The 285,089-nt window shown below is 29.1% G+C and overlaps 12 protein-coding genes and 1 non-coding gene across 18 annotated transcripts; 7 read left to right on the plus strand and 6 right to left on the minus strand.

Moving 5' to 3' along the window:
- Positions 1-404: 404 nt before the first annotated feature.
- Positions 405-8,927, plus strand: LOC123292195 (putative neutral sphingomyelinase). The gene is made up of 7 exons (XM_044872758.1): positions 405-624; positions 699-872; positions 3,586-3,769; positions 4,171-4,328; positions 6,248-6,428; positions 7,377-7,488; positions 8,099-8,927. Exons 1-7 carry the CDS (start codon positions 587-589, stop codon positions 8,461-8,463), a joined length of 1,212 nt encoding a protein of 403 aa, XP_044728693.1. The 5' UTR covers positions 405-586; the 3' UTR covers positions 8,464-8,927.
- A 7,473-nt stretch (positions 8,928-16,400) lies between these two features.
- LOC123292774 (transmembrane protein 184C) lies at positions 16,401-22,873 on the minus strand. Its single transcript, XM_044873489.1, has 8 exons — positions 22,611-22,873; positions 21,717-21,753; positions 20,580-20,782; positions 19,591-19,665; positions 19,307-19,513; positions 18,249-18,351; positions 17,453-17,627; positions 16,401-17,115 (listed from the first exon to the last, which is right to left on the minus strand). The coding sequence occupies exons 1-8, from the start codon at positions 22,871-22,873 to the stop codon at positions 16,814-16,816; spliced, it is 1,365 nt and encodes a 454-aa protein (XP_044729424.1). The 3' UTR covers positions 16,401-16,813.
- Positions 22,874-23,926: 1,053 nt separating this feature from the next.
- LOC123292775 (mitochondrial ribonuclease P catalytic subunit-like) lies at positions 23,927-30,253 on the minus strand. The gene is made up of 10 exons (XM_044873490.1): positions 30,142-30,253; positions 29,607-30,078; positions 27,817-27,926; positions 27,117-27,294; positions 26,830-27,056; positions 25,550-25,757; positions 25,230-25,482; positions 25,038-25,174; positions 24,138-24,333; positions 23,927-24,078 (listed from the first exon to the last, which is right to left on the minus strand). The coding sequence occupies exons 1-10, from the start codon at positions 30,251-30,253 to the stop codon at positions 23,935-23,937; spliced, it is 2,037 nt and encodes a 678-aa protein (XP_044729425.1). The 3' UTR covers positions 23,927-23,934.
- A 1,353-nt stretch (positions 30,254-31,606) lies between these two features.
- On the plus strand, positions 31,607-32,528 carry LOC123292776. The gene is made up of 2 exons (XM_044873491.1): positions 31,607-31,927; positions 32,142-32,528. The coding sequence occupies exons 1-2, from the start codon at positions 31,607-31,609 to the stop codon at positions 32,526-32,528; spliced, it is 708 nt and encodes a 235-aa protein (XP_044729426.1).
- A 700-nt stretch (positions 32,529-33,228) lies between these two features.
- On the plus strand, positions 33,229-36,098 carry LOC123292778 (programmed cell death protein 2). The gene is made up of 3 exons (XM_044873492.1): positions 33,229-34,119; positions 34,389-34,611; positions 36,084-36,098. Exons 1-3 carry the CDS (start codon positions 33,335-33,337, stop codon positions 36,096-36,098), a joined length of 1,023 nt encoding a protein of 340 aa, XP_044729427.1. The 5' UTR covers positions 33,229-33,334.
- Positions 36,099-43,617: 7,519 nt separating this feature from the next.
- LOC123293556 lies at positions 43,618-47,429 on the plus strand. The gene has a single exon (XM_044874415.1). It carries the CDS (start codon positions 44,034-44,036, stop codon positions 44,916-44,918), a length of 885 nt encoding a protein of 294 aa, XP_044730350.1. The 5' UTR covers positions 43,618-44,033; the 3' UTR covers positions 44,919-47,429.
- Positions 47,430-48,908: 1,479 nt separating this feature from the next.
- Positions 48,909-57,534, plus strand: LOC123293258 (BTB/POZ domain-containing protein KCTD3). Of its 2 annotated transcripts, XM_044874018.1 has the most exons (12): positions 48,909-49,028; positions 50,487-50,800; positions 50,951-51,196; positions 51,267-51,497; positions 51,892-51,985; positions 52,048-52,256; positions 52,568-52,771; positions 52,840-52,956; positions 53,659-53,679; positions 55,551-55,690; positions 55,752-56,035; positions 56,095-57,534. In XM_044874018.1, exons 1-12 carry the CDS (start codon positions 48,967-48,969, stop codon positions 56,582-56,584), a joined length of 2,412 nt encoding a protein of 803 aa, XP_044729953.1. In that variant the 5' UTR covers positions 48,909-48,966; the 3' UTR covers positions 56,585-57,534. The 2 variants fall into 2 exon arrangements, with proteins under 2 accessions (XP_044729953.1, XP_044729954.1); XM_044874019.1 differs by lacking the exon at positions 53,659-53,679 and having other exon boundaries at positions 56,095-57,533.
- Positions 57,535-61,199: 3,665 nt separating this feature from the next.
- LOC123291647 (CAAX prenyl protease 2) lies at positions 61,200-73,545 on the minus strand. Of its 2 annotated transcripts, none has more exons than XM_044872006.1 (6): positions 73,491-73,545; positions 65,365-65,470; positions 64,307-64,445; positions 63,094-63,261; positions 62,957-63,025; positions 61,200-62,271 (listed from the first exon to the last, which is right to left on the minus strand). In XM_044872006.1, the coding sequence occupies exons 2-6, from the start codon at positions 65,422-65,424 to the stop codon at positions 61,997-61,999; spliced, it is 711 nt and encodes a 236-aa protein (XP_044727941.1). In that variant the 5' UTR covers positions 65,425-65,470; positions 73,491-73,545; the 3' UTR covers positions 61,200-61,996. The 2 variants fall into 2 exon arrangements, with proteins under 2 accessions (XP_044727941.1, XP_044727940.1); XM_044872005.1 differs by lacking the exon at positions 73,491-73,545 and adding an exon at positions 68,626-68,785.
- LOC123291646 (F-box only protein 11) lies at positions 68,447-85,372 on the plus strand. Its single transcript, XM_044872004.1, has 9 exons — positions 68,447-69,005; positions 79,372-79,743; positions 80,347-80,497; positions 80,581-80,791; positions 81,131-81,341; positions 81,423-81,647; positions 82,608-82,852; positions 83,064-84,319; positions 84,893-85,372. The coding sequence occupies exons 1-9, from the start codon at positions 68,909-68,911 to the stop codon at positions 85,020-85,022; spliced, it is 2,898 nt and encodes a 965-aa protein (XP_044727939.1). The 5' UTR covers positions 68,447-68,908; the 3' UTR covers positions 85,023-85,372.
- An 8,424-nt stretch (positions 85,373-93,796) lies between these two features.
- LOC123293200 (transcriptional adapter 2B) lies at positions 93,797-101,159 on the minus strand. 2 transcript variants are annotated; one of them, XM_044873936.1, is made up of 11 exons: positions 101,144-101,159; positions 100,980-101,074; positions 100,825-100,884; positions 100,621-100,765; positions 99,459-99,667; positions 98,855-99,087; positions 98,210-98,465; positions 97,529-97,581; positions 97,219-97,456; positions 97,042-97,104; positions 93,797-96,419 (listed from the first exon to the last, which is right to left on the minus strand). In XM_044873936.1, exons 1-11 carry the CDS (start codon positions 101,148-101,150, stop codon positions 96,288-96,290), a joined length of 1,491 nt encoding a protein of 496 aa, XP_044729871.1. In that variant the 5' UTR covers positions 101,151-101,159; the 3' UTR covers positions 93,797-96,287. The 2 variants fall into 2 exon arrangements, 1 of the variants encoding a protein (XP_044729871.1); XR_006535008.1 differs by having other exon boundaries at positions 96,341-96,419; positions 97,529-97,576.
- Positions 101,160-105,747: 4,588 nt separating this feature from the next.
- Positions 105,748-134,784, minus strand: LOC123293248 (zinc finger C2HC domain-containing protein 1C). 3 transcript variants are annotated; one of them, XM_044874004.1, is made up of 6 exons: positions 134,671-134,784; positions 111,878-112,205; positions 110,483-110,712; positions 109,397-109,534; positions 108,141-108,419; positions 105,748-106,070 (listed from the first exon to the last, which is right to left on the minus strand). In XM_044874004.1, the coding sequence occupies exons 1-6, from the start codon at positions 134,710-134,712 to the stop codon at positions 105,771-105,773; spliced, it is 1,317 nt and encodes a 438-aa protein (XP_044729939.1). In that variant the 5' UTR covers positions 134,713-134,784; the 3' UTR covers positions 105,748-105,770. The 3 variants fall into 3 exon arrangements, with proteins under 3 accessions (XP_044729939.1, XP_044729937.1, XP_044729936.1); XM_044874002.1 differs by having other exon boundaries at positions 110,483-110,796; XM_044874001.1 differs by having other exon boundaries at positions 110,483-111,114.
- Positions 134,785-140,187: 5,403 nt separating this feature from the next.
- On the plus strand, positions 140,188-140,261 carry Trnan-guu. Its single transcript has one exon. It is a non-coding gene; the product is annotated as a tRNA-Asn (tRNA).
- A 45,788-nt stretch (positions 140,262-186,049) lies between these two features.
- On the minus strand, positions 186,050-269,348 carry LOC123292779. The gene is made up of 7 exons (XM_044873493.1): positions 269,310-269,348; positions 248,750-248,794; positions 248,523-248,680; positions 248,330-248,448; positions 247,415-247,442; positions 208,274-208,370; positions 186,050-186,645 (listed from the first exon to the last, which is right to left on the minus strand). The coding sequence occupies exons 2-7, from the start codon at positions 248,790-248,792 to the stop codon at positions 186,050-186,052; spliced, it is 1,041 nt and encodes a 346-aa protein (XP_044729428.1). The 5' UTR covers positions 248,793-248,794; positions 269,310-269,348.
- Positions 269,349-285,089: the final 15,741 nt, after the last annotated feature.

Below are 285,089 nucleotides of genomic sequence, written 5' to 3' on the forward strand. Positions count from 1 at the left end.
ATTAAAGCACATACTGATAGAATAATAGGAACAAACCGTTTATTTTAAATTAAATTTATAATAAATTCAAAATTTATAAAAGTACCTAGTTAAAGATAAAACGGAAATTTAAAATCCGGGGTGCCCAAAATCCCCTTCGTTTACTTTTTGAAACTTATTATTCTTTCAACAATCCAAAAAAATATATAAATTTTATAAAATGAAATGTCAAAATCAAATGACATTTCAAATTAGAACATGGGTGGGCGATTTGTATTCCTTGAAAATTTGAAATTGTCAATTGTAAATGTTTTTAAACTCTCGAATTTCAATAAGTTAATAATTTTCATGACTAATTAATAATTTAAGTAATTAATTTCATTTTCGATCAATTTAATTAGTTTAAATGATACTGCGCGCGCTTATCTATTCATGTGATTTCTAATATATTCCAATGCCGTTGATATCAGCAATTCAGCAGTCAGAAATCAGTACTTGACGTGTCTAACAATATCCCACACGTTTTACGACAATGAAAACTGTATTCAAACAGCGATTGTAGAAAGTGTTTCGATTTGCCTAACAAAGACAACTTTCAATTACTAAAATGTCTGTTGACTTAAGTATACTTACATTGAATTGTTGGTAGGTTTTATAACAATGACTATTTTTATTTATCAATATAAATATTGTACCTAAAAATATTATCTTAATTTAAGGGGCATACCGATTGTTTCAAAAAATCGTAAAGCACGCATGAAAGCAATTGGAGAGATATTAACAAATGGAAAATTTGATGTTGTATGCTTACAAGAAGTTTGGAGTAATGCCGATTATGAAATTATATCGACTTTAGCAAAGAGTGCTTTACCTTATGGTCATTATTTTCACAGGTTTTATTTTTATTTTTTTTAATATTACGTATGTTAACCGTTTATGAAATAAACTTGCAGTTATTTTATTAGCTTACTTATAAGATTTAGGTCTGCCAATTTAGTTTATGATCTTAGAGTAAAACTTATTTAAGTATGTTAATTTCATTAAAATTTATTCGGTTTATAACATAATTGGATATCAAGATACTAACCTAGATTTTTAATATTTATTCTCGATTTCTTCACCTCGAGATTACTTGAACATGACTTAGTTTTATTCTAAATGCAAAGAATAGAATTAATAAGACAAATGAAAATATAAAACTGATTTATTTTTGAAGTTCGCACCATTTTGAATAGATGCCTCTCTAAGTACAGACCTTAAAAATTAACAGTTTTCCGTCAATTAATTAATCGATTTTGAGTAATTTATTTACCAATAGTCTTTTTTTACCTCAATGTTGGAAAAAATATTTGAAGATAGAGTAAGTCTTAACAAGTCTTAGAAACTCTAAAAAGTCTTAGAAACTCTGAATTTCTAAAAGTTTTTGGACTGTCCTAAGATTTTTTCAGAGTTTCTAAGACTTTTTTTTTTAGAGTTTTTAAGACTTATTCTTTCTTCAAATATTTTTCCACCTGGGTGTTTGTAAATATTTAATATACTTATGAGAGATATATTAAATCTAGGCTAATAATTGTTACGCTAACAAATGTTGAAGATAGGACCAAAATTTACCGAAACAGAGATAGCTTAATTTTTTAAATTGTATTATACCTAAGGGAAAGTGATTTCGAGTTCCGTATTAAAGAAGAGGTCATGAATCTGTATACAACATATATTATGGATCTATTTGTGAACGAAAAATAGATCATGAGTCGATGAGTTTCATAACGATCAATATTTTAAACTGTAAGATATAGAATTAATGTTTGAAGGCAAAAAAATTGTTTGAAACATTTCTTTAGTAAAGTCTACTCATTTTTAACTCAAGGTGTTTAAACTATTAAGTTAGTTTCACTTGTTTAGTTTCCACTTACTTTTGTTCCATGAAACAGATTACAGAATTTAAAGACAATGAAGAAAATATCCTGGTGGAAAAAATAATTGAAGAAAGAATAAGAAATTCTGAAAAAGTCTTAGGAACTTTGAATTTCTCAACGTTTTCGGACTAGTCTAATTCAGAGTTATTCAGAGTTCTTAATACTTTTTTAAAGTTTCTTTATTTATTCTTTTATTTGTCACTATATTATGGGTAAGGGTTTATAATGAACAAGTGAAACGATTCGTGAAACAGTCATCAAGTGACCTAGTACTTCCAGTATTCTATTGCCGTGCTGGTGTAGAAAAGACACCACCACATATATACTTTTTTAAACTCGTTGATTCATTTTTTTTAAAACGTTGCTATACAATTCATTCCACTCAATTTAAAAAAATTGATAGCTTTTAAAATATTAGTGAGGGAACGAAAATTTACTCATTTTCACATTCTAGAAACCCCTGTTGTTGAAATTTTTTTAAATTTTGACCTTTTTTTTTATCAATTTTTAAAATGTTTTAACTAATGTTTACAAAATTTTGTATAATCAAAATATCGAGCACTGGGTGGGGTTAAATAAAAATTTTAAAAAATGTGATAGATAATTAGATAATTAAATGCAATGATAAATACCTCCTTTTATTTCTAAGTGCTCTGTGATTGGATAAATTTATTAATTGATTTTGTTAATTATATAGGAAATTAAGCCTCAGATCGAAATTTGTTAAAGACGTTTGTTTTTATAAAACTTAAGTTTATTTAGGAAGTGAAGAGTTATGCAGTCAATTATAAAACACCTTGTATAATATTTATTAAGAACAATGCAAAATTTCCAATTACGCAAACAAAAAACCACTGAATAGATATTTTGGATATGACTATGTTTTTCATTATTTAGTCTTGTCTTGTACTTACTTTTTTGTACGCTCCATATTTGTATTAGATGACTAATTTTATAAATATTCAAGGATTTGCTTTTATTTCTTACAAAAATAAAATTTTAAAGAAATCATTAATACAAATTAAAATAATTCGCACAATAGGTACAATTGATTAATATTATGTTACATTGTTTCAATCAGGTCATTATTCATTATTCATTGATAAGAATTTTTTTTAATGATATAATATAAAATTTGTTAATAAATTTAAAATTATATATGTTTATAATAATACTTTATATATAGGGTGTCCCGCGTTATAGTCATTGAGATAAATACCACGATATTCGAAGTAAAAATTTTATTTAAATTTAATACAAAAAAACATACAACAGACTAATATTTCGCCAAATATCTATATTTCGATTGCAGCACAATCATCGTCAGTAGCTAATAAATTTTTTAAGACCCACAAACTTTTTGTAACAGTTCACAACAAATAACCGAACGCGCTAAATAATTTCTAGTGAACTATTTCAAAAAGTTTCTTAAAAGTCTTGAAAAATTAATTTTTTTGTTTTTGTGATAATTGTGTATTTTTACTGACGATGATTGCGTTGCAATCGAAATGTAAGTCTTTCAATTAATCGTCAAAATGGGTTAATTTCGTGATCTCATCACCCTAAAATCTAAACTAAATATCCAAATTAAGAATATATGATTAATTTTGGGATTGAACAATAAATTTCTGTCTAAAAATAAATGAAATCTAGTTTAAAAATTAGTTTTAATTTTAATATTTGTTAATAGTGGCGTCGTTGGATCTGGTATATGCATATTATCAAAATATGTTATAAAGGAAACATTTTTCCATCAATGGCCCGTTAATGGTTATATTCATAAATTACAACATGGCGATTGGTTTGGTGGCAAAGGTGTAGCATTATGTCGAATACAAGTATCAAGTTACATTGTGAATGTTTACTCGGCGCATGTTAGTATCTCGCAATTTTTCATGAAAATTAATTATCCAAGAGCCAGTCGTTGTTAGCTCTGGCTGAAAGCACTTTCAAGTTTAATTTTTTAGGATAACATAGTTTATTGCATGATTTAAATTATAAAACCTCTCAAATATGAGTCGAATTTGCGTGGAGAGGGTTCCGTAATCATCGAAATTAATATGGAGATTTAGGATTAAGATCTATGAGTTTCGTTTCGTTATTCGTATTTAACTATTTTACGTTTTTTTTTTTTCGTATCGGATTAATTTATTATTTTAAGATTTAGTTTAAAATTTCAGAAGCCTAGTCCTCTGTAAACTTTGGGCAATTAATAAAATTAAGCTGGAGTGTTCCTACCAAAAATTTTTTTGTAAATTATTTTAAAAAATTTTAGTTTCATGCTGAATATAATCGAATATTTGATGAATATCGTGCACATCGAGTTATGCAAGCATTTGATACAGCACAATTTATACGATTAACGTCTGGTAGTGCAAATGCTGTTATTTTAGCTGGTGATTTAAATACAGAACCGAATGATTTAGAATACAGGTAATATGTTAAAAAGATTCTATTCAAAAAAATTGAATGACTGTGGTGGATCGAATGAATGTCACAATTTGCACGTGCTTCACAGTTTGAACTTGTAATTTTGTGTTATGTCGGGTGATCTGCTTTATGTATCTGTATATAGGGATCTCTGAAAAATCTGTTCAACGCTCTACTTATCTCAGTATAAAGTTCCTTGACTCTCTACGGTCTTAGTGTTTCGATTACGTAATTTAAAAAATTAAATTTTAATCAGTACTTGCTAAATTATATATACGCCGGTATACGGGGTGTTCCAAACCACCCGTCCAGGCTGATTATTCTGAATAGTTTTCAAAAAAAATTGAAACGAAAAAACACGTATCAAATATTTTTTGAAACTCTATCTAACCATACCAAAAACACCTTCCACCCTCAACCCCTGTTAGGGGTAGGGGGTGTAACTTGAAAAAATCAAATGGAAACCCCTATTTTTTTCTGCAGATTTGGATTCTTCAGAAGAAAAGACAAACATTTTGTCTAAGAAATTTTTCCCGATTTTCGGTAGATCACGCTACAATCGACAAAAATCGTTCTTTTAGATTTGGCATTAGAATTGCAGTTCAAGTGAAGGCGAGAAAAGTTTTTTGAGTCGAGAATAGTTATTTTCAATTTTGTTTTTGTTTTTTTGAAGAAAAGACTATTCTGTTTTTGTTTTTCATATTTTATTATGATTTAGAAAAATTATTTTTGTAAAAATGTTTTTTTTTATTTTGGAAAGTCTGAAAAAAAATTAAATCTAAAATGATTCATATCTAATTCTTTCTAAGAGCTTTATTTAGCATCCTCCCAATTGTCTAGTGGTTTACCTCAATTACCGCAATTCGACATTTTCGCTTCTCTTTTATTTTCGTTGAATTTCTAACTTTTGTGTTGCTTTTGTTTTGTTTTTGTTTTGGTTCTGTGTGTTTGTGTTTTTATTTTTTTTTTTACTTTTTCGTTTTGATTTTTGTCATTGAACGGCGCAATTCTTATGCCAAATCTAAAAGAACGATTTTTGTCGATTGTAGCGCGATCTACCGAAAATCGGGAAAAATTTCTTAGACAAAATGTTTGTCTTTTCTTCTGAAGAATCCAAATCTGCAGAAAAAAATAGGGGTTTCCATTTGATTTTTTCAAGTTACACCCCCTACCCCTAACAGGGGTTGAGGGTGGAGGGTGTTTTTGGTATGGTTAGATAGAGTTTCAAAAAATATTTGATACGTGTTTTTTCGTTTCAATTTTTTTTGAAAACTATTCAGAATAATCAGCCTGGACGGGTGGTTTGGAACACCCAGTATATACACCGTTCTATTTACGAAGAAATGTTTAAATTAAAGGCCTTAGAAATTAAATTCTCCAAATTTCTAAGCCAATCGAAGCAAAATTTTTAGAATATAAAATTTAAATTGAATTAATTATTTGCTTCAAAAAAGTACTCTTGGTAAGATTCTATTGCTTACTTTCACACTTGACGTTAAATTTATAATTTTAATTATAAGAAGAAATTTCAACACAAAAATTGAACTATGATATTAAGTTGTTCCGGATATTCTTTACAAATAGAAATATTATGAAATCGATACTTAAAGGTCGTACCGTGTCCACACAACAGTTCAAATCGATTTCTCTAAGCAAATCAACAAAAATGGCGCATGTTTACATCATGAACTCTGAAACGGAGTAAATCAAAGAATGTCGCTTTTCAATGTATACAGTTGTATACGCTAAGTAACAGTTGTTACTTAGTAAGTTGACGTTGTCAGTTGCTTATATTTAGATCGCTACCATTGACTTGGCACTGTAGTCTTTCTATAAACGATTTTCTATTAGAGCGTTGTGCCGAACTTTAAATGATATCTTATAATTTTCGATGCTAAATTAAACATATTAAATTTTTTTAGATTGTTATTAGAAAGTAGTAATTTAAGAGATTCATTTACTGTAAAAAATGTATGTAATATTGAGGAAAATGGTACAAATGAATGTGCCAGAAATAGTTATACACCGGCAAAATTGTGCCGCAGCCGTCCTGAAGGCAAACGTATTGATTACATATTGTATAAACCAGGAAGGCATACTGTAGTAAGTATTGTGATTTCATTCATTTTAATCATTAATAAATATCCATACTGTATATAAAATTTATTTTCGACGTGTTTTAATTTCAAGAGTTCTTTTAATTGCCTTTTTTCACTTGTTACATTTGTAAAATGTTACAAATGTTTCGAACTATGAATCTATTTTCAAACTGTTTTCAGTTTTCCATATTACAAATGTAACAAGTGGAAAAAGAATGATTTGCTAATGGGAAGTTCAAAATAACATTATAGGTGAGTCATTTTCTCTAAAATGGCTAGTAGCTCAATTTGTAGTTAAACAATAAAAAAATTAATTACACAAAAGTTTCAGAGTTTGATGGGAGGCATCATGTTTTGACATCAGATTGGACATAGTTGTCAGGTTGCTTTAATAGCCAATTTAGATTCTAAACGGTAAGAGATATAATAATTTTTGTTTAAAATATTTTTTCGAAAAACTTTAACTTTCGGAGAAAATGCGACTTAAAAATATGTCATTATTGCATTTAATCGAGAGAAAATACGTTTAAAGTTTATCGACAAGTGTAGGTCGAAGTCATAGACACAGGCGAATGTTCTCTATTGCCCTTGACAACTTTTGTCTAAAGGTATTTTCCGTTGTTGGCGTGTTTTCTTTCGATTAAATTCAATAATGACATGTTTTTGGGTCGCATTTTCACCGAAAGCTGACGATTTTCGAAAAAATATCTCTTACCGTTTAGAATCTAAATTGTCTATTAAAGAAACCCGAAGAACAAGATCCAACCTGATGTCTTCCATCAAACTCTGCAACTTTTTTTGGATTTATTTTTTTATTGGTTAACTACAAAACGAGCTATTAGCCACTATAAATTAAAATGACCAACCCGGTATAAATTCGAAATTATTAAATTCTAAAGAAATGTTTATTTTAAACATATTTAAAATTTAATAACTTTTTTTTTTTTTTTAGTGTGATTTGATCAAATATTGTCTACCATTTCCTGACCGTGTGCCAACATGCTCATTCAGTTACTCCGATCATGAAGCCGTACAAATTTTACTGAAATTATCACCACCTTCAGGTAAAACATTTACAATTTATTGTGGATATTTACACACATTTCATTATTTTACGTTACTTCTACGAGTTTCCATGTAATACATTTTATAAAAATTTGATGTTCCATAAAAAGTTCTCTTTCGTCGTAACTTCGTTATTTATTAAGATATCGCAATTGTACAAAAATCGTTTTAAATCCCTGATTATAGACTTTAAGAGTGGTGAAGTATTGTTTCTCGAATAAATAAAAAATTTCTTCAAAAAAGGATACTAACAATGAATTCAAGATTAGTTCTAGACAGTTATACTGAACTAGTGTCTTACTTGAGTCTAAAAGCAACTAGTACATTTTATTCAGGTAGTTTCCCAGCTTTTCTTCACATATTGTTAAATCGTTGATAGCTAGCTAATTTTTAGAAATAATTATAATAATTTATTTCTAATAAAAAAAAGCAAAAAGTACCTGCATAGATAAATATTTGGCATTTTTTAAGGATTTTTGGGGAATTTAGTTCTCGGTTAACGTTTATTTTCATATTCTGCGCAACCTATTCTTAGAAACTCGAGGAACGAGTAAAAGAACAAAATGTTGTTATTAATTAATAAAAAGTATAAAAGTAATTGGTTTACAGGTGATACCGATGAAACAGATTCGAATTCGCCATTAATGATGACATTAAAAGAAGGTCTTGAAGTATGTAAACAATCATTACAAAATTTACATCGTAGAAAAATATTCTTTTACATATTTGCATTAATATGCGTAATATTATTATTAACAATAGCTAATATTAATGTACCATATCAATTTAAAGTATTGATAGTGTTTATTGAATTATTTTTATCATTTACATTATTCTTTAACATTTTGATGGCAACGTTATGGGATTCAATGGAACGAAACGCTACGTACGCGACCATACATTCAATGGAATTATTTTTAAAATATGTAGCAAAGGTAACCAATGACGATGAAGAAAGTCCTTTTCAATTGTAGAAAAAACAAAATTGATTAAAGAGCGGAAATTAATTTTATTTCTTCTTCGAATATGAGGGGCTTTAATTAAAATGTGATATAAAATTATTTTATGGTTAGAATGATAAAATTTTCATGGGCATTTTTTGTAATAATAAAGATAGATAAAATCGAATTGACAATGTACCTTCATACTTAAAATTTCAATTCTTTTCTTCGTAAATGACCAAAGCAGAAGGGTTGTAATCGGATATATGCCTTTATTTGCAGATATATTGATCTCCAATATTAGTTCGTTAATTTATTTATTATTACATTATACTAACATATCATGTTTCTTTTATCAAATTATCACGTTTCGAGTATTTTATATTTTTTATCAGAATATTTGGCGTTAGATGGACAGTATTGCTTGATCATTTTGTATCATTCACCTAGTAAACGCCGAATACATGAAAACGTATATAACGAATTAAATTTTTTAATTAAAGAGGATTGGAAAAAATACACTCGGACCAGGAGTCGAATCCGGACTTATTGGAGTCATGCCAAGCGCCTTATCCAATTCGGCCATTCGAGCTCTAGGCACTGAGTGTTAATTTTTTCAACTCATCGAATTTTATTTTTGTTTATTTAAACATTATCTTATTTATTATTTATGTTTTATTTACTTATTTACTCTTGCACACAATTTTTATTTACCTTCAAAATCTCGATTATAATTGACGTTTTTATTATGATACAAATAATTCATAGTTTTTTAGTTCAATGTCAGGATGCCCATGAAATATTAGCTTAGCGGTGGTGCCTTTACAATTAAGCATGTTTCAATTCTTATTTCTATTGTAAAAAAAAATCCATGCTATAAAGAATTAATTTACATTAATGAAAATACAATGAAATGTTTAGCAAATTCAGTTTTAAATTTTAATCAACGGTTGTGTTTGATACCGAATTTTCATACAAAATTTACGCTATAAAAGTTTATTTTCAATATTAACAAAAGTTAAAAGCTAAGAAAATCAAACGGAATTTTTCTCAATATAAAACTAAATTTAAGTACTTTTTTCAATAATAATAATCACTGATAATAATAATCTAACCAAGCTCAATATATTTAACCACAGTAAAACTATTCCTGTTGATAGACGTAATGTTAATCGCAAGATAATCTTAATAATTTTAAAATATTCCAAATATCAATAGGACGTGTTTTATGAACTTTTTTGTAAAACGTTTTAAAATTTTGGCTTAACTTTTACTGTCGAGTATTAACTGTTTCAAGTATTAACAAATTCTTGAATATTAAATACATTAAAATTCTTCTAAGGTTAATTTTAACGAATTTATTACAATATTAAGGTACTATTTTTACCTTTTAACCTAAGGTGCTTCCCTTTCCAAAATAAGAATGTTTTATTTTAAGTTTATGTGTAAACAAGTATGGAGGATATTGAATATAAATTATAAAAAATACAAATTTATGAATAAAAATAATTAACCAAAGGAGTACGCTATACCATTTGGAAGCAATCAAAATTTATGGCACAATCTTAATTTGGTTCTTTTTTACAATAAGTACAGGCTAAAACCGAAATAATTTCTCTAAATTAAAAAAAAAAAATTAAAATTAAAGCTTACTTTTCATACAACACTATCATCTCTGAGTCGATTCTGAAAACTAAATTTTGAGGAATATGATAACTTCAGGCGATTCTCGAAATGATAATAATTTATTATACACGAAAAATTATGAGTCAGAAAATATGGAATCAATTGAGCGATATACGCTTTATTAAATTACTAACACAAGTGATTTTTCGTTTCCAAATCTTTCACTCCAATTATCTTTCACATTAAAAAAATGTAATGGTGTTAAATTACACGATTACACCATTTTGTTGAAACAAATGTTCTTTCACATTAATCTTGATCGGCATCAATTATGAAGAAATGTTAATGATTCCACAAACCACTGAAGACAAAAAATGACTTTTTTGGATGAAGTGCCGTTTAATAGTGACTTATAGAGTTAAATTGTAAGTTGAATTTCGAGACTTTATTCGAATTATCGCGACTCTCATACTCGAAATCATACTTTAATAAAATTAAATTGTCTTTCCACTAAAGACAATAAGATGGCCTATTTTACGATTTTTATGTATTTTAGTTGACGATTTTTAAGTTACACCAAAGTTACAGAATCGAACCTCTTGAAAATTATGAATAGAAAATTTTCTAACAAGCCCGATTTGCTCACATGTTGTGGATCAATATTTCAGTCAGTACCTTCTAATCCAATTTTAATCAGCTCAATATTTTTATAAAAACTATAATTGAAAGCTTTAAATATTTAGCGTAAATAAAAAGACTGTAAAATATTGTTGTGCGATAATAAGATTTTTGCCTTAAAAATTTGTTTAAAAAAATACCAACAGAGATAACGCATTATTTTACGTATTATATTTTTGGTAATAAAATAAGTCATATATCCAATAAAAAAATAAATTTTACATATCGATTACTTCTCAGAAATCTATCGAACACGCTGTAAAGAAACTAGGAACCATAATTTAGGTCGAGTATTGAACAAAGAAGAAACATTCGACATATTGTGTCTGAAGCAGTAACATTTTTCTGAATGATTTGATCTCAATTTCAATTGTTCTATTATTAGGCCGTAAAATGGTGACAAATAAGGATATCTCATTTTCTCACTTTTGCCTCGGAGGATTCTGAAAAGTATTTCAATGTTGACTAAAATCAGAGAAAATTCGTTTTATATTCATTGAATAAATTCTATGAAAAGACCTAGCATCGTAAACAATTGGCACAAGTATAGCAAGTGTCTTTTCTCTTTTCGCTGATAAGAAGTTTCTGTCAATCAAAAGTATGAAAGTGGGGTGAATTTTTTGTAAGACCACAAAAAACTAATTTTTTTATATACTTTCTAGTCTCCTCTAAGACAAAATCAAGAAAATAAGGCACCGTAATCTGTCATATTTCACGGTCTAAATGTACATATTGCAACTTACCTATTTATTATAGAGAAATAAAATCGATATATTTAAATGTACAAATAATTTTAAGTTTCAGTAGGATACTGAATTAAAAAATTTTTAATCTCGTTTGATTTCTAAAACACTAACAGTATTTCAAATGTTGATTTTGGATTTCAGTATCTTGTTATGTTCTGTATAAATTTAAATAAAATTGTTTTGTTTTTGTTTCTAATTGGAAAAAAATATGAGTATTTGGAAAGTAAATGCTGCTCTTTGCAGAATTGCTTGATCACTAAGCGTGAGTATGAATTTAACCGTCAATCTTATATTTAAAGTTCCTTTTTTATGCGTTCTAAGTAACATTTGAACATTTATTTTAAAATCGCTACAAAATTGTTCCTCCAACTCTAAGAAAGGAATGCCGAACATGGCGCGTACTTTTCAACTATTATCGGGTTTACGGTATGAAAGAAACCCACTAACCTTGTATTTTAAAAGCTGGCGAATGAATCAAAATTTTAAAACGTGCATTTATAAAAATCAACTTCTTGTCTTTTGTGTTTCATTTAAGAATTTTTCTTTTCTTTTCAACATAATTTTTAGTTACTTTTTTATTTATACGATTTGAAAAACTCGGAGAGTTTGACTCTCTAACAAAAAGTAATTACACGTGAATGCTATTTTACTACACTTACAAGTATCTTTGTAAGTGTAAATAACAATAAAATTTCGTAATATGCGAATGGATTTCTAAATCGTTTAAGAGTTTACACTGCAGGAAAAGTAAAAAACTTTCCAAACTACATTTTAATTTTTTGATTTTAGAACAGAACATACAATTAATTTGTGATTTTTTAATATTTTATTTAATAGAAAAAGTTATTAAGTTTTACAATAATCAATTAAAACATTTAAGAGTGTAAAAAAAGTTTGTATTTTGTAAACATATATTAAATATTATTAATATTACTTACTATTATTATAATATTATTGTATGTGCAAACATATATCAGGATTTGTTTCTAAATACATGCGAAAAACTTAACAATTTAAAAAAAAAAAAACATCTTTTGTTGTAATCTTGTTATCAAAGTACAAGATAATCCGGTAAAAAATTAATATTTTTAATTTACAACTTTATAATTTAAAGACTTCGAAACCAATTATATATTGATCCTTGGTTCTCAAAGTCGGCTTTTTCAGTTTAAAAAAGGTATTTTTAACAGACAATAGAGCGCTGGGTCGGCACAAGTGGGTATCATGTAAATCTTTAGTAAAATGTACATCATTTTAATTTAATAAAATAATAAACTTTTCACTTTTAAAAAAAGCATTGCACTTAAACCGTCGAAGCAACAACCTGCTCAAATTATAAAATTTTGTTTTATATAGAAATTCTTTTCTAAATCTGATATATCAAAACCCTGTGGAAAAAAATTTAATACGGTCATTGCAAAATTTTTCCATATAAACTAACTTTACGAGCGCGGGAATCGAAGTAGCAAACTGCTCAAATTATAAACTTTTGTTTTATGTGAAAATGGCTTCTTCTGGTTAGTGCTCGAAAATGAATTCACCCCATGATAATTAAGAATCGCGTTTGTTCCCTCAAAATTTTCGTGAAAAAAGTACAATTCTTTATATAGTGTATTTAATGTAAAAAATAAAGCGTTTTTCAAAATTGTATAACAGTTTCGTCATCTATCGACTAATGATAAAGGTTTTTTTCGTACCAATTCCAAATATCGTCTCATTATAATTTTTTTGTCATAATATTTTCGGAATAAGAATATTATTCGACGGATAAATTAGTAAATTTTTTCGCATTTATTTCGAATAACATCCATATAAATAAAGACAGTGTTGCGCTAAAAATATTAATATATATTATAAAAAATATTTATAAACTATACTTAATATTTATTTTGTTAATTATTTTAATTATAATAATAAATTTTTCATAAATCACTTTATTGCTTTATACTTTTTAAATAGTACCTTTGGACACAAATCTAAATTAGTATTATTATTATTAATTAACATACAGTATGTCCTAGAAGTCTTTAACTTCCCTTTAATAAGGCTTTTCCTCTCGGTCAGATACAGAAAAATGATTAAAGCAAAATTTTTATTAAAAGGGAGCATTTCATAGGCACCTAGAATTGGATTTTGAACTTGAACGTTGGTTCTAGGTATTCTCTATTTTTTTGCAGGTAAGAGATACAAAAATTCAAATTCAAGGTCCAATCCAAGGTGCCTATGAGTTGCCCATCTTTGCTACGAATAAATTTTACTTGAAACGGTTTTCTGTATCTGATAAAACCTTAGAAAAGAAGACCTTTTTAAAAACTAGTCAAGGATTTGTGGGACATAATGCATATACATTCAAAATAACCTTGAATCTATTTCAACGTGGCAACTGTTTCATCAATTAATATACGATGCTAAATTTTCTAAAGAATTCGAATGATTTACCAATGGTAAGGAAATCATTGTATCAAATTAAAGCTATTTTGACTAATAAATTGATTTTCAGTTCAAAATAAGGTTCTGGTAAGACATTTTCGCTACTTGGGTATCTCACTGTAATACAAAAACAAAAATCAAATCATAAGGATCGTGTCCGAGGGCTTAATAAACGAGCATGGGTTATAATTTAAAATAGAACAACAGTGTAATACAATGAAATTACAAAATATTGATCTTTTTTAATACTGAAGCACGATGGCTTACATCTAAGCGTTTAACAAAAATTTTTTTCTAATTTAATTGATACATTTTAATCAACGCATTATAATAATGTGCGCGTTCGACAACATACATTGTCATTGATAAATATATCCCTAGAAATTGATGTATTTATCTCGTCTAACATCTTCTACGAAAATACACGGAAGTGTAGCCTTATTCTAACAGGAAATTGAATAAACAAATACAACAAATACAAAAATCAATTTATCCGTCACTTGATAAAATGAAATTTCTGTCGGTTGGCAATCTGAAAATAACGATTTTCTGCAATATTTAGAAAATCAAGTGTCGGGAATATTCATTTTTGTATTCGTTATTCAATTATCTTCCTGCTAAAATAACAAAAAAGCCAATATTCACCAGTTTTAGGCATATCCATGCAATTCAAAAATTTCGAAAATTGATATAGGAAAAAATTCGACTAAGCATAATTAAGCCACACAATTTCTATACGAGACTATAATTGAAAAACCTATCTAATAATTTAATTAATTAGTAATTTTTAGTATTTAAAATGAATACCCTGAAACAAAATTGCACATCATTTTTTCACTTTATATTGCCAATCCCCAAATTAAGTTTAAAAAATTTATTTCAATAAAAATTGATCTATAAAAAAGAAGGTATATAGTTTTTTTTAAATAACCTAGGTTAAAAAATACTAATAATTATTCAATAAAGATAATATGGCACTTATTTAGTCAAAAAATTTATCTTCTAAAGCTATTTCTTTAAAAAATGAAAAACTTAATAACAACAATCATCTCCCTTTTAATTAATATTAATTCGGAAAGTTTATAATTAATTAAAATATTGTAACACAAAAATTAAATTATTTATCAAATATTTGATAGAAATGGAATAGTAGAAAAGCGTAGCCAAGAAGTTTCATTGCGTCATATACTTCTGTGCACTTATTTAGAGTCTACTATTGCGCTTTTCCATAAAGCCTACTAAGTCGCAGATTATAAAGCTACACTTACGAATTTATAATTTCGAGTAAGGAATGGATAAAAGGTAGAAACGGGAAACGCGGCTTGGAGCTTTATTCCATATAAGGGAGAAACAATCTTGGCACAATTATTTTAGTATATTTATAGAATAGAATCGAGCTGCCTACACAAAAATTTGCAAGTAACATTGTGGCATAATATTAAATGGTTAGCAAACAGTTATGGCAAGTATTAAAAAAAGAGTTTAATGTCGCTTTTAAGCCATAACTGAATGATTCCAAGCTCCACTTTACAGTCGTTAAGAAGAAATCAATTTTTATTTATTATTTTCAATGTTAGTAATTTAATAGTCTAAAAGCCCATGGTAAGTTTACTTTCGTCAGAAAACATGCCAATTTATCTTAAACGAACTAAAAATAAAATAGAATATCGTTGAGATATATTATTTCATAATCTAACGGATGGAATACTGCAATTAAAATATACCGTCTTAACAAAATATTTGATTCGTTAATATTAAAAATAACTTGGACTAAAAACTTGTAATGATATTCAATAAATCTTAAAAAAAAAACTCTTAATGGAATTTTTCATGAACTCTAGAGCTATTCGAATGTATAATTTATTATAAACTTTATTGATATTTTTCAATAATATTAACAAATAAATATCAATATAAATTGGAGGCAATTTATTGAAAAAAAAATATTAATATAATACATATATACCTAATTTAGCACAGTTTTAAACCATACTTTCATTTTTAATGTTATTAATATCAAGAATAAATTGTTTTCTAAATAATCGTTTATAAGATATTAAATTAATACTTCTATCGCCTATTTTATTCCGACATAATATTTTCGAGACATAAAAATTAGCTAAAATGTCAATTTCGATTTTTATTTACGTAAATTTATTAAAATAATTATATATAAATTTAAATATTTATCTACATGATTTTATAATCTTTTATAACCGCTAAATTAAATCTTGAAGTTACTGAACACTGGCAAATAATTAATCATAGATCCTTCACTTAATCGCTTATCTTTACCTTACTCTGTATTCTATTTGCTCTGAACATAAAATAATTTTTTATTAATTATTTATATACATATATATTTTTTTCTTCTAAATCTCTTTGGAAGTGCCAAAACACAGAAGCGTTGAAATGCTTTGAAAAGTTATGTTTTAGTGAATTTTTTTGTTTAATGTCCAAATACAGTTGTTTTTTAATTTAATTGTCTAGTTAATGGCAAGTTTTATTATTTTAACCAAAAAGGTGTGATAACAAATACGCTATTAGATTCTTCTCAAGATGAATTGTCAAATAAATATTCAACAATCTTCTCCAAGGACCTACCTCCTCAAATTGCACAATTATCGAAGTTTATTTACTCCTCTTACCGTTATTACATATTTATTAGAAAGGCACTCTTTCTAGATAAAGATATTCATAGATCGCATCATAACTTTAAAACAAACAAAAATCTAAAACTTTGGTAACTTCTAAGCTTAATTTGTTCCATAGATTGAATGACATCTCGGCGTTTATAAGGACTAACGCCTTAGATTTTATCTTTCATATATGATGCCCCATCACCCAGAAAAATGTAATATCTTATAAACAATCCATAAATTTTAAATAAAAAATAAGTACCCTTAAACCATTTTATGATCATCTTCATATTTAAATGATCCAGATATTTGTACCGTAGGTGTTAAATCATTTTGATTGGTTGAACTTCTGAGTGAACCATAAGTACCAGATTCACTACTCATACCGCCACTGCCATCTTTGTAAGTATCTGTACCATCTGATGAATTATATCGTTGTGAACCCTCATACAGAACACCTATACGTTCAGGTGCTGAGCCAACTAATCGAGCATTCTCAGATATTTCACTACCTTTTGCTAATGAATACATACTGCGACCACGTATTCGACGACTTAATGAACTACCTAAAAAATTTATAACACACATTGAATCATTGAATTAATGCTAATTTTAATAAGCCGCACAAGAGCATAATTTATCAGGGTGTACAACCGAAAACGTTTAAAATATTAAGAATTTTTTTATTATCAACTTTTAAAAACTGTATTAAACTCAACGTTACTTGGTTGTTAAGTAGTAGAGATGCGGATAAAAACACAAAAAGGTGCGATGAAGAGGGGTATAAAAAACGAAAGATGTAGCATGCATTTTCTTTCAGAAATAAATGCTTCTGAGGGTAAAAATGTTAATTAAGTTAGCTTAATTTTATTCCTGTAAGAGCTAGTGAGTTTGTTAACATACCAACAACTTCTAAATACTCTTGAATATCACCACCGACATCGGAGACATCCCACATTGCTAAAAACGATCGAATACACGGTTGTTGTGGAGCTAATTCATTTATAAATGCTTTATATGAAAAACTATAATGATGTGCAATTGCAGCGAAAAACATTTCAATACACAGAAGAAAATCCTATAGGAAAAAATTTTTTTAATTAATTCGGTTCATTTTAACAACGATACTATATTCACAGTATAAATATACAGTATGAGTTGAAAATAATATGATAACTGCATTAATGAAAAATAATGTTTAAAAAATTAAGTTCTTGACCGATTTCCATTTATTTCAAAGGTATAGTACATGTTTATCAATTTATAACAAATGGAAATCGGATTAAAACATTTACTTTGTAATAATAGAAATTCTTGATTTCGAGTTGAGACGTATTTATTCAAATAATGAATAAGTAGCACGATACTCGTTATAGAATGGTTGTATGAATAATAATTTTAGCTAATGACGATATTTGTATTGCAATCGAAATGTCGACATTTAGCGAAATGTAAGTCACTTTTGGAAAACTTTCAAACTTTCAGTTTTGAAACAAAAAATAGTAAAAATGCTTGTTAAATCATATAATATATAAAGGACTTGAACTTGGACTAAAATCAATAAATAAGTATAATCTATTTATAAAACGCCATTTTGTTTATGGCGTTCTAGAATAATATCAATATTTAGTTAAAATACTGTCTCATATTTAATGAGGAAACCTCTGAATGTATCACGAGGTTGCAAATGTATTTTTACCTGTAGCCTAGTGGCAATTTCCCGAACTCCGCTTTCATTGTCAGTATTAAATGCGACGGAAATTATATCAAAATAGACTCCCATTTGAATAAGAACACCTTGGCTGCAAAAAACAGAATACAAGTAATTTTCTAGAAATATAATACGCCACAAAAAGTCTTAATAATCCTTAGTGCAACTCTATAATAAACATAGATCAGACATTAGACAAAAAAATTCCATACTTAAATTTTTAGTTTTAGATAACTTTCAGTTTTGCAATTTGAGCACGCGTGAACATCTGTGCAATCTGACTATGCGTTGCGTAGGAATGCATACAATTTTAGTTTGTATACCCAGAGCTTGTATGAATAAAGCCAATTCTGATTTTTCTCCATAGCTAACCTGTCTTTAAAATATCCACATAACCACCTACTTCCCGAGCACAAAGGTGTTATTTTAAAATTAATTGAGAAATTTAAATTTTTTTCTCTGATCTTACAATCTGATCTGACTCGTCTACAAGATTGTCAATAAACTTGTCGTAAACCTTCTTTCAACTATGATTTTGTTTCCAATAGATTGCGAGACTAAATAAAGTCTATAAATGACTCGTCTGTTAAAATAGTCCTTTCACTGGCTGGAAGTAAATTGTACATTTTTTTAAAATTAACATTGGCGCCGAAATGACCTCCTTAATTCAATAAAATAAGTATTTAACTTCTTAAAAATTAAAGTATAGCATGAAAATATTGTCTTAAATCTAAATAAATTCCTTGCTGCTTTAAGAAAATTTTTTCCTGCTAAACTTTTTCACTCCATCTAATCGATAACTGGTAGTATAATAGAAGAAAAGTTTGTAGGATCTTACTTTCTCGAAAGGCTGTCAACAAATGTTAACAATTTTTAAAAAAATTTATCACAAAAATTTACACGGCAAAGTATAATCGAAACTTCACTATACGATAGATAAAGACTTAAGCTATTTTTCCTTGTAATCTAATATTTTTTTAAATTAAAATTGGCGGCGGAAGGACCCCCTTAAAAATAATTTTAATAATATTACATAATTTACTTACAAAAACGAAAAAAATACAACAGCCTTTATACATAAAAATTTACCAATAGGTTTCATTGGACGTAGTTCAACTCTATTGGCACGATAGAAAAGTACTAGACAGTACATAGCTACAAATTGTGATAAATTATTAATGGCAACTATGTATGGAAATGCAACAGTACCACTAAAATTTCCCTCTCCATAAACACCACATAATTCACAAATTCTGCGGGGAAGAAATCAAAAATTATATATAATTTGTTCGCAATTGTATGTGATTAATGAATTTCAATTCTAACTTACACTGAAATAATAGTTGTCACTGGGCGGAATACGGTATATTGTAAAATTCCATGTTTACACATTTGTACAAATTCTCTGAAATTTAAAAAGGGGACACAACTCAATATACATATTTTATATTTTGAAGGTGTTTGAAAATAAGTGCTGTTTTAATGTAATATAAAATCGATTAAAAGCAAGTGCGGATTATTTGGGTAAGGCAATATAAACTTTTCATAAGGATTTTTTTAACATAATTTTATACTTTTCATGTTCCTACTTTTTAGTTTGTTTCGTTGCCTGTTTGACACTGAATATTGTGTTTACTTACTCCGGTTTATTCACCCAACAAAAACAAAAATCGGGTTCATTTAAAGTTAAGTCTGGTAGTTTATGAGATACCACTTAGAAATCATATAAAAAATACTTAATCGTCAAATGAGCTGGATTTATATATTTCTGGAACCTAATTACCTTAAATAAGCCAAGGATACCAAAACATTTGATTAAACGTAAGTTTCTGAGATAACAATTGAAAAATTTCTCCGAAGTATCATTTCTCAAATACAAGTTTTTAAATAATGTACTTTTTTATGACGCGCGCGCACAGAGCGACGCGAAAACTACATGCTAAAGTTAGTTACAACATCATGAAGCATCCGATAAACAAAATGTAATTCGCAATAGACAACGATGGATAGATGTCAGATTAACTGCACGTACTATTTGTTTACATTATTTATAAATTATTATATTTATTATTACCGAGGTAGAACTTCACAAACGCGTATATAATATGTACACACACCTGTTTTTAAATTACATTGTATCGCAGCACACTATTTGGTAATAAATATCGTGTTTCATTTAAATTAATTTAACGTATATCCTAACCGATATTTAGAAAGTGTTAAAAATACATTGTTAGCAAACCATTCAAGAAATTAGAAGACACAGGTTTTGTTAATTTAAATGAAACGTTCAATATATCATACAAAAAATAAGTTTACCTTCCCATTTCCCATGGTGCTAAAAAACAAAATGGAAAAAAGTGATTAACCTGAGGTTTAGTTTCTAAACTTGCTTCTAAATCATATTCATTATTTAAATAATTTAACAAATACTTCATAAAATTATAAATCACATATGCTTCATAACATTCACGTATACTATTCATGTAAATCGACTGTTTTGTATATATTAATCCTAGCCACTGAAATAAAAAAAATAAAAAAACAATTATTTAAGTATTCATTTATTAATCATATAGTCCGGGAGCCACTGACGGATTTCAGTTAGTCATTTCACTTTCACTATTATTACATAGTTATGAAACCTCTTGAACGTCAGCTGGTTCAGTAACGATGGGTTAGAGAAATGCTACTACACACTCAATAAAGATATTTAACAAAAATTTTGATTGGGTTGAATACCATGTTTCGGAATAACTGAATTTTCGATTCATTCAGAAAATATATTTTTTGTTGGGAGTGAAATACCATATTAGTATTATAATACTATAAGTGGAACCTCGATAACTCGAACGTCAAAGATAATGCATGTTTAGGTATTGAGCGGAAGGGAATGGCAGTTTTTTCCGATTTAGTGAGATTAAGAGAAGAACTGTTCATAAAACAAACTAATGAGTCAGAATTAAGTAAATTTTGTAAAAGAATTCAGGTATAACACTCGTCACATCCTATTTTAAATATACACTTCGAAAAAAAAGCCACTTTTTGATTCGTTAAAAAGGCACAATATTTGCAGGCTTGTAGCATTGTTATCCCTAGTCTTTTTGGGCTTTATCGGAGCTCATTTTAAAATGGTTATAGAAGGCACATTAAATTAGAGCGAAAAATTAAGTTTTCTAAAGTATATGACTTTTAACCAAAATTGCGTGACACACGCGGTGCGTCACGGTAAACATTGAACTTGTTTTCTTTTTACACACAGTCTTGAATAACAATTTCCGTGATAATACTTTGAGTCTTAGAGTATATTGGAGCTCATGTGTTAAATGGGTCCTGGTAGATAATGAAAGCAAAATTACAAGTCTACAAGTATTGTATTTTTTTAACAAGGATGAAAAAAGATGGCGTTATTTTTGCAAAATGTATTAACCCTGTATAAATTCAAAAATTACTTACTGCATTTAATGCATAAATTGGTACCATCCATAATATTCTGAAAAAAATTATGAAATTTTAATTTATATATTGTTCATAATCTTATGCATATATTTAAATGCGGCCTTCAAGGGATTAAATACATCAAATTTTATTTTATAACTAACTATTGACTTATCTTGACCTTTTGACATGGACTTTGGTATCTATTGGGTTTGTAAATTCACTGGCTATCCATTTAGACAAACTAATAACTTGACTTGGACTTTTTGAACAAAGAGCTTAAAAAGTGTTATCGTAGTTGTCTCAAGATTGAGTTAGATAAATTAAAATACGTTTCAGAATTGTAATCTAAATTATTTGGTCTCAATTTTTAGATAAAATTCTGAAGGGACTTGGATATGCAAAATTAGAGGAACTAGATCTCTGGATATGCTCGTATAACGGGGATACAAAAACATAAATCGTATGTTGCCATATTACATCAGTTTTATTTTACAGTTTATCCAAGTTAAATTATTAATTAAGATTTCATACTATTTTGATACTTTCTGTAAATCTTTCACATCTCAATAGAGCAAAGTATATTCAATATAATCTCCTACTGACACCATCTACGGACCTATGTAAATAAAGACCTGTAAAATTCGAAAAATTAACGCCCGTGGATCAGTAAATGAACGCAATCATAGGATTAACCAAGAAGCCAAAAAACAGATCCGTACCAACTCAACCCCATTGAAGGCATGGCCAACCCGTGGATCAGTTAATGAAAGTTCGTGGATATAAGTCCGGGTATCCGTGGCTAACAGTAAATGGTGCCAATAGACACTTCGAAGTATATTTTAACCTTGTTAAATGCAATTCTTTTTTTGTTTTGAAAATTTTAAATAATAAATTTATATAAATATTTACCTAATAATATGTTTTTGTAGATGGGGCTGTGTATAATGAACAACATGTTGCATTATTTGCCAACATGATATTGGTAATGCAAGTAACACAAAGCCACCACCAACTAATGGACCTAAATCCTTTTTTTTAATACCATCCTGTAGTTCATGTACAATTAATGCAGGTATAAATGTTAATATAATTAAGACATAAAGAATAACGACAAATGGACGTATCCATAATTTCCAATTTTTACAAAATAAAAACCAATTACTGCAACACATTTTGAATTAACATTCTATTTTTCTATATATTTTCAATACTAATTAAATCTACAAAGTGTTTTAAAAAAATAAATCACAACATTTATGATTGAACTTATTTGTATATACAAAAGTTTACAAATAATTTACAAAGGAATAATCAGTTAGGTTATATTTCGTATTTGAAATGTAAATAGTACAAAGTTTGACACTTTACACGTCAATTAATTGTCAATTTCAAGGTTATCAGAAGTACCAACCTTATAGTACTTTTGAAATTCTTTTATATAATGTGTAGTCATGTTAAAAAAAAGCGACACTCATATAATATGCTAATTCATATTAAAGTGTCTCATTTTTTTCGACATGGGTGTACTATAAACTAAGCATGATGCATTATCTATCGCAGAGATAAATATTTTGGGAACGCCATCGATCACGAAGTTCACTATGATATTTCTTATCGTGCATATAAACCAAATTTCTTTTATTGCAGAAAGACAAGAGCCTTAAAAACAAACTTATTCATTTTCAAAAATCAATAAAAAAACCGATTTCAATAGGAAAACTTTTCCAAAACAAATTAATATGCAGTAAAAAGTAAAAAAATAATTTATAATATAATGTAGTTAAAATTATTGTTATTTTTGGAGTCGGTGTCAGCCAAGCTAATGTAGCAAACTAGTCTGTCAGAGTTGTTACCTTCGCTGACACCGACTCCAAAAATAACAATAATTGTAACTACATTATATTATCGTTATTTTTTTACTTTTTAGTGCATATTAATTTGTTTTGGAGAAGTTTTTCTTTTGAAGTCGGCTGTCTTTTTGTTAAGTTTTTTTTTTATTTTGTGATTTTTAGTGAATCTGAATACACTAACTAATTTGTCACTAAAAAAAGAATCATCCAAATCGGTTGAAGTCGGTTAAAAAAATCAACTTGATTATTTCACAATAAAGTAGATATGTTTGCTTTAACTCAAAAGGTAAAATAGAATATCATTAAATTTAGTTAATAAACGATTTAATTATAAAAAACAATGTAATATTACAAAAATTAATTATTAGTATTTATATGTTACGTCAGGAAGGCATCTTAAAACATGCCCATTGAATTGAATTCACTTTGGAAGAGATATTCTTCGATTTATTTTCAATATTTATCTCAAACGGTATATGCCAGTATGTTTCTTGTTTTTGAGCTATGGGCACATACGGTAATGGATGCTAAAAAAATAATAAATCAATATTAAAATATTATCGTAAATTACAAAAAAAAATTTTACCTTAACGCGAGCATTCCCTTGATTATCCAAATAAATCAATTGATGTTGAACATTATTCTGCCATCGTCGGAATAACATTTTTAAATTTGGATCTTTTAATCGATATGAATGCCCACGCATTAAATCTCTACTAACGAAACCTGTTTTGGGCCCATTATGCATAGCTGCATACAATAAAAATGGATCGTCTTGAGATCTAGATGAAATATATTTAGTATAAAATTAACTTCACTCGCATCAGTTTTCAATCAATAAGAAAAGCGATACCATTCATTTTAGAGTTCTTTCTGTATTTAGCACCCCCATCTATTATTTATCTTTTTCTTACCACAGAAAATGTATAACGGGTGCTAAATTTTATGCGAGAGAGCTGTATTCTGCTGAACAACACCTATGGCATCGCTTTGCTTATTGATTGAAAACTGATGTGAGTTAAGTTCTACTGATTTTATACTAAATAAATTTTTTCAAATCATTATTCAACCAATAGATAAGCGAAACCATAGGTGATGTTCAACAGAAAACGCACCTACTGCCCAAGGAGCTTTTTAAGAGCTCTCTCTGTAAATTTAGCACCTCCATGTATTATATATTCCTTTTTTAACTTATTCCTCGATTGTTAACTATATTCTCGTCGCGAACAGTGTTAGCAACCTCAAAGAGAGGTATTATAGTTTCTACAAGTTAGTATAAAATGTAAAAAAAATTTTTTATCCACAAAATACTGTTATTTTTACTTTGCATTTCCGCATTATTATTATAATGAGTGATTTTTAGATGGGACACTCAACTTTTATTTTGCTCTGGGACGTTTTCAGCTCTATTTCGGTTCTGAACTCGCTCATACTTATTGGATAAAACCGAATTTTATCTGCTAAAAATAATCTAAATAATACGTACAGATTTTGTACTAAATATAACGTCGAAGTTTTTAATATTTGCGACATATGAATATTTTTCCATTTGCTCATGTGAGCTCTTCCAAGTACTAGTACACGATTTTGTTGATCAGTAAAATATTTTATTACACCCGCTATCTGAAAATGTAACCATAATGTATCTAGCGAAATGATATAATAAATTTTCACTCACCAAACGGCAATATGTTTCGGGTGTATGCTTAATACCCGCAGAGTATGCTACATTTAGACCATCGATAACAATATTAAACGGTTCTACTGTTGTAAAGAATTTTTGAAAATTCTCTAATTCTTTCGGTGTAGTTTTAGTATAAACATTTTTACCAACCATAACATTTGTGTAAAAACTTGTGCGGAGTAAATTAAATTCGTCTTGCGATAAAGTCATTGATGAAAGAGAATTGCCGCATGAATAACATTTCCCCCTTAAAAACAAATTTTTAAAACACATTATTAACAATATATTAATTAAATTTGAAGAGATAATTTTACATTTTTGTAATTTTTGTCAGTTTTCCGGACAGCTTAAATTGCTTTTTAAGACCTATAAGTTTATCGATATATTCTTTTGGAGGTTTAATATCACTGTTGCTGAGTATTTGAAATAAGTTGTCCAATATTTCAACAGATTTTGATACATTATTTTCACAAAATTTTAGTAATCCATAATACATTCTGGATGTTGGTTCCCGGTCATTGTCTAAAAATAATAATAACAAGTTAAAACAAACAATTGACTGAGTTAATTGTTGAAAGACCATGCATAGATAGTGTTAATTACTCTATCACATTACACATGCATACATGTCACATATACGTAGCTGATATTCCCATATAATACATACTATACAATTTACGCCTAATTTGCTCCCTCACGGGTAAACAGTGATGTTTACGAAAAAATGTTTCAAACAAAAGTTGGTTATCTTTTTATATGGAATATTTTTAACATTTAAACTTTTGTTCTATCTCTAACGGTTTACAAAATGGGTCCTACGGACCCAAGACTCAATTGACATATCTTGCTCATTTACGAACTCGGCCTCACTTTTTACGTCCTGAGTACGCTGTAAGAATTTCAGCGTGATATATTTTTTGTTTTTGAGGTATCGTGTTAACAGACAGACGGACAGACAACCGAAAATGGACAAATTAGGTGATTTTATAAACACCTATACCAAAATTTTGTTCATAGCATCAATATTTTTAAGCGTTACAAACTTGAGACTAAACTTAGTATACCTTGCATATTACATATATGCATGGTATAATAATAATAAATAAAAAATCACTGCATCTAAACCGTAAAAGATGAAAAACCATAATAGAAATGAAAGATAATTAAAAAAAATACACTAGCAGGGCACGAGTCCGGGTCTCTTGAATTCATACCAGGGACCTTATCAATTTTTGGCTACACGAGCTCCAGGCATAGAATGTAATTTTTTTAACTGATCGAATTTTTATTTTTGTTTGCTTGTCAACATTAACTCAATTTATTTATTAGTTATGTTTGTTCACCAGTCAGTTTGCATACAATTTTAAACGTGAAGTCTTTTGGTTATATAATTAATGTTTATTTATAATACTACGATGGGGTAAACTATAAAGAAAAAAAATTGCCGAGAAAGCTAATTCATTCGGTGTGTCTTTTTGAGACCCACATTTAAATACATGAGCCCTCGAATTTGTTTTTAAAGGGATAAAAATCGAAATAAACACCTTACATACATATTTATAGGAAAATAAAAATGTTTTAAGCTCTTGATTACCTATCATTTCCCTTAATAGCTCCCATGCTACATCTAAATCATTGTTAATAAATGCAGCCGCAATAATTGTACTGTAAACCAAGGCATTTGGTGCAATACCAGTTAACTTGATGTTATTCAAATGCTCCAAACACTGTTTCCAATTACTAGTTAACGATAAACCCAAAATGGCATTTTCTGATGAAAATGCATCGAGTAAATCGAATTTTTTTTCAAATAAGGAACATCTAAAAATAAATTTCAAATAATCAAAATGATTTTTTCGAAATATTAGAAAATTATCTTACAAATTAATAATTTCTATTTCAATTTCTTTTGAAATAGCTGCCTCGTTATAGCATACATAATATAATCGTAAAAGTTTGCTAATAAACGCATTATTTAACTGAATTTTTTCAGTTTTTAAATATTCAAAATATGTTTTTGCAATATCTAGTCGTTTATCTTGAATGCAAAATCCAATAACTGTTGCATCAAAATTAACATTAGTTATTGTGTGGCCAGAATTTAGAATATTTTCTTTTAATAACTTCCAATTTTTTGAATCTACGTATGATTTATTTTCAATAAATTCTTTTAATATTCTTTCTTGTTGCCGAACTACAAAAATTTGAAAACAATTCAAAAGTATGTTTTAAAGACGGGTTGAAGGAAATTTGAGCAAGAAAAAAATTCAAATTAACTTCATTTATTTTAGGTCTATAATTTGCGGGTATATGTTTTTTTTCTATATCATCTGAGAATACCACCTTGTTAAAAAATTCGAGTTTAATTCCGCTAAAATGATTCGGTATATATTAGAATTAGTTTGAAAAAAAAATTCCCAATTTAGTCTACGTCTAAATTCATTTAAAACTAAAATATCTCAATATTAAAAGTCAATCTTATTAAAATGAGTGAATTTTGTAATCAGCATAAAGTTTAAAATTTACTCAAAACAATATTTAAAGTCCACGAAAACCCAAACAGAAGTCGCAGTTCTTGTACCTGTTTCAGCTAACGTGAGCCAATCTGGATTCAAATCTCTTAATTCTTTTGAGATCGAATGAATCAAGTAGAAAGTGACTGTGAAAACATATTTACTTTGTAGTCGATCTCTAAATATTTTTATGCGAAATAACTAAGTTTGCAATTTAAAATATTGCTTTACTTTTTCCCTTTTTCGGAGCTCCACTTAAGCCCATTAGGGACTTAATACGTCCTTTAAGGAATGTTCATATGTTTGTATAATAGTAGCAAAAGGCAGAGATATCTGTTAAGAGTTTTTGGTGGAGGTAATCACTCTACATTTGATATTTAGTGAATTAAGGATTCATATTTTCACTAAATTCTACTAATACTTTTAAAATTGATATCAATAAATTATTGATCTTAAAAGCTAATTGAACCATTTTTTTAAATACCTTTTAATGGAACAGTTGAATAAGTAAACAAAGAAACGCTGTGTCTTAAATGTTTTCTTAATAAAATTTTATTAAACATATTTGAATTCCTAACCTAAAAAATGAAAAGTAATGCTATTAAATTGTAGCCATTATTAAATGGAAACCTAGTTATCAAAAAATCTTAATAAATTTACAAGTAAAAACGTATTTAACAATTAGCCAAGGGCTATTTAAAACAAATTCAATTTTCTTACCGTGTAAATGTTTTCTTTTTTAAATAGAAAACAAATCACAGACTTATGGGTAAAATATAGATTAAAAGACCTTTATGGCATTACATAATCATGTACGCTTGTCCTTCCCTGCAGTCCAGTGTCTTTGTCTCACACGTTGTAATACAGTAGAATCTCGATAACTTAAACCTCGGTAACATAAAAACCTCTGTTACTTCAAAAAATACTATGTTCCCTTCCCATCAGAGCCCAAAACCTCTATAACTTAAAAGACGCAACCTCTATAACTTAAATAAATAATCTCTGTATAGGCCCTCAGTAACTACATAGAAACATGTACATACCTCTATATTAACTAGGGTACATAGAAACATGTACATACCTCTATATTAACCTTTACCTAACATAGACACTTGATAACTTAAAACCTCTATAACTTAAAATATTTTGTTTCCCTTGGACTTTAACTTATCGAGATTCTACTGTATAAGCTTTTTAACCATAGACATATATTATGTTTATAATTGTTATTTTTTTGTAAGAAAAAGGCGCCGGACAAGAACATATGATTAAGGATGTAAAACACTTCACAATATTCTTACTTTGGTAGGACTAGGAATTCATATATTAAAAATTGTGGATTTACCCATTTTTAAATACTGATTCATTCAATTAGCAATATTTATTATTAATAAAATAAATATGAAATAATTTTTTTTTAAAAGTTAGTCAAATATTATCTGTTTGTGTTACCAAATAAAATCGGTCACACCGAGTTGACTTGGTAACTTAAGTGTGAACTTACTCGAGTCAAATTCGTTTTCACTGGAGTTCGAGTTTGACAAATATACTCGAATCACTCGAGTAAAAACAGGATTCGTGAGCTGCATCACTTTTTTTGTGTAAATTACATTATTACAAATTTTTTTTATTGGGAAAAATCAAAGAAAAACAAAAAAATCTTTAAAATTTTTTATTATTCTTAAAAATTATAATTTTAAGGTATAATTTGAATAGCAAAATGCACTTGTTCGTGGGAAATAAATATTTCTAATGAACTCGGAAAATATTATTTTATAAAATCGTATCTTAAACTAAGAGCACATCTTGTCGCGTTCAAAAAAACACACATCAAAATCATAAAAATTTCTGATGATACTGTGCATAACCTTCTGAAAACGTTGTTAAAGCATAATATAAATCCTCATAATTTGCGTTTTCCCATAAATCTTCATCATCAAAATATGTATCACGTTTCGGACGTCGTAAAGGACGTAGTCGAATTGGTTTTCTTCTTCGACGACGCCGTATAATTGTCTGTGTTTGTGTAGCCGCCATTTGAGCTGCGTTCATTTGTGTTTTTGATTTAACTGCCTGTACAATTAAACACAGCAAATAACCACCGAATGCCAGAAATGCTAAAGCTGTAACCGCTATTTGAAAAATATGCGACAAACCTTTATCCTTTTTCTTATCGTAAACATATTTATGGTCGTGATGATAGTAATTTTGTTCATGCCCACCGTAATCAGCTTCACGGTTACTTGCCTGTAAAGCTAAAGCTTCGGGATGTGAGCCATTTTCTGGTGTGGATACAGTACTAAAAGCAGTTTGTTCGATTAAGTTATCTTCTTCAAAATTATTAAATGAATTTTTAACTTTTAATAATTTTTCTAATGGTAATTCACTCAAACTTTTCACATAAACTAAGTCCATAATATCGTTATTAAATATATCACTTGTATTATCGATTAACGCTTGTACTATCGAAAAAAGACATAAAAGTATTAAAGATATTGCTATCATCGTAAAATATTTGATTTATATTTTCATTGGAACATTTTGAATTAAACTGAGCAGGTACTGTTATGTTAATGTGACGAGCGTTAACTTTGAATATCGCATTCAAAAAAATAATGTATTTAGATAAACTTGACTTAGGAAGTATTTTCTCATATGTAATTATTCAAATCTAATGCTTTTACACTTGGGCAATCAACCAGTGTCACCATCATATATGACAAAATATTTAAGATTTTATTAAAATAATTTCAGTTCAAATCAGTCCCGTGTTTATGAATTTTAGAAATAGATATTCGATACTTTTTTCTTCAACATCGTGCTTTCGGCTTGGTTTGCTTCTTCATTGATAATATGAAATCCGAAGGAATTACATTTTTATATCTTAGTCGTAAAAGTCGTACCTATGTATAAATGAAAATTCATGAGTTTTCAACAGATCTTTGGAAAAAAATCAAATTTTAAAGTCTTTTACTTCCAAAAGTAACATTTTTAGTCATTTAATTTAGCCTCCAATGACAATTCTTGAAGAGGTGGAAACGAGAAAAAAAAACAAAATATAAGGTCTGCGTTCGTTTATTAATGATATCATGATGCCATTACGAAGTGGCATAATCGACATAATGTTAAGCATGTGTTCTACAAGAGACAAGTGAAATTTAAAAAACAGCCGACAAAATTTTCGGGTACGGAACCCTAAACTAGTACTTGAAACATAGCTAAGAAAACTCTCCATCAAATTACCTTTCAAACGAAAAAAAAATCAAAATCGGTTCATCCGTCTAGGCGCTACGATGCCACAGGTAGGCAGTACCCCTTTTTTAGTTCAGAGGTTAAAAATTCAATTCAGCTAGTCGACCAACTTTAGTTACTATGGTAATATTAATCAATCAACTTCTTTAATTTAATCCAGCGGCTGGATTGAATTTCAGAGCACCACGCTACATAGCATGAATTAAAATCAAAAGAAAGGCATAAAAATGTATTTGATTGCCAGGAGTGGGAATTTCGAATCTTAATTGTTTCCACTCATTATACTAAGTATATATGAAATATATCAAGGTATACTAAGTTTAGTCCTAACTTTTCTCGCTAACTTTTTTTAATTTTTTGCTTATGAATTTAAATTTCTGTTTATATATTCGTGTGATAAATTAATAATATAATTAGATCAAAAATATTTTTAATTTTTATGCTACGTCTCTGTAAATAATATTACAGCTTACTATGAAGTACTTCAAGTACTTCTTTAAAATTGCATTGACCCGAACCAACATCCAAACAAAGATTTAACATCAAACATTTGTAAAACAATCTTACATAAAGTAAAGAAGGCAAATTAACGTAAAACGGAAAACAATGAAATTATTAAAAATTATCATATTATTAATCGCAATTAGTTCGATAATATGTTCTGAAAATACAGATCAACCAAGTGGTGTTATGGGTAAAATAAAATCTAGCCTACAATTAGCATCAAAAATGTTAGGTCTCGATCGAGCTACAGGCGTTGCACAATTAGTGTCAGAAACATTTGGAGGTGGAGCAAAATCAAAAAAAGGTGACAATGCGGATGAACAGAATCAAAATTTATTTTCTGGTTTTTTTAGACTATTGGGATTGGATTCAGGAAAATTGGGGGCTATTGTTATTAACGGATTTATACTTTTAGCCCAAATGGTATGTAAATTAATTTTTTTTTTAATAAACAATTTAATAAAAAATTTTAACGTTAATTGCAAATTTTTTTGGAAGAAGCAAAAACAAATCGAACTTTGAAACTACAAATTATGAATTCAGTTATTTTATGCAGTTTAAATATCACAGTGGGATAATATCTTCCAAAAAACTTACTTAATCAATTTTTACCTTTATAATATTAATTTTGTTTTAGATAAGTAAATCATTCAAGTTAAAACCGCAACAGAAAGTTACGTACGAAAGAAATTTTAATACCGATTTACCAATCGATTGGTTTACAAACAATAAAAAAATTAAAACGCTATTAGACACTGCTAAAGATAAAAATTTACCAGATAAATTAATTGAATATATTCAAGATAAAACCTCCGATGAAGAATTATTATGTGTACAATTATTAATATGTAAAAGTTCACCGTTTATTTGGGGTATGCAAAAAACTATATCAAATTCAATTGATCACAAATCCAAATTAAAAGGATCTGCTCCTATGTTTGCCACAATGCCTACAGTTGATGAAGTTGCGGATCACGGAGATGAGTGTGATAAAAAGTATCCACTTTGTCGTTATTTAGAATAAAAAATTGATGTATTTTTTTTTGTTGTAAATTTTGTAATAAAACTTGTACCAAGATTAAATTACACTAAATCAATACTGAATTAGTTCAGTAAATGGGGCATTATTTAATTTTTTCAGATTAACAACCTATCCAACTCAGTTTATTTCCTAGAGTTCGTTCCTTCTAGATCATATGGCAAAAGATTAATCCTCAGGTAATTCTCAGAGCCTCAGTCAATTGTTTGTTTTCACTTTTTTTTTTTATCAAAATTTACTGAAATTATCCAGTCAAATTAGTCCATAAAATATAAGTAAGGTTACAAAAATTCCCATAGAGCTAAAAATTGGTATGAATGTTCAGAATACTATTATAAATTTTAACTATATTTATTAACTATTTTTGCTGTTAAACTCACCGTTTTGCTGAAAAACGCGAAAAAACTATTTTTGCAAACTTCCCCCCTCAATAAAATTTTTTGCACAAGGGGAGTTGATGGGGACTTTTCACAATTTATTTATAATAGTATTCTGAACATTCATACCAATTTTTAGCTCTATGGGAATTTTTGTAACCTTCAAAGGGTAATTTGACTGGATAAAAAACGAAATCCGCGAGATTTTCCTGAAAAAATAAACAAATGGGAATCAGTTATCACAGAGTGGCGTTTCTCTGAATTTTTTATTTGACAACAATGAACTCATGTCTTTTTTTAATCATTAAACATGCCATTAGGTGGCGCCGTTTAATTGAACACATGCAAACTCATGTGTAAACTTAAAAAAAATTTCCTAACCTTAAAAACATATATTTATACAATTTTTTTGCTATGGCAAATTTAAAAATACAATCAAATGTAGAACTTGGTTTTCCTGAAGATTTCACAGACGAAAAGTGTTCACATAGTAGATTTTTTCCAAGTAAAGTAGGCGGAAAACCATCATGGTTAGCTTTATCGGATATTCCAACTCCAGACCAAATTGCGTGCTCTGATTGTAACAATCCAACGATATTTTTTGCACAAATTTATGCACCAATTGAAACTAACGATGATGCCTTCCATCGAACGATTTTTGTATTTATCTGTAAGAATAAATCATGTACTAATCAAGATGTAAAAATATTTCGAAGTCAGTTAGCACATTTAAATCAATTTTATCCATCTGATCCACCTGATATAAATGAAGATAATTTTAAAATCGATGATTTAATACAGTTATGTTCAGTTTGCGGTGGATCAGGTCCTTTAAAATGCGCTAAATGTAAAGCTATTTCTTACTGTTCGAAAGCACACCAAGCTATTGATTGGAAAAAGCAACATAAACAAGAATGTACTACTTTAAGTAAATACAATTCAACATTAGCTTCAGATGAGGTTTTATTTAAAGAACTTGAGATTGTAATGGAAACTGAAGAGATTCCAGATGAAAATGAAGAGAAAACTGAAGAAGAAAAATTAGCTGAATATGAACAATTAGTAAAAGATGGCAAAGCAGGTACACTAAGTGATGTTAAAGATGAAGAGCTGTTAGAATGTGCTAAAGGTATAGAAGAGGATAAAGTTTTTGAAAAATTTAAAAAGCGAATAGTGCATTACCCAGATCAAATTATAAGGTAGGTACGATTATTTTAATGCAGAGCGGTAAATAGATTTTACTTGTAAAAAAAAGAACAATGAGGGGAAAATTATTATGGATAATCATTTGCCTCAACAATCAAATCAAAATTATGAACATATCAAAATTTTTCGAGTCTGTTAATTTTGGGAAAAATGTAAGATATTTGGAAATATAAAATTAAACATTTTGATGTGTAAAATAAATGCCCGATGTAGAATATACTTAAGCATTTGTATTAATATATTTCTATATTTTTTCTTCTAGATATGAAAGAAATGGTGTTCCCCTAAGGATATCAGATGCCCAACTTCCAGAAATTCCACGATGCGAGTATTGTAATAGCGAAAGACAATTCGAATTTCAAATTGTTCCTCAAATTTTATATGAATTAAAAGAAGATTCTGTGGATTTTGGAACTTTAGATGTTTATACATGCTCGAAGAGTTGCAGTATCAAAGATAATCCCATAACTTATAAAAATGAATATGTTTTTAAACAAATCATTAAATAAAACTTTTTTGCAATTTTTTACGTTTCTTTTATTACATGATCTTATTTACACGTTAAATTTTTGCTAAATAAACTGACTGTGATATATAATATGGGGAGCAAAATGACCCAAAAATTCGTGATGAGCGCACAAAATTACCCCTTAGAAAATTACTTTCAGCAATCCGTATTTTTTTTCGAAAAGCTCTCGATTTTGACTTTGATTTTGACCGTGAGACTAGCCTATGCAGAATGAATTACCTATAATTTTAAGAATTTTGCTATTTTCAATATGCTTATGTATTTTCTATAATTTAACAATTATTAACCGTTATAAAAATAAAATAAAGTTCCAAAACTAAAACCTCGGCTGCTACAAAATCACCCTTTAAAAAGTACATGAAACAATTCTCACCTGAAATTGTTATTTTAAGTAAAATCGCCAGTACCATCAGGAGTCTTCTAAGATTAAAAAGTTTTCCAGATAACGGTGCCCCGGCTGTGATGACAATTTTACTTATAATAACAATTTCAGATGAAAATATTTTCTTGTTTCATACTTTTTAGAGCCTGATTTTGTAATAGTTAGGGTTTTAGTTTTGAACTTTTTTTATTTTACCTAATTTACTTAGGGGCTTTCTCTGCGTTACTTTGATTTACTTATATTATTGTGAATAATTACAAATTCTAAATTGTATATATTTTCTTTAAGTTTCATTTATTTATTTAAGGCGTAATTGCAATGATGGCTTATCCATCCCAATTACGTACAGTTATGATTTCAATTTTTTTTATTAACTTTTCTATTTAAAAACGGTGTAAAATGCTTATACATATTTTTCGATGTATTTTTAATTATAAAATGATGTATTCTAGATAAAGTTTAGGCTAGGAACTATTATTTTATTATTTAACTATAAAAATTTAACTATAGATTTATTATAATAGCTAATGTAATTTGATGGAGAAATATAGTAATTTTGAACTTAAAAGTTGAATAATTACAAAGAACGCAAATATAAATTTAACAGTATTTTATTTCTAATTTATTTACTGTCGTAATAAATTACGATCAAGAAGCTTTCAACGATACCTCATTTGTCAAATTATGATAAGTAGACAAGTAGTTTAGAAGTTATGAAAGAGCAGATGAACAATAACATACATTCATACATATCTGTTAAACACATAACCTTCGCCGTAGTCGGGGTAATTACCATTCATCGACTATTTGTGTACAAGACAAAGGTCATTAGGGTATATATGAGCGCACCGTTTAACTGACAATAATTAGCTAACTAAATATTAGTATATTTGGTTTTATAAATTGGATATTCTTCTCGTGACTTAAAATTTTTTTTTAGTTTGTCAATTATTTTTGCATGTGTATATATCACTAAAGGACCCTGCACAATTCTTATGGGGATTTGGTTTCATTGAAATTTGCTAACATATTGCGATTTTATGTAGATCTTAGCATCCTGAAATTTATCGTTATTTTCGTGTTGGTTTGTTTGGTTGGTGTAAAAATGTTTTTAATGCTCAAAAATGGCAAATAAAAACAAGTCACGGTCAGATTCGCCTGATTCATTATCTATTCCTATACACAACACCTAGTAAGATAAAGCCAAAGTAATTAAGGTTAAACAAAAATACAAGTGAAAACAAACAATTAACTTTATCTTACTAGGTGTTGTGTAGGAATAGATAATGAATCAGGCGAATCTGACCGTGACTTGTTTTTATTTGCCATTTTTGAGCATTAAAAACATTTTTACACCAACCAAACAAACCAACACGAAAATAAAGTAAGTAAGAAATAAAGCCGGAAAAAGGGGAAAAGGTAATTCTATGGAACGACAATATGAATTTTTATGAGACCCACCGCAAAATGTTTTTATGAGCGCTTAGAAGTTCGCCCAAGCTAAGTCTAATAAAAAATCATGAAATTTGAGAAAACAGGGACCTTATATTTTGGGATATTCGAAGGTTTTTTTGTCTCTTGTCATTTTTTCCTAAAATTTATTTTTGAGATACAAGCGATTAAAAAAAAAAAAAAAACCTAATTTTGATGGAAATTTAATACTGTCGAAACTAACGATTATTGCGTGTGTTTCGATCAGATATTTGTTTTGAAACTTTGCGTAAGTATCTCATTTTTTTTAAAACCCGTATCTCAAAAACGGTGAGGAGAAGTGAAAAGATCTTTTCACTTCTCGACTCGAGTCGCCAGACTCTCGGTCGGTTTCGGTTTAATTGAATCGTTGAGCGAAATGAGTAGTGATGTAGTAAGTTTTTTGGTCGTGGGTGCGAGGACTGTAATAATTCATGCCCTTTGCGGAATCATTAATTTTTAAAAGAAAATTAAATGAGTATATTACTATTAGAGGTAAAAAGGTCGACTCAGTTATGCAGTTGTGCTTACTATAGACATCTAGGAGTTGTAGTTTAGTACAAGAATTAATCCCCTCTTTAAATTAAAAGGTTAATTGTTATTTCTATTTCATTTCATTTCGCTATCATTGTCTGATCATCAATTATTAATTACGGTTATTGAACTTGGTCTAGGTCATAGCCTTGCAAATGTTAAAAGGTCATGATGAATGCTTACAAATTTAATTAAAGTAAAATTCATTTATGAAAATCAGGGTCATCAAACTACATAATAATTATATCTATATTGTACACATTTAAAATATGTCTTCGTTTTTGAAATGTAAAGTAGATTAATTAGAACATATGGCGCGCTTTTTATTTTTAATAAAAAATATTGTTTACTGATTTACATAAAACGGGTATTTTATTAATAAATGTCCTCGATTTTGAAAAAAAATAAGTCAACAAGATATTACGTAATATGTAATGTATATTAATATTATAATAAACCATGAATAAGTTAAATATTTATTATTGACTATTTATATGAAAGTAAATATCGACCAAGCTATCTGGTTTTAATTATGGGAAAAAACCTCTAATTTTTTAGAAAAAAAGTTATTTAGAGAGATTTTTTTTATCCCGGAAGACCTGAAGTGTGAAATTAACTATTGGAAAAAAGAGTTATAGCCCGGCAAGCTATAAATGCATATTTTCCGATGCAATTATGCCGAATACAAGCTCCTTCACTTTATTTCAATTTTGAAAGCAAGGTATGCCCATCGGTACCTATCTGTCCACTTGATCGATTATTTCATGTCGAAAAAACCCTCTCCCATATGTATATCAATTTACGGGGTTTATGTCTTTTCTCCACAATGATAAGCGGGCCGTAACGAGGGTACATAGCGCCGGTGACAAATATTTAGGTTACGCCTTATATATATCGGGATCGCCTCTAACGATATTGATGAAAAATTCGTATACTGATAGTATTTAACATAAGAGTAAAGACAAAATGGGGGAGAATCGCCATAATCGTGTTATTTTACCTTAAAGAGTCTGTAAATTTAATTGATAAACTTTTTAAATTTATTCAAATGAAAGAGTATCAAATTTAAGTATTGATTTCTCACTACGTTTCCGAGCAAAACAAGGAACTCATTACTCTCCTAAATGACTGGGGTATTTTGCATGGAACTGATTAACCTCCAAAATCGAAATTTTGTTGATAATAAATAAAGTAAATAATACAGAGTAATACAAACAAAATTGTATATATGTATTAATTATATATTAATAGCTGTTCATTAAAAGGTGTCAAAACGTACCATATTGGCAATTTTGATAAACCAAGTATGTAATCCTACTAAATTTGGGCCATTCTTTTCAAATTTGTGACCAAAATTAACCTAGCTCTAATAGGTTTCAAGAATGTGGAGTCCTGGTCCCGGAATTGAACATATAAGTGATAGCTGGCGAAAAACTGGCATCGCGGCTGAAAAGAAGGACCCAAAATTAGTGGGTTTCAAAAAAAACTACAATTCGATAGGATCAAATTTGTCTGTATTATCAAAAAAATCGAATTTATTAACTTTATGACGTCATCAGAAACCAGAAAAATTTAATTTTGCTCAATTATCTAAATTTTATCAAATTTTTATAACCAAAGTATGTAAACCTACTAAATTTGGGTCATACTTTTCAAATTCATTTGGGTCATACTAATAAATTGATCTATTAGAAATTATTAAAACATCCAATTTGCATAAATAATATTTATAATTGCATTTAAAATTGGCCGTAAATATACTAAATTCACAATTCGGTTAATAGTGATGAAAATGATTTCAAACTTGTAACTCGGGAGTTTTTGGAGTCGCTGAACATAAATATGGCGACAGAATTGATCACCGAAGTACTTGGCGCTTAAAGTATCTCCAATACCCTGGGTATCCCGGATACCTATCTACCCGAGATTCTGTCGCAGTATTCTTGGTTAGTGACCCCAAAAACCCCTGAGTAACGAGCTTGGACTGATAATACTGACGGAAATACCGTCACTCTGGGCACCAGGTACCTTGGTGATCAATTCTATCTCGATATTCGTGTTCAGCGACCCCCAAATCCCAAGAAAAATAAGTTTGGAATCATTTTCATCAACATTAACCGAAATGTGAATTTTGTATATTTACCACGGTAAATTTAAAATGCAATTATAAAATGCATATTATTTATGCAAATTGTATATTTTTAATTTCTTATAAACCAATTTAGGTCAAAAATTTACTGACGCTCTAACGACTCAAATGCAGAAAGCGCATTCAAATCCGGCTTGCTGTTCAAATTTTCAAACTTCAGTGCTTCGTTTCTGCGACTAATTATATACTGTTTCACACTATACTTCAAGGATTTTTGTTTTCATCAACAACCAAAAATAACTTATTAAATAAGTATTTTTGCATATTCCATTTTATATGAGCATAAACAGAGTTCAGAGTACTTACAGTTCCAAAGGTGCCGGATAGATTGTATGCGGTGATAGGCACTTCAAAAGATTCTCAATTATATTTATATTTAATTGATTTGTTGATAAATTTATTTTGAACGATTTTTCTGAATGACAATAAATTTTGGTATTAAAGTCACTAATAAGGATTATTAGTGGCTAAAATATATCCTGCAAGCGATTAGAATTAGTGTAGGCAGTAGCAGTACGTATAAAATATTTAATAATCCTATTAAGTCTGCTTAATGTAATTGAATATTTTTATTTTTTATTATATTGCTCTGGCTTCATCTGGGATATACAGAATGTTCGATTTACATCTAGGCATATAAATATCACGAGTATGACAAAATACATGCGTTAAGCAATACATCTAAGTGAGAGGTATTATACACATGTGTTGAAGTTTCGATATGCGTTGAGCTAGTTGTAAGACACTTGGAGAGTGGGAGTTTCTTAGTTATGAATAGATGAACTACAACAGATAAGCCACGATAAAAGTCACTTTTGCAATTTCATATAACACTTATAATACCTCATACTTAGATGCATTGCTTAACGCATGTACTCTGTCATACTCGTGATATTTATATGCCTAGATGCAAATCGAACATTCTGTATAATATTGTATGTTCCGATATACACTGAGACGACTGTAAGATATGACATTTATTCAGTGTACTGCGAAGCCGTTTATGAGAGTACCTTACCTATAAAACGCCAGTGCTTGCAGTACAAAAATGGCAGTGATCTTGACGTCACTGTTAGTACACTGGTAGTCTATATCAGAACGATTTTTTCTCCAATAAGAGCACTGAGCAGTGCTCGCAGTGTAGTATATCGGAACGTAGCCATTATATGATAATACTCAATTATGTTTTTGATTTATTGCTAACATTCCAGTATAGGGAGGTTCTTGTAATCGCTCCGAATAACCAAATAAAATTTTTTAACTTATCTTTACGTTTCATAGTCATGGCAATGTTTTAACACAGAGCAGTTTTAACACAAAGAGCAGTTGACTACTGAGCTCTCGAAATAGTACACCATAAGTTCATTAACGAAGACTAACAAAAAAAAGGGGAGGGGGGCAATAAAAATTTTTATGAAAGGGCAGCAAGTGCATTAACGAAGATTAAAAAAACGACTTCATTAATATATTTTTCCCACTGGGTCTTTTTCCTTAAATCCCCCACTTAAATCCGCCAATAGGAGTAAGCTCTCGTACTTTGGCTTTAAATAGCAAAGTCATTTTTTAAAAAGGTCAAAATAACAATCGAGTACCATAATTTTCTGAAACGAAGAAGGTTAGCATAATTTGAGAGATGTTTTTTAATGTTTAAGCGTAAGATCCGTTTAAAAATACATAAATAAAGTTGATTCCATAAAATTTTAGAAATGATGTATGAATTAACTTCACAATATTAATTGCTACAAATTCTACATTTTTATTATAATGGTGAATAAGAAAATTATAATTAATTTAATTTGATACCTTATCAAACAAATACTAAATACTTTAAGTTTAAAAAGCTTGATGTTGAAACATTCACAAGACCTCTATATACATTATACATGGCACATAAAACAATTTACTTCTAGACATTCAACTAAAGTAAAATGCATGTGCGTTTGATTTCTCGTAATGCTTGAGCGACAATGAATTTTGCGTTAGTTGAATTTCATGAAATTAAAGATTCAAAACAAAGTATTTTTCAAAATGTAGATAGCAAAAAGAGAATCGATAAATTTAAAAAATAGTTAAAGTAGAAAATGCATTTTTTGCTCATTCGCCTGCCGTGGCTATAGGTAAAAGCATGAGGCACTAAACGTTATTATTTGATAAGTCCAATTATTTTGGGTCAATTGATATTGAGTATGAACTATATAGAGCTTGTAAGCTCTATTAAATTTTTATTAAAATCGTGAAAATTTGTGAGGTTGTATGAAACGGATGTTTATTACGCCTTTACACAAAAACTATTGGACGAGTTCTGATAAAACTTCACAGTATTACAGTTTATACACCAGAGTAGGACACCTAAAGGCGTCTAATTGAGGTAGTCAAGAGGATTGAAGGATTTATGGTGCCTTTAAAGTTGCCATTGTCTATATTGCTAATGTTATGGTCCTATGGAGAGGAAATAAGTAAAGGCAAGAGAGGCGAAGGCTATAGTTTGGTAATATTTGTTGCCCAGCGAAGCTGGCGGGTAATTGCTGGTGTTTCATAATTTAGTTTTTATAAAAACTAAAGTTTTCAATCTTTATTAATTTTATTAATTTTTAAGTTAATATGTTCAGTGATCAAATACGGCACTGTCAGGAGGGGGAGGGGCTTTCTTTGCTCTTTTCTCTGCGTACGTTGTTCTTGTAGACTGTGTATAGAGGTCAAAAATGAATACCTAGTTTTCCGTCAACTACAATTATTTTGAAAAATTTTGATAAATATGTACATTATTATATCAAGGCCGTTTTAATAATTTCAAAAATTTTTAATTATTTTAATAATAATTCTTGTAACTATCACCCAACGGAACCCTAAAACATAATTCTGCAAAAATATATTATTTATTATCTAAAATCATAAAACTTATTATTTCAACAATAAGTAAGAATATTTACTTTTTGATATAATTATGTTTATCTTTAAATTTTATAATTAAGTTATTTTATTTTTTATGTATTTTTAAAAGTAATTAAGGGTTTTGATGTAATTACCTAAAAATAAAAATTATTTAAAATCCGGAGAAGAGCAAATCTCTTTTTATCTGTCCTAGAAACCATAAGATGGTTTGTAAACACCATACGTTGGTCAGTAACAGTGGCGGTTTTATAATTTTAACGTCCTTGCCTACATAAAAATATATTAAAAAATTAAATATATATCTGAAACTTTTCTTTTTAATTTTATCTTTTTTTTTAAAGAGGTACATCAATTAAGAAAATTAATTTCTCGACTAATTTTGACCCAAAAAATACAATAATCACCCAATCGTTAAATTAATTCAATTTTTGTATTTTTGATCAAAATTTAATTCACCAAATTCCGAAACCAAAATTTTTAAGGGGTACCCTTAAGAAAATTGCAAAACATCGGGTTCCAAAAAAATCTTTCAAACAAAAGTTGTTTATTTTTTTATAAGGAAAATTTTTTTCATTTAAACTTTTGTTCTATCTCCAACGGTTTACAAGATGGGTCCTACGGACCCATAGGTTAAGTTAAGACCCAATTGACCTATGTTGCTCATTTACGAACTCGACCTCACTTTTTACGTCCTGGGTACGCTATAAAAATTTCATCTAGACATCTCTTTTCGTTTTTGGGTTATCGTGTTGACAGACACACGGACAGAAAACCGGAAATGGACTAATTAGGTGATTCTATGAACACCTATACCAAAATTTTTTTCATAGCATCAATATTTTTAGGCGTTACAAACTTTGGACAAACTTAATATACTATGTATATTTCATATATACATGGTATAAAAAATGGCCACAAAAATGTTTTTCATTTTTTTATAATCTTAGTTTGAAAAATACCTACAATTTTCAAATACCCCCCTAATTGGACGTGTGTTTTCTGGACAGTGCCGTGTTTACTACTATTGCGGTCCTTTTTTGGTCGTGTGTCTTCTGGTCAGTTCCCAGAGTTGTGGAACTTAGAATTTTTGGAATGGGTCCACTGGGTCCACTGAAGCAGCCGGTGTTCCAGAAGCATCGGAAGTGCTTTGACCAAAAATTTGGAGACCCTTTTTTAGTGAAGACCCTTAGACTAAGTATGCTAAGGACAGTATCCTTAAGCAATTTTTTCAGTTGATTCGTCAGATACTTAGAGTCAAATCAATGTTGGGAATCAACCTCTCAGCAGATGTTGAGAACCGGTTTGTAAATTAATTTTTTCTTTAGACAACAAACAATGGTTACTAATACGTTCGAAAAAAAATTTAGATCAGCATACAAAAACTATTAAAAATCCGCCCCTGCCAAACGTTAATAGTATTTTTTAATCGACGGTTGTTATAAAATAACTCAGAACCATCATCAACTCTAAAAACCAACTTAACTTGAATTTTTATATACTGCAGTTGTATTGTAAGTTGTTGCGTTCGCAGCCACAGCCACAGTACTCAGCAAGTATTCAATTCGTTCGCTCACCTGCAGGCTGTTGCTCGCTTGTTTATTAATTACCTGCTTAGTTGTTATATATTTATAAAAAAGATAACGGGTTCTACACTGTCACAACTATCACATATGTGGTATGGTATGCGTCGTCGTAAGCAATAAGCAAGCATTAGGAGTGGTTTTTTTTAATTTGAAAAAAGTAACAATTTTTGATTAAATAACATAGTGGTAATGCGATTATCGATACAGATAATAGGATTATAAAGGCGGGCTCATGGAATTACTAACAAATATTATTGCTAACGTGGAAATTTTATATCATTTTCAAGTGAATATTGTTGAAGTGCAAACCAGTGAAACAATTGTGTATTGTAATACGTGAGAAAACATATACTTTTATTACATCCAAAATGCAAGCACAAATTGAAGATCCATTACTTCGAATTCAACGTGAAATAAATGAAGTGGTTGAACGTGAACAAGAATTACGTAACGGTTACATAAGTCCAGTTTTTAAAAATCACAATAATAATAATTATAAACGATCATTTTCACCTGGTGAATCGTCTGGAGATGAACTTCAAAATAGTTTAACACCACCGTTAAGTAATCAATCGAATGATTTAAGTGTGGGTGGTTCGCTATCGCCATCGCCACCTCCACCTAGAGTCGTACAACGTGCATTCTCAACATCCTCGCTAGCGTTTACGAATCAATTTTTACCACAAAAACGATTTATACCAAATCCAGATCAACGAGGCTTAATGCAACGATTTATCAAATCTCGTGGTCGATTACCTTTACAACCGATTGCACCGAAAAAGGATCATTACACAACAAATTATATTATTGATCCAATTAAAATACAAAATATCCCACCGGAGAAAATGACACGTAAAGGATATGTACCGGTGGAAGAGCGTATACAAAAAGAGTTGCGTGAAATGCAAAATCGTGAAAAAGAATTACGTGCACATCGACGTAAAACTTTGGCGGTATCACAACCAAATTTATTAGCTATTTTGGATGATAATGATAATCCATCGTCACCAATGGATTCCCCACCGTCGACACCGAAATTACGTGGAGCACGTTCCTATGCCAATTTGTGTGAGGATTCCTCATTACCTAGTGATACTGTTTCAGCGCCATCATCGTTACGACCAGCTGTTTCACTTGCCCAATTATGTGATGATTTGAATGAGTCTGATGTTCCTACTTCCAGTCAATTGATTGCTAAATTTGAGAGTATTATACAAAAGAATTTACAAAATGGCAGTGTTAATCATCTGTGATAATAAGACATTTTATTAATTCAATTTTTTTGATAAAATTTATTTATTTAAGTTTAAACACAGTGGCGGCTTTGATTAATTTTATAATCTTATACGGATAATGTAAAACTGTTGAACGGTTTTATCTGTGCATTCAGAGGGGGATTCAATGTAGAATGATCTAGACCCATGTTCATATGGCGCTCTCTCAATTTTTTGAAAACATTATTCTTTATACAATTACGTTTTTCAGATTGTGCCACCTTTGGTTTCGGATCTGAATCTGACGAGTATAAATTATTAGGCCCCATTATTTTATACGAGGGTCCAAGAAAAAATTTAATTATTTTAAATAATAAAAGCAATTTTATTTTAATATAACTCCAATAACTTTTTGTTTGGAAAATTTTGTTTTCATGAGAAGCCCATGTAAGACACGGATCCTCGGACCATTTGGATCCTATTTTTCTAGTTGCCACGCCCAATTAACTATGACCCCACTGTGCTTACAACTAATTCAAAGAACCCTAAAGAATTTTTATGAAAAATGAGTATCGGTTTTTGGTAAAATTTGCAGAAAACTATAAAAATCCTTCAAAGACCAAAAATCTCAAAAGTTTTTAGTTCTTGGAATATCTTGGAATAGTTTAAAGCTATTATATTTCAAAATCTCTAACAATAAGTACGATATCTTGAAAATTAAGAGCTTTGGAGCTTTGTATCCATAAAGATTTTATTCAACTCTTCAAGAACTACTATTACCTAAATTTTCAGAAAATTTAACCGAGAGCCATTTTTCATAAGTATTCTACAGGGTCCTTCATTTGCAAGTACTATTTTAATAGTTATGTAAGTTCATTTAAAAAAAGAAAAAGTATATATTTTTATAAGAAATTTTTCCTAAATTTAATGTTACTTCTAAACGCTTTAGGGGAAGTAAGATCAGATCTAAAATCATATGTATTTTCTAAATTTAAAAATTATACAAAACAACTCTTATATTTTGGAACAAGATTGCATGCTATTTATAAATTTAACACAAGGATTGTGGGAAAGTTAGATAATTTTGTTTCGTTAACTTATTTAGACTTTTTCAAGTAAAACTTTCTCGATTAAAACGTTAAAATTTAGAGTCTGTAAAAGTCTAAATAAATAAACGAAACATTGAAAAATAATCGATAATTTTTCAATTATACAACTTTTCAACAAAGTGTAAAAACAAAATTGTTCTTTGTTTAGCACTTTTTGCTGTATCACCCCACCGAGGAATTTTATTATTTTTTTGAAATATTTTTTAAGTTGACGATAATACAATTATCTTTAAAGGTTGATTCACATTAGATGTTCGATTTTGATGTGATATTATTTATATAAATGCTATGAATACGTTTGTGTAGAAATTGAAACGAATATTTAAATATTCCCACATTTATGTGTCATATTAAAGTCGATGCGTGTTATAATTACACCATCTTATTATATGTTACAAATTTCAGAAATAGCTGTGGGAAAATTTTATTTTTTCTATTTCTATGCATTTTGGTTTATATTCAAATCAAATTACAGCACCATATTAGAATCAGTCTGTATATTTAAAAAAAATTACCTAATTCGAACATTGCTAAAGTCTCGTCGACTCTTAGAAAACAAGATAAAAGTTAAGATTGCTTTGAAGTCAATTAAAGACAAAACAATATTTTCTAAACATTTACTTTGAAAATATAATCCAGTAATATTATCAAAAAGGCGATTGATAAATCTAAATATCTCCCGTTCCTTCGAACTTTAAAAAGGGCTGTTGCCATTGCCTACATAAAATATTGATCTTACGAGAAAAGTAAATACCTACTAGAAAAATTGTTGAGAATAATTTTTTCAACAACTTTTTTATGAAACTTTTTCAGTTTGAAGAGTTTTTTGAAAAAAACAGTTTCCATCCATTAATAACTTTTAAAACATATAAAATTTGAAAAAAAAAAGTTTCATACAAAAGTTGTTGGCAATATTATTCTCAAATGGTTTAATAAATGAATGATCATTTTAAGAACAATATTTACTGAAACAGTAAATATTTTAAGCCTTTCATAAACTGATGGAAAACTTTTCAATCCTTTAAAATTTTTGCTGATTCCAATTTATCTAAGAGTTGGAAGAGTTAGCGCAGCTATTTTTCAATATAAGATAATGTTAAAAATAATAAATCGTTTAACTTAAAAAATCCCACCGTTAAAAACAGTATTGGACACTTGATATTTAAATATTTTTGGTAAAATTTTAAGGATTGTTTAATTTTATTATTTCGATTAAATCTTTGTTGAAAATATTGATGATTTTAGGTTAAGTTGCTAAAATATTTTAAGTACATGTACCCTTCATCTTCATCCTTATATAAAGCGTGTGGAAGGACCTTTAGAAATGTGTATAAACTATTTCAAATATTATAATTATTAATAATAATCGTAAAATGCCTTGAAAATGATTGTAATTTAGAAAAAAAAATTATTTATTTTACTCCTACATATTAAAAAATAAAACCGGTTTTTCTTTAAAAAAAGTATTTCATTTTCCACATATTTATAATTTAATTTTATTGTACCCAGGTATCTAATGTTGGTAATAATAAAAAAAGGGAAATCATTTTAAATTCATTTATCCTCCTGTTAATTAGAAGGAAATCCGGTTATTATACCGGATGTATCAATAAATGATGTTTAAAATAACGTATATATGGGTTTGTTGGTCAGTTTGAATGATAGTTCACCTCCTATGATAATAATATGATGACATCTGCTGTTGAATAATGAGATGGGTATCTTGGATACTTTTACATTATTAACTCAACCGTTTCAAGTAGAAAGTAACGTATTTTTATTACAAACGTCTGTCTAGGGGAAACAAAAGTTTTGTTCTTTTTTTAATCCTCAGAAACAAGTTTGAGAAGGTGTGTTTAAATTAAATTTAAACAAGTGAAGATAACGAAGAAAATAACAAATTTTAATTTTAATATACCTGTTCTAAAATTAATTTTAATGCCTAAATACTAATGTTGCCCCCGCCCCCCTAATCATCTTAAAACTATCAAATGTGTTTGATAGGATCCTTTCTTGAAAATTCGAAAACTATGTAGAAAGTTTGAACCATTTTTAGTGAAAGGTATAGGAAGATAACAGACCGGGTACTTTGAACTGGAAAATTTTTGGAAATTCAGTGTACAAATTTGATTAACGTTCTGTAATAAACAAGAAAGTATGAATACATGCAGTCATGTACCCATATTACATTTTCGAAAAAATGTTCTGGATAAAAGTTGCTAATAAGTTATAAAAAGAACATTAATTATGATTTATCTATTTAGTTCGAAAGTTGGCCTGACTATCTGCAAAAACTTTACTTTCATGTTAAAATGCAGGTTGAACACACGCGTCATGTCTCATCAACCAATAAAAAGTCTTGATAATTGACTGCTTTTGACGCTTTTTAAGAATTCAAGGCTCTACGGTGAACGACTTATTGATTCAGATGCCTAGGTTATTCTATTTCTATATTTGGATATGGAGGTATATGGATCATACATAGAGATAAATTATAATTTCTTATCAGTAATTCAACATAAGGCGTTTTTCATTTATTATATTAATATGATTAAAATCTTGTACATGTTTATCAAATATTAATAAGGACATTTAAAGTAGATTACCAAGTAAAATGGTTCACTGGAGTCACGAAAAATAAATAATCTTATCTACACAAAATGCTTTTTAACATTCCACAATAAAATATTTTGTAGGTGATTTTTCTAATGCATTATTACACGCATGTAATATATCTCAAGGATTAACGAATATTATTTGAATTTTTTTTTTAGTTTAGAAAATATTCTAGGGATTTTATTGACTCAATGTTTATAATCAATAATGTGAAATGTGGCAAGCACTGTGACAGTTAAATGTCAAATGGCAAAATAATTAATTATAGTTAAACTGTATCTATTTTGTAGTTTTTGTTAAATATTTAGGATTCATTTTTATTTAATTACGTTAATAAATAGTATAATTATAAAAACTATGAAATGACGTCTTATCATCCATCATATTTAGGTGACATAGTTCACTTAAATGTTGGTGGTACTAGGTAAATGTTTTTTTTCAATACATTTTTTCGATGTAGTGTTTACGCTTTTGAATATAGGTCACTTGGAAACAGTTTTGTATTTGTTTTCACTTAAGTTAAAGTAAGCATTGTGAATATTCCCGAAAATGTTTTAAAATTATATTGCATTAATTTGTTCTTCCCTTAATTAGAAATTAGGTTCCATCTGGAACAAACCATAAAACTTGACATATCTCTGTGTCACAAAAACCTCACATTTTAGCATATATCATTTATATGCAAACCTGTGTGTTTTTTGTGACGCAGAGGATATGTAGCTATTGTGTTCTTAATAAAAAGTGATACGCCATAAAATAAATATTTTCTTCCTATTTAGTCCAAAATATAACTTTTTATGTATAAAGTATATGAATGACAGCGTATAGCTGAACTGAGCGCTCCGTAAGGCACAGTTAGGATCGGCACCCCATGTTAGCGTTAGCAACTCAAAATCAGGCTAGGTGGTAGATATGATTTAAAAAGTTGGTAGTTTTCAGAAAATTGTGTTTAAAAGTTGATAGATTTAATCAGATCTAGTTACTTTGAGTGTCTTTGAGCCAACTAAAGATACCCAAATTTGGTAGAATTGGCAACGCTGCCCAATGTATCGATAATCCATTTTTATGCCATAATATATATCAAGGTATACTAAGTTTAGTCCCTCTAGTTTGTAACGCTCAAAAATATTGATGCTACGAACAAAATTTTGGTATAGGTGTTTATAAAATAACCTAATTAGTCCATTTCCGGTTGTCTGTCCGCCTGTCTGTCAACACGATAACTCAAAAACGAAAAGAGATTTCAAGTTCAAATTTGTATAGCGTGCTCAGAACGTAAAAAATGAGCTCGAGTTCGTAAATGAGCAACATGGGTCAATTGGGTCTTGGGTCCAAAGGACCCATCTTGTAAACCTTGAGAGATAGAACAAAATGAGCAACTTTAACAAGTTTAAATGTACAAGTTCTGTTTGAAAATTTTTTTCGTAAACATTACAGTTTACCCCTGAGGACGCAAATTGTATAGTATGTATTACATGGGAATATAAGTTATGTATGTGTGACACGCATGTATGTGTAATGCAAGAGTGTAATCAACACTATCTATACATGGTATTTCAACAATTGACTCAGTCAATTGTTTGTTTTTACTTGTTTTCTTTAAGATTCTTGAGTAGACGGTATTAGCTGTGCGATATAAAGCTCACGGTACTGTGCAAAATAAAATAAAAACGCATCAAATTACAAACACGTACAAACAATTGATCTATAAAAACTCGAATTTGATAGTGAGTGTAGGAATTTTTTAAGTCAACCATAACTTTATATAAATAATTATTAACTATATATATTGAAATTGCTACCCAGACTTTCGAAATCGCGTTTTGATATTATTCCGAACCAAATTTTGTTTGTACATAATCCATTTTTAATTTGTTTTTAGATTTTCCACGTCACGTCAAACATTAATGGGAATACCAGATTCATTTTTCACAGCACTGTTAAGTGGTCGTATATCCAGTTTACGTGATGAAAAAGGTGCAATATTCATAGATCGTGATCCAAAATTTTTCTCAATTATTTTAAATTATTTACGCACACGTGATATTGATTTGAAAAATGTCGATCTCCGAATGTTACGCCATGAGGCCGAATATTATGGTATTGCTCCATTGGTACGACGTCTTATGTTATGCGAAGAGATGACACAATCTTCATGTGGAGACGTACTATTTTATGGTTATTTACCACCTCCATGTAAGAAATGATAATAACTAGCAAGCCAGACTCGACTGTATTTCATAAAAAAATCTTCCTTCAGGGCTAAGTTGCTTGAATCTCAATCGTGCCTGGCTGGCTAATTTGACTCATTTTTGTTGATTCTAATACGCCTATTTTAATTATTAGTAATTCCTGTTCATGATCAACCAAATCCGCCTCAAGCTCAATCAAGTACAACTGAAACAACGGGTGTTCATAATTCTATGCGACCTGGATCGATTGTGCGTCTACCTAGTGATAATAATGCTCCAACTGTAAATACTTCATCACCAGCCGCAATTCCTAGTACATCTAGTACAAATCCAAACGTATCCATTCCAATTCATAGTGTACCAACTGCTTATATTCAACCCCAAAGAAATGGAGTTAATGGTACGCAGAATTTTTTTTTTTAAATTTTCATATTGTTTCATTTTATATAACTAAAAAATTGTGTTGTTAGCTGGGCATTCACGAAATTCTTCATTCGAATCGCGGATAGGAATTTCGACAAATTGTAATGGTGGTGTGGCTTCAAGAAGTTCGTCTGATTTAAGAGGTTTAACAGCCCGACCACCAGCTATAGCTGGGCATTCACGAGCTGCATCACTTGATTTACGACATGCAAGAAATTCTTCGGCTGATCTCAATAAGTTCTTTCGCAATGATGTTGGCTTAGTTTTTGGATCTCATGGTATTTTATAGTCATTTATTTTTAATTATTAACTTTATGAGAATTGGGAAGTCTGCCACTCAAATATAAAATTATCTGACAATTAATTAAGCCAAGGTGACTTGCTAACTTAAATTTCAAATTCCTAAAATATTATTTTCAAAATTGTTATTAATATGTCTATTTACTTTTTAAACTAGCCTTTTAAGAATTGAGTATGTGAATTACTCAATTAGTTGATTAAAAAAGACATCTTTAAATAGGACATGTCATCAATGATACAACGCCATCAGCAGATTTCTCAATATGTTTTTTTAAACTCCAGAAAACGATTTCGTTCAGATAAAATTCTAAAACAAAAATCATTTTTATTGTATTCGTTTGTCAAAAATAAATTAAAAATTTTGTTCACTAGTTTCTTCCTGGGGAGATCCGTTAAGAGTGCAAATAATTAAAGCTCATCATAATTGGATTGTGGTTGCCTATGCTCATTTCGTAGTGTGCTACAGGTATATTTTACATTAAATCGTATTTACGGACTTATTTTGAACATGTTTAATTGATAATTTAGGTTAAAGGATTCTTCCGGATGGCAACAAGTTTTTACTAGTCCGCATATTGAACAATGTATTGAACGAGTTGCTGTAAATGCAAAATTAGGTGGGGGAGCTAATAGTACAACGGGTACTGGAGAACAAGCTAGCAAAATGGTTGCTGTGTCATGTGGTAGTCAAGTACGTTTATGGGGTGTGTCGGAAGAAGGAACCAGAACCAATATTGGTACGTAAAACCTTTATGAAGAAAAATATATACCAAATTTCAACGATTTTAATTCTAAGTTTGCTCAAAAACCAAGTAATTTGCATGGAGCTAGTAGTGCAAGTCTATAAATGAAATAATCTGAGAACTATGGTCGATTCGGGAAGAAATTACTTCTCAAATAGATAAAATTTATCAAAGTATAAAAGCACTCTAATGACTTCTAAATTCTATCTAATTAAGTAGATGTTTTCTCGCTGATATCTCCCAAAATAGACTGAATTTAAATTTTTTAAAAATTGCCAATTATTGCTCTTAATTCTTTTTGCTAGGTACGTTTAATCTACATGTACGTGTTGAATATTTATTTTTCATTGGAAGTCAATTGGTGGCATTATCACCTACGGGAAAAATTGGTGTTTGGCATGCAATGACACAACATTGGCAAATCCAAGATGTTGTACCCATCGCCTCATTCGACAGTGCGGGTTCATTTTTATTATTGGGTTGCAATAATGGAGCTATTTATTATATTGGTAAGAAAATTGAATCTTTGAAAAATAATTTTTAGAAAATTTTCACTTTTTTTATTTATTTCCATCAGATATGCAAAAATTTCCACTACGTATGAAAGATAACGATCTTTTAGTTACTGAATTGTATCGTGATCCGTCAAATGATCCAATCACAGCAATTTCAGTTTATTTAACACCTAAAACAAGTAAGTTACTTTTTTATAAAAATTGACACATTTTTCATGTAAAATTTTTTTATAGTTCTTAAAGAAACCAGTATACAAAAAATTACAAACGGTAATTTTATTCAGTAGCTCGGTTTGTGTTTGAATATGATACTGTGTGAACATAATATGGCCAATTAATAATCGTGTAAAGTGATTCAAAACTTATTAAAATTTTTTATGTCATTTTTTAATCGCTTAGTTAGATTAGTTTGAGCTTTTCAACATGTATTACACTTTAGAAATCACTTATCGCTTTGAACAAATTTCACAAAAACTTATATTGCTTTAATATTAAGACAAATTTTTAGACGGTTTACATTGTTCTACTTAAAGAAGATTTTTTACTATATTTTCCCATGTTTTTAACGCCGACTTTCAAAATGAGCGCACAATAATTGCGACTTCAATAGAAATCGCAGTTTTCTTGTCGATTTTTAGACACTTTTTTGCAAGTTATATATAACTGTTATTGAAAATAGGATAGCTGGATGGGTTATGTTGATCTAACCCTCGAAATTTAACAATTACATACTGTAAAGCATTTTTTTGAATATTTAAAAAAATCGGCACAGTATTAATTGATTTAAAAAAATTTCTTGATTAAATGTGATCAAATTATTTTTTATTATCATAATTTCACAAAATTTATATTATCCATTAATTTTCATTGTTTCATGCCAGCACCTGAAAGGGGACGGGAAGGTATGGAACTCAATATATATTTTTCTTTCAACATTTTTTATTATTTTTAATACAAGTCGTAAAAACTATCAGCCATTATCAATTGCATTTTAGTAGATAATTATTTAAAAAAATAAAATGCTTTTCACATAAATATTTTATGCAATTAAATTTAAGCGTTGAATTTGACCCACATATGCAAGTGCTGGCATGTTTTTGATTATCATTTAAAAAAAATTTAATCGCCAGTTAGTTGAAAAAAAAGCTTTTGCAAATACACTGTCGCAAAATTCAATTTCTCATTAAAAAAGCTTTTTAAAAAGAAGTCAGTTTTAAATTATAATGGACCGCGTTCATTAGCTAAAAATAAAGCCTTCTTTAAATAAAGTAAAGCATGAAACTTGATAATAAATAATAAAATCAGTGTAGCTTTCAAGCAAGAATTCCAATAAAGACGTGGGATCATATATTGTCATATAATAAAGTAGCTTATTTTAGGGAGTAAAAATCAGTTATCTCTGATTCCGAAGACAAGTTTCATAAACGTTTGAAAATGCGGAAGAAATTTTTTGATGAAGAGCCATATTTCTGGTACTTTACAATTAGAATGAAATTTAAACTCATTTCGGACTGAAAGTATTACGATCATTTAGGCCAGCATATAAAACGTATACATTATCAATATTTCGTAAAACCATTGTACAGACATTTGAAAGTTGGAAAGAAATTTTTTTTAGTATTAATCTAATATCACCTCGGATTGGAAGTATTAACATCGTGTAGTCAAGATTCTTCCCTTTCAAATTTTCAACTTTAGGAACAAGATCAAAGTAATACTTTTCAGCCAAGAATGCTATACTAATGGATCTAAGCTAGAGAAGTCAGTTGTAGGGTTTACTTCCTCACCGATAGTCAAGCGACCATAAAATCTCTAAGCTTGGTCTAGCTATCTTTTAAGGTATAAAATCATAATGTAAATCTGACCATATAGCACTGTAAATCCGAAAGTTTCATTACCTTAAAGGACAATTTAAAATGGAGAGTGGAATTGAAGCACCACAGATAATGTTGCCGTTCAGATACTTCCGACTGAAAGGTCTCTAGAGGCAAGTCTCTCTTTATCGAAAAGTATCTAGACGTAACATAGTGGTAACTCCCATGAAAAATTTTTTGGAAGGTAAATATGCTGAAGGTTTCAGATTGTCAGTACACCACGGCTATTGCAGATGCTGAGAAGAACGACATGATTCATTTTCTTTGTCATTGCTTTGCTGTCGCTATTATTTTTTTAAGTCAGCTATTCTTTGATGAGATCTGCGATTTAAAATTTATTAATATTAAAACACTTGTGCTATTCTTATTCTTAGCTTTAACAGCTTCAAATATAGAATTAAAGATTCCGAACAAATCAGCTTCCTTTGTACCCTATGATTTAACTTTGTACCACCTAGCCTTTTTCTTATGCCTACATTGAAGTATACAATATACGATAGCTACATGCGTACCAAGTTTCATGCTATTTTTATATTTGAGCTAAATAATTGAAATTATAAATCAATTATGGTAATGCTACGTGAATATGAACAAGTATTTACCGAAAAACACATAATATATATCAGAATTGTCACACGAATAGAAGTCCTTGAATAACAGGAGAAATAATGAAATTTCACCTTCTTTCTCATTTTATTAACAAAATTATACTTCTTAAAATCATAAAATCATGAAATTTCATTTTTAATGTGACAAATCTGTGAAAAAAATTTAGTCAAATTTAAGAACAATCACACTAAATTATTTTTAGATTGGCGATTAAATAAAACTCAATCATTTAAGAAAAATTCAATCAAAACTGTTTTTGATCTTTTAACAATTAAAAAATTTTGTGTAAGGTTTATGTGGAAATTGGATAGAAATTGCATATGGAACACGATCTGGTTCGGTACGCGTAATCGTTCAACATCCTGAAACTGTTGGCCATAGTCCACAATTATTTCAAACATTTACTGTGCATCAGAGTCCAGTTACTAAGGTATATTTTTTAATAATATTAAATAAATAAAATTGTAAATTTCAGTAATTTTTAAATTTAGGTAACATTATCTGAAAAATATTTGGTATCAGTTTGTTGTGAATATAATCATGTAAGAACATGGCGTGTAACACGATTTCGAGGCATGATATCAACTCAGCCGGGATCTACACCAGATGCCTCATTTAAAATTGTTGCATTAGACGCAGTTGAACCATGTGTAGCACACGCCGCTGGAAATGATTGTGGGCCATTTGGCGAACAAGATGATGAGCAAGTATTTGTACAAAAAGTTGTTCCCGATACAGATCAATTGTTTGTTCGATTAGCTTCGAATGGCAAAAGGTTAGTTTCAAATTACGATTATTTTGATTTTTTTTCAAAAATTATATTTTTTCCCCTAGAGTTTGCGTGATTAAATCTGTTGATAACACAACAATTAGTTCCTTTTGTGTACACGAATGTGAGGGATCATCGCGAATGGGTTCACGGCCCAGACGATTTATATTCACGGGTCATTCAAACGGGGCAATTCAAATGTGGGATTTAACTACAGCACTTGATATTGCTACCAAAAATGATCCAATCGATCAATCAAATGGTGGACCAACCCCTGAAGAATTATTACGTTTGTTGGATCAATGTGATTTAAGTAATAGTCATTGTTCAACACCTTGTATGTCGCCGTGCCCATCGTTAGCATTATCGAATGCAATGTCTGTCGCAACAGCACGTATAAAAGCTTGTAATGTTGCATTTTTAAATCAACAAACATCCGGATCATCTCAGGCACCTGTTTCGCAAAATATTCCTGTGCCTGAATTTCAAACACAGCCACAAAATCAACAATTACAGCAACAAGCATCGACATCATCATCACAGGATACAGCATGAAATTCAAGTTCACTTTAGGTTGAATCATTTATTTTACTGAACTGTTAGAAAAAGTTTTTAACTCAATGTTTAATCAATTATTATTTAGTTTTGATTTAAACTTATTTTTACCCCCAAAGACTTTGCCCTCAAATTAATTTTGATATTAAAATGGTCTTTTTTATTAGGAAAATTGTTTGTTCCTAAATAAATTATTTTAACTGAATACTCTGTTAGAATTTGACTTATATATAATAAATAAATCGCCCGTGATTACTAAACTCAAAAAAGCTTGGCATCTATGGCAATTTATTGATAGTAAGTTTAATCTACCCTATATATCCAGGGTCTGCAAGCTTCTAAATAATTAATTCACTCATTGGCAGCTTTATTCACTACACATTTATTGAGATCGAAAATGAGTAAAAACCCAAAATGAAAGTAATCGTAATCAAGTGCATACCTACCTACTTCATTCTATTTAATTCTATTAAACCAAGATGCTGTCATAATAAAAGGTACAGCCTGTGTGGTCTGCAGATGGTCTTCATTTGAGAAGTTTTTTTTTTATTGTCAGGGCGTTTTCACACACAATGGTGCTTGTAAATTTATTCCGTTTATACCATTGAGTAAAGCGATTGATTTTTTTTTTTTAAATAAAAAAGGTTTTCGAAATTTTTGTTCTTAGAAAGAAGAAAGGAAAAATGCCAACAATTATTAGTTAATTACTTCCGCTTGAAAAAATATTTTTCCACTTTTGATTTAATAACTCCAAATATAAATTTTGTGATATCTACTGAACGGAAACTAAATTGCATTGGATTTCATTTTTATATGTGAAGCTACCTTTATAATTGTTTAATCTTACAGGATCTCTTTCTGAAAAACTTTTAATGAATCTCAGTACATGTTTCCAATGAACAAGATCTCGCTAATAAAAATAAAAGCTTGATTACTTCAGCTTTTGCGTTTATAGGAGTAAATCATGGTTATTAAGCGCGTTTAAAAGTATTTGAATTGTAAGAATTTTTTTGACTGATATTGAAATAATTTTATAATTTCCTTTTTATTTATAAAAATTATATTTTTAGTGTTAAATTGTTCACTTCAATTTGTAAATATTGTTAATTATTCTAATTCTCAATTATATTATTAAATAATTGTAAATATATTAAATAAAATTTTATGAAATTTTTCATTTAAGTGTGGTATTGTAATAAATCGATCAATATACAATTTTAAAAGCGGAACAATGGAAGTCTTCAAATATAACAAGACGACCCTCAGACAGCGTAATTTCACTTTGGGATGAAACCGCTGATCTCTATATAACTAGATAGATGATCAATATGACATAAAAAAATAAAATTAAGTATCTTTCTGTGATTGTATTGAAGCATCCTCAAGACCTTAGAGTGAGTGGTCGAGAACTAAATTAAACCATTCAATCATGAGCGATTATAATATAGAAATCTCTAGGATGTTTTACTTTTTTTAGTTCTAGCCACCTATTTGGTGGTGCTAGTATATATATATATAATATATATATATATATATATATATATATATATATATATATATATATATATATATATATATATATATATCTTAAATTCAGACCAATTTCAATACATGGGATCCTCTATGTTATATATCTGTGGGTGAAATTGAAACAATCTAACCAACCAATTCCGAGAAAAAATCTTTTAAAAATTAAACATCCTCTTTATGTATTATGTACTTACTATACCTATTGAATATTTGAATATCAATAGTAGTCACCTAGTTTTGAACCTTGATCACTTGATTGGTTACCAACATTGCTGTCATTTACCTACTGAGATCTGATCTTTAAAGAGTATAAAGTTGTTCAGTAAAATTGGCAGTGTTTTTTTATTAGTTTAAGAGATTTATACCTTTAAAGTATACTTCGAATATAATAAGTCTTATCCCGAAATGAATTAACTTTTTGTGGTCCCCTCGTAAGTAGTAGAATCGAATATGTAAAAACAAAATTCGATGTTTGTGTGTTTACATTGATGGTAGAGAGTGACAAAACAGTTGTATTATTCAGCCAAATTGAAGAAAATCATGGAAAGGTTTTTCAATTTTCGATAGCCTAATTTTGTAAGCCTCAGTGACATTAACGTAATCAAAAATTTTACGGAATTAAGGGTAGGAAAAGATTTTATTGAATCAAGATGAATTATTAATAAAAAGCTTAAGATTTTTTAAAAGTTAATACTTTTAATAACGTTATAAAAATCAATAATTAACAGATTTAAAAATATTATTGATATAGTTTTAGTTACTACTACAACAATTTAATTACTTATAACGAGTTTATATTACAATGTATCTCATTTAATCAATCAGGGATAAAAATTTCACTCCATAACTAAAGCTAAACATTGAATGGGACAACAACTGGGAAATTGAATAGTTATATCGTCAAGGAAAATTGTTAACATTATTTGATACGTAGGTATTTAAAAATCCAGGGTAAAAATATAAATTAATTTCTATTTGAATATAATTAATAAATAGATAGGATATTGAAAAACTTAACTTGCGGAGGTGATAAAATTTACAAAATAATTTCGTATTGGGATTCATATAATATATTCATATATCATATTATGATCTCTATTTCGTATTTAGATGTTATTATCGATTCAAATAAACTTTCTTTCAAAAGCACCGGAGATTTGAAATAAAATTGGCGGTAATGATTTTTCAGAATTTTATATTCTTGGTCACTTTTAAGAGCTGTTTTGTTAACCATTTTTTTATATAGCATTACATTATGGTGAATCAGTTTTTTCCAAAAGTAGAAAAAACTTTCATCAAAATCGCTAAAAAATATAAATTCTAATGGTTTTGAACGAGTATTATCTGACCGTATTGAAGAGTATGCATCAGAAAATCCGTACACATTCCTCAGATTGTGGAACACCACATTAGAAAGGAATAACCGAATATGGGGCCAAAAATACAACAAATACCGCTGTAAGCCAGGTTTGATTTCGGCTGAATTTTTTATGTTTAAAAATTTGAACTGCCCTTCAAGTCAATTGAGTCGTTAAAAAATACATGAAACCAGCTGAAAGCTTCAATACATTTCAATATAAAGAAATTCTGGATCAATGTTTAAAAATTTGTTTAATTATTTTGTTATATCACCTCCTCAACTAAATTCCAATTTTACTTACCCCAGTTATATTTTGAAATCCAATCCAAATTTATAACCAAAGCAACGGTTTTAAGTAAAATACTGTCATATATTTCATGAGACACTTTGTAAACCAAAATAAATTAAACGTAAAAAAATTGAAACAATACGTTGATTATACTCGACTGTCATAAAATCTATTTATAACAATATTAATTAAATATTGTTAATTGGCACATTTTATTTATTGTTAGTTTTTAAGAGGTGTTGTTTTATGAAATTAGGAATCTTTGCATAAAATTTTTGCATGAACAGTTTATAATAGACCGAACTTTTTATTGAACACATGATGTTAATTAATAAAACTACCTTAATATTTCGTTAATTAAAAAAAAAAACTAAGTAAATAAAGATTATCTATTTTAAATTACTATTTTGATATAAAACTTATAGAGTTTAAAAAAATGGATTCTCTATCTTTCGCGTAAAATAAATAAGGATTAGTTGTGAACTCCGATATGATCAAATGATAAAGACTACTTTTCGCTCAACCAAGTACCAGTAGAGTATAGAAATATCAAAGAGGATTGACAATATTTCAGAGCTAAATTTTGAAAAAATAAAAAATACCGGTTTTTATTAATTTCTGATTTTTTCTTACAAAAATTCTCAAAAATTAGAGAAATATATGTAAATGCTGTTAAAAAAGTTACTAATCTACACTATTTAAGTAAGTTTTAGTTGTGAAATATTCACTTACGAGCACAAGGTTAGTTGTTTTAATACGTAATATTCTTTATAGAAAGTACTTAAATTAATCAGGAATTGTTGCTTTCGTCTTGTTAAATTAATAGATGTTAATTTTGAAAATTATGTATCTGTAATTAATAATGCGAGATAAATTGATTTGATTAGAACCTTAAATAGGTTCATATGAATCCAAAATATAACTGTATAGCTTTCATCAAGACGATTAGAAAACTTCACTAGTCCACTAAAAGATAAAAATTCCTGCCACACAACTAAATATTTTTGTCGATTATTATCACAAATGTTTGATAAATTTTCATACAAAGAAAAATTAATGAAACACTTCGTTCATGTGTGTTTCATTCACATATTAGTCTACAGTCTCTGGCCCTTTCATAGAAGAGATTACTAACAAGAGAACACTTCGTCTGTAAGTTTGTTATGGTATAATTCTGGAAAATGAGAGATTTTCTTTCATAGGACTTTAAAGATTTTTAAAGCCTCATGAGTCGCATTCATATTGATGAATATTAGTTTTTTTTTCTTATTCCAATAAGATAATTTAAAAAAATAAAAAGAAATATAAAGAGATTCGAAATTTTCCTAGTTTCGAACAACGGACATTATGTTTTATAAAATTTTGAATGGCTTCACTTTTCTATTGATTTTTTATCTTTGTAATAACATAACAAAAAAAAAATAGTTTATTAATAAATTTTAAACCTGTGAAGCAAATAAGGAAAGCAGAAGGAAATAAAAATTTTTCCCATTTGCGAAAAAAGGCCTGAGACTGTAGATACTCCCTTTAACTAGGTTCAGATAACGGGTAATATAGCGCAATACTTGAAACTCAGTATTTTAAACGCGACTGAATGTTAATACACTAAATGTAGTTATAGATAAAGTTTCTATTACTACGATATTTTTTTTAATCTTAAAATAAGTCTCTTTTTAAGTTTATTTTTCGATGGCAAATTTAAAAAATCACAGTTCGATAATCAGAATCGAACGTATGATATGGTATGATACTGGAAGTATTCGGAATCGCTCCTAGATTGCCTGACATGTCCGTTTAAATGTATATCTGATAACCTTATAGATAGTTAATAGAATTAATTCCTTTATTTGCTATTAAATAAAAAAATTGTTTCCTTGTCTTTCTAAAACAAAAAACGTGCAACAAATTTAAACATTATAAACGTGCATACAACTTTAAAAAACAAACCGAAATTAATTTTTAGAAAAGTATCTCAATACTGCAGGAAATCTACAAGCCTAGAAATAAAATTAAAGCGCTAGAAATAATTAATACTGTTATTAAATCATATTTACATCCGTTTCGATAGAAAGTTTTTTATTAGATTTGTACTGTCTTGGTCGTGTTTTTCGATTTGACTATCTGTACAATTGGAAATAAAGGGGTGTGTCACGCTATAATTCTCGTCATCTGAACCCAGTTTAAGCTATTGTTATTTTAATAAAACTAATTAATAGGTTCCATTTTGGTTCTGTCAACAATTTACTAATTTTGTATAAATATCGTTGCTGTATATAACTGGGTTGGTTAACGGGGTTAACAGATAACACCAACTTAATAAACCAACAATAAATAATGATATAACAATTGCCCTTTGTTTTGGTTTATAGGAATTCAGTTCAGTAAAATCAGGGAAACCCATATGATTACAAAAGGCGTGTGCAATAAATGGTGCAATAAAATGGCCCGTCTTTAAAAATAAGTAAGCTGCATACGCACCAAAAATTGTTGTATAAGAAAATTGAAAACCTGCGAAAGAAAAATATAATTATTTGTGAAATTTATGCATTCTGTGAAAAAAGTACCGGGAATCTTTAATTTGTAGTCTGGAATAATTTTAAAAATTGTAGCCCTGCCCTCAATTATTCTGTAAAAAATTAGGGCGATCTGTCCATTATTTTAACTATAGCAGCTAAAAGTAGTGCTTCAGAGTGTATAAAAAATCAAGAAAGAATTTTCGTTATAGTCAAGTTAATAAAAATATGCTCATACATACGTGTTACGTATACTGTTTATCACATCAGACATGTTATTGTACTTAATACTCGTATGTAAAGATATACAAATTATACACACACAGCTGCATATTTATTGATTGTTTTTTGTGTTTATCTTTTTAAAAAGTTTAACAGGAACGTTTTCTTGGTACCGAAAAATTGGCCATGAATTAAAAATGTGTCAGTATTAGTCAACTGGTACATTTAACCCATGAAAAAAATTCCAAATATTCTTTTTAATTAACAGGCAATTAACTTTGAATTTAGCAATTTTCAAGATGACGGTTATCCCTAACACCTACTCAAAATTTTATTTCATTTAAAAAGTGGGTTTACGGACATTCTGCTTAAAACCAACATTTTTTTTTTAAATAATGCTAGATACATTTTTCACAAAGCAGTAAATTGTTTTTTATAAATATATCGAAATTACTTACAGGAAACTAATAAGGCAGTTTTGAAGTCAATACCAGTCTTAATTCTCTCAATCATGTGATGGAAATGGGCTAAAAAAAGTTATTTAAATTTTTAATGATTATATAAATAAATTTTCGATTTGTCATATAATACTTACCGACACCAAAAAACAAGGGACCAATAAAAATTGCTGTCATCGGTCGAAAGCATGGTAAAAGTAACGGAAGCATGCAAGCACGAAATGTGAATTCTTCTGAAAGTGGTGCAACAACATGACTTCGTAACCAAATAACATTACGAATATTACTCCACCAATATACTGGCTCTAAATGAATTTAAAAAAAACTTTATGTTTAAATTTAAAAATGATTCAATTCCAAAAACAGTTTTTAGTATTTACGAAATTGAAATTCAACTCATCAATTCTTATCAAGAAGCTCGTGGGCTCTTAAGACTTAAGAAAAATAGCATTCCTAGTGGAACAAATTATTTGAAGAAAGAATAAGTTTTAATAAATCTTAGAAACTCTGAAAAAGTCTTAGGAACTCTGAATTTCTCAAGGTTTTTTGAAAGTCTAGTTCAGAGTTATCTAGGCTAATTACGTCTGAATGGCACATAATTCCCATTCATTACGTCTAATCAAAACATTTCTATTGAATGGATTTCAATAACAATGAATCGAAAAATAACGTTATTTCGTAATTTTTTTAAATTTGTTTTTTTCCTATATGTTTCGTATTACACTTGTTTGCATGTTTTTTGTCGTTTAAATGAAAAGTGTTTTTTTTTTTCTTAACAATTGAGGTGCAGAGGTAAGTTTCAAAAAAATTATGAAGAAAATCTAACACGTCACGTTTCCAAAATTAATTTTATTTAAAAAAAAAAAAAGCCTACAACAATTTAAAAAAATATTAAAAATGAATCGCTTTAGCTTTTTCTTGTATTTGTTTGTGTCTCTAAAATGGACTAGCAATAATCACCAAACATTGCCTGATCCCAGTACCTTTCAGAAAGGTTTAGGAATATGGAGTATAAATGCTTAAAAGCTATGATATGCTTCAAAAAGGTAAGGAAAAATGGAGCATAAATGCTTAAAAGCTATGCTTTTATTATCAAAGTTTAAAAATAAAAATTTATGTAACTAAAGTCTGAAAATAAAATGTGATGATAAATTGATTCTTTGACGTAATAAAAATGAAACAAATGTATGTTTATATTTAATTATTGCCACTTTATTTTATATTTTATTTTGTAAACTAGTGTTATCATTGTGGTTATTGGTAACTGATGAAGATCGACATTTTGTGACGCTTGATTTTCAACATCAGGTAAAATACAATTTACGAAAAACAAGAGAAAAAAAAAGTTACCTGCATATAACTTCCAAATTCCACTGTATGCTTGCATACTAAGTGGGCCCATAAATAAGACCATGGTTAATAACAGTGGAATAATTGTTGCACATACAATTCCTTTTAATCTTAATCCTAATAGTTCCCATAAACTTACCTAAAAAAAATAAAAGATTTAATTGAATAAAAATTAAACATTGTAAATATTAGCGTTCACTTCAGAATTTATATTACGCCAGTTATGATATTAAGTATGAATTACTATGAAAGAACTATTTTGCTGATTTATTTAGACATAAAAATTTAGTTATTAATTGAATGCACTTATGTTTAATTCACTTTGGTAAATATTTAAAAATCTGAAAAAAACTAACACAGTGCTTTACCATATCTACAGATTTAATTGGCACAAATGCAGATCTAACGAGGTGGCTTATTGGGCGATTAGATGAGTATTTTTGGAGACATCTCCGAAGTTTCTCCAAAATACAAGCTTTTCGTAGAAAAATATGGTCGATTTATGAGAAGCTACTCACCCAATCACTAAAATAAACCCCATTTTGTAACTTTTTTGTCAAAATTATAAAAATGAGTTAAAATTCGGTTCCCTGTGATGGTTGGTGGGATAAATACTGAGTTATCGGCTAGAATCGTATACGAAGAGAGATTTATCGGTGTTGCCTCAGAAATTTTTCGTTTAATTGTTAAATCGAATCGACTTTCGTATTTTTGAATTATTTAAGGTAAGTAGGACCCAAATAACATGAACATGCAAGCTTATTTATATATTAGTATTTTTCGAAATATTTCCAGAATTGCTCCGAAATAAAAACTTTTCGTACAGGTTTTTTGGGCGAAAATTGCAAAAAAAATGTCGTAAACAATCGTATACAGAGAACGATGATATCCCAAAGCAAAATGATTTTCTTTCTTAATCAAAGAAAATTTTTCTGGAACCGCACTTGATTAGCAGAATGGTCACTCGGATAACGATGAAGTCTGAATATGAAATCCGAATAAGATGGGTATGTTCTTATATTTCGTTTAATAACAAAAAAGGCACTAATTTTACTTACTTTATTTAGAATATGTTCAGCAGTACAAAGATATAAAAATAATGGTGAAATAAAAGACATAATTAAGACGCTAAAGAAGCGTCTTTTTATTGTCGATGGATGATTCCTAAAATTGAGAAATAAACATTTTATTAATTCATGAATTACAAACTCACATGCTTTTAAATTGATTTGATATGATACTTTAACAAATAATTATGACTGATGATCTATTTGAAACTTTACAAATGTTTGCAATTTTGATGACAGAATACGCGTGGTTGAAGTTTATTTAAATTCTTAACTTTAAATATGTTTTTTGAAGTCAAAGTATATTTTAATATTATCGTAGTAACAAAAAGTAATTTAATGTACCCAGAAGGCAGGAGGACATGTTAAATTTAAGGGTAAGTCTGAAAATGATTATACTAATGTCACGATTCGAGGACGGAATACCTGTTTAAGAAAAACCATTTCAAATCGTTTAATCAGTTTTAATAGTTTAAAGTGTAAAAAAATTTAAAATGATATAGAAAAATCGTTCTATAATGATATAGAACGTTTTTCACTGAACTATACGAAAAGATTAAAAATGATTTTTTTTCAAAATATCCCGAAAACAGTCGAACAGTTTAATGATTTAAAACTATTCAAAGTTATTATAATGGTTTTGAATTGTTTTAAATCGTTTTTTGAAGAAGAGTGTGTTTACTAGGCGATGTAATCAATAGTAGTAACGAAGTCTGACTGTAAATTTGGTGATTTTTTATTATATACCCATCGATTTAATCGTAAAATGAGAACAAAGTATCCGGTATATAGTTTGTAAAAATTTGAGGGCATACGTTATAAATTGAGGAGATTTGTTTAATTTTCAATAATAATTACATACGCTAAGACAAACCAAGCTATAAGTCAGTCTAAGTAATTTAAGAGTCAAGATTAAAAAATCGACTCATGCCATTAACTATACTACCCAACAAATCACCCTGTCTTGTAATTTAGAACTGAGGTAATATTTTTCCCTCATTAGATGCTTTTATTTGCATGGGATTTTTTTCTTTTCACGTTTTGGAACACGAAATACTTCCGTAAAAGGACGTGAAGTAGGACTGGGAGGTGAGACTCACAACTAAAACTTTCTTGGTATAAACTCAATTATTATACAAATTTTCAAAACTTTAACTCAATTTGATGAGGTGTTAACAACACTAAAAAGGCAAGGATGCTAGAAAGTTGGCACTCCCAAAATGTTCGCATATGATTGATACTAACTCAACTTGTATGTAATTTGGAGGGACTCGAAGTTTTAAAACTGCTAAAAACATGTTATTTCGACATAAAGAATGGAGAAAAGAGCATGAAAAATTGACATATTCAACATAAGAATTGTAATATTCTCAAGAATTATAAAAAAAGAATTTCGGTTCCAAAAAAATTTTTAAATTTGAACGCCCTTGTATAAAATTGTTGAATTACTATCAAGAAAAAATTGAGAATCGTAAATCCTGCTAATAGAATGGAGAATGGATGAATGTAAGATAAAAGTTGAAAAAAGTTTATTTTCCATGATATATCGTGTATAATCGCGGGTTTATGTTAAAGGTTTAAAAGGTGTGCAGAAAAAAAATTATATAAAATACAACAGCCCCAATTCGAAATAAGTCCAATATCTAAATCGAATTGAGTTGAAAAATTATCAAGTAAAGCAAATCGATTAGGAATAAATGTAACATTTAATAGAAAATTTGGAAAAATATTCAAATTGCCCGCATCTTCTAAATGTTTGAACAAAGGCAGCCCATGAAATTTCTGTTATTAAACAAATGCAGCAGCAAGCAAGTCTGATGAAAAATACTTTATTTTAATAACCCAGACTTAGTTTTATATATTTGTATCTTTTATCACATTCAAACATATATGGTTTTATCTATATCTAACTTTGTTAGCAACATCAATTTAGTGTATATAGACTGGAGTGGAAAGGTGTTTTTATTATACTCCGCTCTGCATACACGAATTGTATATAAATGTACGTAAAAGGTCTGTTTTTACTTTTGACTATTAAATTTTTTTAAGTCTGTTTGTTTTCGCTTTTGTAACCTTCGTCAATATGTTTATGATAGAAATATTAGAGTTCTACATTTATAATCCAAATTAGCTGGCATATTTTCTATCTCTATAAGCTTTTTGTTCCAATAGACTATAAGAAATAAAATAAAAAGAAAATGGAGTATATACAGAGGAAAATTGAAAAATTCCACAATGGTTATTCGCCGCCGGCAGATAAAAATGGATTATATTCATAACTATTGAGCGATAGAGTGAAATTCAATTTATAAAGATATCCTTTATACAATAACTAACAGCTTTTTTGTTTATTTAAAACATTTGTCCGTAAGCTCAATAAATTCGATGGAAAACAATTTTTCTAAGTTACAAAGTTCAAAACAAAAAGGGCATTTCCACTCTTAAAATAAAATTTCTCAAACCCCTTTGCGAAGAAACATTCGAGTTTAGCTAGGAAAATTCAATAAGAACCGTTTTTTTTCCCAATAAAAGACAGTGTCTAGCATTCAGAACTCAAAAATTAAAAAGTTAATATACACAAAATGATTATTGCACTAGATATTGAATTATTTTAAAATAAAAACAGATTATTAATTAATTTGAAGTTTACCACGAATGACGAAATAAAAAATAATCACCGTGAATTGTGAAAGAAGAAGATATATTTTTGAGAATTTTTCAAATGTCCTATTGCAGTACAAAAATGAGTCTCATACGAAGTTTCAAATTGTATTACAAATAATGTAAAAGTCCATGAACAATACAATTATTCAATTTGGAATAGATATTACATATACGAAGGTAACGCGAGTATTTTATACAAAATTAATGCAAAATTATTATGTAAATGAATATATTGACAGAAACTATGATAGTACGTTGATATGTGAACATGTAATATTGAATAGTAATAAGTTTCTCAGTACCATATTTCTATTTTACAATTGAGCTTATTAGGATAGTTTTTATTAATACAATTCGAAATTAATATCAAATCAGTTAAAACGGACCTTAAACAGAGTTTTGTGTGGATAAGGATGCAAAGATGAAGGAATATTATTATGGTATACCCACATAGGGGAGATGATGAAACGTGAAGGGAGTGTTAACTGATCGGAGACGATCAGTTCTCGGACTGAGTATCAAGCTCGTTTTGTTTTTCAAAAATTAAATAACGCTAAAAATCGTAACAAAAGTGCAACAAAAATTTACCTGTCGTGTTGTGAATTCCATACATATAAACTTGCTACATATATTAATGATAATAGAAAACATGAAATTATTGAAAAAATACAAGTAAATTGTCCATGTTCAACACTGTCCATACTGACTGACATTACATTGATCACGTGACTAGACAACTACGTATGTGATTGGTTCCGAGTAGAGTGTATCCGAGTATTCTATAGAAAAATGAAAATGGCTGCTTGTAGATGTTATTTCTTGTTCTTTGTGTAATTTATAGTTTTGTGTATATATTAACAATATTTACAAAATGCCGAGTGCTTCGTTTACGTCGTCTAGGTCATATTTACGACGATCCAGACGAAAAGGAGCAAATAGAATACCATTGCCATCCAGAACGAGTTCTGGTAAGTTTTTTGACTATGCAAAAGATAGCCCCTCTTTGATATTCATTATAACTAGGTATATTAAAATTTTTTTTTTAATGTCTGTGAAGTTTATTTTAATCCATATTGTGATGTTTTTATTCTCTGATCGATTTATTTCGGTGTAATTCGAAATGAATTGGGAAAATAATTGATTTTAAGTTTTGTCATGACAATCTAAAAGAAATGTCATTTGACGTTTTTTTTTTTTTTTAAATTTATTTTATTTACCACCGGTCAATAATACTTAAATTATCAAATAACTAAAGTTTTTTCTATGGATAGAATAAAATTATAAAAAGCAATGTACCAATTTTTCTTTTTTTAAATAAAAATTTTAATTTTTCCATACTTTTCAATTTGAAAACAAACATTGAATTTTGAATTAATCATACAATTATTGTATGCCTCATATGTTATCGATTTCTGGGTATTAACGTTAGTCTAAAAATATAATTATTTTTCTTCGAAAGTTCTAAAAATAATGTTGAAATATTATTTTAATTATGATGTTATTTCTTACCATAATAGAATTTTAATTAACTGTGAAATTGAAGTTTACTTATAGTTGAAAATAATTTATTTGAAAACTATCACCAATATGAATTGAATTTGAGTTAAACCGATAAATATAATTTCATTTTTGGTTCGGATGTATGTGGAACATTCATTAAGACCTTGAAAATTATTCATTTTGATATTGAACAATATTTTAAACTAGTGAAAAATTCTTTTTGGAGCTTTGATTATGGTTTCCTGGATATATTTTCAATCGATTATTATATCGACTAAAAAAAAAAATAAAAAGAATTTACAGCACTTCATATAATTTTCGAGATATCAAAGATTGAAAAAGAAAAGTTAGTGATCATTTACTGCAGAGATATATGCAAATTAGGGCAGGGCGATGACAGTTTAGCGAGCTGCGAATTAATATATTATTAAAAATTATGTCATTTAAAATTTTGTTTTTGTTTATCAATAAATGTATATATAGGGTGTCCCACAAAGATTAACATTCTTAAATAGTTACCTATTTGCTTGCCCCAGGGCAACCAATTAATTTTAATGGTAGAGATATCTCTGCTAATGTTATTAGATTATTTTCATATAATTCTTATTAAGAAAAATTTTTTATACCAAAAATTGAGTCACTCGAATTTTTGTTTAAAAACCAAAAAGATTAAAAACCAAGTTCATTTGCGTTATCATGAAAAAATTTGAAGTTATAACGTCTACTCTATCTCTTTTCATTTTTCACTTCTGGGCTAATTAGGTGCTTATATGAACACCTATACCAAAATATTCGTATTATCAATATTTCTAAGCGCTGAACGGATGAACCGATTTTAATTTTTTTGGTTTCATTTGAAAGGTAATTTAAAGAGTGTTCTAAGCTATGTTTGAAGTGCAAGCTTAGTTTTCTGTACCCAAAAACTAAAAAATGCGATGATCTTCATAATCGATTCAGTTTGGAAAAGGCATGACATATAATTTTAATATATAAATATGTAATTACTATGGAAATGAATGGTCAAATAAAGCTGACTCAATTCATTTCGAAAAGTGAAATGGTAAAATAATTAGGTAATTCAAAAGAACAAAGTCAACTAAAATATTTCAATTTCAATATTTCCAAAAATTTGTCCCAAAAAATGATCTCTAAGTATCCTTTTCATCTCATCTCATGTCCTGGACCATCACTTTGACATTGATTTTAGAAGGAGTATTATAAGTTTAAAGTACATATTTATCTAGTTTATATGCTATAGTTTAAAGTATGTGTCTGAGTGTTTCTCATTGGCATCGTGAACATTGATTGAAAACATTTTATAGCTAAGTTTCCGAAAATTGGTTTACAAGGAATAAATCGCATTTGTCTGCGGTTTTTAAATTTTGTAAATTTCACTTGTTGTTTTTCAATACATACATACAGTTCATTTTTGCTGAATTGTTTAATAATTATTAATGTTATCAATTAGTCTTAGTGTCCGACAAATTCACTACTGCGTTTTTTCAGACCGATAGCTTAAATATAACGTTATCATGTTCATTTGAAAAGGCAGCACTTTCGAAAAACTTCGTAGATTGAAAGTTTGGTAGACTAGCCAAACGGGTGTCACTTCCGAAATTTTAAGTACGCATTACTCATTTAACAAAAAGGGTGCTGTCCTGCAGAGTATAAGTTACAATAGGCTAAATATTGTATTCAGTTTATTTCTTTCAAAAGAAAAGTCAGAAAAAGAGTCTCTGTTAAATAATGAATAAGTATATAGAGTGCCTCATTTAAACTTATTGTTAGATTGTTGAATCATAATTTAAAAAAAAATAAAATAAAAACTCGATTAATTGTTTAAAAACTCTGTATATGAGACGATTTGTGTATCAGTACTTGAACTTGCCATAAATATATTGAGTTTAAGAAGAAATGGCATAAAATAATGATAATAACAAAGAGACCTGCAGATGTCTCTGGCGAGAGTTTTGTGACTGCGACTCTGTAGAGCCGTTAAAGTTCAAGTACCTATTGTGTATAAAGTAGTAACGGGAAAACTTTTACAATTTAAATATCCATCCAAAAATACCTTACGCAATGAAGTGTAACATTTTATAATTTATTAACGACGACTGCAAAGAATAATTTTTGGAAGGCTGCTTGCCGGGCTGCAGTTGATCACGGTGTCTTGGGCGCTTGCCCAGAGTACCCAGTGGAAAAGGGGAGCCTTAAAAATTCTGAATGATTTACTTTGAATACTCGTTATGAAGTATAATTAATATATTTTAAAAGCTTTTATTTAACTTGCAATGTATGTATGTATGTTACGGTGAATTCTTTGAACTCAATTTTGAAGAAGATATCTTCAACCGATTGAGATGAAATTTTGCATCCACATTTAGTTTTGATGACAATGCATGGTAAAGTTGTGCCGTCCTGATTTTCCCATCGCTTCCACCATATTTTATATAAATACATTTTTTTAGTCTTAAATTAAAAATTTTAATAAAAAATACTTTTTAAGGTACAAGCTTTTATTGTACTAAAAAGTAGAAAATAATTTTATCTATAAGTCACTCATACCCGACTATTTGTAAAATCTTGAGGCGCTTAATATCAAGGATGAATCGAAAAGAAATTAGGCATGTGGAGTAGATGAGGCGTTCCGATTCATTTTTGATGTTTTAAATTAACCGCCTCAAGTTTTTACAAACAGTCGGGTATGAGTGACTTATAGATAAAATTATTTTCTACTTTTTAGTATAATAAAAGCTTGTCCCTTAAAAAGTATTTTTTATTAAAATTTTTTTATAATAACTTGTACTCCGATATTTTGGTTTTTAATTTACCTGCATAATCCAAAATCCACACCAAAACTTAAGTCTATTTCAATGAATTATCACATTGAATATAACGGTAGTGGCCGTACAAGCTTTGTGAGCACTCTCTATATTATATTAACACTAAAGAAAAAGTTTCAAGGCTGCTTGTATTTAACATTTCACTGTACCTATATTGAATTTGGATTTTTTTTTCGAATATACTTTTTCATTCAAATTTTTAATTTGCATAGCTATGGATTTTTTATTTTTGTAAACCTCGATTTGAATGCAAACACAGTATGTGTTATTTATTGTCTAAAAATTTGTGTTTATTGCCAGAAGGAAATATTACATAATTTCTGTTATGTGTTGTGTATGTTAATCAAAAATTTTTATGAAAATAATTATTACTCCAAGCAAATTGGAGTAATAAATGCTTATTCGAAAAATCGAAGTTTTGAAATTATTTAAACAATTATTATGTGCAGATAAAAATTACACAACCCACACTCTCCAAAATTGATGGAACCCTTCCGAAAAAGAAAAAAATAGCCCCAAAAATGTCCTTACTTTCCATGAATGCTATTTTTCTAATTAGAGGCCCCCGAAAATGGATGACACTATCTTCTTTAAATGAAATGCCCCCTTTATTTCTATGAATGATAGAAAAACCCGTTTTTTTCCTCATCCATCCTACATATTAAGCGCAAAATCGAAATAATATAATTTTCAACTCCCCCCCCCTCAAATTGAAAAAATCACTCAAATTTGATTGTAGTAGTATACGTTACAGTAAGCAGTAAAAAACTTAGTTGTATAGCTATGTATATACGTATAGAATGGATTATCAGCCAATAATTTTATACAGAATTGTAGGGAAAGAACTACCTTAAACTGTATACTTATATTAAAAGTGATAAAAAAAAGCAACTGATGAAATGAAAAAACACATTTGAGCCATTTATTTTGAAAGTTGTCTTAGTCAATTAAAAAAAAAAATTTTAATTTGCTTCAAATCGATAGAAAATATAAAAAACTTAGTTTTTTTGTTTTGAAAAATGAACTTATGTTACTTTCAAAATAAATTGTCTTTTTAGACGATAGTGGCTGTATAACCTTAACAACTAAATAATGTACACGTACACTTACTGTTAAAGTGGGTTACAACTCCTAGTACTGCTACAGCCTTAGGAACATCAATGGCCATTTCACCATAATAGGGTGTAGAGATTTCTAAATTTATTTGGTTTTCATTTTAAGAATATTTTTTTACCCATGGCATGTTGCCCAAATTTTGTATATTGATCGAGTTTTCACTGATTTTTAACTCGCATACACCACATACATTCAGAAAGAGAAAGGTGCCTACAGACAGACAGGAAATTTGAAGTTGAGAAGTTCATTGTTTAATTTAAAAAATTCAAGGTCGTTATACGCACGATTAAAAAAATTGTTTTTAAGAGATTGCAGTTTTTTAACAAATATTTAATTTTTCAATGATAAACACATTTGTTTTACCTCCGTATACAAAATACAATCCACTTGAGTTTCGAAATTTACGTACAATATGCTGGGTAGATTGTTTTAATCTGGGTTGATGAAAAATCTTGTAAGTTTAAACTAAAATACCGAATTTTTTCAAAATGATTAGTTTGACTTTGTTCTTCAGGTTCATCGAAAAGTCACCTCAGTGATTTAGATTGCTATGAAAAACTAAGTCATTTTTAAAGTCTTTAAAAAACACGCCTCCTTTTCAGCCCATTATTTTATGTTTGCAAATTTTTTGTGTAGGATATCCTGCAAGATTTGTATCCTTATAAATCAAAATAACCCACCTTGTATAGACGAGATTTCCATTGGCATAAGTTGTTGATAAATACAACTCTAGAAATTCTTGGCTGACTTAATTTTACTTAACAACTTTTGTCGATACTCAGTAAAAGACGGAATATCTATAGTCCATCCTAATAACCCGATCATCTTGGTCAAATAGTGGTCAACCTCGAAATCTAACGGAATAAGCTGCATTTTTGTACAAATGTTTATTTTGATGTTGTCTCAAATGTCACATATGCTCACGTATGCGTGTAGCTAAAATCAGTTTTACGAGAATATCTCGTTCCTTTGCTTTCAATCGTATTAACATTTATTATAAAAGTTGTAGAGGATAAAATTATCCACAAATTTTGTCTGAAACGTTTTTTTAAACGTTGCAGTTGGATCGTTTTTGAAATAGAGGGTGCAGAAGATGAAGCGCTCAGCTATACGTATCTTAGTGCAGGATCAATATTTATAAATAATAAGATATTAAATAATTATTTAACTTGTATTTAATGAACAAATATTTAATATTTTATATTTATAGATATTAGCCCCGCGCAGAAGTACGTTACGATAAGTTCTCCATCTTCTGCGCTCTCTCTCTATTTCAAAAAATGTTCAACGTACAAAAATAAGTAACAGACAAAATTTGTAGAGAATTTTATCCTCTACAACTTTTAAAATAAATAAAAATACCATTAAAGGCAAAAAAAACGAGATATGATCAAAAACTGATTTTTGCGCCTTTGACCTTGGATATAAGGCCGCGCACACGTGATCATATGTGACTTTTGAGACAGCATTTGTGCTATCAATATAAGAGTTTGTACACAAATTCAGCTTATTTCGTTATACTCCGAGGTGAACCCTAAGATGATTGGAGTATGAGAATTGAACATATTGCAATTTTCTGAACTTGAAAAAAACCGTCATTTGTCGTCAATTTTAAGCTTAGGCGCAACCAAGAATTTTTTCGTGAGTCTCATGAAAGAAAACGCACGATAATTTTCGTACAGAAAAAATGATGTTAAACTAAACATAATGTAGGCATATAAAGAGCTCCAAGTGTAATTCTAGCCTAAAGACAGAGGTTGCATGAGATTTTTACATAGGAATATTTTTTTCCCAAATTTAATATTTTTCATAAAGATATTAATTTTTAATTTGAAATATTATGCCTAACTAAAATATTGTTGGCATTTAAATCATTAATTAGTATGTTAATTGTTTTTAAAAATGCAAATAAAATTTTAAAATTTAAAATATGTCTTATAAAATGCTTTCTATTATTCATATAACTTAGTATTTTTATAGTCTGTCCGTCTGCCTGTGTCTGTTACATTACAAGTGATGAATCTTATTAGAACAATACTTTCCTTTTCATTAATTTTTACAGAGGTTAAAGGTTCTATGATGTTTGGTAATCCTATGTTGAATAACTGTGAGGTAAATAGCCTTTATTGTAAGTCATTTAAACATATTGCATTAAATTTTTTTTAATTTTTTAAAAAATTCATCAACTTGAGTTTATGATTCCTTAGAATATGGGATAAAAATAGTCAAAAAATCAAACAAAATTTTTTTTGAATTTTTAACCAATTTTTGAGTTTACAAACAATGAAATCAGAAAAAATGCAATTCTAGAAAAAATCGTCAAAACTAAAAAATAGAATTTTTGGTTATTTATCGTATTGTCGGTTAGGCTTATGGTTTATATGTGTTATGTTTTTAACGGTTTGAAAGATAGATTTTTGCTTAAACTATTAAACTATGCTTACTCACGTAAAAATTTATAACATTCATGGTTTGCCAAAAAGTTGTCCATTCAGGCCACCCCCATAAAAACTTTTTTATTCCTCTCGTAAAAATCTATAACATTCATATGTTTTAAACACACTTAATAAACAAGTGAAAACAAACAATTGACTGAGTTAGTTGTTGAAATACCCTGTATAGAAAGTGTTTAATGTCAGTGCTTGCTTTTTCGAGAATGTTTCACGAGACCACTAGATGAAGCTACCTGCAAATTTTCAACTCCCTTTCTTTAACAATTTTGGAGAAAATGTATACTAAAATGTCCTAATTTGCATCCTAACGGGTAAACTCTGATGTTTTCGAAAAAATGTTGAAGGTCAAAAGTTACCAAGGGCAAGGACATTCGCCTGTGTCCATGACTTTGACTTACAATTATCGATAAACCTTAAGAGTATTTTCTTTCGATTAAATGCAATAATGACATATTTTTAAGTCGCATTTCTTTAAAGCTAACGTTTTTCGAAAAAATATTTTAAACAAAAATTGTTCGTTTTTTATGAGGATCAACTTTCTAATTGAAAATAGTGTTATTCTATCTCTTACCGTTTAGGATCTAAATTGCCTGCTAAAGCAATCCGAAAAACTAAGTCCAATCTGATGTCAGAACATGAGGACCCCTATCAAAATCAGCAACTTTTGTTTAAGTTAGTTTTTGATTGGTTAACTACAAAACGAGCAATTAGCTATTATAGATTAAAATGGTCCACCCTGTATACAAGGTATAAATTCAATGTGTTTTGCGGGTCGCGATCGTCTTCTTCTATTCCAAAAACTGTGAATTAAGTAGCCCAGTTTCTTTGTCAGTAAGTATATTTCTTTTACAAAATCATACATGCAAATATATATTTGCCCAACCTGAATAAATCATACACTTCATTAAATAAGTACATATTTATACAACAAAACATGATTTAAAAAGTTTTCAACAAAATTTTGGTACGTGGTTTTTTAATTATGTATGATAGCAAAAGATTATACCTGGTACCTATATTTTATCATATTTGACGTGGGTAACAGAATACATGTTTTTTTTTAGATGCATTGATGATGGAATTTTAAAAGTTGATTATACAGTTCAAATGGTTTTAAATAATTTATTTTTTATTCTTGAGTTAATTGTTAATCAAAATATTAGTTTTAGTGTCAAAACAAAAAGTAATTTTTTATATTCTATAGTTTGGTTAAGTGTTCCAAAATTTGTTGTAGTGTGTGCAAATAGTTTTTTGGCTAAAAATATGATCCATATGGAAGAAAGCATTTGCCATACAACATCTAGCTTCTTTCATTTGAGGCTGCTAATTGATCTTATTTTGTAATGTTTGATTATAAAATTATATGGCTGAAGATCGTGGCACCTATCGAATTTTTCGATTTTATTCAAATTTAGTTTTAACGAAATATGTTAACGAAGGATAGTCCATTTTGATAAGTTTTCTTTCCTACCTACCGAGCTATCGGGAATGTTTTGTCCATACACCTGTCCTATAAACCTTCAGCTAAGTCTTCGTTGTTGTATTCAGGCATTTCAAAAGAAAATTGTTATACAAAATATTTATTCACGTTGCCTCAAATAGTCATTCTAAGATGTTTAAGAGCTGTTAGACTAATATAATAGGTGTACAATTTAGATTGATTTTCCGCTATATTTCTTTAGTGAATTATCTTTGGGAAAATTATCTCAGTAAAAGTTGTTCTGCTTTGAACGACCTTGGCTTTTGGTTATTTAAAATAATTCATGTTCATAATTTTAAATTAGAAAACGATTTTTTATTAAAAAACAAGTGAAAACAAACAATTGATTGAGTTAACTGTTAAAATACCCTGTATAGAAAGTTGAATGTCAGTATGTTAGGCATTATTTTTAATTAATTATAAGAGTTAAAAAGCCAACATGTACAAAACCAATTATGGCAGCCTTTTAGCCGCCATTTGTTTTGGTTTTCGAAAATTCCGAAATTGGTCGAAAGTATTTTTTAGAACTTTTCTTCATTTTTTCAGATTCTTTCACAAGTTTTGGAGAATCTTATCTATCTTTTATAGTTTTGGATAAAATTGACACCAAAGTTTTGTCCTAATTTGCACCCTCACGGGTAAACCATGACTTATGGAAAAAAGTTTCAAACAAAAGTTGTTTATTTTTTTATGAGGAACATTTTTACATTTTTTACATTTAAACTTTTGTTCTATCTCCAATGGGCTACAAGATGGGTTCTTTGGACCTAAGACTCAATTGACCTATGTTGCAAGACGCTTTTTACGTCTTGAGCACGCTATAAATTTCAGCTTGATATCTCTTTTCGTTTATGAGTTATCTTGTTGAATTTTATGAACACCTATATCCAAATTTTGTTGGTATCATAAATATTTCTAAGCGTTACATACTTGGTACTAAAATTATTATACCTTAATATATATTTCATATATACAAGGTATAAAAAATAAGACCCTTTTTTCAAAATTCTAATAAATTAGACAGGAAAAAATTAAAAAATGAACCTATCTGTGCTCGAAATAATTTTATTAGGCTTGTTCAAAAACAGACTTGATTCTGAATAAATTAACCACAAAAATAAATATAATCGACTTTTGCATTCAATTTTTACTAATTAAATGACTCTAGAGGTCAAAGTGAAGTTCAAGGTCGAAATATTATCATAATAATATTCTTTGAACCCAAAAATTTCAAGGTAATTTTTTAACTACCGATTTAATTACCCATACCTGACATCTGCATAAAGTAATTTGAAGCCAATAATTCAAAAATCTCGTATATCTCTAACCATTGAATGTAGTTTCTGTGACAAAAAACCCCATACGAAAAGCAATTTCTCGAGTCCATTTAAAAGAAAAATTTGGTCTGATATAGGATATAAGTAAAATCCTAACAATCACAAACACGATAAATTACGTTGAAAAATTGGGAATTATTAGCGAAGTTTATTATTGTGGTCCATCTGTTTTAGTTGAGGAACTCGATTATTTTTAAATTATTTTACAATCGAGTTTAACAGATTTATTAATCTCATTTAATACAGATGGATTTTTTCACCGACCTTTGATTTGTTGATTGAATTTTTATTTAATCTACGTACTATATTTTACAAAAATACAGAATGTTCCAATGGAAAAGTTATAAGATTTTAAGGAAAACAGACACAGCAGAGTTTTTTTTATCGGTACAATAGATTGATAAAAGTCGTTGTAGCGTAGCGTGTATAATACCAAAAATATACCAAAGGTCCGGTAAGAGTTTGTACATACTGGACTTAACATAAAAATTTATTTTTGTTTTTATAACCTTTTCATTGGAAGACTTTGTATCACTTTGAATATATACAAAGATAATTTATTAATAATATAATGGATATATTGTAATTGGAAATTTTGTTTACAGCTGCCGCAGAACCTTGTGAGCCATTATGTCAAGTTCCAAACCAAAATATACCTCCAAGTCCTGGTGGGATAAGCGCTCCATCTGTAGGAGCCGCACCAGGAGCAAGTTCCGCACCAGGACCAGCAACTAGTGCATCGCCAAGTACTAGTGGTGTTGCAGCACCACAAGCCGCTGGAAGTGCACATCATCCACCATATGATTTGCGTAGAAAATCACCATCACATCATGATCTTGGAGCCAGTACTAGTGCTGGTGGCCCTCCAGGAACACTTCCATCATCAGCAGCTTCCACAGCAGGACCTAGTTTTAGTGCAGCTACGGTACCTGCACGTAAAAGGCTAAGACGGACATGTTCTATGAACAATTATGAAGGTATGAAAAAAATAATTCTCAATAGTTATTCTCGAGTAGACAACACTCCAAAAATATTCCAAACTGAGAAAAATTACAACAGAAGTTTTAAGTTTTAATAGCTACTTTCTAATAATTTTTCAAACGCATTTACATTTATAAAGATAGCTATTGCGTTCTCTCTCATGTCGTTAGAAATACCTTAAAATGTTATATGACTAACGTTTTCTGCTTACACTGTGGCATACGGTATTTACTTCCAATGGCAATAGCATAAAGAAGGGTTAAGGTAAAAATCGAAGAACCATCACCGCAGCAAAACAAATATATTGTGTAAATTTGAACAAAGTCGGTCAACTCGTTCTGATAACAGGGTTAAGATTTTTTGAATTTTTTGGAAATGTTTGTTACTTATCTTCTATTTGGAAAATTTTTCAATTTTTATCTTGTTTTGCACACATTGTTCCTTGATAAATAATGATTAAAAATCAGTCAAAGCATTTGTTGCACTTTAAATCACAAATAATTTTGAATACCTTTAACACATTCTTCTAATTAAAAGTCTACTCGAGTTTGATTAACTAATGAAAGCTAAAAAAATAAATACTTTTATAATTTTTCTAGTTTGCACAAATTCAGCAGCACATTATTTACAATATGAACTGCCCGACGAAGTTTTACTCACAATTTTCAATTATTGTTTAGAACAAGACTTGTGCCGTGTGGCACAAGTTTGTAAACGGTTTAATGGGATTGCAAATGACACAGAGTTATGGTAAAGAAAATTTTATTGAATTTTTTTGTATTAAATAATTGATATATATTGCCGATTGTAATTTTTTATTCTATTTGCCTCAGGAAACGATTATATCAAAGTGTATACGAATATGATTTACCGTTATTTAATCCAGAACCATGTAAATTTGAATTCATTAGTGCTGACGAATCGGATTTAGCCAATCCGTGGAAAGAATCATTTCGACAGTTGTATCGTGGCTTACATGTACGTCCTGGCTATCAAGATTTACGTTTTCGTGGACGAAGTTTAAATTTCTTTAATACTGTACAGGTAAATGTTTCATAGTTTGCTTATAAAATAATTTCGAAATCTGATAAAATAGTCTACTAAATGATATGCCATAATTGTGTATAAATATAAGAATTTAAATTGAAATTTTGGATAAATGATTCCAAAGTAATCCTTATATCCCATTTAAGAGAGTATTGGAATCGATAATTGTAAATTTCTATATTACCAGAAAAATTAAAATAATCTATGATCATAATAATCTTAGTAAATCTAGCAAAATTGTTAAAATCGATTAAGTACTTGAAGCATTGCGAGATTGTTTTCTTTTTTGGGAGTATAAAAGTCTTTTTTGCTAATAAATTAAATTGTCTGTTTCAGGGAGCTTTAGATTTTGCCGATGAACGTAATAGTAATTCAAATTCGAGTACTAGCGTCAGTACAAATAATAGTGGGAGTTCTAGCGGTGGACGTTGTAGTAGTCCCACAGATTCAGGATGTTCGAACAATAATCAGGGTGCACTGGTGTTTCTTCATGCAGGCACATATCGTGGTGAATTTTTAGTAATTGATTCAGATATTGCACTTATAGGTATGGGAAACTTTATCCAAATTGTATAGCACAAGAAATTTGTTTTTTTTTTTTTTTAATTATGAATTATTTTATCTTAAGGGGCTGCACCAGGAAATGTTGCTGAATCTGTGATTTTAGAACGTGAATCAGAGTCGACAGTAATGTTTGTGGAGGGTGCTAAACAAGCATATGCTGGACATTTAACATTAAAATTTTCACCGGATGTCACATCAACTGTACCTCATCACAAACATTATTGTTTGGAAGTTGGTGAGAATTGTTCACCGACTGTAGACCATTGTATTATTCGTAGCTCAAGTGTTGGTAAGTACAAAAAAATTACAGGGAGAAGTATAATTAGTTATACTGGAAAATCTGCAATTGTCAGGAAATTTTGATATATACTTTTTTTAGCCACATTGAAAAAGTAATTTCAAATTAAATAACATCTCAGATTCTTTAACTTTGTCCTAATATTGATATACGGGGGAAAAAATACTGTAACCATTTCTAACAGATAGAATAAAAATCGCACAACTATGATTTCTGAAAAAAAAAATAAACCCAACCATTCAAGAATTATACACACAAAATTTAGGCACGGTAGCTAGAGAAAAAAAGGCGTCAGTTAGCCAAATTTGGACCGCTTCAATTAAAATGGCGCTGCAGTCATTCTACACCTAGATTGTCCATAATTATTGGAAATGTTTGAAAATTATTCTTTCGATTTAAGTGGCTCGCGTATAATTTAGTGCCGAGTAATTTTTAATCAGAGCAATTTTTAACAAATTAGGTTCTACAATTGGTTTCTTCCGTAGGAGTAAAAATTTATGAGATGAAATTTTAGAATATCATAAAAGATCAGGCAACAAAGCGATAAAATGAATGCGATTCATGCCATTTAAATAGGTTATTTCTTGAGAGCGCTAATATACAATTTTCGAGTTTGTAAAGCTTTAACAGAATGCGACATCAAAATTTGTTGCCAAGAAAATCATAATCATGCCTCGCGATCCTTAAATATTTACTTCTACGAGAAAACACTTCAGAACATTATTCTAAGAATAATATCGCGGCGGAAATTTGCTGAACAAATATTTATTTTGGAAAAGTTCACCGTTTTTCAGATATTTTAGAAAACCTGTGTGTAGTATCTTTTTTTTTTAGGGAATATAGTTTTAAATAAATTATCTCTGTACGTAAATGTTTTAAAATTGGATGATTTTAGTTAAATGATTCATTTGTTGGTTGGAAAAATATTAAACTATATTAATTTGTTTCCAGTTGGAGCCGCAGTTTGTGTAAGTGGTGTAGGCGCAAATCCAGTTATAAAACATTGCGATATCAGCGATTGTGAAAATGTTGGCTTATATGTTACCGATTATGCTCAAGGAACGTATGAAGATAATGAAATTAGTCGTAATGCATTAGCTGGTATTTGGGTCAAAAATTATGCAAATCCAATAATGCGACGAAATCATATACATCATGGGCGTGATGTTGGTATTTTTACTTTTGACAATGGCTTGGTAAGAATTTTTTTTTGTTTCCTCTAGTTAAAACAATTTTCAGTTGGATAATTGTCCCCCGAGGCGCTTTGCTGAAGATGTATCCAGCCTGAGTATAATAATTTCTATTAATTAACTTTTAAAACCCGCCAAGGAAATAATCTGTGTATAATACAAATTATTTCTAGCTCTCTACGAATCCATGTTTATAATGTTATTCTTTTTTCTTAAGGGCTATTTCGAAGCAAATGACATTCATAATAATCGAATTGCCGGATTCGAGGTAAAAGCTGGAGCAAATCCTACTGTTGTACATTGTGAAATACATCATGGACAAACTGGTGGTATTTACGTTCACGAAAATGGTTTAGGACAATTTATTGACAACAAAATACATTCAAATAATTTCGCTGGTGTGTGGATTACATCGAATAGTAATCCTACCATACGGCGTAACGAAATTTATAACGGGCATCAAGGCGGTGTGTACATATTCGGTGAAGGACGTGGTTTAATCGAACATAATAACATTTACGGCAATGCTCTAGCTGGTATACAAATTCGTACTAACAGTGATCCTATCGTACGCCATAATAAAATCCATCATGGCCAACATGGTGGAATCTATGTTCATGAAAAAGGGCAAGGTTTAATTGAAGAAAATGAAGTGTACGCAAATACGTTAGCTGGGGTATGGATTACTACGGGTAGTACACCCGTGCTCCGACGTAATCGTATCCATTCGGGTAAACAAGTTGGTGTATATTTTTACGATAATGGACATGGGAAACTTGAAGATAACGATATATTTAATCATTTATATTCGGGTGTACAAATTCGTACGGGTAGTAATCCTATGATACGTGGTAATAAAATTTGGGGTGGACAAAATGGTGGTGTATTAGTGTATAACGGGGGCTTAGGACTATTAGAACAAAATGAAATATTTGATAATGCGATGGCTGGTGTTTGGATCAAAACTGATTCAAATCCAACGCTGAAACGAAATAAAATATTCGATGGACGTGATGGAGGGATTTGTATATTTAATGGCGGTAAAGGTGTACTCGAAGAGAATGATATATTTCGTAATGCACAAGCTGGGGTTTTAATTTCAACTCAAAGTCATCCTGTACTGCGTCGAAACCGGATATTTGATGGTTTAGCAGCTGGAGTGGAAATTACAAACAATGCCACGGCAACATTAGAATTTAATCAAATATTTAATAATCGGTTTGGTGGGTTATGTTTAGCGAGTGGAGTATTACCAACTGTGCGTGGTAATAAAATATTTAGTAATCAAGATGCGGTGGAGAAAGCGGTTGCAAATGGTCAATGTTTGTATAAGATATCGAGTTATACATCGTTTCCAATGCATGATTTTTATCGGTGTCAAACGTGTAACACAACTGATCGAAATGCGATTTGTGTTAATTGTATTAAAACATGCCATTCTGGGCATGATGTTGAATTTATTCGACATGATCGGTAAGTTATCATTTGATTTTTTAAATTAAAATATTTATTAGCTATCAATAGGAGTGAGTTTTCATGCTTTTTGAAAATTATTTTTAACAATAAGAAAATTTAATACTACTTTCTGTAATTTTTTTACCTCGATATTGAGTACCACGTAGGGTTATTCATTCGGTAGCTCCACTATCAATAATTTTCTTGAGTATGAAGTTGTCCAACAAAGTCATAAAAAACATATTTACAAAGTTTCAAACGTGATGTAATAGTCAGTGTATTAGGCGTGGGTCGTTATGTCTATGGTCTATAAACAATGTACAAATAACATCAAATTTTTGCATACTGTATTTTTAGTTTGATTAACACAGGCTACTACTTCAAAGGCTTCTCTTTACTAGAACTTTTAAAACAATTATTTTTAAGTTCGCTATACAGAAAAATATTTGTATTTTTCAATAAACTTTGATAGGGTTGGGAAACACGTTATAGAGAACATACATACAAATTTTTATAAACTTTTATTGGTCAAAATTCCTGCCAAAAAAAAGTTTTAATTTTACATTAATTTTTTCTACCTTAAAATTATAGATTTTTCTGCGATTGTGGCGCTGGAACATTGACCAATCAATGTCAATTACAAGGTGAGCCAACACAAGATACGGACACATTATACGATTCTGCTGCACCGATGGAATCGCATACGTTAATGGTAAATTGAAATATCATAAGTATTGGCGCAACAAGCCGTAATCAACATCAACAGCAAATATTAACGTCCATATTTTTTGTAAATGGTGCATATGCATACTCAACGTTCGTAATATTTCATTAAATCGAAATAAAATGCAATATTCGTAACGATGATGGAAAAAAGACTATTTAAAAATTACCCCCCCCCCCCCGATCGGACAGTGATTTAGATATGCGTGCGATATATATATGTATATATATATATTCATTGACAACCAATCCTAGAGAAGTGTGTCTGTGTATCCTTTTGATGTGTGTGTGTTATGTCTTCTTTGTTATATAAAAAAAATTGAAAATAATAAAAAGTTTTTTAATACGAATTTTTATTTATATTTGTTAGATTTTGTTCGGACATAAAAATTTATTTTTACCCATTAAAAAAGTAAGACGTTTTGTATAAGAAGGGAATTTTTATTATGGTGGTACATATGTGCGTGTGATTTTTTGCCTTTTTTTTAAATGTAGTAAGTGAAGTGGTGGTAAAAAACTTCTAAAAATTAAAGACATTGTTTTCTAAAAAAAAAAATTAAATTTCTAAATAATTTGTATATCTTCACAAAATGCTTTAGGTGTTTTGTGTGTGTCTGTGTGTGATTTTTTTCGAAGTATTTGTTGTGAGGTAAATTGTGGGTATAATTATTTATCCAAAGGTAAACAAAAGACTGTAAACTAAAGTACACATTATAGAGAAAACAGTGATAATTGAAAAAGAAAAATTTCAACAAATGCCTATGCTCAATATCGATTATTATTATCTTTCTGTTTTAAAATTTTACTGTGGGTTAATCCAATTCAGCGACCATCATATTTTTTGAATCTTTGAAAGATGTAATGAATTAATAGTTCGTCATACATAAGAAAATATGAATTGATGTACTTGTCGAGGACGCTTGAATAATTTTTCGAACGTACTAGCCCGTTTTTTGTCGTATCCGATATTCTTATAAATTCAAGGCAAAGTGACTAATCCATTTATTAAATTCTTTGTTTTGTATTCATCATCGACTTAAAAAAATATCAAATAAAAATTATCGGTTATGAAACAACTTTAAATTAATTCCAATTATGTGATATGTGTGGCGCATGAGTTGTAGTTAATGATCCCTTTTTAGGCTAGATACCAGATTAAAACTTTCTAAAAAATTTTTTGTCTTTGCGACATTTGTCGATAAAGTTGATGTTCTTAGCTTTGTTAGGTACTCATTTGTTTAAATCGAACGATTCACAGAGGCTTTAAAATTTATAGGATATGTACCTAGGTTGAAAGTAATGGGGTGCAAAAAAAATGTCGATGGCGAAGATTTATAAATAAAGTACCTTTCGGTAATTGAACTTTACTCGAATAAATTTATACCACATAAATCGAATAATTTTCTGTAATGATTTCTTAGTTTACAGTCTTTTAAAATTATTATTACATTGATTTCAAAACAATTTTAATTAGCACACGTACTGTTCAATTGCTACCTCAAAAAAAAAAAAAAGAAATATATTTAAGGATAATAAAGAAAATGAGTAAACAGTCGATTAAAAATTTTTTTATTTTCTTTTCTTTTTAGTGATTAAATATCAAATTAGTTTTTCTTCTAGGAATTTCAAATAGATTTAAACATATCAAAATATTTTTAAATTGGTTATTTTCAAAAAAATTATTTTTGGTAATTTTTTCTCAAAATGGGTCTTGTTTGAAAAATAATTCGTTTTTAAATCATTCCACATCCTTAATTTTGAATGGCTGTTTAAATGAGATGTCAGTTTTCATGGGAAAATTTTTTTTCAGTTTTAGAAGGTAAACAATATGTGTGCATTAAACCAGCGTGAATATATCAAAATGAATAAAAATACTCTTGTTTATTTTACTTTCAGAATCATTTAAAAGTGCACACTGCCGCATAACTAATAAAGGATAGAGGAAAATTTTTAATTTGATAGTCACAACTTTTTAAAAAACCCAATACATTTCGCAGAATTCGAATGCATAATCTTTTTATGTTATGTTTTGATCAGATTTCAGAAAGATCGAATATAAAAATAATAATAGAATTTCACATTCAATTCTCGAAAAAATGTTTTCAACGACAGTTGTTGATTTTTTTTGATAAGGAAAAGCATTATAAATTGAAGGTGTTCCTTTATTTTTTATCAATCATGGGCAATCATTGACTTTTAATCGACTTGGAAAGTCAATTTCATCACTGAATACAATTCTTTTAGTCATACAATTTTTGATTAAACTTTTTGTTTTTAAAACCATTACTTTCGAATTAATCTGAGTAATCCGATATTTGTATACAGCCTGTATATTTTTTGCCAACAGTTTTATTATCGTATTTAACATAAATAGAACTGCGTGTCCTTATTTGTTTTGAAATATTATACGCTGACTAAACTTAACATATTTCGCTACGTTGTGAAAAATATAGCATATAATCGCTTCAGCGAAATATTAACAGTTTTACACAAAAGCTTATTGTAATTTTTAAGTTAAACTTCATGAACAAAAAAAAAAAAATTCCTCGTTATTTAGATAATAGGTAATAAAAAAAAGCACTTTAATGAATATTTAAAAAAAAAAAAAAAACATTACGTTTAAAAAAATCATCCGCTGTAAGTTCGTATAGTGTATAAAATATTTTAAAAAATTTATAAGTACGTTTAAGATCTAATATTATTTGAAGTTAAGTGAAAACGTTTTTTAGACGAATGTTTGTTAATAGATTTTTTAATTATTTTTATGTTTTCTGTTTTTACATATCGTGGACTACCAAAATTTATCAAGTCTGGCTCGCTCTTCACAGTCTAAATAATATTATTTAAATGAAATTTATATTAATTAAGATTGTGTGTGTAATTCAGACTTAGTTAGTTTTGGTTGTACGTCGAAGATATATTCAATCAAAATGGACATTAGTCAAAATGATATGTGTATTATTGTTCACGAAGAACGTTTAATATGGAATTATATAGAATAATCTAACTTGAAATTTAAGATAAGTTAACAACTTCGATTTAAATAAGATTTATACGGATAAAATACAAACTTTATTTTTGAGTGCGTTGCGAATGGATGAGCTTAATTTTCTATGTTAAGGGTTCAGAATTCATATAACTGTTTGAAAGTCCTCCCACCCCTCTCGAAAAAAAAAGCAAAGTACAAAATTTTGAATTTTTTCTCTATAGCTAAAGATACAATTTAACAAATTTCTGAAAATTTAAGAACTAAAAACTAAACATTTTTTTTTTACCGTATCAAGGGAGGGTATTGGGTTTGCTATGTCTAAATGTGACATTTCAGTTTTTTCATTGTGGAGAACATACACTTAAACTGATTTGAACATATGAAATGCCGGAAAAATAGTAGTAGCAGACGTGCTTTAGATATTTTCTTTTCAGATCCAAGTTTGAAATTGTTAATTTCTTATTTATAAAATTTTGAAGGGAACAGACGTTAAGTTATTTTATTCATTAATGGGAACATAATAATGTAACATTTCATTTTGACCAAGGTTCGTTTTATATTAGAAAAAATTTGTTGAAAGCTATTTTCAAAAAGTTTATTTAACCAATAAACTTGCAATGCAATAATGTTTTTTGTTTGTTTCTTAATTCTGTAGAATTTTCTGAAAGTGATTTTAGGAAGTTTATGAAATTTAAATTACTGAAGGAGAATTTTATTTTATAAATTTTTCAATTGAAATTTTATAGCAATAATCAAATTATTATGTAGTTTTTATGTATTAATTGATTTGTGTAAAATTTCAATTAAAAAGTTTTGTTTTTATTTTATTTAAAACTTCTCAAATTACCGCGACTGAGTAGAAGTTGTTTTTATTTGAAATTTCATTTTTAATTTTTGTTATAAAAAGAGGGAATTATTTTTCATTTAATATTGGTCTAATTTAACGCCAAAAAACTAAAGATGGTATATGTAAAATATAAAAAAATAAATAAAATTCATGTGTATTTAAAAACTGAATAAAAAAATTATTTTGAGTTTTGTAAAACCATTTTTGATTGGATTTCTATTTTATTCAAACATTATTTTTTGTTCTCAATGCATTAGTGTTTTTGTAAGCGATAATATGCATTTGGAATCTTGTATAAAATAAATACAGAAAAAAGAAAATTGGTTAGGTTTAAAGGAGAATAACTTTAAAATACCTTGAATTTGATTCCCGCTCTTTGAGAAAGATATAGAAGACCATATATAATTTTTCTCATTATTGAGGTGATTAAGGACTTTTGGAACATACTGGAAGACTGATTTTAAACGAAAAGTTGAATTCTCTCTTTATTTAAAAAGAAAGTTGTTAACTTAATATTGGTCTACAAAATTGTGTACTAATTAATAAGTTTATAATTTAGATTTCAATTTGTAATTTTCTCTGTGGTTAAATCAATAATTGTTTTATAGTGGAATCGATATGAGATGGTACAAAATTGATTGAGTTGTATTTATTCGTTTTGGATTCGATTATTTGTTTTCAATGCTTATAAATTATTATTATCTTGTGAGTAATAAACAAAATCACGTTTTAAAATCGATTGGATTAAAATAACGAAATGAAGTATTTTTACGTAGTAACATGGAAGAAATATATTTTTCTCGAAGAAGATTCACGTTGTAGTGTTAAGTGAACTTGAATTTCTACGAGTGAAAGCCTTACATTTTTTATCGATAAACGTCCAAGATGAATACATTCACATTTAATGGCCTCTTAACAAATAAAAATTCAATCGAATTTGTTCTAACTCTATTGTATATACGATGTACTCATTATTTTCGATTCGATAAAAACAAATATTTAGTAAATACGTTTTTTATGGAACTGTAGATATATTATATTGGTTATATTATTTTTTTATTTTTATTATTTGGTTAATTGATCCTTTCATTCAAAGAAATGAAGGAATAAAATTTCTAGGCAGCTTTAAATTCTTAAAATATAACTATAAAGTTTTTCTAGCGATAATAAATAACTAGTTGATACCCTGAGCCGATTTTGAAAACCGGTAATAATTCTAAAAGAACAACTATTCACTCATAAAAAATAAGTTAAAAAAAATAATTGGTAACTTAAAAATTAAAAACAAAGTAATAAGTGTATTAAAAAATGTAAAATTAAATTAAAAATTCTGTAAATATTTCGACCGTACATTAATTTTGTGCCAATGTAAGTAAGGCAACTTAAAAAAAATATAATCATGGATTTTTTCTAATGGTGATTCGTTGTTTAGAAATTAATCGTAAATAGATAAACAAAATTTCGACTTCATTGATTTTCATGACACTTAATGATCTTTTAAAAGTTTTGCTCTGTTATAACTTTATCAAATATTCTTCGTAAGTAAAACATCATACACAGATCAGCTTTGTCCTGTGTTCTGAAACTGGGCGCGGAGTAATTTTTAATTATCTATACAACGAATCTAATTTTAATTTTGGCTTAAAATCCAATTCGTTAAAATAGTTCAGCTATGTCTTAAATAAGGTAACGGGTATAATTTAAAGATAAGGAGGATTTTTAAAGAATTGTTTTGTGAAAACTATCGCCTTCAATATTTTCTATTTACTAATTGCTTAGTATTGGAATGAGATATATGTTCACTATGTAGAGTGCCTCGTAACTATCGCATTAGACGACCAGAGTAATATTGAGTATAAAAAGATTCTCCCTATTTGACATAATATACACGGATTATGATTCTACTCTGCAGCTGCTTCAAAGAATTTTATTTTATGGATTTGATCAGCAACTCCAAACGGGTAATCATTTTTAGTTCTTTGAATAGAAAGTAATACGGTGCAGTCAATTCTGGTGAATATGATAGTTGATCCATGAAATTTATCGCATATCGAAATGAAATATCACTTAAATTTGTTTAAGGTAAAAATCGCGACAAATACATTGCTGTTCTATGCGATGGTAAATTCTATTTGAGTAAAATACATGAATTATTGTTTCACAATTCTAATTCTTCTTCAATACGGTTAAATTGTATTATTTACTGACTGTTTAAATTTCAAGTATGAATTAATTTACAAATACAGAAAATAATAATGCAAAAATGGGAATTATCTTCAAAGACCTCTTTATCGTTTTTAAATACCTTGCGAACATACGGAGAAATAACGACTTACAAGCGTATGATATATTTTAATGAATCATGTATTTTGGAACTTAGAATTTTTAGACGTCAACTGAAATACGTTTTTTAAGCTATAAATAACCCACACTTTAAATTTTCTCCATATTTTAATATTATATCCTGCACTTGAGACAGATGATCCAATAATTGTTTTATTTATGTTTCATCGTACAAACTAGTAATTGGGAAAAAATGTATATGCAAAAATTTTTACAAGTGTACAGAGCAGCAGGTCTAAAAATAAAAATAGATTTACAAATTATAAAAAATAAATATCATAGATATCAATCAAAAAAATTCAATAAGTAAAAGAATAAAATAAATAGTCTTTAGAAAACAAATTGTGGGTAGATGTTACTTCTTTGAAAACAAAAAAAAATCAAATCGCTTTAAATAATATTAATAATATTTATTGTACATAATTTATTTTGCCGCCATAATGTAAAATTTTAAACTTATATATATATATATATATATATATATAAATATATATATTAATTATTGTGACTTACAAAATATATATTAATAACAACAACAACAAAAATCAGAGTTCTCAATAATAATATTTTTTTAAATAATTGGACAAAAAAAGATTATTATTTTGAACTTTTTTAAGATATTATAAATATATATCAACTTAATATTATATTTTGTAAATTATATTATTTAAAAGACTGCAAAAGTTAAGTGTGCGTTTTTGAATATGGATAATTTTGTGAAATACGTAATAATTAATTATTAATAACTAAAAAAAAAAAAGTATAATAAAATAATGTTCATCAAACTTTTATAGTTCACCAAATCCTGTTAATTAGTATTATTGATATAATAAACAACACATTGGACCTAATTTGTGTAAAAAAAAAATAATAAAAATAAATGAATCTCAATATGTAAATTTATTTTACCTTTTAGGAATATAGTAGTTTTTTTCTTAGCCTTCGAATAAATGGTTACGGTAAGACACATCGGAGATAATTAAATGCCTAGAGAGTAGGTACTTACAATAAATTTCTCTACCCCTCTCTAACAATTTGTTTAGATGTTTATCTTACTTTTAAAACTTCTTTTGCTATAGCAGCGCTACCAATTTTCTGCTTTTCGTGGACAATTTTTATTATAGGAGAACCATCTCTGTATATAAAAAGTGTCCGTCGTAAAGCAATAAATAAGGATGGCGCTGCTGTAGCAAAGATTTATTGGATTTCAATGCTAAGAAAGACTATCTAGCGATAGAAAAAAGAACTATTGTCAGAAAGCCAAATATAGCACAGCACATTAAAATGTATAATAAAGCATATATATCTCCTGCCTCTTTAATAATTGAAATAATCAGCTGATTTACATTTTTTTAATCGTGGCGCTGACATTTTAGCGTTAAAATCCAATATTTTAATGATGTGCTCAAAGTAATGAGAGTAGGATAGATAATTGAACAAAGTTATTAGAGAAGAACAAAGAATTTCAAATCAAACACTCTTTTACTACACATGCGCCATTATAGCCACTTTATTTAATGCTATTTTGTGGACACTTTTAGTCAAACAGCCATACTAGATGATACTCCTTTTACTCTAGATTCCATACTTTTTATTTATGATGCATGTGTATGTGTTCTCGTATCTACACTCTCTCTTGTACAGTGCCACTTTGGTTTGAACGCACTCTACAAAGATGGTTCTCTTCACCTCTACCCTCATTAAAAGAGCGATGTACTCTTTCCTAAACAGAGGTATAAAAAATTATATTCTGGATGTACCATTACGGAAAAAATCCTTCATTAATTTTAATTCAAATCTATAATTGAACTAGCAAGTGTTGCTGTGGTTAAGCGTTCGCTTCCATGAAGCTGATTTTTAGTTTCTATTGGTGGCATTCACGAAATTTTCCATATTTTTTCATACATTTATGTCTTATCAGTTTTTTGTGTGGCTGATAATATAATATGCTGTATTGTCAATTGCCCCTACAGGTAGGCCTAGGCTTCTTTCACAAACTCTGGATATCTATCTATCTCGTTGTCTACTCAATTCAGTTCAAATCTTCCTCACTTCCAAATCTCTTGTGTGTGACAAAAAGCATTTAATCGCCGTGGTGTTGATCTAGTGGTTAGTTACGCCACATGACTGGACAACAGATTTATTACTTTATCAGTAGTATGGATTATATATACTATCCATAATCAATAGGTAAAATAATAATTGGGTTCGTTTTATTCCTAGATCATTCATCAAACATCTCGCCTTATCATTAGTTAACTACTGAGCCCTCCTTTAGAGTAGCTTTAACAAAGTTTCAACAAGAATGCTTGATGCTATGTAGAAATTTTGACAATGTAATAGTCCCTGAAAACTTCTCACGTACAAATTTTGTTCACTGTAATAAAGGTATTCGAAATAAAACCGCAAAACTGGCTTTAAATAAATGGTGTATATTTTTGAAAATATAATGAGAAAAAAAATAGGTAAGACAATAACATAATTTACAATCCAATTTAAAAATAAAAACAATTTTTTTTCTGTATACTCTAAAAAAATTAAACTTACGTATTATTTTCGGACATTGTTTAATGTATTTTTTATTCTTCTCACTAAACAATTATTGAGGAAAGAATTTATGTAAAAACGAATTGCTTTGGCTTATTTACATAAATCATTTGCTCAAATCGAAGTTAACAGACACACGATAACGTTCTATGTAAATGAGAACAATGGCATAGCAATAGTAAAATAATAAATATTCAGAATAAAAATGAACTTTAAATAAATAACTAAAAATAAATTGAAATCTTCGGGTTTCTATTATTTTCTTGATATTCCCACTTCATTATCATAGATTTTATTTGTGTCTATGGATCGTTCATCTATTTTTTAATTCTTTGTAAACTTAATTTTAATTTTCTTCAAATTGTAAACTTAATCTAGTTCTAGAAATTCAATAAATTCTTTACATGTAAAGGCGATTACGGATATAATATCATTATATAGTTATCTAGCTAAGTTCGCCAAATATCTTCTGAAAGTCAATGTCGAGTAGTATTTTCTCCTCCATATCTAGTTTCCAATTAATGGTTAACTCAGAATTACAAATTTTTGTTTTTTATGATCTAAGACAATTAAAATTCTTTTAACCAACCCTTTTTAATTTCATTCCAGTGGTATAATCAAAATTATTAACAGTTTTCTTGAGATGGTTGCACTTTTCGTTCGTAAGACAGGAAACGAATGGTGATATCAATACATTTCGACCATCAAAATGCTTAAAGGTTGATTTACGAGTAATTTATTTGATGATTACTTATAATCCTCTTATAATTATTTCCCAATTTGTGCTCACATATTTATTGGGGTGTTGTCAAATAGAGTTCAAACTATATAACCCAATAAAAAAGTTCTGGCTTTTTCCTAGTTTGACTTGATCTCATATATTAATTATACCTCCAAAAGTAATTCAGCGACCTAAGCTAGTAGGAACAGCCATTTTATGTAATTTTTGAATATGTGAATTATTTTCTATTCTAATTTTTCCAAAATAAAAGCATCTCATCATTCCCAGCCATAATCCTGATGTTTTTGTTTGTTTATTTTTTTTTTTATAAGCCTAAGACCACAAAATATTCTTAATTTTAAATTGCTTTGTAAAGTTAAATTATAAAGCTTAAAATTTCCATGAATGCAGGTTTGTCTTACCTAAAAATTGGTTCATAATAAATTTCTTCTGATCTCTTCATTTTCAGAAGAGAAATATAGAACGGTGATATTCTGGAGTCTTAGCTTATAGTTTTTTCCTACTTAAATCTATTTGATAATTCTATTACTTAAAACGAATCTAACAAAATGTTTAATTATTTTTGTACTGTACAACAGTGAATATGCGAAAGATTGCAAAAAACAAAATTACAGTTAAGTTCGCGGAGAGACCTCATCAGTTGTTTCTTTTCCAAAATTACTATTAATTAGCGCATATTTTTCAATAATTGTTGCTTTGTTTGATAATCAAAGGTTTTAGAAGTTGACACGTTTCACCTTCCGAGTGAAACAAAATTCATCCTTACCAAAGTTTATAATCGATTACAAAATAAAATATTCAATTCGCATGTCTCAATAATCGGAAAGTGTGTCTCATAGTATTTACTAACATTTTTCAAAAATAACTAATAACGATCATGGCCCACACTTAATTTCTATTTTAAAAGATTTTTTTTAAATTGTGGCCCTATTCTTTTCTGTGAATGATTGGATATAGGAAAAAAAAAATTCACATCTTAACAAGAACGCAAAGAATTGAGGTCTCTACTAAGGCAAAAAGATAATGGGGTCGAATTTATATTCTGGGTACATATGAGACATATATACACAGCTTCCACTATGAATTCATGTTTACAAAATTATGATATTATGAAACGAAATTCTTTAGTTCTTTTATTAATGTCAGTATTCTACCCAGTACGGTTTGACATTTTATGACTATACAATTAACATGATTACGATTAATTCATTTACTGGGTTGTAAATTGCCATTAATAAAGATACAATGTCTTAGTAGTTTGTCTAAAAATTGAAAAGCTGTTATTCAAGTAAATTTTGATTTACGTAAATTAATGTTAAGAGACAGATAACCACTTTTAGAATCGACCCTATATAATTAGTTAAATCAATGGTAGTTTTATGCAAAAATATTTATATTTATCACGTACTGTAATAATAGAGGTAATTTTCCAAAAAAAGTTTTATTTTAATAAATATATATTTTTTTCATTCAAATCAAATGTGCATTTTTGCACACTTCGGGAAAACATTCTATTAAATACAAACACAAAAATATATTGTTTCCTTAACTTTTTAACAATTTTTATTGACAACTTACCACACCATACACAACCCTGTGTTGTCCTAGTGATTCAGTGCTTTAAAATGTAAAATTTACACAGCCTTTGATATTGTACAACAAAAAATTAAGAAATTACGTTACGTTATCATTCATTGTTATAAATTAAGAATACAATATAAGTCCCAAAAAATTGTGGGCACATTTAGTTTGAATTTTTTAAATTACAATTTGTTTACTAATTTTTTTTAAATATTTAGAACAGCCAACCTTTAGATTCTAGGTAACTAGTAACTGCACTAACACATTGTGGATCCCAATTATTATTTGTGCGGTTGATTCCCCCACTATTATCATCACCATTTCCACTTTCGGGAGCAAAATGATTCTGAAAAAATGAAAGTTAGCTTCATTATAAATAATATTAGATTTTTGGACACGTAGAGATATTGAAAGTAATAGAAAACCTAGAAGAGCATTCAATCATAGATTTAGTCACACAACTAAATGATAATCCGAAGTCGCTAGAAAAATTTCCAAAAATAAAGTGGGCGTGAAATTTTTGAAAAAACTGAGAACGGAGATCATATCAAAATTAATTCTAGCTACTTACACTCAATGAAGTGAATGTCAATATGGTGTAAATTCATGTTTTTTGACATTAAAAAAAGGGTAGCAAGAAGCGCGAACATTAAGGTTTACAGGCTCGTTGATAGTGGATATTTGTAAAGTTAGTTTCGTTGGATATGCCAAAAAATAATCATTATTTAACTGTCTTCTATAAACGCTAACAGTGGTATTAAATGAAAAATAGCTGACGCCACTTGAACTACCAAGAAGAATTTAGTTTATAATGTGTACACTTTGCAAAAAAGTATAGGTAACAAGAACAACTAACCAACAGCAAGATTAAGTACAGGCGTAGGTGTCGATGCAAGAGTTAGTGGAAAAAAATATGCGTTTGAATTTGGTAAACTATTGTATGATAGACAATTAATTTTAAAACTTACCTTTAATAAAACCGTTTTTAAAGTAATGTATTGTAGAGGATGTAAATTTAATGTTGAACAAAGCTAAAAAATAAATCAAAATATAAAACTAATTAAATGTACTATTCATCAATAGAAGCTTTTAAAATTAGAATAATATAAAATATTAGAAAAGTGGAGAAATAAAAAATACTGAACCTGTAATTCATTTTTAGGTAGTAAATCATTAGTGGAAATAGAAGTTATTGAATGACTATCCCGATTGGTGTGAGTCATTTGATATGATGACTCCATCAATTGTGTTTGTTGGTGTTCCTGGTGTGGTCTCACCGTTGTTTGTGTTGTGTTTAGAATTTCTTGGTTTTCGTTTGTATAAATGTCTTCGGTGTGGTACATGTACTTTTGGTCGATGAAATTTGAGTCTTTTACGCTTTCTCTGTTTAAAAAAGTTGAATTTAATAAACTTATTTTCTTTTATATAAAAAAAAAAAAAAAACTTGATGCATACCTTCTTCCTACTTGAGGCACTTCCTGGAAGTATGGATCGAATCCACTGCTGCCCTAAGAAAATAACACTGATAAATACTGAAAATATATATGGTTTAATTTTTTGCGTAACAATACTTGAAAACTCATCTGATTGGAACAACGGACAAACGACTGTAATCGGCAGATTTTGGAAGCGGTAGTTTTTAGTTTTTAGGAGATGATCGCATGTGTATGGATGGCACACTTCTTTATTAAGGGATCCTCGTAGATAACGGATAAAAGACTAAACAGGCTTGAGGCTACAGCGGTAGACTTTGGGAACGGTAGATGTTTAGTTTTTATTTTTTAGGAGATTTCACAGGTGTATGATAAACTTATTTTTTTAAGGTTTCTGTATAGATGTACGGTAAAATATTTGAATTTAAAATTGTTGGAAAGAATAAATATTTGCTCTTAAAACGTTAAATTTTGAACAAATCGGAAAATTAAATCAAATTATTTCAAAATAATAAGTTAAACTTCACCTATTTTCATGTTAAATGTTAATTAACGTTCGTTGAAAAACGAAGAATGTTGAAAACTATAACTGTGATTTGTAATTTAGTGAAATTCGGTATTTGCATGGACTTGTTGCTTCAAAAAGCGCTGAAGTTAGGCGTAACTACATAAATCACAATTTTGAATATTACTATAAACTTACAGATTTGGCATGTTTCCAATGATGTGTAGCCGGCGTGATAGCAGTTGGTGCAACAGTTTGATTACGTCTATCAAATGCTAAATGTTGTTCATAATGAACGCATTCATCCATATGTGTCAAACCCGCCTGCCGATATCGAGCCAATTCATTTAAGCGTAATTTTAATTCTTGTTCACGTTCTAAGCCCGATATTAGGCATTCATGTTCCGTTGCAGTACTGAATTGACTAAATATACGCATACGGTCTCGAAACTCCCTAAATTGTTTATAAGTTAAAATTATTTGAAAACGTTTTAAAAACGCCCAAATTTCTAGATCAATCTTTGCATTATAAACAGAATGCCCAAAAAATTTCATTTAAAATATTTTTTTGACGATTCCTAGTTTTTCAGTAAAATTATACTTTTCCTTGAAAATTTTTGGGATAACTGGGAATTTCTATTTTTTATTTTATTTTTTGAATTTGATGATGGTTGAAATGTCTCAATAAATGGACATCAAGAAGCTCGTTTTTTCCACCAATAGAGCTGAATTTGTTATAAACTATCTTATGACTACACTGTGGTCGAAATACTTATTTACAATAGAAAGTTGAATTAAGAAATTGGAGCGGATTTTAAATTTTATGTTGTTAAAACCTTTTACCTTTGTTCTTTTGTATAACTTGGTTTGGATGCATGCTTTCGATGTGATGCAAAAAACTTTGCAACTAATTGGTAATCTTTAACAATCCGTTTTCTACGCGCACGTTCACGTAATCTTCGCATATACATATCAACTTGCGCTAGTTTTAATGCTGTATCCAATACTTCATTATCAATGGCAATACCATTTAATGATGATACTAATTGTTCTGCTTCAATATCCGTGCTAGTCTCCTGTAAAATTTATCACATTTTAGAACTTTCCGATTAAGTAAATTCTTTTCAACTTTCTGATTAAGTAAATTATTGCATTCATCGATAAATTACAACCAAATTTAATTTCTAGAATTTCTTATAGTAAATATTTTACTACATTAGTCAAGAATATTTCAAAATGTGTTTTCTTGTTTCTCTAAATATTTCCACCCTAAAGAAGAAAATCTAAAATGAACGAATTATCATCATATCATGTGCTTAAATTTATAGCTGATCGTATTTTTTCAGGCTCAAAACATAAAGGTTCCTACCATAGAATTTTTGATTGGGATTTTCAAGAATAAATACAATAACTTCTATCAGAAAGATAAATTTTCGACTTGTTTTACCCGATCAAAATCATCTCTTTTTGGCATATAACTAAGTAACTGAGCTTCTTCTAAAGTAATATCTAACGGTGGTAATCTAGGTACAATTGGTTTTTTTTCGCTTATAGGTAAATCAGTATTTTTGCTTAAATCAGGTCGTTGAATTCCTGCCCAAGTTGCACGTCCAATAACACCATCTAAGTATCTTGATAAATAGTGGTCTTTTATTTCTGTGAATTCAAAAAATAACTATTATTAAAAAAAATTAGTAAAAGATTTACAGAATAATATTTTAAAATATTGATTACAAATCAACTGTGAAAGACGTTTCACTTTAGGTTATGCGACTAATATTGAAATTTTTTGTTCAGAATGGCTATAACTGGCCTACACAACGAAATAAAATCACCTAGTTTACTTAAAAATATATACTTAATTTACTGAATTTAACTGCAGTAGTTTCAAACAATACTGTAGGAAATGAAGCATTTGACCCAAGAATTCTCTCCTCGTCAGTAGATTTTTATGGGAACCGGTGGAAAATGTTTGTCTGAGTGTAGCTGAAATCGAGGCCAAAATATGCTTTTTTTTCGAAGTCTTATATATCGAAAACGGTGAGGTTAAGTAAAAAATGTATAGTATCAAAAAATGTTTAAAATTGTCCAAAATATAAAATCCAATAGTTTTTTTTAATGTTTAATAAAGACAACATGGTGCCCGGGAGTAGGGAACTTCTGCCCCGCCCCATGGGCGTAAATCAAAAAAGCACAAGCACTCACCTATATGACATTTTTCAGTACACTCAGACAAACATTTTCCACCGGCTACCATAAAAATCTACTGACGAGGAGAGAATTCCTCAGCTAGACGGTTTTTTTGGTTTCATTTCCTCGATTACAAATATTATTTGTTTAAAAAAAAAAATGCCATCACAACAAATAAACAAGGAAAAAATAAATAAAAATGATTCGTAAAGTTTGTTGGGAAAGAGATCCCAAATAAATTCGAATTGAATTAAAATTTTCAGTATCGAAATCAGTTAACCTGATTAATTTGAACCATTTTTATGGATATTTTTCAAGGGATCTGTATTCCTATCACTAGATATACTTAATTTAGTCGGACGAATCACTAAAATATACTCAACGCTAATACTAGCTCATAAAAAATAAATGACTTATACCTTCAGGAGTGCGGTTTGTCATTATCGCACTAACCCCATCCCAATTTCCAAATCCTAATACTTCGATATTATTTAACAGTCTTGATTCTTCACTAACAGTCCAATCTCCTTCGCCTTTAACTATGATATTATTAGGCCAATCATCCTAATAAAAAAGTATTTGTTTAAAAATTAATTTTAAAAACAATTTCATTGAATATTTACCGCAAACTGGTACGCATGATTTCGTTTATGTGTCCCAAATTCTGCTCCAGCAGCAAAACACTAAAAAATTTCAAAATCAAATATAGCGCCATTTATGTATAAACATTTAAGCGCAGGAACATTTATTGATTATTAAATGACTTCACCCATCATACCTGTAAGCATAATACAATATCTTCGCAAACACAACATTGAATTCGAAGTCCATTAATGTCATCTTGGCAATATATACATTTATTAAAATAAACATCTATCAAAATAAATTTTAAAATTAATTACATTAATTATACACTATTAATATTTAGCAGCTTCTACTTACCGGCCATCTTGGATAAACAGTTGCCGAGTTTTAACTGTAGGTAGCGCTACTGTTGTTTTGAATGATGTGGGTCTCTCGAATATTCGGGGCGCATTTATTTTAAATTTAACGGTTTTTTTGGATTAAGGCCTTCATGCGTTGAATTTATTATAAGGAAATAAAAATAATTTTTTTTTTTTTTTAATTTTAAGTTCATATTTTATTATATTTCTTAATTTTTCATAGTTTATTTTATTTAATATAACAAATTCTTTTTATGAAAACTTTATAATTTATGTCCTCATGATGATACAAAACGGACCATACGGTTCTCATTAAAGAAAAAAGAAAATTTAATCTAAAAAATGAACGAGAATGCAAAATGTTTTTATATTGCACTAGAGAAGAGTTGGTGCGATGCATAATATCGCCATAATATTTTCTTTAATTTTGTTGTTTTTCATGAAATAGTTCATTTGTTTTCTGTTTTATTTAGCAAGTCCATTTTGACTTAAAATGTGTTCCATTATACCTCCATATTGAGGTAAAATGGACCAAAACGAGGCGGTTGTAAATCATTCAATAGCTTCCCCTGGTGGAAAAAATATTTGAAGAAAGAATAAGAAATTCTGAAAAAGTCTTAGGAACTTTGAATTCTCAACGTTTTCAGACTAGTCTAATTCAGAGCTATCCAGAGTTCTTAATACTTTTTTAAAGTTTCTAAGACTTTTTCAGAGTTTTCTAAGACTTATTAAGACTTATTCTTTTTTCAAATATTTTTTCCACCAGGGTCATAATCTATTTGATTCCACTTGAATCTTTGATTCCAATCCATTCCAAATCTTTGATTTGATTCCTTTTTAAAGACGTTGAACTTGTTTTTTTTTTCAATAAAATAGTATTTTTGTAAACTTGATTCCAAAAGAAATATATATACTTTTTTGTCTGTCCTAAAACTTATCAAATGTTGCTTGTGCGATATTGCTATATAAGCGAAGAATGTCATTTTTGGCATTGAAAATGGTATCGGACACTACTAAATAACTTTGATACATGTTGCTACAAGTGCCTTTCAACCCTTTTCCCAGCACTGGGAAAATAATTTAAAGCTTTACAATAAAACTAGTTGAAATTACGATAGTAAAAGTATTGTACGCACATACCAAGTAGTGAAATCATATAAAAGTTAAACAACAATTTTGCATCATTGTTTCAATGACAAGTAAGTTGCCTAACTTAAGAAATATTTCTTTTTTTCAAAAATACTGAACACATGCTTCTAAGCGCACATTATATTGTTAAAAAGTCTACGCAGTGATTAAACGGCAAAACTTCGAAATATTTGAATTTACTTTACAGGTGCATTTAAAATAAAATTTGCGGAGTGTTTTTAAAAATATTGTTCTCCATATGTTCTGCCTTTTTGGATACAGAATGACCTCAAAAAACCCATTGAACGAGTTAACTAAAATTTCTGATATCCACTTCAAACAATGGGTACATGCAAAATTGGATAAAAAATGTCTCCAATTTTAACAGTACCTACAATTTTTCTCGGCTAATTTCATCCCAGCAAAATAAATGTGGTCCGTGAAGCATCGATTTGACGTACTGTTCTAGAGGTATTAACTTCACAGATCTCAGAAAATCTAGAGAATTAAAAGTATCAACCCTTGAAATATGAAATGATTTCTTAATTTATGTAAAAATTACCTTAAAAAAAGATATCCATTGGTATATGTATTTTAAGAGTAAAAAATGATTATCATACTCATTTTGCATTTTCCTGAAGTGATGCTTAAAAAAATTCGATACAAATTCTTCTCTCCAATTTTAAGAATAGGATTGCTCTAGGTAAACTTTTTCGATTTCTTCGAAATCAATTCCGTTGGTTCACTATTCTCAAAATATAAGCTTCGTAAACCTAAATTTGAAAACTCAGAGCGATATATTACGCCTTTAATATCTATTTTGGTGAAATATTTGGGTCTTCAAAATAATATGATTTTTGTAATTTGTACCCTACGAGTAAAAACTTACTAAGGTAATCAGTGGCGGATTTACCGGGAAGCAATTGCTTGGGGCCTCGCTTGGACAGGGGCCCCAAAAAATGAAAAATTTTGAAAACACATTCGAAAATTTGAAAAAAAAAAAATAAATAACACATGAAAAAAAGAAAAAATCCATGTCAACAATATCGATCATTCATTGTCCCCAAACGATTTGGGGCTATTCCTTACAATACCGATAGCTAATAGTACAGGGGAGAGATCGTTCAGCGCATTAAAACGCGTCAAAAATTATTTACGCTCATCGATGTGTCAAGAAAAAGTTAGTGATTTAGGCTTACTGTTTATCGAAAAAGACAAGCTTGAAAAACTTGACTTTGATGATGTCATTCATCAATTTGCGACTGAGAAAATTAGAAAAAAGTTGTAATTTAGATAGTAAATTATAAGTTAACTGTAAAATATATTGATTATGCAAAATTAACTAGTTATTCATTATTTTGAAATATCGGGGGGGGGGGGGGGAGGGGGTATTTTACAATGAGGGCCCCAAAAACCTGAGGTTGCTTGGGGCCCCGTCAGAGGTAAATCCGGCACTGAAGGTAATGATTGCCACTTATTGATATTGGGAGTATAGCTGTATTGGGTTCTGGACGATATGGTGTACTGAGTCCAAACACAACAAAAAAAACAACGGACTAGAAAGACTTAAGGAGTACCCGCGGGGCTGAAATTTGCTTATGGAAAGGATTATGAACACATGAATAATAGGTAAATAAAAAAACAGTTTCACTTAATTAAATAAAATTTTTTGATCTGTACAAAATAAATTTTTAATTTATTAATATTAATTCTTATACAATATAATCGATATTTTTTTTATAAAAGCATCTTAATATATTAATACGTCACCATTCCAAAAAACTTAAAATATTTATTATCACATTAACAATAGTAATCAAAATTTTTAAAACTTTGTAAAAAAGTTTATGTTTTTATAAGTTAAAAATAATTAAAGAAAATGCGTTATGAAAAAATAAGGCAATTTTAAAAGTGATATTTATAAAACTGGTTTAGGCAAATGAGAATGCTTTGTTTTTATTTTGTTTCATCTTAGACTAGGGAGTGGTGAATTAACGGAATTTTGTATACAAAAACTTATAATGCGCAGTGTTTTGCTAAGAATTTAGTGTAAGAAATTCTTATAATTTGTTTTCTGCCTTAAACACTTACAGTCCCGAAAACATTTTAAATATAGAGTTTGAATTATCTTTATCGTCGATAACTGGAGAGAAGGTATTGAGGTTTGACATTGAGCTGGAAGCAAATATACTAAGCATCACATAGGAAGTTTCACGCCCTGTTATATATGTATCTTGTTGGCCGTGACAGAACGTATAGTCTCTATTTTTGGTGATAGAGAAGGTGTAAAATACATCTTACTCTCTCTTTAATATATTTCGAAATATTAAAATTTTGACCAAACATGGCGGTATCAAGGGCGCCGCCATCTTCTATTTCGAAATATAACTGAGAATTAACTAAATAGCAAATTCAAAGGAATTTAAAACAAGTGAAAACAAACAATTGACTGAGTTAATTGTTGAAATACCATGTATAGACATTGTTGATTCTTCTGTCACATTACACATATACCTAAACATGTCACACATACATAACTGATATCCTCATATAATAATATATACTATACAATTTACGCCTAATTTGCGCCCTCACGGGTAAACAATGATGCTTACGAAAAAATGTTTCAAACAAAAGATTTGTTTATTTTTTGATAAAGAAGATTTTTTACATTTAAACTTTTGTTCTATCTCTAACGGTTTACAAGATGGGTCCTACGGATCCATAGGTCAAGACCCAATTGACCTATGTTGCCCATTTACGAACTTGACCTCACTTTTTACGTTCTGAGTACGCTGTAAAAATTTCAGCTTAATATCTTTTTTCGTTTTTGAGTTATCGTGTTGGCAGACAGACGGACAGACGGACAGACAACCGTAAATGGACTAATTAGGTGATTCTAAGAATCTCTATACCAAAATTTTTTTCGTAGGTTCAATATTTTTAGGCGTTACAAACTTGGGACTAAACTTAGTATACCATGCATATTACATATATGCATGGTATAAAAAGAATTGCAGCACTCTGCCACATAATATGACATTAAAGAACCAGCAAACGTCTGCATGATATTGAACGTTTAGGTTAAAAACTTGATTTTCAATATTTCCTTCAAATTCACAAGAGTATATGGCTAAGGCGCCTACACGTGGCCAGCGTCATTAAAATTCCGGGTAATGGAAGGAAAGAAATATTTCTGCGTGAGTTTTCCTTAATTTGACATTTAATAGAAATAAAAATTTATGTTGGTTCTAAAGTTAGTCTAAAAGCAAAGACATTTTTTTTAAATAGATTTTACAGAAAAAGGCAAAATTTTGGTTTTTAATTTTATAATAGAAAAATAGATTTTTATAAAAATATTACACCTTACGATTAAAAATATTTTAATGGCTAGAGCCATTTGAATTAATTACAATGATAAATATGAGAAGAACGCACAATGGATGAAAAGAAGAAAACAAAATGTGGAAACAATTTTATTTGTATAAAATATCTATTTATCTTTTTTTAATAGCATTTTTATTAGCTGCTGGTTTCGGTTTATTGTATGAATAATTTGCACATTTGGGTATATGCCGTTCGGCTGCACTTTCATTAAATTTACGTCCACAATGTGGACATTGTACATAATCGGGATTGGATGATGGTGGTGGGGGTGGTAGATCTCGGATATTTCCACCCGCTGCTAAATGCGCTTGTACTTGTTTCGCGGCACGAATTGCTTGAATAAATTCTTCATGTTTACGTCGCCAATCTGGTGCATTTTTCTTTACTGGTGCGGCGGCTGCCGCTTGTTTCTACAGAAAACATTTCAATTATTAGAATCATTGTTTTAGAAAATTTTTCTTATAAATTAGAACCAAGTAAATTTTGAACCAGATAGACTTGGAGACTGACACAAAATTTAAAACCATTTATTGCAATATGGTGTCTCGTTAATTGGTCAAATTAGGATTATGTAACTATTTGGAAAAAAAATGATGGCCACAGCACTGGACTGACATTTTGGGTCAGTGCCTCCCAGTCTATGAAGGAATATAAATGAAAATCTCTGATAAAATGAAAAAAGGTCCTAAACAAGGAGTTTTTAAAGCCATTGAATTCATATTTTCTAAGGTTTAAGTTCTGATTTCTAGCATATTTAATTTTCATCCTTTTTGGTTCTAATCAAAGCGAAATAGTTAACTATTAAAATATATATTTTACCTTCTTAGTGCTTTTCTTTACATCCCAGAAAAATTGAAATAAAATGATTGACAATTATTATAAAAACTTATCTTAGTAAATTAAGTGAATGTTGATAAAAGTTTGATCGATTATGTGCGAAAAAATTGCGTTTGTTTGTTTCGCTAGATTAAATAATTTGGCGGATTTGATGGTGATGGCGCCCTAGGTCCTAGACATCCTAAATCGTGGTTTCGGTAAAGAAATATACATATATATATAGTGAAACTTGGTTAAGCGGGACTTAAATAAGTGAGAAATCTGCATAACTGGAACTCATGCTGAGATTCCAACACTTTGGCACTGAATTTCCTCTTTTAGTGGGACGAAGCAAACCTCTATATCTGGGATTCGATCTTTCGATTTTAAATTATTTCCATAACTGAGACAGCGAGTGAACTTTATATGCAATAACTTCAGTAACTGAGAACTGAGATAACATCGTTTTGTCTGTTTACTTACTTATTCTACCCGCAAACAGGGCCGGATTTAAATTTCTGCCGCCCTATGACTGAAATTTTATTTTAATAGTTTTGATATCTTATTTTTTAAGAATTAGAATAACTAATTATCTGGTTGCAGATAAAGATTTTAACGCAATTCTTTTTTCAGTATGAAACTGTAAGACTTCCCAGCGATGCGTTGATGCAGTAAAAAAGTTGTATAAAGTTTGTACTGTATGAAAGAATGAAGCAGCTTCTGGGGCGCATTCTACTGCGTGAACTCCAACTAAATTCATAGAATGAGCAGCACAAGGAGCATGTTCTGCAAGATATAATTTCATGAATTCTTGCCTGTAAGCCCGAATAAATCCCTGATACATTATTCGCGTTATCATATGACTGACTTTGACAATCTGAGAGATCAAGATTAAAAAACTCAAGAACAGATAATACAGCAACTAGCAAATCTTCAGCTTTATGTCCAGAGTTCTCAATAAACATGAGAAAAAAAAATTTTTTTAATTCTTCGAAAAAAAACTATATTTATCAATTCCAGAAAAAAAAATATCAAATTTTATTTTTCAAACCTTTATGGAAATAAATTAATTTTATTTTAATATAGTTTTCACTTAAATTTAATATATTATAATATACAAAATTTTAATTTGATACATAATGCAATTATATATTTCTTGAAAGATCAAATGTTTATTTAAAAGAATTAGTTATTTATATATTGTATAGAAAATGTTTTCTCACTTTCCAAATTTTGCCGCCCTAGAAAATTTGCCGCCCTGGGCGCTAGCCCCGACTGCCCCTAGTGTAAATCCAGCACTGCTCGCAAATACCGCACTTAACTAATTTTGAGACTCAATGATTTTCAGTTTTAGTTTTGCTTTACTATTATAAGGATGTTTATTTAGAAAATGCCGAATATATACATCGACGAGTTTTAATAACGATTTTTAAATTATTTTGCATTTATGAATGATAATTAGCTTGATTTAAGATAAAATATCCGGAACTTCTAAGCCTATAATTTGTATACGTTAAATTTCATAAATACAAAAAACAATTTCTGTATAATTGGTTGGGAAAACGATTTTTTTTTCAAAAAAATTGTATAAATCTAAAAATTTACTAGAATTAATATGCTCGTAATAAAATCTAATCTAAATATTAAAAAATAATAATACTTACAGCATTCTTTCCTGGTTTGGCGACAAATGCTTCAGCTTCAGTGCCAAGAACGCGATGTTTTAAAGCATCATATGGTTTACGTTTTTTATTTGCTGTTTTCATACAAATCTCTTCATGTTTCTGTAATCGATCAACAGCAAATCGACGACTGCAATTTCTACATGGTTTTAAATTATCATCCGAAACACTATTTGCTAGAGTACGTCGTGGTGAAGCAGAATTTATAGTATTAGTTGTCATAGTTTTGGATGGCGATTTTGAAGGTGACGCTGTTTTAATCTAAAAACATTAAAAATTATTTGAAACACTTGACTATTTTCATATGCCCAATACAAATACAAAGCAGGAATTTAAGATATCTATTTTTTTGTGGTGTGGAGTTATTTACTCATTTTTGATGATATTACAACAATATAAAAATGACGCAAAAAAACTTATTTTCATCGTGGAGATAGACATCCGGGAGTGGATTTTTTTTTATTGGAAATTTCCTCCTCTTTAATAATTAATAATTTTTAAATTTCTTAAATATTTATATTTTATGTGAAATATTGGAGAAAAACGAAATATATACATAGTTTATAACTTTTGCAATTTTTTATGCGCTGAAAAATGCTTCTGGCACATATTTCTAGACATCATTCAGACCTCTATTTGAAAAATGTGAATTATTTTGTATAATTTATTCATTTCAATTAACATATTTAATTTTTATTTCGCCAGTTTTCTTTGCGAAGTTCAATATTATTATTTATTACAAAGAATTGAAATAAAATAAAAAAAAATTGATTATTAATTTTTATTCAAAACCTCAATTTTGCATCTGGTTCAAGTTAAACTTTGTCGAAAACACATTAGCGGACAGAACGTTGAATTTTTGACTCGAAGCTCAGGATATTTGCAATGAGGGTGCGTTATTCTAAACGTCTAGTACCAAATGATTTGCGTTCTGGCAGTTTTATCTATGACAACGATGAAAGAACGCTCTTTTTCAACTTTGCAACGTGTCAAAATATATCTTAGATTGACAATGTCTGAAGATCGGCTAAATGGTTTAGCCTCGCGTAATACACATTGGAAGAGGTTTTTCTGTACCTCTCATAATTAACTCATTGAAAAGTAGTAAATATTGACATAATAAAATGTTTCTTACTCGAATAAAATTTAAAAAATTTTCTGTTTTTCTTTTTTATTAGAGAAACCTAACAATAGATTAATTATCTTAAATAAAGGGCAACGTTCAAATTGTTATGTACCTCTGCCTTGACTGGTGTTGTCGCTGAAGATTTTATTGGTGATTGTCTTGGTGTCACTGAAGGACTCGTGACCTTTTTGAATGTTGAAATTGGTGTTGGCATAACTTTTTTCGGCGGTGTGCTTACCTTATTCATTGCCTAAAAAATAATTTTAAAGTTTAGTTCAGTTTTTCCTTTTCTATTTTTTGTTTGACTAATGAACGTACAATTTTTGTTGTAATAACTGGAAAATTTTTTATATAGGTATATGTGAAAATTTAAATTAAATCATTTGTGATAGCCGGAAGCACTTGTAATTTTGAAATTTTTATTGATTTATTTTGATGGCTGTTTACAAATTTTGGTTGTCAAGGATTCTTAATTTACCCAATTTTTTTATAAAAAATGATCCAGTTGTTTTTTAGAAAAAAGTATTAACAATATCGATTCTTGATATTTTTCCACCCGGAAAATTTATGATTGTGCCAAAAAGCTTTAAAATAATGCATATGTTGTTATTCTATCAGGAAAGTCATAGAATAACAAATGGAAAAATCATTTTATACGATGTTCGATAAAACGAGTCTCCCGTTAACCGACAAATTCCGTTTTTTTCAAATTTGTTTTCATTTGTTAACGATTTTTTGTTTAAATTTTTAAGGGACTTTTAAAACAAAAATTTGTTTCAGCATGTAATAAAATAAACTCTGAAGAATAAATATATAGAGAATGAACTTGTCAAGTCAAAAAGTATTTGGATGTTTTTTTATTCGATGTACTATATTGACAAGATTATGGCTTCCCTAATTGTTGTTGTTATTCGTCAGGAATTCGTGAATAATTTTAGGAAAATTGAAATTTTTGTAATAAGCAAAGGTGCAGAAAAAAATTTTACCACGGAAACAAGTAAAGATTGTCTCAGATTTCATGTTGTCACCCTCGGCATTGCCTCGAACGGCAGTGTATTTGAAATCTGAGACTTTCTTTTCGTCGCGTACTTTGTACTGTTATCAGACTGTCTTTTGTTTTCAATCACTTAGACAGCCTGATGCGCAGTACAAAGAACGCAACGACCGATGACAAGATTCCGCCAAGATAAATACTTACCGCTACTTTTCGACCATTTGTAACCGAACTTCGTACCGATGACTTCGAGTCACTATTATTCTTAACTGAATCTCCATCGCCTACTTGTTGTTTCCGTTGCTGTTGAACCGTATTGGAACGTTGTAATGGTAATTTCTCGACATTTGATGAGATTCCATTCGATTTGGAATTTACTAATTTTTCATGGCGTGGTTTAATTGGCTCCGCACGTTTTTGTTGTGTTCGTGAAGCTAATGCATTTAAACGTTCATTGGATGTAGGTAATTGGCGACGTAATAAATTAGAAGTATTTGACATTTTACCAAATGTCACATCTAAATCATCGTCAATTAATTGAACATCAGGAAACATTTCATCATCAATTGATGTTTCGTATAAATTATGTTTGTTCATAATTTGTTCCTCAGTAGTATCGTTATGATTTTCGATATCGGATGAATCGAAATCATTCGATTCATTGAAATTATTGTTATGTTTGTTATTAATTTCATTGTTATTATGATAATTTAGAGTTGTATTCGAATTATAATGTTGATTGTCGATAACACGTTTTGTTGTTGAACTAAATTTTGAATGACCTTTTGTGAATGTTGAATTACGATCTAAACTCGTTGTACGTTCAGTTCGATGTGCTAAAATTCAATAATAATTTTGGATTTAGAATTAATATCGGAAAAAACAATGCCAAAAATGTCTAAAATAAAGAACTAAATCAGTAACATAGTCTAGTCTTCGAACACCGTGTATTTACGGAGTTGAAGTTAAAATATAAATAAAATAAATAATTAAAAAAAATAAAAAAACCGACTGCGTTAAATAAAATCTATAAAGAAAGAAACAAGTCCAGTAGTTTACATAGCGACTTTATGAGTTGGGCCCCAATATTGGGAAGTCGATTTAGATTTTAATGGGCCCCGACTGTTACGGTCGCTATACAAACTAGTGGACTTGATTCTTTTCTTTTCAGATCATATTTAACGCAGTCGGGTTTTTTATTTTTTTATTCATTTTATTTATAATTTAACCATCTTTATTAAATTAAAACATTATAACTTATATATTTTTGTAATACCCTTTTAATTTCCTTTATTTTGATACCTTACTCGACCAGACCTGATTTTATGACGGGGATTTCTTAAAATTTTTAATTAAATATTATTTTGAGAAAACCATGCACTGATATTTCAAGTTTATGAAATTAAAGTTACTTATCAGCTCTAAAATACATTTTTTTGCATTCTATTTCTTTGAGCTATTGTCCTCACAGATTATGTATTATCCATAACTACTGTGTTGGGATAATTGCTGAATAAAAAATTGTCTAATTTCTCGTCTAGGTAATTTCAAAACTTATAATATTTTTAGAAGAAGGTAAGAATATAAGTAAAAACTTACTGGATGATTTTGCTCCTTTAATGGGCTCTAATGGATAACTTTTATCGATACCAGCAGCTTTAGTATGGGTACGACGTTCCTCGAACATTTGCCGAACACGTCCTCCACCTAACTGTGAACTTAAAGTTGAACTTCCTGATGAAGATAAGGCTCCCGGTGATGTTTCACCACTACTGTATCCCATTGTGTTATTACGAGTTACTGTTGTTGTATTACGACTGTTAGTGCGTGATGTAACCACACGATCAAGGGCTCGTTGTTGCTGTGTTTCATATAAACGTGTTAATTTTTCTTCTTTTTCCTGCATTTGCTTTTGTTGAAAACGTGCCTATAATTTGAGAAAAAAAGAAAAAATAATAATTAAAAAAAAAATATTTTTACTTTAATATTTGCATATTTATATTTAAAAAAATATTTAACAAAAACTAAAGCCTCGACTTTAAAAAGCTTAAAAATGTAAAAAAATAATTTTAAAATAAATACTTCTCAATAAATTCTTCAAAAGAAATACGTTTTGAAGTCGGCGTCAACAAATCGATTTTTAGCAAAGAATAGTGAATAAGATTACGGTTAGCTTCTAATCGTATTTGCTAACAAGGGAATTATTGAAGGAATTATTTATTTTAAAATTAGTTTCACTTTTTTGTGAACTTTTTTAGTCGGTTCTATTTTTTGCAAATAAGTTTTTACCATGCAATTTGTGATGATTTTGTAAATTTTGAATTTAAAAAAAATTCTACCCCAAAAGCTTTTTTTTTCTCAAAAAGTCTCACTTCTTGGTACGTTTTAGTGGCTTAGCTAAATTTTTTTAAATTATATGTTCCTTTATCCCTTAATCGTGGATATTTCTTCAAATTTAAATAGGGCCTCTTTGGACGCGTAGGTAGGAATAAAACAAGAATCACTTAAACCGCTCCATAACCAGCGAAGATATATTTATTCACCTAGATTTTATATTTCCCTAAAAAAGCTTTTTTCAAAATTACAAAAGAAAGAATGTTGTAAATGATACAGCCAGCTTATTGAATTCGACTTCATAGCGTTCTTGCCCGATAATATTTAGCGTGTCCAAGAAGGGGGGGGGGTTATTTACAGTATCAAAAATGTTTTTTTAAAATAATTTATACGTTATCTTTTTCTTTCCGGTTAAGTAAACAAAATCTAAATTAAAAAATTGAAAATTTAAACCAAACTGTTCGTATTTTCGATTTAATCGAAACCTACTATTTAAAGTTATAAGTAAGTATTATACTTAACAAGTGACATTTACAAAATTAAAAAAAACCCCGACAAATTTTTCGGGTACGGAACCCTCAACTCGCATTTGAAATATATCTAAGAATACTAAATTGCCTTTCAAACAAAACCAAAAAAATTCAAATCGGATCCTCCGTTTAGGCGCTACGATGCCACAGACAGACACAAACACATAGCGGTCGAACTTATATAACACTCTTTTTTTTTAGTTCGGGGGTTAAAAACAGTTTTGAATATGGTAAACGATTTTCCAGTTAGCGCCAAAAATCGGCTGGTAGAGGTAAATATGAGAATTTATTTCAACTTTTTTCAAAAAAATAAATTAGACAAAATTTGATAACATTGAGTTTTCGAATTTGATTTTGTTGTCAAGCAGATTTATCAGTTTGCATAACGGACAGGGAAAATTACAAAAATTCAGAAAAACTAGCAAGATGAGAAGAAAACTCAAATAAACATTTAGAAATACAGCTGTGAAAAAACTTAAATATTATGGATAAAGTTATTGAAATAAATACCACGACTCTCGAAAAATTCATTCTTATATTGTGAATATAATTAAGCAAATTAATATAAAATTTACGTTTGTCAACAGTGGTAAATCAAATGATGAAAATCCATGCCATGATTTAGCAGCCCACGATGTTTCTAAATCCATTGAAACATTAGGAAAACTTTTTGTTAAACCGTAACGTTGATACATTTTCTTTAAATTATTTTAATTTCATTCTACTTTTTCACAAATTCTTTCTAACGTATTTTATACTCGAAATGAATAAATTATTTAAAAATTTTTCATAAAATACAACATTTATTACAAATCGAAACACGAATTTATCGCTATTTTACTAACATAAAAATGTTATAATTGTTTTGAATAAAATATATGATTTCCTTTATTAACATAAACGTATTGAATATAATTTAAAAAGAGATATCGAAAAAAAAAAGTATTTTTCACGTAAAGGGGGTGAAAATACCTACATAGGGTAAATGCGCATGTGAACATAAGTTGTGTTTTCTATTCCGTTTCAGGGTTAATATGATGTCATTTATTCGATTTTCTATCTTTATTAGAAATGTATTCGTGTATGTTTTATTTTACTCATTTTAATTTATAGGTAGTTTTTTGTACTCATTAATGGGTTTAATGGTATGTGTGTAGGATTCGAACATTGTACGGTTTTGTTTAATAAAATTGAGCCAACTCGAATTAAAAAAACATTAAAAAATAGCCATAAAATAAACCGTAGAAGCATTTAAGAATAGGTGAGAACCCAGGACTTTTCTATGCAAACCTATGCAAATCAAAAAATGTTTCTTCAATATCCGAATTCAAAGGTTATAAAACGTCAATGTTTTCTACAAATATTAATTTCGATATTTCCACATTGCCAATAATTTCGTATAAAAGGGAAAATTTTGTAACAGAAATTGCGTTGCTCAATGGGAATTGGTAGTAATATTGCCTTTGATAGCCTTTCGTATTTTTTTCCATAACAGAGAGAACGAAGATTATGGATCTTGTCTCGTGTGTTATGGATTTTAAAAATTTTTAAGTGATTAAATTTTTGATTTTGTTCTTAACTTAGTTTAATTATCTTTTAGAATATTTGAGTAAAAGAGTTTTATGGTGGAAACGCAGGGAAGTAAACTATTTTGAAATTATGCCATTATTCTTATTAAATAGCTGTTAATGGCATTTATTCTCCCAAGTGATTACACAATTTCTTCATAACCCTGTGCAATTATAAAAAGAGCAGGCAATCTTCAATCGCTGCGGATCAAATTTTTATTACTCAAAATACACAGACATATAGACATACGCGTTAAATTGACTCCTCTTTTTTGGACTATTAAGGCGTTTTGATATCAAAACGAAAGTATTACCAGAAAACTGATATTTTGTGTGTGAAATTAGTAAAAAATTTTAAGCTTTATAAACATACCAAAATTAAGAACTGTGCATAAAAATGAAAAATTTCTCATAAACCGTATAGAGAATCGATGTGAACTTTTCTTAAAAGACGTATAAAAGAATCAGTAATTGATCAATAATATTTCAAAATTTTTGTTTCATTTTCATTTTTACGGTATCGAAATATCTTAAAGAATTGAAATGAATATGATAACAAAAATTTCAAATTTTTAAATTAATTAATCAGGCTTGTATATAGGTCTTTTGTGAAAAATTCATATCGATTCTCTGTACGATTTATGAAAAATGAGACTTCTTTTTAGGTAAAAACACTGACTTGTGCAGTTAATTTTCCATAAACCATACAGAGAATCGATAAGAATTTTTCACAAAAGACGTATAAAAGGATGATTAATTGATAAATAAATCTTATTTTCGTTTTTAGTTTATCGAAATACTAGCAGTGAAAATGAAACATATTGCAGCTTAAAGTTAAATCTGAAATGAGTATGACGTCGACATAAAATTGAAAAATACATCATTGGTGCCAGATACACGGAGAGTTTAATGTGATAAGAATAAACTATCAAAATAAGCATCCAAATAATACTAATACTATTACATTACAGTGCTACTACATTTTGTACTATTTTGTCAAAACGGGCGTCGAATTGAATCCTCCTTGGTTGAGTTGTCACTACTACGAGGAGGCTGTGTTTTGTTTCTGTTGTAGGTACAGGGCATATATTCTGCATGTAAAATTTGGATAATGGAACATTTCTGAATTGTCCATTTGTATTGAATTCGAGAGTACCTACGCTACAGTTTAATGAATTTTCTAAGAATAATGTTAGTTAAGACCATGAAAAATTATGGTGTTGTTATTTTAATGTGAGTGTTAAGGTCAAGGAAAATTATACGTTTTGTTTTCATTATTATACCTACGTAAATTTATTTCGTTATAATACGTTATTGTTTATTCGTAGTGAAAATGAAACATGCATTTTTTCAAAATATTTTTTAAAATTTACTACTCAAATGATTAACAAGTTTTGCTTAGCAATTTGTGCAAATTTTGAACATAAACTGTTTAGAATCAAATATAGGGAAACTTTTACTAGGGGCTATTTATTATGCGGCAAATTAGTTCGTGAATACACGGGAAAGAGGCGAATTGAATTGAAAAATTCAATCCGTATTTTAATCAAAAGATAATTTATTTTTGAGTTTCAGTTTATTCTGAGTATGTTTTTTTATGATTTGCTTTGAATTATTATTACTTTTTTTAAATTATAGTTGAATTTTAACGAAAAATTCTCAAGGTAAGCAAAATATACGATTAGAATATTTCGAAAATTTGATTACTGTTTTTTGGGATAATCAAAATTTTCAAAATAAAAAAACTTTTTCGTTTTTAAGGTCAACGAACCGTGCAGCACAAGAATCGATTATTACTATCTATACGTGTTGTGGATTTTGGGGATTATGGAGAAAGTTATAGTAGTTTGTGGAAAGTTAGATGTAAATATTACAAAGTTTATGATTGTTTTCAAACCGTAGATTTTAACAGAAAACCTTCTACATACTTATTGGTTATTTTTGACGTTAGTAAATACGTTATTCGGTTTAATCGATTAATTTTCGTTGCTGGTAACAATAAATGATGTGCCAGATCGGCGAAAATGTATATTAGGTAATATATAGATCCAAGGATACAGATGTGGATCATTGGAGTCAAATTTCGCGGATAAGAGTTTTTGATTTACAGTTGCAAATTTCGTTTAATGCGTGCTTAAACTAGATCAGACAGAAATAAAATTAAAAAAATAAAATACTGTTTTTAATAACCAGAGTTGCATGCAGTGATAACTAATTTATTTAAGATAGATATGTATTCAAAATTTAGAATGGTCTGCTATGTGTAAATTTTGTTGTTAATTTAGTTTTTAAGGTATTTTCAGCATGGTATTTGCAGTTCTTATGCTAAAGCTATGGTAAAATTTTTTCTCGAGAATTTAACGAGATAAAAAGTTAATTACGTTTCCAATTTTGACCAATTTACTTCAAAATTAATATATCGAAAAAGAAAATTAGTAGATATTTAGAATTTTCTTATAATTTGATTCTAAAAACACTCCTTTCAACTCTTCTTTTCTATTCTGTCGAGATAATTTTTTAATATTGTAAAAAATAACTGTGAGTACAGTGAATTTTACATGCTTTGAATGTGGAACTCGCGAACTTTGTATTTGATTATCTTGTGATCTAGATTAAAAATTCCGCAACTTCGGAATCTCGCAATTAATATTATTCTGAGTCTGTAAAAAAAGGCCAAATATGAAAAGGGCCAAAAATATCTTAATAACCAAATTCTTTTAAAAAGAAACGAATACGGATATTTTATTTATGACGGATATCCGCGCACATGGAGACGAATATCTGGCACATTAATATAGTAAAAATTATTTTTAAATATTTCTCAATTTTTATTAATAAATACCATTTTATTTAGAAATTATTTTGAAATAAAATAATTGAAAAAATTATAATAAATATTCAATTATTATTTGCAATAAAGGTTATTTCGAGAGACAACTAATGATAATATAATTTTTTTAAATAAATAACATAAAAATACAATAAAAAAAACAAGATTCTTGTCGCCAACGAAGGTATACATCCATAAATTGGAAGTCTGCATGTATTCATCTAATTTTTTATTGAAGAAAAATATTGCATTTTCATACTCCTAAATATGGCAAGGTATTTTTAGCATTCAATTGACCATAAAATATAAATCATTTTTATAAGATATCTGACTATTATTTTTATAATAATTATGATGTCATGTCCACATTAAAATATAAATGCACTATTATGTTTGTAAAATTTTTGTTTTATTATGTACCAAGAGATAATTCAATATAATACAATGAGTGAATAAGCCGGAAAAAAGTGTCGATAGTGGAAAAGTTGGGAAACAGCACCGATTTTAATGCAACTTTTTGTGTTTATAGGATCCCATGAGATAGTTAACTTAACCCAGTTATAGGGGTATAAGAGCCCAGCGGGAGCATATATTTCCCAAAATTCTTTTGGAAATGCTAATTTACTTAGACCTGAAATTATTACATATTAGGTATTTTGGGTCGCTGAATACGAATCTTATGTCAGATTATTTGGATTTTCTGAAGTGTTTATCGTCGAAACTGTGCTCTAAGAGGTTTTTTGGTCACTAATTACGAATCCAATGCCAAATCTGGATCCTTATGCCCCTCTTTGACTAGCTTAAGTTGGCTGAGTGTTAACTATAAACACCTTACAATAGTTTCATTGAAATCGCTGCTATTTCCAAACTTTTCTCACGACTTATTCATTGTATTAATAATTTGATTTGTATTATGTATATAAGATTCCAACAACAAGAGGTCAGGGAGTTATGTTGCTAATTAAAAGGGTTCTATTTATCGCACTTACATTCTCCGTAAAAGCTCTTTACAAGCCATCAAACTTCAAATCTTTGCAAAAAACATTAAAATTGATTACAAATCAATATATCCTCAATATCTAAAATCCTTCAAAAAAATTCTCAATATAAGTAATCCAAACAAAAATATCCCTCAAAAAACCTTATACGAAAATATCTCTGCGTGAATGATTCATTTAATACATTTCTAAATGACAAATTCTGGGCGATTGCTTATAAATAAACTCTCAAATGACTCATATGGACCATAATTTTCTACAATTTTTTCTAGGATATTTAAAACGATATATTATCTCGATTTTTTTTTCTATTGTTGATTACGAGCCCATTCCAGGCAACGCCAACTCATGACACAGTGTTAACGTAAAGGACATAAAACGTGCAGACTCCCGCTAACTCAGCATCATTAAAGGTAGAGCCAAGCCATAACTCATAATATTGTGGAGTTATTCTTGAAGGGATAATTCGAAGGTCGAAAATAAAACCCTACCCACTAAGTGGTTAACGACTACTCTTATTGATTTTCCGTCTAGCTCCTGCGCTAATATTATTTTTATTTTAATATTGAAAAATTTATCATGCAAAACATGAAACTTCAGGCAAAAATATACTGCGATATCAAATTTTATCTTTGTACTACGGTTTAGAAAATATATTATACATTGGCGCCAATTCAATAAAATTATGGGAGTGATGTCAACGTAACTACAGCCTGTAAGTTGTTATATATACATATACATCTATTCGGAAATTTTGAATTTTAAATCTCGGCCGATTTTTCGCTTGGTGTAGGTATGCAACCCATGAAACATTAGGAAAAATATTATTTAAATGATCTACACAAACAAGATTTGTTAAAATAAACAAAAAAAATTGCCATCTAATAATTTAATTCATAGCAGTTTAATTGTTTATATTTCAAGATTCTAGTTTCAAGTGGGAGAATTGTAGATTAATACAGCAAAATCATCAAGAAATATAAAAGATTTATTTTCAGAATTTAATTTTATGAACAATATTAATGTTTTAATTGAAAATAGAAAACTCACAACTTATTTTAATAATTAATAAAAGTATACCAACCATTAACTCGTGGCTGCAAGTGCAAAAAATTAAACCTAAATAAATGTGGGACACCAGGTTACATGAGCGTGCCCAGGTTTTTCCTAAGTGGAGGTGGGCAAAACAGAGAACTTTGCCTAGGGGTGGGCAAATAAAAAATTTTTGACTAAACACATACCTAACCAGGGGGGGGCATCTACCCTGACCTACCTCGATACATCCATGTTAGGTGCATTTAGAGAATTGACTTTGACTACGGAAGAAGTTGGATTGGCCACAAATAATGGGAAAATTATTTTGCCATTCAACAAAAAATAAACTTATGATAAAATATTTAGCCTGGTTTTCAGAAGACGTTGAGTAAATAGATGGATATTGAGAAACCGTAGGCCATTGTTTAATAATCTAGTGCTTATGACTGTGTAATTTTCACATTTTGGGTTACCACTTGAAAGTTCCAGGAAGTTGGAAGACAAGCCGATAATGCAAAAATCTGTTGATTTATTGAAATTTGGACGCTTCCATTCAAATTTAGAGATGTGTCAACCATACAAAGTAGCGCTTTTCCCAATAAAAAGACTAAAAGAGTCTTTGAAATTTTATGGAATAAGCACCATGGTTTGTTGATATGTAAACACATAATCTTGATATTAAGTCAATATTGTTTTAGTAGAGCTATTATTACGATATTAATATACATACTTACATATTCAATATCATATTTAAATATCAAATTCTGAGAATTTTTTTAGTATTTTCAAATTTCAAAAAATATAATACTCTACCTATAATTTTAGAATGAATATTTATGAATATACTTGGTAACAACTCAGTGTTTCTTCTTTCCTAGCTTCCGGATTTAGAAATATGCAACTCTTGGGCAGTTTAAAAAACTGCTGACCCCTTTCCGGTGCACAATAGCATACATCGAATTCTATTTACTTTACTGTTTACTGTCTGTCAGACCCAAGCACTTTTATTACGTCATTTTAAAACTAGTTGAGAGTGGGTTTTCCTTATAACCACCCGTGTACCTTCCTATGAGTCCTTCCTAAAGCTAACGTATATGAAAGAGAAGATTTAATGTTATCAGTTGTTGTTAAACTTGGATACAAAGTTCAACTTGGGTCTAATAGGCCCATAATAATAATAATAAGCCCATAATAGTTTGTATAAGTTTAGAATTTTTCCTTGATTTTTACTTTCTAATATCATTCCTTATATTATAAAAAATTAAATATGATTTGTCCATAAAAGCTAAATATAGATGTTGGAAACTGTGTAAAGAGTTTTGTTCACCTTAAAATCAAAAACTATTAGTTTACAAGATGTTTAAATAATTGGGTCTGGTAGACCCAACGTTATCACTGGCAGGATTTTTGTCCACGTTACCACTGTAGCGTTAACAAATTATTAGAAAAGGTTGCTTAGAATATTTTTTTATACCCACATACGATTTTTCATGACAAAATTCGCATTTCACACTAGTTATAAAATTAAAAAATAAACTTTTATGGCAAATGTGCTATGGAATGTAAAAACTGAACAAATTGACAATTTAATAGTGTTATATATTCAAATATTTCAAAAAACTTGTAACAATTTTGAGTAAAGACCAAAATGAAAAAATTAAAAATGCGAATTTTATCATGAAAATATTCTAAGCAAATCTTTCTAATAATTTTTTTTTCGATATCTCTAACCATCTCTGAAGCTAGGCAAAATATTAAAAATCAGCTCTACTTGTCAATTTGTAATTGGCTGAGTGTAAAGTTCTGATTCGTTAAGTATCTTAAAAATGTGAACAATCATCCTGTATTACTGTACAAAATTTCAAATCGATATTCCTATAAATAACGAAAATATGAGGTTCATCTTCATCTTATGTGCGACACACTGTATATACGATATTCAAATCTAAGTAATTTATGTACAAAAGTTGTAAATGTTAAGAACAGTTATGTGAATGAACAAGTTTCTTTGCTGCCATCTTATATCAAAACCATAATAAAAGAATAAAATGTAATTGATTGAATTTTTAGATGATTATTAATTTATCTCTACAGGATTCTAAGTTAAAACAGCCAGACTTTATCAAATGTTAGATAACGTTAAAATAATGACGACAATTTCTCCCTACACTTACAACCAGGAAAGCGCTCTTTTCTAGATACAGAGTGTTGAAATTTAAGAAAGATATTATCGTGAATTTTGCCAAAATGTTTGGTTAGAAAAATTGGAAATTTGCCACAAAATGCCCCAAGTATGGGGTATTACATAACGTCATTATATTTGCAATAAAGTCAAAGACGCCAATAGCCCGGGGAGTCTATGATCCAATGATATAGTCCTAACTATATCATTGGATCCAATTGTTGAAGAACATCGGAAAAGTCGAAAAAACGGTTTCGCATTTATATAAAAAAAGTCATCGACAAAAAAAAGTTAAATGAAAAAGTTGTAGAGATTAAAAAAACATATCGAATGATGTAGAGTGGATACGATTTCCTCCAATTTCCCGAGAAAACGCGAAATTTCAACGCAAATCTTCATTTTTTGTTTTCGCTGTGAACGGTTAAATTTTTATAATAATCATTCGATAGGGTTTTTTATTCTCTGCAACTTTTTTATTTAACTTGTTTTTACTGCACCTTGCTTTTTGTATAATTTAAGCCCTGTATCGTTTCTCTAAGCCATCTTAATCTTGATCAATGGCCTATTTAAAAAATAACTTTTTTCAAAAAATTCACTATAAAAGGCGCAATTTTCGAGAAGAAAAATTTTTATTAATAGTACTCTTGTTAAGTATTTTATATCTTGTGAATGTGTTGTATTTGCAGCTCAAATAGCTATAGTGATCTTGTTCATTTAAGAAGAACATATCTTTTATGAAGTGCACAATTTCATTAAGTGAACACAAAAAACCGGTAACATTAATTCGTATTTACATATGATGGTAAGCCATTATTAAAAGATACAGTTAAGTTAAAACATAATATTAAACCCAGCAGCTAAAATTATAATTCTCGTTTGTGTACATTGCAAAAAATAATAAAAATTTCCCAATAGCTTTTTTCCCCGTCAGGAGGAAAAGACTTGTTTGGATGTATAATGTGATGTTCAGTTCATACGTCGTTGGGTATTTTTTCCGATTACAATAATTTTGCATTATCTTTTGTCGTTGAAAACTAATATATTAAACTCATACAATTCAAAATGGTAGTGTTAACTTTACAACGTTTTAAATTTTGTATAGGCATGCTTACCTTAAGGCTAGGTTATTCAATATACAGTAGAATCTCGATAAGTTAAAGTCCAAGGGAAACAAAAAATATTTTAAGTTATAGAGGTTTTTAGTTATCAAGGGTCTATGTATTTTGCTCCATATCAGCTATCATTTTTCTAACAACTTCTTTTCTGTATAATGTTTTAAAATTTTTAATTATTCCCTGATCCAAAGGTTGAAGTTGTGATGTTGTGTTTGGTGGAAGAAATTGGACTTTGTTTGATTTAGATAAAGCAAACAATAGGTAATGTTATTGTTTACGTTAACAAGTAAAAACGTGCAAGCAATAAATATCGAAACCATTTGTTTTGACACTCTTTCAAAATGACTCATTCACACAATTTTATGTTATAGAGGTTGTGGAAACATTTCTTTTAGTTACTGAGGGCCTAACAGAAATTATTTATTTAAGTTATAGAGGTTGCGTATTTTAAGCTATAGAGGTTTTGGGCTCTGATGGGAAGGGAACGTAGTATTTTTTGAAGTAACTAAGGTTTTTATGTTACCGAGGTTTAACTTATCGAGATTCTACTGTATTATAATAACCTTTTTGTCTGTTACAATAATGAACATTTTATGTAGGAGGTGTTTTACAGACACCTCATCAGCAATGTTTTATTACAAAACATAATAAAAGATGAGTCAGGTTTTATAAAAAAAATTTCATGACACAATACCATTTATAGCAGAAAACCAATTTTAAAATTGTTAGATATAAAATAAATCTACAATAATTTCAATTGAAAGTGAGTGAAAAAATTTTGAAAACCTTCCCTACCTGAATAATAAAAATAATACTGAGAATTGGTATGCGGGGGGTTTTTGGGGCTAAAAATCGATCTAGCTAAGTTGCATTTTTAGAAAACGTCGTTTTATCCGTGTTGAAAAATTGACTGCAAAAAATGACTCTTGGTATTTTTGTGGAGACATTTTATATGACTCTTATATTAGTGATAAAATTTGTTTCTTTTTAACTCAAACAAGTTTTGTTTTCACTGACTTAATTGTTGAAATACTATGCATAGAAAGTGTTGATTACTCTATCACATTACACATACATACATGTCACACATTCATAACTAATATAGCTGATATTCTCATATAATACATACTATACAATTTACGACTAATTTGCGCCCTTAAGAGTAAAAAGTGATTTTTACGATAAAATGTTTCAAACAAAAGTTGTTTATTTTTAGTTTTAGTTTTTAACATTTTTTACATTTAAACTTTTGTTCTATTTCTAACGGTTTACAAGATGGGTCCCACGGACCCAAGACCCAATTGACCTATGTTGCTCATTTACGAACTTGACTCACTTTTTACGTCCTGAGTACGCTGTAAATAAATTTCATCTTGATATCTCTTTTCGTTTTTGAGTTATCGCGTTGGCAGACAGACGGGCAGACAACCAGAAATGGACTAAGTAGGTGAGTCTATGAAAATCTATACCAAAATTTTTTTTATAGCATCAATATTTTTAAGCGTTACAAACTTGGGACTAAACTTAGTATACCTTGCATATTACATATATGCATGGTATAAAAATACCGAGTAAAGCTCGGTCATCCTAGTACTACTTTTTATGTGCTGAAGAATGCTTCTGGCACATTTTTCTAAACATCATTCCGAATCCAACGAGCAATCACACGTATTTTTATGATAATCATTTCTAGGTATATTTCACCAATTTGAACCTATTGATTAGAATAATGTAGAAACTGATGACTAGATTTATGCCTCTTGTTTCTGGAATTACCGCCCCATACCGGAACGTGCCAATACTGTGAATTATTTTGTATATATTTAATTCATTTCGAATATATGCGAATTATTTATGATAAAGACTTGAAATAAATTACAAAAATTACAAGTAATCAAACCTATCTGCTAGAGGATTGAAAAAAAAATCGAATAAGCTTAATCAATGGCTGAAAAATATCAATTTTGAAATAATTTGAAATAGTATAAAATGTTTAAAAATACGATTAAAAAGATTTAATTAAAATTTTTTATATGATTTTTGTATTAAGAAATATTAGAATTTATTATTTAGTTTTTACGAGTGGGGTATTGACAATTCTGTTAATTTTGTTTTGCAAATAATTATATCGTATTTTTTTATGACATGCGGGGGCATATTTTTGAAAAAACTTTACAGCATGTTTAAAAGTAAGTTGTCTAGGATCACAAAAATTGACAAAATTTATAATTTTTTGGAATCATCATAATATATGAACAACGGCAAGTATTAAAAAATGCTTGCAAAAAAAAAGTATAAGAACTTAAAAAGACTAAAAGGATTCCTTACGATCCCTATATGGTTTTCAGTCAACCTGAACAATTTGTTTGCTGGTTGGGCGGTAAATCCAAAAAATGTGCAACATGACACCAAAAACCGACATGTAGATCACCTAGGAAACTAAAATTTTTTTAATCGATTCAGCTTGTCATGAATTTTGAGAATATGCAAAAACATGTTACAGCCTGTTAATGTATTTATTGTCCAAAATTTATGTTTTTTCATTAAAAAAAATGATTTGTGAGTTATCAATAGTTAAACATAATAGAGATAATTTAAAGTAACTACAAGGAAATTTTATGTTATGTCATTGATTCAGTCAATATAGACGAAAAAAAGGCCGGACCTGGAAAAAATTACAATACTGACTCTGAGGTTATAGATCGTTAGGGGTACATGTAAATAACTTTAAAAAAAATTAAGAGAATTTTTCGTTCCGCTGTTTTTGAGAAAATCCAAAAAAATGGGAAAAAAAAATTTGGAATGCGTTTTTCTCGGAATCTATTGGTTTAAGGGAAAAGTTTTTCAAATAAAAAATGTAGAAGACATTGTCAGCTGCATTTTATATCATTGGAGCAACGTCATACGAGTTAAATTACAAAAAGCAGGTGGCGCTAAAGTATCAAAAAAGGGTTTTTCACGATTTTCATTAAGAAAAAATGATGTTTTTGTAAAAGTGTAAATGAGAAAGTTGTTTGACTCAAAATTAGCTTCAACTTTTATTTAAACAATTTTTATGAAAAACTTACCTTAAAAACTGTTTAAATAAAATTTGAAGCTAATTTTGAGTCAAACAACTTTTTCATTTACACTTTTACAAAAAAATCATTTTTTCTTAATGAAAACCGTGGAAAACCCTTTTTTTGATACTTTAACGCCACCTACTTTTTGTAATTTAACTCGTATGACGTTGCTCCAATGACATAAAATGTAGCTGACAGTGTCTTCTACATTTTTTATTTGAAAAACTTTTCCCTTAAATCAATAGATTCCGAGAAAAAGCATTCCAAATATTTATTTCCCATTTTTTTGGATTTTCTCAAAAACAGCGGAACGAAAAATTCTCTTAACTTTTTTTTAAGTTATTTACATGCCCCCCTAACGATCTATAACCTCAGAGTCACTATTGTAATTTTTTCCAGTCAAAATGCCAGATTTACTGTACCACATATTAAATATCCTGATCAAGTAGATAAAATATTTAATTCTTTAAACAATAAACAAGTATTTGACTTCTTAAATTAACACTTCATACTCAGAATTACCAATGTACAGATATGCAAACAGTATTGTGCAAGAAAAAAAAACAATTTAAACCTAAAATTACCAAGTATCGAGAGAGGAAAAAAAACAATCAAAAGAAACTAATTACACAAACCTGCAAGGTAGCGTACCACAAAACTAATATTCATAATTAATTACTAATACAGTTGTTTGCACGAAAGGAATATAGTTCTTCCGAGTGTCCCACGACACCTCTCGTTTTATATATATATGGGGGGGGGGGGGGAGGAACGTACAAACGTAAGCAATAATACATGGCTTCAGGAGTGTGAGGTCATATTTGTCGGAGGGGAAGAGTCTAGAGTCTAGAAAAAGTATTCCAGTGACAATTTGACAATTCTTCTAAGGTGAATAAAGAGAACTATCAACATCTAAAGTTTCAATAAGTTCAACCGAAAGCCATTTTCCATAAGGATTATGTAAGGTCCTTAGCTAGCCTTTTGTTTCATCTCTGTTTTCATTGTTCACAATTACTTCTTGCTAAAATTCTAAAGTTTGTTTGAATTGAAACAAGTAATAAATATACTGAATCACATTGTAAAAAGTTTTGCATATGTGAAACGGGTCGGTTGACCTTATTATAAATTTCATGTGGGATTTTGTAGTGACAGGAGGTATGTATGTATGTTTGTATGAATTTAATGTAGATATATATTGTAATTTAGTTGCCCTCATCTTAAAACACACCAAAGTAAAATCTATAGAACGAACGAACGGTAAGATTTCGCCCACCATGGCAGATAAAGTGGTATAATAAATAAGAGGTAGAATTTGTTCTTTATCTAAATCACATTGAACTAAATCATTTATGTAATCTGTTTTTACTTCCATAATAATGAAATATATTAGTTTTTAATGAGAAATTATATTATCTATTATTTGGAATTCAATTCTAAAAATGCTTATGTTAAAAAAAATTGTTTTTATACCCTGTTATATATAATATATATCAAGGTTATACTTTAGTCCCAAGTTTGTAACGCTTAAAAATATTGATGCTACGAATAAAATTTTGGTATAGGTTTTCATACAATCACCTAAATAGTCCATTTCCTAGTCTCCGTCTGTGGACACGATAATGTGCTCAGGATGTAAAAAGTGAGGTCGAGTTCGTAAATGAGCAACATCGGTCAATTGGGTCTTGTAAATCGTTAGAGATTGAACAAAAGTTTAAAGGTACAAAATGGTCCATTTAAAAAAATAATCAACTTTCTTTTGAAACATTTTTCGTATGCATTTAGCCGTGAGGACAGAACTTTGGTGCCCTTTTTCTCCAAAAATATGAGGAATTGAAAATTTGCAGGTAGCTTCAAATAGTGGTTTTGTGAAACATTCTCGTAAAACGAAAAAAACTTCATGAAAATTTTCGAATAAATGGCGGCTGAAAGGCCAATGTTGTTTTTCTAAACTCTCCTTATTTATAAGAAAATAACGCAAGCAATATTCATCACTTTCTATACAGGATATTTCAACAATTAACTCAGTCAATTGTTTGTTTTCACTTGTTTAAGAGGTAATTATAAAAAAAATCGGTAAAAAATTACGATAATCGAGTATTTTGGAAGTGTATGTCGATTTCAAGTAATAACATTATTAGTTCATTGAATTTTAAATTTAACACCCATATGAAGTTGATATCTTATATATATAGGAGACTTTCTATAGATATAGATAGATAGTCACTCATCACGATATCTCTGAAACTATAAGACCTAGAGAATTGAAATTTGGCAGGAATATTCCTTTTGCCAAGTAGAGGTCAGCTAAGAACGGATTTTACGAAATTCCACCCACAAGGGGGGTTGCGGGGGTGTTCATGAATAAAAAATTCATATTTTTCAATTATGGCTTTTAATAGTTCAAAACTTGCTCAGAATGTTTTAAATTACATTTAGAAATTTTTTTAACCTTCGGGGGTAGAAAGGTGTAGCGAGAAAGTGGGAAGGAAATATCGAATATTTACAAATATACCTAAGTGGGGTATCAAATAAAAGAGCATGGCGTGTACATTACAAAACTGTTATCCAACGCAAGGAAATGTGGAGGGAGGGGTGCAAGTGGGGATGTTGCCCAGCAAAGCGGGTAGTTCCCAGCTAGTTTGATATAATCGAGTATTTGGAAGTGTTTGTCAATTTCAAGTAATAACATTATTAGTTCATTGAATTTTAAATTTAACACCCATGTGAAGTTGATAGTTGATATTTCGGGAAAAATAATTCCGAAAAATAAGTGGAGCATTCGAAAGATGCAGCCTCAAACGAAGTTTTTGTGAACAATATCTTATTCTCATTATCCCGATTGAAGTAATTATAATATTTCTTGAAAATTGGAGGAAAATTTCTCTATCAAATTTTTAGGATTTTCTAAGCCCCTTGTAAAAATTAAAAATGAGACAAACGGATTTTAACCAGAAGCGCATTTTTAAAAGATTCAAATAAGTCCTAAACGAATTGTGAAAAATATCCTATGCTTATTTATCCCGGTCGAAAAAATTAAATAGGGTTCAATGGTTCAATGGGAATAAATTTGAAATTAAAAAAGTTTTAGTTAGCGGGTGTATTTTTAGGTTTTTAATTTAATGCCGCAATATTGCCAAAAATTATGGTTATATTTAAGTATATAGCATACGTTGTAGTATTTGAATCATGCTAAAATAAGTGCTTCTTTCGGAATTTAAGACGTGCAAAAATTATGTATCTCATAGCTTTAAATTCTATGCGCAATGCTGACTTTAACAGAAACAGTGCAGAGAGTAATTTTGATTTTCAAAAAATCACGTATAACTCACGTGTGGTCTTTTATATCTTTACACTGACTATTTACAATTGAAGTTTAACAAAATTTTGAGTTAAGATAATGGATAACCGAAAGAGTCTTACATATCACTTTCCCAATTTGTAATCATGCATAAGGGAACGTGGTATTTAATATCGGAGATATTGTTATACATTAACAATAATCCATGTTTCAGAATGAACTTTTCTAAACAGAAGAAGCATGTCGTGATATTCGTGTTTGTTTAAATGAATTAGGTCACTCGTAACAAATCACTAATCATATTATGTAATTTGTAGATTAGACCCTGATAATTAACATGTATAATTTCTTGACAATAATAATGCACTAATACTTAAGGGTAAAATACCTAAATAAATTATAATTATAAATGGATTTAAAAAAAATTTATTTCTGGTGTTGTACGGTTCCTTAGCTTAACTTCCCAAACAAAGTAAGTTTCCATTTCATTGCCAGAAAGCATAAATGTAAGAGGTTAAATATACGCTACATACAGTTCATTTCAACTATTTGGTTTTTGAAACCAAAGGGCAAAAAGTTTCCATGAAGACTTTAGAACGATTGATATTAATTTGGGACACATTGAAACCGGCAGTATTTTATACAGGGTAGACCATTTTAATCTATACACCTAAATATCTCGTTTTGTAGTTTACCCATCAAAAAATAACTTAAGCAAAAGTTGAAGAGATTGATGGGGGACATCATGTTCTGACATTGGCCTTAGTTCTTCGGGTTTGTCTAACAGCCAATATAAATCCTAAACGGTAAGAGATAGAATAACACTTAGAAAGTTGGAAAGTCAGAAAGTTTGTCCTCATAAAAAAACTAATAATTTTTGTTCAAAACATTTTTTCGAAAAACGCTTTCGGAGCAAATACGACATAAAAAATTGTCATTACTAACCTGATAATGGACCGTTTCGCTGAGGTTAAAAGTAAAAACCAACGCATTATAGCTTCCACCTCTCTTGCTCTCCATTATTCCTCTTTCATAACACTTGAAAAAGGGGGAGGGGTTGTTTTACACAGGTAAAATATATGTATACAGAATGCAATTTTTCTTATAATAAAAGACGCAATCCCCCGGAAAAATAGTTTTTCTGATGCTCCGGGAGTTTGCGTTGTGGAAAATTTTTTTTTTTTTAATTTGACTCAATTTCGAGTCGATTGGTGAAAATCCCATTTTTCTAGCATGTATAGAACAGAAAATCGTTATTTTTGGGTGGTTTTTCGCGCGCTCTCTTATCAATTAACAAATAAGCACTTAAAATGCAATTATGCCAAAGATTTTTGCAGGATGTTGTTGAAAAGGATTTACACCACACATAAAATTACTTTACACCATACTAAAAATCTGATTATTTCATACACTTTTTGAGAGATGAAAATCGTAAAAATCGCATTTTTAAAAAATTTACGAATTTTTTATTCGAAAACTGGGGGTTTTAGAGAAAAATGTGCAAGAACAGTTGTTGTTAATTTTGACCCCAACTGTATCATAAAAATTTTTCCGAATCGATTCGGTTAATATTTTTTACTAATTTAAAAAAAATTAGTTACAACAAAATCCTACCGGGTTACCCACTGGGAACTTTCACTTTTACGTACAGGAGCATTTTGTAAATGGGATCCTGCAAAGATATTCCTTCCGAAAATAATTCATGCTCAATGACGGATTTTGTCGGGCCATTTTAAGGCAGTTAATGAACCGTACTATAAAGGAGAACAAGCACCTAATAATTCGGTCATAGGTAGATTTAAGTAACACTATAATAGATATATTTATTAAATGTCATAATATTACTACAAACTAATACCAATAGATTTTATGACATTGATTAATTAATCTGTTTATAATACAGTTTGTGTTGTTACAATTCACTAATATTACAGCTACGTTACATACATGTTGGCACTTTCTGATTCAGCATAAATTACATAAATTATTGTAAGACATGGTATAAGACTACATAATATATAGGGTGCTCTATTTTCATTTACATTCAGGAATAGATTAGAAATGTTTTTTGGAGTGGGGATGGAACAGAGGTGTGTCATATTTTTTTTCTAAACTTGTTTTTCTACCCGATTCGGTGGGCAATTTCAACTTACTTTGTTATAGCCTTCATTTCGCTTGCCCTCACTTATGCCCCTTTGTTATCAATTTCATGTTTCAATTTTTTGATGCAGAACTCTAATTTAAACAAGTGAAAACAAACAATTGACTGAGTTAATTGTTGAAATACCATGCATAGTCAGTGTTCATTTCTTTATCACATTACACATACAAACATGTGACACATACATAACTGATAATCAAGTATAGTACATATTATAAAATTTCCGCCTAATTGGCGCCCTCACGGGTAAACAGTGATGTTTACGAAAAAATGTTTCAAACAAAAGTTGTTTAATTTTTGATAAGGAACATTTTTTACATTTAAACTTTTGTTCTATCTCTAACGGTTCACAAGATGGGTCCTACGGACCCAAGACCCAATTTACTATGGGTTACCTATGATGCTCATTTACGAACTCGACCTCACTTTTTACGTCCTGTGTACGCTGTAAAAATTTCAGCTCGATATCTTTTTTCGTTTTGAGTTATCGTGTCCACAGACGGACAACCGGAAATGGACTAATTAGGTGATTTTATGAACACCTATGACAAAATTTTTTTCCTAGCATCATTATTTTTAAGCGTTACAAACTTGGGACTAAACTTAATATACTATGTATATTTCATATATACATGGTATAAAAAATAAAATACAGTTCATGCTAGTTGCTGATAATGTAGCTTTATATTGGTGAAATAATTTTTAAAATCGGTTGAGTAGTTTTTAAGTTTATCCAATACAAACAAACAAAAAAATCAAATGTTTCCTCTTTATAATATTAGTTTAGATAACTTGATGAGATTAATATGAGCTGAATTTTAAACGATCCTGAAAGTCAAGTTTAAATTCAAGATCTTCGTACTAGATGTCTTCCTAGGAAAAGAAAAACTTTTACAGTAAAATTTTGCTTGTGTTATTTTTTTCATTTTAAATTTAACGATTTGTCGAAGAAAATGTGGGACACTCTCATTGACGATAGAGTTATATAGATAGTAAGAGTTTCAAACGATTATAAGCGTGCCAACATCTGAGGTAATTGCTTAGGTCCAACCATTGTCGATTCGTAAGAAAAAATGTAAAGTGATAAGTATTTTTTTTAAATCAAAAAGCGTAACAGTCAGTGAAATCACGATGTTTGATGCAAAACATTTTGTGATATATGAAAATTTGATATTCAATGCATGTGTTTTTGATAAATGTCCCTATATTCAATGTATATTTTTTGATAAATATTCTTTTGATAAATGTATTTTTTTTAATAAATATCACTAGCTGACCTAAGCAATTACCTCAGATGTTGGAACGTTTCTCACTGTACGGAAAGATAGACGATACTTTGTCTATATAAAATTATAAAGTCAATGGGCACTCTATATATAAAAATATTGAAATTGTTAAATGTGTTTTAAATACTTAAACCGTCCAAATAATAATTATTTTTACTAATAAGGAAAGTAGTTTCTATTTAAAAGAGAAAAAAATTATTAAAAAAGAAATTTTGTAACAATTAATCAACAAAATAAACATATTAATTGCAATTAATTTTTGAGACTTAATATTTATTTGGATAGCATACATGTAAGAAATAAATTACTCATGTCCAAATATGGATGAATATATTTGCATAACAAGTGAAATTATTAACAATTGGGTTTCTTTATCGTTTATTTCAATACACACATTTTAAAATTTCACACGCATAACAATAACTCAGTAAAACTAATTGGAAATTCGATTCATACAACAATACTTTAATAAAACTGATGGCGAGACCATTGGTCCCTGAACGGATTTGATAATTGATTATACGCTTGTAATTATTTTCTCGGAAGTCACCGATCCAGCCAATGCAATGACAGGCATTCATCAGATACCAAATTTGCAACATAAACCAATTTTCTACCAAATTTAGAGTTTTAGAAAAAGAGCAGTATATAGTAAAAGTGAAATTTACAAAATTAAAAAAAAACCCCCGACATTTTTTTCCGGTACGGAACTCTTAACTCGCACTTGAAACATAGCTAAGAACATTAAATTATCTTTCAAACGAAACAAAAAAATCAAAATCGACTCACTCGTTTAGGCGCTACGATGCCACAGACAGACAGACAGATACAAACACACTCATTGCGGCCAAACTTATAACATCCCTTTTTTTCGTTAAAAAAAAGATGTTAAAAAAGGAAATTTATCATAAACAAAGTTATAGAAAATAAATTTTACTAGAAGTCATCGTGTGAGTATTTTGTTTTATTTATTAAAGCATGGAATTTGCAGGATAAAAGTACCTAATTATTACGACTATTAAACGCTGCCGATACTTTAAAGTCACATCAGAACAAAAAGAAGGAGGCGATTTTTTGCAATTTTGAAAACGGCATTAAATTATGTACAATGATAAGGCATATAATTATATACCAAATTATAGTGAGCACTCTAAGCTTCTGGATCAAATTTTGATTAAGCAGCCATAAGTAAGATAATAGGTACGAATTGTAATGTCTATCCTGAAAGTTTCAATCTTTAAAAAGTGGTATATTTACGACTCTTAATCCAAAATATTTGTTTTCTTATTGAAATTAAACAGAGATGATGCACGTCTTGCACCTGGGAGCGACTGCGTTTACTACTGCGCATCCTCGAAAAAGTTGTAAGAACTACTGATCTATTTATTTTAGGACTATTGAACCAAAAAAAGTAGTACTTGTCATGACAGGAACAATTAGACTTTAGACTTTAGACAGGCGGCTGATGATTATGACACAAGAAAGAAGAGAGACACAAGAAAGATATGTGGCTCTCTAATGTGTTATTTTATTCGTTTTAAAATAAACTCTCGAAAAAGTTGCCGGCTCTCGTACTATTTCTGGAAATTGACAACACGGAATGGCAGCTTAGATTTTAAATGAAACGTTATAATTGTTGCCTCTTACAATTAATCTTGAGTACAATATAAATGAGATGTTTATTGGTTATTACGTAACATTAATTAAAACATGGATAATCTGTACTGAACTGTACTGAGAAGAAATAATGATCCTTTTACTAGGGATAAACTCACATCTACGTGATAATACAACCCTTCAATGTATTAATTTCTCTAAGAAGGTAGTTAATATCTGTCGTATTATTTTGTTACTGTAAAGTTTGTTCTATAACTATTTCAAATAATTCTAAACGCACTTTCGAATTAATATTTTAATAGTTGACAAATTGTGGGTGATACAGGAATTAATTATATGTTAAAACTTTTGTAATAATTAAACATTAGAAGCTTACCTTCATTTGACCCAAGCGTGAAGCATTGACAGCGGTCGACATTTTGAAAAAGTATTTTTATTTATTTTATAAATGATCACAGATATTTTTTATTAGAAATTTTCTTATACGTTTCTGAAACAAATAAAAAGTACAATTAATTAAACAAGTATGTACCATTTTTCAGCAGGAATGAAATATATTTACTAAGGTGGTAGTATAGAAAATATCATAGAGACCCTTTCTAGGCTGGTAGTATTAATTTATACAAGTGGATTAGATTACATCGTGAACAAAAATTTGCATGTGAAAATTATGGAGACATATGGATTGAAGTTAACTAGATGATAAGAAAAGTTAACATTTCATTTTTTTGAGTTATGAGCAAAATAATGAGTTTTTCGGGCAAAAATCTAGCCTCAATTAATTAATTATAAAATTTATCTATTTAACTATTTTGTTTCTTGACATAAATGAGTTTTTTTTTATACAATAATGGTCAAAATTATAAAAAAACAAGACTTATGCAATAATTTGTATAAATCACTCGACAAGATTTTGCCAAGATATATTTAACTTACGAATTTTGAGAAAGAACTAAAAAACTTACCATCAAATATTGACAATTAATCAGTGCAGTGTGTAGAATTCCTTTAAGGAATGGGAAAGTGGGGGAGGAGGGGTCTTAATATAATCAATAAATAGTATAAAACAAAGTCGTTTCCCGCTGTCTGCACCTATTATGTCCTTATTTGTGTTTAGATCTTTCAAACTACGCAACGGATTTTGATGCGATTTTCTAATAGAGTACGTGATTCAAGAGGGAAGTTTTTATGTATAATACATGCATAATATAGTAACGAAAGACGTTGAAATAGGAATTGAAAGGTTTTAATCTATTTTTAACCTTCGGGGGATGGGAAGGTGGAGCAAGAAAGTATGGTGGTGAAAAATCGAATATTTTCAAATATACCCAAGTGGGGTATTAAATAAAAGATCATGACGTGTACATTACAAAACTGTAACCCCTGCCCAAGGTGAAATGGAGGGAGGGTAGAAAGTGGGGATGTTGCCCAGCTAAGGAGGTAGTTCACAGCTAGTTTCATAACAAAGAGATCATATCCCGGATGTATTCAAAACATATCTTGGATGTATTGTAGATTTGGTAATAATTTCATGACTTTTATAATTTTGTCATCAAGAAGCGCTGTAATCTTGAAACAATTGTCGCAAACAAATAGATAATTTGTACGGAAAATCAACATTAAGCGTATATATTGTATATTATATATCAAATAAATAAAAAAAAAAAACGTTTCAAGTAACTATTTAGCCAATTAAATGACACATCATGGTTGCTACGTGGAGTTTAAGCTACAAAAAACTCTCTTTTCTAACGTCTTGAATATAAAAAATACAGTACCTACACAATTTTTAAATATTATTAATTACAACAGGAATAGAATTAATAATAAAATCAATGGAGTTAATGGATATTTAAATTTAAATAAAAATGTTTTTTACTTCCACACTAAAATAAATGTTCTTTTCGGTATTGAATATAAAAATTCAATAAAATATTTCGTGTATTAAGTAATTATGAGATATAATATAAAGTATAGCCGGATTAGTTTTTAAAATGTATAACGTTTTCATTTTTAAAAATGACGATAATTAATGTAGTCAATTATTTGTACCAATTGCGATAAATTTTAAAAATAAAAATTATTGTTTATTTAAATAAAATAATTATTACACAATAAGATTATTATTAAATCACACTTGAGTAATATGGTATGTACAGGTACCAAAAATTTTCATACCTTAAGGTGTAGTACGAGCACCAAGGCAAGTTTAGATTTAAATTATTAGTCCTCAATTATTAAATTATTTGTTTTTTATTTTCAACTTTGATGATTAATTTTGTTATAACTTCATGATTGAAGACGAAAAATAATAATAAAATCTTTCGATACCTGCTTTGGTTTTCGAAATATCGAAAGCTAAATAATTAAAGAAAATTTTCAATTTTCAAATTTTATTCCTACTTTTAGTCTTATAATGTCAATTTATAACATAATTCACCATCAAAATTTAAATAAAATAATTTTTTTTAATCTGTGTCCCCACTACCGTGCTCATAAATCCTTAATTAGTCAGGCACAAGAGGTTTTTTGTTTTCAACAATTTATTAAGGTTTTAACTTAAATTTAAATAGCTTTTTTCTATTTTCACCCACTAAATATGGAGAAATCTATGAAAAAATATCATCCATCTACCATACCGTTTCCCATAAGACCAATATTAAAAAATCAAGTCTTTTGTCCAAAATTGCCCTAAATTGTACAGAAATTTCATAAATATTTAATTATACATATATGTGGGTAATTGGGATGCAATTTTAATTGGTTTGCTGCGAGGGACATTCCTAGGCCATAGGGCCCATTGTGATACCATATATGTGTTTTAACAATTTTTGGGCTGGTAATTTCAGATCCTCAATTATTTTCATGCATATTCTATGCACTACACTAACCCATCACAACTATTAATTAAATTAATTTATTCCCAGCGATACATTAACGTAGCATGCTTTCTAATATCGAAAAAATTTCTGCCGCTTGCTTTAATGTGTCTTTAGAAGCTAGAAGTATACATATTCTACCGAGTTATTCTTCGAGTCGTTACATGTATAATTTGAATAAAGGTTGTCCCTAAATTTGTTGCTCCTAAAATTTGCAGCCTACTCAACCAACTGGTATCTCCAGCACTGACCTCATTACAGATGTAATATTGCCAAAAGTCAGAAATAGACGAAGAAATAAAGCACTAAAAACTTTTTGTATCCGACTCGTGAGGGCGTCTGTAATCTTTGTGAACAGAAGTTTCGAGGGAGAAATGAAAAACTGAAAACTAAATATCGATGAAAATGAAGCAAATTTTGTTGCTCGGAATTTTTTTGGATCGCTGAACTCGAATGTCACAACAAAAATGGCCCTCAATGTACCTGGTTCCTAGGGCGGGCACTACACATCTCGTCTTTTGGAGTTTTACGATAATATGTGGGTTATCCGTGGGTTTTCGGGACCGCTGAACACGAATATCATGATGAAAATGGCCCTTGAGATACCTGGTGCCTAGTATATTCGTAGTTTACTGCTCAAAAAAAAAAAAAAAAAATTGGCAGTTCATTCCTTTATTTCCTCGACTAATAATATCGTGTTTTCATTATAGGTATACATATATTTTACTTTAAATTTGTGAATTGAATATTTAAAATATTGAATATATTATTATTTTGAAATCAATATAAATATTTAATTTTACTCATTAAATTTTATGTTAGACTGACCTATATATTTTGATATTCTTTCAATATCTATAATAATTATATAAAAAAAAAAAAAAAAAAAAAATTAATGATAAAAATATTATAGCTGTATGGCGTTTTATTTTTTTTATTCATCATGTGATCGATATTTAACGTGTATTTAAAAAGTATGTTATCATTAATATTATATTTTCCTGTTCGTAAAATTATTTATTTCAAATTATAATAATATATTATGAAACTGTTACTTCCGTTATATTTCCTGGTGCAAAAAACTATATTGGTATGATAAAATATTATTAATAAATCCGTATATGCGGAAAATCTTTTTGCCTAGGGACAAATGGAGTTTCAGCAAGCGTTCGATAAATAGAAGAATATTAAAAAAAGCTTTGTAATTTACAATAAGGCTATTTAATGTATTATAATGAACTGCCTAGAAACACAGCCCACTCTTTAATAATTTTCCTTAGACTGTTGCTGTTTTTCTAAGATTTATAGTGCAACCAAATGAGTTTTAAATTTAAAATTTAATAATTATGATAAAAATAGTCGTTATTAAGAAAAGGGCTGTAAAGGGTTGAAATAAGGGTGAAAAGGGGTGTGCTTCAAAAACTTAAAAAGCTGTGAACCGATTAAGCTCAAATTTAGACAACCAGCTTCAAGGATCTATGATTTTTATCTATTTTTAGCCTTCGGGGGTTGGAAAGGTGGCGCGAGAAAGTGGAGATGAATAATCGAATATTTTCAAATATACCCAAGTGGGATATCAAATAAAAGAGCATGTTTTCTTATTTATCAAAATTATCCCGTTGGAAAACCGGACAGTAGAATTATTTTAAAACTGAGGTATTTTTCTACGAATTTACTGGACTATTAAGTCTACTTATGATTACCATATTGGCTGCTTATCATCAGTCGTGATTTTCCCAATAAAAGGAGTTTTTAATGTGAATGTCGAAACTTGTCAAACAATTTCCCAAATATGGGATATTTAACAGGACTAAAAATTTGGTAAAAGATAGAAAAGCAGATAATATAAAAGTAATATTTTTTAATTTTTTTAAACTTTTTGTGCTCGATAGGTTTTAATATACCGGATATTAAAACTATTCATTATGAAGTTATATAATTCCTGTTAACTTTTAAACATTCTCAAAACTGGAAACATATGACAACAGTCAAATGGAAATAGTTTGTTAAAAAGTATTCCATAAAAAGTTACCGAGTTTTTTTGAGTTATTGAAGTTAATAATAATATCATGTTACATCTAGTTTTTGTAATTAATAATTAATTATATACAAGGAAAACTATAGATAAGACATATTTGATCAATCATTTTTTTAACTAATACAGTTGAACCTCGACGCCAGCTCAAATCTCCCACAAGGAGATTCTAAATATGCAACTTCTTGTTATATGACCGTTAGTGAGCGACCATGGTAGTACTCCACCGCGAAAGAATATGAATCTTTCAAATGCCTATATAATCTTCAGTGGGGCATTTAAGGGGTGACAAAGAAGCAGTTATCCACTGTGCCTCCGAAATAGCGCCCTACAAAGGAGCCCCAAGTACGTTTATGAAAACAACAACATTGTTTTTGAAAGGGCACCACAAGAGGGGTACCAAGTTTAGTAACTAGAACTTAAAAAAACGTTTCTAAACTATAGTTTTTGGGACAGGACTTTAATCGAGGTTCAACTGTATAATCAAGGTTTTTACTTTTAAAATAGAAAAATGGAGAATATTTAAAAAAATCGAGTTATCAAGGAATTCAAGATATTGAGGTACGATGGTAGGCATTTGGGTTTTACTGTATTAGTTATTAATAATGAAACTTAATTATTATGTTTATAAAGGAAAAAAATGATACAAAATTTAATATTTTAAGCTTTAGTTATTCGGTTTACCAAATATAACTTACTTTTATGTTTTCAATTATTTAATTCGTATACTGCCTAAATAATTAATGTTAGCTGTATGTATCTTATAATTTTAATAAATATTTTAATGAAATGTAATGAATATTGACGACTATATTTAACTCTTATTTTACAACAAATAACATACTTTATGAAAATCTCTGATTACTAAGAAATTCAATATAAAATATATGTAAATCAATACACTTCTTACTTATTACCTTTGATTTAAATTTATAATGTCGCATTGAAAATCATTAAAAATTTTCATGATTTTTAACAAGCCTCCGTGGCGCAATTGGCTAGCGCGTTCGGCTGTTAACCGAAAGGTTGGTGGTTCGAGCCCACCCGGGGGCGGATACTTTTTTTACATTTTATTTTTAGTTAATAATTTATAGGAGAGATATATATTACTGAGTTTCTATATTCGAAATAAAATACTCTTTTTTTGGAGGGAAACAGAGGAGTGATTATCATTTGAACATGAATACATTTATTCTAAACTAAGGAAAAAAAAACAAAAAAAAAAAACAAACAAAACAAACAAACAATACAATACGGGCTTAAATAATATTAGGTATAATAATAATAATTATAGTTTCCCTATTGATAAAGTGTAGTATAATTCCCAAGTGAAAGCGTGTAATTTTAGCGAAATTCAGGATCTTCTACTGGTATATTAGCCAAACAAAATTTTTTCATGCTTAAATTGTTGGGGTTTGCATCTTATTTTGAAAAAAAAGTTTATAAAAATTAATTATAATAACTTTGTATGATACCAAAAGTTTTCGAGATATTGAGGTTTGAAATAGCATTTTATACAAGATGGCCATCTTTATCACAAATCTGGGAATAAAAGCTCCAAAAAATACGACTTTGTTGAAAATTCTAACTTTAAACGTATTTTATAGAACAAGATTGAATTTGCTTGGCATTATTATCTTTGTAAGAAAATATTTTTAACGTTGCCAGTGAGTTTTTTCAATTAATTATAAAGAAAAAACAGTTCAATTGTTCAATATCCGAAGAAAGTTTCCGCAAATTTTAAATTGTGTACTGATTAAGAATAGTCTTTATACAATTACCATGGAAATTTATATAATTCTTATCATTAACACGGAGAGCATTGGAAAGTTTGTATTTTGATAACAAGTTCTGTTAGTAGGAAGCCTCTGGGGGTAGGTATATTATTAGAGAACAATTATGACTCGTTTCACTATAAGCTTATCTATTCTGATCGTGCATATCTAAAAATTTAGCACCGTAAGGGCTATTCATCATTGTTTTGTACTTGTAAATATGATGAAGAAAGCGTGATTTTTGGAAAACATATTTTTGGAAATATGTATTAAAAATTCTTAGATATATTAAATTTTAGAATATACCTATTTAGAAATATTTATGGATAATAAGTACCTAATATTATTTTAGTTTATTAGAATTATCCAATATTCAAAATATCTTTCTAGAACTAATAATAATGTTAAAAGTAAATAATATATATTTATAACAATGGTAATAATATTACAAAAGATGTAATATAACTATTGGGGTAAATATACCTTTTATGGCGACATAATAACCTATCTATAACTATACGTATAAAAATGGGGCCGAAGGGTGACTGACACTGTTGTTACATCCATAAATGTATAGGTTTTGAATGTATCCAATATAATATCTAACATGCATTATTATCTTCACTATAATGACATTTATATTTTGCTTGGTTATATAAATTTTTTTGATAGGATACCAGCCAAAGGATAATATTAATTGAATATATGGGTGAGTAGAATCATCTGCCCCTCTTTCTTATTGTGCATTTTTTCCCAGGATTCTGTATTTTATGGGGTTCATAAATTGCAGCGAGTGAGGTTTCCGCAATTGGAAGATACGTTCGACCGATAAAAAAGGTGTGCCCGGGTTGAAGCTTGATTTGATCTTCCACAAAATACCCTCGCGGATCGATGATAAACTTGATCACCCAAAAAGGTCTTCGCGGTTCCATCTGTAAAGACCCATGACGCAAAATTGTCACTAGGTCTCAATAACTTAAAGAAGGCCCTTAAAATAGACCCGGAAAAAATACACCGAAAAAAATTTCTGCAATAGTGTCCCATTTAAAAACATAAGGGCTAAAAACTTCAGAATCCAACCAACTCCTCTACAGTCGACAAACTCAACCTAACCAACTCTTAATTACAACAATACTCCGGTTTTATAAAATTTTTGGACTTTCGTATTTTCTCAATCTATTTATTCCTGGTCTTTTTTTCCGATTACCGTTTTCACAATAAGACAGCACATAATTTTTTACAAAATTTTAATTAAATACAGTAAATTCAGGGCCGATAAATACAATAATTTTATTTCAGTGCTGTGAAATTCGAATATTGCTCCGCGAGTACGTCTTTACTGTATTCAATTGTAATTAATCTAAACCACGACTAGCTGGCAATAAACTGAATATTTGATTAAAATCTATTGAAATATTTTTTAGATATTAGTTTTGTAAACAAGAAAAGGTGTTTTCACTTTCAACATTTAGTAGGTCGAAAAAGAAGGATTTTTTTGGTGCCTAAATTTTTTAGCTAAAATATGTTTGTTTTTAATGAAGTACGCTATATATTAACATTATAATTTCATATTTGACATTTTTTTACAAGCTAGAATAGCTTTTTAAGATGTTATTTGAAAAAAAGCGAATCAACATTAAAAATTATTTTAAATGCAAAGGTCTAATTGGCTGTTACCGAGTATTTTTTGATATTGTTATACAATTCAAACAATTATGAACGTTTGTGTAATTTTCTATAGAATAATATATACAGACATTTCTAATATTGTAATATTAAAACGTGTATTCGTATTGAATACCTATTCGTTCCGTGCATGAGTTTTATTTCATGAAATTACTTTAACGACAAAATAACGACAAAATAAGTTACTTTAGTAACGAAAAAAATAAGCAATTATGTTAATTTACATTAAAAATTTTATTTTTAGGTACGCAATTTTGTCTCTTATTTTCACAATTTCTGAGGCAACAAGTTTAATTATTGGATATTATACCATGTATATATGAAATATATCAAGGTGAACTAAGTTTAGTCCCAAGTTTGTAACAATATCGCTTAACAACATTGATGCTACGAACAAAATTTTGGTATAGGTGTTAATAAAATCCATTTCCGGTTGTTCGTTTGAATGTCTGTCTGCCCATCTGATCGTAAACACGATACCTCAAAAGCAATAAGAAATATCAAGCTGAAATTTGTATAGCGTGCTCAGGGCGTAAAAAGTGAGGCCGAGTTTGTATATGAGCAACATATGTCAATTGAGTCTTGTTAACCGTTAGAGAGAGAACAAAAGTTTAAAGATAAATATTCCTTATAAAAAAATTAACAACTTCAACTTCGTAAACTTCATTTCGCAAATTAGGTTCGAACAATGATTAGTAGGTATGTATTATATGGGAATATCAGTTATGTGTGTGTGACACCATAGTCGAGCTATACATACACGACTGGACTATCTAAGATTAACTATCTTTCTTTACCTACATGACGTAAAAAAACAAAAGATTACGTTATCAACACTGTCTACGTGGTATTTCAACAATTAACTCAGTCAATTGTATGTTTTCATTTTTTAATAATTTGTATTTGCCATTTAGGTAGTACACCATTTACATGTAAACAATTGGAAATTAGTCATACTTTAAATAAAACATATGATTTTTTGCAAATTTTATAAGATAACAGCGCTGTGGTTGATTTAACTGTCCTCTCCACCTACTTTGCTTACTGCCAATACGCTTAATTGTATTCTTGTTCTTTGTTGAATATGTATTAAATTTTCATACATATTAAATGTTACATAATTCGTTGTGGTTTTGAATTTTATCCAGGATAAGATGAAAATCCTTGCCTAATATATTTATCGAAATGAACGAGTATGAGAATTTATTATCACTGTAAAGATTACATGATCAGGACATTTCATACAACCGCGTTCTATAGTGAAAATCAATGCTGTTTATTAGGCAAAACTTAAGTCCAATATTTGAAATAATTCATAACGTCGAAAATTTTTGAAGTTTTAATAATAAAATTTTGTTGATTCAATAATATTAAGGAAGAGGATAATGAATAACCTCTTGAACCTTTCGAATTTGTAGTATTTAGAATTCTTTTTAATAAGTTCATTTTATATTATGCATATATTTTACAATAATAACATCTCATTATTTTCTAACAGCAATTTCTAGCGGTTCAACTGTTCCTTGCACCGGTATTTCGGTATCATATAGGGGAATTAATTACATCAAGTTGATATTGCAACTTAAAAGATTTGTTCGACTGGTTAATAAATATACAAATGTTTTGTCGAAAATTGAATAATAGCAAAAAATAATATTTTATTTAAAAAGATTCAAAGCTGTTTGTAAATATGGATGAATAAAACGCAATAAATATTTCGTTGGATATTTTGAAGAAAAATCAATTTTATATCAAGTACAAAAGGTTCAAAGATCCGATGGTTACAAACATTGTTTAATTATACCTGCACGGTGTAGGTAGTTATTTACAGTGTTGAATAGAAGGCTAGTAGAGAATGTAGGTAAAAAATTTCAATCGTAATTACCAGAACTTGATCTCGATTTTCAGGCTCAATGGAAAGCTCGTTATATTCCACGCCTGGTAATAGATAGATGAAGACTTTAAATTAGAAAATTGTTATTGATTAAAAAGGTAACATATTTGTTAGAAACATTTTCCGCAAATCGTACAGTTAAGGCAAAAACGGACTGAAAAATTTTACCCAAAAATTGTTTTCTCGAATGTCTTCTGCGGAGGCACTCTTCGAAAAAAAAATTTCCAATAAAAGTGGTTTGCTTTTCTATTAAGACCATTTTTGTTCAAATTGAATGAATGCGATTAAACGCGCAAAATATATATGATATGTAGTTTCTTATAGGGTCTTATAGGGTATTCTTTTACTTATAGGGTATCATATAACTGACTAAACAATTCGGCTTACAAGAAAATGTTTCAAACAAAAAATGTTTACGTTTTTATAAAGAACAACGAGCTTTTCTAATTTAAAGTGTTCGCCTTATAATCGACAGTTATGAATTATAGGGGGGTTTTAATTGAACCTGATTGAATTTAATATCCGTATAAGACATGTGCCTTTAGAATTAACATTTTTCGTTTTGATTAAATATTTGTAATTAATTGAAGAATACTTAAGTCTTTAACATCATATGAGTAGTATATGAAGATGCAGTTTGTATTTTAATGTAAATAAGTACTTCTATGAAATACACTTTTGTATGGTAAATGTTACTTGCTGTTTGAAATGAATTTTCCACTATTGCAGTTTATATAAATACATGACAAAATGACTTCATATATCCGGGATATTTCCTGTCATGGTATTTACATTTAGTTGGATTTACAGTAGAACCTCGATAACGTAAAAACTTATATACATGAATACATTTTTTTGTTCGCTTCCCCTGGTAACCATAAATCTCTTTTACTTAAAATACAAAGCCTCTATAACTAAATCGAATAATTTGTGCTTACTCATGCTTTAAGTAATGTTTTGACTACCTCAGTAAGTTAAAGCATCTGTATTTTTATTCATAATTTAACCTAGCCCTTGTGTGTATAATAAATAATAATATACTGGTTGTTTAATTTACATCTCGTCATAGTACATCTCTCACGAGTATGAGAGAGTACGTACGCATACAATAAGCAATGCAAAGAAGAAAGAGGTGTTATAGGCATGTTTTCATGCTGTGAGTTGAATGTACCCAGCACACACAGCAAAATCTTCGTACAGATTAAAGGAAATCGAAGAGACAGCACTTGCAAGAAACATACAATACATACAACACCTATTACACGCATTGCTTAGCGCAAGTTCTCTGCCATACTCTTGGGAGATGCCTATGCCAAGATGTAAATAAAACGAATGGTATATACACAGAACAGAACTTAATTAAACCTGCCTAAGTAAAAATATGAACAATTAAAATCTCCTTAACTTAAACTCTCAGTAAGTTAAAAACTCAATTTCGATTGGTTTTTAACTTATCGAGATTCTACTGTAATATGCTTAAAGTTAACATATATAAAATATATCGAAATATTATATAGTTTGGATACATTTCTAAAAGTGTATAAAGGATAAAGTGCTGTACCTCTTATTGGTGAATATTTTGTTATGCCATGTTCCAGTTTTAAACATAAAGTTAAATTTTAAGAAGGTAAAGTTTGAAAGGTGTACCACCATTTTTTGGATTAAAATAACATACCAAAGTAAATTAGAATATGTTTCAATTTACATTACAGCCTTCTACCATTGATGTTGTAAAAATTATTAAAATTCTCTCAAAAAAATACATACTTAGGTACAATACTCTTCCATATATATTTAAAACTAATATTAGTTTTCAATATTTAGGTAAGTAAATTCTTACAAAGGAATTAATTAATATTTTAGCTTCATAGTTTTATAGTTTTCATAGAAACAATATATTTACAGTTTAAATGAAAAAATAAATAAATTAGGGCATGTTAACTGAATTTTAATATTTACGGGTCATTTTATCCATGGAAATATGAACATAAATTTCCCAGTCATGCTTTTAAATAATAAATCATTTAAATAATATATTTTTAATGAAAAGGATTGGTAATAAAATTAATGTATATGTACCGTGTGTTTTAAATTGTCATAGGTGTGGAGACACTGGAGCAAAATATCAAGACATCTATATCTATAAAATTCTTTGTCCTGAATGACTGACGGATCATTGCACAGCCTAAACCGCTGATCGTAGAGACCTGAAACTTGGAGAATGTGTTCTTTGTATGCAAAGGCATCCGATAAGAATATAATTTTCCATAATTCACCCCTTAAGGGGTAAAAAAGGAGTGCGAATTTTGTAGATGGAAAACCCATGTTAGTAATTTTATAGACAAATATAGATGAACGTATGCATGTATGCAAAGGGATGTAAGTAAAGCTGACCTTTAGGGGGCGGCGGACTAGGTGAAGACAAGCGGGTTGAAGAGTAGCATTTGGGTCTTCAAACAACATTTTGTGTATCTTTAACATTGTGTATATTGCAGTAAATAGAGGAAATAAGTGAGATAAAGATTGAATCTCCAAATGAATCAATGATTCACTAAATGAATCATTAGCAGAAGCAATTGAGAGAAAAGTATACTGTATCACTTTTTCATTTCATTCTTTAAAGGAGCACAGCAAACTCCATGGACGAATGACACGTTGTTTTCAAACGTGATGTAAGTAAAGTTGGTTTTATAAGTCTTTAAAATTGGTTCTCTAAATGAATCAACGATTAATTTATGGAATACATTAAAATGAATCAAAATCACGAGCGAAGCCGTGGGAAAAAGCTAGTTTGTTATAAAAATGCTGACCTTGGTTATAATAGGTCGAGATATATAATCAATAAAAGAGAAATGATGGTTACAGCGGTCATGCCATACTTTTCCGACTGTCCTAAGTAGCCATGCCGCCGCAAGGACACCGTTTTATGAATGTAAGTATGTCCGGTGTTTGGAAGCTTCGAAAAAATATGGTATGATGATTTTCGTAAATGGTCGTTCGAAAATGGTTAGTTAATAAAAATTAGTCCGTAACAAATAAAATAGTCTCTAACAAGGTATTAGTCGTATCGCAATTGCCCAGTGGCGTAATAACTTCTTTGATATGTTAAAAATCCCATCACGTTCATATTTCAAGGTTACGATCAATACCTTTCAAATAATATAAATCCCGGAGGGCATACAATTCCTGATAGTGGGTTCCATTTGCTCATGCTTGCTGTTATTAGCTGATAGTTAATAATAAGAAATGTATGATTAATACATTGAAATAGAAGATTGCATACATTATCTTAGAAAGCTATTAGCAGAAATCTGTTAACGATATAGCTGAAACATTTGCCTCACTTTCGATAAACTCAAATTTGCCTGCATTACCTCAAGTTACATGCGAGCTGAAAACCAAGCGACTAAAATGGGTGCCCAAGCAGCTAGAGTTTTCAGCATGATAACTCTGCTCCTGCTTACCGAATGGCTGTAAATGTGCTGGGCGTTCCTACTTAAAATCTCAACTCTGTACCTTGTAATTTTGGCTCATTTTTGCTGGTCAAAAAGCGTCCGAGACGACGACGGTTTGCGACCAAAGACGAGCCATTGATTACAGTGGACAAAACTTGCACTTACGACAAATGAAAGGTTGTAGCAAAATTAATTTGTTTACTTTTGCGATATGATATCTCAAAAACGTTTTAATTGCGTCAAGAAACCAATTGAAAATTCAATTTTTACAGATATTTTTACACTCCTAATAAGATTGTTGGGGTAAACTGGCAATATTCCGAATCGACAACATATTATGTTCCCCTATGTTTATTTCTTATTTTCTATGATCTGAAGGAAAAATATTGGTGGACAGTTTTCTGCATTCGTATAGCAACAAATCCTCGACTAATATAGTAATTAAATAAAAATAAAATTATGATTTAGTTTTTAATTAAATGATATTTTCTGTAAATGAATACAACATACATTTGAATATAAGAACCAACCTTAGTAATTCAAATTCACATAATTGACTTGACTAGGTCAACCAATTTTTTATCTCTATTTTGTGGTATATATTTACATTTTTTAATAATTAAAATTATTAATTTAATTAGGTTTGTTGTTTTTTTTTTTTACTAAAACATGTTATTTTACTAATTATATTTTCATTATCTTAATAGTGTTTTCATTTTTTGTATATATTAGAAAATTTATTAATAGAAAAACATCTGCAATGACGTATATTATACATTTTATGTGAAAGGGGGAGGGGTAACAATAATTAACGATGAATTTTTATTTAATATTAAAGACAAAAGCACAATTGACGTCAGACAGTGATTCAGTGATAAGCAAACAAAAATTTAGAAAAACAGCAGTAGTCCATGGAATACGACTAGATCATTAAATGGGTATGTGATTTTTTATTAGAGAAGTCATACATAGTTTTGAACAGTGTTGTTTTAAGTTACTATGGTTTCTTAATATCCATATATTTATTCGACGCCTGTTGAAACACTGTTTAAGCCTGTTATCGTAGTTTTATTGAAAGCACGGGTTATCGCATGGCAAAATGATTTCCCCAATACCAAGTTAGTTGTTTAAATTCCAACCGTATACTTGTAATTGAGTGTTTTAATTAATACTTATAGAAGTTTTTGAAAAAAAACATTCTTTTTAGAAGTTATTATATCTGTTTTATGATTTATTAACAACAAAGGTGATGTGGAATATTTAGCCACAGACAGATATAGAAACAGAAAGATGCGGTAAAAACTCACGAACTAAACAAACCTTAGCTATATTTTATTTTGGCATAGTTTTTTGTACATGTTTCTATATTATTTATGTTCTTAAAATCAAAAAATTAAATAAAACTTGTTAACTCTGCCTGTTCTTAAAATCATATGTAGAAAACTAATATTTATATCATCTTCCGAAAATAAAAAAAGTTATGTTTTTGTTTTTTGAGATAATTCTAGACAGATACACGGAAAAGTATTAGGTTAAATCTATTATAAATCAGAAATTTTCGTTTGAATTATTTTTTCAATACTGCATGGGAAGGAGGAGCTCCATATATAATTTACTTTCAATTTTAATTTATGGATATTCAAATCGATTATCAGTTGATTTTTGATAATTATTTGTTTCAGGAAGCCTACAAATAAGACAATAACACCCACTACTATAGTTTTTTTTTTTTACAGAATAGTTGTTTTGGAGTTAACTTGGAGACAACATATTCAGCATTCCGCATCAATGAGAAAATTTTCCGTTGACAATATTATTTTTAATTTCGAGGTTAATGTCACTAAATTTTGAAAGAGGCTTTGCCCATTCTAAGAGGTTAGATTTTATTTTTATGAAGAAGAAAGTACAAGCTATTCTGCTATTCTTCATCGTTGTAAAATATCTATTTTCTATTCGAAAAACTCTACGAGGTAAGATTATGGTGGAAGCGACGTGAAGAATATGTAAGAGAACGGAAACGTTAAGAAAATTTAAAAATGCCGTAGCAAACCGGTGACCTAGGGCAGCCCCTGTCTTACTCATCTAAGCATCTCCGGTGAGGCATGAATTTGGTGTCCTTTTAGGTGTAGGTATTTATTTGATAATAATTATAAAAAAACTTGAAAACTTTTTAAAGAATTTGTACGATATTTTTTATCGAGCTAATAGAACCATTTCATTCAAACCTTAATAACTTACTAACTAATCACATCAGAAAAATATTTATTGGAATTTCCCCGCAAATAAAATGGCACAATCGCTTCGCCAATGTTGCTCATTATTCTAAACTCTTTCACTATACCTACGGCGATTTTCCTGACTACAAAATGTAAAGGGATCTAAATCGGCCTACTGGTATTACTATCTTAAGTTAGCTACCACGCAAATAATAAATAAAAAATTCATGGTAAAGTTATTGTATTGATAACGTAAGTTTTCTAAAACGGTTTCTGGATGTGCATGAGAATTAACGAGTATGTAAAAAAATGATGAAAGAAAAGTAAGTATTACACAGGGGACCTAATATGAGTTGCCATTCCTCGCCTACTGAAGCTCAGTGAGTCTTTCATTGAACATTAGTTAGTGACAGATACGACAAGCGACAAAATGTTTAGTGTTTTCCTTTAGATCGATATAACTAGGTATTCAAACTAAGCCCCATCCTCATTAGGACAAGTTAAAAGTACAGAATATGAATTGTAAGATACAAATTTTAAGGGCTACTGTTAGTTAAAAGAAGACAAAAGGGGACCAATTTTTATCCTTTTGTTACTTCCACGAGATAAGTAGTCTTTCGTCTTGTCGGATTTTTTTAAATAAAGTAATTAGAGCCTAAGTGGTCAAGCAGTCAAAGGCGTTAGTCTTTGACCACTTGTCTACTTAGACATAGGTTGCGGGTTCGAATCCAGGCAGCGGCAGTGTAAACAATTATAAAATTAATGGGGACACATTGTCGTCGCTTGGATAAGAACGAAGTTACCGACTCCACCCACATCAAAATGTAATTGTAAATATGTATGTAAGTTAAATAAAATAAAGATAAACACTTAATGATGTGGGTGGTCTCTGTTATAGGCGTATATGTCAGAGAAACGGAGGTTAAATTCCATTATTATTATTATTAAATATATAAAATAATTTAGGTTAGTTGACGAATTAACGTCAGCAAGAGTAGGCGAAACTTATTTGATTCAATTTTTTTGATGCTCTATGGTGGGGGTATCTGCCCGCATCTGCCATTCCTTGGTTCCCTTAAATTCCACGGATTTGAATATAAGTTATGCATATAAGACTGAAAAGTGTTCAATAATGTTAAATATTTCTAGCTCTTATTAATAAAAATTTACTTTCTAGTTCATAATTGTGCTAGAAAAAAAATTTTCAAAAAAAGTGTAAGCTTAAAGCTTATAAGATATGACTTTGTTCACCCTTGTAGATATTATTACTATACTTTACAGTTATTTAAAACATAACTGTAAAAATTACTAATTGTGTCGAAAATCGATTTAAAAAAATTAATTTTAAGAAATGCGGTCAGAATTCCAAAATTTTTCTTTTCAGTTTTGCTCAAACTTTTCTGTCAAATTAATGAAGAAAATATAATTAAGTAATTTTTTTTTCGAAAATTTTAATTACACAATAACAATTTTGATAGGATATATTCAGTTTAATATGAAATAAGCTATGTATGAACCCTTGTCAAAAAATTTGTTTCATACTTGATCAACTTTGTTTACCTTAAAATAATTTTATTTATGTTGCAAGATTTGATTTGCGTAGGTGCGTTTTGACAGCAATAAATAAATTTTATTAAATAAAATTTACATAACTGTGGATTAATGAATGATTCATTATTTCATTTATTTATTTACTTTAATTACTGATTAAACACACACATTATTAACAGGTATATTAGTCATACTTTAACTGAGAGTGAGTGAGTGTTAAATGACATTGTGGTCAAATCTCTGTGAAGTCACTCCTCTAAATACATTCGTGATTTGTTTGTATGTTTGATTTTATATGCAAATAAAGTCATTTGTCGTATAGATATAAAAAAATTACTACCTTGAAAAAGAAACAATAACAAATGGATTTAGATTTTGTATACCTATATTTTTGTACATAGAATATAGAAAGAAGTTATGTTTAATATTCGAAAGTTAGATGATGAGTTTGTAAAATATTGGATTTTTCAAGATTTCAGCGCCATAATGCTCAACAAAATCAACCATCATCTTAGACAAAACAGCTATTTTTCGTTTATAAAAATTTTCTACCTACTTCTGGCCAAGTAAATCATTTTTATCGAATTAATTTGATTCAAAATCGAACAGCAGTTTTTTGTGTGTCGAAATATATAATTTTAACACCACAGAAACATAAGGGCAATTTTCAAAAATTAAAAAACCTCCGAGACATTTCTCGGGTACAGAACCCTAAACCCGCACTTGAAACGTGTCTAAGAACACTTTCCATTAAATTACCATTTTCTTTAGAACCTTCTTCAAATTGAACCGATTTTGAGGATCATCGCCTAATTTTTAGTTGTTCTGGGTACGGAACCCTAAACTCACACTTGAAACATAGCTAAGAACATTCCTAATTAAAATACTATTCAAACGAAACAAAAAAATCCAAATCGGTTAATTCGTTTAGGCGCTACGATGCCACAGACAGACAGACACACATAGCGATCAAACTAATTACATCCCTTTTTTTGGTTCGGAAGTTAAAATTAACAAAAATTGGAAATAATTATGATACCCTGTATATATGAAATATATATCAAGGTATACTTATTACAGTCGCAAGTTTGTAACGCTTATAGAAATATTGATAAAACGAACAAAATTTTGGTATAGGTATCTCTAAAATCACCTAATTATTCCTTTTGCGTTTGTCCGTCCGTAAACACCATAACTCAAAAACGAAAACGATGTTCAAGGCGTAAAAAGTCGGATTGAGTTTGTAAATGAACAACATTGGTCAATTGGATCTTGTAAACCGTTAGAGATAGAATAAAAATGGTAGTATTAACAAAGAATACAAAAAAATTATAGAAGAATTAAAATTTATATAACGAATGTCTAGTGAGTCGCATGGTTTAATGATTTTCACGAAGTTCATGTGAAGTCGACCTGTGCATGAATACGAAGAACTATCATCATACACTAATAATTCATTTGCAATGCGGTTTCTCACTACATTTAAATTATTATTAAGACATTAATAATTTATATACAAGTTGTGTAGCAAATATGTACTAGCTGTACTCGCGGCTTCATCGGTTAATTTCCCAAATTAATGTTAAAGTTTTTCAAGCATTTGCAAACAAGTTGAATTTTACTTTGTAAATGTTAAATTACATATTTATAAGTTGTGTTTATCGTTTTAATACAAGTAAAATTTAGTAAAATTTACAAAATTTTAAAATCACCCGAAAATTTTTTCAGATACGCAACCTTAAACTTGCAATTGAAACATAGCTAAGAACACTCTACATTAAATAATCTTTTTAACGAAGCAAAAAAAAAATCAAAATCGGGTCATCCGTTTAGACGCTACGATGCCACAGAGAGACACACACAAGCACATAGCGCTTAAGCTTATAACACCCTTTTTTGGTTCGGGAGTTTAAAAACGGAGAATAACCGTTTTTTTGGTACCAAAACATTTAGTGGATGGCCCTAAGATTTATTATTTAGAATCCACGACCAGTCAATGAATCTTTGTAAAAGTGTTCAATTGCCTTGTTTACACAACAAAAGTTTAAATGTAAAAAATCTTCCTTGTAAAAAAATTTTTGTTTGAAATATTTTTTATTTCATCATCATAGTTTACCCGCGTGAGCACTAATTAGGCCAGAAAGTAAGTATTCATTAGTCGCCCTATTAGCTCAGTTGGTTAAGGGTAACCAATTCCGTCCGCGGTATGCTTAGGGTAGCGGGTTCGATTCCCGCCGTCGCAACAAAATAAATTTAATTAATAGTTGTGATGGACTGGTGTAATGCATGGTATATACATGAAGGAGGTGCACTCAGCCTCTGAAATTGAGGAGCTGATAAATGAAATTATCAGCGGAAAGGTGGTAAAACACATATATGGTATCACAATGGGCTCTATGGTTTAAGTGTGTCCTTCGTATTAATATAACCTAACCTAACCTAAGTATTCATTAAGAAAAAGCTTCGAGCGGCTACTTCAATTGACTTTTATTGGAAAAGAATGCGTTTTTAATGTGAAAAATAAGCGGATAAAATGAAGAAAAGAAGAAGGTCCAAATTATCAAGATAAAAATCAGCTAATGAAACATTATTAGGATAATATTGTGTTTTCCAGTAAATTTGGATCTAGTTCAACAATATGCTTTAACTGAAATTACCAATTTTCTGTTTAAGAATTTTAATTAACTATAAGATTAGCCTAGCTAATGGAATTATTGCCTGGGCTCATTAGTGTCTTCCAGGTAAACTGTGATGGTTGACAAAAAAACGTTTCGAACAAAAGTTTCGAACAATTTCTTTACGAGGAATATTATTTTACATTTAAACTATTGTTGTCTCTTACGGATTACAATATGGGTCCTACAATTCAGTCGAGCACAGTTATCTGTTAATTCGTTTTAAAATAAAGTATAATAAGTTGTTTTTGACAAAAAATCTGTAGAAAATTTTTCAAGATAACATTTAAAATGTGTGAGTTTGAGTCAACTAGTACATTTATCCCGTGCAAAATGTTCCCATTTATACCTATATGCTTTTAATATTTAAATGATAACTGATATGCTTTTTAATTGACGGGCAAAAAATTTTGAATTGAAAAATTCTCAAAGGGGTGGTTATTAACATATACTCAAAATTTTATTTCATTCTATAAGAAAGTGTACGGACATTTTACTATGGTATTAGATCATGAATAATTACAATTTACACAATGTGTAAGTTAAATATTTCAATCATTAATAAACAAATAAGACAAAAAATAAATATTTATAAAATACAATTTAAATTTATAGATAGAATTCAAAATTATTTTAAAATCATGTAGAAGTACAACAAATATTTTTTAATGTTTTTAAACAAAATTTCTTAAACAAAACTTTTTTGGATTTTATGAATGAAGAATGTTAGATTCTAGTTTTCTACGGTTGGTACAAGCTTGATTAACCAAGCATACACAAAAAAGTATAATTTTTATCAGAATTAAACTTTAAAAAAAAAAACATACAACAAAACTATAATGCCTTCATTAACAGTTTGAATACAGATGTAGGCATTCAAATACTAATAATAATAATTAGTAGATACATTACGAAGGTTTAAACAATTATTATTTCTTTGTTCTTAAAGTTAATTGCTATACCAGACATAACTTTTGATAAAAATAAGCTAAGGAAGTTGTACCCCTAGTCCCAGATTTAGGAGGCATGTTGACAAAATTTTTTTTATCACTTCAGGTGAAGAATTGCACTGGAAGAAAAGTTCAGTTGGTTTTTGAAAATCTTTAGAAGTACGCAAAATATGAACGTTTAAAATTTCTAATTAAACAAAGAGGAAGGTATATAGGTTAGTAAGATCCTTGTCCGATATCACCGATACATATAAAATACATTATAAAACTATGTTTTTTTTAAAAGAGATAGGCAACAATCTTTAAATGCTTATAACTTCTTCTTTTTTCAATCAATTTTAATTTCAATTTCAAATTTTGTCATGATATCATCATTTAGTCTAGTTTTTATGCGTAATATGGCAAATTTGACACCAGGCAACTTTCGTATTGCGGCCTACCTCATTGTGTATGTGATTGGTTTATGTAACAAACTACACTATATGTCAGCATGTACAAATATAGTTATTTTTGTTGTTGATGTGCCTAATCACCGTGCAACCGTTTCTCAATCATTGACACCCTCAGAAAAAGCTTGTTTAGACTCCGTACAAGCGTGGTGCCATTATTTAACAAAAGGAAGTTTTTTCCGCTTTTTCCCATAAGAAGGATCATTACTAATTTGTTAGCCTTAAATTAGGGTGTATTTTTAAAAGTATTAACGCAGAAGTTATACAATTATCTGGCTGTAAGTAAGTGGAAGCTTTGGTAAGTTTGAAACTTTATGAGTAGGTTATACATGAACTCGAAAATTGGTCACTTTCTTTAGGTGACTAATCTACTAGAATTTTGATTAAAGGAAAGGGCTTATATAATATGATACAAGCCTAGTAAAAATGTAATTAAATGAAACTTTTACATCTATCGCATTTACTTACCACAAATATGAAATGTTATGGCTGAACTGAGTATATATATATATATATATATATATATATATATATATATATATATATCATATATGTAATACTAAAGGTATATGGGCAGTTGGTACGGGAAAGAATGTCCAAACTTTACGGTGCCGACAATATTTGTATTCTCTCTCGTTCGAGACATTTTATCTATACTGCGCATGCTTGAGAATTCTCTAAAATATGGTAACCATGGTTACCATTTAAAAATTTTAAATAGTGCGCACGAAAAATGCGCAGAGGTGACAAATGCGATCGGAAGAGTGAGAGAACGATACACTATCTGTTTCACCGGTCCGAACGCCTTCCACTTATAGGAACTGCCCATATACCTTTAGTATTACATATATGATATATATATATATATATATATATAAAAGTTTCATTTAATTACATTTTTACTAGGCTTGTATCATATTATATAAGCCCTTTCCTTTAATCAAAATTGTAGTAGATTCTACGAAATAAATAAATTCTGAAACTTCTGCAATGTTTCTAAATACTATCTAATTTATAAATGCAGTTAAAAATTTATCAATTTAATTGATAGGACATAATAAGTTTTTACAAATTTAACGTACCTGTTTTTACCCCAAATGAAGTTTTCGTGTCAAATTTTACACAATTTAAAATCGTAAAGATCCCGTATAACAATTTAAAAAATCTACAGCAAGCAAAATATTAATAATATATTTAGAACATTAGTACGAAATTAATTTTTTAACATTTTTCAATTTTCATCATAATTTTTTGACATTTTTCAAAATTACAAAATGACATTTATTAGATTTGTAAAAAATTGATTTCAAGCAATCTATGTTTTATTTAGAAATTAATTTCATTTCAATCATTTGGCAAAGCGCAAAGAAAGTATCATGAATTAAAAACATTTTGAACATTTAAAAAATATATCTTAACCATAGCTCAGACTTGAGGAATTAATTAATTGTTGATAAACTACAACTTTAAAGCTACTCTTCTCCTATCTTACAGGCCACTTCTTTAAAAGTACATCATCAGTAGAGATGAGGAAATATCAGGGTTGAATATAGAAATGATAGTGCTAACTTAACCATAGAATTTATTAAGAAAATATTTCTGAATTTTCTTGATTTTTGAGTATTTTTTCTTTATATGCAAGACCTAGCTTTTTTTCTTGGGTTTATAATTTTCATTTATTTTTTGGTTAAAACTTTTATCTTTTGGTTAAAAGATTTTTGTTGCTGTAAGAACGAAATCTTTTTATGCTTTTCCTTGGAAGCCTAAACCATGCAGAGCCTTAATCTGTGAGAGCTTTGAAAAACCTGGTAAGAAAATTATCAGATTGTGTCTCGTCAAATGAGAGTGAGCAAGATACAGTTGCGATGAATTGATTAGATTGACAAGGATACACATTTTATAAATTACAAAGTTATTGCATGTTTTTCATGGATGAAAATAGATGAATATTATCGAGGCCCTCAAAAATTGTGGCGGCGGTTCATGGATTGACTGAAGAAGACTGAAAAAAATTCTGTAGCAGTGTCCCATTTTTGAACGCAGTGTCTAAAAACATCAGAATTAAATCAACTCCTCTATAGCCGACAAACTCAACCTAACCAACTCGTAATTACAACAATACTCCGGGCCTATAAAATTTTCAGTCTATTTTTTCTGATTACCAATTTACTGGGATCAAAGAGCATACCTAATTTTTATCATCCAAATAAAATGTATTTAAAAATCCGTTGGAATTTTTAAGTCATAAACAAACATTGTCGGTTTGAATTTTTTACAAAGCGAAAATTAATAAAAACTAATAAAAATTGTCATATATATTATCAAACTAGAGCGATTATTTAAAAAACAATTCTATAACCAGACAAACTACGTGACTTTTTATATGCAAAAGGAAATGTATACATAATATTCAAGATTAACAACATCCTCTTTGGTTGCTGAGTATGCGACAATCTTATATTTTATCACGAATGATGTCATTATAGAAACACACTTCTTAGAAATGATTAACTATGTAAGTTTTTTTTTACTACTCATTAACATAGATTTGCTTACATATTTTGTTGTAAATAAAATTATCTATAACGTACCTAGATTGAAAATCGTTATCTTGCTAGGTCAGCATACGATTTACAATAATTAGTGCAATTTATTATACGAGTTTTTATCGTAAAAATATTATTTCCTATTATTTCTATTACTTTGAAATTATTTTTATAGTAATTTATATTATCTCAATAAATATCTGATTTATGGAAAAAATGATCTGATCTGATACGACCCTAGGCCAGAAAGTTGGATTTCCTGTTCTTCTCGATCTTATATTACACCAGGTGATCCAATATTTTGGATGTGGGTTGTATGTATGTGTCAGACAAAGATAAAATTGATTTGAACCCAAAAACCAGGAAGTTAATTTATAGATTCTGAATTGTCTGAATGAATACCTTCGAAATTCAAGCCCAGAGACATAGAAAAATGATCTACTATTTTCTTTGGCGAAGACTAAATTTTCTTGACTTGCTTAACTTGTTCAGAATCCCAAATCACGCTTGCAAGGTTCTTTAGACTGTTTAAAACTTTGTGTAAGTAAATGCAGACGAGATAATATAATAAGTATACTGATTTAGACGTTTATCTATATCAGTAATCAAAATGTTTTTCGAAAAACAAAAATTAATTTATTAAATAAAAAACTTTAAAAACAAATTTTAAACATTTATATTTCGTGTAGAAATTTAAATTTGTAACAATATTGAGTTAATAAAATATTTAGTTATACACAAATCCATTAAATTACTAATTTTACAAAACGATATAAACAAAATTGTTTAGAAGCTTAGCGTGTGTCATATAAATAAATAAATACCTTAGCAACGGTTCGTTTAATATCGCATTTCTTCAAAAAATGTGTTATATGAAAATATTAAATAAACATACTGCAGATTATTACATAACGGTTTATTTACTATTCCTGTTTATCAATAATTATTTACTGTCTGTTAAAATTTAATTTATATTTCATCATAATAATCATACTGCTATATTTTCATCATTATTTCAACTTCAATATATTCAATAAAAAAATTATTTTGTACATTTTAACTGAAGGTTTAAATATATTTGTGTTTTTTTTTTTTTTTAAATATGATTCTTGATGCCAGCAGTGATTGGGAGGACACTGAATGATTGTTTTGGTTTATCATAAAGATATATATATATATATATATATATATATATATATATATATATATATATATATATATATATATTTCATACTTCTTCTGAAACCACAAAAAATCAATCCTACGGATCAAAAACGTAGGGAAATCTCCATTTCGAGTTCCTACCAGCGCTTCTTGCATCAATATTGATTATTTCATTTTCTATAAATTAATTTAAATTACTCTAGCGTTTCCACCTTAAAATGTATTTTACCAGTATTTACACAAATTTTTCTTTTTTCATTCCGAGCGCATTTTCAATTTTCTTTATCATATATCGTAGACTATGCCAAAGCATTTTGATAAGCATAACACTAACTTTCAAATAAAGACGATTACAATAATGATAGATGTTTACATTACTGACAGACCGTGGGATACCACGGGTTTTTTAAATGATAAATACATCTGGCTTCCTTTTGAAGAGTCCTTCAAATTTTCTTCTACGATTTTTTTTTCCGAAAAGGCTGCATTTTTAGACGTGCTTGATGACGTCATATTTGAGTTATCGTTCTGAAAAAACGCAGCAGGGAATTTGTCGGGCACTATGACCATTTGATAACATTAATAAATTAAAAAATATGAGCTTGTATACCACTTCGAACATGCCGTACTTAAGTATTTTTGTTTTTGAAAACGTACATGATTCACTTTTGGTGAGTGATTTAATAATCTGAGTCAATAAATAATCCTTGCTGCGTTTTTTCAAAATGATTACTCAAATATGACGTCGTCATGCTCATTTGAAAACGCAGCCTTTTCGAAAATAATCGTAGAGGAAAATTTGGTAGACTCGTCAAAAGGAAGTCACTCACGAAGTTTTAAGTATATTTATTCATCAATTAAAAAACCGTGTTGTTCTACGGTCAATGACAAGTTAAGTTATGAAATACAATAATTTCCCCAATTCGACTTAAATATACTGGTGTGTGCCATTTTACCAAAATAATCATTTTAAAGTATATAAACCATCTCACGACAGTGCAAACTTTGTCATTTTAAATATCTTATGTATAATTATAAGCGGAATACGTAAAGACTTTTTATATTCTATAACGACGAATATCTTTGAGATGATCTAACAATATTATTATTGTTTCTGCCGAGAAACAAGGTTTATAATGTAGGGCCGATGAACTGTGAATAAACGCCTTGACTCTTGTGTGAAACCATTGAGAAAATAAACAGCACTAAATTATAATGACTCCATAGTACAAGATCTAATCTATATACTAATTTGTTTATGTTTTTTTTTTTCATACAAATTCTTTCATAATGATTTGCAAATTTAAAAACCAGAATACTTTTTTAATACAGTAGCGTGCTCCTAGAGTGGGAAAAATGGGTAGCGATAGCGGCTTTAACGACCAACTGGTTATAATGACGAAAAGAAAAGGTCTAGACCGAATCCCTACATAAGCACACACATGAATGTATCGGATATAATAACATCGAATATAGAAACATACCGACTATAGCAACCAATCAATTAAAAAAAACAACAGCATATTATGGTGTGTTGATACTTTTGAATTTATTTTGATTCTCATAAACGTTATTTTGAACCTTATTAATTCGTAAATCAGTTATATTGATCAATGATGATTGAAATTAGTCAGAATTAACGACCAACTTTTACTTTAATATACAAATGTATATATCGTTTAAAACGACTGTCGGTTACAATAACCATATTTGTCTTTACTTGTCAACACTTCAATGTAAGTTTAACTGCATTATGAACTGTTTACACTTCTAAGTGAACGAGATAAGAAAACTTATCCAATTAAAAATTGTATATAAGAAAGTGCATAATTTATTCAATTTTTAAGAAATTTAAAATATACAAATGTACTGTCCGCCTATGCAAATCAGACTAAAAAACTTCTTTTTACATTCTTTAGGACGCAACTGCATTAAGTTGCAACAATGCAACAATTACCTCTATGTGGAAAATTGTTGCCATGGAAATATCATTGATTATCAAGGAGTTTTTGCAAGAACCTTTTTAAATTGTTTGGAATATAGGTAGAAAACAAAATATATTACTATTCGTTAAAAATATATTAATTAATTTTTCTCCAAGCTTCCCAACCCTTTTGGCATCTTATTATCGAAATAGATCGAACTTAATTCTAGGTCGAGAACGAACAAATTTTCTGATGAACCATCAGAACACAAAAATAATACGTAAATACTGTTATTCAGAATTTTTCACAAAAAAATATTAAAATGAGTAAACCCATTTTGAAAAATTTAGAGGAAAACTATTTACATATACTGTTAAAAGAATTTTTTTTCTGTCTTATGCTTTTTCTGACGTTGGAGTTTTCAAAATTTTTTAAATTGTGTTTTAAAATTCATTAAAATAAAAGCTTGGACACGAATTCAAGTCTCCTAATAGCTCCACCATTTCTGTTATGTATATGATATACTCTTAAATGCGCTTCCACCATATATAGGTATGGTCACATTTAGTAGCTTCGGTATAATTGAATATTATGTATTTTGAAAGGATTGAATTGTCTACGGAAACAATATTTATTATGATAATCGGTAAAAAACTCTTTAAGTAGTGCTAATAAATTATTTACTTACATTTTTTTAATAAAAGTTTTCTCCAAAATAGGCATAAATCAATCACAACAATTAAAAAAGAATATCAATTTTCAGGAACACATTTTTCAAAAATTTATCACAGCGTATAAAAAATCACACAACTCTGGTTTAACAAATTACATTGGCATTACAAATATTTTAAATTGATTAGATATTTTCAATGACTAAGTTTATGGAAAAATGCGAAATAGTATTAGAGAGTTTTCTATCTTTGTTTTGTAAATAAAATTGTTGTTTATTATTAAATCGAAGCACGTGGAGTAGAACGTTTATGAGACGGCGTCAAGCGATGTATATGTTGGTCTACAAAATACTGATCAAGGTATATTTACCCATATTACCTACAGTACAGAAAAAATAACTTACTAATATGTGTAGGTTATCCCCGCTGCTCTAGCTTGACTATATTTGAAGTAAGTAAGTACATTTTATAATAATAAATGTACAAGGTGCCTCATTTTAATCGTTGATCCAAAAATTTCTTAAAACACACCAGCTATAGCCCAGTCAGTCGGAGCAACTGCGCAGACTTTTCCCTTTCAAACCATACCATGTTTTTAATATTAAAGCTAAATAAATCAAAACGTATACTTTAGACGGAAGAATTTCTTCAGCATACAATTAAAGAGAGAAAAACGAAATGTGTTCACTTACCCCCTATTGACGGTAACCGTGCACACAAACAATAGGGGATAATCCTGATGTCGAATCGGCCATATTACCCATAAAAATGTAAAACTACACTTGATACCATGACAAAATTTGAAACTGAAATTAAAATTGCTTAAAAAACGAAGAAGTTATAAGCATTTAAAGGTTACCCATCCCCTTTTAGCAAAACAAAGTTTTATATGTAATCTCTATGGCGATACCCACATATAACGTCACTAGTGGGTATCTTCCTCTTTGTTTAATTAGGAATTTTAAACGTTCATATCTTGCATACTAGTAAAGACTTTTAAAAACTAACTTCACTTTTCTATTCGTGAAGTGAGAATTCTTCATCTGAAGTGAAAAAAGTCTGATCCCCTATTCCAAACATAATTTACATGTTAACAATATTTTTTTTGAATGTTTTTATTAATTCACTTTTATTTATATTAAAAAGCTAATATTAGATTTTGAGCTTAGTCATATTTATATCAGTCTAATAGATTACAAAGTTCAGTCAGATGTAACCTTACGCCCTAAAAAATTCATCCCCAAAAATTCGTCCACCAAAAAACTGTGTTAATAGCTATCCTTACAATGAAATGTAAAGAAATGCTCAAAATTTCGATTAGGATTTTTGATTATAAGAATCTGTTCTATATTGGGAAGCTGCAAATTATTGGCTTTGCAATGGAGCATATATCCTCTGGCATCTAACTTGAATTAGGTTTTCGCAGTCATTTATTAGTCAACTGAAGCTCCTAACCGACAAGAGATAGGATAATACTTTAAATTTTCAAAGTTGATCCTCGTCAGAAAACTAATTTTTTTGAAACATTTGTTCGAAAATCGGATTCTTTCAGAGGAAATGTGGGTTAAAAAAGGCCATTAATTGTTTTAGGTATTTGCTTGCAATAAAATAGGGTCAGGCCTGTCTTTTATTAAAATTTTAGTTAATTGATAAGGAAAAACTTCGTAGCTTAATCTAGGTCAAATTAGATGCTGGAAAAAAGATTTTCCGTTCCGGCTTAAAAATTTTGGTCTTAACCAGATTTTTATAGGAGGTGTAGTTTAGAAGATTTTTGAATATATCGATTAAAATGAGGCATCTTGTATTTTAAACTCTTTCTTCTTGATGAAATTTAAAAAGTTCTGTTTGTATGGTAGAAGAACTTCTTGTTGGTGTGCTCAACGAAACAAACAAACAAACATATTTTATAATAAATAATGACCTCACCTGTCTGTTGTTTGTTCATGCGATGGGTAGCATAATTCTTTGTTGTGTTATTATGCTGATTTTGAAATATATACGGTGCGTCCATTTTGCATGGTCTTTTATCTGTTAATTTCCACTGAATTACTTAGTTTAGGTACTTGTCGGGGAAGAAGAATCTAGGGAAGTGAAGGTGGACTTTTCCAGGTCTTTTATATCTGCCCCAAATTAAACTGCGCCTTGAACCTTTTCTATCGTTTGCTAAGCATGGTTCGTATATCCCAGGAGTTTCGACACTGCTCATACTATTCGTCATCTGTACAAATGAGAGGACAGGACTTGGCTTTAGTTGTTTCCTTGAAGGTTCCTTGACCATTTCGGTCAAGTTTCCAGTCGTACGAGGAATAAATGCTGATTGAGTCTGCCACAATCAGTAAAAGGTTTATGTCTTTCCAATTATATCTGAGGCAGCAGACTAACCTAGAGGAATTGAATTAAATTCGTTTAGCTTGGATAGAGCTTCCTATAATTTTTCTTATCCTAATATACGGTTTCTTTAATACTCGGAGTTTCAGTACCAATATATCTAGATAATTTCCCTTGCCTTTTTTGACAAGTTGAAAATCTGCATATGATTCAGTCCTTAGTATCTTTTTGGAATTACCTGGCTAAATAAAAAATTTTCTAATGAGCAAAGCTATAGAAAATAAGTTTTGCTGCAACTTATTATTTAACGGTTTATTATGTAAACCTGAGCTTAGTTATATAGATGTTTAAAATACAGAACTTGCAATAATAATTAATTACTATTAAAAAAGAGTTATATTTTCTAATAAAAAAACGGTAGTGACGCATTTACACCCGCGGAGGCTGTGAGCCAATTGGAATCACGCTAAATTTACATTTTTCAGTTTGTTACTATGGATAATTAGGTACGTTTAATTAGACAAATCATTTATCATTCTACATGTTTTTTACCTTTTCTCCGTGCGGTGGCGTTGAGAAAACGAGGTATTGGCGTCACTGCGTTTGAATTTATAGTTTAGAAAAAACCATTTTCAATTGTAAAATTACATGAAAAATCAATAAAAAATATTATTTTTTTAAATTTTTCGTAGTAATTTTTAAAAAACATGCATAAAATTAAAAAACATGCAACTTCTCTATTTTAATGTTCTGTACCATAATTCATAAAATCATTTCAAAATAAATTGACAGACTGTAAAAATAATTAATGAATTTCATATTTTAATAGTCCATTGTCTTTACTTTTTCTTTATTTACAAAACAAAAAATTGTTACATAACCCATTCCTAATTTGGTGCGGATAATTGATCTTAAATCACTTGAATTAAAATTACTAAAGTGACAATAAAATTTTTTTGTCTGAATTGTATTTGAGTATTCATTTGGAAAATTTTATTAAAAGATTTGTTTTACTGTATGGGTGTCATCAAAAGACTTGTATTGTATTTTGGTATTTTTTTTATGATCATTATTTGTTACATTATTAATCGCACTTTCAGTTTCTTCGGCTTTATTGTTTTTGCTCTTTGTTTTTAAGGTAGTTCCTTAAAAAGTGAGTGTATGATGATATTAGAGACTTCTACTTCGAATTTTGATTATGCATTTTGATTAAAATCGAACATCTCTCCTAAACCGTAAGAGATTTCAATAATGACATATTTTTAAACCGCATTTCCTCCGAAATATAACGTTTTTCGAAAAAATATTAAAAAAAAAAAATTACTAGGCCCAATAGGTCCAATCTGATGTCAGTATATGACGACCCCCATCAAATTCTGTCATCAAATAAACTCATCAAATTTTTCTTTAAGCTATTTTGTGATTGGTTATCTACAAAACGAGATATTTGCCGAAATAGATTTAAATGGACCACCCTGTTTATATACGATTTAAACATGATTATAAGGGAACCTGATTTTAGGGTATATAGTACTTTTCGCAGGCGTGTGAAATCAGCGTGGTTCTTTGCCATGTATAATAAAAATCTCTCTATATGTTTAATAAAAGCTCTGTTTACAGGAGTAACGAGGCTACCCAATATCATTAAGGTAATGTTGATATTTTCATAAAAATTCCGATACCTTTAAGATGGATAGAGACTTTTTGAATATGCTTCAGACGAAATGTTTTTAATTTTATAATGCTTGAAACCATGAAAATTATTTTCTCAACTGAATTGGCCCAAAGACACAAACGGCATACAAAGAATATTGGAAAAAAGTAGCGAATTTTAAAGTGTAGTTAATTTACTTCAATAGCTCTTCTTCTTGTTTGATTATGAAGCGTTTTGTGCTACAAATAATTGTTTATTAAATATATTTACTTTAATCTGCAACATGAAGACTTCGTGGTTAAAATGAATACTTTCGCACGCATCTAAAGTTTTTAAATTGCTTAAATGATTGTAAATTATTAATAAACTACTTTTTAAGAATTAACAATTTACTTTAGCTAAGTAAGTAATATTTTATCTATTTTTACCTTTGATCAACCAACGATTTACCGCACGATTGTCAGAATAATAAATTATGGATTATAAATTTTCATAATTTATAGTTTGATAACGTGTTTTGAAAAGTTTTTACTTATTCCCATTGCAAATGAATGTTTTTTAAATGTCATTGAAATAAACACTTAAAATGTAAGTTTTCGAAAAATTCTGTCCCAAAATATGCTCATTAGCTGCCCTCCAAATTGAGTTTGAATTAGGTACACTTATCGGATAATAACGTTTTTGTTGCGTTCGGAAAAACATACAAAGATAATGTATTTGAAACTCGTTACAAAAAATAGGATAAACGAATGGAGTGTATATTTATTTAGCGGTAATTAATAGGCACATGTCCAGAACTTGTCCACAATATAATTTCCTACATATTCTTGTGTCCATCAGATATAATTTTGGTGTGTCAATTGAAAAAGAACAGCGCGATAAAGAACATAGTTCCAAAAAAATCAAAAGCGGTTCATCCGTTTAGAAGCGACGATAGCGTAGTCACGTATATCAAACTTTCAACGCCCCTTTTTTGAAGTACTGTCCCAATGGGGCTTGCTTCATTAGATTTCGCTGAAGCTTGATAAAGGACTAGCATAATAAGGCTGGTTTCCTCAATGTTGACCGAACTTAAACTCCAGTGCTAAGCTTGCCATTTCCTATATCTGTTACAGAACTTCAAAAATGTAAAGCACTTCCAATGAATATTGATAAATTTGCTGACCTTCATTACAACTACGCCTAATATAGGAGCAGAAACTAATATAATAATAAAAAATCTATTTCTGGTATATTCTATAAATAATTAAAAACGATTAGAAAATATTATTAATTTTATTCAAAAATATACCTTGTGAACCACCTTCAGACTTTACATTTAAGGAATATTGTTGGTTTTTGTTTGTTGTTCAATGTCAATAATATGACTGTTTTTCTTGTTTGTGGCAAAGAAAAAAAAAACAACAACAGGTTAATTCACCAACGCATTTCAGATTGGCAGCGCACTGGTTGAATTGTTTTTTTGTTTTTGTTTTTTTGTTGCTATACCCAGCTAGTGCAGTGTATGGTGGTATAGAAATAACACCAGAGTATGAGATCATTCAAGCAAGTCGACTTATATAGTCAATTGGAACAACTACAAAATTATTTATCCAATTTTATTGATTATTCACTGTTCACTGTTAGATGTCTTTAAATAGTCGCAGAAACGAAGCACTGAAATTAGAAAATTTGAGCAGTAAGACGGATTTGGATACGGTTTTCTGCATTCGATTCGTTAGAGCGTCAGGAAATGTTGGAACCTAAATTGATTTGTAAGAAATTTAAAAAAATGCAATTTGTATAAATTATAGGCATTTTATAATTGCATTTTAAATTGACCGTAAATATACTAAATTCGCAATTCGGTTAATAGTGATGAAAATGATTCCAAATTTGTTACTCGGGGGTTTTTAGGGTCGCTGATTATCAGAATTGGTCTCAGAGGTACCTGGTGCACAGGGTAAAAGGTATCTCTTCCGCCTCCTTCCTGAGAAACTGGTACCCAGAGTATCCGAGGGATCCTGGGTAACCCGGGCGCCAGTTACCTGGTGCCTGATTCTCTTGCAATGATTGTGTTCAGAAACCCCTAAAACCTCTAATCAAATCGTACGGTAGCTTTTGGCAATCAATCCATACGTCTTGATGCTTTGCATTTAAGTATGTACGAGCGCCAGGGTAATTTTGGATAAAAGACTTGATTTTTTTATAGAAGTTGATCTAAGTCTAAATCAATTCTGAAAAATTTAGGAGGGGGGTTACTACGATTATTTATATAAATAAATGACTCCTAAAGTAGGCATGTTTAACATTGTTCTTAAGGGAAAACGGTAGATGGATATTGTTTTCATAGATTTCTCCAAAATGAGTCAGCGGAAATTAAAAAAAAATTATTTAAATTAAATTTAGAACCTTAATAAATTATTGAAAACAAAAATAAACCAAATTTTTCCCAAATTTATACTTATTAAAATAGACTTTTTGGAATCAGTGCATCTAAAATATAAAGACAGAGAAAAATTGGACATCAATCATTAATTTCAAGAAAATAACTTGTCAGTATATCAGTAGGAACTACACTGTTTGTTTGGATAACTATTGAAAGATTTTCAACGGATTTCTGCTAGTAAAATTAATAACTGCACAAAATAATCTTATAAAATATGATTCCAAAAGGAGTTTATTATTTTTATAAAAATTGGTCTAGAAACTAGCATGTGGGACCACTTCAATTTTATTCCTAAAAAACATCTTTTGCCTGGAATTGTTTTACTTAATTAAACTTTGAAAAAACGATAAAAAACGTTAATTAGAGAAGAATAGAGGCTGCAATAGCTAAAGATTTGGTTGTAAAATTTTTTAGTGTATCGCTTTATATAGGTCTTTCAAAGATAAATTAAAAATGTAGTAACTTTTTTGCGTCACGTAAATATTCTGTGAGATATAAGCTAAAGAAAAAAAATCCTTTTCTAAATTTGGCTCTAAAGCTATGTGATATAGAAATCTGCAAAATTTTGCGATAGTAGTTCTCGATAAACACTTTCAATGGTAATTATTTCCGATATGATATTCTACTAAGGAAAGAAGCGGGCCTAACAATTAGTTAAATATTTTGAGAACATTTTGTGAAATATTCACGGGAGTAGAGAAATTTATTTGAAACTTTTTAAGGACTTCTTAAGGACCTCATTCAACGATATTTTATACGATGTTGCTCTTTTAAATTATATCTTGCGTACTACATGCATTTGGCCCAATTTTGTTACTGAAGTTTTACCGTGCTAAAATTAGTCAACCTAAGCATAATGGATTCAGGCTAATTTTTTTTTATCACTTTAGGTGAAGAATTCTCACTTTACGTGCAGAAAACTGAGGTTGGTTTTTAAAAATATTTACTATGTAGTATGCAAGATATGAATGCTTAAAATTTCTAATTAAACAAAGAGAAAGATACTCGCTAGTGACGTCATACGTGAGTATTGCAATAGAGATTACATATAAAATGTTTGGTCAAAAGAAATGGATAACCTTTGAATGCAATCTTTGATTGCTTATAACTTCTTCGTTTTTTAATCAATTTTAATTTCACTTTCAAATTTTGTCATGGTATCAAGCCTAGTTTTACATTTTTATAGGTAATGGGGCCGATTCGAGATTAGGATTATCCCTTATTGTCACAAAACTGGAAGTCCTGCTTGTGAGACTCTGTTATTTTTACAACATTATTTAATAATATATTTTGTCATATTCATTAGCAAAGCAGGAAATATTATTTTAAATCTATTTCTTTAGTCAATAAATTATTATTTCATCAGGTATTAATTTTAAGATTTATTGCTTAGAAAGGTTTCGATACAAATGTTATTTTTTAAAGACAATAGACAACGTATTGACAAAGACCTAATTGCTCCTGTTATTACTTTGAATCACAATATATTTTATTTTAATCAATAAGTAGTTGTTAATGATCTTGAAAAGTATAGGAAACTGATTTAACTTTCTCATTCGAGACTGACAAGGTTTGGGAATCTATTCAAAAAATCAATTCTGTAATAAGGAATAGCTGATTTAAATATAAAATATTTTAAATCTCATTGGAGTTTTGAGATCAATATTTACAACATCATGATACGTCTACTTACCTATATATGAGTTTTTTTTTATCGGATGGAATTGAGATACCCGAAGATAAAAAAGGAAATTTTTTAAAATGTTTTTTGAAGAATACGTATTAAGAATACGTAACAAAAAAACGTACTTTCTTTTTATTTAACTTAGATTTTAAATTCTTACTTTCTTAGCTAAAATATATAATAAACTTAAGGACGTTCATATGTTAACGACATCAAGAGAGAAATAAACAAGCCGTGAGTAGAGTCTGGTGCGATCCTTGCGGTGAATAACTTCCCAGCATAAGAAAAAGTTATGAACAATTAAAAAAATAAAAACTCGACCGACTCGAAACGACTCGACCGAATGCTATGAAATTATTTGCGGATCATATATATTGCCTTTAATACGCACCTCAACGAAGTCGGTATCATTTAAGAAAAAGCTCTCCCGACTCGAAACGGCTCGACAAAAAGTATGTCCGTACGTATGTGCACACGTATGTACACATATAATTTTTCTTCAAATTGGTGTTGATGCCTTCTCCTAACCATGAAACGTAAAGATATGTTGAAATTTTTGATTTCGAAAATCGGACCCATTACAATAAATTCATTTGTTGGGAAGTTAAAAAAATACTGTTATCGAATTGATTTCGTTAAATTTTAAGTTAAAAAAGTCACGCAAGGTTATACATGGGACTAAACGGATATTATAAATCGAAATTTCTCCAAACAACTTCGACATAACTACATGAATAACAATATAACATGATTTTTTTTTTAATTTTAAGTTAATTATTAGTCATATCAAAATTTTCGAAATTTCAAAAAATTTTAATTTTTCTCTTTAGAACCCTTTTAATGGTAGTCTTACACAATCAACGTCTGATAATTTTCACGAGCCTTGTGATACAATAATTTCGATATTCTTTTGCCGGGTATTCATTTGATGATATTGAAATATTTTGCTGAAATAGCTGAATATCTTTCTTTTTGAGATATGTATGTTGTGTTTTTATACGTTGAAAGTTTATTTTAATATAGAGGTAGACCATATGGAGAAACATATAATTTTAAAAGATAAAAACAGAGAAATTAATATAATATACAGAGTGTTGCAAAAATACGTAGCGGGATACGATCTTCCATATTATAAAAATAAAAATAAGTAAACAATGGTCAGTAGCTTTGTTTCGATTTCAGTCATTTTTTTTTAGAAAACAAGAAATATTTCATAAACTCTTCAAGTTACTCTTATGAAACTCAAAAAATTTATTATATATTCCGTTGAAATATTTTGAAAAAAATCTTAAAATATATTTTTCCAAACTTAGGTAATAAGACCAATTAAAACTTTTAGAGTCGATGGAATTCCATTAAAAGTCGGCCCTTAAAATACTACAAACTTGACAAAAGTTACGAAGCATTTTTAACTACTTATGTGCAGAATTTAATATCGCATAGCCCGGATAAGTATGTTTGTAACACTCTGTTATAATGACATTTTCAATATATAAATCTCATATCCTCTTGAAAACCATTTGTATGGACATTCTTCAAATATAAAACCAGTAATAATAAATTTTTTTTTAAATCCATATAATAAACTGAAATTATCTTCAATTAACTTTCAGTTAGTAATCTAATATATGGGTTTTGAATTGTAGGTAGAAGTAGTTTATTGAACTTATTGATTTATACAAAGTAATGATGTCCTATTAACTTAGAATTCAGACATGAATACCGAGTAATTTGTTAAGTGTGACTATGTGAGAGTGATTCAAGTAACTGCTGTGATTCACATGGCTAGGGCTCCGAGATGCATATGAAAACTGTTGTTTGTTTAGTTATCGACTGTACAATTACAACGATATTGAAGAGAATAACTTTCGTTGTTTAAACTCATAGTCTTCGTTATAAGCGATAATTACATTTTTATATTAAAATAAAAGTACATGCAGCTTATATGTCGATCGTTATTCATGACTAATTCCCACGACGATTGGTCGCTATAACCCATATATGAGTTAAGGGGTTATATCTATCCCGTTAGAATTTTCAAAGATTCAATTTTCTTGCATTTCCGTAATGTACATATAATTAAGTATATTCTCTAAAAATCTCAAGTTGATCCGATAAATATTCAAGAATGGTAAATGCATAAAAAAAAAAAACTTTTAACTGAGTGTAAACGTCTTTTGAACGGGTTTTTCTCGAAACAGCATTTTCAAAGGTGAACAAGATTTCTCTGAAATAACTCGACCGACCGGTTTCGAATTTTTACGCAATATTGTAAGACATGTTTCCCAGATATTGATCGAAGGAATAAGATTTACTGAGAAATATTTCTATATTTTAGACCACTTTGAAGATGGAAATTGTATGAATAATTTTTAATTCTTTTTTGGAAGCCGCCATTTTGTCAAAAATCATAATTTTGACTATTCTTTCGATCAATATTCATCGTATTCACCTATCGACTAAAAAAATTTTCTTGATTTTTTCACCTCTGTTAGCAGACCGAAGTATCGATCTTATGACCTCTTGATTATGAGACCAGCATGCTTCCACTGCGCCACTCTGGTCTGTGTAACAATATCGTAAAAACATGAACTGATTCTGTTGTAAAAATACAATAGTATTTACTGGTTCCAAATACCAGATAGCATTCGTGCTTGTAAACGCGACCATCTCCTCTATCTTATACTCTTTTTATCTGAACTAATATTTAAGGGAAAAATCATTGCTATTTTATACTATTTTAAAAATCTATCCAAAAACACGACAAAACTTTGTGCTCTGTTCTAAAAATCAAGAAATCCACAGCTTCAAGAATAATGCCAGAATTCCATTTTCCATTACGTACACAGAGGTATAAAAAGTTTACAAATAAAGTTTTCATGCAAAAAAAAAAAAAAAAAATTAAGGAAATTGAGAAAAATCTAACATATTCTGTTTTTCCAAGTATTTTATTTATTATTTTATAAACATTCATTAAATACATATTAATAAATACATTTACGGTTTTTTTTATTAAAATTTGAAATATTTCAACCAATTTTTCGAATACTTTTGTTTACAGCACAGCCTTTGTAATTAGAGCAAACCTTGCATTTATATATAGATTGGATTTAATTATTATTTTAGGCCAATGAAATATATCAAATTTTTCGTGAAATATTTGTTAGATCCAAAGATTTATTTAAATTTATTTTGTGTCTAAATATTCGTTTATATTAATTTTTTTCTATATAATTACGGGCTTAGAGCCTAAAACGTTAATTTTATTAATTAAACATTTTTATTTGAAAAAGAATAAAACTTTATTTTTTAATTTTTTGTCAAAATTTTGAATATAAATGCATTTTTTCTAGTCTTTTGAATTTTTTTAATACATACTATTTTTAAGATATTTAAATGAATATAATAAATGGGAATTAATTAATAATTTTCAAATATTTTTTAAATCGATACAAAATTTAATTTTAAATAATTTATTCGTAAGCCATAAGTTTGTTTAAAAAAATATATATTTACAAAAATATTATATAGATTATTTAAAAAATATATAATTTTTTATTAAAATTAAAAACGAAAATAAATAGAATTTCGTTAAAAAGTAGTACCTAATAACTTTTAAAACTTCATTGTGGTTATATTTGAGCTCTAACCTAATTGGTCATATTTATTACGATTTTTTTTTAAATAATTTCCTTTATTAGTGACTAAATGACTTTTCGTATTTATATTTTTATAATGGAGGGCATTTGTGCGGCGTTGAATGCAGAAATTAAATGATGAACGAAATTTTATGATTTTTTAATGATTTTAATTATTTTTAAGTTGTTAAGACTTTCGATTTTCGAATAGTGGATTACAATGAAACAAATAACGTTTAATATCTAAAGGATGTAAAGTTTATAATTTAAAGCAAGCACTTAACTAGGATTTTCTTGCGTCACACTAATTTAAAAAAGTAAAAAAACGTGAGGATTACTTTAAAAAAAGTTGTTATTCTACTAGCCGTTACAATTTTAATTTTAAAACAACATTAAATATCCTTAATTATTTGCTAGCTTTTCTCAATCGCCCTTAAAAAATAATTGGTCATCGGGTTGAATTCGAATTTCGGTTTCAAATTTCATTGGCAATATAAATAATAGTTATGTTTACAATCCTAAAGATGGATGAACGAGGAGAGATTACTCTTTTTATTTAGTTTTTTATTAGCTCAGTTGGTTAAGGCGTAACCAATTCTGTCTGCGGTATGCTTAGGGTAGCGGGTTCGATTCCCGCCGTCGCAACAAAATTAATTCAATTAATAATTGTGATGGGCTGGTGTAGTGCATGGTATATGCTTGAAGGAAGTGTACTCAGCCTCTGAAATTGAGGAGCTGATAAATGAAATTATCAGCGGAAAGGAGGTAAAACACACAAATGGTATCACAATGGGCTCTAAGTGGGTCCTTCGTGGACGGCCAATATAACCTAACCTTTAGACTTTTTACAATCCATAGTTAAATCGGTGGCACTATGTCACCGATTTTATTAAATGAAAGTAAGAATTAAAATTTAACAATCTATTTGGGGTCGTTCATAAATTACCTCACACCAATTTTACGATTTTTCCCTCTCCCACCACCCTTTAATGTGTGACGTATTAATGGATAGTTCCTTACTTTTTTACTTGTGCCATCAAACCTAGTTCTAACAAATAATGGTTACTTGGACTATTTTTCTTAAATGAGTCCCTAGTAAATAGATGATTTATTTTTAAAAGTAGTACATATATCTTTTCAAAAAATGATCATTAAAGCAATTATTTTTCAGGTTTTTTTAACATCCACAAGATAAATTGTTTTTTTCACTGCATCATGAATACTGACATATTTACATCCTTTAAAATATAAGATAGGATTTCAGTTATATTCTATAATCTATAATGATTTTTTACTTCACTAATTATGTTCTAACTTATTCCAAATTTCGATATCAAAACACTTATTTTCTCAGAGAAGTAAAAAATTAAAATAGTGTGTAAAAATCAATAAGATTTACGAATATAGTCTAGAAATTTCACGAATAATATTTCGGGGAGTTTGAAACATTAACATTTTTCATTTCTACATTGTTTTAAATTTTCTAAAACAACGATTATTTAATTCAATTCGCTAAATTTTCTATTAGGTTATTTTACGACTTTCACAAACATTTATATATTTTTTAAGAATTTTTCTATTTTTAAAATTGATTCTTTATTTATTTATTTTTTTGAATTTTTCTAAATACACATCAATTAAATATTTTTTAAGTCTAAATAAAAAATTTGCAAATGAGTGCCCTATTTTTAATATAATCTATTTTGATATTTCTATTGCAGTACTTTAATTGACTATTGAATAAACGATCAAAAGGCATACTTCAATTTTAGACTATTTTTTAATAATTGTTTTTTTAATCTTAAATTTTGTTTCCTGAATATTTACTTCCATTTTTTCACTATAAAATGAATTAGTAAGCGGAACCTTTAAATGTATATCGAAAATTGAATCATGATTATAATATGAAAAAATATGATACAGTTAATTTAGATTCGTGGAAATTTCAAATACTTATTTCGTTTCAAATTTCGGTATACACTTAAATTGTTAATAATTGATTTGGTCAAAATATTAGATTTTTATGGAAGTCTGAATGTTTCACTGTCAATTTATGAGAAAGTGGCGCACACTAGCTTATTTTTTAAATGTGTACAACCCACAAGTATAAAACTAACTTTGACAAGTTCACTTGTGACTTATGGCATTATGGAAACGAACCTTTTTGAAGGTGTCGATATTTTGCCATGTGCAGATTTCTAATTAAACGTCATAATAAACACTTAATAATACTTTTAAAGGTTAGAAATTAGCAATGTGCAGATGCAAAAGAAAAACATCAACGATTAAAGCATTATATTTTTTAAATAATACTAATGAAAATTTTTAACTAACTTCATAAGACAAATTATAAATATTATTTTATTATTAAATCCGGACATACAATTATTGATAATTCCAATTAAAAGATAGTCATCACCGACTGACATCTTCAAAAAGGTTCGTTTCCATAATGCCACAAGTGCACTTGTTAAAAGTGAACTAATGTTTTTTTTTTTTTTTTATACTTGTGAGTAGTACACATTTAAAAAATATGTTAGTGTAGCGCCACTTTCTCATAAATTGGTAGTGAGACATTCTGGCTTCCGTAGATTTTCCATAACTTTCGTTTAAAATAATTCTCGCATATAATTTTATTATTCGTGAAAAATTATATGAATTATTTTTTTATCTGTGAATTTCATTTTATTCCAATTTTTATCTTTAAAAAGTATTCAATGAATTTTAATATCGATAGGTCGAAGGTTTATTATTTGAAGGTTTAGGTTTCAATAATATTTTATTCTTTGGGTTAAATTATGAAGAGTTTTTCGTGGTAATTTTTTAAACGTGGGTAATTTGGCAAGGACTCATGTCCTTAATTATCAAGAAAGAATTTGGATTCCTGAAGTGTGCTTACGACACACTTATAGTGATCTAAATTCTAACCGAAACAAGTAAAAACAAACAATTGACTGAGTTAATTGTTGAAATACCATGCATAGTTAGTGTTGATTTCTTTATCACACTACACATACAAACATGTGACACATACATAACTGATAATCAAGTATAGTACATATTATAAAATTTCCGCCTAATTGGCGCCCTCAGGGGTAGACATTGATGTTAAAAAGTAAAAAAATATTCAAACAAAAGTTGTTTAATTTTTGATAAGGAACATTTTTTACATTTAAACTTTTGTTCTATCTCTAACGGTTTACAAGATGGGTCCTACGGACCCAAGACCCAATTGACCTATGATGCTCATTTACGAACTTGACCTCACTTTTTACGTCCTGAGTACGCTGCAAAAATTTCAGCTCGATTTTTTTTTTCGTTTTTGAGTTATCGTGTCCACAGACGGACGGACGGACAACCGGAAATGAACTAATTAGGTGATTTTATGAACACCTATGACAAAAATTTTTTCATAGCATCATTATTTTTAAGCGTTACAAACTTGGGACTAAACTTAATATACTATGTATATTTCATATATACATGGTATAAAAGTTTGCATATCAGTCTATCTATATTAATTATCCTTCCCATGTTCAAAAATAAAAGAGATACTTGGTTAATCAAGTCTGGATTTACATATTGGGCCATGGCCCTAGTCGGTAAATTAATCGAAAGGACAAAATATTTTTGTGTACATGTGAATTTGATCTAATACATTACGAAAAATTTTGAAGATGTTGGATAAGTTTTATACTTTTGAATTTCACAAACATATTCTCAACCAAATATATAATTTTTAAATCCAGATACTTACGCTTTCCGAAAAAATGAAGAATTCTTAAACATATAGCATCGATAAAAAAATGAATGGTGGTATTTTTGTCATTGCCCATGGGCGAAGCTAGGTGTAAATCCGACCCGGGATTAAATGATTTTATTTTCAAAATAAAAAGGTCGCAACAGCCCATTTAATTGCTGGGAAATATTTGATATTTTTGTAAGTATTACATTGTTCTTACTTACAAAAAGAGTAAAATAATAAAATTTTAGATATTTCTTAATAAATAAAGTTGCTAACCTATTGCGTTAGTTTTCTTTTGTTGTAAATAAAATTATTTGAACCGATTTTCATGGTCTTAAATAAATGTACGAAAATATTACAAAAAAAACTCCACGATAAAACCCAAAGAATCCTTCTGATTTTAATTCGCCTCATTTTAAACATAGTCCAGTAGCATATTTTTTACAAGTGCATAAATTTTTGTATTTATTACTTTACGATAACATCAAACACACGAAAACATTTTTTTATTTATTTAACGTTGAATATTTTAGTACAAATGTTTAAAAATTTTATTTTCGACATTCAGTTTATTTTCGCTGCTGTAAATTTTAAGTTTAGTTTTTTAATAAATTCTAAGATAAATATCTAAAAAATCGGATACAATTATGTTATTTGAAAAACATCGCTATTTTGGTTAAATATATTTATATATTTAATTTTTTTTTCTTTTACATTTATAGGTACATTAATTGGAGCAAATTATTGAACACATTCTAATTAATGCAATGCTTCCATAAAATATTTAAAAACTTTATAGTCGCATCAATGAATGTTTTTACTTAAGAGTCCTCAATAACAGCTCCGATTTTGATGATTTAAAAAAAAAATGATGAAATTTTAGAGGGTCGAAAGACAAAAATCATTTGGGAAATGATTTTTCGAAATTCAGCCCTTAACGGGGTGAAATAGAAAAGTTTATATGAAAATATATACAAATCGCTACTTAACTGATTTTAAAAATGACACCTACAGTATAAAATCAATATCTTCTTTTCAAATTTCAAACTTCTATCATTAGCGATCTAGGCTAGGAGTTGATACACCAGTCGGGACAATGCCATTACCCCCTCCAGATGATTTTTCCCCTCTAAAAGGTTTCTGATTTTAAACAATATATACAATATATAATAGGACTGCCGTACGTCCGTAAATGAACTGCCGGAACAAATGAATGTAAACCTGGTTGGGTACCGGGACACAGGGACATTCCAAGAAATTGCTAAGTCGACGATCTTGCCAGAAATGGCAAAATGCTGCCCGACACGAGCATCAATAAATATCCGGGAATTTCATTTGCGAACTGCAAGTTGCTCCTCAAAGAGGATATCTTAAAAAGAGCCAATCTTACAGGACAGACTTACTACAAGACAGATATGGTCTGAGTACAATCACAGGCGTTTCGAAGATCTTATATCACTTCCAAGGTCCCCTGTTCGCAAAGTTGTTGCAGCTATTACAGGACACTGGTTGGGCGGCAGGCATGCTGAACGCCTGGGCCTGGCAGTGTATCACGACTACTGCAGGAGCTGTCACAGTGAAGAGAAGTAGGAGAAGACAATGTCTCATCTTCTCTGTCACTGCCCAGCTCTTGTCATGAGGAGATGGACTTACTTGAGCCAGCCTCTCTTTGACGACCTCTCCGACCTGGACTCCGTCGACGTCAAAGCTCTCCTGCTGTTCTTAAACAGCTCCTAATGGTTCATGGAGTAGTGGTCGGGGATGGGCCAACCCTTTTTCGGTATCACAACGGACCCTATTGCCTAAGTGTGTCCCACCCCAGGACTGCCACTCTAACCTAACCTAACCTAAACAATATATAAAAAGAAACATTTTTTTTAAACTATCAAAATCGAAGCTGTAATTGAACACTCCCGATGAATGGCTATTTTATGTATTCCTTTATGCGACTAGTTAGTTTATTGTGTATTGGTTTTTAAATTTTGATTTAATTGAATTTTAGAATATCTAATTGAATTATAATCATGATTTAGAATCTGTGTAATATTTATGTTTATGGAAGAACTTGTGCATCCTAATTAATTGATTGGTGTTAAAGTCTTACCCATAAAAAAAGTACTTACAAAAAGTTTATTATTTAATTTTCAAAGGAAAGCATATAGAGTGTTCAGTTTTTCAATTTTTAATTTTTGTAATTATATTTAGAGTAGACAGTCTGCGATAATAAGCTCATTTGCTGTACGAATGGTGGAATAGGAATGTTTTAAAAATATTTCAACTATTACGGTTATAGCTTTGTTTAAATATTAAAGCGTTTTTGTAAAATTTCAAAATAACAATTTGATAAAAAATTTGAACACCCTATATGAAGCAGGGGCCACAACACTAAACTCTGTCTTAATTTAATATTTTTAATAAGATTTATTCATAAATGTGAAAGTAAGGATGTTTGTTTATTAGTTTGCTTGATTGTTTGTTTGTTATGGTTTCGCGCTACTCAAAACTACTGAATGGATTTGAATGAAAATTAGCTATAATTTTAGACATTTCATACAACTAGGCAAACCACGGTTATCAGACATACTTCGTACATTTAAAAAAAATTAAAAACTGATTATTTGGGATATACTTTTATCTGTGTAAAAAAATCGAAGAAGTGTAGTTGATTAATAGAAGAGCATACCCTGAACGATTAAACCAGTGCAGGTGAAAAATTAAGAACGTGACAGATTTAGACTTATTTATGTTTAATTTAATCTCATTGTTTATTGTAAATCTTATCTAAAACCCCAATAAAATAAAAATTATAGTTAAAAAAAATTTAAAACACAAAGGTTGTCATTGCAATATGAACTAAAAAATTGATACAAATTTTAATTTTTATAGAAAATTTAATGATGGAATGGGAGGCTTCTCGATACTTGTTAGGCAGATCAACCACGGTAGTGGATTTGGCAGACTATGCATTTTATAAATATAATTTTATTTTCTACTGTTCTAACATTTAACTTTTAAATAATTTAAAAATCATTTGTGCTCATTTAATATACCCGACACCGCCACGCATCAAATATTTCGTAAAGCATTTCCGAATAGTTGGTGGACTATTATTGCGCTATCGGTCCTTAATGTGTATAAATTTTATTTGAGATTAGTCAGATGCTGGAATAGGATAAAAATTCAATTCTCCGAGACAGGGTTTAATGTAATGACCTCCTGTAGTTATGATAGCGTTGTATGTTTGCTCAAGTTTAATGTTAAGTATCAAATAATTTATTTAAAATTATTAGAGCCGTCCTTGCACTCAAATTTTTACTTGTTGCAAATAAGTCTAAAATTTGTGCGTTAGCTTTATTGGTTCAGCACCCTTTTTGTAAAATGATTAATACATACATGAAACTTCGTGAGTGACTTCCCTTTGGCGAATCTACCAAACGTTCTCTCAACGAATTATTTCGAAAATGCTACGTTTTTAAATGAGCATGATAGCGACATATTTAAGCTATCGGTCTGAACGCATCAGGGTATTTGTCGGACTGTATTAAACAAATCAGAAAAAGTGAATTGTGAATGTATTGAAAAACAAAAATACAATGCATGCTCATTTAAAAACGCAGCGCTTTCGAAAAAAGTCGTTTGGTAGACTCGCCTTAAAGAAGTCACTCACGATGTTTCAGGTATATGCATTGTTCGATTAACAAAAAAGGGTGTTGTCCCGCGGACTTTACACCTAACATACTAAACAATAAATAATGAAATGAACTATTTAATATTTTGCACACACAACTAAGACTTTTTTTTCGTATTAATTATTTGTTATCAATCAGTTTTAACACTATTTAGAATAAGTTACATTTTTTTAACCTATTTTTTTTTTTTTAATTAAATTTAATTAAATAAATTTTAATATTAAAAACTATTAATTTATGTGCTTTAAATGCCATTTTAAGTTTGATCTATATGGCGATATTCACAGATCTTATTTTTAATTTTTAAACACCGTGTATTATTTAGATTTAGGTACGTTCATAGCTTGAGTATATCTTATTATACTTATAAATAAAGCTAATTTTCCGCAAAAATCTCAGTTATTAACCAAGTAAAATCTAATGTATTTGCATACTGACTGATTTCATATAAGGTAAAGTTGAAACTGAAGAAACTGAAGCTATAAAATATTCTTAATTTGTTTGTTTTGCTAGTAGAGAAAAATTGAAAAAATCTAATAAAAAAGATAATGCTGATTTGAGACATACAATGAATGATATGGAACAAAATAGTGAATACAGAACATTTTATTTTTTATACATTACATTAAAAATATACTATTGTTGTCGAAAGTAACAGCAGTTACCTTCAGTTCGTTTTTGCCTTAACGTATACAGCTATGGGCTCCATACATGAAGTTGTTCTTTTAAAAAATTCTTTAAATACACTCTCACATATCACAGGAGTGATTTTTTTAACCGTTTTCGTATTATATGTTCTAAATGGGATACATTTCCTAACGACCATTAAAATTCCCATCGAACTTTTTCAACTTTTGGACACTCAATATATTGATGTTTGATGTCAATAATGAACAAATGAATTTTAATATTTTCACGACAAAGATTTTTATATAGAATAACTTTTTTTCGTAAATCTTATAAAAAAAAATTTTTCCATATGGAGCCAACTTAAGTAGACATGCTGTATATATAAGTAAGCTGCGTACAACGTGCTCTATTATTGACTACAGAAACCTAAATTCCCAAAATAAGAGAGTTACAAAAAAACTAATTTGGGAGATACGAGTATGGCAAAAATTGATAAATTTGTTCATTCACTGACTATCATTCGCTAACCAGTAGCCAATGATAATCAGTAGATATTAGCCACTTAATAGTGGAAGAGATTTTTAAAAAAGTATAAAATTATTAAACTGTCCCACTTTTTATATTTTTATTTTATTATTCTGAGAAAATAATAATAATTATAAGTAAACATTTTATCATTTTACGTAAACAAACAAACCACAGCCATTGTCTCATGGTTTGTCAGTTTACGTACAATAATCTAATGTTTTTTCAAAATAATTTAATCCTATTAAATCATTTTATACTATTTAAAAATCCCTTCCATAGTTGAATATTATTAAAAAAAATTTATTAATATCTACTGATTATCATTGGCTACTGGTTATCGAATGATAGTCAGTGAATGAACAAATTTATCAATTTTTGCCATACTCGTATCTCCCAAATTAGGCCTCAGATCCAAATTTGGAAAAGAGTTTTCTTGTTGTTCTTGATGAGCTTATTTTGGGAAGTTAGATTTCTGCAGTCAATAACAGAACACGTTGTATATGTATGATGAATGTATTTAAATAAATTGTATATACTTAATAATTCGTAAACAGTAAATTTTATTTTAAACTTCCACAAATCAAATTTTGTTATCGCTTTATTTTATGAATGAAATTGTATACTTTTAATTTACTTCAGTATATGTATATGTGAAAGTTTATTCAAAATTGGATGATCTACTATTAGAATGAAAAATTTTATTAATATAATTTTTCCATATGTTTAAAATTTGTTATTGGTAATTAACAACAGTGACTCTTAATATATGTAAAATAGATATCACTCCTGTGATATCACTAAATGTCAGAAATTCTGGATTTGGATAGTTCTAGATATTAATACTTATTATAAATGCCTTTTATGTGAGGTCCTTTTCGGGAGCGTGAAACATTTCCCTGAGTAGACAAATTCATAGCAAATTTCTATTCCATTTTTGAACGATTTGTATTCCATTTTCTAATTATTCGAATTATTTGAGATTTTTAGTTCTAATTATGTTAAATTTATTTTCATTATATTATACCAAATCCTAAATATGTTGAATTTGTGAACCACTTCTAAATATAAAATATAGTATTGTAAATTTTACTTATTTTTTGCATAGAATAAAATAAAGCTCTATTATTATTATTGAAATTATTATTACAATCATTATAAGTCCTAAAATAAGTCAAACTAACAAAATACAAGCATTGTTTTATGAAAATATGATCATAAGATCAATAACAAAAGTGTTTTTTTCATGAAAAAAAAGTATCTATATCCTATTAAAATTTTTTAAAATTTAATATATATATTTTTTAAATAATTTTTATTAAAACATACTAGATTACTTTATTTCAAAATACAGAAATTAATCATTAATAATAATAAATCATCCAGCTAATTTGATACACAGTTTTGATAACGAATTAACGAAATACTGACGATAAAATGTTTACATTTAATTAAATATTCAAGAAATGAACGCGTACCGAAAACAATGTACATAAAAAATTATTAAACAAACATACGATACATTTTGAATTATTAACATACCGAGTGTGTCACATTCAAGTATTATCGGTAAACGAGAGTTAAGCCACGCGGTAGTTTATTACAGTGGTCAACATGTAAGGAAATTTAGTTTAAAGTATGTAATAATAATTTACTGAAATTGCCAAAAAGCTAATAGCTAGTATAGCTTAAAAAAATATTAATCGCTTTTAAATTTAATTAAAAGAAAATTTATTGACGTGAATGGGTTTTGATCTAACGACCTTCTTCATGGGGAGCGGTCACTGTCACCCCAATACCACGGTCTCTTTTAGAAGATTATTAATATTTCGAGATTCGAACTAATAATTATTAAGAGTAATTTTTTTGGTCTTTAATAAGAAAAGAAAATTCCAGAAATATTGATACAACTTTCCCTTAGGCTTTTGGGATCGATATCGTTCACAGCTTTGTATAAAAACAATTCTAACGAAATTTAGCACCGTTTTCAAATGATACAGATCTGACGCATAAGTCTTATAATTTCCCAATTTTCAAGCTTTGGAGGCTTATATCTTAATTATACTCATTAAGAGAAAAGTTAGCTTTTGTTTTCTTTCTAAAGCCTTATCCAATACACAATAACTCGCACATGTAGAGCATGGGAAAAAAATTTAACAAAAAACTATACAATTTTTACTTTGAATGGCCGAAATTTTGGGAGAAGGAGGGAGCGTATATCTAAGGCAATATTAATAAACAATAAAGAGTTTCGAGAGTCGTTGAAGTCGTTGAAAATTTTCATTGTATTTTTAGAATAGTATGTCCAATAATTGAATCATTCGCAGCAACTGTGCCCGCTTTTCCCTCTCAAAACACACCATGTTTAAATATGAAAGTTAAAGAAATTAAAACATATTCTTTATAAAATTTTAAGTTAGAACATATATTTGTCTGTAATTGAAAACAGAAATTTTAATAAAATAAAAGAATTTCTTTATACAAGAAACAATTAAAGGAAGAAATTCGAAATACGTTCACTTTCTCCGTATTGCGCGTAGCACACACCTTACTCAGAGAGCTAAAATACAAAGATTCAGGCAATAAACATAGAATATTATTTTTCATATATCTAAAAAATGCTCATAATCAAAGAAAATGATTTATCAGTATCGGTTTTAGAAAGAAACTAGTAAATTTAACTTATTGCTAGTAAAATGTTAACAAAACGAAATATGACGCAGGGTCATGTCAAAATTAATTCGCCATTTCAGCTTCTTTGTTTCATACAAATGAACTTCAGTTACTCCCAAATGACTATATTATTGGTAATTTTGCCTTTATCTGTAAAATTAAATGATAATTATTTATGAACAATGTTAAATCTGGACCGTTTCGATATGAAATACTAAAAACTGTGACCGTGCAGATTTGGGGTATACTTAAGGTGTTTCAGGTAATTATAATATTGGCGAAGTAAGTAGAATTCCACAAATTAATAGAAAGAATAATATGAATATGTAACATACCCAGTAATATTTTGTTTTATTTATTTATTTATTACTTTTTTTGGAATTGACTTTTTTAATCAATATATTTTTAATATTAAATTTTTTATAAATCTATCTTTAATTAGAATATGCCTACATTACACGTTTTGCATCTTTGCATTTAGTTTTTTTATATTAAAGTAAACGGTTTTAAATTGGAAAGCGATGGATATTTTTAGAAATTTTTTGGGACGGTATTTTTGTTTCTTTAAATTAATTTATATCTAGTTTTTTTTGGGAATGTAAAATAGCCAATTATGAAAATTAAACGATACGATGTAATTTTTAATTAAACGATACTGTGTCTTAATTCAAAATTAATTCTTAAGTATCTTTTTAAATCTTTTAGCGTCCCAAATAACGTTTTCTAAATAAGCTTCGTCAATCACTGGGGATTATAATCATTCTCAAGCTGCTTTGATCATTTGATGAAAAAGAAGTAAATTATAAAATTTTCGTATTGCTTCGATTAATTTTCGAGTAGTTTATTTGTAATTTTATAATTTCCTTCAATTAAAGCTGTATAAAATCAATTTAAAATGAAAAATCCAAAGCACAATCCATATTATAATCATCGAATCCAGTACAGTCTTCAGGAATATGCGACGTAGTTGTTGGCAAATGTGGATGGTGCCCAACACTAGCACTCATATCTGTAGCATATACACCTGCAGATCCTGCTGCAGTAGTTAAATCATAACATCCTGTTGTCATCATACCATTCGTAGAGAATGCACCTGTAGTCCATCCTAAACCATGACCCCAATTAAAGATTGTACCGCCCATTATTAAGCCACTTGCATAATCATCCAGATGTTGGGCATTACGTGGCTGAGAATGATTTTCATTGTTAATTGATGATGAAGTTGATGTGGACGATATCCTGCTGCTATTACTGTTTATAATTGAGCCATGCTGCAGATGATGTTTTGGGGTAACTGAATTGTGCTTTTGTTGTAAGAGTGGATGTGTATGCAATGGAGGTAAAGGAGGCGGTTCAGGACTTGTAATTCGTGTCGTTGACGTTGATGTCTTATGGTTAACTGGTTGTATTCGTTCGTAACTAGGTAGACTTGATTCTGATGGTGGCTGTGGTGAAATTACGTTTAGTAGACGAGAATGTGATGATGCTGAAACAAAAAAAAAATTTGATGAGTTTTATACATTTATTACAGGTCCGTTTCTTATACAGTGTGTCCCCGGATAGAGGTAATTATACTTGTAAATTTTCTTATTTTGCATTTTTAGAAAACAAGTCATTCTTTTTTGCTTATTCTGAAAAGTATGTAGGAATATTTAAAACTTCTCAATAATATATAGGGTAGCCCAAAATTTGGTATCACTATTTTTTTTTTTTGGTAAACTATCCATCCTTTTTATAGGTTGACAATATGTTACTAAGAAAAGTTGCTTGAAATTTACAATTATGACTCTATACAAAATATTAAGAAGATCCGTGTACTTTAACTGTTTTATTTGTTTAGTGAACTTTTTAAAAGACATTCATTTGCAAATTGAATTATTATTACTTAATAAAAAGTTTTAATCAAATTTAAGTTACAAATTTTGTTATTTAATTAGAAAACATATAACAATAAACAATGCGACAAATTTTGGCTTTAATAGTTTTTGTTTCTCGGCTCTGTATTAGTAGGTAGTAGCTTAAATAAAGGTCGGGGTATCAAAAATTTATACTCATGACATGGATAAAACAATTAAGATTTAATTTGTTCTCATTCTGTCGAATCTTAACCAAAAAAGAACTTAAACGAATGAAATTTTCGAAATTAAAAAAAAAAAAATCGTAAAATATATACCTAGTGCATAATAGAAATGTATTTTAAATTTTACAAACGGTTTTTGATCGCTTATGAGATTGTCACACAACTATAATAAGGGTTAAAATACATGTTCTGGCGATGTTTCAAACACTTTTTTTTGTTAGGTTAGGTTAGGTTATATTGGCTGCCCACAAGAGTAGTGTTTCACCGAGGCTACGAGGCAACCCCGCCTCGCCACGATCTCTCGGGTCAAAATTTTAAGCCTCGTTACTAACCGAGCTGAGGCGAGGTATATTGAACCAAAATGTTCACCCCCCCTATCTAAATTATATTTAATATTTTAGGAAAAATATTTAGTTATTAAATATTATATAGAAAATACTAAATAAATAATAAATGATTTAAAATAAAATAAAAAATACTATAGATAAAAAATAAAAAATAAAATAATAATAAATACTATACTAGAAAATTTTTAAATTATTTTTTGTTTCTATAAGTTCACAATAAAATATAGTATTATTTAATTACTACAATATTATCATATTATAATAAAATAATATAAATAATAATATTTACAGAAATAGAAATTAGAATTGTTTATTCTCATAATCTCAATATCTCATTCAAAAGATAATATCATTTTAGTATTGAGATTTTATAATAAAAAGACAGGAAAACAATTAGACACAAAGAGAGAGTTTAACCTGGATACCACAATCGTATAGGTACATGATTGTGCTTAATACTTTTATTTTGTAAGGTCATATTTTTTTTGAATTTAATGTTTTCATTCCAAGAGTCATAAAAATTTGGAAAATAAGCAACTTATATTTCTTATATTTCGTGTTTTAAAGACATTTGTTTTCAAATAAGTTTTTTTTAACCATATTATGCCATATTATGTACATTCATGAAAATGAAGTCAAAGATGGTAATAATTTTACCTCTGCCGAGGCGAGACTAGTCAACATTCTATCTCGGCCGAGGTCGAAGCATATCAAAATCTCGCCTCGTCTCGTATCCTGTGAAACACAAGAGACACAAAAGACACACTAAGGCCATAGGTCCTATTGTGATACCATATATGTTATCAGCTATTCAATTTTTTGGAGAGGCTGAGTGCACCTTCTTTCTTCATGCATATATTTTTTTTTCTGACGGGAATCGAGATCGCTTTTCTAGACACACCACATACGGAATTGGCTATGCATTTTATTGTTGTTATAATGAGAAGATTATTAAATAAAATCAGTAAATTGGTTCGAAATTTTACACAAACACCCTGTTTAGTAAAATATCGAATAGCTTCTCCGTAATAAGTCCGGGATGTAAATAATCGCTTGTGAAAAACGGCCCGAGAATATAAAGAAACTAAAAATGATGGTCAAGTCTAAAGTTTGTAGACAAAGCTCAATGAAAAATTTAAAAATCAGACCCAATGTCTAGAGTTTGATTTCCGGTTGATTTCTGCTAAACATGCAAACAAACACAGTATAACACTTCATTTTATAAAAAAATTTAAGTGTAAAATTTATTTATAAGAAATTTATTTTAAAGTTTTTATTTTTTTATTTTATAAATTAAATTCTGTAATAATTTCCTATTTTCTTTTCAAAATTTTTTTTTCCATGTTAATTTAAATTTAGTGTTTATATATACATTTATATAGGAACAATATTCTGTATGTAGGGTAATATGTTGTGCCTAAAGTACAATGTACCTTGAATCATTCTGTGGTTTCTGGACAGGTACCTCTTGCTATTTTTAACCCTCGAACTAAAAAAAAGTTTGACCGCTATGTGTTTGTGTCTGTGTGTTTGCCTGTCTGTGGCATAGTACCGCCTAAGCGGATAAACCGATTTTAATTTTTTTAGTTTCATTTGAAAGGTAATTTAACGGAGTGAGCTATGTTTCATGTGTGAGATTTGTACGCGAAAAAACTAAAAAATTGGCGATGATCTTCAAAATCGATTCAGTTTGGAAAAGGCATGACATATAATTTTGACATATAAATAATTACTATGGAAATGAATGGTTAAATAAATATGGCTTAATTCATTTCGAAAAGTGAAATGGTAAAATAATAGGTAATTCAAAATAATAATTCAAAGAACAAAGCCAACTCAAATATTTCAATTTCAATTAAAATATTTCCAAAACATTTTCCCAAAAAATGATAGCTCTCTAAGTATCCTTTTCATCTCATCCGATGTCCTTGGCCATCACTTTGATATTGATTTAAGAAGGAGTTTTGTAAGTTTAAAATGTTAATCTGTGCATCTGTGTGTTTTTCAGTGGCATCGTAGCCCCTAAACGGTTGAACCGATTTGATTGAGAACATTTTATAGCTAAGTTTCCAAAAATCGGTTTACAAAGAATAAATCGCATTTGTCGGTGGTTTTTTAAATTTTAAAAATTTCAGTTGTTAAAAACACATTAATGTTTTTGGTCACTACACCTTCCCTTATTATTGAAATGATGGTAAACAGTAACTGTACACAAAACGATACAACATGATTAATGATATTATTTTTATAATGTGAAAAAAAATACATAAATAAAAAAATGTCGTATATAAAAGTGTTTTTCACTGACTGGAAATTTCATTGGGGTTCGTTTAGCACATTTTTATTAAACATAAAATTTTAATGCCATTTGTATGAGTATAATAAATTTACGGAATTAATTTAATTTGCGATCATTAAACATTTATTAGTAACACTTTGCTTAATAATAGTTTTTTCGATTTTCCGGAGAGTTCGAAGTATTTTGTTAATTTGACTTTATTTCTGATCGACTGGTGAAAACCGCATCTTTCTAGCATGTATAGAATAGACGTACTTTGGGGGGGGGGGGGGGTTGCAATGAAAAAGTTTGTGATTTTTCCTGTATGTTTCAAAAAATTTCGCGTCGAATGCCAAAAACCGCATCTTTCTATCATTTCGAGAAATCCTTTAGAGAATCCTTATATTGCTATTGCTTGGGCTATATTGCATTAAAGATTATGTAAAAGAATAACTTTGTGACTGGCATATCAACGCACAGCTAAAACTCCTTGGACCATATAAATTTACATGTGCGTTTTTTTTTTGCACTAAATTATAGATGATACTAAGGAAGTATTTTTGAAAATTTAGCTCTTAAGGTCATGGAAAACTGATGGAAGTTTTTGTATACATTAATATACATTGGATACACCTATAGACTACATTATCAGCGGGTAACATAGGCTGTATTTTATTTTCAAAAAATTTAGGACTCACATCAAAAAATTAAAACCAACGAAATTAGTCGGTATAAGTGAACGCAAATGAAGTGAAATTTTAGAACGCACTGGTCTTTGTATTTAAAATTGTAGTTGCCCAGCAAAGAAGGGGAGTTATACATAGAAAACGTAGGCAATAAATTTTACTATATAAATAAAAAGTACAAACCTTCGTTTTCAATATAAAAAAATCCTTACTTAATTGCACTAATAAACACAGTAAACTTAAATTGAATGACACGGTAATTCGAGAGCGGCAACAATAATAACCGGCATCCGTAAGAGCAGGTAGATTAAGGCTTACAAAATATGCGGAGGGCGAGATTGACGTAACTCTTAAGTGACCTGTTTGACATGGAGTGGTTATCCAACTACACCAAGAAACAACTTTTAATGCAAAACAAAAAAGTTGTGTTTTCTGAATTTTTCCAGAAATTTGATATAGATACTCCACTGTGCATTGTAGGAAATTGATTAGTTAGGTATTTCTCTTTGTGAGTGCACTTTTTTCTTTCTACTTCCCTTCATAAAGATATTTTTTCAGTGTATTAAAACCGGCATCTTTAAAGGATTGATCATATTTTTCTGAATTATTTATTCTATTGTACGTTGGACTGACATTTTAATTAAAAAGCAGTGTTATGGATCGAAAACATAAATGAACTAAAATCTAGTTATTTCTTTGATGAAAGGTATAGAGTACCAAACATACCTATATATTTATTTATTTAGCACTCATATAAGACAACAATAACTAAAATCAACAATAATTTCAACGAACTATTCGACTTGATATCATAAAAGCTTCTCACGTACAAAATATACTCGTATATACAAAATATTTTGTGTAACTAACTTTTTGTTAGACATATTTTAAATACTATAGCATATATATGTTATCCAAGCAAGGTGTTCTATAATTTACTGAAGAACTATTAACTTCTTCATATTACAGTAACTTTATACATTACAGTCTGCATCAGATCGGGTAGTTCTGATTTATCGCAGACTTATGATGTTATTCCAATGAATAATCCTAGTTTGTGATCTCGAGCGCTGAACGCAACTTTGTCAAAAATCGAAAAATCCGTGAAAATTTCGAAAATTTGGCGATTATAACCCTAAAGGACTAGTTTTTTGATGAAACTTTTTCAAAACGTTTTTAAACTAGACTAAATTTGCTACAATATGAGATGAGAATGGATTCTGAAGATCCAATACTTTCCGAGATAAATTCTTTCAAAATTTATCGACGTAATTTTATACATCAAAGCTGACGTCAAATCCTGTAGTTTTGATTTTTTGATTAGCAGACTTGTTTATGATGTTGTCTCAATGAATAATCCAAGTTTGTGACCTCGAGCGACGAACACAACTTTGTCAAAAATCGCAAAACCCGTAAAAGTTTTAGCTTTTTTTCAGATTTTTTCGATTATTAGTAGTTCCATTTACCTCTGTTGGAGTGTGCTAGTGTTGTTCTGGGTCAAAATTATTTCAAAACGATATAATATTGCAAAAGGATTTATCTCGGAAACTATTGGGTTTGCAGAGATGATTCTAGCCTCATATTGTAGAAAATTGGTATTTAGTCTACTATAAAACAAAAAATACTTCAAAAACTACCCGTTTAGGGTTAAACAGCCAAAATCTGAAAAAGCTGGAATTTACACGGGTTTTTTAGATTTTTGACAAAGTCGCGTTCGTCGCTCGAGGTTACAAACTTGGATTATTCACTGGGACAACATCATAAACAAGTCTCCTAAAAATCAGAACTATCAGATTTGACGTTAGTTCTGATATATAATGTAACATCGATAAATTTTTCTCTTAGTCTTTATGTCGGAAAGTATTGGGTCTGCAGACTCCATTCTCATCTCAAATTGTAGCAAATTTAGTCTATTTTAAAAACGTTCTGAAAAGATTTTATCAAAAAACTACTGATTTAGGGTTTTAATCACTAAAATCCAAAATTTTCAGGGATTTTTCAATTTTTGACAAAGTTGCGTTCAGCGCTCGAGGCCACAATCTTGGATTATTTATTAGACCAACACCATAAACAAGTCTACAAAAAGTCGGAACTAGTGGATTTGATACAGACTACCCCCTACTAGCAAACGACAAGGTTACTGTACTATCAGTGATATGACCGATATACATGCTGTATTTGCTGTAACTTTAGAGTTTAAGAAATTTACGTATTATTTAATTAATATGAGTATTTATTCTTTGAACTAGTACATTAATATTGTTTAGTTAGAAGAATTTTTAGAATTACATATTTATTCACATTTTACATTATAGAAAAGTATATCCATAGTAATTTGACAAACAAAAGTGAATCATTCCACATGCCTTGATTTTTGGTATTTTTGTAGACGGCTGGACCGATTTCGATGAAATTTTTTGTGTGAGTTCAAGGGGATTGGAGAATGGTTTAGATTTACCATTCGGTCCACTACAACTGTTTTTAAGGGTTCCACACCAAAAAAATGAAATTTCATTAAATGGTGGGAGCGCATATAAATCATATCACATTATGTATACTATGTGTACTATGTATTTTTAATAGTATTCAGGTATTGTCAATAGGCATTTATTAGAGCCATATGCGAGCGCAGCGAGCTCTAATATCAAAGGTCAGGCCAAAGGTCGAAGGTCAGGCCACTCCAATAAATAGGAGTTAAATTGGGGTTTAGCGGGATGGGTTTAGCGGACAGGCTAAACGTAGTATAGGTATTGATGAATTGGAGTTACGTTTTTACGGGACAACGTCCGTCGGGGCCGCTAGTATATTATAAATGCGAAAGTAAGCATATTTGTTTGTTTGTTCCGCTTTTACTCTTTAACTAGCGAATGGTTTTTAATGAAAAGTGTACAGCAATATATAGCTGATATATTACTGTGACACATGACCTATAATTTATAAAGATATATTAAAAAAAATAAAAAAAATTTAATTTAATTTGACATTTGAAATTACCATAAATTACAGATTTCTGTAAAAATAGTCAATATAAAATATTTCAAGGCCATCTTCTCTGATAAACTCAATGAATAATTACTATTATACATTTAAAAAAATTATACATTTTACCTGTTTTAAACAATCCCCACCATTATTTCGAGTGTTATAGAAAAGGGATAAGCGGGAGCAATCTTTATCAATCTTTACTTTTAAACCCAGGTGGGTATCACTCTAGTCATTTAATATATAACACTGAGTCAGATTATAAAGACGAACGAAAAAGCTTTTTAATAAATATCAATCTGAGGCCTAATTTCCGAGATAATTAACCAAATTAATTAATAAAAAAATAACAAAATTTTTTCTTTAACCGAATACATAGAAATAGAAGATAGGGTTCAATATAAATTTAAAAAAGTGAAATGGATAATTTGATAACTAAATGCCACGATAAAGACAACAACAATAAGGCAACAAGAACAACAATTGCTGTCATTATCGTTGCATTCAATTATCAAATTATCTATTTCACTTTTAAATATTCATCAAACCCTCTCATCTTTATCGAAATTTGGTTCAGAAGTTTTTCGTTCGTCTTAAGAAGCTTCTTCAGGAGTGAAAAGTTCTGCAGTCAATTATAGAACACCTGGTATAAGGGTAGCAAAATTATGTAAATATATTGAAAACTAAAAGCTTTTTGTCAAAATTCTTTGAACACATGAATGATGAATAGTCATGAGATAAACGTGTATTGAATACATAAGCAAATCTAACTTTCTGCGTGAAATTAGGAAGAAGAAAATTTTCGTGTAATTAAAATTTAGAATAACCTGAAAAACATGAGTATGTAGTTTCGGCATTTTCAGTTAAATGATATCATGGTGGTCGTATAGCTAACATTCTAGAGGTCGATAAATTACAATTACATTACGGTAGATGATGAATAGAAATTTAACAGAAATTAATGAAGAGTACTGAGATATCGGACCATCACTTCTCGTCGGGATGCTATGAATATATCTATTGTCTTAAATTTGTTAGGGTACTGAACTAAAGCTGCCGCCAGGTCACGACAGTGCGTAGATCGACCTAAACACTTGTTAAACATTGAATCGGTGTTTGAGGAGTTTGGAAATTTTTGTAGCACTAAATTAAAATTTACAAACACCACCATGCTTTTGGCGCTTTCGGTTGCATAATGCCCTGATGATCTAAAAGGTTGTAGTCTAAAGGCAAACAAGTTGGCGGACCGGCGACACAATATTTGGTGCATAGAAATTTGTCATGACTGTAATGTTAGTTGCATTATAAGTATGTATGTATGTGTGTGTGTATGTATATTGTAAAATTATAAGCACATACTAGAGAAAACACTGCGTGATAAATTATAAATGTACTAGCAGTGAGCTACTCGCTTCGCTGGGAAACTTCAATTTTAAATACTTAGATTATTTTGTTAAAACCTTCACTTCATATGCCGTCACTTATCCGACCCTCCTTTTGTTGACAATTTCGTCGATTTTATTATTTTGGTGCGGAACTCAAATTATTTTGAAAATAGCCCATGTTACTCGCTGATAATGAAGCTTTCAATAGGTGAAACAATTTTTCAAATCGGTTTATTATCTTTTACCTACATTCAGTTCATATCCTATGTTGCTTTCACCTTTCTAAATGAACACCTGTTTTGCATTATTGCTCTAATTTCAGTTTCACATTGTAGAGAAGAAATTTTCTGTTTTACCCCTATTTTACACCCTTTGGGGTAAACTTTTCACAAACTTTAAATGTCATAAATATTGAATGCTTTAAAAATGCCGTAATTTCCATACAAGCTCACATTCCCTATTTCAATCCTTTACAGACCTTTTTACATTGCATTAAAAAGTAGTCTATGTCCTTTCTAGATAGGCTCTAGACTATCTCTGTACCAAATTTGATTTTAATCGATTCAGTAGGTTATGCGTGATTGCGTAACAGACAGAGAGACTATTTTATTTTTTTCGCATTTATAATATTAGTAAGAATAGGATAGGAAGGATAATATTTGTTTACGTCACCGGATTTCGTAAGAATAAATATGATATGTTGAGTGCAACAGATTTACTATCTTACGCTTTTATTTTCCTTAGTTTATAACCTAACAATGTTTGTCAGTCAAATCGTAATTAAGCGCATTCTCAAACTGTGCATTTCGACTTGTTATTGACTCAAACTAAATGCTCCAAATTGTTTACGATATATCGCCGGTTTATAATATTACTAGCTTTATTATAAACTAACGACTCTTAAATAATCAAGACGCATACATACAACAAGCTGGACTAGTCAACAAGTAAGTTGATGGACAAATCAAAAAATGTGTATTCAAGCCTGACATCAATTCGTAGGTGGAAACTTAAAATTTAAGAGCTACACAAGTTTTCACACATTTTTATAAATAGATTAGTGGAAAATAAAATGTAAAATTCTAATTTTGACATTGGGAACCGCTCCAATAGGTGTATTTGCTTGAAGAAGAAATTCACTTAAGTTTTCATAAAGTCAATCCGCTTTCGGACTACCTTTATTACAACATTTTTGTTGTACAGGCAAAAAATAATCCTATTTTATTCTAATAAAATTTAAAAAAAGTCAGTATTATAAACGCATGGATTATATAACTGCAAGTATTATGTAACCTAATGCACTTATAGGCAGATTATAACTCGGCTAATACTTACAACATTTAAACCCAGAATGAATGACAAGTTTGTATGAGTCGAATTAACATGGAAAATATTTAGGAAAGGTATTAGGGTCCAAACACTTACATTGTTTTTAGGTACAAAATTGTAGGTTTTAAAGTTTTATAAACTATTGTTTTAACGTGGTAGCGTGACAAGCGAGTTTCGTAATAAATACGATTCTGAAAAATTTTAATGGTCTTAATAGTACCTTAAGTAATTTCACGGATTTGTTTAACACTTATTTAAGAAGTCTGTTGAGCCCATAGAAACTAGACAATTTCAACTGCTTGCAAATGCTTCAGCTTCGCTCAAGCCGGCAAATACCTCTATTAATATTAGTCTAGCAAAAAATGGACTCATAATTTTTAGAAAAATTAAATTTCCACTTTAAAACTAATCGAGAAATTTAAAGTTTGGTATTTGTCTGTAAAAATGATACCTTGACGTCATAATATTGTTTGGTAATCACATTTTTTTTTTATTACAATTTTTCCCCTGACAGGGAAGTCAATAACTTTTTACCCAATGATAGATACAATATAATCGCAACTAGAAAAAAGGTTTGCTGGAATGAATTATGTTTTGAAAACTTATAAAACGAAACTTTTAAACAAGAAGCTGATCTGTATTCCAAAACTTCCTCAAAGGACGTATTATCTTCTTTTCTTTCTGCCCGGTCGATATTTCAAAAAAGATCAGTTTAATAAACGGTGTCAAAAAGAGAAAGAAACGGGATAATTCTTGATCATTCAGAATTTGTCATTGTCGTCGAGTTATCCGGATGTGTGCACAGTAATTCTGATGTTCCTAACTATCCCTGTCATTATTGCGAAAGCTGAGCGAACTTTCTCTAAATTAAAATTAATCAAAAAAAGAGCGTAGCTCAATGGGACAAGATTGATTCAGTAAGTTAGTGAGACTATCAATCGAAAATGAAAGAGCGCGCAAGATTAAGTTCAATTAAATAACAAATGAATTTGCTACCATAAATTCTCGAAAAAATAGGTTTTGGTTATAAGTTTTTGCATTTTTATGTAACGAAATGTTTTGAAAGTGCTTGTAAAACATTGCGAGTATATCATGAGTATCATAACTATTTCTACAAGTTAGTACAAGATGTTAATAAAATTTTTGGGATCGGCAAAAAACTGATATTTTTCTTTACATTTCCGTAATATTAAGTATTATAACGAGTGATTAATGGGTAAGGCCTCCAAGTTTGGTTTTTTGTCGGAGCCTTTTCAGCTTCAACTTCGGCCCTTTTGCTAGTCATAAATAAAATCTTTTAAAAAATAAAGTTTGAAAATTCATGATTTTTCATGTGTCGTGGATCTTACATGTAAAATTACTTGAATTTTTAATTAGCTTAAGTAACAAAAACACATCCTGCCGGGGCTCGATCCATGAATGTTTTCATCATTCAATTGGATTGCTTAGCCAAATAACAAACATTTATGTTGGGCGTCACCAGTAGGAGACAGTTAGAGGTAGCTTCTTCCCCCTCCCCTCAGTCACTCTGTCTCTTGCAGTGAATTAACTAATTGAATTACGTATATGTTATATATGTATAATACTTTTCGATTATTATTTGACAAATACTTAATATTTATGTCATACAAGTTGCTTAGTTACTAATTTTTTAAGTAAACTATAACATTGATCGTTTCATTAAACATTTATTGTTTATTAACAAATAGAATCATTTGCGTCACTAACTCATGCGTTACTAATGATATTTGGCACCTAAGAAACACATTCCATGAGATTCCATCTTTTACTGAACCAATAGTTAATAAATAAATAATATGAATTGCCTCTAATGTTTGTTATGAAACGGTTACTAAACCCCATCATTATTTTTTGTAAATTTCAATAATATTCCATTAACAATATAGTTTATTTAGTCAATAATATTCTAATATAACTCGGGCTTTATATTTCGCTTTATTAGAGACTAGGAACTATGGTTCTATACCACATAATGTAGGAATGTTTTAGAATGGATATTGATCCAAACTTCATATATGTAATATACAGAAGAGGTATGTACCATTTCCACCTCTGCCTCTCCCTTGTTGGAACATTTTGTTTATAAATTGTTTTGTATATTAAAGTCAGTAACAAACAGAAATTGTATTTTGTCTGTGACCTACATGAACAATATTTTATCAAATAACAATAAATTTATCTCTTTTAATTTACATGTATTCAAATTTTTCAACTTAATCAGTCAAAACACAAACTATCTAAGTCTCTCAGTTTTATTAAAACTTGAAATTCAATTGAAGAGACTTTATTTAGAATTTTTTCAAAGCTCAAACGAAAAGTTTTTCTGTATGGAAAAAAGCAATAATTGGTATTTCGATTATTTGCTCTTTATGAAAATCGAATATTTCGTAACACTGTGCTACAGTGATTTCGCACTTTTCAAGTGGTCCAGCATACTTTGTAGGTCTTGGTGAGTACATTGTGAAAATGTGTTTCAAAATTGTCTTACACCTCCAAATTGAGAAAAGATCGTTCTCGTGCGGGGTGCTACTTAAACAATTTTAACTTCGAGAATTATGAACCGATTTTCGATTGTTTAATGGCTTTGAAATCCTATCTTTTTGTAAACAAGAAAATTTGCCTCTCATCATGATATCGATATCGTGCCATGTTAGGATTGTGCATATGATATCAATATATCATTACTAACGTATCGATCACGACAATATAATGTCTTTCTTTCTGCAAATGTGTATAAATAAATAATCATCATTGAAAAATATATAATAATAAATAATTTTTTTTTTCAATTCAGTGTATACTGAATAGATAGGCTGTTGCAGAATAACAAAATCCGTAAATGAAATTTTGAAAAACGTTTTAAAAAAAATGCATTTGTACTGTTTTCAGACGAAACTTAAGTTTTAAAAGAGAAGTAGAGCTGCAATATACATCGGTTATCAGTGACACAGTGCCTACTTTCCTAGAGACGCAAACTGCAATAGTAATGGATATTCTTCTTTGTTACTTTTGTAGCAGACCCAAAATTTGAAAATATACAATTTTCTGTCCTAGAGTCGTAATATAATAATAATATATAGTATTTTTTTTTTAGTTTTTCAGCCTTAAAATTTTATAATTTCCAAATTTAATTTATAAAGTCTTTTACAGTTTTGCATTGTGAGATATGTTCGAACTAGCATTTTTTTTTTAAACAACATTTCTACCGATCTACTTTTGACCCGATCTCATTCGTGAATTAAATGCTATGTCTCTTTTTCTTTCTACTAAATATCATATGTATCTTTGACTTATCTTTTGTAAGTTATGCGAGTTGATGAGTGTTTATATAAATTTTCTTCTATCATTTTAAATGTCTTCCGGAATTAAGATCTTTCACTATGTGTGCTTAATAAATATATAAAATTGCCTGAATGAATATCTACAATAAAATTCTACGTAAAATCCATAAATGTAAACGTAAATAATAAGAATAATAATGTTTCGTATCGAATTTTCTTCCAGAAAATACAGATATGTTACCAATTTTCTAACAGTTTTGTAAATTTGATGAAATTTGGTAATAAATCAATAGCGAGAGAATGTAGGGTATGGGAAAGGTAGGGGTGTATTCATTCATGTTTTTTTGGGTATCATCTGGCAACAAGCCAAATTGTAATAAATTACATTCACCATAATTTACTAAATTAAATTTCTGTAGAAATAGATTTTGGCGTAGTGGGATATGGAATCAAAAATTCAAATGTACTTGAAACCAGAATTATAGGTCATGGAAATAGGCGAATGCCCTACATTGTCTTAAAGACAATATAGGCCTTTAAGGCAATATTTTGCCCTAAAGGAAAAGTTATAAAATTGACAACTTTCGGCTTAAGCATTTTTCTGTAGCAAGCTCCTGTTTTCTTTCGATTAAATCCAAGAATGACATATTTTTGAGTCATATTTCTACCGAAAGTTAGCAATTTTCGAAAAATTCTTTAAATAAAAAATGTTAAATTTTTATGAGGATTAACTTTCTAATTTAAATAGTTATTCTATCTGTTACCTTTTAGGATCTGACTATTGAAGCTACCTTAAGAATGAGGTCCAATCTGATGTCAGAACATTTTGTTCCCCATCAAACTCTACAACTTTTGTTTAAGTTATTTTTGATTGGTTAATTACAAAACGTGTTATTTTCCATAATAGATTAAAATAGTCCACCCTGTGTAGTGATGCTTAGAAAAGCAAGTAACTCGAAGCAATTCCTTCTTCATAGATTATTTTATATAAAAAAAATCGTTATAAATGTATCACAAGTATCATCTACGGAGAGATGGGTCATGTTAAATAATAACCCACGCTTGCATATTTTATTTATTAAACAGAAATATTAATAAAACTTCAAGTCAAACAAATATTTTATTTATTTTATAGGAAAACGAAAGTAAAATAAAAGGAGAGAAAAATATATAGTGTCCCCCCGGGTAGAGGTAACTGTACTTGTAAATTTTCTTATTTTGCATTTTAAGAAAAAAAAGTCATTATTTATAAAAAGTTTTGCTTATTCTGAAAAGCCAAAAATTAGGTATCACTATTTTTTTTGGTAAACTACCCTCCCTTTTTATAAGTTGACAAAATGTTACTAAAAAAAGTTACTCGAAATTAACAATTATGACTCTATACAAAATTTCAAGAAGATCTTTCCAACTTTGACAATTCCATTCTTAGCGAATGTTTATCCGAGAAAATAAATTTTCTTTTTAATTTTCTAGCCTAGTCCACAAAAAAATACACTCTCAAATAGTACATTGATTTATTATTACTTTCTTTGTTACGTTTTTTAGTAATTACAGCTTTTGTTCAAATAAAAAATGATGCTATTATTAAAGTACACGGATCTTCTTGATATTTTGTATAGAGCCATAATTGTTAATTGCGAGCAACTTTTCTTAGTAACATTTTGCCAACTTATAAAAAGGGAGGCTAGTTTATCAAAGAAACAAAAATAATGATTCCAACTTTTTGGTTACCCTGTACATTATTTAGAAGTTTTAAATATTCCTACATACTTTTCAGATATAATAAATTTTTTATAAAAAATGACTTTTTTTCATAGAATGAATTAGAAAATAGTATAGTTATCTCTATCTGGGGACACACTGTATATATAAACAAGTGAAAACAAACAATTGACTGGGTTAATTGTTGAAATACAATGCATAGTCAGTGTTGATTTCTTTATCACATTACACATACAAACATGTGACACATACATAACTGATTATCAAGTATAGTACATATTATAAAATATCCGCCTAATAGGCGCCCTCCCGGGTAAACAGTAATGTTTACGAAAAAATGTTTCAAACAAAAGTTGTTTAGTTTTTGATAAGGAACATTTTACATTTAAACTTTTGTTCTATCTCTAACGGTTTACAAGATGGGTCCTACGGACCCAAGACCCAATTGACCTATGATGCTCATTTACGAACTTGACCTCACTTTTTACGTCCTGAGTACGCTGTAAAAATTTCAGCTCGATATCTTTTTTCGTTTTTGAGTTATCGTGTCCACAGACGGACGGACGGACGGACAACCGGAAATGGACTAATTAGGTGATTTTATGAACACCCATGACAAAATTTTTTTCCTAGCATCATTATTTCTAAGCGTTACAAACTTGGGACTAAACTTAATATACTATGTATATTTCATATATACATGGTATAAAAATATAAAAAATTTCTGTATAGAAATTTTTCCATTTCACAAGTAATGAAGGAAATTTTTATATTTAAAATAACTATGCAAGGTGCCTGAGACTCGATGGACATAAACTCTTAAGCTGTATTTTTTGGACAATTTTAAACCGGAAACGCCATTATACTTTTGTTCAATATCCAATAGTTAAGACGATATGGACACTATATTGAACTTAAAATAAAGTAAAGACATTGTTCATTAAAGTATGGTTAATTTTTTATAAATTAAAAACAATTAAAGGTTTGGTTCAAAAACCTTCACTTCGACATTATTGCGCTTCTAGTAATTGAAGACAAAGCTCTCTCCAGAGTATCTGAGTCATATCGTATATGGATTGATATAATTGCAGCCATAATTCACCAGAGAAGAGGTAATTAAAGTATTATGGCAGCAGCTACATCCATAAATCTTACTTGAGTAATGGCAGATCTTAAAGAAATAGTTTTAGTGAATTTACGTCTTTTTGTGAGAGCTAATATTTCACCTACGTTGAGGAGCTTTTAAATGACCCTTTTGAAATTCATAGCATGAAATAAAGGAAGATCATTATACCATCAAGTACTGATTATACCATGTATATGAAATGTACCAAGGTATACTAAGTTTAGTCCCAAGTTTGTAACGCTTAAAAATGTTTATACTATGAACAAAATTTTGGTAAAGGTGTTCATAAAATCATCTAATTAGTCCATTTCCGATTGTCTGTCTGTCGTCTGTCCATCGTCTGTCTGTCCGTCTGTTATCACGATTACTCAAAAACGAAAAGAACTATCACGCTGAAATTTGTATAGCGTGCTTAGGACGTAAAAAGTGAGGTCGAGTTCGTAAAAGATCAACTAAGGTCAATTGGGTCTTGAGTCCGTATGACCCATCTTGTAAACTGTAAGAGATAGAACAAAAGTTTAAATATAAAAAATATTTCTTATATAAAAATAAACACCTTTTGTTTGAAACATTCTCGTGAGAGTGCAAATTACTTGCTAATTGTATAGTATGTACTATATGGGAATATCAGTTATATGTGTGTGACATGTATGTATATGTAATATGACAGAGTAATCAACACTGTCTATACATGGTGTTTCAACAATTAACTCAGTCAATTGTTTTGTTTTCACTTGTTTTAAATGTATTTTATAAACTTTCGATTAATCCAATTTTCTATGCCGTTCACAGTATTTTTTAATAGGGCGAAAATTTTATATATTATTTATATTTCTGTTAATTATACACAAAAAATTTTTTTTCATTCATCCCGAGTTACAGAACATATTTAATTGGTCTAAATATGTTTATTCAATTTTATATATAATTAAAATTTAATTATATAATATATGTTTTTTTTTTCTTTCTCCTTCTCAATGAATGATTATTACGTAAGCATGCCAATGTGCCAGGCATACAAATTGGGAAGGATGAGGTGTAAGGAGTTTTACTGTGCGGTAGAAATGCAGAAATATGAAAAATTTTCCATTGAAGGGAATATGTTTGTTTATGATATGTTTTAATATATTATTCGACTTGAATTATGTAATCCGACGTTTAGGGTGAGTAATTTTATTCTGTGAACAATTTATCGATTAATAAATGATAGAAAGATATTTTCATTGCAGTTAATTTCATGTAAATATCTATCTGCATGGTATGAGCATAGAACGGTAATAAGATATTCCACTATTTTTGAAAAAGTACTTCCAAATTTTCATTTTGCTAATAAAAAGCAGTCAAAAATTTAATGCATAAAATACACACGCTTTCTTGTAAAAAACTTAAATTAAATTTTAAATCTTTTTTAAACTGTCAAAAACGCGGGCTTTCAATTTGATGACGCAATATGGGTATCACAATACGAAATAACACAAATAAATTTGACAGATATATTCATAGACATTATGCCCAGCTGTCTACACTGAACTAATTGATGGTCTATGACTAATACCGCTATGGCATCACATTAGGGCTTACCCGCGTTTTAGGTCACGTGATACACAGTTTAAAAATTCGATTTTTAATTTCAATATTTTAAAAGAAAAATGTGCTTTTATGACTCGAAATCAGAATATTTAATTATATTTTTACATAAATTTTAACTTTTTTAAAATTTCATGATTTATTTTTGACTAACGATAATACCCTATTAATTCTCAAGCAAGATAGACTACCATCCAGTGACACTAGCTTTAAGTGCTTCAATAAGGAATATCGATGATAGCTCTCCAACCAAGTATATTTAAACTTTTTATTGAATGTTATTTTACTATCGTTGCGCAAAACTTTATTTTATTATTCGAATATTCGATAATATATCTGTTTAAAATTAGCAAATTAATGGCGTAATTTTACACGGATACAATGTTGTTTAAAACCATTCTGTATTATCACAAAAGGGAGTAAACTCTTGTCAGTGGGCGTTTGTTTGTATGTAAAAACTTCATTATAAATGAATTTTTATATTTTTTAAAATAATATTTTAACAAAATAATATTTTGTGATAAACTCATGGCTTCGTGACACATAAAAGCGTTTTGTTTAAAACTGGAGTACACTTTACATGGTATTTTCATAAACGTGACTGTTTTTTAATTGAGGGAACAGTAGGAAACAAAATTTTAAATTTATTAATCATTAAAATTTTTTTGATTACAAAAGCTTTGAGTGTTATTTTTTGTTTTCTGATAGAATGATATTATCTAGATTCCGAAAATCGAAATCAAATCAATTGTATCATATCTTAACATCTTACGATGCCCATAAACGTTATATGCTTTAACTTTTATTTAAAAATAAGTGAAAACAAACAATTGTTGAGTTAATTGTCGAAATACTATGTATAGATAGTGTTGATTACACATACATACATGTCACACATACATGACTGATGTTCTCATATAATGCATACTATACAATTTGCGCCCTCACGGGTGCACAGTGATTTTTATGAAAAAATGTTTCAAACAAAAGTTGTTTATTTTTTATAAGATTTTTTTTACATTTAAACTTTTGTTCCATCTCTAATGGTTTACAAGATGGATATGGACTTAAGACCCAATCGACCTTTGTTGCTCATTTACGAACTCGACCTCACTTTTTATTTCCTGAGCACGCTATAAAAAATTCAAATTAATACTTCTTTTTGTTTTTGATTTATTACGATGACAGACGGACGGACAACCGGAAATGAACGAATATTACAAACTTGGAATTAAAATTAGTATACCTTGATATAATTCATATGTACATGGTATAATAATGAATGATTTTTAAATTTTTTCTATGAAATTTGAACAGATAGCTTGTCTGAAGTGATCAGTTTTGAATTTTGAATGATAATATAAATTTGAAATTTTTACCATAAGCAAAAAATCTAATTTTTACATATATATATACGATCACAATGTTGTTAAAATTTGCATTTCTCGATTGGTATTGGAAATTTTTATCACTTAACAAAATTGTGGAAAATAAATTTTTCTATAATTTAGCAATGAATACAATGATTTTACTGTACCAGCAATTTGTGAACCTTTCTTCTAAAGATCATTCATTATGGCTTGTTTTTTTAGAGTTAGTGAACTCGTACAAAAATTTAAACTAATTAAATACAAATTGTTAGTTCCTCACGATTTTCCCTTTGTGCTAAATTATTATATTTTTTAGTAAAATTTTATTAAATACATAAAAATTTTAGTAAAAAATAGTTTTGCAGAAACAAGCTTTTATTGTACTAAAACATAAAAAATAATTTTTCTTAAGTGCTATTTATGTATATCATTAAAAAAAACGTATGTATATCAAATATGGTGGAGGCGATGGGAAAATCAGTCATACTTACCATAAAAATGCATTGTCATCCGGTAAACATATGAAATTCCAGCTCTATCGGAAACCGGACAAACAGGTGGAACTAAATAAAAGCTTGTAATAGTTTTAATTGGCAAGATATTTTACTTTGTGGAATTAGTTCGTAAATGAGCCAAATAGGTCAATTGGGTCTTGGGTCCGTAGAACCCATTTTTTTAACCGTTAGAGATAGGTATGACATATGAAATGATTTACAACTTTTTTGATATAATTTTGATGGAAGTCTATTTAATTTATACATACTAAAACCTATGAAATGCACTCACGTGAACATGAGAGTTAGGCGTGAATCTTTGTCAGATAAATTTGGAGACCGTAAAGTTTTTTAACAATCGAAGAACGAATTTTAACACTAGATATATTAGTTTTAATTATGGAATGTGATTTTCGACTTTTAAATGTTATAAAAATGATTAAAGTAATTATCTATCTTAGTATATAGCTGTTAGAAAACATTGTTTTTTTCTTTGTTCAAATGATTGATTGAGGTCATTTCGAAATCTAGAAAGTAAATTAAAACTTTTTTGTTTTCACAAAGTCTTTATTTATGTTAAAACCGAGTGGCCATAATCAACTGTTGTATATGCAGGAAGGATTGTTTTTATGAAGAACTAGAATATTCAATTAGAAATAATGTATTCGATATTAGAGGTTGAGTTCTGTGAAAATGCACCCTCAAATGCGAATTTTCACAAAATTCTGATTTGATTCGTTTGTCCATCATTTACTAACCCAAAATTTTGTTTGTCCACCCTCCAATTAAAACGTGGACAAATCATTGTCAAATGAAGGACATCTGCATTTTATAAACATTCACGTGTGGGGATAATTTAATAATTTTTTCATGTCATTACTTTCAACTAGAGGGTGAGCAATTGTGGACAAATGAATAAACGAATCTAACCAAACGAAATTTTATGAAAATTTACATTTGGATATGCTATTTTCACGGAGCTAATAGTTACATTAAATTTTATTATTTCTAGTCAAAGCTAAGTTATTTCTATATATAAAAACATTCAAACTCCGGCTTGTATTTCGAGGGTTTTAGTTGCCCTAAATTTTAGCAAATCAAAAAGTGGTTTTCCACTAAAACTGTTTTCTACAATTTGAAAACAAAAATAAAAACCCAAAATAATAATTTAAAACACCCATATTTGATTATTATTATTTTTATTATTATTATTCAGCTGTCGCACAACACGCCAGTCTTCAAGTCGTTTAGTGGAAAATCGACATAAGTGCCAAACGCATGGTAACATTCGATGGGTGTATGTGTTATTCATTTCTATAATTTTTCGATGTTTACAGCCGGAAGTTTGTTTATTCGAAAATTTGTTTTAGAACAAAGTGAACGTTAACGTTATTTACCTGCCATAGATAGTTTTTATAAAAACTATATTGAATTCATATTTTCAATAAAACTGATATTAAACGTAGTTTTAATTGATTGACGTGTAAATACATTAATAAATTGATTGATATGTAACCGACATTATTCATTAATATCGACTATCTACTCGTACATAGATGAATAAATCGTGTCCAGAGGCGGCTCATCAGTAAGGTTGATAACGTTAAAATATATCATCTGAAGGGCTCCTTTTTCGTTTCATTTGAGGTTAAAAAGTGGCAAAAACTCATCTTGCCGCACGTGATAATACAATTCTTTATGAAGAGTTAAAGCCCCCGATCCTGCGCAATCGATTTAAAAAATACCTTTTCCCGAATTTTTGAAAATTTTTCAAAAACACTTGTTTTTTATTTGGCATTTTGTGCTAACAAAAAATGACGATTTTGGATGAAATTTTGTGATTTTCTCGGGGAATTTCCAACGAAATCGAATACAGTCTGTGTCATTCGATAAATTTTTTTTGTTCTTTATAACTTTGCATAAATAACTTTATGAATGCGGATAAACCGTTTTTTGGCTCTTCCAATGGCTGCATCAGCTGGAAAAATGCAAAAACCGCTATCTTTCTTAGAATTTTTCTTCTACCCTACCAAATTTTGTACAAGAATTGCTCGTTTAAATATACAAGATAATAGTTACCTACTTGATCAAATATCTCGTTTTTTTCATATATATCAAAGTCGATCTAGCTAGGTTTCATTTTTAAAATACGTCATCCGCCATTTCATCAAAAACTGAAACATACACTGCAAAATATGACTCTTCCCGACATCTATTGGTGTATATCGTAGTAAACGAAATAAAGTACAATACCGGGACATTCAAATTGATATATATGTGCAGTTTTAAGTGGTTCTTATATTAGTGATAACATTTGTTTCTTTTTAACTAAAAAAATACCAAATAAACCTCGGTCATCCGGATATTTTATATAAAATGCGATTCTGAAATATAGAAAATGAAAAAATAATATAGTTTCTACTTACAGTTTTTATTATTCCTAAAATATGATGAATCGTTATGAATGGCAATAATTTGATTTTTATTATCAGTCTCAAAGGTTATTTTTGGTGGAGGTGGAAGCTGTAACAAAAAAAAATATAATTAGAAATTTGCCTTTTTTTTTATTTTTAGAAATTATATTTGTAATTAATACTAGCAGTTAACTTATCTCTTTTGTAAATATTATAAACAATATGAAGTTAAAAAAGCTTTAGTAAAATTTCATCACCCATTTCACCCCTTACACAAGTAAAACTTGCAAATCAGGCTGTTTAAAAGCAAAGAAAAAAGTTACTACTCCAAACTTCAAGCACTTGTAGGTCAAAAAATTAACGTGGGTGAATGTTATCGAAAGGTTTAGATAGGGGTCGTAATAAAGAGAAATCTGAATAATTGTTAAATAGCGTCTAGATTATAGCCATGTCATATTATTTGAGATAAACAAGGGCGTAATTGAATATTCGGATTAAATTATTTAAATTTGCGACTGAAAGTTCTGGAAGAATTCAAAAATTTAGCCTTCATAAAAATAGACTCAATAATCATTTGAATTATCTTGCCATAAATCTATTGAACATGGAAAATGAAGTTCGATGACTAAAGCGAGACGAAGAAAGAAAATGCCAGCATCACAAAGCATTTTGGCAAGGAGCAGAAACTTTTTTCAATTTTTATTAATTTTATAATCCCCTCCCCCTCTATCTCAAAAATCGTCGCTCTGCCGTATGTATGTCCTATGAAAGAAAATGCTCCACATCGACTAAGGAGCTTATTTACTGCACGGCAGAAAGTTAAGGTTCATGGATTTTTTACGCACCGTATCCTAGAATAGCTGCTGTGTATCTTCGTTGGAAAGGTTATAGTTAATATTTTACCAACTGATTGTAAAAAATGGTTGAATTAATTTTCATGATATAATTTTGGTAGGTATACAACTGTTTAAGTTAGACATAAGTAATCTGTTTGTCAGCTATAAAAGATAATTCACTTTTTCTTTTGTAAATCATTCGATATACAATTTTATATACGATACCAATGTGGCATTAATTCGGATATATCTCGAGTTTATTATTATTGAAAAAGGTTTTTATTTTCCTTTTTACTTATTCCCAATTGGGAATAGGTTTTAATATAAAGTTGTGATGTATACGTTTTAATTTTCAATCATTTATGATGAAAAATGAATGTGATTTTTACAGATTTGATTGAGATCAAATTTTATTCGATAAATTTTCTTAGAATTCAAAAGTCAATCAACAAATTAAATATATGAAAAACATGATAATTTTTTAACGAATATTTTAAAGGAAGTGGTGCAGCGACACGAGACGAGATATCGGTAGAATGTCATTTGTCAACTAGTCTCGTTTCAAAAAGCATTTGTGGAAAAAATAATTTTTTGACTTTAGTAAAAATAATAATTATAATCACTTGTTTGGTAAATTTACTAAAATAATAGTGACTTGAAAAAAAAATTTATTTACCACCAAGAGTAAATTTACTGTTTTCTGATTAATGGGTAACTACACTACACTGCGTTTTGTAAGCGAATTCCCACAGAGATTGAAAAATAACACATTTTTCTTGAAATCGAATATTATTGTATTTTTAGTTTTTTAAGAATTTTTGTTTCGAAAACTAAGCGTCTAGAAAACAAATACGAGAGAACTTTTTTACTTTAAACTGATAAAAAAATGCAAAATTTTTGTTTGTTTGTTTGAAAAAATGAAAAATATTGTACTTTGCGTAACTTGTCCCTAAACAAGTATTTTATATTTTAACATATATTTTAGCATACATATATACTATATGGTGAAAGCAAGGGGAGATCATACTTATCATAAAAATGTACAGTCATTCGATTTACATATCTATGCTTTTCTATGCTATGAATTTCAGCTTGATCGGAAACCGGGAAGTTGGTCAAAATTTGCAAGATTCGATTACATATAATGTACAGGTGAAGCTAAATAAAAGGTTGTAAAAAGTATCCACGCAATATCTAGATATGGCTACGTATTAGTTTATATAATTTCTTCTAAGGCCTCATAATAAATTTATCTTTTTGGTTGATTATATAATATGTTGGGCCTGTAACTGCTTGAATGTGTACCTGCATTAACTAAACCTACTCACATATCGCCAGTTGCGTATGTCCTTTCGTATTGTTACATAATATTATTAAAATGCTATCACATCAACTAAGTGTATGTAAATATTGAATTGACAAATTGATCAAACATTGGAAGTTATGTAAACATATATCAAACGTAATATTTATGTGAACAATATATAATTTACAATGTAAACACTATAGGAAGATTTAGCTGCTCATTATTAAAATGTTGTTGAGTAAGGGAGAACAGGATTCAATTGTATACTTTAATTATTAGTGGAAAGTGTAATATTCGTTTTTAACTCCAGAAAGAAAATTTTTTGCAAATGGAGCTGTTTGTCGAATACATGCTTTCACGCAATTCATAGTTTATAATAGAGAATTCACTCGGTATAACTACGGAGAATTCTTTGGTTGGAAGCAATGAATATCAAAAGTAAGCAATAAGACCCTAGCTAAAGTAAACAGGTAAGGAGCTCTTGGAACACCAAATGCAATTATTAATTTTCAACTACATATTCAAGAGAATAGCTACAAAGTTCCGGACTTTGTTTCGAGCTACTCATTGGATGTATAAGCATATAGTTAAAAGAGAACCTTAGGCTGAGGCTCGAATACAAGCGGAAATAGCTGTGATGACATATATTTTATATCTATATACATGAAAGTTCAATATGCATGTACTTATGGTTTGTTTTTGAAAATTGTTTAACAAATTCAGGTAATCTTAGGTTATTTCTGTATTAAATAGTAAAAAAGCTCCCTATATATGCTTTGGTCGCTTGCACTCAACCCAAAGGCCGAGGAGGCTCACATTTCACAGTGTTTTCACATTTCCCAGAGTCACCAGAGCATTGAGAAAGAAAGTTGGTAATAAGTTTACTTCCAGCAATCCCAGACACCAACTAAAAAGCACCGCGTGTTCAAAATTCAAGAATTTAAGTGAAAGCAAGTGAAAACAAACAATTGACTGAGTTAATTGTTGAAATACCATGCATAGTCAGTGCTGATTTCTTTATCACATTACACATACAAACATGTGACACATACATAACTGATAATCAAGTATAGGACATATTATAAAATTTCCGCCTAATTGGCGCCCTCACGGGTAAACAGTGATGTATACGAAAAAATGTTTCAAACAAAAGTTTAATTTTTGATAAGGAACATTTTTTACTTTTAAATTTTTGTTCTCTAACGGTTTACAAGATGGGTCCTACGGACCGGTCCTACCCAATTGACCTATGATGCTCATTTACGAACTTGACCTCACTTTTTACGTCCTGAGTACGCTGTAAAAATTTCAGCTCGATATCTTTTTTCGTTTTTGAGTTATCGTGTCCACAGACGGACAGACAACCGGACAACCGGAAATGGACTAATTAGGTGATTTTATGAACAACTATGACAAAATTTTTATCCTAGCATCATTATTTTTAAGCGTTACAAACTTGGGACTAAACTTAATATACTATGTATATTTCATATATACATAGTATAATTAAAGATGAGTAACACCCTGGTACAACTCGAAATCCAGGATGATGTGGAAATCCTTCAAAGATGAGAATTGGTGAATATCTTAACACTGAACAAAAGCAAAGAAAAGCCAGAAGTTGAGACGAAAAAAACTAATTTTCAACGAATGCTTGAATCTTATGAAACTCTTACCCAACTTAACTCATGAAAGTTCCAATAAAAGTTAGATTTAAAATAACTTTCATAAAATTATATTTTCTTTTCATAAAAAATAATAATGGTTTATTTGAATAGAACTGTTATTTGTCAGACAAAACAACAAGAATCATTCAACTATTGTAAATAAATTAACTTTGAATAAAGTGGTTATTTCCACATCGAAAACTCTTTTCAGAAAATAAAATAAATTGTGTGGGTACACATAATAGATAGAAAGAAGAATCAAATAAAAAAGAAGACGATATTTGTATAGTTCAAGCATATTACGAATTTTATTTTAAATATTTAAAGTGTACCTACCTTTTTATGTCAGAAATGGAAAGCAACTAATCCGCCAGCGATTTATCTCTGACTCGCTGATAAAAAGGTTAAACAAACTTGGGTATGCTTTTCTTGGAAATCAAAGGTTTTTGTCTTAACATGCTTGGATTACTACGCATGCATGGAAGAAGAACTGAAACAAATATTCTGCTTAAAGCCCGTCACCTTATAGATTGCAGCAAAAAATTTACTTCTTGGTATATTTATATACTTTTTCTTAATTTGTTAGGCTTACAAATGTTTTATTTAACCTTCCGTCGCCTCACAACACTACCATATATTTTCATCTCTTGGAAGGTGCAGCGATTTTTGAACTACGGCATTTCATTGGTAGTCGAAATACGTATTTATTTATATCTAGGCTTTGTAGTGAATTTAAAATTTTATAGAAATATGGTTTATGAACAGTACAAATTGTGAGAAAATGGGATATTATTGTTATATTTTCGGCTCCAGCCACCGCAGGGATAAGAAGTAAGAAGTAAAACCGCGTATGATTTTGTGTAAAGTGGTGCAAAGCTTTAACAATTTAATTGTTTAACTTCCTATTCAAAGTTATTAACAATTGCATTGTTTAACTTCCTATAGACTCTTGGAAATTGTAAAATGTTAATTGATTTTAGGGATTAAAACTGCTTTTTTGCGATCAAGGGCGGAAAATATCCAGCAGAAAAGTTGTAGATAATAAAAATTTGAACAAATTTTGTACGGGACTTTTTTTAACATAACCTCAAATTTCATGAGAAAATCGTGAAAAACAATTTTTCAAGTACAGATGTCTCCGAACACGATAACTCAAAAATCTGTTACTGTCTCAAACAAGTACTAGGATGTATACTGGGATATACACATATATACTAGGATGAATACACATATACTCTCTCCACTAAAAAAAATCCTCTAAATGTAATAAGTTAATATTTTATGAATAGTACCTAAATGGTTGTTCTATTTTCTTTTAATATTTCAAAATATAAAATTCTTACAACTACTAGTTTTAGTAAAAACGGTCTCCTTCCCTGGAAAAAAATTAAAAAGTTATATTCCCTCGATTCTCTCATGCTACGCTTGTTAAATGCTAATGTCATTTTTAATTCCAATTATTTCGTGTTAGGCTTGGTAAATTTTAAATTTTACACCGTGTATTAGGCTTTTAATTACTTATATCCAAAGTTTTCAAGATTTCTTGAGTTTGCTTTCCTGAACCAACTACCTTAAGTCTAAAGTTGTAAATATATTCAATTACATTGGTCAAGTTGTTTGAATGTGATGCTCGTACAAACACACTAACAGAATAATTGATAACAGTTTTTTTTTTTAATAATAGTGAAATAAAAATTGTAAAATTAAATCATATGTAAAGGTAGCTCATAGATCTATCGTATTCTATAACCAACATTTTATTATAATTATCATTTTTCATTGGTTCGTTTGCTTTTATCTTCTTCACATAATATTTATTTCATTCACAGTAATTATGTGATATTTAAATGAATTAAGTTAGGAAAATATGAATGAAAATACGGAAAATTATAATGTACTTTTTCATATGAGATATGAAAACTGATTACGTTGAAAAATTTCTTTTTTTAGTTAGTTAAGAATAAAATGTATGAATTTCATTTAAATAGAGTGTTTTTAAAGGATTCTGTTGCCAATATTTTTTTCTAATAGTAAAGCTTTTGACGAGTCTAAACGAAAGAGAGATACGAGAGTGTCTCGAGTAGCCTCAGTGTAAAATAGTAGCTTCGATTTATTCTCGACTTAGTATTGGATGTTTATTTAACATTTTAATCTCAATCTCGAATGAAAAAAAGCATCGGCCTTACATGCTTTCAATTCTATACAATACTGATGTTTATGCTGACTATTTTTGTAAAAAAAGCAAAATTCTCGAAAAATTAAGGACTGGTATGTTTTCTTGCGCAATTTATGTAAAATTTTTGTGCTAATGACAAACGAACTTTGATAATTTATTTTTGTTGCTAATGAGGAAATTGAAATTGCAAAAATGCATTCAAAAACAAATGCGGATTTAAATACCGGTTACAATTATTTTTGTTAGAAAAGCAAAAAATTCGCAATTCTGTCAATTGTTAGTAAGGCTATGAAATACTACTGAGAAATCCAGGTTTAGTGTAGCAGATATTTTCTGATAATCAAGAAGTATGACATAAAAACTTATGGAACCACTTACTTATATATTTTTCATATTTCACTTCCCACTTAATAATTTTTTTTCTTTTATTTGCGGATTTTTTTTCTTTTTAAGCATAATTATGTTTGTTCATTTTATTTTTTCCAAATCTCATTTTATACGTCATTATTTATAGAATTATTTAAAAAGTTGTAAAAAATGTTTGTGGAAAATATTTTCCTATACAACGGATGTCTCAAAATTAACGCAAGAAGTAATTTAGTAGTAATTTAACGCAGGATAGAAAACTAAGTTTTTTTTTTAGAAGCATAAAGTGTGCAGAATAAGGATAAGTATATCATAGTATTCCGGTAAAATTTATAGCATATCAAGATAAAATTTCAAGATCTTGATGGCACATAAAAGTTTTTTTTTTTTGAAATTTTCGTTCACCATTTTACATAAATGTAGCTGAATAGTGGTGATATATATCTGCATTTTCTTCCTCAAGACATGAGTGATCGCCGACTTGATTTCAGGAAGCTAAGCACTTCAAAAAACTGTATGTAAAAAATTCAATAATGTTAACTCTATGACTTGCCCGATCATTTATGGTCTAATTTCTCTGAATTTATTTAAATTTATCTTTTCACATACGATGGAATCACTGTACTTGCATAAACTCTATTATTTGTAAAACCTTACTCAGCAGTGAATACCCGTGCTTTCTCTCTAAACTACTAGCTGCCACGGTATCTTTGCTTTTTCATGGTCAATAATCTACCACACAAATGGGCAAACATTAAAATTTTGCGTTAATTTTGTAGCACCCTTTGTATTGGCATTGTAAAAGTTTTTTGAGTAGGTTCGAACTTATTCACTTCAATTTGAAATACTTAAGCTTACTTGCTTTAAAATTTCTAAATTAGTTTTAAAAAAAGGTGACTTTTTAAGAAAGAAATGGGTAAAATAAGTATAATTTAGAGCAATTGAATAAATTGTTGTAGATTCAAAATGTAAATGGTATGGTTAAATTAAAATTTATACATCACAGCCAGGTATCGAATTTGAATCTGTCGTATTTGAGACGACTACTATACTCATTAATTTTATACAAATAACCTATAGTCGCCTAAACGCTACACTAAAAACGGTCAAGGTTCGAAAAATTTGAACAATAAGTCAGATTTGGATGCGATTTTTGACATTTTTCGATTCTTTAGTCAGGAAATTTTGTGACATAGTGAATTGATAACGCAAGCATACCATGCTTTCCAACTTTAGATAATAATTAACTTTTTTGTACTTTTTAGTCCATATTCCAATAAAGTATACTTCCTTAATTTCTAAAGAATAAAATATTCATTCTGATAATGTTTACCGTTTTTGTTTAATGTTTACCGTTTACCGTTTAATGTTTACCGTCTGTAACAGACAGTCCGGATATTTTCTTACTGGGTATTTTTTTACAAAATGCCTTAAAAAAAATTAAAAGAATAATGCGAAAGAATTAAACAACGAGAAAAGCTTTCCGGAACACTTTTTGTAGAAAACTGTAGGGTAAGATATAGAATCTTGAATTATTTTGTAGTTTATCGCCGTTTCTATTTACTGGACAGTTTTTGTATAGAAAAGAGGGTATTTTTTATCAGAATGCCGGTAGGATTAAGACTGGTTTTTTTAATGTGATTTTGTCTTCGTATAAACAAAACCTAAAACTTTCTTGCGAAAAAAGTAACAAAATTTAATTTTTCTGATTGTCTATTTATTAGCCAGCCATTAAATATTGTTTTATAGATCATATTCGTCGTAAATCATTTGCTATTGGTATTACTTTTTATTCCACACTCCAGTTTTAATAGTAAGTTATATTTTTCGGGAGTAAAGTTTCAAATACGTAAAGTTATGTACTTTAAATCAAGTAGCATAATGTACCATTGATAGAGGGCAATATGTATAGAAAAGAAATTTTTTACGTCATGTAAGTAAAGATAGATATCCACTCTTACACGCATAGTCATAAAAGTATCTTTCCTCTCACTTCTTCAGAATACAGTTAGCTATATACAATAGGTAGGTACCTATGCTATAAACATACTATATAATGTTTCTTAACTTAATTTGCCCCCTCGTGGGTGAAGAATGATATTTACGAAAAAATGCTTAAAACAAAAATTGATAATTTTTTAAAGGAAAATTTTTTACATTTAAACTTTTGTTCTATCTCTAACGGTTAACAAGATGGGTCTTACGGACTCATGACCCAATTGACCTATATCACTCATTTTCGAACTCGACCTCACTTTTACGCCCTGAACATGCTATAAAAAATTCAGCTTGATATATTTTTGCGTTTTCGAGCTATCGTGTTGTCAGACAGATGGACAGACAACCGAAAGTGGACTAATTAGTTTACTTTATGAACATCTATACCAAAATTTTGTTCGTAGCATCAATATTTTTAAGCGTTATAAACTTGGGACTAAACTTAGTATTCCTTGATATGTCTATTTCACATATACATGGTATATAAATGTAAATTTTGATTATATACTTGTGTTATTTTACCAAGGCCAACTTTTTGAACTTTAAAGTGAGTCTTCGTGTCTAATAGTACAATTCAATTGATTCGAATTTATATTTTTGCTAAATATTACTTATTTTAAATTATAATTAAAAGATCGAACCACTGAAATTAAACTGTGTCTTTTAAAAACGTACTTCGTTTTTTTAAATGTTGGCCTCGGTAAAAACACTCAAGTATAGGTACTACTCCTTTCTCCATCATACATCAAAAGTTGTTTAAACCCATTAAAATTTTTAGGAAACATAGTATTGATTCATAGAACACGTACACATCATGCAGAGACAATGGTGGCAGGTAAAATACACCCTCTTGTATTACCTTATATGAGTCAGTCTATTTCTTCTTTTTTTTCTATTTTTATTGAAAAATTAGACCACGTTAAAATAAATAGTTGTATAAAATTACTTTTGAGCATGCGCTATAAAATTTTTCTACATTACAATGAATCTACTACTACAATAGAAAAAATAAAAATAATAATAAAAAAAAAAAATAGAAAAAAAATAGTAAACTTAAAATCAATGATGGATTGTACCTACGAAGCTTGGTTGTACGGTATGTATAACAATGTCTACATAGAAAAAAGGTCAAATAATACGATAAATTCTAAGAGTATATATGTTGTAGCCAAAAGTGGAAATCGTTCATTGAATAAATAAAATAAAGTTCGAGGACTAAAACCGATACTCTCTAACAAAATCTTGCTCTTAAAAGTATGAAAACAAGAAAACATTTTCATCTGAAATTTTTATGATCAATAAAATCGTCATTACAGTCGGGGGACCTGTAAGATTAAACAGTTTCCCCAGGGTAGAAAAGAGAGGTCCCCTGACTGTAATACGATTTTACTGATCATAATAACAATTTAAAATGAAAATATTTTCTTGTTTTCATACTTTTAAGAGCAAGATTTTGTTAAAGAATCGGGGTTTTAGTTTTCGAACTTTATTTTATTTAGAATATTTTGGGGTTATAGGTTTGTGATCAAATATTACAATATATACTCGAAAAGTGCTAATTTCGCCCTTTCATTTGTACCTAAAACAGTAATGTTAAATTATAATTTGTTTTTAGTTCGTGTTTTTATGGCCTCTAGACGGCGACATATTCAATTTAATGTAACTTCACATAGCCTATAATCAGAGGTTGATCAAGACGCTTTTATGATACCTCATTTGTCAACTTATAATAAGTTTAGAAGTTTAAAGGAAACAGAAGAAAATACATACATTTTAAACTATTTTCCGGTTATAATTTCGTCATTAAGTATAACAATATATATATATATTTGAAAAGTGCTTATTACGCCCTTTAATTTGATACCAAACATTCTATCATTAAATCAAAATTTGTTTTTCGATCATAACTTTATGTCCTCCAGAGGGCGCCGTATTCAATTGTAACGCCACATAGCCTATAACCAGCGAGCAATCAAGATGCTTCTTGCGATACCTCATTTGTCTAATTATGATAAGTAGTTTAGAAGCTAGGAGGGAACAGATAAATATACATACATAGTGGTCAAACACATAACCCTTGCCATTGTATAGTCGGGGTAATAAATGATCGTTTCGAGTTGCAGTATCCTTTTTTTGTATGCTGTGAAATTTGATCGAGTTAATTAAACAGAAATAATTTAATGAAATGGCTGAGGAAAATTTATATCACACGTAATGCTATATTAAGCAACACACAACTTTTGTTTGAAGAACTTTTTCGCAAGCTCAATAGAATGGAGGAAAGTAAAATGTTTCGAACAAAAGTTGTATGCTATTTAATAAAGAATAACATTCGAATGGAAATATGTCTCTGTCTTTTATTAGCTACGAATATGAGTTAATTTTTAGTAACGTGTCATATGTAGATCCTACGATCTCACAAAATTTCGCTTTTTGCGTTAAGAACTATCTTTATTTCGAGCATGTTTCTTTTCAAATCGTCCTATTCCACAGAAATGAAATCTGCACGGAACAATAAACAAGTGTTTTTAATTTTCTTAAGAGTAATTATAATTTGATTTTGAAGTCTTATGGCTGCCTATCATACTATAATTTCGTAAATGTATCTGCCTACCGGTCTGGAAATTTCAGATTTTCTTGTCATTCGCCAGTTGATAGAAGTGACGATGTGAAAAATAGACGAGCGAAGCGTAGCAAGTGTAAATATAACGTATAAATAACCTGTATATGCGAAGAAATATTTTGATTTATGCCTCAAATTCTGCAGTTTCATTCTTCCCACCAGTTGCTGCACAGAACTGGTTTTGAAAGCTATTTCCATAAATCACTTAGGTGATCTAGGATGCCAGTTAAAGTTACCGAATCCAATTTTTCTAACACATGCACAAATATTTATTTACAAATTTTAAACTTTTGTTATGTTCTAGAATATAGATCATCAGATCAGTCAGATCATTCAGATCAGTCTTGAGATCAATCAACATTATAAAGACACTGTTAAAATAACATTTTTTGTCGAAGGAATTCGATTTTTTTCGAAAACACACACTTTTATTGTTTTTCGTGTGACTTATCTGTGCTGATATAGTATCTGATTGTATATAGATGACAATCCTTTAAATTGAGTTGTGGTTTAGCAATTTAATCTGTTAAATTCCATGCAATGTGCTTAAAAAGTATGTGATTTTGGAGATAAATTCATTTACACTAAATTTTGGAAATCGAATTTAGGGATACAAAGCTCTTAAAATGACGGTTTTCGACTTTGAACTCACACTATCTTCACGCTATATTATGATAGCTGATACTAATTTTTTTGTTTTATTTTTACTCATACTGTCATGTAATTTATCTCGGAAAAACTCAATTTGGAGATAAATACCTACATATTTATAGAACGTCGTTTCAGAAATTTTAAATAATCTATAAATGTCTATGTAGAAAAGTTTTCTGGCGTGAAATTAGTATATTATCCTTTATTTCTTTTTCTTTTAGATGTTAATCAGATTATAAAACTTTTTATTCAAACAATTTTTTAAAGTAGTTTTAATGGTACGCAATATTTAATAAAAACGGAGAGATTCTTTATAGTAGATATATCTGTTTGACTGTTTCATATCGCTTAACATTTGAATTTAATATAAGCTACATCATTAGATCATTTTTTTAAACATTTTGTTCCCTCCCGATGAATTCAGTGTGCGAAGTATAAAATGTAATAATGTATATACTTTTCACTGCCAGGCTTGTACGCAAAATGCTACACTTGAAAAAAATGACATTAAAAAAATATAATTTTCATCCATAGATACAAATATTTTTCTCAGCTCTCAATTGGCACTCATACTCGAAAAGTTGACGCGACGGTTAAAAACGTAGAAAATAACGCTTCCCTGCACAATCAGACGACATGACTTTGTATTGTATAAGCAAGCTTTGGATATTTGTTAACGCATATGCGCACTCTGAGTAAAAGAAAACACCTGCAGGATTTTGTGAAATATTCATTACTCCAGAAAAGCGTCAGATGTTTATGCCCAAACTCAAATGTATTCCTACAGGCTTGCGTATCCAATCTTAGATAAAATCATGTCTTTGATTGATCATGATAAAGTGTGCGCTTTTCTAAGATATTTCTTGCAGGGTAAAGTATTAGAGTATAGGTATAAATTGAAGACCGAGAAAAGGACTTACATCTGCATCCCTGTTTCAGCGTTTTAGTATTATTAAAATCTAGACATTTATGTAACGATTGTGTCAATTATGATTATAAGAAACATATTTTTGAGACAAAATAAAAATTTTTTCATGACTTGATTACAATATGTAATTTTCATACTTTTGTGTGAAAAAAATTGCAAAATAAACTAAAGATTGATTAACAATATTAATACTGACAATTTGTACAGATTTTGGAAATGTTCCATTAAATTTTCATGTAAAATTAGTTGCAAATTAACATTAAATTGTGATGAAAAAAATAATTATTGTAAAATTGTATTATGTTATAAATAAATCACAAATTATTATTTTATGAAATTTTTAGTTATTATGTTTTAGTTGATCATGCATGACAGTCTAATTGTACAGTATGATCCAATAATTTCATATTTGAATGTTTTTTGTTTGCTTTTGTTTTTATTGATTTTAAATTCACCATTATGAATACTGCATCTCTTTTAGAGTAGCAACAATTTCTGATAAATCCGGTTTAGATACTTTTATATTGCAGCTAGAGTTAACAATTGTTAACTACATTCAAAGGCCATCTTCAATTGTGTTAGAAGAAAAATCATAGCAAAATATTGTAGTCATCGGCAGTGCTGGATTAAGGCAGCACGGGACCGTAGCAAATTCTATCGATGGATCATTGAAGCTGGCTCAATAAAGAGCCTTTTTTTTCTATCTACCATCACCTTAAGTCGTTTATGAACGCCTTTTACAAAAAACTCAACGAGTTTTTCACCACTATTTTTTAACCTTTTACCCTTTTAACTTTCGTTAATTCACTATCGGCGACCTCAATTTAATTGTTATCTTTTTTTATCAACGTACTCATTATCAAACGTAGGAAAAAGATCTTTCAAACTAAAAATTTTTTTCTCGCTAGGTTGTGGGAGCTATCAATTGAGCTACAGTCATTGTTTGTAAGTTATAAGAACTTAGATAAGTGCAAAAGAGGGACCTCTATGCTCGTCAGCACCAGCAAAAATATTGCTAGGCTGCAATTAGATGCATGGCGTCAAACGTGAAAAGTTCAAGAATGATGATGAATTATAGAGAAATGCAGTATTGACAATTTGCAATTATAATTAGTATTGACAATTTGTAATTTAAATTAGTTGCAAATAGAAAGACTACGGCGAAGTCTGTTTTCGCTCCCTTCTCAGGCACAAGGATGTGAAGGAAATCATGAAAATGGACGGAGTTGCCAAGCTAGCTTTCTTTTTATTATTTTGCTAGTCAAGCTTCCTTTTTATTAATTTTGCACACGGTGGTTGCAACATTAAACGCGTTTTAACTTCACGAATATTAATTTTTGAACAAAATGTTTAAAGTAAATGTTTTAGGAAATTTGTTGATTTAAAAGTCAAGTTATTATCATTTTCTTGTGTAAACAATTATTAGAAGACATATTGGTCAAATTGTCGCTAAGTAAATCGCCATAGTCGTATAAATCATAAACGGTTAGTGATAAAAAAAAATTAATATACAAAAAAGGTAGGTAATTTAATTATCTACAATAAAGACTATTACCATTTTTTGTCTAAAGTGCGCGTTTATGGAGATATAGCCTTAAACGGTTTTCCTTAAAATGGAGCCACTTCCCCCGCCTATTTTTGTAAGGATTTTGTGCATTCACTTTCAGCACGTGATACTGAACCTATTTAAATAATAAAATAACTCCTGTAATTTGATGCATTATGGATAAGAGTAACTAGCTTCTATGTAACATGTATTAAGGTCTTTCTCTAAACTTCGAACAGCTTACAGTTTAAAAATCATTCTGTACTATAATAGATGTTTAAGGTGTCCTCAATTCTATTATTTATTCACCGCACCCTGGTAACACATATTATGTGATATGTTTGTTGCCTGTTGTATTGTATAACATCACCCCATATTTTCTTTCATATAGTAATTTTATAATGATATAGAAATAGAATATCTTTTGGTAGAAAATCGTTGTGGTATGATCCGTTTTAATAATAATATAATAATGGAAATTTTAAATAATATTAAGTGTTCTTAGAGTTGAGGTAGATACTATTGTATGTTCGAAATTTTGTGGGCAAAAAATTAGTTTTGATAGACCAGTACTTAGATTGAAAATGTGTCAAAACGCGGAAATTTTTTTTCTTAAGGTAATGAATTCCCTACAATATTATAAAAAAGTTTTGTTTTATTGCACGGTACTTACATATAAACCAAATACATGATTTGTAGTAAAATAATGTGTTATTTTTAACTTTACAATACCACGCAACTACAAAAATGTTTAGTATACTGTGTGGAAGAGAGGCTTATAAATTTGATAATGTAGATATCGCTCTTCAATCATAAATACTCTAACTATAGTCATCTCTGTTCATCAAATGATGGATCTTCGATAAACTCATAAATAAATTAAAATTTTGTTTTTATTTTATCGACAACCTTATATTTTTATGGTATTATTATAAACTATAAGATTGTTTAAATTTTTTAGATAGTTTTTTATCACACTCTCTAGATTTTTGATATAGAAATATTCAATTGAAAAGGATAACCTATAGGATTCATCATTTTTTCATCCAACTTTGATCGATAAAATAATTAAAAAGCCCGATGATCTATGAACTTTTTGTGATTTTTGGAAACTTTTTCATTAAAAAATGTACTTATAAAGTTTTATTGAAATCACTAATATTATTCAACCCTTGCATATCTCCTTAAATCTAATCGCCACCTCTAACAAAACTAGTCTACTAAAAGAACCTGAAATCTGATTGATAAAATGTTGCTTTGCGATGACTATGAATAAAGCACAAGGTCAGAGTTTAAAATTAGCCGGTGTCGACTTACGAAATGACTGTTTTTCTCATGGTCAATTTTGTGTGGCGTGTTGAAGAATGAGTTCACCTGAGGATCTCATCGTTCTCCAACCAGATAAACGTAGGAAGACTGTTGGTTACAGAGAAGTTTTGTAAATATAAGTAAAGCATTTTACAGGTTTATATATCTTTATCCATTATTATGAGTTTCATGTACATGTAGTTGTTATTTATAAAAATTGTCATACATAAAAAATAAAGGACGTAAATCATCAAAACTTGCTATGACTTCTAACTGGGAGGTTGCGGGTTCGAATCTAGGCAGCGGCAGTGTCAACAAGAAAGTTACTGGGGCGGTAAATTGATCACACTGCCGTCGCTTGGATAAGAACGAAGTTACTATGCAACTACACCCACATCGACTCTCATCATACTCCACCGGCTCCACCAATATCATAAAATTATTTGTATGTGATGGCTTCTGTTATAGACGTTGTCTGAGAAATGGAGGTTAAACCCCATTATTATTATTATTATAAACAAGAGGTTATTTTTGATAACTGTAATTGCAATCTAAAATTCAATGTTCAAAAGCGAAGAATGTTGTCTAAATACAATCTTATAATTAACAAATTTAACAGACATCGAGTGCAATGTTTAACATTGAATTTTACATGATACTTGCTTTAGAAAAGCGGTTTAAGTATCACTTTCTATTTATTGATTACAAGCAGGACGAAATATTTAAAATTCTTAAAATAAGTGTACAAATTAAGAACGGGTGACTTTTTAAAATGTTTCGTAAAAGAATATAAAATCAAGGAATTATTGATCTGTAGGCATGTTGGTACTGTTTGGTGCGATTATTTCGCCAGGAATATACTATGAACATCCTGTGAAAATTTGATATTTTGATGCCGTCCAAAGTAGTTTCAATAAGAATATTATTATACTATATGATGATAAGGGTATAGAATATTCTGAGTCGTTTTTCAGAGGGTATATAAAGTTTTATAATATGATTATGGTTTAGTATTTAAAGTGAGTCTTTGCTGTGAAAAACTTTTCAGTAGAAATAACTTTTCAGTTAGTTTATTATTTGTACGAATGGAAAATTCATTTAATTATAGTTCAAGTTACCGTAACAGTAATAATCACGTTATAAAACACCTAAAATAAGAGCGTAAAAATCGTAAAAAACGGTGTGTTGCAAGATTTTAATTATTGTATATATTTAATTGACAGATATTGGTAATCATTTTAGAATATGTTAAAAAGCATCCCAAGCTATAAAACTATATAAACTTTTTCCACTTTTTAATTCAGCTAGTTAAAAAAGCGTGTTTTTTTTTTAATTGTTATTTATTTTCTGCTTTTTAGTTTAGATAGCTACAAAAGCGTGTTTTTTACTTTTTTAAACTATTATTAACATTATGGAATGTTATCTGTATTTCCACTATCGAAAATTTTTTAGTTAATAAATAATTATGTCATCGGTCTTTGATAAGTGTGCGAAATTTCAATTCAATCCGACGGTTTGTAGTAGGTGAAAATCACGTTCAAAGATTCCATTATATATAGATCCGCCGATATGAAGATCTGAGTCGCGTTTCTTAACAATGAATTTTACATTAGGTACAATCAAAATTATTTTGCACTTTTTACTCCACATGTTTGTGAAGAGTGTTTTCTTGCTTTTTAACGAAATGTATGCTTTCCCGTTACCTCAATCATTCCAATTTCAGCGATTTTATTTTCAGATTATCTTATGATATCAGATACAAAATTCCTGTCTATCACAGCGAAAACATTGATATGATAGATATTAAAAAATCGAAGAAATAGACATTAATGATCAAAAACTTAAAACCTACACATTCAGATAAAGGTTTGCAATTTCTTTCTTCTAATTGCCCGTGAGCTCGTAAAGAAGCAAAATTTCAATAATTCTTTTGTCTAACTCCTTTAAGAATGAAAAACAGTTTAGTCAATAAATTCTCAAAAAAAAGAGAAAATAAATTCATTCGTGGTTCGGGTGTCGAAATTGCTAAAATATATTGCTTAGAATTTTTCCATTGTCGCGTTTTTTGACCACTTTTTTTATTTGCCATATGTGTTTAAAGCAAGCTATCGGCAAGAAGGTGGGTGGTCAAAAATGGCAAGAAGTTTGCAACATTCGAAAGGGCTGAAAAAGGGTTTTTTTTTCCAGAAGTGCCTTCCACTTTTGTATCCTTTGGACAGTTGTACACTTAATGCCATTTTTTCCACGCACCTTGATAAATCTTTGATAAAATAATAAATATTTTTTCAGTTACGAATTTTCATTTAAAGTCTTTTATATTATTTCTTAGCCTATTTTTCTGTCTCATCGCGAGATCTTCTTTTTTATTCCTTTATTTCCATAATTTATCGTTCATTTCAAAGCTTATCATTATGGCTGGCTAGACTGAAAATAGACTCACGGTACCCTTTAGAAAAAACCAAGCTCGTGAAATAATATTAATATTTAATTTTGTTCAGTATGTAATTTTTATATCATTTTTATTATAAAATTGACTATAAATAAAAAGAAAGTTAATTGCCGTTCGATGTTGTTCACTTGTATCATTTCACTTGCCTAGTTACTTACATATAACTCAAAATTTGTAATAATTTATGACAAAATTATTTTAAAAAGAAATTTAAAGTTTTTAATTAGGTATAATAAAATATAAAAATTAAATAAAATCAAACAGGCATATAAAATAATACTTTTCAAAATAATATTATTATAAATAATATAATTTTGAAAACTTCAATACAAGCTTCGTAAACACACACATGTATACGGATATATTTTAATTTTTGAATTATTATTTTATCTTGTTCACAACATTATGTCTCATGAGATTTCTTCACTCAATTTTGAAAATGAGATTATGTTGTTGCCATAGGCGTACCTAGGATCAAATTATTTGGGGAGTACCAATCGTAAAAAAAAAATGGATTGTTAATTGAAAACAAAGTTTTAGTTAAATTAACTCGATTAAATAGGGAAGGCGTATGCTAACGTGAGTTGAGGGGAGTCACAAATCCTCAAATTTTTAACAAAATAAAAAGACGTTTGATAATACTTATTAAAATTTATGCAGCACGAGATTAAGGGTAGAGACAAAAAAATCGATGCAAGCGCTTCCAGTGAAAAATTTTGGCGTTCAAGGAGGCTGTTATGACTAATTTGCAATTTTTTACATGTTAATGTTATAGAAAATGTCAAATTAAAATTATTGAATAACACTAATTAATTAAACTTAATGCATTAAAAATTGTGAAAATAAGAAATCAATTTGCACAAATATTATCTTTCAAATGTAAATTATCATAATTATTTATATAAATTTGTGAGACAATAATATTAAATTTTCAATGTACGCGCGGTGCGATATAAGAGTCACTTAGTCCACATGGGGAATTAATTAAATAACGCATTTTCAACCCATCAAATTAGCCAAATTACTGTCAAAATCTAAACTAATAACAAGTTGCTAAAGTAACTTTTTTATGTTCTTATAATGCTCTTGTTCACCATGTAGGTATCGTAAATAACTATTTCATTTATATTAAGTGCTAGAATACTTTTATTTTCCTTTTTCTATTAATATTTCAAGTATCACAATCATGGACATTAAACAAATGTCAATTTAGGTAGGAAATATGTCTAAAAAATTGACATATTTGTTTGTTATCTGAAAATGTGGGTTAAATGTAATTTGGGTAAAAATTTTCCATCAACGTTCTATTTACATATTAAGCACAAAGTAAAAGAGTTCCAATTATATATGAATACATGCAACGTTGTAAATAAAGTCATAAAGATTATGTATTGTTAAACAGACAGTTTTTCCGCTGTAGACATGATGACTACAGCGATAGACTAGGTCTTCTTAAGATTCAGTAGCCTTTTCAATATTATCAATCTTCATTTTTTGTTTAAAAATTTGTTTCAAAGGATGTATAGATACCAAAAAACAAAAAAAACCTACAAACATTTTTGAGGAAAAAATAGGTGCCATTTTATCCTATATTAACGTTTTTTTTAAGGATATTTCAACAATTAACTCAATCAATTGCTTATTTTGACTTGTTTATTTATCTTTTTCCATGAAGTTCAGTCACTATCCCGGTCATATTTTGCTAGTTGTGAGCTGTAGCAGCCAAACATTTATGATTTTTAAAACTTTGTTCACTAATGAAAAACTGATTTTTCTTTTTGTGTATTTTGCGAATTTTTAACCGCACACATGTTTGTAAAAAAAAATTCTTGAGTAGTCTTGTTCGGGACAGCCTTTTTTATAATATACTAGCGGACCCTACAGACGTTGTCCTGTACACACGTCCCGCTCACTCGTCCCGCTCACGTCCCGCTACACTCATCCCGCTAAACCCCAATTTAACTCCTATTTATTGGAGTGGCCTGACCTTCGACCTTTGGCCTGACCTTTGATAGTAGAGCTCGCTGCGCTCGCATATGGCTCTAATAAATGCCTATTGACAATACCTGAATACTATTAAAAATACATAGTACACATAGTATACATAATGTGATATGATTTATATGCGCTCCCACCATTTAATGAAATTTCATTTTTTTGGTACGGAGCCCTCAAAAACAGTTGTAGTGGACCGAATGGTAAATCTAAACCATTCTCCAATCCCCTTGAACTCACACAAAAAATTTCATCGAAATCGGTCCAGCCGTCTAGGAGGAGTTCAGTCACATACAGACACACACAAGAAATATATATATTAAGATTGGAAACAATAAGTACGTTGATGACCGTACATACATTACAGAGAGAAACTTGGCGAGTGTGAGTTGAACTCGCATGTAGAGGGTTTCGTCATGAATAATCTCATAACCTTTGCAATTCTGACCCCTATCTCTTTGTAGTGACAATAACAGTGTTAATGGTTCTAAATCCCGAAAATTTAAAAACTGAGGATTTTTGTTCAGCTATTCGTATAAGCCTTGAATAAGGTCCTATATTCTTTTTACCGAAATTTTCAACTTGTGTTACTTGTTTTAGTGATATGGGGATAGAATGACAAATTTGCATAATTTCCCCTTAAAATTTTTAAAACTATACATTTTAAAATTATAAAAGCTATGTATTTGTCCCCCTCAGTAAGAGCTCTTTCATTTTGTATACCACATGATACGCTTGAAAAAAGTTTTTCTCACTTAAATCAATTCCCAAAATCAACCTTTAAAATCAATACATAATGCTCGTTCAGGTTTTCTTGTAAACTATTGGATCATCAAATTGTATATAAATACCAAATTTCTTCTTTCACCAAGCAGATTTGGAGAAAGTAGGCTTTCGAACCATCAGAAACACAGCCAGACATTAGATTGACCCTATAATGGTATTTTTCATCTTTAATGACGGAACCCTAAAAAGGGACATTAGGTTATCGTATATGTAAATCTAACGTTAAAAAAACTATATGAAATATTTTATATAATTTACATTTAGTGCAATAAATAAGCCGGAAAATGTGGAAAAGTGGTGGAACAGCTCCGATTTCAAAAATTTTTTGTGTACGTATTCCTTAGACCTCTAGGAACATTCAGCCGCACTAACCTTGGCATTGGAAAAAAAACTGAGAAAGTTAGGGTAGTTTTCCCATCCCCAAAACTCTCTAAATAGTAGCAGTGAAAACAAATCAATATTTCAACTCAAAAATGGTCTTCCGAGGGTTTTTAAGGTCGTTGATCATGAATTCAAGGTTAAAAAGCAACTGAATATGGTTTCAACCCCATTAAAATTACCCTTAAAGTGATAGAGACAAAAACTTGATTAAATTCAAAATTTTGCCTCAGAAATCGTGTCTCGTGGAGCTTTTAGGTTCGGTGTTCAAAAATTTAAGGTCAAAAAGCAATTGAGGATTGTTTCAACCCCATCAAAAGTACCCTTAGAAGTGTCAATGATAAAAAAAAATTTGAAAATTCTGAATTTCACCTCAGAAATTGTCTCTCTCTGGTTTTAGAAGTCATTGATAATGAATTTGAGGGCAAGAAGCAACTGAATGTAGTCCCAAGCCACCCCTAAAGGCCACCCCTAGAAATGACAGAAAAAATTTAAAATTGTTCCTCGAATTGTCTTTCGGGGGGTTTTTGGGGCCGCTGATCGCGAATCCAAGGTCAAAAAGTAACTTGGATGGTTGCAACCCCATTAAAACTACCCCTAGAAATGTCAATGATAAATAAATTTTGAAAATACTGAATTTCACCACAGAAATTGCCTCTCTGCGGTTTTAAGAGTCGCTGATCATGAATTTGAGGTCAAAAAGTAACTGAATGTCACAGCATCCTTATTAAAACCTCCGCTAGAAGTGACAGAGATAAAATTTTAAATTTGAATTCTCTCCTCGAATATCGACTTTCGGGTAATTTTGGGGGCGCTGATTACGAATCCAAGGTCAAAAAGTAGCTGAAGAGGGTTGCAAACCCAAAAAAACTAGCGACATTCGGTAGCTTTTTGACTCAAATTCATGATCAGCGACTACGAAAACCACAAAGAGGCCATTTCTGAGTTGAAATTCAGAATTTTCTAAACTTGTTTATCATTGACACTTCAACGGGTAGTTTTATGTGGTTGCAACCATCCAAGTTACTTTTTGACTTTGGATTCGTGATCAGCGACGCCAAAAATCCCCCGAAAGACGATATTCGAGGAAAAATTTTAAATATTTACTCTGTTACTTCTAGGGGTGGCTTTTAGGGGTGGCTTGGAACTACATTCAGTTGCTTCTTGCCATCAGATTCATTATCAACGACTTCAAAAACCATAGAAAGACAATTTCTAAAATAAAATTCAAAGTTTTCAAAATTTTTTAATCATTTACACTTCTAGGGGTAGTTTTAATAGGGTTGCAACCATCCAAGTTACTTTTTGACCTTGAATTCGTTATCAGCGAACCCAAAAACCCCCCGAAAGACGATATTCGATTAAAAATTTAAAATTTCATCTCTGTTTCTTCTAGGGGTGGCTTTTAGGGGTGGCTTGGAACTACATTCAGTTGCTTCTTACCCTCAAATTCATTATCAACGACTTCAAAAACCGCAGAAAGACAATTTTTGAGGTCAAATTCAAAATTTTCAAAATTTTTTAAATATTGACACTTCTAGGGGTAGTTTTAATGGGGTTGCAACCATTTTCAGTTGTTTTTAAACCTTGAACTCATGATCAGTGACCTCGAAAACCCTCGGAAGACGATTTTTGAGGTGAAATATTGATTTGTTTTCACTGTTACTATTTGGGGATGGGAAAACTACCCTAACTTTCTCAGTTTTTTTTCCAATGCCAAGGTTAGTGCGGCTGAATGTTCCTAGAGGTCTAAGGAACACGTACACAAAAAATTTTTGAAATCGGAGCTGTTCCACCACTTTTCCACATTTGATGGTATTTTCCGGCTTATTTACTGTAGTAATTTGACAGTTTTATTAATTTGTTTATATTCAACGATAGCGAAATATGCTTTTTTTCGATCTAAAAAGAAAGTATTTTTATAACTAATATATCTCGTTTTCTTTGATAATATCATAAATTTTATTATATTCTCAACAATATTCAAACGTGTAGGTATTATATGCATAGGAAAATTTCGTATCAAGTAACACCGAAAACTATACACGCATAGAATATTTTTGAATTTATTAAAGTGAAATATTACTCTCAAAGATCAGAGTTGGTTTTAGAGACACCGGCGCCTTAAGGGTAATTTCTACAAACTTTTTATGTTCTCCAATTCAAACTTTCTGCTATTTGAATTGTTTACAAACACGAAAAGGATAGAAAACTGTGGATAGAGAAATAATATGTGATAGTGACTGGCAGAGGTGGATTATTCGTAATCTGTTTATATTTTTTTCAGCAGTGGTCCTTCAAGTATTAGATCTGTGTTTTTCAACTTATAACAGGGATTTACTCTTTTGAATAATTTCATTTTTTTCAATATAATGTATTTAAGAAAAAACCGTACATCCTACCAGGATCTTAACTCGAATAAGCTACCACTCACGTTAAGATGGAGAGATATTTATTATGTAAATTCGTTCATAATGATAAACTATTTCGGTATGACCAATCATGCCATAAATGAGGGGATAGACTTAAAAAGTCTCAGACTACACTTAGAACTGCGCTGAAGAACTGGAGACGAAGAGTGTCAAAAGACGAATTTGTGTAGCAGAATTGAAAATCTAATTCCGGGAAGTGAAGATTGTTGGCAGAGATAGAAAATATGAAAGACTGTAGAATGACACGGCATCTGAAATAAATGCTGACATCTTAAAAGTTTTTTTACATATTTTATTAAATTATCTCTTGACTTCCATATCATCGGGATCCTTGAAAGAAAAGTCTCCGCTAAACTGCAACTTTGGCGACAGCTTCTCAATTCTGTGTGTTTTTAAAATGAGTAGCCAAGATTTACGCTAGCTCTACAGCTTTTGTAAAACAAATTTTTAGTGGAACAGATCTTAAGGCGCAATTCAACTGAGCAGGCACAACATGTAGTATGCGGTATTGGCGCATGCTACACACAGTCTTTCAATAGAAGAAAAACATAGAGACAAAAAAAAAATTTCTCCTTGCCGCATGTTACATGTTGATTGTTGTTGCCAGGCGATTGCGTCATCTCTCGGCAAGAATCCACGTGTCGAACAGTACCGTTGTTTATCCAGCAGAGAACGAATCGTTGCGGCTTGTATCATACAGCATGGTATGGACCAGTTATCGGGTAAATATAGCTATAGTACGTAAGTATAAATAAATGGTTTATTTACTAATGGTTAATTTATTTAAATAGAAATTGTACAGTGATGAAGGTAAAAAAATCAAGAATTGGTGGCTAGCATTTCATCGGATTTCATCGAAACAGGTACGTAAGCAATGGATAACCAAATATTTCAATGTAACTAACAATCTCACGCGAAGTGTTATTGCTTCCCGAAAGTTGGTCTCATATTTTTGCGTCATATTAAAATTGTTTCAAGTAATAAGTAATGAAAATCTTCTCTACTTAACCTTGTAGATTTTCCATATGAAACATCATCGTCAGCAACGAACTTGTTGTACAAATTATATTTCTTAATCGTCAACAAATAACTCTCATCTCCAATATCGTAGCGTTTTTCTTTTCCTTTTACGATTCAAAGTGATTACCAAGTAAGCAGCTGCCCCGATTTTTTGTAATGACATGATGTATCAAACTGAAAGTGCCGGAGTGGCATCGCTTAAGCGCATGCCACTTTCATGTACCAGAAAGCGCATGCGACATTTAATTGAATCCTGTGCCACGTTGCCGCACGCCTACAATAGGCAACACTTACTAATAAATATCGAGCCACACTTCGTTCAGTAATGCCTCAATGGAATTGCTCCTCTAGACACTCGCGCTGTAAAAACACTAATTTTGTTGAGTTCCATACATTTGTTTAAATTATTATACTGGTCGAATTTCTAAAAACAATTTTAAATATGCAGCAGCTACTGAAATTGCATCTCAAATATCGGAATATTATCTGATAGACAAAAATGCGGTCCTGTAAATGATTCCTGTAAAACAGTCAGTGAATGAAAAGAGATATTGAGAAATCAATACTAACAGAGATAAGGTTTTTAGTACCTCTAGTAGTACTTTGAAATATATAAAGTATTTGTGTGATTTTCATTTTATAGCTAGCTCATGCTTTGGTGTTCTATATGGTTGTTGATTGTACATCAAGCACCAAGTAAATATCATAATGTCTATGTTTTAATGCAGAATCAGTATGATTCAAAAATCTCCTTACCAATGCTCCTGGAATCTTAGATCTTTACTCTTATACTCTCTTTGTTAGAGGCTACTCTAGCTGAGGACAAAGTTCGTTAAACTGGTGATAAAGAGTTATATCATACAAAATTGCAAATAATCATTTCGAGGAACGTGTCAACTTTTAAGTACTCGAAAAATAGATCAGTAATGGAGCAATAAGACGTTTTAGTAGGTACAAACCGATGAACTGTTTGATTGAACAAATAACAAAATTAAAAAAAAAAGTTAAGCGAAAGAGGCTTAAAACTTCAGAGCCCAACCAGCTCCTCTACAGTCGACAAACTCAACCCAACCCACTTGTAATTGAATACATCAATAATCCAGGCAAAATTTTCGTTCTTATTTTTTTCCGGGTTTATTTTTCCGATTGCCTTTTCAGACCTATGTTATTTATAATACATACTGTATAATGATGTTTTCTTCCAAATAGAAATGACATACTTTTCCATTTATGTATGTTTTTGTGTATATATGCCACCAGTTTACGCTGAGATTCGAGTTAGTTATAATAAATCTGGTAAGATTGTAAACTAGCGATATATTGTGAACAAATAATAATATGTACAATCTTACGCTTTTATTTTTGTTAGATGGAACAAATAATCAGCCATTTTCAATGTATACATAATTATAACTTAATTTAATTTAATTTATTTAATTTAATTTAAAACAAAGTTGTTGACAAAGAGTAAAACGGAGCCTTGGTTTGAAGCGGGATGTAACAATCTTCCATAAAGCAAAAAAAAGTATTTTAGTGAACTTAATGAATTGGACTTAATCATAAAATGTTTAATCAAACAAATAGACCGCGGGACAGAAAGGGTGCTTTGTAAAATGCTTAAAACATACTTGAAATTTCGTGAGTGGCTGCGTTCTCAAGTGAGCACAATGACGTCATATTTAAACTATCGGTCTGAAAAAACGTAGCAAGGAATTTGTCGGACACTATGACCTCTTGATAACATTAATAATTATTAAACAATAATATATTTTGTCCCACAAAAATACTGCGCCGAGTTTGCCTACGAGCTCGGACTGCCGTACTTAAGTATTTTTGCCTTTCAATACATACGTAGTTCATTTTTGCTGAATTGTTAAATAATTAATAATGTTATTAAATGGTCATAGTGTCCGACAAATTTCCTGCTGCTTTTTTTTTGCAAAAAGTCGTAGAAAGAAGTTAGGTTTTTATCGGTTTTTCCTCCAAACAGCGGCATGTTTTTTTATGAACGCGTAAGTGTCGACAGATTTGTTTATTTTTTTTACAGGCTCAGAATAATGTCAGCTGGAAGATCTCGGAATTGCTGAATTTTTGGTTGCTTAGATCATGAGAAAATCAACTGCGAAGTTCACAATTTCCAGGATCAAAGCATGTAAAACTCACTGTCATCCTGGCTATTTTTTACTACATTAAGATATTCTCTCGACAGAATTGTAAAAAAAGTAGAAGAGTTGAGTGTAATTTTTTTAGAATGAAAAAAAAATAGCACTACGCTGTTTTGTTTTCGAGACATTAATTTTGACGTAAATTGTCAAAATTGGCAACGTAGTTATTAATTACCTCGTAATTTAAACGGTCAAAATTTCTGTAACTTTGGGATTAAATAGTAAGCCCTACTCTTAGTTTGTGAAAACAATTCGTTAAATTCTGTCGAAAAGTGGGTTTTGCCAAAGTTTAGCATAGGAACTACAAATACCAGCTGGTAATGTAATTATTTTGTTTAAGTTTTGTTTTTAATCAACTGTTTTGACATTTTTCGCAGACACTATCTCAATCTCTTCATTTCGATTTGCAACTCTTTAGACACACAAACTTGTCACCTTTAAAAATGGGACTAGAAGTGATTAGTGCTGTAAATCTGTCTAGATTTATTACAAACTAACGATTCTTACAATAATGCGGTGACATATATGTACATACAGCTTTTCGCTCTCATCTTTTGGTCGCCTGTCTGACTGCTACTTCAAAAAAGTTTAATAATAACAATTTTTCTTTTGATAAGAGAAGATGGTAGCTATGTGTGTGTATTTTTTACAGGTTCTTTTTTTAACACTTAAAAAATGGTATCACGGTAGGTAGCATAATACTCGTAACATCATTATTATATCGTGAAAATCAACTTCATGTACTGAGTTAGGTATTATGATATTAAGGCACGGAAACCTTGTTGAAAATTCAACTGTTCAACTGTCTTTTCTTGGTCTCATTTTAATGCACATTTGTTGTTTACATATTTATGTTACTACTTGGTTAAGGGTCCACGGGAGGGAGTTGCCACCATCCAGTCTTAATATTTTATAAGGAAATACTTGGAGAAATCCTTCTTGGAGGATATTTTGGAGGATAAATTTGTAGTTGAACAAATACACTGATAATCTTTTAATACTATTGGTATATTGTTTATATGTTGAAAATGTTTTAATTATTATACCATGTATATATGAAATATACATAGTATATTAAGTTTAGTCCCAAGTTTGTAACGCTTAAAAATAATGATGCTAGGAAAAAAATTTGGTCATAGGTGTTCATAAAATCACCTAATTAGTCCATTTCCGGTTGTCCGTCCGTCCGTCCGTCCGTCTGTGGACACGATAACTCAAAAACGAAAAAAGATATCGAGCTGAAATTTTTACAGCGTACTCAGGACGTAAAAAGTGAGGTCAAGTTCGTAAATGAACATCATAGTTCAATTGGGTCTTGGGTCCGTAGGACCCATCTTGTAAACCGTTAGAGATAGAACAAAAGTTTAAATGTAAAAAATGTTCCTTATCAAAAATTAAACAACTTTTGTTTGAAACATTTTTTCGTAAACATCACTGTTTACCCGTGAGGGCGCCAATTAGACGTAAATTTTATAATATGTACTATACTTGATTATCAGTTATGTATGTGTCACATGTTTGTATGTGTAATGTGATAAAGAAATCAACACTGACTATACATGGTATTACAAGAATTAACTCAGTCATTTGTTTGCTTTCACTTGTTTTACATGTGTTTTCACTTTTGAAGTCGTAAATGTGGACAATTGTATAATTAATAAATGATCCCAATTTTAATGTCGTATAATTACTGTATAATGTTGATGTCTACGTTAGTATAATTACTGTATGAATTCTGATCATTCAGTGAGTCTTTAAATTAAAACTTTTAGGTCAAAACTTTTAGGTCAAAATGTGACGTGAAATGAACAATATTAAATATTAATTTTGCTGACTAGCTAAATAATTAAAATTAAACTTCTATTTACGATTACTAAAATTAGGTTATTATTATAATAATAAAATACTATTACTCACTAATAATAATAATATGATTCATTTAGTGTGTTAGAACCACGATTTTAAGGATGCTGTCCAGGGCCTAACAATATATAAGATAGGTGACTAGATCAATAGGTGCTTCTAAAAATGTTACCATTTACAAAGTTTTCCCAATAGTCCTCTAGTTTTAAGCTTTATATAATCTTATCCAAATTAAAAAATGTATCTTTTTCAATACTTAATCATTTATATAAACCTGAGCATAAAAATGAAAAACTGATATATACTAAGTCAAAAATAAACGCAAAACTAAAACTGTTCTACGTGATATTACTATAACATTACATGTGATTCCAAAATAATGTCTTTTATATAATTAATAATTCACCCTTTTACACGTCTTTTGTGAAAAATTCATATCGGTTCTCTGTAGGTACAGTTTATGAGAAATGTGTTTTTTTTTTGTAAAAACACTGACTTTGATAGTTAATTTCTAGACTAGAATCGATATGAATTTTTTACAAATGACTGGGTGATTAATTGATGTATAATATTCTAACCTTTTGGAGTCATTTTCATTTTTACGGTATCGAAATACCTTAAACAAAACTGAAAGTGCTTGATAAATGTTAAATGTTAAATGGAAAATACCTACATGGTTTTTTACATAGTTTAGACTGTACTAAAAATAATGTCCAGTGTATTACAGGAAGAATCGTTAATATACATTTTCGATGGAAGTGGCTATTTTTCAGAACTTTGGTGCACTTTCAGAAATGAAAAAAGGTGTACCTTTATTAAGAGCACTAAAAACAACGAATTTAAAAAAATTAAATTTTAGGGTTTTAGGTATTTACTTTACTACGGTCAGTATTTGACCATTAAAAGATTGAGAATAGGATAGAATGCATTCATTTTTCGTCTATAAGATGCAAATTCCACAATTTCTTAAGATCTTGTGTTGTAGTGTACGATTTTGAAAAATATTTAAAGTACCACAAAGTTGATAAAGTTTATCTACAAAAAACTCTTTTTGAATTTTGGGGTAGGTTACATCGGTCAAAGGATGTTCCAGAAAATTGTGTATTGAGATGAAAATAAACTTCATGTACGAGGGAATTATGATGTTAGTATTGTTACCTATACATTCACCAAGGGAGAAAGGTCTCACCCTTTTTTGAAAGAATATTATTGAATTTTTTTTGTCTTTTGGATGGGAATAAAAAACGATGTTTTTACAAAGTAATTAAATTTTAATCTTTATTCTCTCAATCGTTTTATTCAGGGTTGTGAATATCCAGTTGAAAAAATTATTTTTCCTTTTTCGTGCACTAAATTTTACTTGACCATTTGAAGTTCTAATGATTGTTTTGGACCGTAATGGTAATCACCTACCTACTTTCAAGTGACATAAAATTCTTAAAAGCGAAAAAGTTCCATGCATCCTCAATTCAAACCTTTTGCCATCAACAATTCATTAAATGAAAGTGCCAGATCCAATATTTTTGTGATATTTAATTGATACAAAATCATTTGAGACTTTTTCAAAATTAATTCACGAAACCTATTTATATTTTCGAAAAAATGACGAACTGAATCTATTTTGAACATATTCTTGCTTTAAAATTACATTCGGCAAGTTGAAGAGGCATATATTCGTGTTCCAGAAAATCAAAATACAAACAAATTATGTTTACCAATGAAATGATACCTATTGCTATATCAAATTCTAAAATTATCAAAAACAATAAATTAATCAAAAGAACCGCAATAGAAGAAGCAGAAGTATAATAATTTAATATTTTTGAAATTTAATAAACATAAAACGGAGTAAAATATAACTCAATTAATGAATTTTCACAACAAAATTATAAACGGTGGTATATTACAATATGATCGATTGATTTTTCATTATTTTCTTTAATGACAAAAGAAAATGACGACAAGCTTTTGTTATATGATATACTTTCTTTTTTTTTAAATTTAATTTTCTTTTGTAGTAAAGTTAAATTAAAAATTATTTTATCAATATTTTCATTTAATGTGTTTTCATATTTCAACTATAGTAATCATATTGTTATAAATAATTATGGTATACAAGTTGGGAACGTTACGAAAAAGTTTCAAGATGGCAAAGGAATTCTAGGAATTGAGAATTATCTTTAATCTCGTGATGTGAAAATTTCTCTCATCAATTTGCGTTTTACATATTGCCACACTCGAATAAAGTTTATTGGGAAGCCCAACGTCAAGGTCGAATGTTTTGACATTTTAAAACAAAGATTTTAATATTAAGAAGATAACTAACTCATAGAGAGTTTAAAGTGGATTGTGATTTCCACATTTATAATCTTAGTAATTTCGAAACATTTTAAGGAATGATAAAAAGCTATTAAATTGAATGCTGGGTGAATTGGTAACATCACTCGTTTCACAAAAATAAGAATGTAGGGTGAAATTTGGTACAACATAACAATGGATACAATTTTCAAATAAAAAAAAAAATCAATTTAATCATTTTTTTTTATGTATAATTAAATTTTAAATTGTTTATTTTTGTGTTTGTATTTACGTTGTTGATAAATGCGTATTGAGAAAATTCGATGTCTATATAAGTGAATCAATACATTCAATGTTCGTATAAAGTTAACCCAATAAAAATACGTTAGGGTTCCGCATCAAAAGTAAAAATCTATTTTATTGTTATTAAGTTTAAATACATTTTTATTTTATATAAGTTACACAAATATTTTTGAAATAATTGAAACAACCTAGCAATTATCTTCGTCATAGCCTTCAATTCTTTTACCTTCACTTTTGTTCATTAATTAATGAATTTTAACTTTTAGTGCGAATCCCTAATTATTTTGGAAAAATAATACACTCTTGTCACTTGTTGAAAATGTAGCATTCTATTGGTGAAAGAATTTTTAAAATCGGTTGGTTACGAATTGAACTCAAAAATATCGGTTGCACTATTTAATGGATTTTTATTTGTGGTGCGGAGGAATTTTTTGAAAATAAAATATAGCCCATGTTACTTACAGATAATGTAGCATTCTATAGGTGAAACAATTTTTAAAATTGTTTTAAAGTAGTGAATTCAAAAATGACGGTTTCTATTTATTTTCATATAGAATTTCATCCCCTTTCACCCCTTTCGAGGATGAATTTCAAAAAATCCTCTCTAAAATGACACCCAAAGTGGAAAATTATATCCTCTCAGAATTTCAAACTTCTATCATTAGCGATTTAGGCTGTGCCTCGATATATCAGTCGGGACATTGCCTTTTACTTCTCCAGATTATTTTCCCGCTACGAAATGTTTCTGATTTTAAATAATTTACAAAAAAAAAAAAAAAAAAAAAAAACATTTTGAAAAAAAAATTATCAAAATTAGTGCTTATTGAGGAGTCCTGAGTAAAAACCTTCATTGATGCGACTATTATTTCGAAGATTACATCTAAGGGTAACAGAATATATCAATTTAAACTTTAGAAAATAAACTTTTCAGATTAGAGCTAAATCAGTTATCAACACATTTCCACGAATAGATAATATAATTTATCTCCGATAAGATTTTAAATTACGCTAAGATTATGTATAAATTTATTGTATCTATCACAATAATCAAGCAGTGTTTGTTAAACAATCCTTGAAGTTTTCCATTTTAAATAATAAATAATAAAATTTGTTTATTTATTTATAGAGACAGATATAAAAGCATACGTGAAATACGTGGATAAAGAAAGAACATTCATGTTAGACCATGAGCTCAAAATAAATCAAAATTTTCATGATTTATTTGACTCTTAATGAATTGAAAAAGTTTGGTTATATAGACAAATGTGATTTTAAACCGTGACTCGAGAAAAATTATTGGCATCACATTACGTGAAAATAATAACAGGAACTCAGCAGCTGTCGCAAGAAATGAAAAATGCAGTGCAATTGCAAAAATAAATCCAAAATAAATTTCGACTGATGAAAAAAGGCCCAAAAAACACGAAAATGGAAAATCTTGTTGATCATAAATTCGACATGTAATTCAGTTGAAACTTTGCTTTTCTTCATTATCAAATTTACGTTTATCAGTTCTGAAAAGGTGGATAAAAAGAATCATAGAAATTTTGCTTTATTATACGCTCACGGTCTGTGTATTATATCCAGTAAAGCAACTTACTGTTTAGATTGTCAAAATCATGCATGTATTATTGAATTTATTTTGTATGGGCAGTGATAAATGAGGCACATTTCTACATGGTTGTTAGGAGAAATTATTATGAGCTTTATTTGCGTAATAATCCATTAACTAAATACTGGCTGATTATATTATTGGAAGATAATATGAGAAACTACCGCGTAATTATCCTGTTATTTTTAAAATTACCAAAATTTATGGAAATTTAAAAGATTTTATCGTTAGCGCCTCTTCTTTAAATGAACTTCTTGACTCTGCACATACAGTGGAAATCGATGGCCCGCAAGTGACTGAAGGGTTGAAATATTTTTCATTTTAAATATCAAATTTACAGTGGCGCTCGATGGCAGAAAAACTTTTGAATAAATTTGGTCTTTGCATTTTTTTCAGGGAATATTGAAAATGTTATTAGATTGATCGATTTATCCCCGGCACGTTTTAGTGGGATGAAACAATGGTAAAAAAGCTGTTATTTATTGACATTGGGTGAAGGATGAAGTACATCTGGCACCCGAAATTGGTTGCGCCTACTGCGTTAACTAGTATCCCGTAAAATTAGTAAAGTTTCTGATTTAAACATCATTTTAAGGTCAGTTTTAATCGACTTCAAAAAGAGGAGATTCTTATATAATGTCCTCAATTCGACTGTATGTTTGATACCTCAGAACTTTTGACTGGATGAACAGATTTTGATGATTTTTTTTTTGAAAGCTGGCGTATCCTGTGTGGTTCTATTTCAATTTGGCCCAGTTCTGGCTGTGGCATCCATGAGAAAATGATATAAGTCTTAAATTTGTATTAAGTATGTGCGCGACAAATGGACGAATAACTTACTATCACGCCAACCGATTTCGATCATTATTTTTTAAGTGACAAATTAGTGTAAGTGAGAAAGTGTACTTCAGATTCACTAAAAACCACAAAATAAAAAATTTTTTTTAAGTCGGTTTTTTTGTGTTTGTTAAAAGCTTTTTTTTAAGTAATTTTTCATTATCTTTTAGCAATATAAATTATAATTGCTAGAAATTATTCTAATAATTAAAATTACGTTTTCAAGTCATTTTAGTGTAGATTTAGGTGAGTTTTAGTTTTTCAATATTTAAAAATTGTGTACACAATTTTGATACAGTAAAATGTACTCAATTTACCCACTGCGTTATATGCATGTACATTTAAGAATTTGCTATGCAAACATTTTTATGAATGTTTGATTATTTGTATTTTTCTTACTTTGCATACCATTTTCTTATAGGAATTACGTATTTTGATATTTTTATGAAGTAAAATCATGATTAATGTAAAAATTTGAAAAAACGAGCATAAAAACGAGCATAAAAACGAAAATTTTTTCAAAATCAGAAAATATTAAATGTGAAAATTTTTGACTTGCAAATATTCCTCTGGATCGCGTTGATTCTGAAATCTGTTGGATTTGAAATATTAAGTTGATCTATCATAAAGGTTGGTTTTCAAAACTTCAAAAAGTTTTAATGTTCTAAATTTTAAGCTTAGCTTGAAAATGAAGTCATTTTGAACTACAAGTCTGTATTTGAATTTCTAACTATGTTTTCCATTCTTATCTGCGTGAAATACATTTTAGGTGAGTATTATCTGTTAAAATAAGTTGAATTATTCGACTTTTTCCATGACAAAAATTTTACATAGCTATTCTAGAATATGTCACACTTTTTACCTGACTAAACAAACCTTTTAACATGAAGAACAAAACAATTGGCCCACCATATCTTCTCAAGTATCTAGAGCACTGAATTTCATTTAAATTTTAAAGTGCCGACGAGGCATGATGAACAGATAATTTTATTAATATATTTTGCGAATGCGTAGATACTTTGAAATGTGAAATCATAAATTTTGAGTGAAAACAATTCAAAAACAGCTATTTTTTCTTGTTCTTATTTAGATATTATACTTTAATTAAATAAAATAATAGTGAAAATAGCATAGCTTAACAGCTCACTTAGTTAAGTGTTAAAATACCCTATAAAAACAGCTTTGAATATCAGTGATTGTATTATTTTCACAAGTGGTTGTATTATTTTCACAAGATAAGTTTAATGGCGGTCATTGTTTTTGGGAATCTACACTCTTGAAACGAAAAAATCGTCTTTCATCTTTTATAATTATTGAGAAAATGAAAAGTTTCTCCCTAATTTGGACCTTCAACCTTTGGAAAAACAAAGATATTTAAAAAAAATTCAATTTTTGTTCTATCTGTTACGGTTTAAAAGATGGGTCTTACGGATTCATAACCCAATTGACTTATATTATTCATTTGCGTACTTAAAGTTACTTTTTACGTTCGGAACATACTATAAAAACTTCAGCTCAATATTTCCTTACGTTGTTAGTTCAGTTATCGTGATGAAGGACAGACAGGCGGACAAACGAAAATGGACTAATCAGGTGACACTTTATGAATCTCTTTAACAAAATTTTGTTCTTATCGTCAATATTCCCCAGCGTTTCAAACTTGGGACTAAACTTAATATACTCTAATATATTTCATATACGATATAATAAGATGATAAAAACTCAAATTATTTACTAAATAATTCGATAAAAATCATTTCCAATCTAATAATGTCATGAAAAACCTAATCAATCTATATCATTTGTCAGTAGAAAGATATACACAGAAATTATTTTATGGAAATGTCTACAGGATCGGCGATATTATCAGGTACTATTGGTGACATCGGCCTAATAATTTTTTAATACGTACCAATGATCCGGTAATTTTATATTTTTTAGAAATAAATGTAATTTTAATTCTATTTTAAACTGATATAACAAAAACGAACACCATCAATGATACGACGAAATATACCAAAAGTTTGTAGCATACTTTCTCTTAGCAATGAAAGTTTTAAGTATAGAAGAATAACTTTTTGTTTAGCTTTCAGTTTTGTTTTTTGTAAGTAACTCTAGTTTGCTCTAATTTTGCTTAGATACGAAATCTACTACCCACCATAAATTTCTATTTAGGTATCCAATTTCAATACCGATTACCTTACAAACAAATTAATCAAATGAATTTAGGTTGGTATCGGTACCGTACACACTATTAATAGAATAATAACAACGAATTCATCGGCAACGAATATAATTGCCGATGTTGGCATTGGTACCTACAAGAAAATGAAGTAGGTATGCTCAGAAAATGAATTGAAGTTGTCGGGGCAGGAAATAATACTTGAAAATGTAAGTTGTCAGCGGTCACGTACACATTTCCGTTATTCTATACACAAACATATAGAGTAATAAATATATCAATCATTTGTCAAATATCTTCTATAAGACCGAAATAAATTTGATATCTTATTGCTAACGAATACATGTAACATCATTTTTGATTTGTTGTGATTCAACATCGAATACTCTTCGCTATAAGGAAAACATAACCATAATTGGTTGGAAAAATTATTATAGAGAGTTGCCTCGTAGACTCGGTGAAACCGAGGACTTAATTACTTTCCATGTAAGTTACTACTTATTAAGTTAGTTAGTAAGTTATTACTTAAACCCCATTATATATATACTACTTATTTGTGGGTATTTTTTATGACGTTTCAACTTAAAACATAAAGTAAAATGTTGAAGAGATACAAGTTGAAAGATGCACCGTGATGTATCTGGCATCAAGCAACGTATTGTACTAGGGATCATACATCATAATTGATAAGCACTAAATTCTACTATTATTTCCTACTATGTTATTGGTATCATGTTTAGGTAATTGTCGTGCAAATGACTCAGAGAAGGTTAAGTTATATTGGCTGTCCACAAAGGAAACACATAGGCTATAGAGCCCATTCGATAGGCTAGGTTAGGTTAGGCTATATTGGCTGACTACGAAGGGCACAATTAGGCTTTAGAGCCCATTGTGATACCATATATGTGTTTTACCACCTTTTCCGCTGATAATTTCATTTATCAGCTCCTCAATTTCAGAGGCTGAGTGCACCTCCCTCCTTAATGCATATACCATGTACTACACCAGCTCATTACAACTATTAATTATATTAATTTTTGATGCGATGGTGGGAATCGAACCCACTACCATGGGCATACCGCGGACGGAATTGGCTACGCCTTTTAAAGCCAACAGGTACATTGTGGTGTAAAAGTTACTGCGCAGTTATAATTTATTTAATGATACTTAGAATAAGTGCAGAATAAGTATTTTACCGTTTTCTCAAATTGTTACATCTATCTTGATAGAATGGTTATGGTCAATTTATACTTTTTATGGTTGTTTTCGTTGCATTAGCTAAGCATAGAATATTGAATTTATAAGATATTATAACTGGAAAAAATCAGCTTATTAAATGAAATTATTACTATATACATATATTGAGTTTTGTGAATCGAATATTAAATCTAACGGAAAATTTTATTAAAATATAATAAAAAAATATTTTTTAAAGTTTGTTCCAGAATAAATAGCAATACAAAGTGTTTCTGATTTTTAAGGTCCAGAAGAATAATATATCGAATTAAGCACAACCGATATCAATTTATACATATATCAAAACGAAACTTTCATTAGTATGCATGTTAGGTAAAGCCATTTAAATCTTCTTAAACACTGATCAAAGGAAATTTACCGCTTGGCTAGTAAATCTTAGATATTTTTTTAATACATATATCTATCGTTTAAAAGATTGATACTTATTTGATAGTAAAAAGAATTGTATTAACATATATTATAGAATCGTATTAGCATTTATTATAGAGTTTAATTGTAGATCTTTTTTTATACGCTGGGTCGTTTTTGAAATTAAGGGTGCAGAATATGGCGCGCTCAGCTATACGTACCTAAGCGCACAGTCAAAATTTATAAATATAAGGCATTAAATAATTATTTAAGTAATATTTGATAAATAATTATTGAATACCTTATCTTTATAAATGCTGAGCGCTCCATCTTCTGCATCGTTTATTTCAAAAAAACGGTTCATCGTACAAAAAAATAGTTTCAACCAAAATTTGTTGACATTTTATCCTTTACAACTTTTATATAAATACGATTGAAAGCAAAGGAAACGATATATTCTCAAAAAATTGATTTTTGCGACCTAGAATATCTAAGGAAGTGCACACGCGACCTTGACCTTGAATGTCTAACAAAGCGCATATGTAACTTTTGAGACAACATTTGTACTATCCAAGTAAATGTTTGTACAAAAATTCAGCTTAATCCGTTAGATTCAGACGCGAAACTCTAACATGATTGGAGTATAACGCTTTTATTTATATTTTAATTTATCAAAAGGTAGCTATTCTTGTATGCTCATGTTTGCGTAACTCCTAAGTATTCAACGCTTCCAAAAATTTGGTACACTGCTTTTTGAAATAAGTGAGAGAACTAATTTCCGCAGAAACCATTATATTAGCTTTTTTGTACATGTGTACGATTTGTTTGAATAGACTTAAATCTGCAGAAACGTTTTAAAGAAATTAAATACTAAAGTTTATACAATTTTTAGATGAATTTTTATTAACATGTAAATATTTTTGTAATTGCTACGTCATATTAAATTTTTTTTTATCCTGTGTATATTTTTGGTAAACCATGGCTTTATTTTTTTATAGAATATTGAAATCTTCTCTTCTACTAAAAGAAAATTTTGAATTAAATCAAATTATTTTCTTTGAATTGCTTTTTTGGTAATAAATATACACTGTGTCCAACTAAGTCGGCAACATATGGTAATTTTTTTATGAATAAAAGTTATTATTAATTAAAAGTTCTTCTTGGTCCAGAACGTACTACTATGAAATTATCACAAATTTTATGCATTCGTATACGAGGTTATTGTCGGCAATTGTAAATTTTGACCAAGCCTAAAGTACCTTTATTTTTTACACGATCGACAATATTTACAGATCGACATTTATTTGACTTGATTGCACTTACAAATTGCTGTAATTTTAATTTGTCTAATGTCTAAGATGTATTGAAAAAGTAAATGAGTTTTTGATAGCCAACGCCAAAATGCTAGATTAACTATCGATCTGTACACACAAATTATCACAAATTTTTTATCATAAATAATTTTTTTCCATACAGAAAATAATAAAAAAGTTTTCCATATGGTGCCGACTTAATTGGGCACACTGCATATTTCACCCAAAATTATTATTCTCTTGAGATATTATAATATGTCATATAATTATGGATATGTCAAATTCGGAATAAATTATGATTATTTTTATTATACAAATAAAAATGCAAAAAAAGAAGAAGATATTTTTTATAAGATATGTTCTTTCTTCTATGTTATTAAATTACGAATTTTCAGACAAATCATTTAAATTTTTTTGGTATAAATTATTTATAGAAAGATTATTTTCGACTGCGGCTATTTGAAGTATTACAATGCCTAGAGGGTAAAATAAAATAAATTATTTACTTACTGTGTTTCGAATGGCAGTCATCCAATCACTATAAACAAAAATAAAGAAATGTTATTAATTACTAAGAGAAAGTGAAAATAAACAAATGATTAAGTTAATTGTTGAAATACCCTATAAAACAGTGTTAAATATCAGTGCTTGTTTTATCTTTACAAATAAGATAATCTTATAAAAAAATCATGTAGGATAAAAAGACGGCCATTTTAAACCCGAAAATTTGTCTAATAATTTCTTTCTGGAATCAACATGCTATGAAACTAATTTTTATAGATAAACTTTTTTCTCCACAGTTAATCCCATTGAACCCCTTAATATTATCAGGAAAAGACTTACTATGCAAAGCTACCTGCTACAAATTTTCCACTCTCTATCTTTTATAGTTTTTGAGAAAATGGTTGAGAAATATTTTGTCCAAATTTGAACATTCACAAATTGAATAATAAATAGAAAACCTTTATAACTTCTATTATAAATGTAAATACGCTTGAAGGCAAAGGAATATTTTGAGATATTCTCAAAAAACTGACTTTTGCGACATTTGACATTGAATATCTAAGGACGCTGACACGAGAGCAAATGTGATTTTAGAGAAATTTGTCATTTTCATCATTTTCAGACAGTTTTGAGCACCGCACTATAGATATTCTTTTAATAATCAATAACAAAATTTTCAAACCATTTTTTTGGGACTGTAATTTTCAAAGGATTTAATTTTATCATAAAATAATGTAATGTTAATTTTCACGATATACATCTCGCGTTAATTAACGCAACTTCTCTCAGATGTAAAATGTTATTCATCACTATTTAAATTCAAGATGAAAATAAATAAAATTTTCCCGTCTTATTATAAAATCTTGAAAATGTTGCCAGAGCTCTCACCAATAAAAAATATTTGTAATTGGTAAAACTTACTTGACTTCATCTTGTGATTGGGCAAGTAGCCAATGCACTTTACCACGCCTGCGTCTTGTGCCAACTGCAATCAATTGACTGATCTTACAATCAGGTGGTAATTGAGGTCGACATGGGACCTAAAGAAAAAAGAATTTTGAGTATTTACGAAATACCTACGAAATGATTGTTTACACATCTTAATTTTACTCACTCTCAATGTCCATTCGCTATTTGCTAATAATTCTGGTGCCTCATTAACTTGTAAGTAGCCGCGTGGATCTTTTGTACCTTTATCTTTAAACCATGCTAAGGTTGAATCCTCGTATAATACTACCCATTCCTCTCGCCATGATTTCCATAGCCAATTTTCTATGAGATTAAAGAAAAATACATTAACTTTGTAAGTCTAAAGACAGTGGAAAAAGATCTTGAACTTACTTGTGTATCGTAATAAATAGCCACCTTTAACTTGCTTTCCCATATCTGCAAAACAAAAAGAAAATTAAAACTATTGAAATTTTTCGGTTAATTGTGGATAATAAACAATTTTCAACTTGCATGACTTTGAGTAGAGTAAATTAAACTTTATAATTTGGCTTGTAGGTTAAAGATAACGGAATTAATTCTGTCTTGGTAAGACTAAATTAACCACCTGTTCTTGTGACGGTTTTCTGTATTTTTCACTTCATGAATTCTAGACAAGTATCTTTATAATTCCATTAAAAATTTAACCATACCTGCTCATAAGGTATCATATGTTTATCGCCTGATACGTAATAGTTTATCGTCTGATATTCGAAGAAATGTTAAAAAATTATAACTGTTAAAGAATTGACTACCGACAAAACTCAATAGAATAATTAGTTTGCGTTCATTCAGCCATGGCTTGTAATAAAGGAAATTGTTTCATTTGTAAGATTCTACAAACAGATAGTGAAGTAAGTGAAGTTAAGGAAAAATAATTGGAGACTTTAGTCAAGTGAAAAACGAAAAGAAATTAAGTGGAAAACTTTGGAGGAAAATACGTATTATGTAACACTTTTTGGCGTTCGTAATTTGGCTTTTTGGCGAGCGGCAAAGATACGAGGTGGCGAAGTGGAAATTCGAAAAGAGCATCTCAAAATCTATAAAGGCCACCCATTTTCAAATCTCCCAGAAAACTTTTCAGGTAAACAAACCTACCAGGTGACTGTATTAAATACAGTCACCTGGTAGGATGATTGCATTTCTTTCTTGTGAATTGCTGTGGGACGATACATGGACGATAGTCTTTCGTTTCATATCGACTATTCAAGATACAACAAATTGGCTAATGATATTTTGCACGTAGTCTACGAGATCGATCTTTAAGAATAAAAATGTTTTTGATTCTTTCTAATAAAAATTAGACACTAAACCTATAAAAAGTTGGAAAACTACTCTTTTTTTTGTACAGGAATAAATTTACCGTAGAAAATGAAATTTTTAGAAAAAACGTGTATAAAAATCATAAAAATCATAGCAAGTGTCTTTTTAAAGAAGTATTGCCTACTGCCTCATGAATCGAATCGCGTTTGAATTTTTTTTTTAAATTAACAATCTATAACCAAAGTGTCGCTACAGCTCATATGCATTTATGCAGTGGTCAAAATGAACCAAAACTGTCATAAAATTTTTGTTATATACTTTAAGACTTGTACAATAATATCTAAAAGGACCATATTAATAAATAAAAATTATTATTTTTTAATATTTAAAGACTGTTTGCACACATAAAATTTTGTAATTTCTAAAAACTACCACTAATTAGAAATTAAAATATCTAGGATAAGCTTTTTACGTAATCGTCTTATGCTTAGATCTTAGAACAATAAACTTTTTAGTAATATTCTATACTGTATACTTGAGAATATATTATTTCTTATAAAAATTATAATATTTCTTTCAGAATGAAAATAAATAAAATTGCATTGCATAATGTAATGCAAACAATATATACAGGATGTCTACAAAAAAAGCACAAGCTGTTTGAACTATACCATAATCAATCTTAAAAAGTCACCTTCACATTCTCGTGAATTGGCGCAAAGTCGAGCGAGAAACGAGAATATACTTGTAATGTCTCACCTGTACTCGCCATGTGTTTACCGACTTCGCTTAAAAAGCGATTCTTTGTATCCAAATCAAAGGTAACACGAAGCACCGCAACAAGTTCAGGCGGGCTTCATCTCAACCTGTTCGTCATTACTTATGTAGTTCAAGGGCTTTTGTGGCATTATTGATAACGTTTAATTTGTTAAAAAATTAAGTAGCTGTTAATTTTATGAAAAAAAACTAAAAAAATAAAAATAATCTATTATCGCAGGGAATTTATCTTAAAGTTAATTTTTCAACAAGTTAGGCAATTGAACAAAATTTTCTCGAATTTTCGTTTTCATTGTAAACTAAAAAAAAAAGCGGTCTAGGTGCGACCCGAAAGGTCCACAGGACTAACTTCCCAGTGGAAAGCATAAAAAAATATCATATGTTTTAACATTTTTTATATTATTATTATCTTATTATTATCTTATTATTTTAAATAAGTTTTAGCCTGTAGAAATTTTTTTTTAATTTCAAGGAGCTTTGTCAAACCGAACATCAAAGCAGGTTTTCCTTTGTAACCTCAGCGGGTGTTTCGTTCCCTGCATCCCCGATGACATTAAAACTATATAAATGATAAGTGATAATAATGACAATTATAAAAGTTTTTATTCGTTACAAAAAACGGCTTGACCGATTTTGCTCAAAATCTTATCAAGTCTAAGTTATATAATTATGCGTTAAATGACACTGGTCCCATGCCAATATCATCATTTGTTCTCTAAAAATTGACTTAGTTATCAAATTTAATTTTAGATACAGTTGCAGAATACCATGTTAGTGGGGCTGTTCAATTTAGATCACATTAACGTCATTGTAAATTTTAAATAATTGCCAAATCGTAATTAAAAACTCTTCCCAAAAGGACATAGTTTGGAGAAGGTTTTATTTCATTGCTTTTCCCCTAAAATATTAAATTTTGCAATTTAGTATAAAATAACATTTGATAATTCGCCCCCCCCTCTCCCAATTCTAAGCTCTTTTTGATTGGATGAAAAATATTTCGAAATATTTCGGAAATTACGCATCAGATCGAAATTTGGTATTGATGAGATTAATCTTGTAATAGAGTTTTTCAGGATCAGTTAAAGGACAGCCTGTATTTACAGAACAGTTTACATATAACTTTCATCTTAACCTTATTTCATGTTACATCGTTGTATAAAAATAATATATGTAGTTTAATATTGAAATAAGATTGAAACTGTATAAAAATGTCAATAATAGTTTTCACAATTTAAAATAATTCAAGTGATTTTCATTTTAGTTGATTGTTGTTTGAATATAACAATAGACAAAAGAACGTAACACAAATTATACTTTTAAATTATGCAGCACATGTTTTAAAATGATGTCTTACTACAGACAAAAGAGATGGCTATTACAACATTCAATTGCCTGTCTCTCTTCTGAATCGTGGCTTAAGATCCCAAACCAATTAACTATTTTCATTATTCTTTTCTTGGGGATGTTGAGAAGTTAGATGAGCTAAAATATTGAAATTGCGGATGGAGAATTTTGAAATAAAGGGATAGTCTATGTTGGTCCTCTGCTTATATAAATGTTTAAAAAAAGTAAAATACGAAAGTGTCCAATTTTTTTTACAGCGCCTAGCTTTGTTTAAAAAGATTGAACGAGAATTAGAAAAATACATTTGTCAGCTAACTCAAAGGTATTAAAATTTATCTGCATACAACGAGGAGTCTATATAAAACTATACCTTCTTTAAAAAGTTGATAGATTCTTCCGCAAGAAGGAACGAAAGCTCGCCGTGCAAAACTGTGGTCCAATTAGAGACAGAAAATACCAGGTCCAAATGTTATGAGTTTCAGTTGCCTTTCCAGTAATATATTTCCTAAGTTTAATTTTATGTTACGTAGATTAAAATTATTAGAAATCAGATATTTACGAATGCTAGTTTATAAAAGAGTTTTTATTTTTCCGTGAAAAATGTCACCCATTATTAAATTTATAAGTTTTTTTTAAACAATTTATCTTCAACGCTGGAGAGGGGAAGTGCCATTATCAAGTTCTCGCCCCGGTTAAAAAACGTAGATCCGAGAGATAGAGAGAAAAAAAGCAGTGCCATCTTGCTAATAAATACATTTCAGAAGGAAGTCATTTTCATTGAGTTTGAAAGCATACAATAAGGTAAATGAACCATATTACGGTATGTTTAGCCACAACGCTTCCGGCTGATTATTAAAATTTTTTATTAAAAAAAATTAATAGCATCTATTATTTAATTTTCTGATTCTTTTACCAATAGTAAAAATTATTTTAACATAAGTAATCATTGAAAAATAATTTAAACAACAAAAATTAAATTTCCATTTCTTCCTTTTACAATGTGATACTCTCGGAATTACATGCAAAAGCAAAAACCTGCTTGTTATTCCGGGAGTTCGAAGCATTCAAAATATTTTTCATAAGTATTTTAGAATTACTTACACAAATTTCAAATAAAAACCATATCCCATAATAATCTCACAACAATCTTTGTGTGCCTTTTGGTAAACATAATATTTTAATAATAATAACGTCAATTGAAAATGAGAGTAAAAATTAAATATTTCATATTTTTTCTAAATACGTAAGCCGTATTAAGGTCACTATTACTGGATTTTAGACCATAATTACGAGAATCATAAAAAGGATGATTTTTTTTAAATAATCAATTAAAATAACTTAAAAAAAGCTTCAAAAGAATTTTTTTTTTCCAATCAATATTTTAATCAATGAAATATAATTTCATTTAAAAATCCTTAACAATGTACTACTATCACCTAACGTTTTGGAACAACATATTTGTAAGAAATCACACGGCTATTTAGTTGGATAGATTTGTTTAAAAGTCGATTTTTTTGTTCATATTTTTGTTTTATAAGCTGCGCTATTGTTTAAAATAAAAAATTTATTTAGTTTTTCTTATTATACTATGTATATGAAATATACCAAGGTATACTAATTTTAGTCCTAAGTTTGTAACGCTTCAAAATATTGATACTATGAACAAAATTTTGGTATAGGTGTTCATAAAATCACCTAATTAGTCCATTTCCGGTTGGCTGTCCGCCCGTCAAACTGAAATTTTTACAGCGTACTCTGAACGGAAAAAGTGAGGTCGAGTTCGTAAATGAGCAACATAGTTGTTTGAAACATTTTTGTTTGAAACATTTTTTCGTAAACATCACTGTTTACCCTTGAGGGCGCAAATAAAGCGTAAATTGTATAGCATGTATTACATGGGAATATCAGTTATGTATGTGTGAAATGTATGTATGTGTAATGTGATAGAATAATCAACACTGTCTATGCATGGTATTCCAACAATTAACTCAGTCAATTGTTTGTTTTAACTTGTTTTTTGATTAAAATAAAAGAAAACTCACATTTACGTACTATCCCGTTATAAAGTACCTCAACCTTAATATGTTTTAAACAATCACGCGGAAAAAATTTTTTGTATAGTTAATATCGCATTTCATATCGCATTTTATATAGCATCATATCGTATTTTCTATAGAATTATATCGTACTTTATATAAAATATATTTTATATAGAAAAATTCTTCAATATTTTTTAATTATACGTATCATTCATTTAATGCCAAGCATATAACAGCACATAATATTTTTCCATTAAAACAGAAGAAAACATCAAAGTGAAAAAAACACCGTAAATATAAAAGACTTTTTTAGAATTAAGAAAAAAAACCTTTTTGTTTAAAATATTAATTTATCATTTATAATGGAGTTTCAATCATTTTAACACTGTTTTAGTAAAAGTTACCTTATTTTGAAATTTTCGTGATAAATAGATAATTAATGAGAATTGAAACAAACACTTGACTAAGTTAATCGTTGAAATACGTATTTTCTAGATTTTTGTTTTGGAAAAACTGGGCACAAAAGTTTTGTTCTAATTTCTCACGGATAAACAGTGATGTTTATGAAAAAATGTTTCGCACAAAAGTTGTTTGTTTGTTTATAAAGGACCATTTTTTATATTTAAACTTTTGTTCTATCTTTAACGGTTTACAGGGTGCAATTGACCTCTATTGGTCTTTTAGAACTCACACTTTACGGTATAAAAATTTATGCTCCTGACATGCTAAAAAATTTCTCTTATCGTGTATGTCACAATCATCGTCAGGTTGTGACTTCAGCCAATCATTTTTGACCAAGTGACTGGTGCTTGACCAATGAGCATATTAGCCTTATAGGCCAATGATATTCGAACATTTAGTCACCTGATTTTGACATTTAAAAATAAAAATCAAGAGTCAACATTAAAATTACAAATCAAAAATAATGAAAGAAAAAAACTTTTCCGTTTCAAAATTTGTTATTAATTCTTGAATTTCAACCATGACCTTGCAATTTTTATTAAATCGTAATTTTTAATAGGTCCCTTATTCAAGTACCTATACACTGTTTCATTTCTTGTATTAATGCAGACCGTCACCAAATTAGCCACGACAAAACATACACAATAAGAGAATTACGATTAGCTTATTCATACTGACGATGATTACTTGGTAGTCGAAATACGTATTTATATAATACAAATATTAATATAGGAAATTTGGGGCAAATAAATATTTATATTTTTAATGTTTTTCAAAAAACCAAAATAAAATTCGATGGATTGAGAAAATTTTCGCATGCATTGCTTGTAGAGTACACAATTAGTTCTTGATAAGAATACAAAAGACCCATTTTCGAATCCTAGTATGTGGGTATTTTCTCCTAAATTAACATATAAATGTAAATTGCAACCGAAACTACGCCATTCTCTCCTATTATTATTGAGTCGACACGAATTCCCCAGCCATAATATATATATATTAAATAGGTCAATAAACTAAAGTGAATCTAGAATACAAAACTTAATGGATGCTTTTATACATCGAGGTAGAAAATTATATAACAACTATGTTTGTTGTTGAAAGCCAGAGATGTATTCAGAGTGGAATAGTTGCAAAACACTGTTTCTATTTAGTTCAGTTACAATGATAATTGTAAAACTTTATATAACGAGCACATATCGTATGTTTTTAAGAAAAAATTCTACCTCAAAACAAAGAAAAAAGAAACTGAGAGAAGAAAATTAAAATTTTGTTGTTGAAATTTTTTAACAAAAGTAATTTCCAAAGAGTAGTGTTTTGATGCGAGAAGGCCTGATTTTCGGGTATTTTAAACGTTTCCGGGCAGTGACCAAATAACATTAAGCAAAAATAAATTTCCCATTCTAGACCAGAAAATTTATATTCCCGTACTTTCTAAAAAAAAAATAAAACTTCTTCGGTGGCAGATGCAGAGATGAGAAATTCAAAAAGCTGACTGACGTTTTTTAGAATGAATTCATAACTAATTTTGAAATCATGAAGCGACAAATTTTATACAGTACCTACCTGATATTTAAAATAAAAAGTATTTATGTTATTAATAAAAGCACATTCCCGGGCTCCTATGATTATTAGCTAATTCCATAGTCGTCCGGGAATGTATTGCTTTCTCTAATAAATACACAAACTACTGATGTTCTTGAAATTTTGACTAATTATATAAATAAAGAATATCTTTTTGTGAATTAGCACTGTGGAAGAATCTCTAGACGTCTTATTGATTAAATCGAAACACTAAAACGCATCTTTGATGAGAAAAATGAATATATGCCTTGAAACTAAGTGCTATATGTTTATTAAATTATAATTGAAGCTACTATTCTTAAATTAAATAAATAATCTGAATAATACGTAAAGAGTTTAGAAGTGTGGTCTGGCGATGAGTGTGAAGAAGTGAAGTAACTTTTCGAAAACTGAATTGTAAGGTATCAATTTAATAATAATATCTTTGAAACAATGGAAACGCTTTATTGAGTAAATACATGTGCATTGATTCTTGATATAGGACGTTCTTTCGATACGAGGTACAAGACGATTCTCTTTTCAAGCAAAACTTCTTCAACATATTAAACGTTATGCTTAAAACTTAAATATGGCCAAACAAAATTTTCACCAATAAGTGAACAACTCGAAGAAAAAAATAGTTTAAAAAAGCATTGTAAGTTTGTCTACATTATGTATATTCTCATCCAGTTGTTGAGGAGTGCATTGTTATTCACACTCTACCCTAACTTTTTGTTTCACTCTTTGCGTATCTATAAAAGGATTTAAAAACAATTGACTGAGATAATTATTGAATATCAGTGCTTGTATTATTTTTAAAAAAAGAATAAGTTTAAAAAACACAAATATTCATGAAGGCGGCCGTTTATAAACAAAAAATTTACTCAGAAAATTGACCCTTTTAATACTATCGGATGGATTTTATAGGAAATTAGAATCACTATTCTCTTTGAATCTACCACTTTTGGAGCCTCACGAGAAAACAAAGATATTCACGAACAAATATTATAAACGAAAGTTTATTTTTATAAACAAGCAACATTTTTTAAATTTTGAATTTTGGTTCTTTCTGTTACGGTTTAAAAGACGGGTACTACGGGCCTGTGACTCGTCTGAACTATATTGCTCATTTACGAACTCAAAATCACTTTTTACGTTTTAAACACGCTATAAAAATTTCCCTTACCCTCTTCGTTTTTGAGTTATGGTGCTAACGAATAGGAATAAAGACGGACAGACTTATAGATGGATAAACGAAAATGGTTTAATTAAATGATTTTATGTACATCTATTTTGGTTGTAACATCAACAAAAAATTTTGGTTGTAACATCAACATTTCTAAGTGGTACAAACTTGGGGCTAAACTTAATATACGCTGATAAATTTCATATTCGGTATATTTTTTATTATATGTATAATATGTTTTCCCATTTATGAAAAATTATTAAATAAATGGTGACAATCGTATTATATTCAAGAATTTTAAGCGAGTTTCCTCTTAAGGGTTTAAACTATTGCTTTTGTACCAATGATGACAATTTCTATTTATGCGGCTATGTGTCTATGTGAGTTCTAGCGGCCATAATTTTATTGTAATTTGAATGGAATTATGTATGAGATGTGAAGGAAATTGTGTAGAGGCTTTTAGTAAATGAAAGATCAAATTCAAAACGAGCAAATCGGCTAATAAATATGGGGTGGGGGCGAGACCAAAACAAAATAATTTGAATTTTTTGTATTATTGGTCCAATTGTAAAGAAAACAAGTGAAAACAAATAATTGACTGAGTTAATTGTTGAAATACCATGTATAGACAGTGTTGATGATGCAATCGTTGTTTTGTGACGTCACGTAAATAACAAAGGATATCCACTTTTGAATAGCAACATACAAATAACTGATATACCTGTATTAATACATATTATAAAATTTGCATCTATTTAGCGCTCTCGTGGGTAAACAGTGATGTTTACAATAAAATGTTTCAAACAAAAGTTGTTTATTTTTTTATAAGAAAAATTTTTTACATTTAAACTTTTGTTCTATCTCTGACGGTCTACAAGATGGGTCCTACGGACACAAGACCCAGCCGACCTATATTGCTCATTTACGAACTCGACCTCACTTTTTACGTCCTGAATACGCTATAAAAATTTCAGCTTGATATCTCTTTTCGTTTTTGAGTTATCGTGTTGGCAGACATACGGACAGACGGACAGACGGGCTGACAACCGGAAATGGACTAATTAGATGATTCTATGAACACCTATACCAAAATTTTTTTCGTAGCATCAATACTTTTAAGCGTTATAAACTTCTGACTTAATATACTATGTATATTTCATATATACATGGTATAAAAAGTGTTCTGGCAATTTTTCCATCTGACGCTTAGGTTAAACTAAAATTATAAATTTTGAATAAATCGAATTGTGGAAGAGCTAATTTTTCAACAAGTACGACAGTTGTTTTTCTGGAATTTTCCTTTTCATTGTAAACGAAAAAAAAAAATTTAAATAATTGGCGTAAAATTTTCTGGCATCGTGGAGGCCTTCCTTATTATATCCTCATCTTTAATGTTTATAACTTTTGCAAACTTTTTTTTTATTTGTTTTATGTAGACAAGACCACTGATAGGTTTTTATTCAATTATTTTAGAGGAAATTTGCTTAGTTGGCGTGGATCCTGCGTTAATATTTTTAAATGTAAATATCTACTATAGAATGATTTAATTAAATTTATTATATCAGAATAAAGTAAACACTTTATTATTATTAATTTTTCATTTATAAAAATACGATCGAAAAAAAAACTTATTTCATCATTGGAAAAATTTGTTCTTAGGACAGTTGCTCTCAGACTCGTAGTCCTGTCCCTCATAGCTTGAAGCTCAAATTTTACTTTTATTTTAGGCTTCCATATATTTAGTTTCTAGAAAATTCTAATACTTAGTTATTGTTTATCAGATGTATGATTGATGATTAGTTGAATAGATCAAATAAATAAAAGGTAAGCTGATGATAATTTGTTATTTTTTATGAGGACATGCCTTGGAAAGTACCTCCTTGGAAAATAAATAATTCTGAATGATGATGGCTCTTTTTTTATAAGCCGGTTATAAATTACTCAAAACAAGGTTTTCATTATCTTATATCCGAAAAATTGCAATTAGGGTTTTGGGCGGTTGCTGTTCTGTTTGCAAACTTGTGGCGTAGTTTTTATACCATGTATATGAAATATACCAAGGTATACTAAGTTTAGTCCCAAGTTTGTAACGCTTAAAAAAATTAGTCCATTTCCGGTTGTTGGTCTGTCTGTCGTCTGTCCGTCTGTCATTACGATTACTCAAAAACGAAAAGAGATATCATGCTGAAATTTTTACAGCGTGCTAAGGACGTAAAAGTGAGGCCAAGTTCGCAAATGAGAAACATAGGTCAATTTTGTCTGGGGTCAGTAGGGCCCATCTTGTAAACCATTAGAGATAGAACAAAAGTTTAAATAAAAAATGTTCATTATAACAAAATATAAACAACTTTTGTTTGAAAATTTTTTTTGTAAACATCACTGTTTACCCGTGAGGGCGCAAATTAGGCGTAAATTGTATAGTATGTATTATGTGGATATATCAGTTATATATGTGTGACTTGTGTGTATGTGTAATGTGACAGAGTAATCAACACTGTCTATACATGGTATTTCAACAATTGACTCAGTCAATTGTTTGTTTTCACTTGTTAGACTAGCATTTACGAAATCATGTATGCATATTTTGGATTAATATTTCACAACATTAAATTCGGTTCTGTACGCAAGAAATAACAGTTTGTTTTTAATGAATATTTTATTTCAGTGTACAAAACAATTGACCAATGTATATTGATGGAGCATTTATTATAAATGGGACTACATTTACATCATAATTGCAATTAGTATCCAATAATTATAAACGAATTACAAATACCTACATCGTATTAATCGAATAATATAAATGCGTCATTGTATATAAACGATGTTAAATCGATAAATGAAACGATAATATTATTGAAAACAAACCAAATATAAAATAACGAAAACAATTGCTAGTTGTGCAAAATCAACAACATATAAAAATTGAAGACGATATACAAAGTGTTTGGTAATTCAAATGCTTAATTGGTATACTTGAGCTAATTTGCCGAAAATTTCGAAAGGTGGAAAAAAGACAATGTTCGAATTATACCATGTATATATGAAATATACATAGTATATGAAGTTTAGTCCCAAGTTTGTAACGCTTAAAAATATTGATGCTGCGCATAAAATTTTGGTATAAGTGTTCATAGAATCATTTAATTGGTCCATTTTCGGTTGTCCGTCCGTCCGCCCGTTCGTTCATCCGTCCGTCCGTCCTTCTGTTAACACGATAATTCAAAACCGAAAAAAGATATCAAGCTGAAATTTTTACAGCGCACTCAGGACGTAAAAAGTGAGGTCGAGTTCGTAAATGAACAACATAGGTCAATTGGGTCTTGGGTCCGTAGGACTCATCTTGTAAACCTTTAGAGATAGAAGAAAAGCTGAGTAAAAAATGTTCCTTATCGAAAAATAAACAACTTTTGCTTGAAACATTTTTTGTAAATATCACTCTTTTCTCACGCGGGTACACATTAGTTGCAAATTTTATAGTATGTATTAATGTGGGATTATTAGTTATGTATGTGTGACATGTATGTATGTGTAATGTGATAGAGTAATCAACACTGTCTATACATAGTATTTCAATAATTAACTCATTCAAGTGTTTGTTTTCACTTGTTTTTTTAGTAAAAATAACCTACACTACAAACGTCCGTCTTAGGAAAAAATTCCTGATTTCGTACAAGGTACGCGTAAAACTATCACATGATGGAATATGTATGGCACCGAATCACACGAATTTTAAAACTATTGTTGCTTTTTTTTTCTAAGATAATCCATCAAAGTCAAAGACAAATTTGAGGGGTTGGAAATATTCCCCTACGAGCCGAGCAACTGTTACTGAGGTTATTTTTTTCAAAAAAGCATTTTTGAAGATAAATTTAACCGGGTAGTTCCAACGAGGCATCTTTTGAGCATTCATCCCTTTGAGCATTTTGTTCCAATGAGCATAAAACTCCGCATTGGATATTCAACGAAATTTTCAAAATGATCGAATGACAGCTGAATACAGTGTCTGAAAATTACAAATTAACCCTGAATGCTAATTAAGAGTACCTACTCCCCCGATGAGAATGTACAGTTTATATTTTGTTATAATAATACTACTAATTACACTTATGAAAGATGTTATTAACGTAATAAAATAAGCAATAAATATGTATTAATCCAGTCGACAGGTAGGTTCCGATAGAAAAAGGGTTGGTGAAACTTGTTGGGATGTTGTTCAGAGATGATTATTTAACATTTTTTCTAGTTTTTGTACTCGAAGATCTTAAAAGCATCCCTAAACTTTTTAGTAAAGCGTTAAATTTCCAAAAATTTTGATTATTAAGACATGTTTGTATGCCAATTCGTTACCAAAATATGGCGTTTCAAAAATAGGTCATTTTTCAAAATTCGCCAAAAATGCAAAACTCCACCTTATTTCTTCTGTTGTTGTAATTATGGATCTTGATTACACTCATCAATTCTGGACACCAACACAAATGTCATTATAGTAGGGCAAATAGGAGAGAATTGAATTCACTCACCTGACCAGGGTGGCTTCCGTCACTACCACAATATTACATTATCGACTGACTAAAATTTTTACAATTCTCAATTCACAACATTGTGGTGTGAGGGGGGCGGGACGTTTAGTTACCACTTGATAGTAACCAGCATAATTACAGCAATATTTCGAAATTGTAATACGAAAAATCCACCGGTGTCTTTCGCTATGGTGCACCGTTAAAGATTAATTAATATAGGTTTTAATTTTAAGAATATCTCGACAGATTTTTCTGTTAATTTTAAGAAGACTAATTTCTAACCCTCAAACGATCATTTCTGTAAGTCTTTTAATATTCCAAATGTAAAAATAATTTCAAACAAAAGTTTGTATGTAAAGTTTTTCTGTTTTTACCATAATATTGCCGAATTCAAAAGAAGATAAGCCACAATTTAAGGAGATATGCAAAGATTGGATACTACTAGGGATTTCAATAAAACTTTAAAAATACATTTTTTGATTTCAACAGAATTTCCTAAAATCAAAAAAAATTCCTATATCATCGGGCTTTTTATCATTATTTTATCGTTCAAAGTTGGCTAAAAAAATTATGAATCATAAATGTTATCTTTTTCAATTTTATATTTCTATATCAAAAAATCTAGAGAGTGTGATCTTGTAGTTTATAAATAATACCGTAAGAATTTAAGGTTGTCTATCATATAAAAAAACAAAATTTTAATTTAATTATGAGTTCATCGAAGATCTATCATTTGATGAACAGAGACGACTATAGCCAGAGTATTAATAATTGAAGAGAGATATCTATATTTTCAAATTTATGAGCATCATTTGCACACAATATATTAAATATTTTTTACAATACTGTAGGGAAACAATCATCTTAATCCATTTTATTTACGCAATCTACATCATTCACTACAATTTCCGTATTATATTATTTATCATATCATTTAATTAAAGTTATAAAGTAGAAAATTGTCTTTTATAAAATAATAAAAAAAGATTTCCAAACAAGATGTTGTATGTCGTATCTTTCGAATATTAAATTTCCATGATAATGAAAATTCAATTTATTGTGAGTGATTTTTCAAATATGGATAAACAAAACCGCAACATCACTTATTGTATAATGTTAAACAAGTTCATACTTCGAAAGCAATAAATCATTTATGTGTGTTAAATATTCCTTGTACAATGTCTAAAGTCTTTATATCAAGTAAGGAAAGACAATAACTACTGGTAAATTTCGGGAAGAATGACAATTATTTCTGGTTTTTGAATCCACAGGAACATCTGGCGTGTGAGAATTGAAATAAAGAGAGAATTGTGTGCAGAGCAATAGAATTGCCTTGTCTGTGAATCAAATATAAAGAGAAACAGAGAAAAACAAAATTCTAAAGAATTCAACGCGCTTAAAATGTACCCACCCTTAAGAGAGAAGAGTGGGGCATTTATTTAACGGTACAGGCAAACAAACAAAAATCAAAAGTAAGTAAAAAAATATAAGTTGATATAAAAAATGTAATTTAAACTCATTGATAGGAAGAAAAAAACAACACGCCTCGAGAAGATAGAAAACAACAGGGAAAGATGTAAATACGCTTGTATTGCGAGCAAAAATGAGTTAGTCCCATATAAAAGTTTAAATTGGAATGTTGCTTACAGGCAATCCCTATCCCTATATATTATAAATATGAAAGTAAGTATGTTTGTTTGTTTGTTTGTTTGTTACGCTTTCACGCTAAAACTAGCGATTGGTTTTTAATGAAACTGTACAGCAATATAGCTGATATATCAGAATAACACTATATATCTTTATCTTTATAAATTATGCACTATAATTTATAAAGATATATTAAAAAATAAATAGAAAAAATTAAAAAATTTAATTTAATTTGACATTTACCATTTTTTAAATTTTTACAGAAATATTTAATTTATTGTGATCATAGATCCGATCCATCTAAAATCATCATTTTGAACCATAAATTAAAGAATTCTGTAAAAAGTTAAAATAATAAATGTCAAACAAATCATGGCCAACTATTCTGATATACCTACTCAATGAATTATGACTATTTTACATTTTAAAAAATTGAAAAATGTGTATATAAAGAGAGGGTGGAGGCTATAAAGCGGTGGTTTTTACTTTTAAGTCCAGTAAAGCGGGCGGGTATCAATCTAGTGGCAAATAAATTTTCTTCAAATCCGGTTAGGGGAAATGTCGGATGCATGAATCAGTTTATTGCACTGATAATAGCTCTCTTCTGTTAGCTCTCTAGCTCCAGTCTGAAATTACCGGCACCAACTTTTGAAGTACTATTCAATTTTGCACATGGAATTATTGATGTATTCGCTAGTTGTGTCTTGGGACGGTGGTGTCTTGGATTTTGTTGTAAACCAAAATACTTTCAATCTATTTGCTACTTTCACCAACAAAAGGGCAGTTTTGGAAAATTGCAGTTGGTAAAATCAAAAAAAATGTAAAATAATGATCCGCCGCGCTTGTAGATATCAATATTGAGCATAAACCATCCTAGAGATTTATTATTTGATTATTCAATGATATTGCTCACTATAAACGAAAGTTTTAAGAGGGTAAGCCCAGCGTTTGTTATTTAATGAAGTCTTTACGGTGCTAAAACAAACCAATGAAGTACACAATTCGTTTTTTAACGGGTTTTCTATTTCATAAATCAATAATTAACAATAATTTATTTCAGCATATTCTGTCATATTAAAACAATAAATAATTACCGTCATGTTATACAAAACACTAATAAATTTAAACAATTTATTATTAGTGAAATGATTATGCTCCGTTGTGGCTTATGTTATGAAAGCATAATATCACGTGTATTATATAAGGTTCATTGTGTACAGGTCGTATCTTAAGACATTATCCCAACTCTAATCATATCCAAAGCTAGTTATCCATAGCTAGCTTTGAAATCTAAACCCTGCTAGGGAGTGCCAGAGGTAGTAACCGGTTTATTGTTTTACAGACGCAAGTTGTTTATACATGGCAAAGTTGACTGAAATATGGCATACGCAACCGATTATTCAGTACTACATTTTCTTTTCTTTTTTTGTTTAGGAAATTTTTCGGTTTTTATTTATTGTAATTTCAAAATATAATAATTTATTGATTTACAAAACAATTTCATATATTATTGTATGTACTACGAAAAAATTATCACTTGATTACCAAAGCAAAAAATCGGACATCATTCGTGCCAGCAGAATTTCAAAGTGATAAATCTTTAGTAATAAGATTTATTTTCCTTTGTGTTTAACTTTTTTAATACCATCCGGAATATTCAGGACAACGAATATCAATGGTTGATTACATACCATTGAATTTTTTGGTGGAAATATTACTTCTATTTTACTGTATAGAAAGGAGTATAAACTATCTTCTTTCTTGATTATTATGTTACATTTTGTACTACTGCAGTCTACAGAGAATTTTTTTCTGCATCAAATTACAGGAGTGATTTTATTATTTAAATAGGTTCATTATCACGTATTGAATGTAAATGCAAAAAACCCTTACCAAAATAGGCGGAGGAAGTCTTTCATTTTGAGGAAAACCGTTTTAGGCGTGACCGGTTAAAAGTTTTTAACCGTTTTAAAGTGCACGGTTATGAATATAGTTATGCACGGTTATCTTCATAACCGTGCACTTTAGTTAGACCAAAAATGGTAATAATTATTGTCGATAATTCAATTACCTACCTTTTTAGGTAATTAAATTACCTACCGTGTCTACTATTTGTAGATAATTAAATTACCTACCTACTTTATTGTAGATAATTAAATTACCTACCTTTTATATAAACTAATTTTTTTTGTATATCACTAACCGTTTATGACTTATACCACTATGACGATTTACTTATTGACTATTTGACCGATATGTTTTCTAATATTTGTTTAAACAAGAAAATGATAATAGCTCAACTTTTAAATCTACAAATTTCCTAAAACATTTACTTTAAACTTTTTTTTCTAAAATTTATATTTATGATGCTATAACGCGTTTAATGCTGCATTACAGCTACAGATTATTGAGAATTTTTTCTTGCACTAATTTACAACAGTTATTTTTTTTAATAGGTTTATTATAACGTACTGAACGTAAATACACAAAATCCTTACAAATTTGGAAGGAGAAGTGCCGCCATTTTGAGAAAAACCGTTACGGCCTATAACTTCGCAACCGTGCACTTTAAGCCAAATATGGTAATTACCTTTTTTGTAGATAATTAAATTTCCCACCTTTATAGTCCTTTTTTTTTGTAAATTAAAAAAAAAATTTCAAGGTGTGGTCGCTGCTTTTGCAGGTAAGAAGGCAAACTGTTTACTGCTAATTATGTCACTAACGTTAACATTTTTCATATACTTCTTTTTTATTAATCTTGCACCCGGTAGTTGCAACATTAAACGCGTTATAACTTCATAAATACTAATTAAAAAAAAAAAAATGTTTAAAGTAAATGTTTTAGGAAATTTGTAGATTTAAAAGTTAAGTTATTATGAAAATTTACTTATTGACTTAAATTATTGTTTAAACAAATATTAGAAGACATATTGGTCAAATAGTCAATAAGTAAATTGTCATAGTCGTATAAGTCATAAACGGTTAGTGATACAAAAAAAAAAATTAAAACACAAAAATGGTAGGTAATTTAGTTATCTACAATAAAGGTTATTACCATTTTTGGTCTAAAGTGCTCGGTTATGAATATATAGCCTAAAACGGGTTTCCTTAAAATGGAGGCACTTCCTCCCGCCTATTTTTGTAAGGATTTTGTGCATTTATATTCAGTACGTGATACTGAACCTTTTTAAATAATAAAATAACTCCTGTAATTTAGTGCATTATGGACAAGAGTAACTAGTTTCTATATAACCTGTATTATACGTAGGTAGTGTAGCTTCAGTCAAGGGTTTAAACAACAACTAGGTATATAGATAAGTAATCCCATAACGAAACATGTTTTTCTATACTGTTATACCATACTATTATGATTATTATCACAAAAAGTTTTCCATACAGGTTCGTTCACATGTATTAGGGAAAGATAGAATGTGTATTATCGTGTGTATGAGATGAAGAATTTCTTCGAAATCCTCTTCCTTGCTTCACGAACTAATTCACATGATGTATGTACAAAGAACACATTGATTACATCTCAAAACCACGTATAGTCTGGTTTAAATATGAATTACGTGAATTCTCTCTTAAAAATACATAGTGTATCCTTAATTAATCAAATGAAGAAATGTTTCCTATATTTTGTATACAGACTTTGGGATTGGTACTCCAATAAACGAGGAGAAAAAAAAACGAAATCTCTAAATTTCGACCTATAGCACTGATTTAGATGAAAATTTGGAATGAAGCTTTTTTCACCCTCTAGATCAAAAGTTTTATAGTGCCTAGTGGGGCTTTTGCTCAGAGGGTGGCAGACACTCCTTCTAGAGAGTGGGAAAATATATGTTGAAAATGGCAATAGGAATTGATAGAGCGATAAAATTTAAGCAAAAAGTTTCGTTTAAGTATATTTCGAAAAGTCAATACTGTCCGAGCTATTGGCAAATAAAAATAGAAGTATTTATAACGTTAATTGGGTGAAAAATACATAACCTCAATATTCAAGCTAGTAATTTTGTAAGAATTTCAGGTTAAAACACACCTATAACAAGTGAAAACAAACAGTTGACTGAGTTAATTGTTGAAATACCATGCATAGTCAGTGTTGATTTCTTTATCACATACATACATGTGACGCATACATAACTGATATTCAAGTATAGTACTATAAAATTACCGCCTAATTGGCGCCCTCACGGGTAAACAGTGATGTTTACCAAAAAATGTTTCAAACAAAAGTTGTTTATTTTTTGATAAGGAGCATTTTTTACATTTATTTGTTCTATCTCTAACGGTTTACTAGATGGGTCCTAGGGACCTAAGACCTAATTGACCTATGATGCTCATTTACGAACTCGACCTCAATTTTTACGGCCTGAGTACGCTGTAAAAAGTTCAGCTCGATTATCGTTTTTGAGTTATCCTTACCTCAGACGGACGGACGGATGGACGGACGGACAACCGGAAATGGACTAATTAAGCGATTCTATGAACACCTATAGCAAAATTTTGTACGTAGCATCAATATTTTTAAGCGTTACAAACTTGGGACTAAACTTAGTATACCTTGCATATTACATATATGCATGGTATAAAAACGCAAACACGTAAATATTGATGTGTTTTCATTTTCTATAAAAAATAATAATTTAAAATTCACTAAAACTATTACTTTTTTACTTGTACACCTGATATTATATAATAATATTAACTAATTATTCTTGAGTATTAGTTTTATTTCTTGAAGGTATTAAATAATCTACAAGTATAAGTTTTGTTTTCTCGTAATTATTTAATGGAAGTAAATGTTTTAAAGCCATTTTTAAGGGTCAATAAGATCTGAGTTTTCATTTTAAAATTCTAATAGCAAATTTGATTGGGACCTCCTTTGGACTAATAAGGAATGGCTCAGAATCAACTTTGAATGCCTGGCCCTCTCTTGTTATAAGAATTTCATAATAAAGCATTTGAAAAAATAATGCTAATTTCCATTTTCAAAAAAAAGAATTTTGTCGAACTTTTATTCGTCCTTCAAATTCACCCTGTATATACAGGGTAGACCATTTAATTTATAATCGCTAGTAGCTCGTTTTGTAGTTAATCAATAAAAAAATAACTTTAACAAAAGTTACATATGTTTGATGGAAACATATGTTCAAATTCAGATTTGACCTAGTTCTTCGGGTTTTTTTAATAGTCAATTTAGATCCTAAACATTAAGAGATAAAATAACATTTTAAATAAGAAATTGATCTTCATGAAGAAACTAACATTATTTACCTAAACCATTTTTTTTTCAATATCGTTAGCTTCAGGAAGAAATGTAACTTAAAAATATATCATTATTGCATTTAAACGAAAGAAAAATAATAGAGGAATTTGCCTGTGTCCATGACTTTGACCTACAATTATCGATAAACTTTAAGCGTATTTTCTGTCGATTAAATGCAACTTAATTACATATCATTAAGTCGCACTTCCTCCGAAAGCTAACGTTTTTCGAAAAAATGTTTTAAACAAAAATTGTTAATTTTTTATGAAGATCAATTTTCAAATTTAAAGTATTATTCTATCTCTTACCGTTTAGAATCTAAATTGGCTAATAAAGCAGCCCAAATAACTTTGTTCAATCTGATGTCAGAACAAGTTGTACCCCTCCAAACTTAATTTTTATTCAAGTTAGTTTTTAATTGGTTAACTACAAAACGAGCTATTAGCTATTATAGATTCAAATGGCCCACCCTGTATACGTATGTACTTTAGGTAATTAAATAACTCTTTGACACGCGAGTGGAAGACGAATTTATACTTGTTCTTTTGCTCATTAGTTGCAGTGGGGTAAGCCAAACTGGCATTGTGGTTATTGGGTGTGTGGTTTTCGATGGCACCGGTTCTATATAAACAATTTTGGTTAAGTTATAAGTCGAACAATGTAAGCCACACAGTGTAAACCACTCTAGTCTTGTCCCCAAAAGTGTGAATTTCCTAACAGTCTTGGTGTAAAGGAGTGTATTATACAACTTGTGGGCCTGCGTAAGTATTTAGTTAAAGTATATAAAAAAAAGAGTGCTTCAGACCTTTATTTTGGTTTCATTAAATAAAAAAATACTTACTAACGCTTACAGATTGCTGAGTTGGAGGCGTTCGGCAGTAATCGTATTCATTTGTAGTATTATTACCAATAAATGATTGCAGTTGATGAACAGCCATATCTTGGGTCCGGCGACCCGCGCCAGACCCACGTGATACACATAAAGTGAACACTTTGTATACTTAAATTAATACTTTCACGTAGAATTTTCGATCTGAAACAAAAGAAATGGGGTGTGAAACTCTGTCACATCCTCTATATTCAGATTCCAATAAAATATAAATCTAAATATTTCACTTTCATTTAATTTTTATTTTTAAAATTGCTTAAATCAGCATCTCTAGGTTCGTAATGGCAATGATCAATCAGATTTTGAATTTGAATTTACATTGTTTGAAATTCATAGCGGTCCAGTTTGTGGCTGATTATAAGAAATCATGCTTACGACACAGTGAAGTGCATAATTTTTTTACATACACTCTAGGGCGTAGATTTTTATAATAATCGAATTAGTGATCAGGAAAATATACCTTTAACAATTGTCTAAGGCCTGCAGCATAAGTGAACCTGAATTTTGTTTCTGATTTTATTAGTGCGTAAGCTCATAATGAAGTGAAAAATTCAATTTTTATTCGTTTTACCTACGTTTAGAAGAATTAATAAAAGTGAGTTTATGACAACTTTTTATAATAAAGTACCTAAGTTAGATTTGATCCATGATAAATATACAGAAATCGAGTTTTTCGATTTCATTGATCTTTATTTTAAATAAAAGAATGTCATTGGCAACACAATTTGTAAGAAAATGCCTGGCTTACAACTACTGAAAAGAAGTTTTCTTACAGGTAGACTTTTTTTAAAGTTAAACTCGTTTACTTGGTTGTTGATCTTATAAAAAGTTAAAAGTAAATATTTTTTGAATCAATGATCTTAATACTTAATTCAAGAAAATAAGTATTTGAATGCATAAGAACGTTCTTGAATCATTAAAATAATTACTTGTTGCTATGTTAAAAACAAATTTTGTGTGTGTAGTGCAGTAATAAAAGAATATCCTTGAATCATAATTATTAAGAGCTAGTAACATATATTTCTTTAAACTGAAATCTACTTCTTCCTTATTTTTTTTATTATTGAGTATTATTTACTAGTTGAAAGGAAAAAGAAGGATTTTTTTCAACATAAAATATATTAACTATTTAAAATAATTAAATGTTGGATATCAATTAAAATCCCTCTTCGAATTAAACTTTATTTCCCTTAGATAGTTCTATTGAATGTTCATTTATTTTCAATTAAGTAGTTATTAGCAACAATTCACGTTTTTAATACGTGACCTATTCATAAATAATGACTTTAGTTCGAAAAGTTATACATATAAATTATATAAAAGTAATAAATATATATATATTAGTAATCAATATTGATTGGCTAGAAAAACAATATATATTACAATTAATACAACTTTGTTTTATTCTTTTAGCCATTTTAGTAGCTTTTGGGGCATATCGAACTTTTTGCCACTAGCAACATCTATTCAAAAGTATTGAAGAGAATTGTCTATATAGTACCGTCATCATTAAATCACATTTTTTATTGTACAACTTGCAGTTAGTTTAATCACATAGCGATTTAAGTTTCACGTAGTTGAAAGAAAGCAAGAACAATTTTAATAAACCTAAATTATTCTTAATCCTATGTAAATGAACCAAATACATTTAGGCATTTCGATACCAAAACGAAAATGTTGCCAAAAAAATGAAATTTTATGTTCACTAAAAAACACTCCTTCTGTATGAAAAGCACTTTTTAACACTCGTTCTGTATGAATTTCAAATCGATTCGCTGTATGGCTTACGATAAATTAATTATTAAAAACAGCCCTTTTTAAAAACTTTTATTTAACTTGCAATGTATGTATGTATGTTACGGCGGATTCTTTGAACTCAATTTTGAAGTAGATATCTTCAATCGATTGAGCTGAAATTTTGCATGCACATTTAGTTTGGATGACAATAAAAATTAAAAATTTTAATAAAAAATACTTTTTAAGGGACAAGCTTTTATTGTAATAAAAAGTAGAAAATAATTTTATCTATAAGTCACTCATACCCACCTATTTGTAAAAGCTTGAGGCGCTTAATATCAAGGATGAATCGAAAATTAATTAGACATGTGGAGTAGATGAGCCGTTCCGATTCATTTTTGATATTTTAAATTAACCGCCTCAAGCTTTTACATTTAGTCGGGCATGAGTGACTTATAGATAAAATTATTTTCTACTTTTTAGTACAATAAAAGCTTGTCTCTTAAAAAGTAATTTTTATTAACTGAAAAGAAGTTTTCTTACAGGTAGACTTTTTTTAAAGTTAAACTCGTTTACTTGGTTGTTGATCTTATAAAAAGTTAAAAGTAAATATTTTTTGAATCAATGATCTTAATACTTAATTCAAGAAAATAAGTATTTGAATGCATAAGAACGTTCTTGAATCATTAAAATAATTACTTGTTGCTATGTTAAAAACAAATTTTGTGTGTGTAGTGCAGTAATAAAAGAATATCCTTGAATCATAATTATTAAGAGCTAGTAACATATATTTCTTTAAACTGAAATCTACTTCTTCCTTATTTTTTTTATTATTGAGTATTATTTACTAGTTGAAAGGAAAAAGAAGGATTTTTTTCAACATAAAATATATTAACTATTTAAAATAATTAAATGTTGGATATCAATTAAAATCCCTCTTCGAATTAAACTTTATTTCCCTTAGATAGTTCTATTGAATGTTCATTTATTTTCAATTAAGTAGTTATTAGCAACAATTCACGTTTTTAATACGTGACCTATTCATAAATAATGACTTTAGTTCGAAAAGTTATACATATAAATTATATAAAAGTAATAAATATATATATATTAGTAATCAATATTGATTGGCTAGAAAAACAATATATATTACAATTAATACAACTTTGTTTTATTCTTTTAGCCATTTTAGTAGCTTTTGGGGCATATCGAACTTTTTGCCACTAGCAACATCTATTCAAAAGTATTGAAGAGAATTGTCTATATAGTACCGTCATCATTAAATCACATTTTTTATTGTACAACTTGCAGTTAGTTTAATCACATAGCGATTTAAGTTTCACGTAGTTGAAAGAAAGCAAGAACAATTTTAATAAACCTAAATTATTCTTAATCCTATGTAAATGAACCAAATACATTTAGGCATTTCGATACCAAAACGAAAATGTTGCCAAAAAAATGAAATTTTATGTTCACTAAAAAACACTCCTTCTGTATGAAAAGCACTTTTTAACACTCGTTCTGTATGAATTTCAAATCGATTCGCTGTATGGCTTACGATAAATTAATTATTAAAAACAGCCCTTTTTAAAAACTTTTATTTAACTTGCAATGTATGTATGTATGTTACGGCGGATTCTTTGAACTCAATTTTGAAGTAGATATCTTCAATCGATTGAGCTGAAATTTTGCATGCACATTTAGTTTGGATGACAATAAAAATTAAAAATTTTAATAAAAAATACTTTTTAAGGGACAAGCTTTTATTGTAATAAAAAGTAGAAAATAATTTTATCTATAAGTCACTCATACCCACCTATTTGTAAAAGCTTGAGGCGCTTAATATCAAGGATGAATCGAAAATTAATTAGACATGTGGAGTAGATGAGCCGTTCCGATTCATTTTTGATATTTTAAATTAACCGCCTCAAGCTTTTACATTTAGTCGGGCATGAGTGACTTATAGATAAAATTATTTTCTACTTTTTAGTACAATAAAAGCTTGTCTCTTAAAAAGTAATTTTTATTAAAATTTTTTTACATGGTGATATTTGAAGAAGTCGTAATAATAAATGTTGATTTTTTAGTCAATAACCCCTATTAAAAATGTTACCATTTAAAAAAAAAAACATTTATTAATATCCCTCAAGTTTTAAGTAAGCTGTGTATATACCCAAAATATTCACAAGAAAATTTTGAGGGGCGATTTTATTACACATCTGTGTAATGATGCAGTGATCATTTTAAGCAATATTACTATCCAAATAAAAAGTCCTGACATTGTTTAATGCTAGTTTAAAAAAAAAAAAAAGATTATTCAGAGAAAAATCTGGAGCATAGTAGCCTACCCTCTATAAAATCGTAGTAAGCTGTGTATATACCCAAAATATTCACAAGAAAATTTTGAGGGGCGATTTTATTACACATCTGTATAATGATGCAGTGATCATTTTAAGCAATATTACTATCCAAATAAAAAGTCCTAACCAAAGCTGCATAAGTATATTACTAAACTGTTTTACTATTTCTAAAACAAAAAGCAGTAGAGAATTTGCCGGACACTATAACCACTTGATAACGTTAATAATTATGAAACAATTCAGCAGAAAAGAACTACGTATGAATTGAAAGGCAAAATACATAACTACGGCAAGTGCGAGGCCGTAGAAAAGCCCATCGATGCAGTGTTTTTGTCGGACAAAATATTTTATTGTTTAATAATTATTCATGTTATCAAGTGGTCATAGTATCAGGAAAATTCCCTGCCGCGTTTTTTCAGACCGATGGCTTAAATATGATGAAAATGTGACGTCATCAACATTTAAAAACGCAACACACTTTTGAAAAAAGTCGTAGAGAGAAGTTTGGTAGATCCACCAAAAGGTAGCCACTAACGTAGTTTCAATTATGTATTAATCATTTTACAAAACTTCCTTTCTCCTCCACAGTCTGTACATCTATACGATTTTTAACCGACTTAAAAGAAATCGGAGGAGGTTGTCAAATCGACTGTCTTTTTTTTCAACTGGGTAAACCGATTTTGATGATATATTTAAAATCTGGTGCTTACTATGTGTTCCCATTTCCTTTTGGTCAAGTTCTGTCAACGGCATCCATGAGAAAACCATAAAAGTCAAATTTGCATTTAGTATGCACGACAAGAGGACGAATAACTCAATATCACGCCAACCGATTTCGATAATTCGTTTTTTAGTGACAAATTAGTTAGTGTACTTCAGATTCACTAATAATCACAAAATAAAAATAAAACTTTTAATTTGCAAACTGTTCTGTCAGAGTTGTTTCCTTAACTGACACCGACTTCAAAAATAAACAATAAATTTAACCACATTATATTAGTAGAAAAATTTTTCTATTGAAGTCGGTTTTCTTTTTGTTAAAATTTTTTTTTTGTAATTTAATATTAATTAAGATAACTTCGAAAATATTGTAAAATAGACCTGATCTTTCGATTTAATTAGTATATTTTTTATCATAGTAAAATTAATCTACCTTATGTACATATAAATTGGATGGTTATATAGATTAAGTAATGTAATCGCTTTTATATGAGAAAATCACGTACGAACATAATTTTCTTTCACGTGTGAAAATTATTACTTCCAAAGAGTTGTTTTTTTCATTTTATGTTTATATCTATAAAATTCAGAATTTTTTTGACATACAAGTAATTCAGAACGGTACCTAGAAATGTTTGAAGTTCTTTTTTATTTGAAGTACTTGCAAATATTTACGGACGTAGTACCCCGACTCGATATTAGATAATATTTTATTAGAGATACTAGTCATTTTGCTTTATAGACACAATTTTGATTTATTGGGTAAAAATTACCCAATTATTATTATATGCTTGGTTTCATCGAAAAGTTTTCTCAATTTTCGGAAAATTAAAAAAAAAAAAACAATCAAAGAACATGATTTTAAGTTCAATTGCTTTTGTACTGATGATGGAATTTTGAAAAAATTTCTTCAAATGTTCATTGATCTTAATAGATGGCTTAATAGATGTCAAAAATAACCATCGTTAAATTTTGTATATATAGATATATTTGAAACTGGACTTTTTCAAGCGGTCGCAATTTAAACCCGAATAAAATATGGTATCGAGAAAGGTTTTGGTATTTGAAAGGTTAAGTTCGTTAATGAGAAAAATCAAGAGATAAAAAAATAAGCTTTTGAATTTTTTCAAAATAGTTTTCAATTCAGTTTTAAGCGAAAAAGTACTCTAAATGCTTAGTTTTCGCATCTTTTAAGCAAAAAAGTGACAGATGCTTATTTTTCGAAATAAAAATTTTTGAAAAATGTTTGATTTTTGAAATTTTGAAGAATTTTCATATATGTGTTATTTTTTCAATTTTCGTTATTTTGTAACTATTTATTTTGCTGGAAAGTTATTCGTGTGTACCTCAAGGGTTGCACCAAACCCTACCCACTTATATCTTTTGGGTTAAAGTTACTTTAAATACGAAGTTTTACCGAAATCATCATCCTAATCAACAATACAAAAATTAAAAATCAAAAAAGCTATCTTCGTTGATAATTTTGATAAAAAAATAAATAGTCAGGCACAAACGATTATTTAATATGAAAAAAATGAGATAAATGAGATTCGTTTGTTACAATCTTTTACAGGAAAACATCCTTGTCACATTTTATTTAACTGTTGTATAATATTTTTTTTTAGTTTTTATGTGAATCCTAAGCAATTTATTATTATTATTATTATTATTGTAATACCATAAACCATTCGTTTCAAAATAGGTCAGTATAGCGTTTATGTGTTAAACAGTTTAAATCTCAACGATAAGTACCGAGGTAATATTTTTATAAGCTTAAAAAGGAAAGTTATCCAAAGAAAAATAATTTTTGGGGAAAATTTTTTTAATGTTCTATGGATGCAATTTTAATTTTAGACGTTAAACTTTCAATTACTTTCCATGTGTATTTTGATAAGAATTGAAGAATTAATTTGCGGATTGATTTATATATATATATATATATATATATGTATACCACTAAAATAATCCACAGATTTGGTTTTTTAACTGCTTATCCAAGACCTAATTTCATTACATTTAGAAGTCAAGAATATATATATATATATATATATATATATATATATATATATACAACTAGGTCTTGGATAAGCAGTATTCATCTTATTAAAAAACCAAATCTGTGGATTATTTTAGTGGCTTTGAGAATTTTTTTTCGCAAAGCAAAAATTAGTATTCATACTTTTAGAGTCAATTTGTACCAAAGCTAGTTTTCTTAGAAAGTTTTACTAATAAAAAATTAAGTTCATAAATGTTTGAATACATTTTTCAATCATAGAAACAGAAATTCCTCGAACGTAATAGCCACAGCAAAAGAATAAAATATTTGAAACAACATAAATATTCTCTATTTTAAAAATTAAATCATAAAATTTCTAAAAAAAGTACGATCCATCATGCTAAAAATATTGTACCGGTACATTGCACTTAGCCGGAAAATTACTTTTTTTATACTTTGTAAATTCATAAAATAATATAATACTAGCAAACCCATGAAAAATTGTAAATATTTACCAAATATTTCTGACACAATATCCAGGAAAAATTAAAGATTCACCCGAAATTTTAAAAACAAATATTCATTAATATTTCACTTAATAAGAGCATATTTTTTCTCACAAATGAAAAAAAAATTTATTAGCTTAAAAAAATTACATGAAAGAAATGATTTTCTTAAATATTATCCATTTTTGTGTATGAAAAAATTTTCTATATCTATATATATATATATATAGTCGAAATAATTGTTGGATAGAAAAAAAATGAACGTATAGTTAGAAGCACGTTGATTGTTGTACGAAGTGAAATCTTGTACTGAGCGTTAAACGTTTAAAACCTATCCCAATATACACACATAGGAAGAGAAAGATTTTCACATGTATATTGTTGTATAGTATTAAGTATGAGGTGAAAAACCAGAGAGAAATTATATTCGACTGACCTCGACTAATATCGACATTAGTCGGTATGCCTTTATTGTGTGTATATACGTATATTCTCAATTTTGTTATACACCTCTGGTCAAAAAAATTTTATTTTAGAGGTTTATACCGGTTAAAGTATCGAAAAATGCAAAAAATAACCTTAAGCACCATGTAAAGTATTTTATTATAAGAGAAAAAAGTCTATTAAGTAGCAGATTTGGCATATAAAGGACAAATCAATAACTTTTTGACTAAGCCGTATATACAGGATTATTTACGCTGTACAACACGGAAGATTATGGCTAAACGGCTTGATTTTAAAAGGCAAATTTAACTTGGTATCTACTAATCGATTGAGTTTCTTGTCGCAACTGTGAATAATTGAATTACGTATATAGGTTGTTCCAAAATTATGGCCAAAGAGTTACCAATTTTAAACGATAATTACTTGCTTAACTAAAACACAACACAGGGTTTATATGAACAGTAAATGTTAATTGTAACTGTTAACTATCAAATACTATCAACTTTTCTATAGCTAACTGTGTACGTTTTCATGAAAAACATACATTTTTAGAATCGAACTGATCTTAACAGATTTAATATTCATGAAGTTATGACTAAAGTATTTCAAGTTTTAAACGGTGAGAGAGCCCCATAGGCTGTTGATTTTAAAGTTATTTTCGTAATATACAGTGTCCAAAAAATACGAAACGAATAACTATTCTATATATTCGTTTTAGAAGCCTCCTTAGAAATAATACAATTTTCAACCGAAAAAATGTTGTTAAAATCAGTTCGATTCTAAAAATGTGCGTTTTTTATGAAAACATACACAAATTAGCTATAAAACAGTTGATGATATTTGAAATTTAACAGTTTACATTTACATTTGCTGTTGACATAAACCCTCTTTTTTTATTTAAGTAAACAAGTTATTATCGTTTAAAACTTGTTATTTAGTCATAATTTTGGGCCAACCTGTATACGTCATTCAATTATTTACAGTTACGACAAAAAACTCAACCGATTAGTAGACTCTAAATTAAATTTGGTTTGAAAAACTGATATAAGCTTTGAGAAATTATACATTAAAAGTGCTACTCTAATATCTGAGAATACAAAATATTTCGAAAACCTTGAAGTTTAAGTGAGGTAAACCTTTATGAAGGTTTAAAATCCCGTTATTTTGACGTATGTTACGAAAATAATTTTAAAATTTATAGCCAATAACCCTTCATCTATTCCCGAAAGAAAATTTTGATAAAATCAAGCCATTAAGCCAAAATCTTCCGTGTCGTATAACGCTAACAACCCTTTAAAATATATTACCAATCATGGGGAGAGTAAGATGCAAATAGGTTGTATTTATCTGATCTGTGCGGTAGTTTTTTCAGAATCAGGAAATCTAGATCGTAAGTATAAACAACATACATTAATATTGAACGATATCATTAACCTATGACAAAAATATAGTTTTATTCACAAATTGCAGTATTTACTTATGAAAAGCGATCCTATAGATCCTGCTGTTGACGAGTCCAGATAAATACCTTATAAAACTCAATTGTTTTTTACATTTTTCTATCCCAAACACTATTATAAATCACTTTAAATTTTGTAATACGAACATGCGATATATCAAAAATTACGAAAAGCAAATAATGAATAATAAAAACGTGATAGTTGTCACAAATTGCGCTTTCGGTTTTTCCGGGCCTATCTCTAGACTGGCTATATAGCAGAAGTATTAGGGAATTGAGGAAATGGAGCTATTGCTTTAATAAAAAATATTTTTGTATTTTATGATCAGTTTTAAGCAAAAAATTATTTTGTGTTTTTTTCTCTAGAAGAGTAGTTTTTGAAATAAAAATTATTGAAATGTCATATCTCTCGAAAAATGAAATTTTCGATTTTAAGAAAAATGTGTTAATTTTTCAATCTCTGAGAGAATTTGCTTAAACAACTCATTGTAAAAATTTGCTGTGTGTGTTACGTTGGCATCACTTCAAAAAAGGAAAAGTTTGTAAATGCTGGATAAATCTTCGCCTGAAAATAAAACCTATGTGACTTTCAAAGTATTGAATATATTATCAGAATAATAATTTATATAAATTATGTTGTTAATTATGAATAATAATTTGTACAAATTCTGCCTTCATTAATATACGACAGGTCATAAAATGGCAGGCTATACATATCTACCATTAATTGCTTGGATAATTAATAGTTAAGAGAAAGAAGTGTCCATTACAAGACTGACTTAAATTGACTTTTAAATTGGGGTGCTAACGTGATGTTACGTTGGCACCACTATGAAAAGCTACTGGAGCTCTGATAAGACTTCTGAATAAAATTGTAATTTTGCCAGGAAGAAGAATTGATTTCGAAACAATTATCGTAAATAAACAATTTTAACGAAAAATTCAAAAATTGTTTTTTATTTTACATTTAAAATATATATTTCACAAGTATCGACCCAATCAATACATACCTATTGTCTTATAAAAAAATTCATTGGTATCCAAATAACCTTTTGATCGTTTATAAAATGGACCTAGGTGAAAAGAAATTTTGGAAAGTACTGTATCCTCCATATAACATAACGATGTTGTTTGTATCTATTGTTCAGAGTATCTATGCCTCAATATATGACGGTATTCTAAGTTGGTTCGTTACCTGATGTAGATAGTAGGTACTTACTCAACATCGTATAGTTTGTAATGGAGATAAACTTGACTCTGTTGGTAGTCATGGTAGGAAGAAGATCAGCGCTAGCGCTTCCAGTGGATGATTTTGACGATAAAGGAGGTTGTAATGACTTATTTTCAATTATTTACATGTAAATGGTATGTGTAAATGACAAATTAAAACGAGTGAAAACAAACAATTGACTGAGTTAACTGTTGAAATACCATGTAAAGATAGTGTCAATTACTCTGTCACGATAAACATACATACATGTCACACATATACACATATAACTGATATTCCCATATAATACATACTGTACAATTTGCGCTCTCACGGGTAAACAGTGATGTTAACGAAAAAATGTTTCAAACAAAAGTTGTTTATTTTTTTATAAGGAATATTTTTTACATATAAACTTTTATTCTATCTCTAACGGTTTATAAGATAGAGTCCTACGGATCCAAGGCCCAATTGACCTATGCTGCTCATTTACGAACCTGGCCTCACTTTTTAAGTCCTAAGCACGATATAAAAATTTCAGCTTGATACCTCTTTTCGTTTTTGATTAATCGTGATGACATACGAACAGACAGAAAGATAATCGGAAATAGACTAATTAGGTGATTTTATGAACACCTATACCAAAATTTTGTTCATAGTATTAATATTTTCAAGCGTTACAAACTTGGGACTAAACTTAGTATACCTTGGTATATTTCATATACATGGTATAATGATTAAACAATAACAATTAATTAAACTTATTCCATTAGAAATTGTGAAATTAAAAGACGAAATTACTATAGTATTGGATATATCGTTTTCTCATATTACGACCCTGCCTGTTAACGAAATGATTCATGAAAGTGGTGTGTCTGTTGCATTCAGACTACCTCTAGATGTGCCCAAACTAGAAAAATGAGTGTTTTTTGTTTTTCCATTGTCAAATAGGGCTGGAGCAGTTTTGGAACCAGTGTTAGAGCAATTCTTAAGTAAGATTTGGATTTAGCATCTTAAAAGGAAGCAAAAAAAGTAAAATTTTACAGAATAGTGAAATTTCTCTATTGATAAGATACCTTAGTGTTGTGTATTTTTGAATCATTCTTTATCTGCTAAAAGGATTCTTCATCTTTCAAGTGTTATTGATAACATAGACATAAGTATACTAAGAAAGTTTTCCATCTACGTATGCGAAAAACTAGGCTATAGTAATACTACTTATATCTAAGTTTTAACAAATTTTGATATATAACGATAATTATGGTTGAAAGCTCTATGTTTGAAAGCTCTATTCATTCATAAATTTATTAAAATACAAATATAATAATGATAATAATTTGGGTTGGCCTTGTATACTTGAAACCGATTTCTATTCAGTAGGAAAAAATCTCATTCCATGTATCAACGAAAATTATCGAAATAAATATTTTATTTACAAATTTCATATGTATATGTTTATTTCCAAATAGCTAAGATTCAGAAAACCCATGAATGATCAATTGTTTTTTTCTACAAAAAAATATTTTTCTTGCTGTGAATCCATCAACGTTCGAATTTAACACCGATAGCTCGAGCCGTTTAACTGCACAGAACAACAAATTCGATTTTACAGGTTATAAGGAATGAACACACAAAAAAAAAAATTTTATAAATTTTTTAAACGGCCTTCGAGAGCAAAATTGCTTAGTCCAGCTCTTCTAAAACGTAATTTTTTAAATTTGAAAAAAGCAGTTTTGGTTTTATTTTAAGAATTTCTACAACAAATTTGGGCATCTATTTATTAAAAAACATTCCCAAATATAAGAAATACTATTCACAATGATCATTATATTAAAAAGGCATTATGAAAGGCAAAAATTTGATTTGTGAAATTGTATATAGGTACAAAGTTATCAAGAAATAAATGAGACAGCTCATTATCTCAAGATTTTCATTACTATTTTTTCATTGAAAAATGTCGTTTCATTCGTACTCTAGATATATAGCTTAAGAAAATTGATAGCATAGAAAATGGTTGTGTTGAGGATTATTGAACATAATATACACTATGCTTACCATAAATCCTAATCTGGTATTGGTTCGTATGTAGTATATATTTCAGACATTTAAAAAAATTTTTTTTTGAGACAGGTTTTTTGAAAATAGAGACACGTTAAATCATTTTTAATATTATTTTTATTATTATTTAGTGTTAAACCCGTTTAAACCTTCTTGCTATTATTTTTTTGGACTGCGCGTGCTCAAAAAGTCTTTTATATCATTTATGGCAGACATATCTGAATTATCATCAATTGGGCTCACGTCTCAAAGTAGGATCTTTATCTTTTTCTTACAAACCTTAACTTCATCCATCCGCTAAAAAACAGGTACAAAAATAAATAGACTAAAAATTAGGTTACGACGAATGAATCACTTTGGTAATTTTTGTGCTGTTCTTAAAATTCCTTTATTTACTATCACATTGTAACTTCTTTGATCAATCGCAATTTATGGACAGAACTGATAAATGAATTAGTTAACAAAATATATTGATTTCAATCGAGAATCGAGACCAGAAATTTCTGAAGTAAACCCGCCCCTGGTTTCGACCCTCGTTTGAAGCGGCTAAATTAAAAATTTCATTCAAAGAAATCATTATAAAAATCTGTCACTCACATAAAAGACAAATATTGTTGGTTTTCCGCATCCTAAGGCCAGCCATATTTATTAAGCCACGCCCCCATGTCAATTGTCCTGAGTAAAAAAGGTCATAAAAGCTCTTTTCAAATTTAATTTGCTTCAAATCTATTTAATCATGCAATAGCATTATTCGCTAAATTCATACTTTTCAAATAAATGGTCATGTCAGTAGGTCAAGTTGTGTTCCCACTAGCGTCAAAACGAGCGTTACATTATCGATGATATTTTTGGCAATATATTATGTAAAATCGAGTTGTTGACACTGATATCAACTGCATCAACACTGTTTGATTTGAACAAACATTCGTATCGTTCAAAGTTTAATAAATTTTAACGAAACAATCGGTATATAGAAATATTAACAACGATTTGAAAGAGAGGGTATTATGGTTTTCTAAGTAAGAAATGCTTGTGTCATGTTTTTTTTTTTTTTTTTTTATAAAATGTAAATATAGAGATAATAACTTTGGGTCAATTGAAATAAGTTCTCTACCATAGTACAGTAGCAAATCATGATGATTATTATTTTGCTTTTTGTCAGAAAAATTATTTTGCTCGCTATTAAAAAGTGGTTTAAAATACATCTACCAACCATACCTACTACATCTTATTGTGAGTGGCTATCGTTTTTCGCTGTAATATTCATTTTCTATTTTCTTTGTGTATTTTCTAGTTCTATATCTAGATCTTTTCAACCCTGAAAATCACAACCTATAAAACAATTCCTCCCGTCTCCAAGTGTTTCTACTTTCAATCTTTCCCTTTCATGGTTGTCTGACAACGATATAGAAATTGAAAATATACCAGCTAAATAGAAAATGCATTAGAGTTAAAGGTGACAAAGGGTCTTATTGGGATGTAGTTGAAATGAGGGGATTTTTACACATTTTTTTAATAGTGGTTGACTAGAAGCAAGCTAAGCCAATTTTCAGAGTATGATAACTGTACTATTATATTGAATTTATAATACAAAAGAGACTATATTAATAAAAGTTCTTGCGGTTGAAATATTAACATTCTGATAAAAAAATAATAGATTTTGTCCCGAAAATCGACATCAAAAATTTTATAACATTTTAAAATATTTTTTATGTTTTTTTTTTTTTAATTCGAGGTGTGTGTATTCTTTAATAGTGCTAATAGATTGTATGCTTATAGCGAAGCTTTTTGCCTAAAATTTAGAAATGTAATGAAGGTAAGCTTAGTAACTACCTAATCAAGAAAATTGAGCTTTTTACCGTAGTCAAGCTTTTCGATTTTCATTTCCAATTTATAGTAAAAGAAACCCATTGACATTAGGTACAATTTGTACAAAATAATTTGCATCGGTATTCAATCCATTTTTCATTACGTTCAATTCAAGCTTTCTAATAATTTGCTTCTGCTTATTTTTAGGTCAAAAATTTTCTTTTAATATAAACAATGAATAAAAAATAATCTAAATACAAAAATCGAAAACTCAATTTCCATAAATTTGACACTCGACAATCATTTTTCTTTATTTCAAAACTTACCGTTATCAATTCTCTAAATGACGGACTAAAACAATCATAAAGATTTCACTTGATTATGAGTTCTCAGTGTCCATAATATAGCAAGTGTGTGTCTACTAGCATAATTATGTGCATATCTACAAAATTTTCATCTCATCTCATTACATTGACAGTCAAAAAGGAGCGGATTAAGTAAAAGTTTTCAGAAAGGAAAGTACAAAATTCTTCGTTTTATATTAGGAACTGAAAAAAGTTTTTAGTCTCCATAGTTAAGTAATTGCTCATGGAAGCAAAATTTATAGTATAAAGGCTGGAAATGTTACAAAAAAAGTGGATTTCGGGATAAAAAAAAAAAAAAAACATTTTCCATGCCCTTTAAGTAATCTAGCTGTACCCGATATTATTTTTATTATTTTGTGACTGACTAACTGTTATTTGAACATGATTTAGTTTAATAATAAAAAAATGTAATTTTAATTTGCTAGTTTTAACCAACTGCCTAATTTCAAACAAAAAATAAATATTCAAAATTCATTCACTTTAAAATTTTCTATCGATAATGTATAAATTATTCGTCTGGCTGAATGATAAAGGCCATATACGTCACTACTTGTTTGATCTGGGATGAATTATATTATATTTAATATATAGATATGAATTTTAACCTCCAGCTATATTTTCACGAGACCTTAAAGTATGCATCCGTATAAAGTTCCTGTAGGCATTCTTATTAAGTAATTTTTCCCATGAAATAAAAATAATAAATATTAAAAATTAGTATGAATCTTAAATAAATCTTTCAATAACCGCATGTAAAGATATCACTTTAAATTTTTCTATTCAAATATTATGAATTTGTTAGTTTTTAATCATAATCAAAGTATGATTATTAATTTGATTTTATGTACCCTAAACATTCATTCAATAAATATTACCAATAATATCGATGTTTTAAAATACGCAAAATAAACAAAAAAATTAGCTAGTGTCACAACAAGTAAGAAAAATACGCTAAAAAGAAATTTTAAATATTTCAAAAAATTTATAATTCATTAAATTTACTATTTTCACCCACTTGGGAGAGAATAATTCGTTCGTGTGGCAACTTGCCTTTCCATTTGCCCGTTT

The sequence above is a fragment of the Chrysoperla carnea genome, chromosome 2 (genome assembly GCF_905475395.1).
Source record: "Chrysoperla carnea chromosome 2, inChrCarn1.1, whole genome shotgun sequence".
Lineage (NCBI taxonomy): Eukaryota > Metazoa > Arthropoda > Insecta > Neuroptera > Chrysopidae > Chrysoperla > Chrysoperla carnea.

Bases quoted from the DNA above. Each gene is read 5' to 3' on its own strand.
- LOC123292195 (XM_044872758.1), top strand. From the start codon at position 587: ATGTCTGTTGACTTAAGTATACTTACATTGAATTGTTG. The intron at 873-3,585 runs GTTTTATTTTTA...ATTTGTTAATAG, and splicing joins TATGGTCATTATTTTCACAG to TGGCGTCGTTGGATCTGGTA. The intron at 4,329-6,247 runs GTAATATGTTAA...AAATTTTTTTAG, and splicing joins CCGAATGATTTAGAATACAG to ATTGTTATTAGAAAGTAGTA.
- LOC123292774 (XM_044873489.1), bottom strand. From the start codon at position 22,873: ATGTGTTGCAGTAATTGGTTTTTATTTTGTAAAAATTGGAAATTATGG. The intron at 21,754-22,610 runs GTAAATATTTAT...AATTTTTTTCAG, and splicing joins CTACAAAAACATATTATTAG to AATATTATGGATGGTACCAA. The intron at 17,116-17,452 runs GTATGTTAACAA...TAAATTTTTTAG, and splicing joins AGAGTATTTAGAAGTTGTTG to GTAGTTCATTAAGTCGTCGA.
- LOC123292775 (XM_044873490.1), bottom strand. From the start codon at position 30,253: ATGATAGCAATATCTTTAATACTTTTATGTCTTTTTTCGATAGTACAA. The intron at 30,079-30,141 runs GTTTGAGTGAAT...ATAATTTTGAAG, and splicing joins GGACTTAGTTTATGTGAAAA to AAGATAACTTAATCGAACAA. The intron at 24,079-24,137 runs GTAAAATTTTTT...TTATTTTTTTAG, and splicing joins AAGGGAATGCTCGCGTTAAG to CATCCATTACCGTATGTGCC.
- LOC123292776 (XM_044873491.1), top strand. From the start codon at position 31,607: ATGAAATTATTAAAAATTATCATATTATTAATCGCAATTAGTTCGATA. The intron at 31,928-32,141 runs GTATGTAAATTA...ATTTTGTTTTAG, and splicing joins TTATACTTTTAGCCCAAATG to ATAAGTAAATCATTCAAGTT.
- LOC123292778 (XM_044873492.1), top strand. From the start codon at position 33,335: ATGGCAAATTTAAAAATACAATCAAATGTAGAACTTGGTTTTCCTGAA. The intron at 34,120-34,388 runs GTAGGTACGATT...TTTTTCTTCTAG, and splicing joins TACCCAGATCAAATTATAAG to ATATGAAAGAAATGGTGTTC.
- LOC123293556 (XM_044874415.1), top strand. From the start codon at position 44,034: ATGCAAGCACAAATTGAAGATCCATTACTTCGAATTCAACGTGAAATA.
- LOC123293258 (XM_044874018.1), top strand. From the start codon at position 48,967: ATGACGTCTTATCATCCATCATATTTAGGTGACATAGTTCACTTAAAT. The intron at 51,986-52,047 runs GTATATTTTACA...TTGATAATTTAG, and splicing joins CATTTCGTAGTGTGCTACAG to GTTAAAGGATTCTTCCGGAT. The intron at 52,257-52,567 runs GTACGTAAAACC...TCTTTTTGCTAG, and splicing joins AGGAACCAGAACCAATATTG to GTACGTTTAATCTACATGTA.
- LOC123291647 (XM_044872005.1), bottom strand. From the start codon at position 68,750: ATGTCAGTCAGTATGGACAGTGTTGAACATGGACAATTTACTTGTATT. The intron at 63,262-64,306 runs GTAACTTTTTTT...AAATTCATTTAG, and splicing joins AATTTGGAAGTTATATGCAG to AGCCAGTATATTGGTGGAGT. The intron at 63,026-63,093 runs GTAAGTATTATA...AACTTTTTTTAG, and splicing joins TCCCTTGTTTTTTGGTGTCG to CCCATTTCCATCACATGATT.
- LOC123291646 (XM_044872004.1), top strand. From the start codon at position 68,909: ATGCCGAGTGCTTCGTTTACGTCGTCTAGGTCATATTTACGACGATCC. The intron at 81,648-82,607 runs GTAAGTACAAAA...ATTTGTTTCCAG, and splicing joins TATTCGTAGCTCAAGTGTTG to TTGGAGCCGCAGTTTGTGTA. The intron at 84,320-84,892 runs GTAAGTTATCAT...TTAAAATTATAG, and splicing joins GAATTTATTCGACATGATCG to ATTTTTCTGCGATTGTGGCG.
- LOC123293200 (XM_044873936.1), bottom strand. The intron at 100,766-100,824 runs GTAAATATTCAA...CTTTTTTATTAG, and splicing joins ATCATGCGTACCAGTTTGCG to GATGATTGGCCTAATAATAT. The intron at 99,668-100,620 runs GTATAAGTCATT...TTGAATTCACAG, and splicing joins GACAAACCGCACTCCTGAAG to AAATAAAAGACCACTATTTA.
- LOC123293248 (XM_044874001.1), bottom strand. From the start codon at position 134,712: ATGTCGACCGCTGTCAATGCTTCACGCTTGGGTCAAATGAAG. The intron at 109,535-110,482 runs GTAAGTATTTAT...ATTATTTTTTAG, and splicing joins CAAATGGTCGAAAAGTAGCG to GCAATGAATAAGGTAAGCAC. The intron at 106,071-108,140 runs GTAAGTATTATT...TGTTTTCTGTAG, and splicing joins CCAAACCAGGAAAGAATGCT to AAACAAGCGGCAGCCGCCGC.
- LOC123292779 (XM_044873493.1), bottom strand. From the start codon at position 248,792: ATGGGAAAGCAAGTTAAAGGTGGCTATTTATTACGATACACAA. The intron at 248,449-248,522 runs GTGAGTAAAATT...TTTTTTCTTTAG, and splicing joins ATAGCGAATGGACATTGAGA to GTCCCATGTCGACCTCAATT. The intron at 186,646-208,273 runs GTAAGTAGAAAC...TTTTTGTTTCAG, and splicing joins TTTTAGGAATAATAAAAACT to CATCATCACATTCTCGTCTA.